Consider the following 273,789-nt stretch of genomic DNA (forward strand, 5'->3'; position numbering starts at 1 on the left):
ATGGGACAGGAGCATCCCCACCCAGGCAAGCAGGAGCAGCGTGGGCCTGGGACAACAGGGCAGTGGAGGCAGAGAGAAGAGCTTGCTAGGAGCAGATTGTAACAGTTGGTTTGGGAACCACTTGTGATTTTAAGAGGGTATTCTGCTGGAGTGGATGTCTCGGGAGAAGGTTCTCTCACACTCTTCTGGTTATTGCCCTATGTTCTCAAGTAAATTTACTGTTGTGTAGATGAAACTTTAGCATTCCATAATGAAAGTCTCTTTTCCAGAGAGGGCTGGTGGTGCAAACTGCCCCTCCTGGAGAAGCACCTGGTACAGTGCCTCATCCTGCCCTGGGGAGGATCATAGAATCACAGAATAACCTGAGTTGGAGGGGACCCACAAGGGTCATGGAGTCCAACTCCTGGCTCTATACAGGACTACCCAAAAATCAAACCAGATTCTGATAGCACTGTCCAAAGGCTTCTTGAACTCTGACAGGCTCGGTGCTGTGACCACTGCCCTGGGGTGCCCAGTGCCCGAGCACCCTCTGGGTGCAGAACCTTTTCCTGATATCCAGCCTGACCCTCCCCTGTCCCAGCTCCGTGCCGTTCCCTCGGGTCCTGTCGCTGTCCCCAGAGAGCAGAGCTCAGCGCCTGCCCCTCCGCTCCCCTCGTGAGGGAGCTGCAGGCCGCCATGAGGCCTCCCCTCAGCCTGCTCTGCTCTGGGCTGAACAAACCAAGGGACCTCAGCTGCTCCTCATATGTCTTTCCCTCCAGGCCCTTCACCTTCTTTGTTGCCCTCTCTCACCCTTTGACCTCTCTGTAGAAACTGAGAACTGAGATTGTGATTTAGACCCATGCTGAGACCTTCAGTGGCTTTGTAAAAGTCACAAGACCACCTCCAAAATGCAAGGAATGGTGTTCAGTGACCAGGCTGGGAAGGTAAACCAAGGGAAAAAATGCAGCTCCGTCGCTTTCCCTGCAGCCAGGTGGTGCTCCAAAAAGGGGTGTTGAGTAACATCCTTAACAGGGTGTAACAACTTCAAAGTAGGTCATATCTGTAGCATAAATATGTGATAATGATTCTTAATAACATGGTCTTGATAACCCAAACTATCTAGAGGCCCTAATCCACATTATGATGATTACGTGATCATTTTTGTGAATACATCAAAAATAATGTGTGAAAAAGCAAGATGCCTTAATGTATAAAAATACTTTTCCAAATTCTGTCCTTTTACACTCTTAATATTTATGTTAAAATTTTGTATTAGGTTTATGTGGCAAGGTTTTGGTAGCAGGGGGGCTGCAAGTGTTGCCCCTGTGAGAAGACTCCAGGGGCTGCCCCATGTTAGGTAAGAGCTGGTTCCAGCCTGGGTAGATATGCTATGTATTTTTTTTATTCTTAATTAACAAAATAAAACAATGTAGATTGTTGCTCCCAGCCTAATGATATTGACCCAAAGGACCCATTTTATGACGTATCACACAGACTCATAAGAAGCATCACATCAGTCAACTTGCCCTGAAGAACTTTCAGTAATTTTTATAGAGTCAGGGTGAAATCTCAGGATTTTAAGCTGATGTGGGGCTGAAATAGTGCGTACACACACATGGTGTAAGACTGCTCTTTTAGTGATGGACATTTGTTGGATATTTGTTTTAAACTCCCTTTGCCAAATGGCTAAAACTTCTGTTACCAGAGGGTTCTGTATCGAACTTGCATATGCAGCATGAAGAAATCAGGGCTGAGGAACCACTGGAACCTGAATGCCTCCTGAATGCCTGTTCCAGGCTACCTGTTAACTCACATTTTGATGTTATCTGACAGTAATGTGAAAAAAGTTAAATGGCCACAGGCCATGTGAAATGAAGTCACGGGCCGTGCATTCCCCAGCTGTGGTGCAAAGGAAATGACTGATAAAAATATTTTTTCTAGCTGACCTCCGGCTTACCTTTGTCTGCCAAAGAATTTCCGGCTAATTCCCCACTAAAGCTTTCTTGCAGCTACAGCCTATTCCTAGAGTCTTGCGTGTCAGAAAATATGGACCCCATCTGAGCCCGTTTATTGAGGCACTTTAGATAAAGAATGAATGAAAGCTTTGTTCTGGATATGCAAATAGTGCTCCATAAGAGAAAGTAAGTAAATTGATCTGTTCCTACGAAGGGATAGAACAGCACATAGCGTTTGGGTCACTTGCTATGAGGGAAACTTTTCACCCTGTACAACAGTGTGGAGGTACTGGGGGTCAGATTTGCGAGGGGACCGTGGAGCACTCCGTCTTGCAGCAGCAAGTATTTGGCTACCAAGCAGGTAAATGTCATTCAGACACATATCTGCTGCTGATGCTCAGTGCACTTGAGGAGTCTGACACCTGAGAGAGAGATTCAGAAAGCTGGAAACCTGAGTGAGGTACAGATGTACTGAGATGGAGAGAAATTATAAAGAGGGGCAGGACCTAAACAGCATTCTCAATCAGATTACGAACCCAATCCCAGGCAAAAGGGCTGAACTGGAATAGGAGTCACGTTCATCTTTCTCAGTGGTTTACAACAAAGAGAAATAGTGGTGCTGCCCCATGCCTGCTGTCCTTGTTCAGAACACAAGACTAAGGTTCAAAACCTGACGAGAGCACCTGTGCCTTTTTATTTACAGCACTAACACTTTCTTGTGCCAGCCTATTGTTTTGACAAAGACCTAAAATCAGTTCCCTCTTTGGCCCGAGACAAAGGGAAGACTGCTCTCACTGGTGGGCTGGTCATCTGTTTTGGTGGGGACTATCTCCTGCCCCAAGAAGCCATCCCACTGTGCAGAAGGGCATTGAGGCAGAAAACAAGAGGAACAAATCTGTGTACTCCAGCAATAAACCACTCAGCTGAAGTGGGCTGGGCAGGGTTCTGGTACTGCTTCCCGACCAGGAAGAGTGTTTCTCTCTCTCTGTGTTTTGCTCTGTTTCTATGCTACGCTCAGTTGCTACCCAGTGTTAGCCACGCTCCTGGCAGGTAGGAGACCACGTATTTTAACTCTTTCAAGATTGACATGAGTGCGTTATACCTGGTTTTCAAAAGAAGTTGGAAGTTGCTTACCTTCAGAACAGGATCCTGGGAGGAGTGGATCCCTGAGCCACTTCCTTCCATCTCCGTGGCTCTGCAGGGGAATGGGATTTCAGGTGTCCCCCTCTCTTCTGTGCTTTCTAACAGATAGGTTACACAAGTTTTGTCTGTTGACTTGCACACTGGCAGTGTGCAATCTAGTCATAAGCAGCATTTTTTTTTTTGGGTAAATTTCAGTGGCTTTTGAATGATTTAGTTAACTGTAGGGTGAAAAATATTGGAATTTTCCTTACAAACCTAGCCCTTAAAAACATTTAAATACAAGCTAATGGGAGCTGCAAATGCATGCAGCTGTGTCTCTCTGACAGCATGAAATTTGCTGTTGTGGAAATAGCCAATATATATTCTACACATCATTCATTTAAAGTCTCAAGAAGAGCTGGGAATGCCACACTAAAATGCAGTCTCCTACTGGGCTGTCCCTAAAATTAAAACTCTGCAAACACGCACAGGGGTCTGTTTCCTTAGTTTATTAGTACAAACAATGCATACACAAGACTGTATATTGTTTGAAGACTGCAATAGATTTCTAATTTAACAACTCTGTAACAAAATTTAACTAAATTTGACATTTATGAAAATATAAATCTCTGATTGGGTAGGTTTTCCCAACATTACAAAGTTTACATAAAAACATTCAGTATGATCTATTAGTTGCAAACAAGTTAGGAAAAATCATTCAAGTCACTTAATATACTATATTGGCTTGTACATAGAACATTCACACACTACATTAAGTTCTAGCTTAGCATTCATTTCTTGGAAATTTGTGGCATGGAGTTCTCATTTTAAAAATAAAATTGGTTTGTTTACATCATTTGAAAAATTTTCCACAGATATGCCATCTTTAAGGTACGTAAGGAGACAAAAAAATTATCCTTTCAGATGTTGTCCAGCATTTCTTTTACTTGGGCAAAATGGATTTTTTTTTTTTAAGCATTTGTCATTATTTCATGTGATTATTTCACAATTTCTGCCTTCAAACTGGTAAAACTGTACAAAAGGCTCAGAACAGTTCTAAAGCAGAAAGTGAAGGTAGTAAGTAAGAAAAACCCATTACAAATTGGAACAATAAAGAACCTTTGGACAGCCTTTGCATTTAGTGGAGAATTTTAGCACATATACAAGCAGTCCCAGAGTGTTTGGTCATCTGATCTGCATTTATCATGGGAAAGAACAGAAATGATAGTAAGGCAAATGTTATCAAGAATAAAACATGGCATGTCTAAAAGCTTTCTATTAAGATTACTTTGGGATATAGGAGATATTTTGGATTTTCTTACAAGAAAACGGATAGCCACCTTTTAACATAAAGAAATTCATACGTTTAACTGTTTATCTGCAATGCCCTTTCTCTTTGAAAAAATTTTCTTTACGACCTGTACTAATAAACACTGTGAAGACAAAAAAAAATCCCCAAACCAAAAAACAAAAACCCAAACCATATATCCCTTTTATGACCTAGTTATTTTTTTAATCATTTTTATCACAATACAGAAACCTGAAATCCCTGCATGCAATTAAAAAAAATAATCTTTCAGTCCTTTCACTGAGGTGAAGTATTTATCACCTCACATGTTGACATGTTTGCAGCTGACTGATGCCTACTCCTTTCAACCCAATGATTAATCCCAATTAAAAAAAAAAAAAGAAAGGGTAGGTATATTTTAAATGATGATGGAATGTATCAAGTGTTCCAGGTTGGCAGGTGACATCTTGTCATTGCACCATCAAGCAAGAAAAACGCATTTTTGCAAGTGGGTATAAAGTTGGCTGTTAGCTATAGACCCAGCCCTGACCACCTCTAGGCGACTTGGTTTATAAAACAGTGGTCTGCCTTTCTCACCGGTCAGGTAGAGCGTTAGCTCTAGTTGCAACAGTTTGTCAATTCCACGTAAGGTCACCTAACTTCTGTAGTAGCATAACAATTTTGATAGTATTGCTAGAAATTTTTGGCCCTGGTGAAAGGACTGAACCTTGTATTCCGAAATTTAAAAAAAACCCTGCAGCCGATTGCTGATATATTTGCTTCACGTTTGCTTTTTTTTTTTTTTTTTTTTTTGTGTTGTGTGTGTACATAAATCTAAGAATATTTGTCAAGGAAAAGACGGCTGGTCTGCCCTCTGCTGTTTCTGTCTGTCTTCCAAGAAATGCACTCATTTTTACTTGAATTCAGAAGACAAATCTATGCATGTATACTATTACTCAGGTAAACTAGTCCAGACGGATACTCAGTTGTCAGCAGCAAAACTGTGTCCTCTGCAGTCTATGGCTGAGCACACTTTTTCGTAGCAATAGTTGTGTTTTTTGGTTGGTGTTGCTTCACTCACCTCCGGCTCTGTAACTGTAATGGGGCTATCCCTTGCAAATACTTCAGTTGATTCCCTCCAAATGCAGTCTGCAGTCACTTTGAAGCTATAATTGTGACATTTTGGCCTAATCACTTGTGTCGTGTTGTTGAAAATCTGACGGCTGTTTGAAGTAGCAATTTTAATTTTCAGTGCAGCGTCGACTCGATCCACTACCGTGTAAGTGCCTATACTTCCGTCATCAAATCCGATAATAATATTTAAATGTCTCTGTGAGAGTGCAAGGAAAGTGGGAGTTTTATAAAGAGAGCAGGCACCGATGTTTTTGCCATCCGCTAGCCTCATTACAATTAAACTGGAGATCGCACCATTGTCATCATCTTCCTCACCGCGAAAACAGATGTACACGAGATAGCGGCCATCACGAGACAGCCTTTGCCTCCAGATGATACCGGGAGCGTGAACCACACGAAGTTTTCCGCTGTGTAGATCAAGCACATTGATGTTCTCATCACCACGGGTTATAATTCCTAGCTTGCCGTTTGGGGACATTTCAAAATCTTCCAAATTTTTTAAGAAATTGTTAGGCAGTTGTACACGCCTGCAGATGACTTCCTCTGTTAGGCTCCAGATGTTCACTGTTTCAGTAGATGTTATAAATACTATAATATCTGGGCAATCCGGTATCAGTTTGATGTCCACAATGCTTGCACCATCATCGCAGCAAAACTTCTTGGTTATACTGCCTGTCCAGAGGCTCACTGCCAACACTTTATTCTTCGCCATTCCGACTACAAAAGTATTTGCAGTTGTTATAAATGCGTTCTGTAAGGCAACTAAAATATTGCAAACCCGATGTCCCGTGGCCAGTCGCCAAACTCTGGATGCATTTTGCTCACAGAGGGAGACTACAAATTGGTCATTATGAGTGATCATTAGCTCTGAGATTTTTTGCCCATTGATGCGAAAGATGTTTTCGCCGCTAACAGTGTGCCATACATACTGGCTGCATTTATCATCCGATGTAACCATTATCTCTCCAGAAGAGGTCAGCACACAGTTTTCAACAATTCCTTCGTGCTTGAACACAGCTTCAATAAATCCAGTGCTGAAGTTCCACTTGTGGACAGAATCTGATCCATCCAATGTGTATATTAATTCCCCTCTGGCCGGCAGCACCAGTCTTTGGATAGGTTTGCCGGATTTGTCAATGTTGGACATAGCAGTTATGATGTCTATATCCCAGATAGAAAGGACACCACTGGTGGATAAGGATAGCAGCATGTTATGATGATTTGATTTAATTAGCCTGACTATAGTTCCTGAGATTTCCTGTAAGCTTGCCATGCACTGTCCTGTATCTCTTCTCCAAACAAAAATGGCTGAGGTATTTTCCATTGAAGCAATTATACAGTTGCCATTTTTGGACAACACGGCAGATATAAAGCGCTCATTGTGTTTAGCTCTAAACTTTTCGGCCACCTTCCACACACGAGTGTCAAGAAGCTCAATGCTGAGAGCCTTACAAATTAAAATTGCACTTTGGTCTTCGGAAAGCTCTATGCTGACAACCTCGCTGTCTTCTCTCCTGCAGTCAAAGTCATCCGTAAGCTGGGGATTCGCGATCTCCTCTGTATTCCAAACGGAGAGGCTACCCTCGTTGTCCACCATCACCATTTCTTGGGCTGTGTCCAGAATGTGAAGGAATTTCACAAATCCACCAGAAAATTCGGAGGTCACGGTGGCCAGCTTCTCTCCGCTGCCTAAGTGAAAAATGGTTGTGGTGTTCAAATATTGCCCGCAGAAGGCATAAACTCCGTCCGGAGAGCACTGCACGCAGGTCACTTCGTACCAGCAGTGGAAGTGATAGAGAGGCCAGCCGTAAAGCAGGTCTATGACGGTGACATCTTTGCTGGCCTCCAGCCACGCGAGTGCATGGTTGACCGATAATGTAAATCCATTTATAAAACTGGAGCCCCCCCCTATTCCACAATGTTTTGATCCCTTAATTTCCATTTCAGACAAAAGACAGGAATTTATGTTATCGTATATCAAAAGGGTGTTTTTTGTTGTAGCCACTACAAGATACTTTTCGTCACTAGTAAGTTTCATCCCTAAGATAACAGATGGAGCGGTTGTAATCTGCCTCAGGAGCTGGCGGGTCTCTACGTCCCAGGTGCTGATGGAGCCGTTTTCCAAAGCAGCGATGATTGTGCTGGGATTAAAAGTGGGCAGGATTTCCGTGACGTGCATGCAGCTGGATGACAGCGGCAGGCGCTCGGGGCTGTAAGTCACGTCCATGGATGAATGCAAAGGGACGATAGAGCAGTACTTGGGCCCGTCCTTGTCGCATTCTAAGAGGAGGTGTCTGAGTTTAGGCAATGAGCTTACTACTGGCAGAAGCCTCTGCTGCAACTCAGCGGAGAGTGACCCTGGGTATTTTACTACTTTGAACTTTATGCTGCGGAGGGTACTGGCCAGAAACTTCAGCTCCTTTTCTTGCGAGCAGGTGTAAGCCAGTTCTATGTCGGAAAGCGCTTTATCAAACTGCCCTATCCTAATCATGGTGTACAGCCAGCTGAAGTTCATAATGACTCCGTACAGAAGATCATCTGTTCTTCCACATCTCGTCAAGTGATGAATAAGCTCCGTCATTTTTCTGTGATTGATAAAAAAGATATCGGGCTCTAAGGGATTACACTGAAAAACCCACGGCTGATCAGGTGCCTGCCTGTCAAAAGCAATCTGATCCATGCAGTGCTTTTCGTCTTCATTCAGGCCTCTGCTGTCATGGTCGGGACAGCCATTCAGATACTGGTCGTTGCTGTAAAAAGGTTTTCTTCGCCCACCTGACCAAACACCAAGGAAATACTCTGCCATGACTGTGTGCATTTCTTGCAAATCTTCTTCATTGTTCAGGTACAGTTTCTGGGCAATTAGTTGCAGGTGCCTATTTGCCCAAAGCAGCAGTGTTACATTTTTCACTTGTCGCTCTATTAAGTATCCCTGTAAACCCTCCTTAAGCCTTGCAATGTATATGTAGGGAATTCTCAATGGGTTACTTTCTCGGACACTCTCACTGAGTTCATACATAACACTGTTGTCAAGGGCTAAAATATCTTCCAGTTCCATTTCACTCAGGCCAGATTTGGACATAGTGATGTAGCCAAGTGCTCTTGACAGTAGTCGCGATCCACACTTGTTTTCCAGCGACCAAAACAACTGTTCTATGCTTTCATGTACAGTGACACAGAGGGAGGACTCGTCCACATCTTTGTGAGATCTCCAGTTCCTGACCTCCCTGAAGGTTAAGTTCACAAACATAGGCAGTGTGCACTTGGAGAATGCTTCATTGACGTAGATCTGTTGCCCTGATGTTACTTTTCGTTTAACTCGCAGCAGCTGATGTTTCAGCACTTGGCTACACATCTTTCTGTCCCTTGCAGTCAGTTCAATGTAGTTGTCTTCTTCATGAATAAGGCACCTCAGTTTTTGCAGGATCCCATGCTTGTTTGGCAGTGTTGACAAAATTATCCGTACTGAGCGGGGGAGGTGAATGGGAAGCCACCAAAGCTTCCTACCATCATCGCTATCTGTTAGCTGTTCTAGGGCATCGAAAATTATCACCAGTGGCCTGTGGAATGAAGACTCATTCAAAAGATTTATGAACAAGTCCCGCAGGTCATGAATCTTTTTTGGGTAACTTTGTACGAGGCAACGGTAGTTGACTGCTAATTGCTCACAAACGCTTTGAAGTATGTTCTTCAGATCGGTACTTGTTTCGGTGGATCCCAAAAATCTTATAACTACCACAGGGTCAGAATCAGGTCCCATCTCTTCCTGCAGCCAGGAATAGGCCTAGAATGTAGAGCACAATTTAGTTAGTATCTGAAGCACAGTAACAGAGTTTATAAATAGTAACTGCCTATATATATATAATTTTTTTTTTAAACGTTACTGGTTGAGTGGAAGTGCTCTCACTAGCAGTTTGAGGTTGCTTTGATTTATGTGCACTGGGTGAAATTTATATCATACGTCATCTTTGTTTAGCCCAGGTTGTATCCCAAAACACTAAGACACAGATCCACAAAGAGGATCTTACATCTATGAGGACCTGAGCAGAATTTAGTCTGTAAATCCCAGGGTACTCTTTGCAAAATCTGTGTCTCACTTCTGAAAGTCAGTAGGCAGATGCTCTTATTAACAACCTTCCTTAGACACTGAGCGATCATCCTTGGCCAGGCAGACCTGCTTGGCACCGAAGCTTGCTTAATATTCATTCACAACAGAGTTATAAATACATGCCCTGATGATTTTGGTGGACAGGGATGGGAATATAGGATTGCCCATTCCTAGCTGGTTATGTTAATTCCTGGACCACTGAAGTATGCTTTCTCTTGGTGCGCTTGTGGCTCTAACACTGCCATAATGGGTAAAATGTATTTCTTGCTGTGTTTTTTTTTTTTTTTTGTTAGCATACTCTAAGCGAGGAATGTGGCTCTAAATCCTCTCAGTCCGTGCAGGCTAACTCACTCAGTTCTCTCACATGCTAAGTCTTTTCCCCTCACTTAAAATATTACAGAATATTTTAAAAGAAAAACATAACCAGAGCCTCAAGGTTAACTTATGTATTGGGATCTGAAATGAGATTTTAAATTGTAAATCCCAATTTCATGTAGGCAACTGATGTGAATCTAGGAAGTCGCATTTGGGATAGGATTTTAAACATTATTGTTCCTTTCTATATTTCCTCCTGGCTGATAATGGCTGTTTCCCAGCCTACTGTGCCAAATTCTCTAAGCACATTGCAGGGAACTCGAAGTTGTGACTTCTAGCTAGAGAACTAGGCTTAGAGACGCCAGCCTGTTTTTTTTTTTTTTCCTTTTTTCCCTGCATCTGGTACTGTGTTGCAGTGTTTTCCTCATGTCCCTGTAGTACTCAGCTCAGTGGCTGAAGCAGCATATGTCAGCTAAACACAGGTATTTTTGCTGGTTATTGCAGATAGATTTCTGGCAAGTGTATTTGTAGCAAGCGTATCAGTCTAATTCTGGAGTAATTTCTGATGAGAACATAAAACAAGATAGCATGACTTGGAAAGACATGCTGTATTTGTGAATAAGACTAAAAACAGCATATGATGTTTAGACGGTTCCAGATTTATAAGACCTCTGTGGAACAAAAGGGAAAAAGATCACTCTGAAGTACAGGTTGATAACTCAAAAATATGTTGATCCCTACTAGTTTTTTGAAAGCTCTATAAGCTTTTGTTTCAGTTGGGCATTATGTATACATGTTGCTAGTCAAAGGAAAAGTCTTTTTCTCAACATGTACACAACAATAAGCAGTATGTCAGTTTTATCATCTTTATTTTATGTATTAAAGACTGATATATTGTCAAGAGGAAGAATGAAAATCTAGCCTTCATGCACAAATGCTCTTGGCATCACCAAACTATGTAAGGTATTTATTTACCTTCTTTGCCACTTCGGCTAATAGAAGAGTTTTCCCTGTGCATGGTCCTCCGTATATGATAAGAGGGTTAATGTGTCCTATTTTGCTAGGTAGAACGTATTTGTGAACTATATGCAATGCCTCACATCTGTATTCATAAAAAGTGGAATATGTTTTACATAGTGATGAATGCTGAAGAACTTCATCATACAACAAGTCTGTCTCTGTGTCAAAATTCTGCTGCACTGTTGCCTGGATAATATCGATCATGTCTTCATAGAATTGTTTACCGAGTCCTTCAATGTAATGATTCTCCACTTCTTGGGAGTAGCCCAGTTTCATGTCACAGTGAGTGACGGATGTGTACACTCTCAGATTGGAGGATGCGACAATGGTGGGAATGAATTCATCCCTGAGCTTGATCAGCTTCTCATGGGCTTCAGGATCTCGTAGAAACTTCCCAGCTGTATGTACCACGTCCATGTATTTTCCCATCTCTGGAATTTTAACAAAACGCTCGATGTTGGCAATTTTCCGAATGTAGCAAACACACTTCTTTAGGAAAGCTGGTGTTTGTTTACCCAAGGCAAAATCAAGTTCATCTTCAATAGCTGAGGATGAAAAGAGAACACAGAGTCTCTGTTACCTTTTCTTTATAAACAGTTCAAGACCCCACCCCCCAACATGCAGACTCTTAAATGATTGCACCTGTTTTCTGTGAAAAGAAGAAAAAGCACAGAAAAGTTGCTTGTCTCAAGCAAGAGCAACAAGCACGTTTTCCTCTTCGGTTAGGTGAGAAATGCCAACAGAAATATATTTTCATGTTTGTGGAAAGGTTGATAGAAAAGATAATAAATGAACACACAGAAATAGTAAGTCTGAACTTTACCAGAGGAAAGATATCTCTTTGCTTGGCTGTGTTTCATTTTTCCTTTCTCATACAGCAATTTCACAGCAGTCTTAAAAATCTTCTTAATCTCTTCTGATATATCTTGCCATTTGTTCTCATTCATAGAGTTTGAAGAAGATTCCATCTTTTAAAAATATCCATAGTTAAACAGTAGCTGTAATACATCTACCACTTCAAAAAGTAAAAGTCTAATATTTAAGGTCATAAATATCACAGTAACAGAGAAACACACACACTAAAAATAAATAAGTTCAACTTTTTTATACTGCAGATAATCATAATATATTCTTTTATCGAATTATAAAGACTATCTACTTCGAATATTTTCTCAATTCCTCCTGTAGGCAGCTGATGCAATATTCCTCATGAATAAGACTGAGAAAACCTTAATAGAAGAAGGGTTTTGAGAACCAGAGAACCAAGCCTGAAATAATGATAATAAAGAAGCAGTCTTATTTCTCCTATTAAAGAGAAGTAATAATAATAATAATTAAAACTTGGATTTCAAAACTGAAAATGAGGTTCCTGGTAGTGGTAAATAAGCACCTTATATTTGAAAAATATAAGTTTTCCTTAAGGCAGCTGGTAGTCACCGCTGCATGACCTACTGCAAGTGACGTGTTTAAGGGGTCTCCAGTTTTCCTGGTGGTGGGAGGGTGCAATAAGAAAAAGGGTGGCCTTGAGGGCTACGTTCCTTAGCAACTCTTTCTCGACGTGTTCAGAGCGGTATGTCTTTTATTATTTCCAGTGAGTTTATAAGATGTAACTGTTAGCTTTAAGTTATGAATATCCTTTTGACTACTCCTGTTGTGTCAGTAGCTTGAGGAAAGGTACAAAGTTTTAACAATAAAAAAAGCCAAGCTTTATTCAAAGGACATTGTGCGCATTAGCAAAACAACACATAAAGTTACAAAACTTGCTTCCTCCCTTGCAGTAAATAAGTCAGAATTAGTCACATTATACTGCATTCAGCTCATTAAACACTTCTGTGTCAACGTTTTTCATGTTTACAACGTTTTTTCATGCAACAAATACTACATTCTGCTACATGATGGGTGAATGCAGTATAACAGTTTAATTTCATTCTCTTCTACACTGCAGTACGTGCTCAAAACGAATGTTTGCTCTGTTAAGGACCTCTCTTCTGTACGCTGAAATCTGTCCTTGGATATATAGGATGTGTAGGAAGGCAGAACTGAGCCCTGGGTGATACATAAGTCTTTATTGTCACCAGTTAACGACAAATGCATGTTTTAAAAATGATAATTAATGGTGTTCAAAAAACTTCTGTTAGAATATGGTTAGGAAGTTAATAGTATGGGATCTGCCCAGGGACAGCATTAGGCACTTCAGGACTCTTGAAAGGCTGTTTTTCAACTGATAGGAAATTTTTTGTAGGTGAATGTGACTTACCGTATTCTGGTAGCTCTTCAGCATTTCAGATTTTGGCCTGAGGTAATACGCTGGTGGCACTGCGTTCTCATCCCTGCAGTACCACTCCTCTAAAATCCTTGTCTCTAGCTTAGCCTCTACGGCAGCGTCCAGGATCATTTCAAATTCGGCTGACTCAACTTCCCCTGGTATTCGGATGTTGCCATACTTCTCTCCCAGTAAGCCCTGTGTATTTGCAGGAAAGTAGGGATTACATTTTTCTTTTTAGAGATGCCAAGACCCTCCTCAGGATCTGAATTTCTTAAAAACCAGTGTGGTAACTAGTTTCATGACTTTGAAATTACTAGAAAGGCAAACAGATATAGTGTAAGATGAATTACTGTTGAGCTACATCCAACTACTATGACTTGGTAGAATTTCAAGTAGGTGCATTAGCTTTCTTAACATTAACCGTTAATAAAAATACAAAGGCATTCAAAAGATGTAATTAAAAACACCCAACATATTTTCTTATCACAGTACTGACTTGTGTATTATTGATTCCCATTAGTTGGCATTAATCACACATGTAAAAGTGAATGTAGGAATCCTTTTCTGCGGACTACAGGTTAAGGATGCACCTGTGAATTCTTTACCTCTTGGTTTTATTCTTGGTTTCCACTGCAACGGAACATAAGATTTTATGTTCTGTTTGGTGAAAATTCACATGAATTTGTGTACAATTCCCATTAGTATTACTAAAAATGTGGCTTCTACCAGAAATACCAAGATCAATGTTGTAGAGCCACAAGCTGCTTTGCTGTCTCATATTCCCTTACTGCAAACAATGTTCAATGTCTTTGCCCCAGTAGCTGTCCAGGGAATGAACAGTGAGGCAAGGGAAAAGAGTTTTGACCAAATACCAAATAGAAATGGATCAAAGCTCATTTTAGTACTTAAGTGCATATATTTGGTATAAACGTAAAGGTCTGTGGATGTTAGACCACTTCTTTTTCTTAAACTGTGGCACATAAGATTTGTTACCTAAGTATCTGAAGTTTAAAATATTGGTTATAATGCTATGAGTACATTTTTTATAACTCAGTTATGTAGTTTGCTGCCTATAAATATTAAATAAAAAAGGGTTGGGAAAAACTTTTTGGAAGATAGAGCTGTAAGACATTTCTGCATTCTTTCTACAAACTTTTTCACATTTGTGACTATCTGATTAATTCTGCATTCAAATCTTGGTCCACAGAAGTGAGAATTCTCACTTCATTTAAAATAGAATTCCATTTTTTCTTTCCACATTTAAATGTATTCAGTAAAGATTCTGAGTTAATGAGAAGGAGTACTTAATGTGGAGAGGAACCAACGGTATCAGCATCATGATTTGAATTGGAAAGATCTCTTAGCAAAGTAATGCTAATGCAAATAAAGTAGTACCCTAAAAATGTAAATGACCTTGTTTGTAAATAATAAAAATCTAAATATTCATTTTTAAACCACTCATCATAATGAGAAGCTGTTTTAAACTTTTTCAGCTGTAACTAAACCCTGAAAATCAATAACTGATGGTGATGAAGCTTGCTGCACAGATTATAAAAGCGTGATGCTGCAGATACCCTTCTCTGAAGCCAGTTGTGTTGGCAGAAGGTACTCATGCGGCTCATCCTGCTAGATGCTGCAGTCTCAGAGCACAGACATCCGTGCAGTTTACATAAACACTTCCTAACCTCTTTCAGGCAAAAGCACCTGGGCTAGCTTAGACCACAGCTCGCATTGTAACCTGGCTGTTTTTTGCCTGGAGCTGACTGGGGAGAGCTCACATAAACTACAGTGCTGGCTCTGATGGTGAGTGGTTGGCCTGAGAGCCCAATAATTTTGGAATTCTGGAGCTGCAGAAGTTAAACAAAATATAATATTATTTTCCTTCTTTTTTTTTTTCAAGTGAGATTAATAACTCTATCATGCTGAACTGCAAGCCCTAGCACATTCAGAGTGATATAGAAATCTCCTAAATTTCTCTCAGTGGAGCTTTGCTATGGAAATTTTGCCATTACCTTGTGTAGTAATTGTTACTTAAAATTCATTAGGCTACACTTTTTCTGAATTTAAGTCCAATGGATTCATTGTTTCCTGAGCAAAGATCAATAGCTGGGCCTTTCACTAACAATATTAAAATGTCAACATTAAAATGTCTTGTTTTAATGTACTGCATTTAATCAACTAAATTTGTTTTGGAATTATTCTGTGTACTTTTTGGCTTCTCTGGTACAGTTCATGCTGTTCCCTCTCCACTGAATAAGAGATAAGTAAAGAAAAGCATTACTTTAAAATTGAGAGACAGGGGTTTTTTTGCTCTATTTTATCTGTCATTGCAACAGACGTTATGTAAATAATCTTGCACTAGGGAACATCTTCCTGACCAGTTGAGCAAAACACATTAAAAGGTTTTTTTAACACAAGCAGAATACTAGAATCACTGTGGATGGTTTTATCATGAGCTTTTAAATAAAACTGAGGCCTACACAAAAATATTATTTGAAAGCCTTTACATTTTTTAATCAAATGGTCTTTCATAACTTTGCCCACTACATGCCAGAAAACCATTGTGGGGATTTTGGTAGAAATGCTTCATGAGCTGCATGAGTTAGCCATGCTCAGAGCACTCCTCTGAAACTTGGCTTTCTTTAATGCAGACATACTGCTTCGTGTGGCTGGTCTGAGCAAGGAAGGGCTCAATTTTTTAACCAAAACACAGGCATTTCTGTAATTAAAACAAAGTTAAGGAGCAGCAGAACAGAGATTTTGAGGACTCTTGGGGCACCTACTTGGTGAATGTGTGCATTTAGAAAGGCAAGTAAATGCATTAATAACTTGGAGGTTCTTATACTGTAAGATTAACAAGTAAATAATGAGGAAGAGATACAGGAACATGATAGGAACAAAAAAAAAAAAAAGAAAAAAAAACAGAACTGGAATGAAAGGAATTGATTATGCAGGCAGAAACAGCAAATCATGAGTAGGTCTACCATTTAGAGCAGGGCAATCCAAGGCACTTCACTGTGTTGTGTTCCTCTTGGAACCCCAACAGAAGTTAGTTCTGGTATTAGTATCCAGTTCTGTGTAATCATTCAAAAATATTCTTGGTAAAAAAACTTCTTTGGTAGAAAATTCTTCATAGAGTCATTCCTTTGCTGCTTGATAACTCCAGGCTAGCCTAAATTTACGGCCCAGTTTCATTGGCCATCAAATTGAGGTACTGAAACACAACTTCTTTTCATTTTCTTGGAGAGGACAAAAGTAACTCACACTTTCTCTGAAGGACTCTGGTATCACATCCCATGACTGCAGTAACAAATTCCCAGCCAACCCCAAACTTGTGTGGGATTTCCTGCTCCAGCTGTATGCATTTAAGCATATGGGACCCCATGGGTTTCATCCCAGGGCACTCAGAGAGCTGGCTGATATCATTGTGAGACTTCTCTCAATTGTTTTTCAATGGTCTTTGGGATCTGGAGAGGTCCCAGTTGCCTGGAAGCTGGCAAACATTGTGCCAATTTTCAGGAAAGGCAAGAAAGAAGACCCTGGTAATTACAGGCCTGTCAGTCTCGTTTCAGTGCCTGGTAAAATTATGGGGAAAATTATTCTGGGAGTTACTGAAAAACACCTGAAGGACAACGCAGTCATTGGTCACAACCAACATAGGTTCATGAGGGGAAAGTCTTGTTTAATGAACTTAATTTCCTTTTACGACAACGTTATGCACCTGGTTGACCATGGGAGGCCAGAAAATGCAAAATTTTTAGATTTCAGCAAAGCTTTTGATACTGTTTCTCACAGTATCCTTCTGGACAAAATGTCTAGCATACAGATAGACAAAAACATAATGCAGTGGGTGAACAATTGGCTGATGGGTCAGGCTCAAAAGGTTATAGTAAATGAGATGCATCAGGCTGTTGGTCAGTCACTAGTGGGGCTCCATTTTAGGGCCCATTGTAGAAGCCATTCTTAGCTCCATTTTAGGGCTCCATTTTAGGGTCTGTTCTCTTTAATGTTTTCATAAATGACTTCGATGGTGGACTTGAAGGTATACTAAATAAGTTTGCAGATTAACACTAAATTGGGAGGAGCTGTTGACGCTCTTGAGGGTAGACAGGCCTTGCACAGAGATTTTGACAAACTAAAGGGCTGGGCAATTACCAACAGTATGAAGCTTAACAAGAGCAAGGCTGAACTCCACCTGGGATGGGGCACCCCTGGCTGTACGTACAGACTAGGGGATGGGAGGCTGGAGAGCAGCCCCATAGAAAGTGATCTTGGAGTTCTGGTTGACATCAAATTGAATGTGAGTCAACAGCGCGCCCTGGCAGCCACAAGGGCCAACTGTGCCCTGGGGTGCATCAGGCATAGCATTGCTAGCTGGTCAACTGAAGGGATTGTCCTGCTCTGCTCTGTGCTGGTGCGGCTTCATCTCAAGTACTGCACAACATAAGAAAGGCATAAAACTATTAGAGAGCATCCAAAGGAGGGCAGCAAAGATGGTGAAGGCTCAAGAGGGCAAGACATACGAGGAGCAGCTGAGTTCCCTTGGTTTGTTCAGCCCAGAGCAGAGCAGGCCGAGGGGAGGCCTCATGGCGGCCTGCAGCTCCCTCACGAGGGGAGCGGAGGGGCAGGCGCTGAGCTCTGCTCTCTGGGGACAGCGACAGGACCCGAGGGAACGGCATGGGGCTGGGACAGGGGAGGGTCAGGTTGGATATCAGGAAAAGGTTCTGCACCCAGAGGGTGGTCAGGCACTGGGACAGGCTCCCCAGGGCAGTGGTCACAGCACTGAGCCTGCTGGAGTTCAAGCAGCATTTGGACAATGCTCTCAGACACATGGTCTGACTTTTGGGTGGTCATGTGTGGAGCCAGGAGGTGGACTCAATGGTCCTTCCGTGTCTCTTCCAACTCCAGATATTCTGATTTTGTGATACTATGATTTGCATGCACGGGCCGTGAAAACTCTATCTTCCTGTGCTTGGACATGGTGATGAGGCATGGACGTATTTCCTTCTAGCTGGTACCAGGGACTTGCCACCTCCCCTCTACTCCTTTTGATTTATATCTAAGTGTATCCTATCAGGATACCACAAAACCACCCAAAACTTCAGATGCCTAAATGAGAAGCTCAGAATCACACATCTTTCTCCAGGGGCTTCCGTGTCCAAGCTGCACCTACACAGGAGGCTTGCAGCAGCCCCTGAAGATGTTTGCCCCTCTCTCTATATTCCCTGTACGTTCAAGTAGGAAAAATAGAACAAACGAGTTTGAAGAAAATATAGTTTCTCACAATCTTCATGTTGCTTCATGCTAAATGCAAATAAGAATATTGTCATTTACACCCTTTATGAAAAATACCACAGTACTGTACAGTAATAAACTAGAACTTCAATTTGTGGTAACAACATTGGAACATTTTGATGATTATTATAGGAAATTATTTTTAAAGGGAACAGTAATGTTTACACCACATTCAGTACCAAAAGACAGTTTTATATGCAGACTTATGAATCCAATGTCCCACCTGATGAGTCATTTTCCTTTAATAGTAAAACAACAAATTAAAGATTCATTAGATTGCAGGTGATTGAGCTGTTTAAAGCGATCAGGCTGGCAAACATGTATAAAACCCTCAGCAATGAATTGTGTCTGACAAAACCTTATAGAATTAACACAGAGCAACCTCAGCAATAGTCTTGTTAGCTTTGCTGCGCCTGAGGCTGATGTTAAAGGAAGATTATTAAAGGCAGATTAAAAAATTACAGGCATAGTCACAATAATGACCAAAAGGAGGAAACTAATGAGGTTTGGATTTGATCCTGAGATATGATGGATTCATAGTGCATGCACATAGTGCAAGTTCAGACATCATTACTGAAACATTCATGAACCCTAATACCATACCTTATATCAATAAAGAATATGTTGAAATTTTGGATATATTTAATTTCAACTAAGATATTTAATTTCTCTAGTATATTTAGTGGTAGATAAAAACAAGCCATCAAATTATCATAGATTCATAGAATCGTAAAGGTTGGAAAAGACCTCCAAGATCATCTGGTCCAACCATCCCCCTACTCCCAATATCACACACTAAATCATGTACCTAAGCACCAGATCAAGTTATTCTAGCAAGCTGGACTCATTACTGATTGGTTTCATTCATCTTTTTTTTTTTTTTTTAATTTTAAGGAAATTATACAGTAACATCTGAAAATGTCACTTTAAAAGTCAGATCTGTAATGTTTTGTGATTTCAGATACTTTCCACCTTAAAAGCAGCATTTTTTTGCCTCTTTGCCAACAGAGAAAGCTACAGATTCATTGAAAACACAGTTTTGTTGCTGATGAATGATCTGATCCAACGATCTTTTGCTGGACTTCATGGGATCAGTCCTACCACTTTTACTGCTTGTAAAGTTGCACTTGTAACACTGAAACATATCAAAGTCCTCTCTGCCTCATCTCAGACAAGTCCTTGATTGCCAACTTTTTGAAGAATAAATATTCAAGAAATTGCCTTTGAAGGAATTAAATTAAACCATAATTAATTTTTTAACCTAAGATACCTCTTTTTGTCCAGATCTAAGCACTTAAGCAATTTGTTTTGGCAACAGCCAAGAGAGATTCAGAAGTATATTGTCCCCATTTCACCTAGCAATTAGGTGCAGGGAGTTAAGTCTGGGCAGGGATTCAGACCTGTGACAGGTCTGCAGTGTTTAGTTGTAATGGGATAGCAGAAGCTATTGTTCCTAATTGTCAGCCCTATCATCTTCACAGGAACTGCTCACTGCTGAAGTAGGAAAGCCTTGCCCACTTGTGAGTTAGATCCCGAGTGACTCATATTTCAGCCTGCTAAATTCATGTAAGCTTAAACTGAGATCAACTAATCAAAGTGGAGCAGCTCCATTAGGAGAAAGTGGTGAGGATGCAGTGAATACTTCATACTCTGGGCTGGAAATTGCCTGCAGGCACCCAACATCAGCATTCAGGTGTCACTGAGACCCACTAAGTGGTTCCTCAGGCAGATGCCAGACTTGTAGGGATTTAAGTGCTGTTAAAGTGCCTTAGGGCATTACATTGTTCATCTGTTGCTAGGGGTTTGGCTGCTCCCACTGATGTCCCAGAGGTGTCCTTCCACTCATCCCTAAGGGAACTGTGGCCGTCAGGCTGATAGAAACCCACACCATGCTTCACCTCACGCATGACTGACAGTAAGGCTGGTAATGAGGCAGCTCACTGTGGACAGAGAGGTTTGTTTCAAAATCTCTCCTGAACTGAAAGAAGGACAAGTTTGTGGTCAGCAGGTACGTACCCAAATCATCAGGCTTCTTGGAAGCTGGCGAGCTGCCTGAGTCTGCTCTTCCAGGCTTCCTTCCACTGGTGGATACATCTTTCTATGAAATAAAACCTTTTTTTCCCCTTTAAAGCCATACATTTCAGTCAAATAGCCATTTTGCTCAGTGAGTGAAATGTCCTTATTGCACTAATGCTTGCTGTGATGTTAATCTATTAGCTGATAAAAAGTATGTTACTGCTATAGATAGAAAAGAAATAACAAAAATATAAGATCAACATTTCTATTTAACTTCAATTTTAAAAGACCTTAAACATTCTAAATGTTCTGTCTAAAAAGCCTACTTTTATAATCAAATGCTAATACCCAACAATTTCTTTCAATTGGTATGTACACATACATGTATGTGTATGTGCAAACTGAAGACAAAATCACCAGCACAACAACAGGAAATGCTCTCTTGTTTTCAAACCTTACTTTTCATATTTATACTGGCTACATTCTATGTCCCATCTTTCATCCTGAATTTCCATGAGATAACACAGCGCATTCCCATGTCCATCCTGCCTAGAAGGCTGGTTCCAAGTCAGGAAAGGACCTCAGAATTTGTAACATACAGGCCTATTTACCCTCCTGGTCTGCAGAAATGTGGGCTGAACTGATATAAGCAAATAGACAGGTAAATAATGACTTGAAAATCTGGAACAAAACGGTCAGGATATCAATTTTAAAGGGCCTTTTATTTAACATCCCATTGAAAGAAATTTAGTACAACTAGAGGTATTTTTGGTTTGTTGCCAGTGTATTGTAACCGTATTGTAGCAGTACCCTATAGAAATTACATATGCAATATAAGGTGATTAAGATATCTCAGGAACAGCCAGAGATATTCTGGGGACAAAGATAAAATAAAATCAAAAAGCACAAATATAACAGGCTTAGATGGACCTTGTTTCTGAGAAATAAATATTATTTGAATTGATACCACTTGCTACAAACAAACAGAAAAGAAATGCCCTTTATTTGTTCTTTTATTCCTTGAGGGAACAATAGCCAATTCCTCTCAAACTCAAAGCAAAAAAATGCTAATGGCTAAACAACAGTGAATCATCTGAACTGAAAAAAGAAAAGTATATTTGCTTAAATTTATTTGCACTGCACTAATGATTTCAACAATAAGAAAAATAAACATATGAATCCATTGAAAATCTCAACAGAGTATACATGTTAACTGCTTGTTAGGCTAAACTGCAAGGAATTAAATTAAACTGATCTGAATCAAAGTGAACAACTGAAAGCAAGATGGAGAAGGCTGTAATAAGGCACTTTATCCAAACCAAGCTTTAGGAAGCTGGAATTCCAGGGTATATGGGGGCTAAAAGATGTCCTGAAAATAGTTGCCTCTACTTCTGTGTCTGCTACCTGTAATGCGGTGCAGTGTCAGTGCCTTCTGATGCTCTCACACGGATGTGCCTGACAGAATATTCTTCAAAATCAAAAATATGAAGGAAAAAACAAAAAGCCAAAAAAGTTGTAACCTGTCACTTCCAAGATGTAACTGCATTCAGAACAACTCTTTTTGTTGTTAAGTACAATAGTTCAGTTGGAAGGGACCTTCTAGTCCAACTGCCTTACTGCCTGCAGTTGTAACGCCATGCAACTTAGGAGTTAGTGCAGACCTTTTAAATTTCAGTCCTTCATTCCTATTTTGCTTCGTTTCAGTGTAGACGCTGGTAAATTCCTAAGGCTTTTGCCACTAACTCGGACTGCCTATCTATAAAATGAGGATAATGACAGCTTGCAAAAAAAAGCCACAAAATCCACAAACGAACAAGAAACATTTTCTGTTTTGACTGCTAGTAGCAAAGGATGTTGTGTATTTATGTATCAGCTGGGACGGGACTGTCACTTTACATTTGTCTTGTTTGTTTTTAAGAGAAAAATGATACATTAAGAACAGTAGCAAACACTTTAATTTGTTTTTTCCCTATACCTGGTGATAATAATAGTGTCCATACTCCGATCCTTTGGTTGAAGCTTGCAAGTAAATATATTTATTTTTAGAACTTCACCTGACTGCACAAAACATAAAAGAAGAAATTTATTTTTTTCTTACTGAAATTATCAAAGTGAATGGAAAACTGAAAGTATAACAAAGATATTTCTGCACTGAGAAACAGATTTTTTTTCTGCCCTGCCTAGATGTGCACTTACACTCCCTGGCTTGAGAAATATTGCTGTGTGCTGGGTCGCAGAGGTATGCCTTAATTTCTCTCTTTTTTTTTCCCTGGAGGCACTGCAGAAGTACATGGAGGTGGTGGTAGTGGTGGCACAGCTACAGGTATTTCAGGAAATTCATAAGGATACTGCTTTCAGCTCCATGAAAAACAAAAAGGGGTTGTTGAACTGCCTTGTAAGAAAACCAACTGTAATTGCAGCTGGAAGTATGGGGTGCAAGCGCTTAAGTCTTTTGCTGTGAGAAATGTACCTGGCATGAGGTGTGAGAATGATGTTACTTGATCCTTAGCCTGTCTTTTAGGAAATTAAAGAGAACAGCTGAAGCTGAGTAAACCAATTCCCTCAGCTCTGAACTTCACCCACAGTGCAATATTTTTAAATCTCAAAGCTTCTGCCTAGTGGTAGGGAGATATACAATAATGGCGAAAGACTTCTCAGGATGTGGTGGGTAGGAGCTAGCAGTCCGTCATGCAGGGAGATGTGCTTCCTCAGAAGAAATTCATTACCTACTTCCCTGACACACTTTGCTTCATCAGAACTCTCCTTTCTTCTGGATGTGAAAATATCAATGGTGCCCTTCCTCCACACTCTTCTGTCCCCTGTGTGGTCACACAACACCAGTTTAGTTCATTTTGTAGCCTTTTCTTTCACTGCCACTGCTGGGTCTTCAAGCTCCCTGAGTGTGGGTACCGGTGAGAAAATCAGTCAAAAAGCATAAAATAAGATAAGGTCTGTGAATAAAGATAGGGGAAAGGACTGAAAATTTTGCCTACCTCTGGCGGTACACTTGAGCTCTCACTCTGATTTGCCTTCAGACAAATGATTCATTTTCGCTTTGCCCTTTTTTGAAAATGGGTGGGAATCTTCTTAATGGGCATGCACATTTTTCCTCTCATATAAAGCGTGGGATCTGGCAGGTGACTTCTACTGCAAGCCCACATTCCTGTAAATTCTCTGACAGGTCCCACAGCAGTTTTTAATAGTGGGGCTGGACAGAAAAACAAACTACGAGGGCGAGATCTAATAGAAGATTTCAGCAACCAGCCCCGGACTGGAGTCAATAACCTTGCCTGTGGAATCCCTGCCCTTCCTGCAGAGGGTGGGAAAAGTACCTTTCCTGGAAGATCTACCCTGTCTTCTAGATGACAGCATGGCTGTGTAACTTCACTTCGTAAAATAATCACAACACTCACCCAAGCAGGGAGGAATCAAGAAAGGGTCTGAAACCCTGTCCTGCATCTCTTAGGTGAAGACTGGGTAATGGAGAAATGATTCTTCTGCCACCGCTGCCTGATGTGCCTCACTGAGCAGCCAGGGATGCAGGCATCATGGAGCCGGAGAGGAAGAAGATACCCTGAGCCTAGGGCTGGGAGGACAGGACATTGGCTTCTGGACACCAGCCCCAAGGAATTAAAATCTAGGACTCCTACTGCCCTCTTTGGTATGTTTCATATGAAAGAAAGGATGCTGCCTCCTGCTGTACCCATGTACCTTCTGAAAGGAAGGGGCCACATTTTTATACTCTGGGAAATACAATTGTGCTAATGTCTATAGGAAGGGTTGCTTATTTTCCAAATTCCCGTCTTGAGATAATATTTAAGATAAGTGATGAGCCAAAGAGCTTAGACTGAGGTAATTTTGCGCATGGCAAGATGAGATGAATTAGGTACCTAAGGGATAACACAGAGGCCTCTAGTCTGTAGTCACCTCCAAAGCTGCAGCAGCTGAGGAGGAGTTTTTAGGACTGCGAAATCTATCCATGCACTCTATTGGAAGTGGACCTCTACCTTTGTATTCAGTAACATAATTAAGCTGTGTTTCTCAGTAACATACATAGCCCCTATGAAAGTATTAGAAAGTGTTTATTAATGAGCATCATCAGAGGCAGAGATCACTGATGGGATAACATTTTTAATAACACCCCCCCAACTTTAGGAAACCTAAAACTAATTTTAATATGATGTGACATTTCACTGCAGATTTCTTTTTGCTGTTTTTTTTTTCCCCTTTCTTATTAGAGCTAAACAGATTGGTATTCATTGAGAGTGCAAATGAAAACCTAATTTTGTAATTAAATGTCAAGAAAATGTTTTCACAAGTTGCACAGAATAATAGAGTCCCCATGAGCCTGATACGACCCACGACCGTGTAGTGTGTTGTAAAGCAGCTAAACACCATTAATAAACATGTTTTGCAGGGATATAAAACAAATGAAGGCCCAAAGGCAAGCTTTTAGTGTAGGGGACATTAGTTCTAGCAGACAATAATGCTACCTCTCCACAGCACCCAGAATTTAGTGTTTACCACTGTATGCAAAACAATGTAATATAGTTAAATGACCTCTCTGATAACTTGAGACGTGATTTTTTTTTTAATGCACAATTTCCTTCTTTTTTTTCAGAGAAGAAAGCTGAAGTTAAAATTAGTATTTTTCAGCTTTCTTGTCAGATGCAAGGAGTGTATTGTGCCCTATGATCTAAGTCAGTCAAGGACTTCTAGTAAGTGGTACTTGTAGTGTCTACTGCATGCATGTTTTGACAGGTAACTTCAAGCACCCAAGTAACACGCGTTGTAAAACTTCTCAACACTGTGAATAGTGACTCAGTAAGGAGCTTTAATAAAAATCTGTTTCTATTTTATGTCTGATGTCTCTTACGTGAGAGACTCTTAACTCTATCTCAGCGTCTCTATCTCCCTCCCAGCCAAAACCAGGACACCCATAAAGGCAAAAGCCATGACAAGGAGTGAGACTGTTTCCAGATAGGACTGTAGGAGGTCAGGAAAGCAAATCTCTTCCTTCTCAAGGGAAACAGAAAACTGGTAAAAATCTAGATGTTCTTTCATGGAGGAATGGGATCACAAAGAGAAGTATCAGCTCTTTTGGGACTTGAGAAGACCAAACCAAAGTTTACACAAGAAATCACATGGATTTGACAAAAGAAGCTAAAATTAAAGCAGCAGGGGTAAATGATTATTTTGATGTACTCCATCCTATGCACTGCATCTTTTATGTGACTTGGCAGACACAGGAAATCGTCCTCTAATTTGAATTTAGAATAGACTAAAGCAAAAAAAAGAGTAATGCTCTTGTCATTTAGTATATTTTTAAGAGGGAGATGATGTAACTTTAGAGAATGGATTTAATGCAGAAGAACACTCGGGAAGACACAGAGCCTGAAACCATTTTTTTTCAAAGGAATATGATCTCAGGACATTATTCCCTGCCTCCAATAAGACCAACTGGAAATCTTATCCCTGATGTTTTGGGAATGTAAGAGGTTGGAGAAGAACAACTGTCAGCCTCTCTTCATTGCAGATGCTACTCATGACATGGTGGTACTTTGTTGTTCACACAAAAAGTGATTCTACCTCTAAGTTAAAAAGGAAAAAAAGAGGAGTTAACAGGATTGTGATGCACTTTTATCTTTTCTGAAATTGATATATTACAGGTGAATGTACCCCCCCCACCCTAATGTAATGTTTCACAGCTGTAGCGTCAGTTAGGTACGATCCCAGTAGATCCTTTTAGCAACAGAAAAACACTCTAAATGTCTTTAGAAAGCCACTGACTTTACAATGTCAAACTTCCTAAAATTTTGCTATGAAAAATTATGACTGACGACAGAGTAAGATTTTTTTGTTATTGATTACATTATTGATATTTGAAGTAAGAATGGCATGATGTTAACAACCTTGCTTAGAACTTATCTTGCCTAAATGATTCAGATGGTTTTGCTGATCTTACAGCAAGCTGTATTCAATAATGGTTTGGGGTTATGATTCCTCCTGTTATGTAGTGTCAGCACAAGAGAAACGTGGGTTCAAAGGGATAGTCTTCTATCCCTTCAGCAAAAGAGAAACAGGACTTCTTTGGGAAGATTGAAGACGAGTCTGTGCAGGGAAACAGACTGGCTATTTCCTATTCCAACTGATAGCAGGGATCCAACAACAGCCGAAGCTGGGCAAACCAGGAACTAATATGGGCAAGCCTTAGCCAAGCCTCTCTAGTTATTGAGGATGGTACAGTATAATGACTATTTGATTAGTCTTTCTGAGCATGAGCCTTGCTATATATACCAGGCCTAAGACACATCCTGGGTAGGAGGCCACTCTTATTTCTATGAATTTTTATGAACTGATGTAACACCAAATCTGCTTTGCAAGTACACGTGGAATGGCCTGGATTATTAATTTTGATTAGTTTCTGGATTTTTATGACTTTTATTTATGATTTTTTGTATCCTTATTTGCCATTTGTAATGAAACATTCTCTCTTCCAAGCCAGCTGGCAGTGGTTTCAGGCCTTGTTTGGACAGTTGGTGGCTGGTACGCTCTGAACAGATACTTCATCAATCGTCTTCAAAGGTGAAAAGAAACGATTAGATAATTCCTTGCACAAGAAGAGATGCATATAGAAAGACTATAATTTGCCTTCCACAACAATGTTAGCAGTATGGTGGCCCAGTAAACACAAGACTGATACAGAAGTATCAGTCAATTCTGCATGGTCTTACATGACTTGCATCTGTGTTCCCTACCTTTCACACGCCTGGAGGGGAAGAACTGTTTTTCTGGTTTATTAAACTGCAGTAAATTTGAAGGAGGCTACACAGGACATTAGCATAGCTGCAGGCTCCATGGAAGGAGCTAATAATTTAAACTGCAGTAACAGTTAAGGAGAAAAAGTAAAAATATGGAAGGGATCTCCAAAGAAACTGACCTGAAGCAAAAAGAGGAGAAAAGGCTCTGTCATTTCATGGCTGGAGGAACAAACTGACTGGACATTGACAGCAAATGTGATGATGAGTGGGAAATTGCTTGAGAACTATAGGAGCTGGCATTTCAAGTAAGTGTATTGGCTCAAGTTCTGATGCCCAAAGTCCTCTACCATTCTCTGTGCAAGCTAATGAAGAGCACTCAAGTCTAGTCTTAGTGCACCAGTCGGGGACCAATAAAAATAAAAGTGCGATACTCTTTGCAAACGCTTGCCCATGTACATGTGCCTCATCTGTGTCTGGACAGAGCTAGCATGTTTCCTCTGGCATGGTATGGTCTTCAGATATTCCTCCTCTGTTCATGCTCACTAATCGTGTTTAGATTGGACCCTGAACAACCCACTGAAAGTGACTGGAAGGCTGGATTTCCAGTCACCTGGGTATTCTGCATCACTGGCCACCTGACAACATTTTTTGTTGTTGTTCTGAAGATTTATTTATTTTTTAATTGGAAGGACAGCAAATCTTTTCTCAATAATGTAAAATCCCCAATGGTCACAGACTAACCATGTAAAATGTTAGTTACTTGGAATGTTACTTATTGCATGAAAACGTGATTGCTTTAAGTTGAAATGTCTTAAAACTTCTGTTGTGACTGCTATCATGATTTGGAAAAATCATGAATCAATGATGTAATTAGGGATTTTGGATGATAGAACAATTTCATCCCATTTGAACAATCTAAAACAGCATCTAAGGAAAATAGAAATACACACATCTTATTTTGTAGCTTAAAAAAAGCCACATCAAATGGACAAGTATCTTAAAATATTCACTCTACTGTTTCCACTCTTATTCTTTATTTAATGATATCTATCAAAAGGAGACAGACTAAAGAAAGCACTGTGAGAACAGAAATTAAAACTTTCCTTGCCTTCATAAACCACATCCTTTAGACACCTGACAAAGGTTGTGACTTATGAAAACAATATTATTTGAAGTATTAAGAGTGCCAGCAATCTTTAGTCAATTCACATTACCAAATATTAAGAGAATACTAACCCTAATAATTTAGTTTATACGAAATATAAACCCATTCTTTCATAAAGTCATCTTCACAACTGCTACATTTCAAAATCTGCTGTTCTTCAATATTACCCAATATTAGTTTTCCATTTACAACATAGTTTAAAAAAATCACCTTTACAAATCCTCTTGGCTTGCACTTGCTATACTTCAAGAGTGAAGTAGGTCAAAATAAAACTTTAGCTGTAGTAGCTTTCTAGTGGGTTATCTTTATGCCTTTTCTAACACTAATTTTAAACTAAAATACATGTTGTACAAGCACTAAATGCTAATACTGACTGCAAGTAACAGGTCAACTCATTAGCCAAATGTTTAAAAGTTCTGCAGCATGGAAATGAATAAAAAATAGCAAAGGACTTTAGGTCATGACACTTCTCTCAGTAAAAATACTATTTTGCCCATGCCATGAAATAGCATGACAGAGAGACAGAGTACACACTCTGCTAAACGATGTGGCCAGGTGATGTGCTGTTGTTCCAGCCATGAGTAGCACAAGTACTCTGTAGTCTTTTTTAAAAAAAATAAGTATTAAAATAGTTTCTATGCTTTGAGAAATAGTTGACAAAGAATATGTAGTTTACTCATAATAATTGTGGTCTCTGTAGCATTCTAAGCAAGTGTTCTTTGCTTTATTTTTTCCAGGTTGAACAGAGTAAAAAACTAGTGTGAAGTTTTCCAGCTATGAAAGAAAGAAGTATATAATATTTAGCTGCTACATGGCATACTAACAGACGTATGCCATGTCATACTTCTGGCATGTCATGCCAACTTCAAAATAAGCACCTTGCACTGAAAGCAAGTATTTTAAGAGAAAAGAAGAAACAGTGTATGGATGCATGTCAGCATCACCATGATGATCACTAATACTTTCTCTTATTTTTTCTTTTGTAAATTATTATCTTTCCTTGAAGGAAAAAGTACCCTTGAAGAAAAAAATATGCACTCTGATTATCTTTAAAAAAAAAAAACGTGCTGCTGATACCAGCATTTTAGAATATTCAGACTGGAAAGTGAACTTGTTACCTGCTGGGTAGGTCTTTGTGGGTATGTTATTGGAGAATCAAAGAATTTCTGAATCTCTGGATTTTAGAAAATGGAAGGTGCTAGGTGCTAGGTACAAGCAAGAGTAATAAGAGTTCTCTTTGAACTTATCAACTACAAAGTTGACAGTAGTATGCCTGCTACATACTGTAAAGTACACCGTTTCTTTACATAGAAGCGAGATTGTAAAGTTTAGGATTTTTTTTCCCCGCTCACTCATGCAGAATAGCTCATGTTGGCTTTCTGATATACAGTTTCATTTACAGAGTAGAACATTACATCTAGTTGATTAGAATACTACCTCGGAAGATGGTTTGGTACAGCTCTTGAGGCTCCAGAGAAAAATAGATCTCATAAATCTCAGGCAGCCTATTTCTTCCTCTACACATTATGAACAGAATGAAGCAAATTTGAGTTTACGCAAATCTCATTCTCACTAATATGGTCATTCATATTAAATATCATACTTAACCTTTCTGGAAGGCAGCACCAAAAATTCCAATTATGTCCCAAAAAAGAAACACAGTGACTTAGTACAAATCATGTACAATCTTCTGCAGGCTTAAAATGCGAGCTATTTAAAGACTACATCAAGAAACAACTGAAAAACATGCAGTTTTGATGTTGCATGCAAAAGCTGCCTGATGAATCTTGTAGCTATTTTCAATGGATTATGGTTGAAAAATGGATAACAATTTTTAGGCCCTAAATTTTAGAGAATCAGAGATGATTCACAGGAAAATACATTCACAGACCTAAAGAAGATCAAGGAACTCACTTACAATAGCTTAATCATATAATATTATCCTGCCCTCGATTCCACTTTGTGTGTATATGTGTTGTTCAGAGACAAACACCAGGAAAAGGGTTATCCACCGTTGGCCTGTTAGTCTGAATGAAGACCAAGGCTTGCCGAGGGGAAAGTCACATACTATGCCTTTAAAATGTAATTACTGGTTCCATTTTGAAGGGTTTTAAAAAATAGACAGAGCTCTCCTCTGACGTTTACGAAAAAGTCTTTCCTGTCAGTTATCCCAAAACAGGATTAGTGTCCTCAGACCTCTACTTAATGCCAACATTAATGCCAGCAAGTCATACGGAGCCATTCCTGATATGATGTATGACTCCAAACCCACTTATATTAGTGGGAATTCTTATTTGGATGGCTTTCAAATCAGATGCTGAATGAGAAGAAAATTCATGGTTTGATATTTCTTCCTTTGAATATATGTTATTGGGAGAAGTGGGCTGTTGTGCTTACATCTGGTTTCAGCTATTTCTCCTCATTCATTTAAAAACTATAATCTAGATCTGCTTCCTTGAGGAAAATTAAATTCTGAAATGCACTAAGCTTTTCTAACTTCTGCTGAATTCCTTGGTGCTTAGCATTCCCCCTGACCTGACTGTTTTAATATAGACACATTTTCCTGACTTCAGTCTTCCTAACTTTAAATATGAGGCTGTTTTCCCCAGAGAGCAAAAGCAAAATGTAAATCAGGTGTTCCAGACCCTGTATGTATTAAGTTTTCGCATCAGGAATAAATCCTAAGGTAATACCAGAACTGATCTGGAAGTGGAATATTTAAGAATTGGGAGTAAAACAATTTGGATTTTTCTCTGAGCTGGAATGCACTTAGAATTAATTATCAAGCATTAGCACCAAGCAAAGAAAACCACATAGCAGTGTGCTTCATAGAATGATTCAAGCATGTATTATACTGCAGGAACAAAAAGATCTGGAAATGTAAAAACTATTTTGCTTCTTGATTTTACCATATTTCATCTTCAATTTCACTTCAGGGTGATTTAAGGACATGCCAAATATTGTAAATTGCTAATATTCATTTAAAATCCTACTGGAAGCCCAATTTTATAATGTTAGGACTTTCTTAACAGCTCATTAATGCTGAAATTAACAACAAGCTGTCAATAATTTCAGAGGGATAATGTAAATTACAATCTCTTGTTTGTACAGAGCAGGTAGAAAATTAAAAAGTAGAAGAAGGTCTGGTCTTCTTTGGACCAGATGATCTGAATGATGGCTGGGGAGAATCTCTTAGATTTGTACCTGTCAAAGCTGAAAGTTCAGTCTGGATTCATTTAAGTATTTATTTGCTTCATTTCTAGACAGTTGCCAAATCTACTCAGTGTTTTCTGTTATTTGATTTAGTTATTGTGCTTAAGCAATAGCAGTCATACATCTGCTTTATAAATCTGCCTCTCATCCTTACTGCTGGTCAACTTCAAATTGCATTGAAGTTGTGATTTTGTTTTCCCAGTATAAATGTGTCCAAATGAAACACATTGTAATGAGAACCTGTCCAGAACCTACTTTATACAAACAACTTATTATATGTCTAAGTTGCATCCCTCCTTATACTATTGTAAGTATGCTGACCTTAAGGGACAGCAAGTAAAGTTGAACATGTATCATTAGTATGCGATAAAAAAAGAAAAAAAAATCTCAGGAGTAAATAAAATATTAATTTTTATTCATTTGGGATCTTGTTTTACCTATACGATTTTGCTAAATAGTAGCTGGCCTTTTATCTGACCATAAAAATGAACTGAATTTCTAAGCAAATTAGTCAATGACCAAGAGGTCTGATGATATTCATATGACACCAAAATCCTGGACACTTCATTTGACTGAATATTTAATTGAAGAAAAAAAACAAACACACAGAAAAGGCATCAGAAAACTGGGGGCCAGGCCAGAACCAAGATAGTATGCTCTGTATTTTTAAGAGGAGTCACACAGAAGGATAAATCATAATTGATGAGGATCCCACAATAACACAGTACATGTTTGCAGAAATTTGCTTCCAGTTATGCTGGTCCTATTTTTTTTTTTTCCCAGAGAACCAGTACTTTTTGGAAAAAATACCTGCGAAAGCTCATCCTCTCATAATTACACATTCAAAATGTACTTGAGAAACTTCAAAGTTCATGCTTAGACTTGCTAAAATTTGGTATTGGTCTTTGTACTGTGTTGACTACAATTCTACTAAGACAGAGTCCAAAGGACGAAGAGTCCTTTGCTGTATGTCCTGTTATGAATACGGAAGTACCTCTGAGTTTTTGCCATGTCTTGGGAGACTATCACTAGTAATGCAAAACACAATTCATAAGCAAAGATTATCAAAAGCTCGTTAAGTATTCCCTTTAGACAATGAATGGGAACACCTGCTGAATTTTCTCATCTGGCTGCTCTTTTTAACAAGCAGATTACAACCTATCCTATAACCAAAAAGCCTGTATTTTGGACTAGGACTTCAGTGAATGCATCAGGTGAAGAGGAATAAGAGGTTAAGTGATCTCCATTTCTACAATGTGCTCAGGTTTTAAAGACAGAATAAGCACCTTTATTAGTACTGTATTAGTATTCTTTCAGTGCAATGATTCAGTGCTGCATTTTCCAATGACTTTTGAAATGCAAGGTTTTTGTGTCTGATATGCTACAATTCAATTTGAAAGTGCTGGTGTAACCAGCGTCTAAGCACAAATTCGAACATGTTGAACTGAGCAAACTGTTACAGGCGACAAACTCACACTTCACTGCTATTTCTCCCTTTCATTTTACAACTGCTCAGGATGTGCTCATGCAAGAAGAGGAGCTCAGGCAGAGACTGCGTGGTGCTGCACAGCTGGACAAGAGCACCCGCATGTTACAGCTTGCAGGGTGTGTTCGAAGAGGAGGGCAGAGGAGCATGCCAATTCTTTCATCTGTACCAAGGGCAAACAACAGCAGGTTAGTACCGCCTACTAGTTAGGGAACCCCAGGAAAAGGGCAGTAAACTCTTTCTGCAAATATTCACTATAGATTAACAACGCTCTAAATATCAAGCACTGCACAGCCTTAATATCAAACACTACACTTCTGTTCCTCAACTAGCAACTAATTACCTTCTCATGTCTCTTTGCTGCCAATGGAGAAATAGGTGCACCTCAAGAAGATGACTCAGATATTACTAGAGGTAACTACACCTTTCTACTGGTTGTTAAAGGTGTATAGTCTGGATTGAGAATAGACACAAAACAGATGAATCCTGTTCATGATCATTACTAGCAATGGGATAACATAACAGTCATTGTCACTCTAATGCCTTGACAGTATTGCCATCTCTTATCAAGTTACTGGGAAACATGACCTGACAAAATGTAAAGGTTCCAGTGATGCACTGGAGACATATTTATTTGATCTTGGTTATCATTATGTACTGCAGAGTTTAGTAGTTCACAATGTAATAAATATACCGCATTTCAAACCCCCTATCTAAAGTACAGAGACAACCAGCATGATTTCTGTACAAAACTTGTATGGGAAATATTTTTCCTACAGAAATAGTACTTTTTTCCCTCATAAATCTTGATAACTTTGTAGTTCAAAAATAGCATAGTATGTATGTACACCTACAGTAAGGGCTATGAGTTTCTAAATGATCATGTATTATAGGTACTGCTTTTACATAGATAAAACAAACAAACAACCAAGAACCCAAATGAAAGCCCCAACAATTTCCCTCTCCCTTAACTGGATCTAATGTTGATAGAACTTGGGTACCAGGTAAGTTGGGGACCATACCTTCCCAAAGAAAATGCCACAGGAAACGAATTACCCACTTTTTCAGAGCTGCTTCCTCCTTTTCATTTACGAATACATTTTCATTTGTTTTTTGCTGTTTTCTATCTGAAGGAAAGCTTAAGACTTCTAACTTCTGCACTTTAATTTCATTTTCTCTTCATCTGATATCACAATACAGGCACACTTACTATAATCATTTCATATCCGTTAGTTAATTCTGAACACTCAGATTTAATCCCAGATCTGAGTTTGAATTAAGGAAGCAGCAACTGAAAAGTAAGAAAACACCCAGCTGAATGGAAATGGCAAGCTTTTCAGAACTTTCTCAAGAAATGGGAAGTTGCCCAAAGTCTGCATTGCCAAAGTCAGTTTTTAATTATGTTACCATAAATTAGAACTAATTATGCTTTCTGGAATGGAATCATCTTCAATTTGTGTTGTAAATGAAATAAAACCCATCCCACAAAGGTATAGCAGAGGAAAAAACAAATGTGCATAAAGAGATTTCTGTAATTTTGCCAGTCTAGACATTGGGAGAGCTATTACGCCTGTCCATAGCTGGAAAAATTGGACTTAATATTGAGGTCTTTGGCTCATTGCAACCTCTTTGCTGACTGTTTTATTCTGTTTAAAATTTCTGGTTTGGCTTGATTTCTCTTCTTTCTTTAGAAACAACGTCATGCAGGCAGTTCTTAATAGTTTCAGAATTCTGAGCTGCTAAATTATTCAGCAATGGTGTATTCAGACATTTCTTTCACTGAGAATTCAGAACATGCATGTTTAAGAGCATACATGGGTAATTGCAGGTGTTGCTAAAAGAAAAATGCCAAGCCTTTCCGCTCTAAGTCAGTAGTACGCTAAACTGAAGCAACATTGTTTTTTACTTTCAGACCAATCCTTGAAAGTTGGTACAAAGGTCTGTAATAACAAAATGCTTGTATTTTAGTAAAACTTCTGCTAATGATCAGTATAATAACTGACAAAATCGGTTGAGCAGGATTAGGCATGCTTACTTGAAAACATCTGGTCTGATTACAATAGTTAAAATAATGTTGGTTGTCTTCTTAAATGCAAATAAAGAGTTTTGATAGAGGGCAATTTAACTGAAAACTTACCCTAACGTCTCCACAGTCCTATAACTATACACAGAAAAAAATGTCATAACTCACCCATGTATTCCTCTCAAAGATAGAGACTCAAGGCAGCTGATAATGAATTAAATAAGTTTGGGAATAATAGAAATATTTATCTTTTATAGAAGTATCCCTGATCATAGCAAATCCTACTCATTGTAGTAATTTTTGTACATTCTCTGAAGTCTCCCTTTCACATAGTACCTCTCATATAAAAAATAAGGCAACATTCTTCCTAAGTCATCTTGTCTTTTGCTTTGATACTTTAATAGATGCTGTTAAGTGTCCAGTTCATACCACTGAACTGCCAAAGTCATTAGAGACTCTCTCTCTAGAACCACCCAGAAAGTTCAAGAAAAACATCCTTACTCTTTGCAGATAATGAGGATATGCAGCTCTCCAAACAGCTGGCAAAATGCATTTATCAAAAGCCAGTATACTTTTTGTCTATGCATTGAAAATTAATACAGTCAGCATACCATGCACTAAATTGCTCTTAAAATATTCTTCAAGTGACCTATGTTCATCTTAAAACATGGCACAAATCTTTCTAAGCACAGCAGAGGTAACAATTCACACTATTCTGAATTGTATAGTTAATACAAAATCAGTGACAGCAAAATCTATTGTATATGATTCACTGGGAGGGAGAAAAGCATACCTACCAGGATTATATACAGTCTACTGTCAGTGCCTTTCAGTTGTTCAGCCCTATGTGGTGTTTGGCATGACTTCATAAATTCAAATTGCTCCAGCTAAGAAGCTGCGAGGAATAGCTGAAAACTGTCTGTTGAGCTTGATATAAAACAACAGGTTCATCTACTGTAAGATACTTCTGACATTAAAAGAGATAGGTAAGGCTTTATAATGGCTTTTATAATGTTTTGGTCTCTCCTTTATGCCTAATAAAAACAGCCACTGAAAATATATCCTTTTTGTCAGTTTTACTGACTCTTTTAAGAATCCTAAAAGCAGTAGTCTGGCGAAGAGAAGGCAGCGAGCAGGAAAAATCAAAGAATCAGATTCTCCTCAGGTTGTCTCTAACCTCCAGTCTTTTCAGACACTAATAAATGGCATCCTAACTTGTCCTGGGCTTACCACACAAAACAGCAAAACACAGATGAGAGCAGATAGCTCCTGCCTGCTGCTGCGCTTCTACAACTAAGTCCTTCTACGCCAGCCAATAATTCATGTCTGAGAAATGCCAAGAATTAATTAGCGGTGGCCTCCTTACACAAGCAGTCCATCTTCTTCTGCTGTGGTGGTAGTAGAATCACATCTTGTGGTTTTTAAACACAACTTGCTATAGGGACTGCTCATGAAAGACCCTTCCCTCCTCTCCACTCATGGGGAATAATCGCAGTTACTGTACAGTGTGGTGTAGGGAAACTGTTGGTTGCAGTACAGGAAATGTACAGTGAGGAATATCAAATATTCAGAAAGAAGAAAAGAATACATTTGTTACTGAAATGGACATGTTAGGATAGCTAATAATCTACTATTGTTGTAAAGGAGAACATTATTTTTATACCCACAACAAAACATGGACCTGCAGAACTTTTCAGGCAATCTTCTAACAGCTTCATGCGAGTCTTCTGCAGCTCAGGACTGTCCCATTCATCTGCTTCAACTCCCCAGTATAAGTCTATGACCTGGAAAATAATAATTTGTAACATTGTTAATGTATCATATGCTCTTTCTACTTATCAGATTAAAAATTAACTTTGACAGCATGTTGTGTACTGCTAGGCATTGTTCTGCAGGGCTGTGAAAGGCAATGAGATCTATATCCAGTCCTCATGTAGGCTGGCAGGGTTTCCTTAAGTAGTAACAATTTGAGCCTCTATTTTCCCTCCCAGATTTTTTTTCTGTTTAGATTGTAAGTACACTCGAGGACTGGGACAGGCTCTCATTTCACATTCATATTTTTGTGAAGAGATTAGCATGACAAGATCTTGATTTGATGTAGTCTCTATTTGCTACTAGATTGCATATAATGGATAGGTAAGAATAATGACAAAAGCATTGATAAAATCCTGGCTTCACGGAAATGAATGGGAGTTTTGCTGTAGATCACATTCAAGACTACGACTTGACACCCCATGTCACTTGTAGCCACAGGATATAAAACCATCCTGTGAGCATGGCTCAGAAGAAAGAATATGTGCAGTTCTGTAATATCGTGCTTCCTTTGTTGGCTGGTCTTTGTCACTTTGGAAGCAAAGATTGTACAGATATGCAACGGCAGACAGCTTGCTGTTCAGCCTTTCATTTATAGCCACAGACTCAGCTTTGTGATGGTAATGGGATGCAAACAAACTCCTGACAGAAACTGGAATAGCGATGTTAAACTTATTTGAAGAAATTAAGCGATGAAGTGTGATTTCACTACACATTTTAACTAAGAGGCTGAATTCTTATTGTGGACAACTGAAATTAAAAGAACAGGGAACATATGTATGCATTTATAAATTTTGGAATAAAACTTATGGTACATGCTACTACACCCTAGTTTAAGCTGCTGTTGAAGTTTACGTTACGTATGTACCTTGAACAAAGAAGTCCAAACTGCCAGTTTTAAAAAATAAAATCAAAATTGTATTGAGACAGGAATACATCACAATATTGCTTATTATAATATTATTTGTACTGTGGGAGCACCCTGGTCTTGCTGTGAGAAACACAAACACAAAACTGATTGTTGTCTAAACAGATCAAAAAATCGGCCTGAAGATTTAATATAAGAGCTAGCAGTGGGTTGATGTAAATTCACTGGTGTGTAGCTGGTTAATCTCCTTGGAAAATTTCTCATAACAATAAATGACAAGGTTTAAGACCTAATCCTAGAAGTATTTATGCCCATGTTTAATTTTACTACCAACAGCATTGTTGGTTATTTCAGGCAGAAAAGTTTGGGACCTGTGTCAGCATTTGCTGGAGTAGGAGCTCTGTTGCCAAACACACTAGGTGATATACTGATCATGAGTGAAACAGCCCTAAGTATAAATGCATTGTAGCTTACACTGCCAAGAAAATACACTTAGCATCTTTATTTTTTACAGACACTCTGTTCCAAAATTTTGTTGGAACAAGAGTCTTCTGCCTTATAAAATCACATCTCAAACAGCCTTCCTATCTCCCTCATTTTTACTCATTTCTTCTCTGCCCTTTGTCTTTTAATCTGATTAGGAAAAAGAAGTGTTCTCTGCTTTCTCTCTCCTGTCTGTTATTTATCTACATGACTTCATTCCTGAACTTCATATTGTATTCAGCTGTCTGATTACTTGAATGATGTATGATAGAGCTTAAGTATTCTAGTCATAAAATTAGAGCATCTTAGCATACAGTCAAAAACATTTGAATTAGTGGTTGAAGAAATTTATTGTGCTGCTCAAGTTCATCTGAAACATAGAGGCAATTTCTATTTTAATTAACTGTTCAGAAATCTGATAACACTGTAAATGTGAAGAGGAAATTCTCTGGGATACTGTATATTGTAGGGGCTCGGCACCTGCCTTCCAAGTGTTATAAGGTTATAGATTATTTTTATTGGGTAACATAATTTTGGTGCATAATATCTTAATGTCTTATAATTTGTCCTGCAAAAAGAAATGTTTTAGCCATCAAACCTCTGAAGGCACCACCAATTTCAAAGGGAGGAGCTTATCAGTTATTCTTTGTGCCAACTAAAATAAATAGGATATACTACATTAAAGAAATGAAACAGGAAGACAGCTGTGTCTGCTGTTGAAGTATATTTTCACTTACACTTGGAAGAACGGCTTGACCCCACTCTTACATTCAGTAAGGCTGTCACAGTGAGATGACAACCAGTGCTCTGTGCAAAAGCCAGTGCAACAAGATGGGCTGACACTGCTCGAGGTTAGTTCCACACAAGTCACCTAATGGAGACTTCTCATTCACGATTCAGTGCTTCCCCTTGTTTATTTTAGCTTTTGTCCTACCAATCTGATAGTTTCATAATTTTTCTAATTAAATGGAATAATTTTCTCTATCACATCTGACTGCTTACAGACACTAAAGTTTTCATTCATGCAAAGACTCTACTTTCCTCACACATGCATCACACAGTGAAAATGATTTGAAACAGTCCCATTGTTCCCAAGAACAAAAGAATATGCTGTTAGTTAACTACTGCTAGTTATCCTCCAAAATTTTTCTATTACAACTACTTTAACTACTCTGTATTCCCCCGTGCCCCCAAAACCCTATATTCCAGGTATAAAATACCATGCATTCTGGAAGCATGTTTCTCTGCTAACTTTATTTCTGTCTTAACCGATACCTGTTTTTCAGCAATATTTGCTGATTCTATAGAAAAGGAAGTGCATTGAACAATAAAATCCATAGAGAGATTTAACACATTCTGTTCTGCTTCTATGCACAGGTGGCTATCTTCCCCAACAGCTCCCACCAACTTTAGGATGCTTGACAGATCTCATGCCTTGCAACACCTGCAGCGCTTATCAGTGGAGCCAGATGACTCAGTGGTAGGTGGAGCAATGAATGTCTTGGAACGCATTTCACTTAGGTCATGATGTATCATGCAGAGGGTGTTTTCAGAGCAGCCTATATAGTAATGCCTTTGTGGTAGACCTTTGAGGTCGCTCACATTTGTTCAGTACAGGATCATGTAACAGGATGCAAGGTTATGTGTTCTGGTCTGCAGAGGGAAATATAAATGTATCTCTGTAACTGAAAAGTACATGATACTTTCTGGACACCACTGCATTAAAATCAGCTGTGTTGATTTTGCATGCTAACACAAGAAACATCACAAGAAACAACACAATCCATCAGTAGTAGGAAAGGCAGAAAAAGTCTACCTCAGGGCCTCCCCCAGAATACTTTACTATTTTCCCTTGGTAATTTTGGGTGCAAGTTTTTCTACTTTGCTTCCTCAGTAATGTGATAACTTTCTAGTTGTTTCCAGAAATGTGTCAGTGGAGCTGTCTCTCAGACCTCATATCACATATGGACTCTCCTGGTGTTGAAACTATAAGATAAAATAATTTGCTTCCATGAATATCAACTAGAGTAAACTTAATTATTCCTCCCCTAGAGACTACATTACAATTCAGCTGAAGACAGACATGCTTTCTCCCACTAAGAATTCAGTGGATTATGATCTGTTTGGAGGAGACATTTCCCTCCTCTCCCTGACATGTCTCCTCAAAGATGACTGAGAAATTAAGATGCTGAGAGAGTTTATATTGGCATTTTCCATGAATATCACGTGGTAGTAACAGGAGAGAAATGTTTTGTTATTTCAGTATCTTTTGATATTCCTTGCATGTATCACTGCACCTGGGGCTCCCCAATCAGCTGATGAGCTAGGACCTTCAGAGGAAGTTCTTATATAGCCATAATCAGAAATCACTCTGGAATTTACCACCATGCAGACTCAGCAGCTCCATTGTGACTCAGGGAATTAAGACCAAATATCCTAATTCAAGAACTTGTTATTTTGATTAAAAGCCAGCTGCACGTACATCAGGAATAACACACTGTGAGGAACAGGATGCTATCTAAAAGGCAATAGTTGTTGTCAAGGAAGCTATACTCAGGAGAGATGAGTTTCTGGGGTCAGTGAGATGGGATGGTAACATTAATATGTGAAGAAGGCTTGAAGATTTAGAACCAGATTTTTTGAAAAACCAAACATTTTTACAACATTGCATGCTGCATTTGTTTCTCTTAACAGAGAGCTAGTTCAAGGCATGCTGACATAAATGGGTCTGATTAACCTTACTGGACTGTGAATGAGGATATACCTGACTTAAAACTATCAGTAATGTAACTGCAATGCCAAACTTGTGCGTTTTAAATCAAATGTAACTGTACTTTTTTACTAATTGGCTCTTACCAAATTTGTGTATGTGTCTTCCACAGTACAAAGGAAAATTTGAATTGAATGAAGCAATGGGAATGTTATGATTGACATTAAAGGAAGCAAATCCCATAGCATAGGAACTATAGGCGTTATACTATAGGCACAATAGGAATTTTGTTGAAATATTCCACATTCAATTCATTTTTTTAAATCAGATTTTCAATACTCACCTGGTTAAATCATTTTCCACATTAGAGTAGAAGACAAACCGGTAAGTAGCTAAAACAATTAGGGGACTATGCAGATGATGAAATATAATGCTGACGATATGAAATTAAAAATATATTGCAGGGATGACATTAACTTTCGTATGGTTTCTAGAATCAGAGCACAGTATTTCAGCTCTGATATTATTTATCCTTAAACAGTTAAAATACAGATGGTTTGATTAAGTTTCTAACGTGAAAGTTGTCACTTGGTTGCTGTATTGCTTGTGCCAACAGTGAGATATCATGCTGTAAAACTGCGCAGTTTTTTCATCTGTTCTGGATTTACCTCAAATCTGCCAGTAAGATAGTTTAAGTACGTCGATGCAGTACAATTCATATATATGAAATATAGTTTTTGTAATTTTCTATTTTACCAATGATAAGACAACAATTACAACATTCAGAAACATTATACATTCTGAACAGAGTTAATTGCAAGAAATAGTATTTATCATAATGCAAGATTCAATAAAACCTACCTGAAATTCCAGGCCATAGTTTTCCCTGCAGAATTCTCTCAGCTTAGGATACACATGCTCTCTTAGGGCATTCCTTTCTGCTATTGTATCTGTGTTGGGAAAAAAGATGTTATTTATATGAACTCTCTGCTTTCAGTCAGAGATACTGATTTATCCACATAAAAAGAGCCCTTAAAATTCACAAACACACCCCTGATGAAAATGTAGTGTTAGGATTTGATCTCCAAACTGTATGTTGTACTTTTTTTGTTTCACATAAATGCGTTTATGTGTGCAACATCAGGTTTAATACCTATCTTCATATGCAGTGTATATTTCAGTAAAGTGCAGCTGAATTCATCTTGCCATTCAGCAATAAGTATTTCTTTAGCAGTTTGACTTCAATGTAATTTTTAGGAAGTTGGATTTTACTAATTAGAAACATAAAACAAAGAGATACACCAAAGATGAAACAGACTATTGCACTTAGAAATAAACTAATAACATTAGTTAATGACATAATGTCAAATGCTATCACTTTCCTCAACAACTTCAACCTGATAGTACCTTAAAAGGCAGAAAGAAATAATAGCATCTTACTTATGGTATTTTTTGGTCCAGGTGATTCCCGATAGCATACTAAATGTGCAGTTCTGACATCATGTTATTCTCACCATGCAAAATGACATATTTTGATAATAAAGTACAATATTGTAATAGCATGCCAAAAATATTGCTACATTCTGTCTGTCCAAGTTAGTCTGAACACATTCATATAAAACATATCACTCAAGAAACAGCCAGTCGGATTTGAAGTAGATTTGTTTTGTAATTAGACCTTGTATAAATAATATATTTTATTGTCCCTCCAAATAAGATTAAGATATGTGATGGATTTGACTAGGCCTAGATTGTGGCCAGTGTTGCCTGCGTTAAGACACAGAGGGCTGACACCGTTGCTAAGTTATTTTCACAAATAAAACACAACTGTTGTAAACCACTAGTTCCAAGTGCTGCATGATACAAAAAAAAAAAAGAAACAAGGCTAACTTATAAGTGATGGAGAACACCTACTGCAGTTAAAGCAATGTTTGTATAACTAAACTGCAACAAACTAATAGGTTAAAACTGATTTAACAAGTCCTATACTGTTGTAAACCAAAGACTTGTGTTCAAGTCTAATAATGTTTTGTTTATCACAGCCACAGTCGATACATTTAAAGTCACAGGTCTGTTCACAGAACCAAGGCCACAGATTTATACTCTTTTTCTATTTTGACAGTTCTAGGAGATTGTGTAATATTTCAGAGGTATACTAAAATACCAAGGAGGAGATCAAGAATTTAGCGTACTGAATTAAATTATGGATTTCACAAATGTGTGGTAAAAATACCATTGTTCTTTATAAACAGAAAATAATCCAGAACGCCTCCAGAGAAATTATTTCTTGTGAAATCTGCATTCATGTAAAAAGGCTATACCACAAAGGCTCAAAAGTGCAACCGCGAGCTTAATCCACTCAATCTGATTTACCACAACCCTTCCTCCACAAGCCTTTGATGTGGAAGAAAGTCAGAGGTGTGGCAGTTTTCATAAAACACCCTAAGTACAACAATGTTACGTATTTATGACTTCTAGCTTTAAAATCCACTAAACATGCTAAGGTCTTCTGAAGACAAAGAATGGTCCAGAAGCATAAGTCATGTTGCTCCACTGTAAAATTTCTATGTGACTGTGGGCACACCATGCAAGGGGAGATCCTAAATCTGCAGTGCAGTTTCTGTGTGTCTGAAGTGAACACTGGAAATGGGGCAGACGCTGTTCTGGGCTACACTGAGGAGCTCAATCTCACTCTCTCGTTTCCCTTTTGGGAAGTTATTACCCTCTCCTTGGCACAGGAGAGGCCACATCAGCAGTGCAGCACCCAGTTCTGGGCACCCCAAACCAGGAGGAAGTGGAGGAAACTGGAGAGGCTACTGAGGTGGTCGGGGCCAAGCGCACGGCCCACAAGGGTAGACTGAGGGATCTGGCCTTGTTCAGGCAAAGGAGGAACCAGCCCCAGCCTACAACTGCTTCTAGGGCAGTTAAAAAGATGTAGAGCCAAGCTTTTTTTGGCAGTGTCAGCACAACAAAGGCAACAATGACGTGCTACAGCTTGGGATGTTCAAGTGGACATTAGGAGAAGCTGCAGCTGGCTGTCCAGGGGCTGTGACTCTCTGTCCTTGGAGCTTTTGAAAACTCAACTGGACACAAAAAGCCCACGGCTGACCGAGTTCATGCTGGCAGCACTCTTCAAGAGGGAAGTTAGCCCGGATGACCTCCTGAGCTCCACTTGCAATCAGCAATCCAGTCTCTCAGAAAAACCCATAGGTTTGGTTTAATAATCTGGACTCCCTGTTTCGGGGGATTTCAACCCCATTTGGGCTCAACCCCCACAAGTACTTGGAGTACATCAGACCCGCACATCTTTTTCATCCAAAAGAAACTCAGTTCATGCATACCAACACTGCTCTGTGATGTGAGTCAAAGCGTATTAGATGGCGATGATCTCAGAAATGTGCTCCAGATCTGGATGAACACGGATGCATCCTGCAAATGTTTAGGGAGTGCAAAAACCAACACTTACAGCCCAGAGCTCCATAAATGAGCACGAAGGACGGATGAGTTGCTCCCTCCTTGGGATCCACAGTCATTAATTCTCTCTCATACCCTAGTGCCTAAGTCAACCTTTTCTTACAGGATGTAGTACACAGCTAACAAGGCTAATTAGCCTGAGGGTTGCAGCGTGCCGACGCAGCAGTGCTATTTCTGCTCTAAAGCAACTTCTCTCAGTACTCGGCTGGAGTCATTGTACTGCACAGTGTTGCTTGTAACTTATCATAAAAGCTACCCGTGTATTTCGCTTCATTTCACATACCTCACATTTTTTCTTCTTCCCCTCACAGCTACTGAGGCCCTTAGATCAACCATCGATACAAGACGATATATTCTATGTTCTTTGCCTTAACACAGGCATGTTTTGTCATGCAAGTCTACCAAAACACAGAGCATCGTATCTTCACAAATGAGGAGAATAAACTTTGTTGAAAACCGGCTTACTAGTCAGTTACTGAGCTAAACCAAAAATGATTCTTGTCCCTTTGTAAACTGAAATTAATCACAACCATAGCTTTATTGTTAAGGAAGCAGCAATTCACTATTACTATATGCACTTAAATGATCAGCATGACAGAAGACAGTGTTAACAGGGAACTAAAATCAGCTAAGCTGCAGGAACAAAAAAAAAAGTTACTGAGAAAAGGCAGAAATTAAGAGGAAATGTGACTGAACGATAGATGGGAAATACACTGTTATAGGTATACAACAGATAAGCCCGCATTCTGCTGCTTTCCATTTACATCCCCAGGACCCACCCTGCAGAACCCCACCGGCTCTAGTCTCAGACGTGGTACTGCTCCCCGCAGCATCACTTGTAGAGGCTTGCTCAGAAAACGAAACAGCATGCTGCAAGAGCAGTGCTACATTTCTAAGATCCTAAAAATCACATAAAAAGAGATAAAACATTCCTTCAACTAGAAATGTGTTCTGGATAAGACACTCAGCATACCTATCCTGTATTCTAATCCTTACCTCCAACTCTAACGGAATGTGCTTATTTAATTGGAGTCTTGAGTCTGGTGACTACATTAATGAAACTGAAGAATTGCTGTATTCATAATAGCTTGTGAAACTTTAAGGAAACAGAATTGCATCTAGTTAAGAGAAGCTACAATAATTAGTATGGATGGCAGATAAGCCGGTTTAATTAAATAAAATCTAACCTGATTTACAGTGACAGCAAATCTGTGAAGCTGGCAGTTCCCAACAACAAGAATGTCACGCAGGCAAATTCCAGCTTCCAGGCTGCTGCTACAGATGAACGGATTAGCTGAATGACATTCTTCTAGCAGACAACATGAGACAGGAGCTGCGAGACGAGCTTTATGCACCTTCTAATGGTAATTCAGATGCTCTGAAATCCAAGTGATAGCCCACAACAAACTGTGGTTATGAAACTGTATCTGCAAAAACGTAAGCCAAGACGTAAAAATAATAACCCTAAGCTCATCTCCAGCGTTCAATCAACCACAAAAATGGCATTGTCTCAAGTAAGACAGTGTCTTGGTGAACCCACACCTTTCCTACAGGTGCTAGCTCTTGCTGACTGCTGCCTCATAAGCCAGTCCACTGCCATGCTCTCCTTCCTACCTGTCCTGCACTTTGCCTCAGCTGCAGTTAACCTTTTGTCAGTGCTCGTGATTAGAAAGCTGATCTGAAATCCTTTTTATTTTTTTCTTAACTACTTCTAGGTAGAAGACAGGCTGTTTCTGACGTGCTGTATAGGCAATGAAAAACGACAGCTGGCTCCAGTGGGTTTAGACCTACTGGAGACCCTTAGAAACCAGATGCTCTGACGAGGCTGAACGCTGAGCTGAGACCACCGTCAGGGCCCTCCTGCTCTCCGTGCATCCCCAGTACAGTTCTGAGGACAGCACCGAATTAGCCACGTACACATTTACAGCCTTTCTGCCAAATAATAGGCAATCACTGTTTAAGCAGGACTGTTCGTGTGAGGTGTGATTTCTGAAGGCTTGCAGCTCAGTCAAATCACTGCCAATTTTCATTACAGTACTCCAGGGTGCTGCTTCTCAGTGTGAACTATTTCCATGCTAAAGTCTGACCTTCAAACACCAGCTGTTTTCCTATTAAAGTCACTTTTATTTTTAATAGGGAAAGTACATATTACATTCTCATGTTAGTAAACAGATGATGTGTATGTACAAACAGTTGCCGAACATTAATCTCTGGGATAAAATATGTCATGGAAAATAGCCCAGCTGAAGATTAATTCCAAAACATATATGGAAGCGAACAGGAGTTAACACTGAAGCCCTGTGAAAGTGCCTGTTTGCAAGCACCAGATATTCTGCCCTCAGTGCAGGCTGCCCAGCCTCTCTTCTCGCTGATGGTTGTACTGGTCAGAGTCGAGCCACAGCGATGGAAAGGCTGCTTCATGTGCACGGGCTGCAGTCCCACCGTGACTTCCATCCAACCAAGGCTTGACACAGCTCCGTAAGGATGTTGCTCACCATCCTGTTACCATGTGTTTGCACGGTATCGTTACACCTCTGGTCACCCAGGGAAGAGCTGCTTGCTCCTTGTATACACCAAAGAAACAATTCCCGTGTCATTTCTCTGTGCTCGGTGTACCAACGCTTTGCAGTGCATCGGTACAGAAGCTTGAGTGGAGATCCTGACCTCACTTCTTTCACAGCCTACTTCTTTGCTAGCTTAGTTGCTGGTGTAAATGCACACAAATAGGTTTATTTTAACACAATGTTGGGATCTGTTGTGCATCCACAGAGGTCTGAAACCCTGGAGGAGCAGAGGACATCTTGTAAGCAGTCCTAAATGCATATCCACTAAGAAACCTATCTATCCTCTTCCTTGAACTATTCTAAATGCTTAGATTTGCTGGGTGGGTAGGATGGATTCTTGCCTTGGGATTTTTTAAATGCATTTCATTATTAAAAATGTGCGTTTTATAACCTTTGTCTACTAACTGCAGTGAGAATTTCTGTATAAGAATTATCTAAGGATATGATGCAAATAAGGTTAAAAATTACTTAGCAGCAATACCAAGCAAGGAAGTGGCTGCCAAACCTCTTAATACTAGTATGCTCTTGTCACATACAACTATTCAACTGAATTATTCCTTTTAAACTGCCTTTTTTTTTTTTTTTTTTACTAATACTGCACAATAGCATTGCGTATTACCCCTGTAACTAAAAGCTTTGAATACCAATAGGTAACAAATGTCCCTAAATATTATGGAAACCTTGTATCTGAAAATAATACCATAATAATAAGTCATTTGCATTTCTATAGTGCCTTTCATCTGAGAATCTCAGAGCACTTTGCAAACAATGAGTTTGAATCATGTAGCTGCTAAGAGAGGGAAAAATGCCTTGAGTTTCCCAGCACCCTGACTTCCTAGAAAATTAACTCTAAACACTGTTGACATTTGGTTCCTTTGGGATTTCTGTGTCTAGAGAACATTGCAATAGGCATCCAAAGCTCCCCAAGACTCTGTTTAGGTAGACTGGGAAGGGAACAGATTGGTCTAGGTTATTTCTTCCAGCGTCCCCTTCCCAAACACCACCACCAAGCTTCAGGTCTCTACCTTCAGGTCTCCAAAAAGGGAAATGAGAAACTGGACAGACTGAAGGCCATTTGTTAACCAAACTAAAAACCACAACGGATTGCAACTCTCCAAATTCTGACTAGCAAAACACTGCAACACTACTGCAGTGTTGCACACAGCTGCTTGTCCTAACATGGCCTGATGGTGGGTGCAGAATGGGTTAGCGCTCTAGCCACCTGGCTATTGTATAATAACATTGGTGGCATCTCCCTTTCCTCAGCCTTCACAGTTCTTAAAAAATAAATAGAAATACAACAGTAGGCTGAGCATTTGAGCCCAAAGGAATGGCTACTTGGCTTCAAGTCAGTAGAAGTAATGGAAAACAACATTAAACTAGCAAGTAATACTGGAATGTGTCTCTCAGTTGTTAAGAAATGACAAGGTTGAGCCTTCAAATTTGTGATCGACATCAGAATGTATTAGCTCTTCTTTTTTAGCCCCACATCAAACAATGGCCCTTTTTACTGAGATGCAGTTTTTAAACATATTTGTTTGAAATTTTCCCTTCTATCAGTTCTGTGAGATGACAAATTTAAAGCATATATAGAACATTTATTTATTAATTTTCAAAATATACACTTTAATAGTTGGCTACACTTCACAGTGACTTCTTATAGAATACCCTGCATCTTGACTGTTAATGTGATTAACCAGTGCCACCTATTGGCTTAGCAATTACACCCAGCTCTCAATATATATATATTTAAAAAAGGAGGCAATTGGTAAAATAAATGGGTCACGACTCATGTTAAAATACAGAATTTAGGGGAAATATCAGTATGGAATTCACATGACAGAAGGGAAAAGCTGTTCCTACATCCAAATACCAGTCGTCTTTCAACACAAATATACTGATTATTCACCAAGATAATTTTCCAATGTAAAACAAATGTTATTTTCTGAGAGTTCTAAGTTTTGTTATGGGTGTAATATGCTTACACGCAACAAATTTGGAGCCTGATCCAAAGGTCAGTGAAGTTAATGGAAAGATCTGTTAGTCTCAGTGAATCCTAAATGAGGTTCTATACTTGTGGCACGAATTGGAATGCCGCACCTTTTGATGTCTTACTGACTCCCGTAGAGTTTGGATTAAACCCTTCGATTCATAAAAAAAAAAAGTAAATAAACATGAAATCTAGTGGGTATGGTATTGGAGAGGACTCTGAAGCTGAATTTTATCCTTACAACCAACCTCACATTAACTCTGGGGGACAGAGCTGCCCTTCCATGTTCTTAAAGTAAAGAGAAAAAAAAAAAAGGCTGCCCAGCAATCCTTTCCAGACTGTGCAAACAGTTCCTGGATTGTAGCTTGGGTGCCTGAGCATCCTTACATCCCTCAGAAATGACGTGTAGCAAACTGTGCAAATGCAAATATTTGCATGCAGATGCCAAAGCACAGTGGGAGCTTTAGCAGCACCATGGGCTGAAGGCAGAATCTCTCCAGGAGGGAGAATGCTGCATTCTGCAAGCTGCACAAGTGGAAGAATTCAACAAAATCTAATTCTTTCATTTAATAATGCAAACTAGGAAAGGCTCTTGAAAACATGACAATTTACAAGCAATTATTGTCATACAATTAAATGATGTGACAGGAGAAACTGAAGACACAGCACATTTAGAGACACCAAAATTAAGTCTGAAAATTACCTCTGCAGAACACCAAAGCTTATTACAACTAAGCAGTGGAAAACAGCAAAGCCTGCAAGGACAGGAATTTGCAACTATAATCAAAATTAATGTCAAAGAAAAACTTCTGAAATCTAAAAGAGGATCTCGGAATGAGCTGCGCAAAGCTGCGTAGCAGAACATATACAAAGGACCAGTGCAGTAACAAAGATATATGCAAAAATCCTACTCATTCATCATAACAAAAAAGTTACGGAATTACCTATAAAACAGGAAAAAAATGCTGTACAATACTGGAAAATGTTTTAAACAATTAAGTTGTGTGTGCAGTGGTAGCTGTACCGTTTCTTTCTGCCATCACTAGACCCAAGAGAAACCGATCAGGGTATGTTACCAAAGCGCTTGAGGGAAGGATATGGTTGCGATCGATATGACCACGGCATCTCACAGACATTGAGTCTCCTCACCACCCTGCAGATTCAAGTGTTGGAGGCAAACAAAATACTATGTTGCAGGGTTTGGGAAGGCATGAAACAGGAGAGCCATAAAAACAACAAAACCAAAACAAAGTGAAAGCAAGACCCACACATACATTTCAAGGTACAGACCAGTACAGGCCCATTAAGCACATCTTGTTTTGAAGAAATTCCAATAAATGCTCCTGCGTGGCTTTACACCTGGCACCATGAAGCTGCGGACAAGCCCTGTGAGGCCGTTGGTGAAGCTGCGCCCCTCTTCTCTGAACTCGTTCCTCAGGTTGGAGAAAACGGCTGTGCCCTGGGTCACTACAACATGGCTGCAGCCTGGTGGGCCAGCTGGGAAAGCCTGGCGGTCAAATCTAGCCAACTGTGGGGCTTCGAGAGTGATGGGCGCTGAGATACCCACAGAAGTGACACTCACTACTGGGGAGCTAGGCCTACATCAATAAAGCAGGAGTTTTCTCTCTGCAGTAGTTCTTTTCTTAATACTACGCAGGGAGGACTATCAAGTAACATCACAGCACATTAAGAGCAGCACGGGGCTGCGGCAGAAGCAGTTACTGAAGAAGAAGAAACTACCCGACGCTGCCGGCAAGGGAGAGCATCTGCAAGAGAACAGGCCTGGGTGGGTGGGGAGGGGGGGGGGGTGCCAAAATTCAACCATGCCTTGTCTAGAGGAGAGCATCTCCATCGATTTCTCCTGCCCTTGCACACAGACAGGTTCTGCCGTGCCACAGGCACCCCCGTGCCAGTGCTGTATGACAGCGCCCAGCTTTGAGGCCGAGGGGAGAACTCCGGGCAGGGCCTGCAGCAGAGGCCACCAAGACCCAGGACCCCGCACAGCTGCCTCCCTCCGACACGGGGTGCAAGCCCCCAAAGGCACCCAGCGACTGACAGACGCAGCAGGATGGACTGACTTCTTCTGCCCCTGTTCCCCCTTCCCGATCCTCATGATTCATCTAAGCGTGATCTTTTGCGAAGGTTATGTAATCTAACCGGAAGGGCTGTTTTTAATTTTTCTAATGCAGCTGTTTTTATGATTCCATTATCTTTGTGACTCGATTTTGTTTCCTCCCTGATTTTATTAATTTTTCTTGCTACCCACAGTTAGTTGATGACTTATTAAGATAACAGCAAATTTGTATGTTAATAATCTTGAGTTAGCAATTGAAAAAGAACAACACACGTACCGATCACTTGCTCCTTTTGCGAAGATGTAATCAAAACAACTAAGTCCAGCTTCTCGCAAACACCTCCCAGAGGTTTTTACCTTTCACAAGTGCGATATAGAATTTCACAATTGAAGAACATCCAGAGGTGGCATACCAAGTTAATTACTCGGTGACCAAACTCCAGGCTGCCTTCCAAACTAGTGCTTTGGAATGACTTTAGCTGTCTTTCCCAGCTTTTTGCTTTTATTTTGAAAATAATGATATGAATATTAACTATTATTCTTACAGAGGGGGACTTGAAAGTACTCAGAGTGTATTTTTCACAATGGTTTGTTTGCAGGAAGTCAAGGGGACGTAAAGAAGGCACACGGACGGTCATGCCTCAGTGCACACAGGTTGGCGCGTTCAGTCCCTCTGCTGCTACAGGGATTTTGTGCCCCCCCCACGACATCGTAACTGCGCTGCAGCAGGAATGTCATGCAGCACGTTCAGTGCACCATGTAACGCAAATTCAAGTTTTCTACTAAGCCCCCTTGTGTCACAATGATGTGAGCATAAATGTTATGTTTCCCATACAGAAAACAATCCCATTAACTAACAATCTGTGCAGAAGCATAAGAAAGACAAGCGAAGGCATTGTAATCCAAAAGTCCTTTGAGACAGGAAAACCATTACAAACAGAAGGAGTTCTGAAAGAAACGCAGCAGTTAGCGCTGAGATGCACACCGACCTATTCACACGGAATATTCTGACCAGGGAATTTTGATGGATGCTACCCCCATGAGCCATAATGACCTTTAAAGGAGGATAAAGATCTTTTATGATGCTATACTCTCAATAGCAGTGTGGAAGATGGTTGAAAGGATGGACTCGACTTCATTTCCATTTCTAGCACTGCCAGACACTAACAGTCTTCAACACAACCTATGAAGGTGTTTGTACCTTGGCCACAGAACAGATAAAAAGACAATGTGCAAGTCATATTTTCCTTCTGCACCCACATACGGTTAACCACAATCGAGCCCACAACTTGGGACCTTGTATCTTTTATTTGAAATGATTCTGAATTTGCATAATGACTATGAGGAACTGACTGTGGTATTAATGCTAGAATAATACACCAGCGACAGAAGTGCTCAATGGAATTACATAGTATTATGCGCAGTTGATTATAGAAAGCATAAAACAGAAAATCCATAATTAAAACAGGTAGTATGTAAGGAGATCATTTTACCCCTGTTTTCTAAAGGAAGGAAGAATATATGATGATCTCTCTTACACACCCATCTTCCATTGTCTTTTGAAAAAATGTTTTTAACTCATTGACTGACATTAAACAGACCTGACAAAATGACATGAATCCCAAATATGAGGATCCTAGATAAGAACAGATAATCAGCTCAATATGAGAAATCCTGTAAATGAGTCTCCTACTCCCATTCGTAAATGAACCCATCAAAGGAAAAGCAGTAACAGGAGCTATTAGACACTTCAAAAATGCCTCAATTGAGGGAAAGCTTCACCTGAAACATGCAGTCTACTGCAGGACATACATCTGTGGTAAAATAACCTTTATGGCAGATTATTGCTTTATATTATTATCTGTATTTTGCTCGGATGCATAGACCAGCTTCCTGACACGGCAAAATAATGAACAGGCAGGAACTGGATTTGAAAAATTTATGAATAATGACATTCACTAGTGAAAGCTAATGAAATTCATTGCAAGCAAGGAAATTTTCAGGGAATTTTTTATCTTTGGTAGTTTTTATTGACTAATGAGCTTATTTTCTGCCTGTATATGTCACTATAAGCACTACCAGTAGTGCTATGGAAGAAACAGTGCAGCTGTACACTGCATAGTCCATTTTCCTGTGTGTTTCCTTAACTGGTGTGGAGACGGTGGAGCTGTCATTAAAAGTTAGACCATCTTCTGTGAAGAATGGCACAGGTATATTTGAGCCTGCCGCAGGCTGGAGGAGAAATCCAAAGGCCAGGAGAGGTCCCTTACAGCCTCCTCTTCTACGATTTGCAAAACAATAAATAGCTGCATAACAAAAGAACTGCCTGGGGTCCTCTGTCCTCTGCCTGGGGTCCTCTGTCCTCATAACAGAGGTCCTTTGACCTCTGATACGGTGCTGTGGTCATATTTCTGGTTAAAATGGCATGTCATTTAACTCAACTGCATTCATTTTGCTCAGCAAAGAATGCTTAATTCTTTATAATCCCATGTTGTAAATAACTTGTATTTCAAAGTAAATCGTCATACAGACTTTGCTACTGCCTTGATATGCCAAATACAGGATTACATAAATAGAAATGCTTCAACAACATTGCATAAATCTTCATCACTTTTAAATGTAATCCAATGAATATATAAGTAAATCAAGACCATTACCAAACAATAATGGGATTTCATCATTCTCCTAACATTTACGAGTAACTAAAAAGGAATCTGAGAACCAAAAAGAAAGCCACTGCTTACTGTTCACTGGTCTCAGTGTCTGAGCTATTGCAAATATGATGGGGTGGAAAATGAAGAAGAAAAACAGCTGTTTTCTTCAGAAAAAATAACTTAGTCTTGCCAGAACAATATAGACTATTCTCTATGATGCTAGCCACCAGGATTATTTATCAAGAAAGAAAATATTTTCCCTCTGATTTCTAGAATTCACGTGGCCTTTATTAAACCACAGCAGGTATGAAAAAATAAAAAGACGAATCCTTCATTTTAAGGAAAGCATTTATAAAGCAGTCACACATGATTTATGTTATGTTTGATGATCACGGTAAGGCAAGATCCTCCAGATGTCTCCTGCTGGCACAGGAAGGTGAGGAAAACTGTTAGTAACAAAATAACCCCTAAATTTGACTCTTAGGACACACAGGACTCCTTTAGATTAGACTCTGTACCTTAGACTCCTGACATTATTGAACACTGTAATTTCCTTATTTATTTCTTAGTATGGCTCCATTTTCATATATGGAAATAAGAACATTCCGATAACGAGGTCTTCACAATTAACCTCGCTCCCCGTGTAAAGATAGACAAAAATGGATCATTTACAATGATGCTTGTGGAAAGAATTACTCTTTTAGGGAGATTTGTTTTTAGGTACGCCTACTCCACAGATATTTCCACTTCTGTATTTTGAGATCTCTTCTTTGGCTGAATATGCACTGCCATGCTCGTACAAAATTCGCACTGAAGTGAGTAGTAAGGCATTTCAGTGAGCAACAGACTGTTTCAAAACTTCCAACATTTCAAAGGTTATTGCTAACACCAAGACTATTGACTAATTAGTGAAGCAATTAGACAAACTCACGGAAGCAAAGGATCTCACGGATTATTAAACACAAAGATCTTTGTCATTTTGTCCCTGTGATCTCATTTTCTTCTGTTGTGCATCTGAAACTGTCAGGAAGAATAGCAGGCTCCATTGGGCTCACTATGTCTGACCTTACTGCATTTGCTTCTTGTTTATCTTAGAATAGCTGATGTGCATAACTACGAACATGGATAAATTCTGTCATCTATGAGTATTAAACCCACGTGGTTATTTGAGATTTCTTTTAAGATGGAGAGCCATCAATCTAATAAAATCCAGTCAGTGAGATCACTTGTGAATACATGTGCAAACTGAGGCAGTGTCAGGGCTTCTGTTACATTCACCCTAAAGTGCCTATGTTGCACGGTCAGGCATCAGCCTTGTAGAACACAAATAAACAATACTAACTAGCAGATAATATATAGTGGGACCACTATCCTAAAGAAGGGGTTTAGAGGGTTTGCACAAAACATTGAGTTTGCCATTGATTTTTAAATTTGTGCTTCTTTATGCTTCCGAATGCCTATTTGGTCCTTTTATAAAGTGCGTGCTGTGGCTTCTAAGAAATGCAACTGCTCTGTAATAAATAACATGAGCACATCGAAGGGTCTAGGCATCAGCACCGCCTGGCCCAGAGGCAACGCTACAGCTGGGGAGTTGCTTGAAATGAAGGCTGTCCAGACAGGGCTCTCAGTCATTAATTCTCATTTCATCTTAATGTTCTGTAAAAATGTTACTCATTATAGACTCTAAATATTCATCTAATAAATAACGTTGCTACGCATCATACATGCACTGCACTGAGGATGTGTCTCAATACCTGCTTCAGGAAGAGTAACAGAGGGCTGGCGGACGGAGCTGGAAATTTACAATGCAGAGATGAGCCTTGTTTGATGAACCTAATTGCTATTAAGAGTGAGATGGACTCTATTAATAAACATTTTTGACTATTTAACCATACTACAGGTGTGTGTTACTATACTGAAGACTGCAGCTATGCCACCCAAGCAAGCAAACACTATGAACAGGTTGTACAATCCCATTTTCCAGTCTTTGACAATTTGAAATCTCATCTCTTCAGCTATGTGATCAGTCCCAATGGCTGATATGCAACAGCATGGCTCTGGATTAAGTCCTGTGTGAAGTCCTACCATTTCCTAGTCTTTCCTCCTTGATAAATCTAGTCTATAAAAAAGACTTTCTTCTCGAGATCCGGATTCTGCACAGGAATGACTGCAGCTGACCAGTAACAACGTCTGTGCAGCGCAGCATCTTGTCTCTGAGAACGGGTCTCAGGGGGTGCTCACAGAGGTAGTTTAAGAGCAGGTGGATGAGGGACAGGTGATCGTGGTGGTGTCGGGGTGTTACAAGAGGGCTGTGCAGCACATCTCATTGCCTGATGCAGTGGCACGCACACCGCAGCCTGCAAGGACTCGGGGCTCCCTCCACAGTACCCTGCTGCACTCCCCACTTTCCGCTGCCACTGATTTAGCCCTACTCCTCTTTTGGCTAAAGATTTTGGAAGTAAGAGCCTCTCTCTGATACAAGACCTAAATTAATAAGATTAGCATCAGGCCAGTGGAGTTATTTTAGAGTTGCACTGGTACAACCGTGATTAAATTGGGTTTTCTAATTCTATCTGTTATTATCCTTCTTTAATTAAAATTCCAGTAAGGGGATAAAGCAGCTGTCTTGAACCCCACTGCCTGTATTAAAAACTGCCAGAATTTTCTGTATTCCTTACATATGACTGTCTACAACTACATTATATCTACCACATTCAGTATATAAAAACCTTAAATTATTGGTGGCTAAATATTGGCAGTGTATTATGACTGCAGCCTGAAAGGATATCCTATCACAAAACACCCAGATGAAAAATTCAAAGAAATTTCTATTGTTTCACATGAAAAAACCTACTGTCATAGCTTGAGTTAGAAGCTCAGTAACTTCTGGATCTGAAGTTTTCCTTCTGTAATAAGTATTTTAAAGGCTAATGTAGGATTTTGTCTTGTGCGTTCACACTTTGTGAACACGCATATGCCCACGCAGACATACATGTAGGTTTACTAACCGGAGTTATTTCAGTGCATAGCTTCAGAGAGAGGACACCAAACGCCGTCCCTGTTGCAATACACTGTTCTTGTCTTGGTGGGACACGAATCCCGTCACAGAAGACATGTGGTCTCCTTAAGAGCAAGCCGTAGGAATCCTAGCTGGCCTGCTGCACAGCAGGCTGCTGCTCAGCTGAAGGGCACCCCGCTGCCCCTGGCCAGGCAGCAGAGAAGCTGCTTGGTGCGGACCAGGAAAGGCAACGTGATGCTGCCTGCGCATTGCCGCCTCTTGTCTCCTGCCACGTCTTGCACCTTGCTGGCGGAGAGGCTCACAGCAACGGCTCCACTCCGTACTGCTGTTGTCCATCACCTAACGTAGTATTTGCGGTATTAGTAACACGTGGAAATTGCGCCTGTGTTTCATATTCCCTCACTCTACTTACATACTACGTGAAGAATACAGGGGCCTCAAGCTCCTCGTCACCTCTCATGGCAAGGGTGACCATTCTGCTCAAGAGCAGGGCAGGCTCCAGTGCCCTACACACGTCTTGACTGTGCTGTATTCTTGTTTAATAAAAGGATGCGAGCATAAAATACATAGGACTAATCATGCAAAGATATCTGAAGAAATAAAACACTATTAGTAAAGTTACAAAGTAAGAAAAGAAACGGTAGGTTCTGCTCTGTTTTAATATGATTTTTTCAATGGCACAAAAAATGGTTATAGAACCTAAGTTGTAAATGCATACAAACCTGAAGGTTTACAAGTGTACTTCTGGATAAAATCTAAACTCCTCTGTAAGGCTCTTACTGCTACAATAGCATTTAACACAACCCAGTCTGTTCTTCAGTATTGCTAGTATTACAACGGTGAGTGTTGCCTTTTGAACATAAATACCCAGTTCTCCTGTGCTAGCAGCAAGTTTGAGAACTGCCCACAGCACTGAGGTTTGTGTTTTTGTACATACATTCATACCATTTTATACACTTTATATGATTCCATAGAAAAAGAAATGTTAAGTGCTTTTTAATGTATTTAAATAACTGTCATGCAGTTAAAAATGTTAAGTCCTGTTTATTTTTGGTTTGTTTGTTTGTTTGTTTTTTACCTAGGTGGGGTAAATACCTAATGTAAACTTTTGGAGCTCACAATATCAGATGTTACTTAGCAGGAAAATGACTGGTTTTCTGGCAGTTTTGCTCAGCAAAAGATTGCCTAGTACTGAGTCCGGTTCGGATGTACCTGCCCTGCCTTGCAAAAGGCGTTACAGCCAACGTGAGATTTGGTCCTACAACCAAAAGGAAAGTCAGACCTTGCTTTCTGCTCAACTATGCTGACACCAAAGGTGGTTCTGTGGCATGAGAGGTAAGAGAGAAAAGTTCGCATAGAAGTAGAAATACTGAAAATGGCCAGCTTTTTTCCAAGCTTACTGAACTGTAGGTGTCTGACCACTGGGTCTCCTTAAGTAAGGCATACTTCAATCAGGGCTTGTACCAAAACCAGATACTTGAATCATGTTGCTCTCCTGAACACTGAGATATCTACTCAAGTTTGCCTTTAAAAGTGTTGATTTTTTTTCCAAGTGTAGCTGGGTTTGTAGCTCTCAAACACTACAGTGATGTGTGTCACGTAAAACCATAAATAGGTACAAAGTTAGGTAACCAGAACTAACACTTAGCGCAAAAAAAGTCCTGGAGTTATTTGTCTCCACATCTCCGCAACACCTCCCTTGCAATTTCATACCCTTGAACATCTGTGTTTTAATTTAGCTAAGGAATAAATTCCACCCAGATTATATAAAATTGTCTTTATAAAAAGATCTTCATGCAACATATCCAAGCAGGGACACCATATGGGATTTTGGGGCTGGACAAAATGGACCATCATTAATGGTATTATTCTGGCTTTGGAGTATTAACATTACCATTGCCTTAGTTATATTTTTCTTAAGAGAAGCACAAGATTTCAGGTAAAAATATGCCTGGAATATGCTAAGAATCAAAAGTTATACCTTTCGCTTATCACATATGGCAATTACATAGCAACTAAAGCAATCACAATTCTTCGTCTGTTATGAGTTATCCACCCTTATGTTCATTAACAGTGAACCACAAATGCACACAACATTTTAGTTTTCCTTTCCTGTTTACATCAACGTGTAAAAATACATGTAATTCCTGCAAAGCGGCCTATAACAACAGGTCCAAACAAAAACATTACTAAGACTCATTTCTGCAGTCATCAGTTATAGGAATGATTCTCGTCTAGTCAACAAAACTAACTGCAGGTGAGAATTTTGCCTTATGTATCACAAGAAAATACATAAATTGGGCACTGAACATTTGTGCTTTATTCCAACTAAGTGTTTTTCATATTAATACAATGTCCTGGATTAAGCACGTCACTGGAAAATAAGCCAAGTTGGACAACTTGTAATAACTCAAGAAACTCAAACTCATTCAATAGTGTAACACAAGGAAATCTCAGACAGTCTAAGGGGAAACTGGTGAAGTTCAAAATGTACAGGTTAGTTTTATACTGTTTGTACAATGGAGCCATTAAAAAACGATCGCAATCTATTATTACCCCTCCAACATTATATTATTAAATAGTTTTAATATTTGAAACTTTAAATGGCCATCGGAGGAACAGAACCCATGAGCATAGACTTTCTTTATTAGAAGGGCTTTTAAAACAAAGTTTGTTCACGATCTCAACACAATTGCTTCTGTTGCTACAGGCGAAATGTTTTGAAAAAGCAGCCTTGTCAAGACCCAGACGTTAATTGTCAAGACGCAGAAAAAAAGAAATTCTGTGCTGGAACTTACGAAGTATTCAGAGGCGCTGCATGGAGAAGAGCGCTGTAATCAGCTGGAAGAATGGATGGAAAAGTCAGCAGCCTTCCCACCTGAAGTGCTGGGTGCAAGTTAAGCCCTACCTACCCTTTCAGGTAAGGGTGGCTGACACCACCTATGTCAGGACATATTCATGCTACGTGAAGGCATTATCAATCTGTCTTCCATGAAACCACCTGTGTGTAGGATTTGGTTTTACACGCACCCCTCTTTAACGCATTCATTTCTCTCTGCTATATTTGTGTCTTCCCAGACATGAAAGGCTCCCTCCCAACTAAAACATAAAGAGCTTGAAGTAAAAAATGACTGATGTCTTAACTAATTGAAGCAATAACTAGACCCTAACTAGAACTAGCAAAGGGCTAACTTCCCTGCTGCCAGAAGAGCCACAAGGAGTTAAAATGATCTGAATTTGACTGTATGTCCCAATTCACAGGACTTCATTTCCAAAAGGGAAATCCCTAACTCTGCTGAAGGCGTCAGTTTCAACCAGGATTTGCATTACCTTCTACCCTCATATAATTTCTCAAAACAGCAAACTTTGTAACTTGATTTTCTGCTTCAAGCAGTGACAAGAGTCACCGGCACGGTCCGAATCCATATAGCACTGCTGTCACCGCTCAGCATGAGGGGGGGTTGTCTGGAAGTTTGCACCTGTCAGATTAAACATGAGCTGTACACCAGTGGAAGGCATTGCATAGGCACTACTGAGCAGTAAATAAACTGACATTAACTGATTGCCGTGACAGTCCACAGATTCCGACAGGAAACAGTAAAAGCACTTATTACAATCAGACGAATGTAACTTCCCCTCTCAGCTTGAAGCAACCAAAATATCTTACGACAAGTGATAGATATTTAAAGTAAAATCTTCAATGTCTATTAGTCCAAAGATGTATTTAAAATATGCCTGATTGCTTATATCTACTGAAACAAGAAAACAAACCTATTTATATTCAAATAATAAAGGAGCCTTAATGTTTCTAAGGATCCAATCATCTTCAGTGATATGGAGAATGATTAATTAATGCCAACAATTTGAGCAAGAAAATACTGCTAATTGCTAGAGAAAAACAGTTTGACTTATCTACAAAATTTGGTCTAGAAGACAAGGGGCTGTAAAATGAAGTAATTCTGTTCCTGTTAGTCATGCTCACTGTTGCTTCTTGTTTTTAAGGATTTCTGATCTATTTTTTAGGGATTTCTGTTCTATTTTACAAATAACCACTTTCCAAGTTGCATTATAAAAATATTTTTAAGTCACACTAAGGTATGCCCTTAAAGAACGGACCAAGCCCTGATTCATCAGAGCTCTCCAATATCCACTTATTAAACGGATGCAATTCAAGAGAAGTGTTATTTTAAGTCTGTGCAAAGTTGGAAGTCTTCCTGCGAGCGGCAGCAGTGTTAGTCCCCGAGCTCCTCCGGCACCGCCGCGCACAGCTGCCGATGGAGGTGGGGGGTTGGCAGCCCCCTCCTTCTGTCCTGCCACCCTCAGCGCCACGAGGAAGGGGCACCAAGGCACTGATGGGCAGAAAATTAACAAGGAAGGCTTCGGAGACATTTGCTGTAGCCTGAGCATGCTAGATGGTTTACTGAGTAGGAAGAATTTAACCTTTTTCTTTCCCCCAACACTCTTGCATTTTGAACTCTTCAGGATTTTTTTGCAAAGAGCACTTCTGCTTCCAAGTAGTTTACTAGATGATACCTAATTCCCACCGTAGACGACTTTTGCTTGTTTATCAATACAGTCTTTTCATAAGGTCACATGCAGTTACTAATACTTCTGCGTCAGTGCTATCATTGATAATAAATAGTCATGGCTGCTCCTCATGCCTTGCAGCCCCTAATTCCTCACCCATGTGTCTCACTTTGGTAATTAAAATCCATACCCACTCTGAAATTTCTATCCCACACTATCATTTCTAAAAGCAGGAGGAATGCTGCAGATAAAATTTTGGAAATGAGGGGTGTTGATCGCTGTGACCATGTGAGCCTACAAAGAAGCCAGTGCAAATAATTCTCAGGTGACTGAGTTATTTCCTGCCTCTTAGGGTTTTTTCAGGTTAAAATTTGGAAATGACACCACCAGGGCAAAATCCTGCAAAGGGATATAGATGGCTTCAAAACGCCACTTTCAGAACGAGTTTAGTGGTTTTTTAGCTTAGCAAGTATGCAGCCAACATACCAAGCTAACCTGACGATAAATGCCATTCACGTCAAATACGGAGGCATCGGCACCGTGGAGGGAATGCTGGCAGAAATCCCATCTCCAATGAGTAACATCCCTTCTAAAAATTCACACCAGTTTTCTTTCGGAGCCAATTAAACATTTTTTCCCCTGATTATCACCAGTTATATCTTTGCTTAGCTTGCAACAATGAGCTGCAAGCATTTTAATGCCCTCCTTAAAGGAAGGGCTCTTAAAGCACGCAGGGATCTCGGATACAAGAGCTGAGAGCAACTCGGGAGAGCTGGAGGTGCGGGATTAACTCAAGCCAGTGCGATGCCCACTTTTTTTGCTCATTTAAGTATTCGTGCCAAGGCAATTTTCACTTCAGAAATCAAACGTTTTTGTCATTGCAGGCATGATTTTCAGATCTGCGGTGTTTGCACAAAGGGTGACAGTACTGTTGAATTAGAAGCGCTGGGGGGGACGGTGGTGGGTGGTGGTGTGAGAGAGAATTGTGAATACAGCCGGCTTATCTTTAGAGGCAAGAAATGTCAGAGGTGCCACTGCCTGATTTATGGTTTCCTCGCGCCGGGTGGCAATACGCTCTGGCAACTTCATCCTTACGAGCGGGACAACACCTCCGGGCCGCATGCAAACAGCCGGTACCACGGCTAACCTCAAAAAGGGCTTTCAGCAGCAGGAGGGCTAAGCAGTTGTAATATGTGACCCTGAATTTATGGCACTAGAACTGCTCTGTCCAAAAGAGCCTCCCCACCACCACCATCACCACAACCAGTAGCACCACCACAACCAGTACCATGACCATCACCACCACCACCACGACCACCACCACCACAACCAGTACCACTACCACCGCTACCACCACCACCCCCCCTGCGGGCCCAGGCCGGGAGCCTTGATCCTCCCGGCTGCTGTGGGGACGGGACGTGAGGAACCCCCCCCGGGGCCGGGGCACGGGGTCCGAGGGGCCTGCGGGCGGCAGGGGGAGCCGCGGCGGGGCCGAGCCGGGCCGTGCCGAGCCGGGCGGCCGGGTTACCTTCGGGGTTGGCGCTGATGAAGACGCGGACGCTCCTGCCGCTCGGCACCAGGTGGGCCGGCAGCGCCGCCAGGTTGCCGGCGAAGGCCGCCCGCCGCAGCGCGGCGTCCCGCGGGCAGGGCAGCCTGCCGCCCGCCCCGGCCGCCCACATGGCGCCGCGCCGCAGGGCTCACGGCAGTCCCCGGCCCGCGCTGCTGCTGCTGCTGCTGCTGCTGCTGGCGGCGGCCGGCGGCCGGGCGGCGGCGGCCATGCGGCCCCTGCGCTGCCTCCTGGGCGGCGGGGAGAAAGTTTGGCGGCCGAGCCCCGCGGCGGCGTGTCTGGTCCCGGCGGGGTGGGCTGCGGGCAGCCCCGCGGCGCCCGCCCTCCTCCGAGCGCTTCAGGGCCCCCGGGCCGGATTTTTATAGGAAAAGTGCCGGCGGCGCATCCTCCGGGCTCGCAAGAGTTCAGCGCCCTCCTTGCGTCTGCAGGAGTCCCGGCTGCGGAGGTACAACGGCAGGATGCTCGTGCTGCTTCCCCCTTCCTTTTGTTCTTTTCCTTTTTAATCAGTTATTTATCGGCACGAAGGCTCTGAAGAACGAAAGGGGCCGGTCGCAGCGAGCGGCGCCGGGCGGCCCCCGTGCAGCAGCAGCAGCAGCGGGCGGCGGGGCGTCCCGTCGGGCGGCGCCCAGGGGCGGGCGGCGGGGGGGCGGCGGGCCCGGGCCGGGCTGCACAGCTCGGGGACCGCCCGGGGAGGGGCCCGGCCGGGCTGGGGTCGGGGTTGGGGTTTGGGTTGGGTTGGGCTCGGGAGGATGCGGGGGGTCCCGGTCCCGGCGGTGCCGCCTCGGCGGGCGGGCGTGGAAGCGCCTGAGCGCGCTGGAAGGGCTGGAGGGAGAAGCGAGCGAGGCGGGCGGCGCTGCCTATATAGCCCGTCGCACGTGGGCAGCGCCGCGCGGGGCTCGTGCGCGGACAGCCACGCGTGGCGCAGGGCGGGCGCGGTGCGTGTCGCGGTACGGGCCGGGCGTGGTACGGCCCTCAGCCACCCCGGGGCTGGGGGAGCAGAGTGCTCGGCTCCCCTTGGGGAGCGGAGTTGGGGGGCCAGGGGGTGCCCGGGGCGCTGGGCACAACCCTCTTGCACCCTGGTTTCTGCAGGGCGTGCGAAGTTGCACGCCATGCGCGTTTGCATGGGCGTGCAAGGGAGTAATTTTGCCGCTGTTCGCTCGCTGTTGCTTTATCAGTTCCACACCCCATAAATTTGGGGCCAATTTCAACCGAGGGGCAAATTTTAAGATATTAACTCTTAGGTAACGTTCACGTGAGCTTGGCTGGGCAGGGGAGAGCGCATTTATGTGCAAAGAGTAAAAGTATACAGCGTACATCTCAGCCATTAGTATTGCAGTGTCACCGGACAGAAAGCTTGTGGTGGTGTCGTGGAACAATTTCAGAGTGCCTAGGAATTGGAAAATCCCCCTTTCAATCAAAAAGTCTATTCCTGTAGGATTCTGGGGTGTCCAATAAGGATCAAATCTCACTTGAAGCCTTTCGTGGTAGGCGTGCGTATTTCCCTCCTCTGTGGGTTGCTTGATGCTCCATGTAAGACAAGCCTGAAGCTTTGGTATAATTCAGTTAAAAAATCTGACAGTCATGAGATGCAATTCCCTAGGAAATGAGGCTTCATATATGTCACTGCTTACACAACTATCGGGCTTATCTGCGCTTCGCTTACCCTTTGTGTAGCCACTGTGCTTAGATGTGCCTTTTTCTGGCTTGTGTCACTAACAGGTAATTTCTTTAATACAGAGCTGAAAAGCAGCTCCTTGAGGCTGCAGACAGTTAATGAATGCACGAAGGAAATGATTTATAGCGTAGGCTGAATTACATCTTACGTACTTTGCTGGGACTGACTGTCGGCTGGGCTATCTGCTTTGCTCCTCTGGCACAATGTACCAGGCGGTCCCTAAATACGAATTTGCTGGGGGAAGCAGCCCCCAGTAAGGACGCAGACTCTCACTTCATATTGCTGCTGCCTTAGAGCTATCACCAACAAATTTCTCAGGCAGTTTCTTTGGAAGATTAAGCTCCTTGGGCTGCCCCTTGCCAGCCATAACAGTGGTTTTTTGAGACTTTTGGGCGGTCATTTTTACTAAGTTGAAAACTTGAGCTTGCATCATTTGAATTCCTTTGGACTTTTGTCTTTGACATCACTGACAGTAGCATTGGCTCTTAACTGAATGCATTGTCCCACAAGCCCAGGTTGGATGAAGAGGGACCAGGCTCATCATTTCCAGCCGGTCGCCAGCTCCCATGGCAGAGACAGCTGCACTGCACATGAAGCAACCAGTCCTTGCAGCTTGCAGGCTCCTGCCCTGCGGCTCCGAACCTGTGCTAATCCCAAAATTGCCATTTTGAGCTGTAAACTGGGTTGCCTTTATGCATGACTCAGCTTCCTGCCGTGGTAGCTGCGAAGGCTGAAGTGGTCAGGTGCCTCAGGGTGGTCATCTCCTCAGCTGCCCAGCCTCAGCCTGCCTGCCGTCGGGGCTCTGCATCCTGCGATTCGGCCCCTTGGAGTATATATAATGCTGGGAAGGAAGCACCGTGAGGCTGAAATGGAGAGGGCAAAGAAATGAGTACAGAGAAACTAATTTACTGCTTCACCTGAGACTTTGTCAGTATGTAGGCACTCCAGGCTAACTCAGTTTGGAGATTAGTTGGTAGCTTCTCTTAAAAAATAAAAACTTCTTTTTTAATTCAACAAAAAGAATATCAAGGCATGTCATTCACATTAAAACACAAATCATAGAGAGGATACTGCTGTGTTTGCCATAAAAGCATACATCAAAAATATCTTATTAAATTTCATATTGAATAACAGATTTTCTAAATTTCATAGTTCAGCAAAATATGCTACTTTACAAGACAGATTTTAGAGCCAGTGTTTGTGTCTGAGTCCCAAAGTAGTTAAGAGGAAGCTGCCCGAGCACAGATTTGCATCCTTTAGGAACATTGCCTGGAGGCTTGGCCCCCAGACTTCCCCACTGACCTTATTGGCATGGAACAGGTCTTTAGAGTCTGACATTAAGGTTGATGGCTCACCATTGTGCCCAACAGGAATAAAACCAGACCTGTGATTCTCCAAGAGCCTGTGTATAAACACCCATGACTACTGGCTTGATCCTGAAAAAACAGATCAGCCAAGTGGCAGAGGATCTCTACTGGTGTGCATTCAGAACGCATCTTCCCCTTTCACCTGAATGTTTCACAGTTATCATTCTGTCCTTATTTCCTCCAAGTTCAGATTTATCTGAATAAAGCTACAGAAAGCCTCCCTTGCTAAAACGCGTGAGAACAATTGGGTTATTTTGTTTCCTGATGGCCTGATCCTGCATTAATTCACACTGAGCAGCACTTTACCTCTTGAGAAGTCCCACAGGCGAGTGTAGCTCAGTAGTACTGATCCACAGAGATCAATACAAAATGCACCGAGTTGTTTGGCTTAAAACCAGCATGAATAAGGGTTCACAGCTTACAGACGGCTGTCTGAGGTAGCATGGCATTCTGAGTTCAGTTTTGTGTAAAACTGAGTGCTATAGGGTCAGCTCTCGTAGTCTGAAGAGCTTGGGCAGTAACCTGGGCGATACGCTATGGGCAGGGTTGCGATAGCTGTGAGAAACCGATTTATTCTGCCTGCAAGCTAAATTTACGTTCTTGTGCATATGTACTTCAGTGCGTGTTGTGGGGTGTTGAAAAGTGCTCAGCAATGGTCTGGTTTCACTCTCACAGGAGTCAGCGGAGACATGCTCAGCAGTTCTGCTGAGGTGAAGGCAGACCTACAGTCACCACTTTTGTATGTAACGGGGTCATAATATCCGAGTTTTTTATGGTATCTTTCAAGTGGAGCGCTTTGCCCTGCACTAAAATACAACCGCTGAGCTAAGACCTAGGTACTTAAAATACCCCCTCAGGTGTTTAGAGCCTGGATCTGCCAGGGGCAGCATGTTCAGCCTTCCTATTGCCTTCTTTCCCAAACTCTAGTTATTTGCAGTGCTTGGCAGGGCAAAGTTTGAGGTCAGGTCAAAGATCCAAGTGTAGGAGTCAGCAAATTGACCACTTTCATGCGGAAGCTGAGGGACTCCTGTGCAGAATTGCATCCTCTTAGTGAATACTAACTTAAAGCTGAGCGGTTTTTGCAGCTCCCTAGCAAGCTGGCCCAGTTTTAGGAGCAGGCAGTTGCCTAGAGCGACAGACGAAAGGAGGCAATAAAATCACATTTTAAGCAAGAAAGAGACCCTGTGACTCTGCGCCTGTTCCTGCCTGTTTAATGAGGGCTCGGTGCATCCCCCAGGTGTCATTCTCCCCAAGCTGCTGAGATGCCAAGGCCGAGCAAGCTCCTCCCAACAGGAACCGTGGCCACGGTCGTGTTGTTTGAACATCCCAGCTATTTGTTCTCGTCTCTGCTTTAGCTTGCTGCTGCTGAAACTGAGGGGAGAAACTTTCTGTGTTCCTTTTCTGCGCCTTCTTCTTGACAGGGCTGCGTTGCTTTTGCAAGGGTGGTTGGATTGGCAGGAGAGCAGGGGCAGATGTGCTGAGACGAGAGCTCATAGAATTCATGCTTCACTAAAAAAAAACCCTGTTATTATTATCCTTGCAAATTAGGAATGACAGGCTGCCTAAGCTTACTGGGTTTATATTTATGTCAAGAAGCTGATTGCAAGAAATAAGATATGTCCTAGCAGATCTTACATGGTACTGGGTTGCTGTAAGGACCTTTTATAGCCATTTCGGGGCTCAGTTAACTCTACTTGATTTATACTTCCCGTTTCTACGTAGTTCTGAGTGCTGAAAATATGCGTATGTTCAATTTTGTTAGATTTTGCAACTTTAGTCAGTCGCTGCGTCACATCATGAGGAGAGCTGTGAGAGGCAAATTGGCCCACATCGGCCCACTGCAATGTTCTTCAGCTTCCTCTGAAACAGCTGGTTGACAACATCCAAAAGAAGATGCTAAACTACATAGGCTTTGGTCTCATAAAATGAGAACGAGTTTGAGTTTGTGTGTTTTTCGCTCACAAATACATTTTTCCTCTAAGTGAGTCTGTAATGAAATCCTGGTAACTTCTCCAGGTTCTCTGCACGGTTTAGTAATAAAAAAAGTTTTTTTCTTCCATTTTGCTCTTTTGTATTTTGAATATACAATACAGAATATGTGTCATAAAATAATTTCTGCTCAAAAGAAAATGGATTTTACAAGTGACGTAGCTCCAATGTTGGTTCCTCAGGGTCTATTTTCCTGCCAATAAATTTGGATTTTGGAAGTAGGTGCATAAGGTTTCATCTGCTTGAAGTTTTAAGGATACAAAACTTCATGATGGCAGTGACTACTCAAATAAGGATATGGAACATGTAATACAAGGATGTAGCATCCGGCATTTGGTTTCTTCTAGAAAGTCTGCATACACGCACGTATCTAGGTACAAAAGTAGCTACCCTGAACTTAAGTAGAAACTGGGCACGAGCTCCTGATTTTGTTGAAGGCAGTGGGAGTTTTGCCACTGACTCAACTGAATGGTTATACAATCCGAAAACCTACAGGATTCAGGGTGAACATTTTCTTCCAATCTTAAAAGCTGGAGTAGAAGGAGCCATTTTTGGAAGTATTGTAATAGATGGTGGATTTGAGTTTCCTGCACGATAGTAAGCATTAAAAGGAATTAAGAGGAGGTCAGAGACTGGCAGCTCTCAGAGTAGGAAGGGCATGGAGTGTGGAGAATCAGATACAGGCTTTTTGATCAAAGTGCAAAATACTCTACTGGCCTCAGCTGAGACTGCATTTCCAGTTGCAGGGAGGAGCTTGGATGTCCCACAATTAAGAGACAAATATCCTTCTTTAATTTTTCCCCAGCAGAGTTTCCTTTATATTTCCTTGTATGCCATTGTTATGACATTGGTTGATCTGCCTGTGTTCTTACCAGTATGATATTTAAGCCTTCAAACCACATCATTTCCATAAGTGCTGAGGAGGGAACTCTAACCTGGAGTAAGAATTTCCAAACAGGGAGGAGTAAGAACAGTCCTGGTTTTCAGGAGCTGCCATGTGGTGTAATTATGCACTTGTACAGTATACAGAGTAATTTATATTTCAAGGAAAAGGGGAAGATAATACCTCCAAGCTGGTTAGTTTTGTGTCTTTGTAAGCACAGGAGTACTTCATTCTCACCTCCAAGTCCCAGTCTGACTTGCCAGCTGGCATCGGCAAAAGGGCTTCTACTTTATCCTAAAAACAGTGCACCACCAGGAGCCTGGCTTAACACCTGTAATGACAATGGTCTGGGTATGAGAGGTTTGCTTTTCTTTCATTTTCTTCTTTTTGAGGTTCTGTAGAAACTCTCTTTGCAACCTAGCAAAGCAAACATAGCCTTTTCTATTAAAACGTTGCAAGTGGCTGCACCACACCACATCTTTATTTTTATCTCTTATGTCACACTTGATTGAAGGGTTCTTCGCAGCTAAAATAACATGATGAAGGCATGGAAATTATTTTTGTCTTACTTTCTCCTGGAAGCTTAAAAGAAACCCGTTTTCTCACACAGAATTCTCATGCATAGATGTACGCTCCCCAGGGGTACATACGTGCACACATGCCCACACACACTCGAAAGACACAAAAGGATGTAAGTATTGCTAAATTCACATAGGGAATACGCAGTGTTAAGATTGCAAAGTTAGTCATTCAACTTTGTTCATATAACTTTAAATTTTACCTTGTTGCACATATACGTTATAGCAGTCCTTAATTAGCTGACCCGGTACTCTGTTTTACCACCCGTTGATATAACTCAGTGCAAAAGAGGGGTTCCTCACTGAATAGTGTTAAGCTCTCAGTCAGTGGCATACTTGTCAGTGACATACGTGCTCCGTGACACACTTGCTGCTCACTGTTCAGACCCCGTCTGCAGATAGATACAGCCTTTTTCTCCTCAGCACTTCCGTGTCTTTTCCCGAGTTAGTAAAGATACTAAGTACATAAGCCCTTCCAAAACCTGAATTCATTTTCATAACACCCAATGCAGAGGAAGATTCATTACTGTAACATACTCATTAATACCAAAAGTTTCTGTTAATTTTGGATGCCCTTTCTGAGATACCAAGGACTGCTTTTTTTTTTCAAAGTAACTGGTATTAGATACCAAGTGCAAGTAGCAATTTTTATCCCCATCAGCTGTAGCTGAGAGTGTTCGGGTTATTTGTGTTCTAAGCTTCAGGCTTTCAAGTCAGGTGCTCAGAAAAGGAAGAGCCTACAATTAGTGATCACCCATGAAAAATTTAAAAGATGTAATTAGCATCCTAGGAAGTCCATGGTGGAAGCCAGGATGGAAGGTAACTCCCTCCTCTCTCTGGAGCAACGTTCACTTTTTTAGCCATGAAATGATTTTTTCCTTTCGTGTAATTCCTTGCCTCATTGCTGCACCTCCTAACCTCAGCTAAAAATAAATCATGGTCCTTTGACAGCAATCTGCTTAGTTTTACAGCCCTGCCTCATCCTTAAAGGTTATCCATAGTTACAACAGAACAGGCAAAATATCCTCCCATGCATTTTTAACTTCTTACTCAATAATTTCCCTCCTCAGCCCACCATCACAGATCTTCCCACATTTCCCCCAGAAGGAGGGAACCTTCTGTGTTCCAGTTTGTGTCCACTGCCTCTTGCCCTGCCTCTTGTCCTCATCTTTTTTGGCCAGCCGCTCACTCTTGGCTTTTTTGTCCCCGTGCTTTCTATTGGTCACCACTTTGCTCGGCGTTTTTGAGCTCCCCTTCTCGCCAGGTCCCCGTCAGCCTTTCCCTTCCCCTCTGCCTGCTCTGCTCCCCGGCAGGGGGTGGTGGAATGGCCCCTACCCATGCTGCTCCCTGGTAGATGCTTCTAGCATCTAAAAGATGAGCTTTGGTCTTCCAAAAATATGTACTGGTGGTGGTGGCAGGCATGCTGAAGTTCCACATGGTGAGAACTTTCGAGATATACCTAATGGCTTCTGGGTCTAGAAAATGCTTATGGCAGAAAAGAACACGCACATTACACTCCCTCTGAGGAAGTGAAATCCAAAGAAAAGCCAGAACGTAAAGGAGGAGGAGGGACAGAAGGCTGGGATGTTTCTCTGAGAGTCGGTCCAAGTTTCTGTGCCACTGCTTTGCAGAGATTGTTGTGGCAAGTAATCTTGGACTCGTGTTCAAAGCAGCAATTAGGGGGAGGCTAAATCGAGTGAGCATGTACATGTCTGCAGCAGAGTTAAGAGAGGGCCATCTGCTGTGCAGCATTTTGTGAGTGTTTTCTAAGTGAACTACACCTGCTGCACATGTGGTAATTAAATTTGAAATAGAAGAGTCAAAATATTCCTGCTGCAAGGTTGTTGATGAATAAGGCTTACCAATCTGATTATAGACATTTATATATTTATTTGTGCACATTACATGACAAATAAAATCACCACTCTGATTTGTTTGTGCTAATAGAAAATAGACCCATTTACACTCCATTGTTAATGTGATTTTATGGGATTTATTGACATGGCAAGTTTATTTTAGACATATGAAGACATATGAAGACCCAGGAGAGTGGGATTGCAGTAGTAACATTAATTTGTCATCTCAGTGCTAAGAAGGAAGGGAAAAAAAAAAAAAAAAAGCTTGCAGAGCTTTATTTTACCTGCAGGGGTTCTGAAGGAGCAGCTGTCACTTTTTTTAGTCTTATTTAAAATATGCCATTATTTTTCATTGTGCTCCCGAATTGATACTGCAGCTATGCTGGGGGAAAAGGAAGCTCTCCACCTGCTCCAAGTCCAGAACAAAGTGCTTAATCTTGGAGACAAGCACTGAGAGCAAAAGGGGGTTTCTCTCTATGAATCTAGTTGCTCTGCCGCAGAAATAATGGCAGTGGATTTCTGTCTCTAGTCTACTGTAGCTAATACTGATTTCTGTAAGCTGATGTAGCGTGCAGTACCCTATTACCAAATGCCATCACAGACATGTTTTGCAACCACTGCCATGCCACAGTTGCACAGTGCTGTGCTCTGAAGTGTTATGAAGGCCCTCGGGCAGCCTGAATGTAAAAACATTTGGTGAAGAATTGTGAAGACAACTATCATCATCGGGGGGGGGGGGGGGGGGGGTTAATTTGAAATAGGCTTTATCCCCAAATAAAACCTGTCATTTGGGTCACTGTTGCCGTAGAATGGTTATTTTTTTTCCTACAGAAGCAGGAATAGTTGAGACTTATTGTTAGCACTTAATCATTTTTGGTAAACCATTTAAATAACTCAGTAAGCCTGTCTCTTGAGTTCTGTATGCCTCGTTACAAGGAATGGCTCCAGAATCTGCCCTTTCACCAACGTGCAAAACTGCACATCCAAAAAGGCTTCAGAGCTCCCAGCTGCATGCTCCCGGTTGTATCGAAGGTTGCTGTCAGTGTGGGGTCTCCTCTTGTGCTTTTCTCATGAAGAAAATCTTCGTGTTTGGGGCTAGATGGGAGCAGCAGCGGGCACTAGATGGGGACAAGTGCTCCGACGCTCACCGCCTGCTTCCCCCAGGCACAATCATCCAGATCCTGCTTTGTTAAGTGTCTTCCGAGCAGGTAAGTGTGCTGAGCGTACGATTTGATAGTATCTTATTCTCTTGGCTGGGCTGCCTGGTGGGTGCAGTCACTCCTTTCTGAGGTTTCCTGCATGAGACGGTTGGCAGCTGGTTTTCCAGGAGGTGCTGCTTTCTTCTGTTTGTCTGGGTGCCAGCTTAAACCGTTTGGACAGCTTTAAATCTTTCATAAAGTGCTTCTTCAAGTAAAAGCTTTGTTTTAAGGTGTCCGACTACCCACAAAAAAACTAAAAATAATACATTCTGTTCTGTGCCTGCGCCACAACTTGCTTTACTGGCTTTTCTGTGGCCCTTTTCTGTTGGCAGGAGGGGGGCCTGGGGATGCTGAACGATCATTCGGGGATGTTTGGGGCACATCTGGGAAGCTGAGCCCCACATTCATGAATCTTAATGGAAGTGAATGAAACTCAAGTTCAGTTCTTACCCTTTTTCTGTTCAAAAAAAAAAAGAAAAAAGAAAATGAAAGGAGCTCACAGCCTTTTATCACACCGCCTAAATTCCTTTATTCGTGAAAGCACATAAAAATCATGCAGGCTTAGGAAAAGTGCCTTCCTCAGAGGCCATGAGCAGCCCCGTTGATTTCTTTAGGAGACGGAGCACAGCTAGAGCTGGGATGAAGCCCTCAGCCTCCTGCTAGGTTGTATCTTGCTTGTGCACATTCAGTTAAACAAATTGCTAAATCTGAGTCAGTTTTTATGGCTTTGTAGTTTTGTACAAAGTATTCAGGTTGCAGATTGTTACTGGAGTTGAAAAAAATATGTTATTGTGTGTAATAATAAAGTAGACAGTAAAATGGATTTCCTTTTAGGTTTCCTTTGCTCCAAATACGTACTATGTATTTTCTTCAGCTCACTGACAGAATAGTCTACTGAATGAGGCATGGTCAGGGTGTCAGGAGCCTTGGATTTAATTTCCAGGCCTGTCAAAGTTTTCCTGTGCAATGACTAAGCAAGTCCATTAGGACTAGATCTGCAGAGAAATTTAAGGCTATAACTCCAGGTGACCATGATCCTTCTTCAGCTGCTGCTTAATCCTTTATTCCGTAATTGCTAATTTAGGTCACTCAGCTGTATGATTTCTGAGAGTAAAATTCCTAAGAAAATAATTCTTCCCATGAATTTTCAGGAGCCAGGGAGTCAAAGGTGGGACTGAGGACTGAGTAGCTTTAGAAGTAAGTTTATATACATAGTTTCCTTATTCATGAGCTGTGAGGGTACTAACCTACAACCTGTAGTACCTCCTCACCCCCCAGGGGTGCTGGAAGCATTAGAGATCATGAGTCCCTTTCTGGGCAGAAATGTGTTACCTCTGGGTACTTCTGTATGTCCTTACAGAGTTCAATGACTGTGATCTATAAAAAAGAAGAATTTAACTAAAATTGAAATAATCCAAGTTATCAAGTCAGAGTTTAGCCAAGACAGTGGATTAAATCTACTACTTTCAAGATGATTGCTTTTGATGCTCTTGTGATACAAGTGCATAAGATGTTATTTAGGTTTTCACCTGGAAAATAGCATTTCAATCCATACACTGTGCTAAATTCATCCTGTGGTATTGAATCAGTGAGAGCAGATAGGCACTACAAGTTACCATGGCACCTCCTGGGCGATTTACCTCACGGTTCCCTTGAGGAGCGGTGTCTCTCATGTGAGTACACACACCGCTTCCTGGGACAGCGTGTTTGTATTAATGGTGTTCCTTTTTTGTTTGTTTACGTTTTTTTTCAGATATAACACCAAAACCGAGCTTTTCAGATCAGCCCTTTTTCTCTGAAGACACAAGCTTCCTGTGTGAAACATGTGGGCCTGACCCAGGTGCTGAGGCTGTCGGCATTGCTGCTTCTGTCAGCCTCCGTGGAGCTGCTTGGCAAGTAACGTGGGCACAGTCTGATGGTATTTCGGGAAGCCAGTAGCTCCCCAAAGGGCTTTCCTGTATTTAGGAATGAGTTAAAGTTTCACTCTTCATATTAAGGATATCACAGAGGTCACTTGCTGATCTCCAGAGGAGACGGGCAGTTGAACTGTGCAGGAGATAAAAGCACACTGCCAAATAATCCACTGAGCAAATAATTGGCTGTGCCTTCAGACTGCCGTGATACCATGACTGTTAGGAGAAAACATCGCTGGAAACGTCTGAGAGTGGTAAAATCTCACAAAATTAAATCTCACAAGTTACAGACTCAGGTATGACAGTCAAATGCATGAAGCTGCTTAATTCTGTACTCTTTACTTGAGAGCTTTTGTAGCATTTTGCACCAGTACAGAAATAGGTGGCACCTCAGAGCTACTACATTTCAGAGTCTTGCCGAGCGTTTCCAGGAAGCACTCAAATGATCAATGGAGACATTTTTTTCTCTTCGTCATAGACATTTAATTTTATGTGTATTCCATATAAACAGGATTAGGTTTAATCAACTGTAGTTTTCTTAAGTGTGAGTTATTTTGCTGTCGTACCTGCGCTATAATTTAATTAATGTCTCAATGGATGCTTAAATCAATATCTCTTGGTCCCACCTGCCCTGCTTTCTCTTGCAAATAAACAGCCATGCTACAGTTAACAAATCAGTGGATGTTTAGGAACAGAGATGCCTTTTCTTCTGTGGTGTGGATTAACTTTGCAACCTGGAAGTGGCAGCAGCAGAAGTGTAGGCACCCCTGTGTTATGGTGGGCTCACACATGTTCTTGCTTCAGTCTGAACTCAACTGCAGTTTTGAGGTATCTCTCCCAGTTGTCCCCGCTTCCTGGGTTTGGGCTGGCATCGTCAGTAGTCTTGGGGTGCAGGAACTGGAATCCGTTCAGGTCATACTAAACTGAACAGCAATTGTGGCATTCAGCCCATGGGGCCAGACTGGAGATAGTTTGAAGTAAAGTACCAAAATCTAAAATGTGTGTGCTGTTGGTATCAAATTCTCTGCATCAACAGTTTTACTCTACAGACGTACTGCTTTTGATCCACACTAGTTGCTAATGTAGCAAAAAGTACAGGCTTTTTTTATTGATGATTTCCAGATAGCAGGGAACAGAAAGTATCCCTCATCTATAGAGTGACACAGAGACTTAGAGATTCATATTTTTTCAGTAGTCAGAACAGAAATAGCATTCTTATGCATTATTGCTGATTTATTTAAGTTGCACTATTTGAATTATTGTACAATTGAAAGATCAGAAGTAAGAATGCCAGGAAATAGTTTAATCTGCTGCTCCAGTTTCTCTCTACTGCTAGATAATCAGTTTTTGATTGAAAATGTGACCATTGTGTTGTCAGCGCCTTTGACTTGTTTAATTTTAGTTTCCTCTATTTCACTGTTCATGACAAATGAAATCACCTATAATGAAACTTATGTAACAATGCTTCTGTGCAGCCCAGCTATGTGCATTGTCTGCTTACAGCTGTGATAAACATAGGTGATAAACTAGGTGATGAGGACTACATAATACACAACTGCATGCACACGCTTGTATATACATATTTATGATACACACATAGGGCTAATCCACACTGATTGATGACATCAGTCCAATATATTGCAGAGAATAAAGTCAATGTTAGGCCTTATAAATAGCAAATGGAAATTTTTTCATGAAACTTTCACCTCTTACACCCTGTAACAGGGTGTCCATAGAATAAAATGCAGAGAAAGCATAGTCTGTATGTTTAATTCCTCATGAAGCAAGAGAAATCATGTTCCCTAGGTCCAAATCAACCACTGTTTCATTGACTTCAAACCATTTTGGCCCTGTAGGGTCGGCTCCTTTGAGTCCTAGCATCTGCCTTACTGGGACTGGTTTCTGTGTCTGGCAGGATGTATTGCATCTCAAGGAGTATTTTCATTATGATTACTCAAAAGGCCATTTCTTTATAGGATGTGTTATTTTCTCTGAAACCCTCTTTTCTTGGACACCACAGGAAAGCGTGAGAGTGAGATATATCATGAATTATTTTTTGGAGTGACTGGGTCAGGCACATGGCAATAGTTTATTCTAAGTGCAAAACGGTGTGCAATGAATAGAAGCAGTTTGATATGATTTTCTGCTTGTAGTGGCTTTTCAGTCTCTAAAAAGCAAAACTGAGAGTATATATTGAAGTAGAAGCTCAAGTGTTTTCCTGTTTTCTGAGTTGATATGAGCTTTATGTGTCTTTAAAGCACAAGGCTTAGGAAATACTCTTGTTATGAGGTGTCTGTCTCCAGTACAGCCAGGCATTCAGCTGTGCCTGCAGTTTTCAGAAGATGAGCGCATGACTGAGGAAGACCTGTCAGGAAAACAAGCTGGGGGAAATCCAAGTTTTCAGGAAAAGAGACTCTGGACCTCGGACCTCCTTATGGACTCCTCAGAGAGAAGGCCACCTGGGAGGACTTGCAGAGGAAGATCCGGACTGTGGTCTAAAAGAGGTCTGTTTTGGCAAGGACAAGAGAGACGGCTTAAGAATACATACAGCTGGAAGGGTTCCTGGGAAACAGTAAAGCAGGTCAGATTTACTGCTGGTAGAAGTAACTTCCTATTGATATAGGAGGCTAAGTCTCCAGTACTACATTGTGAGCATAGTCCTCATCCCCTGATACTCATATGGCGGTGGTGGCAGAGAAGGACTCCAAAGCTCTAACAGAGGCTACCAAACCTTGATATGACAGGAGAAAGGCTGCCCTGAAATTTGGGCTTACTGGGAACAGCCAGTTTGCTCTGTGTGTCTAGAATGCTAAGTTTTCCTTGGAAAACAGGAAAGCATATTTGAAGACGCTGTAAAGCCAGGTAGCATATAGCTGTCATTTATTTGTCAGGGAAAAAAAAAGGAAAAATCTATTTTTGTTCTTGAGCAATCTTTTCACTTTCCTTCTTTTAAAACACAATGACAGTTAATGATTAATAGACACAGTCCACAGTGCTGCCAGCAGGAAGCCAGCCTGAGTGTGGGGGAAGTCTAAATAATTGAAGGGAAAAGGTGACAGAGGCAGCCATTAGTTCTTCTGGATAAGAAAGGCTTCATTGCCTGGCTATTTGCCCAAATAAAAGGGAAAATTTACCATTTGAGTAGTGTGATCTGTAGATTTCATGATGGACTTTTCTCGGGGGCAAAGAAAACAACAGGGCTCAATGTTTCTAAATCTGTAGAAATTCATGCAAAACCTCCTCATTTTTAGTTGCATTACAGCACTTACAACATAACCAGCTTGTCAGAAATAACTGGGCAGGATTCCAGAAACAAAACTGAGCACCCTATAGCAGCATACTGAACGCCCTATAGCAGCATGAATCAAGGCTAGCTGCCTTCACAGAGTGACTCTTCTCCATGGGCATCCTAGTGGTTGTGGGAGACCCTGCAAACTTGCAAAATCAGGTCTGTAATTTTAAAGGGCTGAGCAAATCGGAGTGGCAAATGTCAAGCAGAAAACTAACTCCAGTCTTCTCAAGCTGGGCAATGAAAAACAGGTACTCAAAATAAATAACCACTTTTCAAAGAGTAGGTTTTAGTTTGTTTGCCGAACTGCATATTCTGCAGCTCTGTGTCATGGAGATAAGTGGAGGGAGGATATTGTTTCAGATTCTCTTCAGGAGAGTAAGAGAGGAACCTTTCCTTCAGTTTTGTGGACTACTGTCTCATCTGACACTTCGCATAATGTAGTATCCTTTCATTTCTAGGCAGAACTTGCGAAGTGCCAGGAAACAAGCTGTCCTGTCTTCTACAGGAGAAGTTTCCTAGAGCCTAATTAGTCTTTCTGCACAGGCAATAACAATAAGGCAATTGTTAAATGATGGCATTTAACTGGTGATGTAAAATGAGATGGTGGTGAAATGAGAAGCCATCTGTTGGCTCCATGTGGTTGTTAGAACTTACAGCAGTGACCATGAAAGGATGCAGGGGCCGTGCACTGGAGCACATGAACTGCATGAACTATTTCTGGGACATTTGGACATCGAGCTCAGTCTTTCCTAACTTCAGGGCTCTCCACATGGCCCATGACTGTACTAGATACAGTTCAGCTGTGCAAGGCCAGAAGAGCATCATATTGGAATATAAAATTCTTAGTTGGAGCATGACAGGAATTTGTGCTGAGTTGATCATGAAGAAAGAAGAACACAGCTTCGATTTCTTGAAGAATTTGTGTCTGCTAATATCCCTCCTGATAAGGTCTTGTAGCTGTATCTTGTTGCTCCTTACACTAACTGATTGGCCCTCTTCCATGTAACTTTTATGAGAAGGGGCAGATGTTGCCCAGAGTCTTGTTTTGGCTTACGTTTGAAGGAATGTGTGGAATCTGTTTAACGAGACCCCGTTGTGCTAGGCAGTTAGGTGACTGCCTAACACCCTGGTCACGGAGGTGACTGTGAAATGCTGGAAAGATTTCAGAACAAGTTTTTTGTGCACATATACTTTACCATAACTCAAAGGAGCTTCCTAAAAAAATAATTTTCCTCTAACATTTTTCATTGTGTCTGTCACTTGCAGGTGGCAATGAGCTAGCACCTTTTCATGTTGAGATTCTCACTCTTGAGCCATTTAATTAGGACAGTGATGTTGTGTGGAGAATAAGAATTTGAATTAATTTTTATGACTTTCACATCCAGTAACTCCTGAATGTTTTGGAAAGAAAAATCTATAAAAATGCAAGGAGGTCTGCCAAACGACAGCTTGTACTTAATATCCTGCTGAAGAGGATATTGTTATTGCAACACTTATTTCTACACCAGCATTCAACTATTTACAGACATTCACTATTCTTTCATCAACCTGTAACATAAAGTGGCTCTCCACAGACAATGTCAGGTGTGTGCTGAAGTGTTCCCGAAAGGTATTGAAACAATATAAAGGAGTGTAATAGAGGCTAATGACCTTTTCAAGTTTTGTTTTGTTTTGTTTTTAAACATGAAGGGGAATCACAAATGTATTTTGGATTTGTTTCCTAAAGGCGTCACACTCAGTCCAAGTGATGACAGTAGTAGGAACGAAGGCTGAAGAGAGAAATTGGAGTTAAGGGGCTTCGTGTGAGAGTAGAAAATACTAATGATTCCTTGGATGTCAATGAGAAGGAAAGATGTCAAAAGAGAGAAAAAGAATTAATTTAACAAGCAAAGTCAAGCAAGAGAAGGTCATGGAGAAGAGAAGAGGCCATGGCTGTGGCAGGACAAAGATAGCTGAATGCACAGGAGTATGAGGAGCTTCATGATTGAGACTCAGAAGCATTTAGCTAAGTTACAAACAACAGCTATGTATGAATGGAAGTCAAGGATCTATTCTGTCTACTATATCCATAATAGTAGTGCCCTGAGGCATTCTGCCTGCAGAGACTCCGGAGGTAGCAGCTACCTTCCCACAGTGTAAAAACTGCAGGGAGGTCGTGTCCTGATCCCACAACTACTTCCCATCTGGTAACGCTGAGATGATTTTCCCTTCCCTGCTTAACAACCTTGCATTGAAAGGTGGCTGCTGTCAGATACCAGAGCGGTGCCTAAAGGAAGGCTCCCAGGGGGCTTTACAAGGTGATGCGAGGGAGGAGCAGGGCTCCTGCCAAAAAGCAGCTTGAGGATGAAGGAGGCACCAGAGACAAAGGCTCAATCTGAGGCCATCGGGGTATTAAAGAGGGAGGGGGCACACCTAGCCCTAATGGAGGGTGAGCTGGAGACTGGTTGCTTTTGGTTGTCTGGAGCAAAACTCATGTGTCTACTGAGATTTTTTAGAGGAAGAGGCATAGAATTATTTCGTTTGAGCAACAGTTTTTATTCAGAGATTTTGTATATTTAAGCTCTTGACAGCAGTTCTCATGTTCTTGCTAATAGAGTTAAATTACAGAATAGAGGCTTCATTTTTATTATATAACATACTGTAAGTCTGCAGTGGTTCTGAGTGAGACTGGGGGAAAAAAATGTTTTGTTAAGTGTCTGACCTGTTTTGATTGCTACATCTGTCACGTTTCTCTTCCAATCCTGATTTTTCTTCCCACTATCTTAATATCTTTGAGTTTGATAGATTATTTCTAAACACAGGAACGATGAAAACTACAAGAATTCTCTCTAAGACTGCTTAGTTACTGCACTGTGTGAGGATAGTTTTCATTGATACACCACCTATTTACAAAATACTCAGAAGCTGGTTTATTACATCTCATAAGCACTCTGCATTTCTCCATGGATATTTTCCTTAGCTCCTGTGACTTCTGGAAGTCTGCTGTCATTTTGGACTGTGAGAAACTGATGTACCAACCAGCTTGCTTCAGCTAATGAAAAAGTCTGTGTTAGAGGTAGGTACTACCAGATCTCCAGTTCCAGACTAATCTTTTAGATCTACATTAAGAACTGGACTGGAGCCATTATGGTTTTTGAAAATTTCCATGGAATTTCTTAAAAACATTAATGTATTTTCAGATTTAAATATGCTTGTTATACTTTGGAGCTATTATGTGAAACCAAAACTCTTGCCAAATTTGTGGTGGCCAATAAAAAGAATGCTGAATTCAATGAGCTGCTGTCTAAAATCCCAGGGTTTGTGTTTTTGGCTAGAGGTAGGGATTTGAGATTCCAGAGCTGGAGTCCTGGGTTTATTCATCCAAAGATCCACCCTGAAGGTGTGGACATCAAAAAAAAAAAAGCTCCTGACTTTGGGGAGGTCCCAGTGATGGCACATCTGGGCCATCGAGGACTCTTGGTTGCACTGAGTTTCATGCCTTAGAGCACTTGTTCAGTGTTTGGCAAAAGCTCATCAATCCATAGGTATTTTTGCTAAAACAGTTTGTGTTCCACATTTTCTGACAAGCATTCATCCGGACGTATCTAGCGAGTTTAATTGCTGAGTAACAGGAGCCATAATATTTCACCAAGCATTCCTACAACAATAGGATATATTTGGGTCAAACTACAGCATGCATCTTCAGTGCTAAATTAATATCCTCTCTGCTATTGTTAGTTCAGGCAGCTTATAGCTAGCTGAAGTACAAGAGAAGCTAATATTAAAAATTACTGAGCAGTGGCTAAAATGGCCAGTGAATTGGTAATGTCATGTAATTATCCTGAATATTTGTGGAGGCACTTTTACTATCTATTCAAGTTACATGTTTTACATATATATAGAAAACCACTGCACTATGACTTTGGACTGATTTACGTGGCTTTGTCTTGTTGGAAATGAATGCAAGTTTTATGAGAAAAGTGACCTTGAAATGTCCAACAAAAATTATTCAGAATGTTCCAGTATTCAGAACACAGCTTATGAACAAGGATAATTCTTTGTTGAATTAATTATAAATGATGTAGACAGTAATTCAAACGTATATTTCTTTGAGGCACCTAAAATCAGATTTTTTAATACTTTTATAGTAGATAGCTGTAGGTTTTCTAGGGAATTAAGCTTAAGTTCCATATTGTGTTATCACTGCTGTATGGATTATCTTTGCCTCACCCACCTAGACACCACAAATTGTTGGTGACAACATCCCTAGCTCCCGCTCTGATTCCGTGCTAGATTATTTTAAAATAGAGATAGCGATGTTTCAGAATTGCCTCTTGTAGATGTGATTCTGCTGTGGGAGCACAGCCTGACATAATAGCATAGCTACTTTACTATATTGCTCGGAGGATAAGATTTTAAACACCTGTTCAGATATGAATGATACATTTACTTCTCATATCTCTACACTGAAAACTCATTTTGCTGTGAAGATAGAAGTAATTCCTCCTGCCAAATCCCTGAACACCCTCATTTCCATCCAGGAACCTGCTGACCTCTCAGAAGCAATCTGTTCCTCCCAAACTCAAATCAGCTGGTTCCAGATGGAATGGGTCTATGCGTTGGAGCAAGTTTTTGAAGAGGGTCATTGAACTAAAACTACATGCATGCCCTGGTTGTTACTCTTTAAAATTGCCCCTAATATATCAATCTGTTTAGAACAGATACCTACTGAGTAGTTAGAGCCTGCCTGTGTGGCAAAAAATTATTTAGGCCTTTAACGGGAAGTATGTTAGCCTTGTCAAGAAGTTATGAAACAGGATGGAAAAGATTTATTACATACCTGGAGGGCAAGTCACAAATACGCTGGAGGCCAAATGCTGGATGAAGAACAAGCTGCTTTGATCTCAACAAAGTTTTCATACTGCATCATATTTTTGACTGTGTGCTCAGGTGACCCCAAGTCCAGCGTGGACCCCAAGTCCAGTACCATAAACTCTGGTAAGTACATATGATTTCAGAGTTGTGATATAATTAATGGTGAGAAGCTAGTTGTGAGGAAGAGCATACAATACAAGTGAAAGTGTGTTTTTGAACTTACATTGGGTTAAGCTCTGCATGTACTAGGCCAGCCCTATACACATAGGTGTAAATCTATAAATAATACGAAAATGACATCTAAGGGGTATACTCTATATAGTCTATGTCTGTGGAAGTAATTCACACTCTGTAGTACAGAAAACAGAATTTAAGAAGCTACAAGAATGTTTCATTCCCCTAGGAATATCTTTGCTGTTATGAAACCAAAGTCTCCATGCTGACACTCAAGTTTCTTTTCTGTACACTAAGTGTAATTTAGAGTGCAAACTTTCTTTAGAAGTCAGAAAGCTTTTCAGAAGAAAAAAAATGTTGGCGAGTTGGATATTGTTAAGCTAAATCATACTGTGCAGACCTTCTGTGAAATATTAGCTCCAGAACTTAGCATACTGCTTAAATGAGGCCTGTAGTTAAAAGCAAAAATATTTGCACTATGAGCAGATTAATTCTATTCTGCGGGACATGTCTATAGTGGGAATAATTCTTCAATGTCAGTTTAGCAACAATTTTTTTGTATCTGTCTGTACACCTCTTCTGAGATAGAGCTGGTAATCCATCCCATTAAAGACTTAAATACTTCTTTTATACTAAAACGTTTTTCTTTATTCCATAAATATCTGGTGGTGCTTATTCTGAACTGAAGTGGGATATACTGCTTCATGTGACATTGTCAGCTCTGAACTCAGAGCCGATGAGTGATGTCAAAGTGTGCCTTTTTCAAAGCAATTATTTTGATAAAATTTTCTTTAATACATTGTGTAGGCCTATTAAAAGACCTGTCAACACTGCAGAGGCCCAGCATAAATTTTTCATTTCCACAGATGGATTTATCAGAGATAATGGATAATTTTAAAAATTTCGTTTCAGAGACTTCTAGCGGAGCTAATCCCAGCAGAACAGTGAACATAGTGCTGTGTGGTTCTAGCACTTACCTGAGCATTTAGCCACCATTTCCGTCTCGACCCAAATCCCCAACTGCACTGACCTCAGCAAGGACTGGGCCTTTAGGATTACCTGAAAGGGTATTAAAGATAAAGTAGGAACTGAGTTTCCACTTCAGCCAACATGTAGGACTCAGCTGACCTTCTTTTGAGAGATTATCATTAATTTCAGGGGATGTTGAAGTACAGCATTTCTTTCTCCTCCCCAAACTAGAATAAACCTTCTTCCTCACCCCTGTTCCAATATCCCAAAATCAGGGGAAGAAGTGCAGATGGGGAAACTGTCCTCTTTCAGATTTCTTGGAATGGGATTTGTCCAGTCACCAGGTGGAATTTATGTCTCCGGCTTCTTAAGATAAAATACAGAGTGTCAGCAGAAGCAGTATCATTGTGGTAATTGTATTTATATGCTAATAAATGCATAGTGCTTTTGCTTTACAGTAAAATAGAAGCTGCATTTTAATTTGATCTTAGTAATGGTCAGATGAATAAATAATTTCTTCGTCAAGCAGAAATATTACAGAAATGAAGTTAAATGGCATTTGGATGCACTGACTTTGTATTTATGTGATTTTACCTGAAGAAAAAGTACATGGATTATGTTGCTGTCGGATTGCTGTCCATGGTAAGGTGTGAAGACAAACTGGATTAAGGTAATGTAAGTAAAATACAAGACAAATGTTATTTCAAATACATGCTGATATTTACTGAGATGTTGCAGAGTCATCATTAGATTTAATTCAATATAAAGGACATTACAGAAACAGCAGCAGCAACTCTTGCAGTGCTGCTGTTGCTGACTTGGGGATTTTATGAACGTTACAGAACTTTTAGGAAAGCTCCAGAACTTTTGCCAAGGAAAATAAAAGGCTGGAGCAGTCAACTCTGGGTGTTGAAATAGATGAAAATAAACCAAAATAACCAGGAATTGTCAACTTTTTACAAATCAATCTTATACTTCAATTAGGGAAAGAAAAAAATGCTAACATGCTTGAGTATGTGCTAAGCATGCTATATAAAGTCATTTATTGTCACCTATTAAAGGTTATTTTTACAGAGAGAAATTGAAGGGGAGTTTACCAATGACTTCACGTTAGACATTAGATCAGATAAAGGGAGTATTTCAGACTTAAGCATTTGATATGCTATGTATACAAATTTATGTAGACTGTTTTAATGATGTTCACTGTATATCATCTGTTTAGAACACAAGACATCACCACAACAAGTACTACCATTTGACAGTTCTAGATATGCTTCAGGATGGAAATTCATGAAGCTCACATCTTTTGGAAATTCTGTAATCTTGGCTTTCATTGAAGTTTCTAGATAATTTTAGATAATTTTTAATGACAATAAAACCTACAGTGGTGTGACATAAAGAATCTGTTACTGATTGCATACTTTCAGATGAATAAGTGTCAATTCAATACATACAGTGTGTCATTTTCCAGCAGATAAACCAATTTTTGTGCTATTTAATTCACCAAGAGGTGGCAGCCTTCACTTGATTCCCTCAACACTTGTCCTCTGATTCAGGTTGACCAGATGTGTGTCATTTGTACTTATTGAGGCATTGATATGCTTATACAATGGTTGGTGGATGTCTAGAGATGTATTTTCAGGCTGTGCCAATACCGTTGGTATTCTGTATTATTGATTTGATAATAAAATAGCTGGAGGAAGACAAAATGCATAAGAAATTAAGTTGTGACCTTTGTTATGAATTGAAAGAATTGCCCAAAGGAGGCCTTGTTTTGAAGATCGAGCCCTACTTCACTTCAGACCCTTTGCTGCCAATCCCAGTCCCTGCTGAAATCAGGATCAGATTTGTTCTGTTCTCCCTAAGGAGAATAGGAATGTTCCTCTGCCCCTGGCTGGAAGTTCTGGACAATGGTAGGTACTGGATGCATTCATAACAATACACATATAAAACATTAAAAACTGATTTACTTGTTCTTTTGTTGTTAAATATTCATTATTTGTAATTGCAATTAAAGCTATCAAAAAACACATCATGCAATGATTTCCTATCAGTTTTTTTTTTTTTTTTTTTTTCTGGAGGAATGGTGGTTGCTCTGTGCAGTTGTAATGGATGTGTCAGCATGGTGTCTGAATGCCAGCCAGCTAACAGAGCTGTCCAAATACGTACCTCTATGATGACACACTGACAAAGTATTGGTGATAACATTTATTTACTAATTATTTCTTCCCTCTGTGAAGTTTTATGGAAAATCTAAGATGAAGAGTTTAGGTAGTTTTTTTGTAGGCTTAGTTTTCTCAGAGTGAGATATCTAACTTCAATGAATTATTTGGGCTGTTGTTTATGAAGAAAGAAAATATCTCCACAGACTGTATGTCCCAACCTGAGAGAGTTTAGGGTAGGTGAACTGAATAGCTGGTTTAACATACCCATGTCTCCCCACAGACTATCAGAGGAAAATTAGATCAGAATTTGAAGAATTAAAGTGAGACAACATGAATCTTTGTCTTTAAAATCTAATTGAAGGAAGGCATTAGTTTTCACAATTCTTCTAAGATCTTATGGGAAATGTGTGTGAACGAAGTACACAGAAACAAAATATTCTTGCTGATCTTTGTTGCCTCTTTGTTGCCTCTTCCATCAGGAAGAGGTGGTGGAAAAAAAGACACATCTGATTTTTGGGGGGTGTTTTGAACCTCTGAGATGACAAATTTTAGTTATTTCATGAAGAGTCTTTAAACTTTATAGCTAACAGATGTTTCTAGAACATGATTAAGGCCAAAGAGATCTGAGGCGGAACTATATCTTGTGAGATTTTGATTCCTTATCTTTTGCCTTCACATTTGTGAAGAATGTCACAATTTGATTTTAAATTTCCCAGCCTATGAGGAGGAATACTGATAGGAACCAGAGTGAGATAACGGTGCTGTGTTTGTGTTTTAATCTCCCATATGCCTTTTGAAGTCAGATCAGTAATTTTCACGATCATTTGCATTAGCAGAAATCTGGAAAAACATGTTAATAATGATTTCTTTGCTGGTAATAACAGTCCTCGACATCTGAAGAATTCCTTTGGTAACTGAAGGAAAAAATCATGAAGGAAATAATAGAAGGACAGAGAAGTTGGCATTGATAGACAAGATGCGGTGACTGCAGGAATAATGCAGCTGTATGTATGTGCTGCAAGTGTCTCGTTCGATCACAACACTCATCCCCTCTTTCTGTGACTGCCAGTGGCACTGCTTACAGCACATAACTAGTTTTTATGTTATCGCAGTGACATGGAGGTTCTTAGAAAGGTGATTTAAAACACAGCATGCGTTTTTTAGTTTTTAAAATATTTAATCATTCCTTGGTTTGAACAGTTGCAGTGTTAAGGAAAGAAGATGTATTTTATTTGTGATGGGGACATATTATTTCTAAGATGTATGTAGTATCTGCAGTATGCATTTGTACTAAGATACTCTGAAGTATGCGCACGATGTTCTTGGTCTTATTTGTGTACTTCAGAGGCTTCCTATTCTGACTGGAGCCAACATACACGTCTTAGGCTATTCAAATAAATGAATGTCTGGGCTGAAATAATCTGCACATGGATGAAAAAGAGAGGAAGGTTAAAAGCTAAATGAGACTGTTTGGAAGATTTACAATCAGCTGTGAAAGATGTTTCCCTGCACTAAAGCTAATCAAGACAATGAATTTTCATGTTTGTCTTGTACTACCGAGGAAATTGAATCAGACATCTCTGGGGGATTCCTTTATTATTTGGTATTTGCACACTGGCACCCACACTTTTTTAGCTTCTGGCAATAAGATAACGTCAATGCACATATGGTAACTAGGCTTCTCGCAAGGAAGTGAAGAAGCAACATTTCCCAACAACCCCAAACGTATGTTATCTAACGGAAAGAGATCCGGCACTTCCACATTGAATGTGTTCTTTTCCTATCTGTAGGGTGGTCCAATTTTGTCAGCTGCGAGGGACAGATTGGGTTTTAGGATGCCTTGTGGGCTGTGTTTGGTTCTCACTGCTGGGAGTGGGAGAACTAACGCAAGGAGCTGGTTTGCCTTGCCGGCTTGTAGAGGGAGCTGGACTGGTGCCTAGGGGCACAAGGCGAGGGTTTACCGCTCACAGCAGCTGCCTCTCTGCTCCCCGTGGCGAACTGTGGCTGGTGGAGAACCAGGAGGAGGCACAGCTCAGGCTGAGTTCACTGGACAAGATGCTTTCCTTCTCCCTGGGGAGGAGGAAGCAAGCTGGGGCTGCCAGTTGGACCACGGTGTATAAAAATTGTGCATTTTTAAGTAAAGGAGAACTAAAACACATTCACAACTACAATATGCTTTTATTTTTATTTTGAGAGGTACACGAAATGACCCTTGTAAGTGCCTTGGTTTGGCTGAAGGAAGAAACCACAAAGCCATAGTTCAGCTGAAAGTACAACACAGAGGTTCAATTACAGTAAGAACTGGCACAGACCATCTGTTTAGAAGGTTAGTCTTGTTTTCGATTAACTTGCCCTGGTGCTAGCACATCATGTTTTCATAGCTGAGTCTTACTCCTTCAATTCCCTTCTGGTATCTCAAGCTTCATGAGCTATATACAAATCTATATACAAATCTTCAAATTTTCGGGATCTACAAAAGGTTTAAATCAATAAAAGACTATTCAGCTCTTCCTGACACATGGAAACACCACAGATTAACTCTTTGGTCCAGAATAGATAATTAGGACTTTTTTTTTTTTTCCGCAAAAGGAACGATATACTATCTTACTAAACAAAAATTGCTCCAGTTTACACAGAACCAGTTTTCATAGACCATATTAAAATAATAATAAAAAAGGAAATAAATTGAAAAAGAGAAAGAAAAAAACCCAAGCTATAACTTCACCACAGATAGCTATTCAATACAAGCATTTTTTTTAAAAAAAGAATGCCATTAACTTCCTCCCTTGTAAGTGAAATACCTATGGAAACTGGGCAGGATTTTATTAAAATGATATTACTGACATTCCAGGTCTTCCTAAGACACGCACACATACACACAGAGAAATGAAACTGCTGTGAACTTATTTCCTGAATAGAAAAATATAGGCAGCCCTCCCAGGTGTTCCCCGTCTGGCCCTGACGAGGTGGGTGGGTGAGGTGGCACCTGAACCTGGAAACTAGAAGAAAGGCCTCGTGCTGGTTCTGTGGTTTCCTGAGGGTTGTCATGTGCTTTTTGGCTCTCCTGCAGTCACAAAGGTAAGTTTTGCTGGCTTTGTTTTTTTTAAGGGGTGGAAATTTCTGTCTGCTTGTTATATGTCCCTTGAAGAAGAAAAGGATGAGCAGGAGCTCACTTACTGATCTCTCCAGCACGTGGGCAAGGTAAAGAAGCAGACAGGAGTTGCTAGGTAGGGGCTGTGGCTTTCTTACCTAGAAAAGCTCTAGGAGAGAGGCTTAGAAAAACATAATTAAAATGATAGGGGATCCTGAAGGTATAGGCATGTTTATGTTGCTGTTGTATGTTATTGGAGTATTCTGATATATGCTTCTGAAGGAGGGAGAGGCGCCTCATGGATGTCCCTGCTGCTTTAGAGGCTTAGAGGAACGTGGGGAATGAGCCAGCAGTATGCCTATGGTAAAATAATGTGTGACTCTCGTCTTCAGATAAATTAAGAGGTAGTGCCTGACTCCATTAAGAGAAGTCAAGGAGCTATGTAATTAAGTATGCAGCTATATGGGAAAAGAAGCTGTAGCTCGTTTGTGATAAAGTAGGTTTCAGCTACTGGGCTCTAATGAGGGGCTTTCAGTGGAAGTAGAGGAAGTAGGCCAGAGTGAAGGCTTATAAAGGTGTACTTGGGCAAAGTTTTCTTTATTTCCAGTTTGAGGTAAGATCACTTGATAGTAATGGCCTTTTATAGGAATAAATTACAAGGCTGTTCTAAAAATGGAATATCTGGTTTGTGGGCTTTGTAAAATAGTTACTCTTTAATAAAAAGGGTTATACAGCTGTATCTGACATCTTTAAGTAGCACTGCTAGAAGTATTGTTGGGATTTAGACAGATGAGTCTATGCAAGTAGGCAATTCAGTCCAAAAAATCTGCCTTTTTTATTATTTAAACAACAACTAGAGGTATAATACCTTAGTGGTATGTGAGCAGCCTCTGGTGGTGGTGTTTTTTGCTAACATGCCTACTACTGTCCCTTAGTGACTGGGAATCTCAGTAAACTGTGGGGTGTTGAACAACATCTTCATCTTGTGCCTGTGTTCTGGTTTGTTGGAAACATGGTGAGATGACCTTGGAATTCCCTAATCCTGCCAGCAAGAATAGTTTAAGTGAATTTGGCTCTGTGGTATGCTCGCAGCTTCTCTGTGTGCTGTAGGAGAGAAAACTTCTCCTCCAGCAGGAGGAGACAGGGAGGGAGAGGGGAGAGGAGACTTGCTTGGTTTTAAACCAGTGTTTAATGAATACTGAGTTGTGCTGACTAGCCAGTTATCCTCACATGACTTTGAACTGAAATCTTTGTGTACTTTTCTCTGGTAGCTGTCTTAATTCAGCATGTTTTACTTCATATTGAAGTCCAGATTTCCTCCATCCAGGGCTACTAAGATGGTGAAGGGCCTAGAGGGGAAGACATGCGAGGAGCAACTAAGGTCACTTGGCCTGTTCAGCCTGGAAAAGAGGAGGCTGAGGGGAGACCTCATTGCAGCCTACAACTTCATCACAAGGGGGGAGTGGAGGGGCAGGCACCAAACTATTTTCTCTAGTCACCAGTGATAGGACCTGAGGGAATGGAGTCAAGCTGTGACAGAGGAGGTTCAGGCTGGATATCAGGAAGAGGCTCTTCACTGAGACGGAGGTCGTGCACTGGAACAGGCTCCTCAGGGAAGTAGCCACGGCACCAAACCTGTTGGAGTTTAAGAAGCATTTGGACTGTGCTCTTAGGCATATGGTCTGAATTTTTGGGTAGACCTGTATGGAGTCAGGAGTTGGATTCAATGATTCTTACGGGTCCCTTCCAGCTCGGGATATTTTGATTCCTAAGCAGACATGGTAAACCCTCCTCTAGTGTAAGTGCTTTGCTTGTCCTGTTTGCTCTGTGTGCCTGCCATATTCCTGACTTACTGAATCTAGAGGTTGGATTGTGGAAGAAATCCACACAGCTAAACACCACACAGCTGTTTGCTCACCCTCCCCCCTCCCTCTCTGGGATGGGGGAGAGGAATGGGAAAGTGAAGCCTGTGAGTTGAGGTAAAGACAGTTTATTATTATTGTTATTATTATTTTCCTGTCTTAATAATGATAATAGTATTAATAATGTGTACGAAACAAGTGATGCACAATGCAATTGCTCACCACCCGTTGACTGATGCCCAGCCTATCCCCGAGCAGCCGGCCCCCCACCCCGGCCAGCCACCCCTATATATTGTTTAGCATGACGTCAGATGGTATGGAATACCCCTTTGGCCAGTTTGGGTCAGCTGTCCTGGGTCTGTCCCCCCCAACTCCTGCTGCACCCCCAGCCTGCTCGCTGGCAGGACAGAGCGAGAAGCTGAAAAGTCCTTGGCCTGGTGTAAGCACTGCTCTGCAACAATTAAAACATCAGCATGTTATCAGCGCTCTTCTCATCCTAATCCAAAACATAGCACCCTACCAGCTACTAAGAGGAAAGTTAGCTCTGTCCTAACTGAAACCAGGACAGTTATATAGAATGAAGTTGCAGCAACTTGCTGAGGACTGCCCCGTTTTTGTAGAAGGTACTTTGTAAGGTTGCAAGCAGAACTTCCAGCTCCAGCAAACAAACCCTTGGTTGTGTATGTTGTATATGAATGTCCATCCTTTTCCCACATCTCTTCTATATCTGCAAAATAGCTTTGTGTGGTCCACAGGTGTCTGAACTGAGGAATAATTAGTTTTCTTGCTGTAATAGCTTTCCTGTGTCTACCATATGTTGTTGATGTAACAGGATGGTGTGGGGATCTGTTTTGCAACAAGTGTGTTAAAATTAGCCAGGTAGTGATGCAAAGAGGTGCTGTCCCCAAATGAACTGAAGGTATTTGATTGGAAGACAGAAAAAGCAATTGCCCAGTGAGAGGTGAAGACATGTTACTGTTTAGATGTATAGTCTAACTCTTACAGACAGAGTGATTAAACCTGTCTTGTACTAAATTGTACTCTGCAATTCTACCAATAATGCAAATATTTATCTCAACCTTTGTGCAGCTTTTTCTATGAAGTTGCAAAGCATTCAAATGCCACTTTTGGAAGCTTGTTATGGTATAAATAGTATGATTATTCCTTTTAGGATGGGGGTAAACTATATTCAATACATCAGGGAGTACAGTGAGTACTTTAGTGTCTTACTATCTAGATGAAATGTGTATTCGTGCTAAAGAACTTCATCCCTTAATTTTCAGAGGAGCTGTATACTTTTTGAAGGTAATTAATACAAAAAAAGGTAGTTTATCATATTGTCGTCTTTTTTCAATAAAAATCTTATTTGTGTGATTTTTAAACCTTAGAACAAAGCACAGAATGTTAGGCCTATGTGGAGACACCTGCCATAAACTTTTATTTTTGTCAGGGCGAACAAATGCATTACTGATATTTATTAAGGTAGGTGAAGTGGAAGCTCTCTAACTTGTATCACTCTGCAGCAATTCCAGTAGCTTTATCACACTTCCAGGATGCCGAACTGGGTAGGAATGCGAACTGTTTGAGATCTATTCCTAAATAGGTTTATAGAAGGGGGAAAATCGTTAGACTCAATTTTTGTTTGATTGGTTTCTAGGGAAGGGCTTAGTCCTTTCATGCATGCCTGCTGTATCTTTCTACCTCTTTCTGTTATTTCAAGGCAATCAATGATTTTAGAGTGCTTTTAATGCAATATGGAATAATTGAAATAAAAGTGGTTTGAAGACTTCAACTTTAATGAGAGGCTCCTGAGATCTAAAATGAACTCTGCAGTTACTTACAACATGAAAGAGAAATTAGCTTCATACTGAAACAGATTTTTCATAACTTCCTCATAAATATTTGATATACTCGTTCCATGCTTCAGTGGAGGAAACAGACTTTGAGCTGGACCTGTCTGGAGAAGTGGCTGTTCTGCTGCATCCACCATGTGAGCTGTTGATAGTCAAGGTCTTCACACAGGTTATTGTCTTCAGACAAACAGGCTTAGTAAGCTCAATAGTTCAGACAGGTTTTCCCTATTCATTTCTTCCTCCCCTCCAATGGGCTCATTGACTGTTGTGATCCAAGTGTGCTTCTTCCTTCCACAACGTAAAGTGTGACTACTCAAGGTAGTCAGGCTGAAGAAACAGGTTCTTCTGATGTGTCTCCAGCTAGACTTGACTGAATCAGGTAGGACTGCAAAATTTGAGACCACCTGTTTGAAAGCATGAATGTTATTTTTCTTACTAAAACAACTTAAATAAAAAGTGAGAAGTCTAATTAAAAATTTAAAAAAAGCTCTTCAGACTCTGAGATACTATATCTATGTATCTTGCCCTAAATGTCTGTATGTAAAGGATGCTGGACTTTTAAACCTGAAATGTAAGTATCTTCCACTTCCACTAATTTCCAAGGCAAAGGTACAGACATGTCATCTGAGCAGGCACCATCAGGCTAAGGACAGTGTAGATAGTTAATGAACTATGTAGGATCTGAGTTTTAGCCCATTCAATACTTCCTTCTGACTTTACTTTCATGTCACTTAAGTGACTGCCATACTTGTACCTTTCCTGACCTCCTGCAGAATCCTTATGGGGTGCTATCAACTTTGTCAGTAGACCTTGCTAAGTCCTGGGGGATACATATATTGACCATAGTGTAGCTCCTGGTGTTACTGTTGAAAGGTGACATTTGCAAAGGACTGGTCCTAGCCATACTTCCTAATTCCTGAAAGACTGGACTGCTTGTGGTAATGTGGGTATGTTGCTGCGTTTTCTCCCCTGCACTTGTGAGATACCTACAAACTCAGTTTGTCAAGAGCAGCATTGCTATTTTACTACCACCTGAGATTCAAATGGTATTGCCCAGACCTGTGCCATGTAAGAACATTTCAGGAAAACCTGCTTTATTATGAAATTGTATTGCAATTTTTGGTACGATTGCAATTTCTGGTATGATTCAGCTTATGAAATCCCATCATATGGTCTTGGATGTTGACTTTGACAGAAAAATCTTTTCCTGGTGGCTGGCTGAAATGGACACCTGTGAAGTCTTCATGCTGGCCATACTTTGGTGTCAGTGTATTTGAAGTAGGCATCTAAGAGCGAAGAAATGACTGATCAGTAAGTACTATCTTGCCAAGCTGTTGTTACAAGCTACCCGTTAACTTCTGTTCTTTTTCTATTATCCAGACTTCTGACTAATCTGATATTGCATCAGTGTAGTTCTTCCTAAGCTGACGCATCAGTATTGAAGGCTTTTTTTACTCAAATTTGTATCTTGTTATTCTTTGGAAATGACTCATTGCTACCTTTAGTTGATAGCTATAGATCTCACCTGTGATGCCAGTTGTCATACTAGACTTGAACAGGCAAGGTGCCATCTTAGCAGGATGTTTGAAGAAGCCTCTTAGGAAAAAAGAAAAGCAGTCAAAAATAGAAGTAGCATCTTGATTTCTCTTGTGAGTGCTGTAATGACCATTGACTGGTGTATTCTGGGAGTATAAGAATCATTGGCTTATTTCATAACTAAAAAATACCAGAGTATTTGGAATGCTGATTGTAAAAGTCTTGCATCATACTTGGAGTGTTCATTAAACTGAGCATATTTATAGTGTGTTTTTTGGAACATTGAGACACTTTCTAAGTTTTCACACAAAGATGGATGATATAGAAAAGACTCTGATCTCAGGAGCTGACATGCTATGGAGGCTGTGTTGTGTTGGTGACGCAATGATAACTTATCTCTTCTAAGGATTTCCTCAAATGCTTAGAGCAATAATATTTCAAAGTGTTCCTGAGGCCTGTTAATGAAGAAAATTGAAATAGTTCACAGTGACAGTGACCTTTGTAGAAAACTCAAACCTGATTTGAAGAGGAACCTTAAGGCTTTTTCTAGCCTGTCAGGCTTGACCTTTTCATCATAGTCTGTCTTGTTTTGAGCACGGCTTTTTCACATATCTACATATTCATGTCAAATGCTCCCAATGTCAGTTACCAAGTCAGGTATTCAGAATGGAATAACAACCACTCTCTGGTAGCTGGAGAATGTTTTTTCACGAGATGCCATCACCTAACAGAGAGTAAAATCTCATTTTAGCGTAATGCCTGTTGGGTATCGTATAAATGATGAGTAATGTGCATGTTGGGATAAGTAGTTTTAAAAATAGCTTGAAGAGTAGAATAAGCAGTTTTAACTTTAATTCTTCCTATGGGCCTAAGCCATGAAATGTAGCTTTACTTGCATATCTTTGTATTTCTGTGAGGCTGCTTTAACAGGGCCAGATGGGTAGCCTATGAAATACAGTATGGCTATGAAGAAAATAAGCTCTCACCACAAGCAGCTAGTCATAAAAAAAAAAAAAAATGAAGGGCCACATTAGTCTTGATATAAATGTGTACATAAATTTAGAGTAACCAGCCACAGTGCTGATAGGTGCGTGCTTGGCTAGCTCCAAAATATTAACTTTTACTCTACAGTGAATTAGCTAGGGGTGAAGCTAGTTCTTGTGTTTAAAAATGCTTTTTTTTTTTTTGCTAGCTGGAGTAATAAAGCAGGTGTGCTTGCTTTCTAGCAACTAAAGGCATGACTCTGCAGCTGGTGTTGTGGCAAGATCAGTGGAGAAAATTCACTGACTTTTGAATACTCTTGCACCTGAAGAACTCTAGCTGGTAAGACAGCACTCCTGGGTGGATAAAAGGATGCTTACTGCATATGTAAGCACTTGTAGGCTATAAATAAAAAATGAAGTTAACGTATTACAGTTGGGTCATACAGCAATAATCTGTTGTTTATATTCATGTTATACCTAGATTTTTTATGCTAAACTGTTCAGAGTTTTGCAAGAAGACAGCGCGTGTTTCAGCTGGTCGTCTATGTTCTTTTGTTTCCATGCAAGGTCTGTGCTCTTCTGATTTCACTATTTCAAACACTATTGCCCTTGCAGTGACTTACTGTGCAGTCTTGTGCTATAAATCTGGTGTTTGTATTGAGTTTTTTCCTTCAGTGGTGAGGGAAAAATGGAATTGTGGATTCTTTATACATGTTTATAGGGATATGCTCTTTCCTGATGTTTCTTGCTGAATTACTTTCTGACGTAAGTAAAGGTTCCTTCTATGCTCTTGTAAAGAGTCTATGAAAGTCCTGTGAGAAGTGCAACTACCAAAAACTAACCTCAAGTTCTCTGCTGCCCTTCTCTATGGTGGATGAAGAGACCCTCACTGAGGTTTCCCAAGTGCTCTGCACTTTGTTCTTGCATCCAGTTCCTTCTGCTGCAACTAAAAGATCCTTTAACCCTACAGTGCAATCTGCAATCCCATGAAGACTATGCTTTCCATGTTCTCGTTTTTGTGTGTTTCTAGTAGTCCCCATAACTTGTGTTCACCCCAACGTCTTCTGCATCCCATTTGGTCTGCCTTCTACCCAAAGGGTAACACGCCCAACAACCGTTTTAAGTCTAGGGCTTGTTGATTCTGTCAGAAGCCCTAAAAAAGGACTCTTCTGGGGGCAGAAGACTCAGCAGAGAATTAGACTAACCTATCTGTTGACTTTCCTGAATCCTGAAGGGACTTAAGGTTGCTGAGACAGCTCTCCTTTGCCAATTGAAATTGGTTAGGGCTCTAAAGTGTACTTTTTTTTTCCCCTTTTAAGCACTGGCAACAGATGTTGAGAGTAACATCTTGTTAAGCACTCTGTTTAATTTTTCTATCTCTTGGAAAAAGTGCTGATTTTAGTCAAGGATGCATTATGAATGAAATAGCCAGCTTCGTGCTGTGTGATAGTCCCTTAACTCTAGGGGAGCAGATCCTGAATTTTAAAGCCATACACTGAAAGCTGCTTGTATCTGCCAGGCTGCTGCCTGACAGGTATACAAGCAGGTTATTTTCTTTAATGTCCTGAAGCCACCAGAAGATTAATAGAGGATATTCCTGTCTGTAGGGAAACCTATGAGCTTGTATGAGGCAGCTTTTGAACTGAAGGATTACTGCATTTGATTCACTTTTACGATTAGGACTGAAGACATGCAAGTACCAAAGCTTGTATGGTTTGGCAGTTGCAAACACTTCTATGAGAGAAACTGTAGACAAGAACAGATTTGAGACAACGGGTCTAACATGCGCAGTACTACCAGCCCCCCAAATAAATTAAAGGAGATCTCTGTAGGTAGAACTTTATATGACTATAAGACCTCTGAAAGCTTTTTCATTTTAATCTAAACTGGAGCTGAAGTAGAATTTCAGAGTCCTCTCAGATGTTGCATGGATTAATTTGTAAGTCTCTGAACTCATGGTCCTGGCTAGCTGGAACGGCTAAAGTTAATAACTAAATTTGCAATATTATGCTTATGACCAGATGAAGAATCAGTTGGCAGAGTAGTCCTTGTTAGTACATGTCCAAAGCTACAGTAAAGCTTCTGTATTAATCTTCCATTTTGCAGTAAAAAAAAAAATAACCTTGTAGGCATTAAACAGGATGTGTGGGGAAAAATGCAAGATTTCTTCCACTGGTGCTTTATTAGAGATTAGAGTAGCATTTGAATAATAAGCAAATTTAATCTTCAGGTTGGATGAGGCAGCACTTGAATTCTGTATTTAAAATGGCTTTCAGCTGACTTAATTTTCAGATGTAATCTGCAGTTGTGGAAAGGATATAGGGAAAAACCTGAAGTAGTGATGCCACTTTTCCAGGGATTGAAGCTGTTTCAGGACAAACTCTACTGGCTACTAAATCATTTCCCAGGAAGGGCGTTTGCAGAGCATGGGGGATTTTTTTTACCCTTTTTTTTTCTGTATAATAAATTCTCACATTGAAATCTAAGTGATCATGTGAAAGATTTATGCAGCCTACTGAAAAGTATGCAGGGGATGACAGTTTATATTCCTTCACTGCAAGCAATGTACCCCCTTCCCATATTTCCAAAAGTACAGTTTTGTTAAAATGCATGGTCTTTTCTGACTAAATAACTTAATGTTTACTTCAAATTCTACTCATACATCATATACGCTCAAAGCACTGGGAAGTACCTGCTCTGAAGTGTTTCTGATAAAACTAAAGAAAATTTTCCTAGGACTGCAGAATGATATCTATGCTGTGTGCATATTCATGCTAATGTTATCTGCTAAGGAGTTAATTCCTCACAGGAGCTGTTGACAACTCTCAGTTAAGAGGCTATTTTTCACAGATCATATTATCTGCTGAAGTGACCATCTTCACCAACTGAATGGTGAAGAGAGCTGGCTTGAAGATGTCTCCCTACTTTTTTTTATCATGCGGAAAAAAGGAAGGATTACAGTTCCGTAGTACTACTGAATAAAGAAGGTACCACTGGAGATGATGAGCCTAGTTCTTCATTTGATGGCACCTGACTCATCTAAGTAGAAGTTACAGTTGGCATTTGCCCCTATTGCTCTGATAAGTGTACAGCACATTCCATCTGCACAGGTAGAAGTGGTTCATGAGTTCATGTAAAGTGACTCGAACTTCACGTGAGTAAATCTAATTGCGCAGAGCAAAACCGAGTGGCAGCTTGCTGCCGCAATTACTACCAGATTCTTCTTAATAGTTAGTTTCCCTTCATTGTGGGTTTCGTGGGGTGAACTTAATTTTGTTTAAGTGCCTAACAGATGTGTCCTGAACCATGTCTAGGACTAAAAATTAAGTGGCAATGACTAGCTATTTTAGGGAGGCATTAGTTGTCTTTGATCATACTTGTACCCATGGCATTATGCAAAATTTTTCTAAGAACTTTTGAACTTGTCACAGCTGAGTCAGAAATTACCAAATGCTAGATATGGCTAGCTCCTGTCACTTCCTATCATTAGTATAACTCCTGCTGCTATTGTTGTTTGAATAACTGGCTAGTTTTTGAAGAAGCCTATTAGCCTCCTGGGAGGTCAGGGCTTTCACAAAAACTAGAAAACCATGCAAGTATGTATAAGGAAAAACAACAAAAATACTCATAGATATTTCAAGATGGTCTATTTTCTTGTTGCTGTGAATAAATTAAGTAGAAAAAAATCCAGTTGATTCAATGACAGTGGACTTGGAGGTGTTTTTAATTAAAAAAAAGTTTAACTATTCAGTAGGTCAGTGGGACTGTGCTGCAAAAGCCCTGGAGCAAGTAACAGCAGAAGGATCAATAGTACAAAGTACAGTCGGGGAATGATCAAATGTTTGTCCTTGGTACCATCTTTTTGTTGTATTCCTTAGGTCTCAAGATTATCATTATTATTTCATCTATGTAGTTGGTGCCTACAACTAAGTTGAGCTTGTAGAGAATTTGAAGAGCAAAATTCCCACTTCAGTGAAGGCTTTCATGTATCTGTGTTTAACAAAAATGTGATGGAAACTCCCCGCTGGTATCAGGACAAAAAAAAATCAGAAATATGTGAACAAAATCCAAGCATCAAGGTTTTTAAACATAATGATATCATGGCTGGGTTGTCGCAGAAGTAGTTGTAAATGCTGCTTGATGTGGAGGGGGAAGAAGGTAGAAACCTTAGCTGTGTGAAAGTCAAGTCAGAGGCAAATGGACAAGCAAACTTCTAGAGGCAATAAAAATTCAATTACCCAGAAGGCGTAGGGTTGCCAGTTCCTATTAGTTTTTAACTGTAGGAAATGCAGCACTGCTGTGCTTGAGTCAGGAGTGTGAACTGCTTATAGGATTCACTTCTAGTCTAGTGAAGGGGTATTATTGTAGGATCCAGTCCAAGCAGGAGGAGCTGCGCCTGTTTTCAGTCATCTCTGATATACTACAGTAAGTCTTGTTCATAAATGCCTGTGTAAAGAAGGGGTGTGAGGCAATCCACTCTTTTGCCTGACTTGTTGACTCCTGTATCTGCATAAATTTTAGGGTTGGGCACTTTTCTAATATTTGTTTACATAACAAAAAAGCAACCAAACAAAACCTGAAAGAACATGTGTTTAAAAAAATAAAAAATAAAAAACCACAGAAGCTTTTCTATCCAAAATGTTCTTACCTTCTGCTGTGGGTGATTTCCACCCTGGAGTGGAACTGTGGATGGAAGTGGAAGGGGTATGTCATGGCAAAGAAGTTGGAGGGGGGGATGCAGGGGGAATGTGGGACACAAACTTTAGGTCTCCAGAATTGCCTTTTTTTAATGGTGTAAATATCCCTGAAATTTTCTGAAAATTAGCCCTGCGTGCTAACAGAAAAGCAGGATAGGTGCCAGAGGTCAGGGATGCGATGCAGCAGCTACAGGTGAGCTGTGTCTCCTCATTGGTGTGCAGGTGCTCAGCAGTGTGCATGCAGGATTCAGGAAGTGTAGTCCCTGCTGCCTTGTTTGTTTGTGAATTTCTTAAGCTATGAGGAAACATACAATAAAGGGCAGAGGTATATTTCAACTGAATACTAGATTAGCCAAACTTCCATTTGTTTCAACACTGTATTAAGGAGGAGTTTAGCATGAAAATAGATCAGCTATATAGATATAATCTAGCTCAAGTAGCCCAGCAGAACTTTATTTATAGGAACATATTTACATATTAAATCAAACTTTATTATCTATAATCAGAACTTATTTGCAGCCACATCAGTTGTCCATTTTTATTCCCATGTTGCTAGCAATACCGTTTCCAGAACACCAAGTAATTTTGATATTTCGAAGCTACTAAGCTCGCTCACAACTTGATATGGATTGTTTTGATTGAAAAATATTTTAAATGCACATGCAACATCTAGGGGCAGGGAAGAGGTGCCCTTAGTAAATCTATTTGCTCATGGAATTGATCCATTTAGTGCAAGTAGAAACAAGGATTTATAATTGTCTCGTCAGGTATGAATGGAAAAATTTATCACTTATGTAAAACATAACCAGAAGTGAGGGTTTGCTCATCAGCAGAAAACACATCCCTGGCACTTGCACTGCCTTTCTCAAAAGCACAAGAGGGCCTTGGTTCACAGCAGGAAAAACAAACCAGAATATTTTCCACTTTTTTAAAGAAAGTGGCACCAAAGGTGCTCTAAAAGTTGATCTTCTAAGTTAAAGCTGGATTTAATTCTTTTGTTAGATCAGATTTTCAATGAAAGATTTGTGGAAACTGCTAGCAAAGTGTTAGCTTCATGGCTGATAAGGAGAAGCAATGTATTTTAAATATTATCCAGGTTTAGGGCATATCTGCTGAACAAGGAGCCAACACTCCTCTGAATACTACCTTCTGCTTTTCAACAGGGCTATTTATCCCCAGTGCTATGCTCCTGTGACACGTCTGTAATTGTGCGATAATCTAAGCACCCTCTCACAGATTTACAGAGGCACTGCATCATATTGTGTGGATATGCTCTCAGGTACAGCCTAAATGTTGGTGTCTGGGAAAAGATAACACATCACAGGTGTTACTAAAAAGGCAGAACAGCAGCTTCACCCACTGTGTTTCTTCTTTTAAATCAGTGAAGACTCTTGTGTTGGGTTTAGGCTGGAACCTACTTCTTTTTAGGGAAGTTCTAAGTGCTAAGCATGTCTGTGTTCTCTGTTCTTAGCAATAGCCACAATAATTAGCAATTTCTATCATTATGCATGATATAGCAAATACGAAGCTGTCCCTATCCTGACAACTCCACTGGGGAACACTACATACATGGCTGTATCCAAGTAATTGTTGATGGAGTTGAAGTTAGACTTGGAAGCCTTTTATTTGTTAGGTGTGTATTGAAGTGCAGTCTTCAGCATAATAGCAGTGGAAGTGGGGTGGGGGGGGGGGATGGAATTAATTCATTGCTTTGGGATCACCTGATATAAAACTCATTAGTGAGGCTGCTGTGTTGATTTAGTGCATTTGATGCTGGTTCCTGTCTGTAAGTTAAATATCTGTAAAATAAACCAATCCATATCTGTATATAGATGTCCTTGCTTAGATGATTTAAAAAAAAAAAAAAAATGCTGAAAAAGACTGCCAGTTAATGCAGGTTGCTTTAGAACTTTATTTTTCAGAAATGGTGGAGGGTGATGGGGGAAAAAAGTTTTTTCAAAAAATCTGGACCTAAATATAGAGTGAAATTAATGGTTGCTTTAATGGTCTAAAGATTTGAATGCACTCAGATTTGGAGATGCTCAAAATAACCCCCGTAAGATTAGGATCAGCATCATTAGGATTATAGTTCTACTTTCATAATTATCTCATAAGCAAAAAAGTTCACTTCCAAATGAGAAATGAGTTAAGATATTACCTAAGCTTCCTGAAGTGCAGGCATGAGTCACTTACAGTAAATTCATTTTATGTTTGAGCATTTAGTCCTTCCAAAGGTTTTCTGTTAACATTCCCAAAGTTAGTAAATTTGGTCCCCCATATGGAAGCGGGGATTTTAATCGTGATCCTAAAGGGAAAAACGGAATAGTATTTTTGGCTTGGTGCTGGTTTGCAATCAGTGATTTATTCATTTCTTGCCTTTCTTGTGTTATTTTTGCTGATGATGATTTTGGTTACATATGACAGTTGTCTGCCTTTTTTTGTGTTGTAACTAAATGCATATCACAACACGTCAGTCACAGGGAATAAAGAATGTTTCCCGAGAGCCCTTCTACCTGCTCGTGGCCTGAACAATGGTCAACAATTGCCAAGAATACTGTGGACTTGAAGATACAAAGTATAAGTGTCTAAACACAGAGTCCAGATAGCTCTAGGGAAGGACTCTGAGGAAGTGGCAACCAGTGTGCAACAGGAGGATGGGGAGGTTTTCTGTCTTAAGTTACTCTCTGAAGGTTGTTACAGGAGCTGACAGGAGCCCATGGAGCTGTCATGATCCCCCTCTACCACTCACTATTCAAGGGGTACGCTCTCTCCTCACTGGGTTGCTTTGGGGAGGTTGCAGGGAGGACAGATTCCTGCTCATCATTTCTGTCCTCATGATATGGATTTACCTTCGTCTTTTGAGTTTGCTGACATATAGTAACCCTATAAGGTGGGATCTAGCTCTTCGGATATCAGGTTTTGAAGAACTAGGAGTTAGGCCACCCCTTCTAAAGTCAGAGGTTGAGTAGTTTATCCTATTTCATCACCCCTTTAAAAAAAAAAACACAATGATTCACTTCATTGTTTTGGGGGGTACAGAGGGAGTGTAAGGGGAACACTAAAGCTTACACCGGAGGCATCTCTTTGTCTGAAAGTTAGCTGAAGTGAATCTCAATCAACAAAGGCATTATTGTACATTGGTTTATAATATTTTTTCTATATTGACTTAGAAAGTTTGCCACTGGAATGGTACCAGTACAGCATTTAAATAACAATAATACCCCACCCTCCACCCCAAATTCTCCACCTAACAGAAGGAACAGGATTGTGGTGTGTATTCAGCCTGTGTTTGTTCTGGCCCCTGTCTTTCAGGCAGACTGAAACAGTTTCAAAAGCAAAAATATCTCTTCAGAAGAAAGAGGAACCTGTAATGGTCCAGGAGGAAAGACTGATGAAAAGAGGGTCTGAAGTCAGTCTCAAGAAGTTGCTCTTTGAGCATAAGACTTAAGGAGAAATAGCTATGTACATAAACGTTTATTTAGAAAATTCTAATCGGTATTTTTTTTGTCTTAAGGAGACCTTGCTTTAGGACTTTTGTTTAGCTACTGGATATCACTTTGTCTTGGGAAATTTTAGTGGCTGGTTGTCATGGTCAGTCCTTCCAGAGGGATGGAAGAGATGTGAATCTGGAAGAGAAGTGTGGTCTGTTGGGCTGTGTCTCTGCTCAAGCTGACCAGGACCATTGTGCTTGGAAAAAATGAGCTGGAGTGTAAGGGGAACAGATTCAAATACTTCATTTGCCTTACTACATTAGCTTCAAATTGCGGTTAACCCAAGTTACGTTGAATTTGTATTACCTGCACATTGGCCTTCAGCTTTAACTTTGAGCCAACTGGCTGCCTTAGCAGTATTGCTCAGCGAAAGCAAGTGGGGGGACTGGCGTGCTCTCAAACTCAATTCCTATGGTGGTGTGAAAGAAAAAGGCTCAGCTAGTTGGCTAGGCACACCTATCATTGAAGCTTAGACTAAAAGATTAGAAGGGGCTTGAAGTGTGTGTATGGAGTAACTCAGTAATAGTGTTTTGTTTCTCTTAGTCTCTTAAATTCAATCAACTTCCAGAGAAGAACTTCAGAAGAGAAAGTTACAGAAACATTTTCCTCAATATTTCAACTCTTGAGGGATTTCTCATCCGAGGTTGGAAAGAAGTGAAATTTCTTAAAAGAAAAGAATCTGTTAAGTATTGCTAAGCAGCTGTTCTGTGTAAATAGACTGAGGAGACAAAAATTTTAAAGTTCTAACTGGAGCAACCACAGAACTTCTTGGAGTCACCAGTTGCTAATACAAGTCATGCTTGTGCATTCTGCTCTGTCACTTGAATTTTATTATTACCTTCTACTCATGCTGAGAATGAAAACTTTTTCCTACTTTCAAATATTGGAAAATGTGGATTAAATCTCTTCATGCTTTGGAATTTATGACATAATAATTGTTCCAATTCTAGTAAAATACACAATATTGGCTTTGAGGAAAAAGTAATGAAGATTGAGAAAACACCGTATGGCTTTCCTGTAGCTGATTTCTAGAGTGCAGGTGCTCACCCTCTGGTCCCAGTTGTGTGCTTGAGGATTTGTTTCCAGTCCTACCTTTTCTGGGCATTGTACTTGCACATTTTTGCTCAACTTTGCACAAAATTCTGGTACAACTGGCTTTTTCTGGCTGCCAAAATGCTTTGTGGTATAAACAACCTCAGAATTTGCATAACAATAGTATTAGGAATTATGTAGGTGTTATGTACTTAGGACCTTATATCTTTATAGGGATCATCACTGCAAACTGCTGAGGAATTACCAGTGTCTATCTTATGAAAAGCAAACATGAATTAAAATAACCAACAGTATCTGCAAGACACTTGGAACTTATGCTTTTAAAAAGCTGTAGAATACTTAAATGTATCACTATCAATAAGAACATCATAAAAGCTTAATTGAAAGGTAATTCTTAAAGGAAACAAGCCTTGTGGCCTTATTTCAGACTGACAATGTCTTGCATGTGCTACTCCTTGAAAGATTATGGAAAAGATGCAGCATGTTTTCAGGAGTGTCCAACATAAAAGAATTGCTCATTGCTTAGATTGTAGCTGTTTGATGTCTTTATGGGCTAAAATGGTCCTTTGACTCAGCTGTCAGTTCTTGAATCAGATTAATTCAGCTTGAAACAGCTGTGGAGTGACTTTGGGTGTCATTCAAGCAGGAGGTTGGAGATGCTCAAAACTCTCCCCTGAACAATCTGGTGTTTGCACAGGTGAATTCTGACTATTTCCAGGAATAGTTTCCACAGCCACTGTGGGCAACCAATTCCAGTATTTGACCACTGTCATGGTCAAGTTTTTATACATAAGCAGAATTTCCCTCGTTGCAATTTGCCTGTTTCTGTACAGGTAGAAACAGACACAAGAGTCTGGATCAGTCTTCTCTATACCTTCCCCTTACTTAACTGTTATATAATTGCATCTTAAAAACAAGAATCCAACTTACAGGAAGCAGGATAAAAGAAACATGCAAAGTAAAACGTGCACGCAATATAAAGCTAAAGAAACAACATTTTAGGTTTTGGGTAGCCGTGCTTGGTCATGACCATACTGGTTTTGCAACCAAAGGTACGTATTGGTTCTGCTGCTAAGTATATCTGTAAATAGATATCAGATAGTTAGCGTTTTCCCTGCTAACTATCTAAATGCAACTAAATTCATATCTATGTTCACATGAGATAGAACAGTCTCCAAGTCTTCTGCATGGAAGAATGTACAAGTATTTCTTCATGTTTGGTGAGGGCCTGGGCAAACTTAATGACTTACTGTTAGTTTTAAAAAGTATGTAAACCTCACTACTCATCAAAAATCACTATCTGCTACATCTTGTAGTACTACGGCTTTGCATTGGTAGTGAAGCTGGTAGTAGGGTTTCTGTCTATTATCAGCTCTAATCCCTTGAAAAATTGACTGGAATTTGCAATACTGGTGAGTATAGGCTTTCTTTGAAAAATACAAGGCTTCATTGCTTTTCAAAATAAAAATATAAAGAATGTTTCAACTACTATGAAACTATAGGTGTAATGAATGCGTACTGTGTTTCAATACTGTGAACTGTAATCTACTACTCTTCCAGTCTGCACTTTGAACAACCTCAACTCAAAGAACAGATACTTTATGTCAGGCCAAATTTTTATCATGCCCTAGAGCCCTCAGGACTTCAGGGACTTCAGCTCTTATAATCTTCTTTCTGTTCTTTTTTTAACTTGAATTCTTGATTCATGTTATGGTCATTGCTATACTTACTACAGGTTGAATAGTTTAATCAGGTTATGTTCTTAATAGACAGTATTCCCCTTACACAATTTTCTTAAGCCAAAGTGACTAAGATTTGTTTACAGTTTTTCTAGTTTTTAGTCTTATTAAAATGTATCACTTGTATTATAACAACTGTAAAAAAATTTCAGTCTATTATGTTGTATGAACAGACTTTGTCTGAAAAGGCACAAAATACATGCCTTGCAGATAGGGCATAGAAATAAGGTAAGGAATGGGAGGGGAAGGACTGCAGTTGGAAAAGGAAAAACAAATCTTCTGAACCTAAAATTTTAAGGTGAAGCTTCCACAGATTGGAGAAAAAAAGAAGAGCAGCTCACAGGAGCAAATTGGTAAAACATAAAAACTCTTGGAATGTTTATAGCTGTGATCACAAAGGGTGATTAATAAGGGTGGTTTGAAGCATCTGACAGAAAGGTCAGGCCGACATATGCTATAATCAGTATATATGTCATTATATTGCTTTTCCCAGTGTCTATAGCAAAATGACTTGATTCTGATTATATAGATTTTTAAGATCTTTGGAATGCAATAATATTGCTAAGCTGGAAAATCCTACGGGAATGAGTAAGGTTAAGTGCTGAATACAGGGGAGATGGAGAAAGATGTGGATGCATTCAAGTTGCAAATTTCATACAGACACTTGTTAAAAAAAAAAAAATTAAATAATGTTGGTTTGGGAGATTGTTGGTAGCTAGGCCGAACAATACAAGCAGGCAAGAGAATTTAGTGTTCCTCATGAAGTCAGTGCCTGTTCTACCCTGTGTATGCTTTGCAGCTCTTAATTCAGGCCTGCATGGGTTCTGAACCTTCTGTGGGTTTACAGCAGCTGGGGAGAGCAAGTCCTGTCTGTTCTCTTACTGAACTTATGCAATATGAGGTGAGTTTTGAGGATGGGAATAGATATGAAATTGAAGCTGAAAATAGAAGTTCCTGGGTGGGAAAAATTATATTGCTGGTGCTCTGCAGACCTTTTCAAAGTGATGTACAAGGCGATAGAGAAGCAGCATTGGTTGATGCCAGGTGCTCTTGCTGCAACAGCTAAAAAGCCAACAAAAAGGTTTTTGAAGTCCTGGTTTATAACTCATATTTACACATAATGAAGCTGAAGAAAAGCTACTTTCCCAGTAGCTTTTGAGTTGAGCCCAATACATTTGCTGTACGAGATGAAAGCCATTTGGATTTACACTGTAGGGATAATCTTCCTCTTATAAGGGATCCACTGACATCAGGCAGCATTTGTTTGTGTGATGTGAGCTGTGGCAGTAGCTGTCTGACAACTTCTTATTTTCTGTTTTTTCTTATATTCCAGCGGTTACAGGATGTGACTCCAGGCATGTGGTACAGATTTTGCTGTCTGTTGCCATGAGTGATGTTACACAATGTCTTTATACAAGGGTGCAATCTGCAACATCAGTAGAGTTACTGTGGCATGTCACTGTTGTTGAGTGTTGTCCTCCAACAGGTGCCTCAGGCATTGCAGAGAGAATAAAATATAGTTTACATTATTAATAAATTCAAATATTTCAACTAACAATTACTGTGGAAGGTTGGTCCATCTCTAACTGACCTCACATCAAGATCGAATTATGCTGTCTAGAGAAATGTTCAGCAGTTGTTCATTGACGTGCTGTTAGCTCCTCACACTGCAGCTGAAGGCAATTAAAACCATGTAACGTGGCTCAGGCCACATGCAGTAATTTTTTTAGGCCACAGTAAATGGGCACAAATCCTAGCCTGGAAATAAAAACCATGATGATAAAAAAAGAAACACACTGATTTGTGCTCTTGCTTGTTAGTGTTACCTTCTCTGGTTGAACCTGCAACCTTGCATGCAACTTCCAAGAATGATGGTGGAAAAAGGCTGTGGCTCTGTCTTCACTGCCGTCTTCCCCAACATCACTGAAGTCAGAGCACCTGAGGAGCTGCAGAACCTCTCTTGAACTGAAGTTGCCTCGCTTGGATTGCAGTACCAGATTTGTTGTTCTAATGTTGTAGGTTGGACACTGCAGTGTTTGGCTCTTTTTTTTTCCATTTCATGTGCTTGCATGCTGGTGGTGGTGGGGAGTTCAGCTCACTTTGACCTTACTGCCTGCTGCTTTTATCCCCTGTTAAGAGCCACTCACTTCACAAAAGCTTTCACACAGTCTTCAAAATAAATAAAAATCAGCTTCTTGTACTTAGTTAACTAAGAAAACAGGGTTTAATTGATCTTTCTGTAAATGGATTTGAGGAAGAAGGTATGATTTTTTTTTTAGTGAACTGTTGAAGTTTCTGCTTTTATTTATAATGGTGTGTTGATCCCAATCATGGAGCTGTACGCTCTCCCTCTGTGGATAATGATTTATTCTACTAGAAAATTTCCTCAGGATTATGGCCTTTCCACTTGACTTTCCTGACCAGGTCTGAGGCACCTCAGAAGAGGGTCAATGGATAAAGAATCACTCTGGCTTGGCTGGCATCTTGTGCCTCATGATGCTACCAAGGGGTTTAGGAGGTAGGCAGCTTACACATAGAAGACTCTTTCATTTTAATGTTGGAAGGGTAGCCTGGAAAACATGTTTTGCATATGGCCATGAGAAATAGTATCACCTCCTCAACTAAATGCTTGGATGTACCTAAATAGGCTGTAATAGCTATGAAATGAAGTCATACCCCAACTTGCATTAGTTTTGGTTTAGAATAGGTTTGTTAATTCTGAGTATCTATGAAAATGAAATTAGATTTGTGTATTGAATCTGTGTTCTTCATGGAGACCTCTTAAAAGTGGTCCAAGAGCTGCAGAAAACTGCAGGGTGTTCCTTTTGTATTCAGGTAGTGTCAAACTGGTAGCTGCTATGAGACACCAATGATTTCTCTGGAACAACAAATTCTATGCTTTGTGAGACCCTGTGCAAATAGTAGTTTTAAGAGTGAAGGAAAGTAAGCAGAAACTACTGCTCTGAGGACAGGTGATGTACGATATAGATGGTTATAGATTTTTTTTTTAGTCCCTGCATTATACTTTTCACTGAAAAGTTTTTGTGATACATAAGAACAGATCCTGCTGAGACTAAATAAGGACTCAGCAGCTCTTCTGAGCTAAAAATCCAGGAGTACTGAGTTAATAGCATTTATTTATACACAGGATCAAAAAAACTCTTCTGAAGTCATCATGTAATTAAATGTTTATGAAATCCTTTCTTTGGAACACCCTGCTTGGTCTGTATTTTTCATTCAGTACCAATGGGCTGTCCATCCAGGAAGTAGTAGTAATATGCTTGTGAGGCAGCACCTTTTCTACCTCTCTAGAGGACTGGTGGGAGGACATCTTGCTGGTGTTAAACAGGCAAGGAGTTTGTGTTTAGTTTGAGTTAAGAAATTCATAAAGAATTGATAGATCTTCCAGAAACAATGAACTATTGGACTTTAGTGTAGTAAGAATTCCTGTATTAAAATGGATTCCAAGTTGTCATTTGAGTAATACTTCAAACTTGTTTCTCTGAAGTGCTGCAGTGACAGCAGGCACTGAATTTGCTGTGGCAAGGAAATCTGTTCTGGATTGCTATATAAGGTTTGCTCTTGGTGTTCGTTGTGGGAGTAGGCTATGTGCATTTACAATGCAAATGAGAAGGGACTTCTTTCACATGTCTCTGAGTAGACATGTAGCCTTCACTTTGGAAGGCTAAGAAAACAAAACTTACTGTCTGCACATGTAGTACAATAGAAGATCTTACAGTTCTCATTGATCATTTTCCCACATACTGAAATATTTTATCCTGGTTTAAAATTAAATGCATAGTTACTAAACCCACTGTCTACCCTTTACTGAAGCAACATTTACTTGTTTCTGTTAATTTTTTTGAACGCTCATGGGTCTGATTTTTAAAAGGCATCTACCTCTGCAGCCAGGGAATTTAATTTCTCTTGGTTTATTTGTGTAATAAATGTTTAGCGGTTATTAAACTTTTTTGAATGTGAAGTGTAAAAATGAAAAGTAGGCCTGAATGACTTGGAATGAACACTTCCTCTATCTGATCTCAACAGATGTAGGGAATTGTCTCTGCTTTGAGAACTTTCAGTACCGATGCTGCGAATGAGCTCTATAATGATTTGTAACCAAATCACAAATCACTTTTGAGATGGAATAAGCAGCTTGACAGAAGTATGTTTTTTTGAGACAGATTTATGCATTGGCAGAGTAGTGACTACACAGAAGCAAGAAATATCATTCACAGAGGGCAGGAAGAAGAAGCAGTGATTTTTGGGAAGCTGACTACAGGGAGGAACTCTGTTAGAGGAGAAATAGGAACATAACTGTGGCTAGATTTTTCACGTTAATCTTCAGCATTTGCTCAGCTAAATATTGGGCTTGAAGCAATGTGACTTATTTAAGGTTGACCAAAAATAGCTCTCAGGAGGAATTTGAATGAGAATGTGTGTGGGAGGGGAATGGCATACTGGAGTGGAAGGCTTTCTCTTTGCGGAGTGGGCAGTGCGGAGGAAGTGTGAAAGTAGCAGGAGAAGGAGGCAAAGAGGAATTTCTGAGTAAGCTGTCGTGACAGAAGGCGAGGTCCAAGAAATAATTTAGGATGGTAAGCCTTTAAGACCAAACCTAACCTGATATCGTAATGCAGAGAAAAGTACTGTAGAGGGTAAAAAAAATAAAAAATAAAAGAATGGGTGTGGTTTGAATGAAGACTGGTTGAACAGCTGCTTATTAGAGCTTATCAGGAAGCAATGATAGGAGTATGGAGGTTAAGTTATGATGTTTAGAATATGAATGCTTATGTCCATGGGACAAAGAAAAGGTTAGATAGCCTTTATGTTGGTGAGAGTTTACTAAATGTGATATAAAACACAAGGCTCTGTTTTGCTGCAGGAGTGAATAATGAAGAAAAAGGGTTTGCCAAAAAGCAACATGGGGAAAAAATGTAGAAGGTGCTGCTGGGAGAGGAATAGGTCTATTCTGTTTGTGCTTAAATTTAGCTGGCTATCACTCATTCAAGATACATGCCAGTTGACAAAGGAGAGAAGGCTGAACTGATAGGTGTGAGAGCATCAAGAATCAGAGGTGTAAAGCAGATAGGAGAATCTCCCATGAGAACGCAATAAGTGAGAAACATCAAACTTGTGAGTTCTTAGGACAGAGCTGTAACAAAAGCTGACTTACATTTTGCTGCCCAGCAGACATTGTCACCTACTTCACCCTTTTAATATCTTAGTTGCCTCTTCTTTCCTTGATTTTTTTCCTTCTTTTTGTCATCTTCATTCTCGCATCCAGGACAGATCAATATCTTGTGTTAAAACAAATACAGTGTTTTTGATGCAGTTTAATTATAATTGAAAGCTAAACTCATAGCTTTTGAAATATTGAAGACCTGAAAACTATACTCTGGTTTATTACCAAGTCTGTAGGCAACTTCAGGGCTGTAGTTCTCGTAGGCTCAGATTTCTGTAAGGTGATGGAAAAAATCTGCTCTGACTTCTTTTTTGCAGGATTAGAGCAGTGAGTCCATATGGACACCTTTGGTCCACTAGAATTGCATGGAGATCCTATTTAGGTATCTAGGTCCTCCTAAGGCACCTGCACCAGAACTGTGCTGTCCTGGATCCTTGTTGGTGCTTGTGACCAGGCATGTGGGATATGCACAGGCTGTCAGTGGCCCTACATCAGACTCCCTGGTATTTAACTGTGGATTCTTCTTTCTAAGGCCAACAGTTCAAGTTAAGGACAAGAAAATGTGTTCTTGCTATTTGGGCCTTCCCTTTCTGCACTTGAAGGATGCTATCTATTAAAGCTTTGTACCAGAAATATCAGCTGGGTGATTTACCTCAGTCTCAAACTGTCAAGCAGCTCAAAGTACATCTAAAGACCTGCATGTAGTGATACAGAAGTGCTATTTATCAAAGCTCTGTGTGACGTTAGTGGTTATGTGGTACTTGCTTAAAGCAAATCTGGCTCTGACTTGCCCAGAAATAAAAAACAGAAGGTTTCCTGGAAGAAAAGTTACATACTTTAAGATGGAAGACCATGAACACATGGCAGCTGAGGCAATACTTAGCTCAGATATTTGTTACTGTTTCTTTTTTTTTGTGCCTAATTATCTGTGTTTTTACAACTCAGGTCTTACATACTTTTCCCTTTGTTTTCTTTTTAAAGATCTTCAAAGTTAAGAACAGCCTACCATTCTAACTACTTCCTTGAGTTAGATACTTCTGCTATTTAATTTGAATACACATAGCTGTGTGTTTATCTAATTCCATTTCTTGACACAAATAAACCTGATGCAATTTAAAATATGGTTTAAATGTAAAAGTGACTGAAGACAGCCAAATAAACTTGGAAAATGCATCTATCTCCTTTTCTGGGAAAACAACCAAAGGCTTTTAGCAAACCTTAAGAGGTGCCTTTTATTTGATTACATACTGTAATATTCCATTAAGGAAACATTTTAAAATAGTGTTAGGAAACCATTGAATCTTACTAGGTGATTTCATCGGGACTTTGTGTATGTGAGTTTTTAAAGTGAACTTGGAAGCATACAAAAGGGTTGCAGGGTATTACCTTGAGTCCTGTACCCCAGGGACACTTGAAGCCAGATGAGGGCCAGGAAAGGCCTGACACTGTGCACCCCCTTGAACATAAGAATGACGGCTGGAACAACCCCCTTGCCTGAATTCTTGGGCACCACACAGGTAACAGTGATGAATTGATGTTTTTTGCTTTATATTCCTCTGAAACCAAAGAAAATTGGACACCCACTGTACCAGCTTTGCATGCATATTTCAGTTGTATATACCCTTTCTTATTTGTAAGAGTTAGTGAAGGAAAAGAGGAACTTGAAATATCTATTGTGCCTGTGTCTGGCAACAAGATGCTTTGTCAAATGGCATCTGAGCGTGCTGTGATACAGACACATCGGCTTTGAATTCAATAGAGATCACTGACATGCTTCAGGAAAGCCACTCAACAGATGGTAAATTAAAACAACTTCTGTCCCCTAACAAGCTGGGATGGTTTTGAATTGCTGGCCTGAGGTTAAAAAAAAAAAAGCTGTCAATTATTCAGACTGAATTTACATTTCTTATTACCACATACTACATTCCTGGGCAGAACCTGTTAGCTCTGAGGTGACCAACACACAGAGCAGCTTCTAAAGCTTGCCTGGGCTTTGGTCATGAAAAACTAATCAGTTGCAGTGTTTCTTATTCATCTTAAGTTTTTTTATACTTTCTTGTTTGTGTTACTATGTTTTCAATTTAGAGAACAGTGAAAACTTTTTTGCAGACTATAGAAACGGATAATTTTGGATGTTCAAAATACCCGTTATAAATATCTAGCATTGGACAGAAGGGAGCCTCTTCCTCTGCTTGATGGAAATCATTCTTCTTATGCCTGATTTGAATTTTTGTGCATGTTTACAGCTTACTGTAATCAATGGATTATCTGTATAGCATTTGCTGTGGGTTATAGAGGGTTAATGTTCTTCATTGGTGTGTAAGTGTTTGCCTGTGAACCAAAAGGTTGGGAAGGTAGGTGTGTGTGTCCCACTCTTTAATCATCCACTGTCATTGTGCTGTGAAAAGGCAATGAGAAATCAAATCTGGGAGGAGTGTTAAATCACTTGTGGGAGACAGCATCTGGATGCTGTAGGACAGGAACAGGAGACATGCCTATCACAGCTCCTATGTGTTTCTCTTTTGAGACTTGACCCTCCACAGACCTGGTACTGAAATGCATCGTTTAAAAAACAGAAGTTGCCAATCATTTCTAATTAATACTACTAGATAGCTACTGATTGAGGCTGAGACTGTGAATACATACACACACTTGGAATATCACTGAAGAAGGCACCTTCTTCACAAAGAAAAATAATAATAAAAAAATAAAAATAAAATAAATATAAATATAAAATAAAAAAATAACCTTTGTTTACAGTCTGAATGCCACTTGCAGGATGATACCTCTGTTATTAGTCTAACTTGAGTTTTTCACCCAGCATTTTGCACATAACATTTATTTTGTACTCCCTTAGAGTAAGGGTTTTCAACTTTTTCCTTCTGCTGATCAAGATTCCACATAGTACCTAAATTTCCTTAGACCTGCATTTTTCCTGAAATGTTGAATTGTGAAAATTCAGGTTTAAAAAAAAAAAAGTAAAATCCAAGCACATGGCAGATGCTTAATTTGTCTACCTTTCTTAAAAATTATATCCTTAAATGAAGGGAAAAGCTTGGAAAAGCAAAAGTTTCAATCTGGAACACCAGACCTCTCAGGCACTGCTGAACAGCTGTTGTGAGACACCAAGGGGACTATGGTACCATGCAGTGACCTATGAGAAGGGAAAAGATGTGAATAAAAATGAATATAAACATCAATGCTGATGAGTAGAATTAAAGCTTGTTTGCAGACCATGTGGAAATATAATTTTAAGTTAAAAATAACTTGCATATATATGTAAATAGGAGCATATTCAGAATATGCAGAAGGGAATGTGAAGAGTTGTGTGAAGAAGTGTTAAGAATTGTACAAAACTGATGACTGAGCAAATAAAAAGATGCCATAAATAAGTAGTTATTAGGCACACTATGAAATGTTTAGATTATTGAGCTAAATGAAGAAACTGTTAGTAACCAGGAATTCATTAGTTGGAAACAATAACATGATGTAGTGGTCTCTTAGTGTAGATATGTTAATATGATGTGAGCAAACACAAAAGGCTACTAAATGTTTACAGATCATCTTTGATATAAATAATGCTAAAAGAGGGAAGTATATAAATTGATATTTCAACTGAAAGCTATGCATCCACAGAGATTTATAGTCTCTAGAGAAAGCTATCTTGAAGATTCCCTATCTTGTAAGCACAGACTCTGAAAGAGTAATTTTAAATCCCAAATACCTCAATCATATTTTTAACTGCTGAAAACTGACATGGCTCTGCTATCAGTGAAGTGCTGTTCCCTTAAAACAGCCAAGAATTTTAGACTTCAGTTTGCAATAACCTTTAGCACATCTGTTTCATTGTGCTTTAGGGAATAAAGGCCTTTATTTACACTTACGGGGTATAACCAGGAGAATGAATGGAATAACAGTGCTTTATTTATACTTGTTTATTTTTCCTAGTCTTTTTCCATGAAGTAGATCATCTATGGTCATCTATGGAGATGCAGAAAGCAGTGCAAAGTACTGATTTTTTTTCTACAAGCAAAACACAATGTTTTGGCAACAGTTTAAATCAGTTTTCAGAGATGGTGAGGAATGATTATGTTGTTCAGTGTACTACAAATTATTGTAAGTTTCAGTGAATGATAAACAATACAGTACACTTGGTGGAAAAAGAAATCACTGTATTTCTTGGTTAAAATGCCTTTTTCTTTTTGAATAGAAAAATTTGGTTGTGCAAACCAGTAGGAGTAGCTTGAAGTTTATCACCCAGTCTCTCTGGGATTATACCTTTAAACCTATATATCTTCTAAGCTCTGATAATGTCATGTGTTTTCGTTTGAATTATTGGAGGAGATAAACTTTACAGAATATAAACCATTCTAAACATTTTTCTGAAGTGATATCCCATTTCATGTCTTTGAACTGTATTTTAGGAACGTGTATTGTTAAAAGACAGCTACATGTGCGCTTAAAACATGGTCATATTTCTTCTAAACTCCCCAACATTTTCTACCTACAACTGCAATAAGGAATTACTGAAAATAAAAATGACCTTCAATAGTAAATATCCATTATTTTGAACGCATCCTGTTATATCTGATCTAAATCCTGATCTGTGTAGGAGAGGCAGAAAAAGTAAAATTGCTGGGTGGTGTGGGGAAGAGGCCGTGCAAAAACGGGAGAGGTTATTCTAAAAAGTAAACAGGTATTTGAATTGTTATACCATGGGTTCTAGGATGACCCACTAATACTCATCTGAAAAAATGGAGTTTTAGAGAAATATCCGTTTCACAACCTGATGTGATTCTTTTTTCATGTCACCATTCTTTTACCTAATCTATATTTTGCCAATTGAGAAAACGAAACCCAGGGGAAGATCCAGATCCCTCTGGTTCCTTTTCTTGGTTTTGTGTATAATTGCAATAATCAACTCTGATTACTGGAAAAAATACTTTTCATATCTGTGTTTATTGTTCTGCAGGGAGAACTGTTAAAGATCCCCTGAATATTTCGACATCGTCATTATTAGGAACAGACGTTATTTATTGTCATTAATGCTAACTGTAGGCAGAAGTACTGCATGAAGTCTGCAATTTTACAAAACTCTGTTTAGAAGGTTTGCAGAAATACTGAAAATCAATACTTTTTTACTGTAACTTAAAAATCTGTTTAACTCCCCCTTCGGGGTATTTCATATTTGTTTTGCAGCTTAGAAAATTTTTGTGTAGAGGCAACGTCTAATAAAAGTGAGAACTTTAACCTACCTCATTCACCATACCTTTATTGGATGTGTAGTATCAACTTGTGTGTGTGCTTCAAAGTATAAACTCCTCCAGTATAAAGAAATTCTTAAATAGTTACAAGCAAAAATTTAGACTTCGGATATGTACTCCCAACACAGGGAGAAAGAAAGAAACATTGGCAGTGCTAGGTTAAAGGTTGGACTAGACTATCATAAAGGTCTTTTCCAAACTAAGTGATTTTATAGTTCTATGTCAGATAACAGAAATGGCGCAGCTGTTGGGAAAATATCTATTTAGGAATAAATTTGAACATCTGGGGTCTTTAACTCATCTGTATGAGGTTCTGTGTTCAAATCTTAGATATTTTGCCTATTCATTTCACTTTCATAGTGTTGGGCTGAAGATATTAGAATTTATTCACTTCACTATCTTGCTCACGTCTGGCTTTTTCAGATGGCTGATCACATTATTCATCTACTCATCTATGCCCTTAGGGGAGGAGCTGAATGGGAAGGACTGAGGATTCCATGCTTTTGACTTTTGGATGGTAGTTCTGGTTTACATTTAATCACTTTAATCAAGCTATTTGCAGGTGCCTGGGCAGAAATTACTTGATGGCTACATTTCCTAGTAAGCATAAGTGTGAAGTCTAAAAAACCAAGTTTTATATAAGTGTACTTTCCCTATGAAAAAGACAGAAAATATTCAAGACTGCACTTCCATATCTATTGCTGTATGACTAAACTTGAAGATATACTTGGATCCGTATCTAACTATAACAGCTAGGCTTTTTTTTGGCACTGCATCTTGATTCTACTTATAATCACAAGATGGCTGGGGTTGAAAGGGACAGCTGAATGTCATCTGGTCTAACCCCCTGAGTGACTTAGAGTAGGTTTCCCAGGACTGCATCCAGATGGCTTTTGAAGATTTCCAGGAGGTAGACTTCACGACATCTTAGGGCAACTTGTGCTGGTGCTCAGTCAGCCACACAGTACAGAAGTGCTTCCTGATGATCAGAGGGAACCTCTAGTGTTTCAGTATGTGCCCACTGCATCTTGTCCTGTCATCATTAATGAAGAATTTAAAACAGATTGGACCAGACTGATCCATTGGTATGCTGCTGTTGTTGGCCTCCAACTATACTTTGTATATCTTTGTTCACCATACTCTGGGACTGGCCATTCAGCTAGTTTTGTCTACCCCACTGTCTTCATACCCAGCCCATATTTCAACAGCTCTTCCATGATTATCTTATGGGAGACAGTAAAAAGCCTTACAGAAGTCCGGGGAGACTATATGTGCTACTCTGCCCTCATCTACCAAGTGAACTATTTCATTGTAGAAGGCTATCAAGTTGATCAAACATGACTTCCCCTTGGTGAATTTAACTACTCTCAATTGCTTCCTTGCCCTTTGCATGCCTGGAGATGGTTTTCAGGAAGAGTTGCTCTATCACCTTCCCACACACTGAGGTGAGGCTGACTGACATGTAGTTTCCTGTGTCCTCCTTCTTGAAGGTAGGAGTGATATTTGCTTTCCTCTAATCCCAAGATACCTCAGTTGCCACAGTCAAAGACTGAGACTGGTATCAAAATATCTGCCAGCTTCCTCAGCAGTAATGAGTATATCCTATCAGGGCCCATAGACTTAAGTATGTCCAACTTGCCTAAGTATCCTTAACCTGATCCTCTTCAACCATGGTAGTTTTTTCCCTCCTCCAGACTCTCCCCACAATCTTTGGGCCTGGATTTCCTTGAAGGCTGGTAATGTCTTCTCAGAATAAGGTGAAGAGGGCATTCAATACCTCCTATGCAGTTCTGTGGCACTGGTGTACTTATGTATGTATAGGAGCCTTTCTTGTTGTTTTTGATATTCCATATCAGAGTCAACTTGAAGTGGGCTTTCATTTCATTCAGTGAATGAACTTCTGACCCTCTTAAATGAAGGACCTGTATTGCTTGTATTGCTTGCAAGAAAACATATTTAATGAAATATGTAGATCACTTTCTTGTACCTCTGTTAAAGCTAACCCTTGCTTTATTGCTCCCTGTAGACACACGAGCTGTGATTAAGAAGAAAAAGTGTATAAAGAGCTTTTAGTCAAATGAATGCCTTTGACAGATATTGATTTAACATAATGCACTTACGAATCCCATATGCTATTAAGAGGATGTCTTCAAAGAGGTGAAAAAAGATAAACCTAGAGAAATGTCACTTATGAAACTGAAAAGAATCATAATGACTTGCTGGTCAGGAGCATTAAACAATGTAAGTCACTGAATAAAAAATTGTTGACAGCTATTTGTGATACTGTTCTTATAATCAGATTCCAGAAATTCTGAAATGAATGTCCTCTTCAGTGGCGTAAAAATGGTATGTATGGTTACTTCCTCCAAAAGGAGATCTATTTATCACAGCAGCTCTAAAACTTATCAGAAACTGTTGTCTACAGTAATGAAAGTTTCAGTGTTCACTCTAGTCATACTCTGGAAAAGACCGTTCTGTCTCTACAGAAGAAAAATGTGAAGGTATCTTTAGGTAGAAGGTCAGAAGACTTGCCCATCTGCTTCTCATAGTGGCTCAAGAAAGGATTTGGAAAAATGCTATAACAGAACATAACTCTACACAGAACTGATCATCTTTTAATGCACACATAAAATGAGAAAAACTGAGTATATTTGCTACAAAATTCCTCTTACAATGCAGCCCTTCCTCTTCTTCTCAGGTGGAAAAGCATACAGTCATGTTTGAGAAATCATTATCCCTAGAACAAACGTAAGATCTCTGCTTCATGAGATTCAACTTTTGGTCTTTTTGGAGTGTTGCTGGTCAGTGGTAAAGGAGGGAAGCAAGTTATCTCCTTTGTTTGCTGTCTGTGTCACTTGTTGCAGCTTTTACTTTTGTTATTGAAAAGTGGCTATTAGGATAAAGTTCAGAATATGGCATTTAGATTGTTAGTGAGTCTTTGTTATGGTTTAATCCAGTATACAGCTAAATACCATGCAGCTGTTTGCTTATGTCCCTCCACCCTGACAGCCTAGCCCTCGCCTTCCCCCCATAGGATGGGGAAGAAAAGTGAAAAGTACAAGAAAACATGGGTTGGGATAATGACAACATAATAAGGAAGAAGAAGAGAAGAAACAAACAAAATAAACAGAAGTGATGCACAGTGCCATTACTTACCACCAGCTGACTGATGCTCAGCAAGTCTGTGAGCAATGCCTTCTCCCCCTGGTCTTGAATGACTCCTGCAGTTTTTGTTGTTCAGCATGACCCCGTATGGTAAGAAATATCCCGTTGGCCAGTCTGGATCAGCTCTTCTGGCTCTGTCCCTTCCCAGCTCTTTGTGTACCCCCAGCCTCCTCGCTGGTAAGGCAGCACAAGAAGCTGGGAAGTCCTTGATTCAATGTAAGTACTGCTGTTCATCAGCTGTTCATCAACAACTAAAACATCAGTGTGTTATCAACACTATTTTCCTCCTAAATGAAAAACACAGCACCATACCAACTACTAGGAAGAGAACTAACTATCTTACCTGGTAAACTAGGATGCTTGGATTTTATCCTATCCACAAAAGAAAGGATGGGATGTATGGAAAATGATGGTATTCTAGAATAACTGCAGCATAAGGTTCAAGAGACTTATTGAATAAATCCATAATTAAATGAAACATTTATAGGTACAGAACTGTTTCTGTCTACCGCACTCATTTATAAACTACATAGTGTCTGATACTTGAAACTTTTATGATTTAATTTCTTTAATAGTGCTGTATACAAGAACAGTACGTTTACTGTTCTTCAATACAGAAGAATTGTTAGCACAAACTAGCATCAATGTTGTCTGTGAAAAATCATATTTCTTATTGTTTTGTTAGCTGAGGATCTAGGATTGATTTGTGCTCAGCAATGTATCATCCCTGAGACAGCGTGCAAAGTGGGTACATGTTCATTTAGAGCTCTGATACATGAGCTTGATGAGAAAAGACAGGTATAAATTAGGAAAAGGTCAAATCCAAGAGGGACCAAAATGCTATAACAGTGTGTGTACACGCTGAATACACGGGAAACCTTGTATCATCTATATATACACATATATTTACACCTATAAAATTGAAGCACTCCAGGAGCTGCAGATGCTTGCTGCATCATAAGCTTTAATATAAGGCAGAGTCATTCTGGGTGACTGAGTGCCTCGCTGAAGAGGGACAAATGTGAAAAAGGTGAGGAAAAACTTGGGAAATAACTACCGTAAACTTCCATCATGCCCAGATAGAGGGGGTTTTGGTAGTATTTGTGAGCTAGATTTCTGTGTCTTGTAGCACCTAAGTATTTGTTTATATGCATGGAAGTAATTGAGGAAAATGTGTATATCAAGATATACGATCTCTAAAAAGATAGTATTTTCTGTCAAATTAGCTTGTAATTTCACAGTACTTCAATTTTTTTTTGTTTTATAATTGGAAGATTAAACTGAATTTCAATAGAACAAGACAAGATACACGTTGCTGCACAACTGCTGCCTTTAAAGTTACTAAAACTTCAAAAATCAGTGATAGGACTAGTATTTCTGATCTAAAAATGACTGCTAAGGATTCTCTAGAATTCAGGACCTTCACTGCAGTATAATGAAATCTTCAGTTACTTCATTGATACTAATAGTGTATCTTTTGTTTTCAAGTCCTTCTTCCTATTCAAATCCTAGAAATAACACTATTTAGAGGACTTGGTCTATGGAAAGCAAAGGTGAATTTTTTCTGGATTAAAATAACAACAAAACATGAAAATAAATTTACTGTGCTGAGAATCTATTACAAGACAAAATTTTTGCAGGCAGCCTGACAGAGGAGCATACTGAAAATGCAATGCCTGCATTAAGATCCTGGACATGTATCTAACAGGTAACATAAACATTGCTCCCTGTGCTGCACTCCTCATTGCTGCTATATGACCTGGTTACTACACAAAGGAAGCAGATACATGTGAGGGGATCATAGGCCCCTAAAACACATCCCAGTTTACCTGGAGGCTTTGAAAGTTTCACTCCATGAAATGAATCTACAATATATATAAACAGAGTCCTAAAGCCCAAGTGATGCTCAGAGATGGTTGAACTTTTATGCTGCACCTGCATTCACTGCAGGTTTCTGACAACGTGTTTTGAGCTTGGTGTCTGCGTGCTAGGAAAATTTGGCATGAAAGCAATTTTTTATGTGCATACACTTGGTCTGTTTTTTGTGTGCAAGCATAACGTGTTAATTGTTAAGTATGTGTTTGTATGCACACTCTCAACAGGAAGCACTTCAAACTGTGTGTTTGAATTCTAAGTGTTTATGGAAAACAATGTTGATACGGGGCAGGCTACTGTGAGTAGCCATATTAGAGTAATGTGAAAGGGGGAAGCTTCTAATCCTTAAGTTAAAGGACTGCCTACAGTCAAAAACAGTAACAACAGCTCTACTTAATATTGACAATGTCAGGCTTTACTGGCTGTGAGATCAGCAGGTTTCAGCTTACAACTATTAACTACAGAATCATAAATCATAGAATGGTTTGAGTTGGAAGGGACCTTAAAGATGTAGTTCCAACCCCCCTACCATGGGCGGGGACAGCTTCCACTAGACCATGTTGCCTGAAGCTCCATCTAATCTGGCCTTGAACGCTTCCAGGGATGGGGCATCCACAGAATTTCTTCCTAATATCTGATCTAAACTAATACCTGATCTAAATCTACATTTTTAAAGTTTAAAACAATTGTCCCTTGTCCTATCACTACACTTCCTGACAGTGTGTCTTTACCCTTGTTTCTTGTAGGACCCCCTTGAGTACTGGAAGGCCACAATGCAGTCTCCTTGGAGTCTTCTCTCTAGGATAAAGAACCATAGTTCTCTCAGGCCCTCTTCACAGGAGAGGTGCTCCAGCCCCCTGATCATCTTTGTGGCCATCCTCTAGACCTTCTCTAACAGATCAGTGTCCTTGTTCTGAGAGCATCAGAGCTGGATCTCTTACTCTACATGGGGCCACATGAGAGTAGAGTAGACGGGAAGACTAACCTCCCTTGACCTGCTAGCTACACTTCATGTGCTGCAGCCCAGGACAGGAATGGCAAATCACAGGTAGGATTTATTCTAATATATTTTAAAAATGACACAGATGTGAACTGTCTTAACTACTTCCTCTTACTGTTGCAACATTTTGGTGATATTACTGGTTACTTTCATGGTAGAATAAAGTGATGTTTTGTGCTTTGACAGTTCTTCACAACAAGGCAGGGTGCTTGGGTTGAATTGAGTTGGTCTAGGGTCTGTAATGCGTTGTTTTGCTTTTCAGAGATTCAAGTCTGACTACTTTGTTTAAAAATGTGCTTCAAACTCTGTTTAGTGAAGGTTACTGCTGGTAGTATGGAATCAAGTTATTTTGAGGCTAGGAAAGTCTCAGCTGAAGTATTTCTCACTGATTTCTACGGTAGAAATCTAATGGATATCAATGAGTTCAAACGAATTCAAAGTGGTGTTCCAGTGTCCTTGAAAAAAACATCCACTAGCCCTTTCATTGTAATGTATCTCTTTGAGGCAACATACATAGAAGGTTTATTTAGTTCAGCCAAGTTGCATATTGGGTATAATTATTCCTTTAAGTCCACAAGCCCATTAGAATACAGTGAAAGAACAAATTCATTAACTAATATCTATATAGAGAGATTTTATGCTTTTATGCATGATTTGAGGCCATTCAAAAATATGTTGCGGATATCAAGCAAGCTAATTGTGAGCTGAAGAAATTGGTGTCACTAATCTTGGAGTAAGTCACTACTGATTATGAAAGCATCTAGATTAAAAATGGGGCAATCATTGAGAGGTACTTACATCCCAAAATACTTTCATAAGTACTCACAATATATAAGAAGTATTTGCAGTACTTCACATAGATATTTTTGGATCTGTTTTGGAAATGGGTGAATAAAAAATAAAATAGAGTAGTAATTATAATTCTAGTAGAAGTAGAAAAAGAATTGGGTTCTGAATTCCTTTTTGTCTAGTTTTAAACCTTATGGCAGTGTCCTAAATTACTCCTTGGATTGATATCAAGAGTATTCTGCCACTGAATACTGGAAGATGTCTACTTGGTCAATGGATGATTTCCAAACTTTTTGGGTAATGATTCATGTAGTTTTATAACTGATACTTACTGAACCAACACTAACACTTCCAAAAGTGCTTATTTTGTCCTCACCCTGAACTGTCTAGAAACAAATCTTTATCAGCATGGAAGCCAAAGGGAAATCTGCATAACAGTGTTCCACAGTTAAAAAGCACTCTTTTTTTAATTTTTTTTTAATGATGGACACCTTTACGGCGCAGACACAACTCCCCTATGAGAAATTCATCTAGTTAGGTGGAATTGGGAAACATGGACACATAAAAGCTTGCACAGGTACACACTTTCCTGTTGTTGTATCAGGATTGCCCTCCTGTGGTGAATGTACAAACACTACCAGCTTGTTATAATTACATTCTGCTACAAATTCTATTTATTTATTTTTATGTGTAGGTTGAGAATTGGCTTGCAAATGATGTTTGTTGGGTCATTGTGCAAGTCAAATGTTATAAAGTAGATGCATCTACTCATAGCTTGAAAACATTCAATGAACTAGAAGAATGGAACCATTCTCTTGGGACTAAAGAATTGTGGATGCTTTTCTGTTGTTTACACTTAAAATGTCTGCATGTGCAAATTGTGCAATACTTGCATATATAATCTGAAAACAGATTTTATTTCTAGAATGATTCAAAGAAACAAAATGCAGTTCTGTTTGATAAGGTGGAATTTCTAATTACCTTATAACATGGGATCATTTATGCAAGAGACTATTGTATGTCAAAGTTATGTATCAATTGGATGGTGTTCTGGGAACTTTAAGAAGCTTATTTCATAGTTATTAAAAAGCTAGGAAGAAGTGCTGAGCTCTCTAGCTTAATTTTTTATGTTGCTGTATTAGAATTTGCAGTTCTGCATGTGATTTATGATACAATGGTTTCTTCTTTTGTAATCTCTCTACTGCTCTCATTAGCTCCACCTGTTTCTCCCAACATAAACATATGTTAATATTAAGGATTGTAATCTGTTTTGCTGTATTGAAAGGATTTCAAATTAAAAAAATATGTGAATGAGTTAGAGCTAAAGGAAAAAAAAAGAGCATACCAAACCTCAAAATAATAGTAATTACCACTGCCATCTACATTACCATCAAAATAATGATCATAGACTGTTATTTGGCACTGAGAAATTGACTAGCCACTAGTTAGAGTTGAGCAAAGTGAATAGGTAGATATTTTTTTGATCTTTTCTAGAAACAATAAAAAAAAGTCCAAATGTTTTATACTGAAAGGGTTGTTAGGCATTGGAATAGGCTGCCCAGGGAAGTGGTTGAGTCACCATCCCTGGAGGTCTTTAAAAGACGTTTAGATGTAGAGCTTAGCGATATGGTTTAGTGGAGGACTTGTTAGTGTTAGGTGAGAGGTTGGACTAGGTGATCTTGGAGGTCTCTTCCAACCTGGATGATTCTGTGATTCTGGGATACTGAAGTTTGACCAAAAAGGCAGACCCTTGCCTGTGATTCTTGTTGTATTGCTACATGTTACTGGCCAACTATCGTAATTGTGTGTGTGCGTTTATACTTGTGTGCCCCATAACCACTCCCTCAATTTTGAAAGAAGAGACAATGAGATGGGTAGATAAATAACAGATGGTAAGACTTTCAAGATGTGAAAGTAATTGTTTGTCAATTGCTTGTACATGTAATGTCTGTTATCTTGTTTTAGTGGATCACTAGACCAAATGATTCTTTTCTGTCAATGTCCTCAACATGTCAATAACTTTTACAATATGGCTCTTACAGTCTAGTTCAGCTGCAAGCAAGTCCAGTGCAGTAAATGATTGACTGGGGAGCTCAGCATTTGACTTTTTTTGTTGTTGTTGAATTGATAATATTAGGAAATGTAGATGGTAAATGCCAAGTGTTCTGTGGGATCAATGTGGGTACAGAAAGCTGACAGTTGATCTGTAGAAAGCAGACATTGGAACAGTTGGGATCTTGATCTTGTTCTGGGTTGATTGAATGATCTGAGTTCTTAAAATTCCAGATAGTCTTGAATTCTTCTTTTATATTAGAAAAGTATTTTGTCATTAAGTTCTGGCATTAATCTTTTAAATAGACAGATTTAACCTGAAATTGTCAGTATTTCTATTTTATTTTTCTGTCTTACAATTTGGCTTCCTACAGTTGTGTTAAAAGCTATCATTCATTTAATTTTTCAAAACTGCATGAGAAACAAAATCTGACTTTTCTTGAGCCATGAATGATTAGCTACTGATAAATACTGTCTTTACAATCGTGTTTGACTGCAAGTCATTTTGAGCTTTGAAGAGGGGTAAACATTCATACTCAATCATCCTGACAGATTTTTCACAGACAGTCTTTTCTGTAACATCATAACCTCATCTAAGTCACAGTAAAGACATAATAGGTAAGACAGAGGAAGGCCACGGATCTTTCTATATTCATTGTTGTTTCTTCTCAGAGATTTCTTTGTCTTTGGTGATTTTTACTCACCGGTGCTGAGTAGTGGGGATGTGGCAGAGATTCAAACAAATAAATTACATCAGGGTTGCATGTCTTTTTTGAGCTTGGCAAACTGGAAACCTTTTCTGAGGATTGTCTAGCTACCACTTCTATATGTGTTGGACAGAATGTCCAAGGTGAGGGAATATATATTTTAATTTAAGAATACAAGGTAGAACCACCACACTGGATTTTATGAGGTACTAGAAAATTTCACTAACAAATTTCAAGCAAAGAACTACTAAAGAAATACACTTCCCTTGAAATTAACAGAACTCGGGGACTTCTGTTTGTGAGTTCTCAGTTAATACTGAACTAGAACTTTACTCTTGTTTTTGATCTTCACTTGTTTGTAGAAAGGTGTGTTAGAAGGATCTTATAGCAAAACAAAAATTCTACAGGAAAATCTACCTCTAGAGTTGCAAAAACAAGCTAATAATAGATATTCTTTGAAGAACTATTTCCAGATTTTCTTGCTAAAGTGTTGTAGCACACTAATGATAGAACGCTTTTGAAGATGTTTATTTCAAAGTTCCTTAAAATCTGTCCTGAGGGAATAGGGATGGAAAATGAATGAGTTCTGTATCTTCAGCATAGGGCAAAAGGTTTAGAATATTAAATATATATTTTTCTCCTGGAGTTTTCTGAGATGTGAGCAGCTGGGACTTAGATTTTAAGCATCAGCCCAAAGATAAAAGGTTGGAAATCACATCATTAAAAAATTATAAGCAGTAGGTTATAAATTTTTATCACTCACTATTGTTAATTAACCTTTAAAAGCTGATCATGTAGAGAGAGCCTGGGGTTTGGTTTCTGTGGGAACACTTTTTAGTAGTAATGAGCACCTGAGGATTCTTTTCTCTCCCAGAGTGAACATGACATTTCAATTCTCAAAGATGTGTGTGTGATGCCAGCTCCTTTCAGCTTTCAGCATGGCAAAAAAGCATGGTATTTTCCATATAGATGCAGAAAGGGCAGTGTTTTTCTTCTACAGTCCTTACTTCCTGCTTAGGCTGGATGTGATCCCAAACTTTCCATTTTCACATTCAAGAATTAGTCCCATGAATAGCACTCATTTTCAGAAGTGTTGCTGGGAACCTTTTGATGACATTTTGCCATCAGTAAGAGCAACAATGAAGGCTTGTAACAATTACTTCACCTTTACTCGCATCTATTTAACTCTATATGCTTGCATTATTTAAACTGGTTTAATATTCTATTTTATTCTTTCAGGTAACTTTAATTGCACTAGAATAAACACTAGCAATAATGGCAAAAGAATACTCTTTTTAGGATTTTGATTCAAGTTGCTTCAGGTGGTGCAGGAAGATCATTGGATTATTGCGGTTGTATATGTAGTATCATCTGGATCCTGCAAATGCTTTACGTGAGCTTGACCTATACTGAAAAAAAAGTCTTTGGACTGAAAGAGGCTAGAGGGACAAGATCAGTAACTTTTTCTTTAATGTACATAGACATGATTGTACATGTGAGAAGACCCTTTGCTAATCTCCCATGCCACACACATTCCCAGATTTGAGTGGGACCATGAGTGAGAGGAATAGTTTGAATCTGAGACTTGGGGTTCTTTTTCAAGCACTTCTTCATGATTCTCTTCATTGTGTGAGGCTCTCTTTCAAAATGCTGAAGTGTAGTTGAAGTTTAAAGAATTTAATTATAGTAGCAGCTACTGAGTACCAGCCAAAATTTTCCCTGTAGTCAAAGGAGGTTTTTGATGCATCTTTTCTTCTTCACTGTTTAAGAACACCTACTCTTTCTCAGCTTTTAAATTAACAGTAGCACATGCTGAAACAAAGTTTGAGAGGTTGGAGAGGCTTCGTCTTGCTTATAGCTGCATTTCTTTTCTGATAACTTCCTGTAGGAGATACTGTCGAAAAAGGTTAAGCTTGTGGTAAATCACTGAGGAATGTCCCTTAAAGAAGACCAAGATCAGATTTATTCTGAAGTGTAAACAAAACAAAAAGTTAATGGTGGAGAGCATAAACTTCTTCTCACTTTATTTCTGTAAATGCTCTGAAAGAATAGGAGAGGGTTACTACTACATAATATATAGGTAGCAGTAGTAGGGACAGGTGCCCTAGCAGTAGGGCATTTTAACAGACTTGCCACACTTTGCAGATGTCGTTGCCAGTGCCATAAGAGCTGAGCTAATGACAGCGCTATGAATGCTGACAGCAGCCCATTGAAGATACCTGCAGAAGTCCTTTTGGTCACATAGGCAGCTTTCTGTGCAACATCTCTGTCAGTGTTATATGCCTCTGTGCAGCAGCTTATTTAGCATGTTGGCAGGAATGACTTTTTGCATTTGGGGAATTGATTCACGTGATATAGATTACTTTTTCTGAAGTTTACATGAAATAAAATGTGTGTCTTCTCAGGTCTGGGCTTGCACTCTTGGCACACTGAAACACTTACTATTCAGATTTCCAAGGGCATTTCTATGCCTAAGTACAAAGATATTTTCTCAGATTGATAAATGCAGAAGATAATAAACTTATCTGACAAACTTTTTGGATGGTTCTTGAGTGGAAAATGCTAGAAAATAAACACACCTGACAAGGATCAAAGATTTTCCTTCAGAAGCCCTTGGAGACCTTCACAGCACCAGGGGATATCATCAATTGTAACTTTTCTGATATTGATTTTATCTGTCACTGGTTGGAAGCCAATAAAAACACTCATCAGTTTCTCATCTGCATATCTGTGCATCCATCTGTGACTTGCAGTGTACATGTTTTCTTCACTTAATGCATTTCCATGCCAGACACTATCGTGTATTTCAGATCCTACTTAAGTAGAATCTTAAGCTGTTGTCTGAAGTTGCCTTGTATGTGCTATTGGAAAAGTGATAGTGGTTGTGTGATGTGCTTTTTTCCTTGGCTCTTTTATGCTAATATAACCTGTAATCATTTAGCTGCTTATGGTATCAAGGGATTCTTGCAAAGCTACTGAATTAGTGAGAATTTTGTGGTCCCCCTCTGCAGCTGCAGACCTCACAACTGCTGAAAATGGTTTCTTAATGTCTCACTTCTGAAGACAATAATCTTTCCCCAGCTCTAACTTATATGCAGACTTGGGTTCTACATTTACTATTACTGAACTGCTGCTTTCAGCTGGGGATGGGAACTAGCTGGAAAACCAGAAATAAGGCAAATCCCCTTATTGCTTCATTTTTGTCAGAGTGAATTTCCTGCTAGCTGCCTCAAAAGTGATCAGCTAAGATTTTTTAAAACTTAATCCATTCTAGGTTTTTTCGCAGGCTCATATATAGGATCTCCAGGGAATCTTTATGTATGGAACAAGAAGGAAAGACTGTCCTCTAAAATAGAACAAGATCAGATATATTTGATCATGTATGGTCTGTTCTTCCAAAGACAACATATACACGACTATAAGACAATTAGTTTCTTTATCCTATTCCTGATTTGGCATGCACTTATGGAAGCAGCAGAGGTGATTGATCTCAAATTTTGTTCCAGTGCCTGTTTGGGGGTGTACGTAAACTGTGTAAGCAAAGATGGAAGACGGTGATCTCCGGCCACCACTATCTTTTCTCTTCTGCTTCATGCAGAAAGTGAAATACAGGTGGAGGTATTCTTTTTGTGACTTGTTAATATTGGTTTCCCTAACTGTAAATGTATCAAGGATCTGTTTCATTTTTTTCCCCTTGCTTTATCTATAAACAAAACAATAAATGAACGGACTCAGTTAATTCCTCTTTGAATGAGGGAAGGTAAAGGCAAGTCTTGCTTATTTCTCCCCTAACAGTAAGAATTTTTCTTCCAAGTGCATGTCACCTGTCTGCCAGCTAGTGTTGTGACATGACGGTACATGGGTTATTGGTTTTCAGCTTTTCCTGGATGTCCATATGTGATTTTAATTATGGTGCTTTCTTTATTTTAAGGTCTTAGCTCTTTTCATGTAATGTTCATAAAGACTATTTCTGTGAAAGACACAATTTTCTTTTCCAAAACTTTTTTCTTACATAGCGCAAGACCTCTGTAATAACTACAGTAGAAGCTTTAAAATAGTTGCATGAAAGCAACCATCTGTGCTTCTTAAAGCTTCATCTCCCAGTACATGTGTGAAGGTGCACTTGTTTCATGCTAACCTTTGCTTTTATTCGACTAGAAAACAGAAATGTATTTAAAAGCAGTATTTGCTAAATACCATTTTCCTCTTAATTAGAGGTCACAGACATCTGAATTTGGCTTTTTTTTTTTTTTTACTGCTGGCTGTAGGAACATAAACAGCCTTATACTCCAAGGTGTTAGTCCTACTATAGTCCACAGCGGAGAAGGAAGGAAAAAAACAAAACAACAAAACCTACCTGAGCCATGAGCTCTTGAGGTTGGTCTCAAGTTGGGTATGTACAACATGACAAATATTACAATGTATACCAAAAGTTAGTAAAACTAGGCTTTGCTGTTTCGTGAACGAATTCAGTGGGAAAATGTAGTATTTGTATTCTACTCCAAAACAGACAATGCATGTATGTACAAGTGTAAAAAAGCTCTAGGGAGATCTCCTCTGAGGTTTCGCATTATGTAACACAATAGTGGAAATCAGTTCTAGAGAAACTTAGTTATAATTTTAAAATGAGAAATTAGGGCTGTTCATGTTCTCTCAGCAATACAGCCTTTTATTGAATTGTTGACAAAAACCAGCTGTACTACAATACTCAATAATGTCTTCCTTAAGAGATCTGAGAGCTGATGAAAGAACTGGCTTTCAGTTCTGTAAGATTTCAAGCCCATTTTTAGAACAAATTTCCACAGAGCTTGGAATTCCTCTCAATTACATTAAAGTAGTTCAGCTCAAGTCAACAGAACTGCTGCTGCAACTGTGGTGCAAAATGAATGAGAGAACCAAGTTCTGTGTTCATAAATCCACATTCTGGATTTTTAAGGTTATGCTTGAATAGTGAAGAGCTAGCCGTTTCTATTGAAAACACAACCCATTTGGAAAAAGATGAAACCGAGTTAATCAACTTAATAGCAGTGATATTTTGACATTCAATCCGAAAGAAATTGAAAATGATCACTCTCTTACTAGACTGATTATCATAATGGTTATAAAATGGGCTTAACATTGAATAGTCTTGATTGGCTTGCAATAGTTTCAAACAGTGACATTAATCTGACATAACTACCAGTTTTCATCCTGTACAGCCAGTTAGCCCCATCAGATTATTGTAGTAAGGACAAGATAGAAAAGAACCTTTTTTTTTTTTTTTTGGCTTGCATATTTACACGATTTTGAAGGCTAGTATCAGGAAATTTACAATATCTGAAAGAGATGGGAGTCACCCTTGAAAATATCCTAGGACGTACTACCCCCAGTTAGTTTTTGTTCCCTAATTTTCCATAAAATAAGGGATGAAAAAGACTATACTGAACATCGGATATCAAAAGCAATAGAAATAAAGTGACCCCAAAATCAAGAAAACAAAGATATCACTTTGTTTGGTCTTAAGCATTGTAGCTTGGCTAGGTTTTCTCTCTGAAGATTCACCTTGCATTTCTGTCTGTTTTATATGAGCAGCTCATAAGGTCTTTAACTAGTGACATCTTTCGTCCTTATTTTAGTGGAAATGGAAAAGATGGGGTCTGTGTTACATTAGGAAAGGAAGAGAATAATCACAACTGACTAGAGGAAAGCTTAAGGGATTCTGAAGATCCAATTAACCTTCAAGTGATGATCTGGCCTTAGGGGTAGGCCCCCTTTGTCAAGGAGAGTATCAGTCCATCTGACCCCAATAATGGAATGTGAAGCAAGTGCTGAAAGAGCCAGCTGAAACTATATTTGATCAAGGTGGGAAAAAAAAATTAGGATAGTGAAATTTTAGTTGTTTATCTAGGGCCATTGAAGACAAAAAAAACAATAATAATTGGTTTTGCCTTACAAAATCGAAACCTGTCAAATGAGCTCTGAATAAGAGGTTATTGCACTTTTAATTACTTGATTTTACAGTGGCCATTCGATAATTGAAACACAGATGTACTCAACTGTTCTATAGCAACAGAATTTCAAATTATTTCTGCTCAAGACAATCACTGCTGGAGTCTAATATCTTAAGTTTTAAAGATCTCTAAAAGACTTCTATTTTGAAGTTTTGTTACTTAGAATTATTGTGTAGTCAACCCTGGAAGTAATACAGGGGGTACTACTATTGGGGGATCTTATATGGGAAGCTAGGACCTGAGGATTTTTACCCTTCTAAGCATACTGAAGGTTGAAATACACTGAGAATTACTTGTTTTATGTGTATTCACACGACCTGTTTCAGTATTACAGCCTCTTTATTAGCCAAGTCCATTAAATGCCCTTTTCCCAATGGCAATAAGCAGACTTTCCAATAAACCTGTGTAACCTAGTTTATTTCATAGCTCAGAGTGTGATGCTGAGATCTCATGAGGAGAGATGTGCCACTTTCTTGCTATTTTGGGAAGCACTATCTGGAGCATTTTACCAGTTTGTAACACAAACATGCTAACATTTATGCTGTTACCTAAAATTATTCACTTATCCACATTAACAATGTGGGTGGCCTATTTAGATGGGCTTTTACCTTTTTTTGTCTTAATATTTTTTTCCATTCTACGTTTTTTCTTCATCTGTTATACTTGGTTTTCTTTCACTTTCTCTTAAGATGTGCTTCAGATTACATCCTGTTGTATGTCTCTGATCATGTAGGAAATGCAATGAACAGCAGAGAAAGACTATGTGGGCGAAAAGACTGTATTCATAGGTCCCAAGGGATTATTAGGATTTGACTACTTCTATTAGCACTAGAATAAGTATTAAATACTGAACAGTCAAGTAAACGAGAATTCCATGACTTATCTAGGATGACTCATTGTTTGACTGTAGCCTAAACCTCATTTTTCTGAAGATAAGTAAATGTTTTGTCTTCATAAACGGTCTTTGCACATGCATAAACAGTTTTCAGATGTATAGCACTGAGTATATGACAAAGCATTGAATTCTGAGTGTTTTTCTCAATGTGCTCGTACGCCGTACTTCAGAGTACAAAAACATAAATAGAACACCACAGGAGGCTTACTTGTCCAACTTGCTAAAGCTTCAAAACTATTCAATTCATTTATATAGAGATGACGCAAGTATAAGTGTTAAAGATCTAAATGAACTGATAAGACCGTTCAACTGAGTACAACAGGGACTACTGAGAAAGTGTATAAGGATGTTATTGGTCCTTTGTTCGCCTGATGTCATGTGACTTTTCAGTGACTTTTTTCTAAGCATTCAGAGTGGGGCATGTCATGATGTTGACCTACTCAGAATACTGTTGCTATATTTTGTTATAACAAAACTGTTTGCCGTTTAAACATAATGAGTGGGTCAGAGCTGAGAACAGCGAGTCAGAGCATAAGCAGTTGACTAGTCATTAGAACTATTAAAAGATAATTCCCTAGCTCAATCATTTTTCATAAATATTCTGAATATTGCTTTTACCACCATAACAGTTGTGTAAATTAACACTTTGGGAGAGCTAGGTTCTGTATATGGGGCCAGTTTCTCTGTCCCCACTTTCTTCTTTTTTCTTTAAGCTTTCTTTGTGATTCATCCCAGCCAATTTTAGCTGCCTAAAAGTTGGGAGTCTCGTGTAGCTGGCTTCAAGACAAGTATTTCTCCTTGGGGTTGAGGGGATGAATAACTGGGAATTAATAGTTTTCTCATGACTGTTTAGGCTGTGTGCTAGATTGTAGGCACGTAAATTTTAGATGATTAAGCTTAGCTAAACTTATGTCAGGAGGGTTCTACTGTTATTATTTTCATGTATTTCTTAAGAACAATGCTTTAGTAACACTGGTGAAACGATTTCCAGAAACTGAATTGCTGGTGATGAGTTTATTCTATTAGTTAAGAAATTGTTGCTTATTTTGCACCCTTTGTCCTGTTAGTTTTTCCTGCTGTAAGATGGAGCTTGCCTATTATCTTTGCAGAAATGCTGAAAGGGAGGGAGGATAGACAAGATACTAGAGGTAAAATATGATGGAAGGATAATATGTTTTGTCCAATCTAGAGTCTTATGTGCATTTTAGGCATTCATGTAGGATTGATGGTGTTACTCTGCTGGTATTGTTTTGCTTTCACTTCAAACCTTGAAAGTCTGTTTTACCTGTCTTGTAGCTAGCAGGGGGGTTTACTTCTTTTCTTCTGTCTCTGCAACAGCTCTTTTGGGGTGGGGGGTGGGGAGAACTGGCTAGGATGAATTTTTTGAGGCATGGGGAAAGAAATTCCTGTTAAACTGTGGCTATTGAATGGTCATAGGAAACTTTGAGAGAAGCTTTCCTGTTCAACTCAAAAGCTTCAGTCTTTATAGCTGTGAGAAATCATGGGATTTGTTTTTTAGCACTGTAAGGCACATAAATTAATAGGTCACCAAACTACAGCATAAGTGTAACTTTTAGACTATGTAGCATAAAGACAATGAGCTTCTGTAGTTTTGTTTTTGTAGTTCATGGTATGGCTTCTCTTCTCCTCCAGAACTTTTATATCATATAGCAGTCAGTTTATAATCTCTTTCCTGATGGTCTTGCCGAAAAGATTCTTATTGTATTACTGAGCTAACAGCCTTCTTGAGATTTTGTTGTTGTTTCTTTCAAGAAATATTGTATATTCCTGAAATAGGCTGATATCTTCATAAATCTGGGGGACATTTGAAAAAATCTTCAATAAAAAATGGTTACAGATGTTGGTCTTCCAAGCAGAAGAATCTTCATTGGAATGTGTGTCAAATGGGTATAAGAAAGGTTTAAAAAAAAAAAAAAGTCAAAGGGGGGAATTGATAGGTAAGTGGAATACTTTTTGATTGCGCACTGGAAAAAAAAAATAGGAAAAGAAATAAAGATGATCTAGTTATGCTCAATTGCAGCAGCACTGAGACAGAAATGCAACATGTTACTCCCTGTAGCCAGACTTTTAAATAGCTTGGATGCCCTCCAATAATTTAAATGAATCTTTAGCATGACTCAAGGCCAGGCTGAGTTTTGCCAGTTTCACTGCAGGGAATTCCTTCCTATGTGAAGGTGACACTTTGTGGCCTGTATACTTTTTGATGTTGTGTGTCGTCTTGCCAACCAGTCATTTCAATAGGAAGATGGTAGTACTTTAATATTACTTCCTATGCTTTATGTAAGGTTATTGCATGACTGAGCTTGCAAAATGACTGTGGGATAAAATGGAAAAATATTGAGTTATTAAACTTGTCCTGTTGTTACTACTAAATCACAGTGCTGTATACTTGGAAGTGTGCAGGGGAGTAAGTTGTGAAATTTGAGCTTCTACCCAGAAGAAGAATTCCCTAATTACTGTTATTGCACATTGGTGTTACTTTTGTGCATTTTTGCCATAATTAGTTAAGAATTTTGAGATGAGAGTTTTCTCCATATTTATTCTATTTCAAAGTAAATCTTCATCTAGAATTCTGTTTTGTAACTTCATTAAACAAATTAGATGGGTAGTTTTGGACCAACTCTGACAAAAACTTTGAATCACTTGGTCCAGTTTGAAACATTTATCTTTCACAAACTGCTTCAAATAAGTAAAAATTGTCTATAAAAAAAAAAAATCCTAAACATGCTTCTGCCTTTTTAAATACGTTGAACATACTTCAGTTATCAGGGTGAATTAGGTTTTGTCTGGGATGAATGCATAGCCAGAAATTAATTTCTCTATCTCATATATTGCCTAGTTTGCAAAGTGAGGGCACTTTGAATACAATTACATCAGCTCCTGGCCCAGAAGAGCGTGCGTCCACCACTAACGGGGCCAGAATGGGGACTGGAGCTGGGAGCACCGTGCTACTGCTGTGATCTCTCCATGGTGCTGGAAGTCTCAAGACTACAAGGCCCACAGGGAAAAATGTTTCCAATTTCCATTTCCTGCCTGTTTGAATTAGGTTAAAGAAAACATCAAGAAAACAGTGCTTCAAATTATTTTTAATAAGTGTAAATTGGTGTAGTTTCCTTACTTTCAGGTATTGCTACCAGTAGTGTATTACTGGTCGATATTCATGCCAGAAAACCAACCACAAGCTTTTTGCATGGTCTAAGCCAGTGGGATAGATCTGCTGCAATCTGCCAGCTATACTACTTAATAAAGTCTTTTTCGTACCTTAGCTAATAAGGCTCTCCAAAAGCTTTACTTTGATGGGGACTACAATAGTTTCTATCAGTTTGAAAAACAGAAAAGAATCATCTCCCAAATAGCACAAAGGTATAAGCAGAGTGAGTTAATCTGTTTATGAAGCTACATCTTTACCCTTCTTCTTCAGACAGAATTAAATTTACAGCTCAGGCAGGTAATCACAAATCTTCCCTCACTTTTGATATGGAATATTGTAGCTATTTTATGATAATGTTTGGCTGAGTTGATCAACACTTCTGACAGTGAGTTTTGTTCCCTCAAAATATCACATTCATGTGGTTACACTACTTCTATCCTGGAAGTGGTTGCCAATGACAACAACATTTGTAGCCAGGATGTGTTGATCTATCTGTAAAGCACTGTAAAGGAAACTTAGGACTTGGAAATGGAGGCTTTTCTTGGTCTGATGTTAGATCATTTGATGCTGAACCATTTACTCTATGTAAATATGACTGGCTGCCAGGTTACCATTCTGTATGTTTAAGTAGGTCTGAATTATTTGAAGTTACGTCATCACAATATATTCTCCATAGAAATAAACTTGGTGACCACTCAAACTGATGCTGTCAACGAGTTTTGTGAGCTTTCTAACTTTAATTGTAGAAAATTCAACCATTATTTTAAAGTTTTGTGGTTCTCTATGGCTGAATGTTAATTTTCAGCTGAACTTTAGCCTGAGTAGAAACAAGCAGGGTATTCTGGTTACTTGGAAGACTACTTTTGCATCAGCGCTTGTGATTACCTGAGCTAAATTTTGATGTATATGTGTGCTGTTTTTTTTTTTTTTTTAAGCATCACCTTTGCATAAAGGTAAATTGGTTAGAACTTCTCATGCTTGGTAACAGATCTTCGGTTCAGGAATTTGCTTGAATTTGTATATGTAGAGAACATTTACATCTATGAATTCAAGTATTTGTCAAATGAAAGAGACTCAGGTAGACAAGTTAAATGGTGTACTTGCAGAAAATGCAGCCTTTCTATCAAGATACTTGGATTTAACCGTAAGTTTAGGCTTAATGTGATCTCTTTAAAGGGTCTTTCTAAATATTCTCTGGGAGCTAATTTAGTGATATATGCGGAAGCCTGTTATGGTTACTCAGTAGGTTAACCTAATACGTATGTAATTGCTGAAAATACAGCAAATGTATCATGCATCGTACTTGGTCTTTAATACTTTTTATTGGGCTGTTTTTTTCTTCCCATTGGATAAAATCTTTTAGTGATTGCCCAGGCATTTATCAAGTCATCTAAGAGGGTGACTTTCCCTTTAGAAAGTCCTCTCTCTTGATAATGGAGGTAGGCCAAACTATTTTCTTGATTAACTGTTCCCTTCAGCTGTTGAAAGGGGACAGTTGATTCTTTCTCTCAATCTGGCAGATGTTGTCCTATATTAAGGCATTTTGATATGTCACAGTAGTATTCAACAGATGGAAAGGGTAAATCATAGAGAAATACAGTACAGACTAAATTTCTGATGAATGTGTCCCTAATTAAACTCCCACAGTCTTCATTTGGGGCTATACTTTTTAATATACTATTAAAATGTATTCTGGTTACTCACAAAAATATTTGGTATATTTATGAATATTTTGAATCGGGCTTTACACAGAACGTCTGTTTCTGAAATAAGCTGTTCAGAAATAGGGGAGTTATTTAATATTGTTAGAGAAAGCAAAATGCCTTGTTAGAGAATTACACTGAAAGCAATTTAAAAACAGTCTTATAGACTATTACATAAAAAGCAAGTCTTCTAAATATCTCATTTTTTACATCACGAGATGCCTGTTTATTATATTGATGGACACAGTACATGTAAAATTCATGACAGTCTATCTGGAAGTGTCATTCACCTAAAACATCAACATTTTACAGGCTCCTAAATAGTAGGATAATATTCATTGTACAGTGGACATTTATGTGCTCGCAGTGAAGGTCAGTGCAAACCAAGGGGGCAGCTTAAAAGACTGGGGGAAACAAACTGATTGAAATCCATACGTAGGAATGGATGTGTACAGTCATCTTTTGGAAAAAAAATATCTTATAAAATGACATCTGGCAGCTTTAAAAGTAAAGTGCTGTATTTAGCTGTCTAGATGTGGATTTGTGTGCCCAAGTTTTAGGGTCCGCAGTGTGTAACTATTGGTCTATATGCTCTGTGGGAAGTGCAGCTCCTGACTGCTTGAGGGAAGCTGTTCTCAGCATTCTGTTCAAGACGTCTGTATTTTTCTTCTCAGTTTGCTATAATATTTTTCTTCATTTTTCAAACTGTTCTGTATAAATGTCTACTATAAAACAGATGGCTGCACTTCAGTGGTAGATGAAGTGCTGCCTTATATATCTAATTTGTAACCCCAAATGAACAGAAGCTATTTATTTGAATTACTGATTTTCCTAAAAGCAGCTCAAATCAGTTCAGTAACAGACTTTATATAATGGTACATAGCCTGAAGTAAAATGGAAAATCCTTTTTTTTTTGTTGTTTTGATTTTTTTTTTTTGGTGGGGAGGGAAGGTGACACCCACTAAAATACAAATACTGTACCCTTTGCATAACCTTCTGTTGGAGTCGAGGGATGAGTTTTTGTATTACCATTCTAATTAGTTGTCCTGGATTTTAGTGTCTATACTTCCACTTTCTTCAGAATAGAATCCCATACTTTGTCCCATTGTTGACATGAAAAAATCACATTACATGCATGGCTTACCAGCATAATGCCTTCAGTGAAGTATCTCCTACTTCTTAAAAGTTATGCAAATTAGTCATGGCTCATGTAGTAGTGAAAAATCATGGCTGAGAAAAAGATTAGTACACTTGTAGGTTAAACATTTTTTTTATGGCTCAAGTAGCTCAGTTTAGCTCAACTTCTTGGCTGAGTGAGGTAGACTGTAACGCTGTGAGACTGCAGGTTAATTATATAACCCCTGCAGCTTTAGGATTCCTTACACAGAACATAATATTATAAAGAACACCAATGGATTAGCTTCATACTAGCAGCAATAAACCACTACCCAACAAAAAGACTCTGATATGAGCATAAATGTTGTAAAAATTTTCAATAGTAAAATCCCTATAGCATAGCCTTAGTGGTTAAGAATGCAATATATGTTTGTCTGGCACAGGTCAAATTCACATTGTAACAGTGCATAAAGCTGGTGTCAAACACTGCAAAATTGCAGCTTGAACCCTTCTATATCTGTCCATTCTGCTTAAGTAATGAAAATGACTATTCACTAACTTTTTCCTATTTAAGAGCTTTTAGCTGTGTACTGGAGCTGCTACTCACTCACTTGCAGATCAGAATACAGATGGGGTAAGAACTTGGTAAACAATTAACTTTTCTATTCTGGTAAGAACACTGACTATTGAGATTAAGAAGGGTTGTACATTCTCATTTCATGGAAAACCTACCCCTTCCTTAGCAAGCTGAGACTTTCTTAAAATTTCCCTGTGTTCACAATCAAACAGTTTGTAGCTTATACATTATAGCTTATACATCTATGCAGCGATATGTATGTATGCATGTATATGTATGTTGCTCCTGTATTCTTTCCTGCCTTTTAGGAGAAAGGTTATTTTTTAATATACACGTTACTTTTGGAAGAAAAAGAAATCCATAAGGAGAACTAGAAAATTCCAGTAAAGTTAGCTAAGAAGATGAGTTGAATAAGGAAAAATAAATGACCTCAGAATGGCAGATCCTGTGTAATGTCATTATGTCAATAACAAATCAAATTTAAAATACCCTACTATAGAAGTAAATGGGAAGAATGGAGCACAGGAAGAACAGAAATTCCTCAGATATTTTTAATGAATTTAAACATAGATGCATGTATCTAGAGTTCGGTGGAAATGCAGAAATGACATTTTAAAACATCATTCAGTTCCTTTTGTTCTTGCTTGCCTTTTGAGTTTAGATGGGATAGGAAAAAGCAATGCATTTGCCTTCATTTGAGGAAGAGAAAGAGGTTTGCATGTTTGACCTTAAAGACGTCAATATTTTGAATAAGGGTTTAGTCAAAGTGGATCTTAAAGTTTTTGAAGTGTGTGCTAAAATTTCAGTGATTTTTAGATTCTGCAAAGACTACTGCCAGGTGAGGAAAAGCAGGTTCTTGCAGTGCCCTGTTAAGTCACAGTTTTTATATCATTAAAAAAATAAATGTATCAGTGTAGTTCATAGCTTCTTTTATCCCTGAGGGAAGGATATTTCCAGTATTGTGGTTGTGGACAGCAGTTACAAAAACCATGGTTACCACAGAATGCTTGTCAGTTTAATAACTTCCTAACTCTTTGTATGTTGAAGAAACCCATGTTACTTTATAAATAATTGCTTGGATCAGGTTTAGGATTCTTCTAACTGTGTGTCTCAAAATTACATGAGACTTTAGAAACCTATGTAGAGTGGTGTATACAGTAGGATTAGGCTGAAGTCTTGGGAATTCAATTTTAGACTTAAACATTTTGTATTGTATCATCCCGATAGATTTTCATCTGCGCTCTTCTTAAAGCCTGGAGTAAAAATTGAAAGATCATTTCTTGATTTCTTGTTTTGATGTGGATTATTAGATATGTTCCTTAACTTCTCATTCCTTCTGCGTTCCCCAACCAGTAGTGCATTCCTACCAAGAATGAAAAGAGGATTTCAAAGATTTACCAAAATGCAAATTAACTTTTTCTCTCAAGCTGATGCAAGAAGCAAAGGCAAGTAGGTAGGAACAGGAATATAGATGCAGTCAGAAACAGAGGTGGGGAGAGAATTGTACTCTCCTTGGTTGTTTTGGAGCCTCACAATAGAGGAGATGGAATTTATTTACCACCATCCTCCCCTTTTTTTTCCACTTGAAGTAATTATTGATGTAGTATTGTTGTTCTTAAGGTCTTGGAAAGTTTGTGTGTGTGTACGATTGTGTGGAGAAGGAAAGAGACTGTATTGACTTTTTATTTTAGTTATCATACATTTATCATTCCTTTCTAATGGACCATCCGTTCAAAATGAGTAATGCTTGCTACATAGCAGCACTAAAGTCAAGTCTCACCAATTTATTTCATCTTTATTGCTCTGATTTTTATGTAACCTTAAGAGTCTAAAAGGATGTAAAATTGCACCAGACAGAAGAATGGGTCTTGTATTGATTATCATGATTTGATAATCAAGAAACTGGCTGAATGAAGTTGAGTGGCACCTGACATGTCATAGTGCAATTTCAATTATTCATGCTATTGTGGGAGGCATATTACCATGTCTACTGCTGCTGCTTGTACAGCGTCAAATCTCTGCTCCTGACATGGTTATACATTGTTTCTTGGAGGTAACATTACTTCAAAGATGAAAGCAAGTCATAACATACAAAACTTAAACAGCATGTAACTAGGGAGTATGTTCATGATAAGAAAAATACAGCCATCTTTGAGGTACCAGTTGAGGACTTCGGAATGACAGCTTATCACACCGGGGTGTCTCACAATCCCATGCACAGTGTGACAGTGAACATGATCACTCTAGATCATGTTGTTGCCCAGTACTTAGAGCATGGTGATGAATGAAAAAGAGTCTCTGAAATCTTGGACCTAAAGACTCCCATTTCTGTAAGCTGTGCATATCATCTGCGTATTTGATCTGTCTTTGTAATAACTCAGTGCTCAATCCCCAACAACTAAGCTGCTGATCCTGGAGACGAGACCATTGAAATCCATAAGGGTATGTCCCTGTTTGAATCTAGCACAGTGGAAACCTAGCAGTTGGATCCATTTCAGGACATGGTGTTGGTGGCTACCTACCTTAGAGAAGACTTATCCTGCCCTTCACTGTTTTTGTTCAAATGGGGTGTGGGGAAAAAGGGAGCCACAAGTTTCCCAGTCCAATTGAGTAAAGGACAATGACTAAAAATCGTTGTATATTGGAAGACTTCTATTCCTTCAGCTTTTAGAAATCTATCTGTTCTCATTTAATGAAGTTACAACAGATTTAATGAATTTAAATGTTTCTCCAAGTTGAAGAAGTTGTCCTTGTCTTGTGCGTTCTTCCTTCTCTCTTACATTTAGTCTGATTTCTTGCTCTTATCCTTCAGCTCGATCTCTTATATTTCTAGTGAATACTCCTCTGGTTCTTTTGCTTCTTCCCTTTTTGTTTGCTTTACTTCTGCTAAGATGTGTTTTATTCCTGGCTTTTGTGAAAGTCTCAGTGGTCTGTGCCAAGAGTTTGAAATACAGAATTTGGTTAAAGTCAAAATATGCATGTTAAGCTGTTTGGAATACAGACTGTCTTTTGTGCAAAGCCAACAGATAATAATAGTAAATATTACATAGGAGATAACATTCAATTTTTACTGTGTTTTCCTGGCTTGGTTTTAAAATAGTATGTAGGTATTTTAGTTACCAACATCTGGAAAATTTTAGAGGAAGCAGTGTACAAGAGCAATTCTCTTCAGTGAAAATGGAATGTGTCTTAGTTTTTCAGGTAAATCCTACTGCCAGATATTAGCTCAGTTTCCTCCAAGATCCAGATATCAGGAATTAAACACTTAGAGAGAAAAGATCAAGACTTCTAGAAGTCTGCTAGTTGAAATGTAAATATATAAACCAAACTGGAAAGAAAAGACTAGTGATTTCCCCATGAGATTAGGGATAGCCTTGGTGACATGTAGGAATATGATTTGGCTCTAGTATTTCTAAGTATAAGATAATTATTTTTAATAGTTCAGGTCAACAGAAAAAAGAATAATTTCAAAAAATTCAAGTAAGGCAAATTCACTCAGCAATAACCATTGAAACCTGTACTCTTAGCTACGTTTTCTGCTTTGCTCAAGAACAGCTTCTTTCTCTTCCCAGTTTATGGTTTGCTATTTTAAGAACTTTTAAGGGTTAGTGTTTCAGAGAATATTATTGGGGAAAAAAGACAGGGATATCTATACTGAAGCATTCATATATTTTTCTCGTATTTATTAACACTATCATATTTTCCTGTTTTGATCCGTTTCCTCTTTATGATATGATGAAACAATTGTTTTTAGAAGTGTTTGATTTCAGAGCAGTTGAAATCAATAATGGGCATATAGTGATGCAATTGTGAGACTTCTGGGAAAGAAGTGAAGCTTTGCTGGATATTAACAAAGGAAGAACATTAGCACTTCTCAGTAGTTGGTAATTACCTTTTAAAGAGTGTTGATTTTCTGTTTGAATTAGAGATTTTCTTTGGCGTAAGGCCTCTTGGCTGTCACAGTTGTTCCACCCTAGCATAAAAATGATTGACTGAAATTTGGAGAAGCTGGGAGAAGTTAAGCTGGAATCATTTTCTACAAGTTAGACAAATGTGGAAAGATTTTATAAGAGCTGGTTTGCGAACTTGGTCATGTTTCTCAATGTGTATGTTATGGCATGTTGGCAGTCATAGGCTATTGAACATGGTCAGTGAAATGACAGCACCTGGCATGCTGCTGCTTGCAAGGAGTTCCTGGACATAATAAAATTAGTCCAGAGGAGGGTCAAGAAGATGGTCAAGGGGCTGGAGCACATCTCCAATGAAGACAAGATGAGAAGTGGAGTGTTCAAGGCCAAGTTGGATGAAGCTTTGAGTAACCTGGTCTAGTGGTAGGTGTCCCTGCTCATGCGGGGGGCAGGGGGGAATGGGGGTGGGACTAGGTGATATTTAAGGTCCCTTCCAATCAAAACAATTCTATGAAATTACCTGTGATCTTGGGAAAATTTTAGTCATCAATCCCATCTATTCAAGAATAGATAAAAATGGCAAAAATGTGTCAAAAAGCTAATTATACCAAAAGTAATTGGCAGCTTATCAGTTCACATGGGTATGAAAAAATATGCAACATGAACTGATACATTAACGTGTAAGCTGCCACCACGTTAGGGGCAGTAAGTAAATCAGCTCTTTCCAAATTAGTTCATGAAGTTAATAGAGTATTCACAGAAAAGTGATATTATTGCTCTCTATCTAGAGAGGAAAGCTCCACATGGTTGACAAAAGGTATTTTTCTTCATAGAAGGCGACAAAATTGTTCTCTTACAATTTGATATGGAAAATGTTTCACAGTCAGTTGTTAATGAGAAGCTGTGTAGAAACAGCCATATTTTACAGAAACACAAGGATAATTTTATCTTAAATGGGTAAATGGATAATGGATAGTGTTTTTGAGATCACATCTAAAACAGGCACATATAAAATTTAAGTGAATTTCATCTATCTACGTCTATCTACTTTGGGAAAATGAGAGGCTGATTTGAATTTTTTTTAGGAACTAAATTCTCTAGAAACTCATTGCTTTCAAGATCTTGCATAGTAAATGTTAAACTACTGTCTATTTCTTTGTTTCATTTTCATTACTTATCATATTCAAGTACCGAATAGAATTTATTCTGACAAATTTGTTTCCTCATTTTAGAAATGCCTAAACCTTCATCCAAAAAAACAGTTAAATTATAGTTATGCAGTAAAACAATGCCATAGAGAGTGTTCTAACCGAAATAACATTGTAAGTTATGACAGGTTTTTAAACTAGGTATGCTTCTGATGAAATCTGTATTAGTATTTGGAATGTGGGATCATCTACTTCATTGAGTTGTGTGGTTATAGAATATAAAAGAAATAACAAGTAATAAGGGAAGTGATAAACAGATAAAGAAATCTAAAAACCAGGTGATAAAAAAACACAAACAAAACACACACACACACACAAAAACACACACAAGCTACCAACTGATGCAAAATTCAGCTTTAGAAAACACTGGTATGTGAATGGTTTCAGGATGAATCCTGCCTTTGTCAAAGATCAGTACTGGAACCCTAAAACCCCAACATACTCCAGCAAGTCAGAAGGCAAATCTGAAAGGTGTAAATGAGGATCAAGAGAAACGGAGAGGCAAAACTGAATCATGCACAGGTCAGTGACAGCATCAAACGCTTGTCTGCTGTTGCCTCTCCAAGGTTCATATCCTTTCAGTGGTGGTAATGTGGTTAACCTGGATGAACTGGGACTTTTGGTAAGTAAATAATATATTTTACAAGGGCACTACAAGGTGTGGCAAGGAAGTGGTGTTAGTCTGTAGTTGTGCTGGTCAGTTGTTTACAGTGAGGGTGACTGAGAAATGGTCCAGGTTGCCCAGAGTAGTTGGGTACCCATCCATGGAGGTGCCCAAGAGCTGCCCAGACATGGTCCTGAGCAATCTGCTCTAGGTGGCCCTTCTAGGCCAAGGGGATTGGATCAGAAGACATCCAGAGGTCCCTTTCAACCTCAGCCATTCTAAAATGATTCTGTGATCTGGGTGTTAAATACATTCATTCTGAAACTGTAACTGCCAGTAACTTTGGCAAACGGCATCCTCCTCAAGATTAAAAGTGTGCAGAGTCTGAAGCATTACTGTGTGATTATTGACAGCAAATGTGTTCAGTCTTAATCAAAATTTGTACTGCCTTCATCACTAGTTATCCAGGCAGCTTTCAGAAATGTCTTGCTTACTATTCTTTCTGAGGGGAAAAATAAGGTTGCTATTTAAATTTGTTTTATGTTTTTTAGGTTTGTACTTGCTGTGGCAAGTAAAAACATAAAGGAATATGCCTTTCATTTTGGCATGGAAAGTAGTGAGGTTTTTAAATGGGACAATTTGCATAAAAGACAACAGCTGTGGTTTCTTATCCTTTTGGTTCCTCCACAAGTGAGGTTTACTCTGACAAGTATTTGAGGGGTTACTTTTGAATCCTAACATGTTGCTTTAAGCTTTAATTTGCCTCTAGTCTTGAATTTGGTCTAATTAAAAAGAGAAATTAATATGCAGCAAAAATATAATTTCAGTATCAATATATTAAATATTAATTTTCTATTTTTGTTGTTTAAATATTTGATCATTTTGTATCCTCCTTGTTAACAATGTTATATGACATTTCTAAATACTAGAAGCAATATTTTGTTAGCATTAAGAATGTAAAAATAAGAGAAATGCTTTTAAAGAAAATTTTTACATGAAGTAGTTTTTCCCAGATGTGTCAAATTAAACTTCACTGTTTTTAAACTTATCTTTCTTACTGTTCCAATGCTCAACTAGCTAATAAGCAAATATTTCTCTTCTGAGCATGTGATTCATATTCCTTTTGCACATGATGGTTTTTGAACATCAATACATGCAAATAAAATTGAGCTTTTCCAAAGTTAATTTTATAGAGGTCAGCTAGCTTCTATTCACATACAACATGTATTTAGAAAACACAAATTTTAGGGAATTAAATGAAATTGTGAAATTAAACGATTTTTGCTCTATGAATACATTGCTTATGCAAGTTTTCTAATTAATAGTACCTTGGCAAGGTTATGAACGTTTGTTCTCTTTGCTTTAAAAGGGTATCTAGTAGCTTTGTCAAGGAAACTTGTCCAAGATTGGTTCTTTGTACCAGGTGAATGTTCAGTGTTACTAAGGCTTGTTCACAGAGCTGCTGACAATGAAATCAGATGACACCATAAACAGCAAATGTTGTTCATAGGCTGTGGATCTAGGCCAGTTATTGATTGGAATGAACTATTCAAGAACAAGATATATCTTAGTGTGTGTCAATGTGAGAGCAGCAGTAATGTGTCCTCTCTTGTAGAAAAAAAGACAAACCAGGCAGTTGGAGGCTGTATTAACACGAGGGAAAGCCTGAGGTAAAAAATAATGTACCTTGTTAGGAAGTAGGGCATGCTACCTTCACCTTGGTGCTGTGTTGGCATGGTTACGTAGCTCCTAGGTTAGAGCTGACTTGTATTTGATGGGCTCAAGGACTCGACAGAAAGGGTATAAGTCCTTCTACATCTCTCCCTGTGGACTTGTCCTGCATCATTAGACTGTCACTGAGGTTTAAGGATGGTAGACCTTGACAATATTCAACAGACAACTGAACAGTCACTATGGCTTCTCAGGACATAATTTGTTTTTCTTAATCTCAGACCTAGATGGTCCCAGTTTATATTCTGGGACATAGAATAGTTTATATACTGGGACATAAGCAACATAAGAGACTTGGGAGGAAACATGATAAATCTAAGTGTCATGGCTTATCATTTGCTGTAATTATAATTTACATTATATGCAAGGGTTTAAGAAATAAAAACCACTCTCTCCTTTGCCATTCACTTACCTGTATCTTTCAGTTAACAATGCTGTCCTTGTTCCTACCACTAGCATTGTAGGGAAAACTGGAATTATTTCCTGTTTGGAGGGCAGTGGTGTGCTGGCTTCCTTTTCCTAAACATGCGTCAAAGAGAGTGCATCCTACTTTCTGTAGTAACCTAAGTGTAGATCAGTTTAGAAATATGTAAGTTCTCAGAAACTCGCTCATAAACTCTGAGTTCAAAGTTTATATAGTAGTAGCCCATTCAGAAGGAAGCTCTTACTTTTACAGTGAGATTTTGCCTCCCATCTGTACCTTTTAAGGTAACTTAGTGTGGTACGTTTATTGGATTACCTGGTACAACAGTCTGCAACAGAGCACTGAATGTGAGTGGTGTGAGTAGGCAAAAAATCTAGCTGGTCTGGAATGGCATTGGATCTGTTGGATTTCTGTCCCTTATGCAAAGAGTATGTAGGTGGTGGATCAGCACAGATCCATTGATGCATTGGCATCATAGCACATGAATAGCAGATTTTGCTCGTGTTCAGTAATTCAATGAACTTTGATTGCATCAGGTTTCCAGAGTATGGGAAACTAAATCATGTCTTCAGAATGGGGTTAGTTTGCTCTGCTCTCAGCTTTTGTTGGAGGGGTTATTGGGCTGATAATGAAAATAACCTCTTGCACCTCATCCTTACTGAACAGAGATGATCAATTTTATTATTATTATTTTTTTTTCCCACTGCTGCAAAGATGCTACTGGTCAGAACAGCTGAAATAGCTTTAACTCTCAAAGTAAAATGTCAACAGCTCTACTGTGCTCATTATGGAAAACACTTTAACTCCATGTCAAGACACCTTCATTGTCCTGTGAAGGTATTGATTTGCACATATAGTAATTCCTCTGAGTTACACCGTATGTTAGGAGTGATGTACGTTGCTATGGTCTCTCTTATTTTCTTTAATTAAAACACGGTGCTGGTCCAGCAAATCTTTTAAAATACATTTTGTTCTCCTGTGTTTCTTCCTCTTAACGAATTGACCATGGAATTCTTTTTCTTATAGCTGCTGGCTTCTGTAAAAGTCATTGAAATACACGACAATAAGCCAGGCAGTGGTTCCTTTTGTGTTACTTGTCTAGCTCCTTTGTTAACAGTTTCTAAAGCAAATGCTATGTTTGAAGTAGGTTGAGCCTTACTTGTTTCCATTGACTAATATTCAGCTATTGTAAGAATAGCAACATGACACTGAGTTTCCTTTGTATTTTCAGTGATTTGCAATTGCTCTTTGCTGAAAGATTCCTTCTATAGGAGAGCACGTTACCTTCGTTACCTTCCTGACACACAAAACCTTGCTCCATCTATTTCTTTCTGTAAATATAAATAATCATTTTTTTTTTTTTTGGATGGAGAAGTTAGAAATCCATATTCTTTTCCAATTTAAACATTTGTAAGTCCAATTGCTAAGTGATGAATTTAGCAGGTTTCAACCTCATGGGAATAACCCAGGTAACTGAGATAAGAATATTGTACAGTGGATACTGAGAAAGTTCATCACTTTTTTCAGAAGGCATACTAACTGGAATCCAGTACTCAATTGCGTAAGTTAGATGACTTCATTAATGATGTGCTAGATTGATTTTTTTTGTGTGTGTTTGTAAATCATGGTGGAATTTGAATGAAATCCTTGCATTAATTTAGTTACTACTTTTTTTTTAAGTAGCTACTTGTGATATTATCTTTTCATTTAAATCATGCATATGGAACATAAACACCTTCAGATCAGAACATATAGAAGTAAAATGATGACATAGTCTTTGCCACAGCATGTTTTTCTCATTGTTTTGACTTTTAGTTTATAATTGTTGTATTTAAACTTTTTAAAATGACTTTTTGTTACTGACAGACCTCCTACTATTTCCTAACCTAGTTTAGGCCTTAGAATCCTTTCTGAGTCCCTTAGTAGCTATAGGATGAAGCTCTTCAGTCTTGATCCTGCAAAATTTTGCATGTACATAAGCTCTTGAACCGCTCACATCAAAATACTTTAATGAGTAAAGTTAATTTCATAAGCATACCTCCTCGTGTAAGCTGCAATTGCATTTAGTTATGCATATATGTATAGAACAGTACAATATTAGTATTGTAATTATAATCTATAATTATTATGAAATTACATGTAGCTGTTAAGTCTACCTCAGCTGCTACCCTATAACCTGAGCTTTTAATATGAGAGTAGAAGGCCTCCTCTACTGATAGTCATTAATATTTCTACAAAAGCAGTTCATGGGGCAAGAGAGAAATTAATCCTACTGATTACCAATTTGATTAGAAGGTATAATCATCCTTCAAGTGCATCAATGAACAACAAAATGAAATAATTAATGTCAGAGGTGGCCTGCTTCGCTGAGCAAAATTCACAAAATGTTGACCTTTAAAGTTCTTTAGAAGTTTTATTGTAAGAGTTTAGTTACTGTTTACAGGAGTCACTTCTGTCTCTCAGACAAAAATAAGAGAAACAGATACCTTGCAGATGAGTTCAGGGTAATTTAAGTTCCTCAGTCTTCGTATATTATCTTAGGGTCTTTGTGGTATGTAGCACTGACTAGCCATGATCATCATACTTTTCACAGAGCAAAAAGCTTCTCATAGAGTGAATGATTTTTTTTTTCCTAAATGCAAGCTTTTGATGAGCAACCCAGGCTGGCAATTGCTGTCTTTTCAAACTCTCACATCAATCAGGTCCCAAGCAGTTAATTTAATCAAAAGTAGAATGTGTTGTCCAAATGAGCCAAAGCTATTTCTAGAAGAAAATGTAGCAACACTAAGCACTGAGTGTACAATAAATTACCTTATATTACTTGATGGATTATGATTATAGTCTTGATGCAGCAGCTTAACAGTAGCTGCTAGCAGTGCAGTCTTATCCATATTTCCCACATTTCATCTATAATAAATGTGGCAATATGGGAAATGTAAGAATTAAGATTAGAGATGTATCCCCACACTATCAACCACTGCTTTACATCTTTTTGTTTGTTTTATTTTTTGTTGTTGTTTTCTTTCTTTACTATTAATTATCTAAATTTCTGTTTCTTCTCTAAGGGTCATCTGTATCTTGAGGCACCAGGCTGAGATAGATACCAACTTACTGGCCTTTTTAATGTGATGTGTGAGCTCTTATAGGTAATAGTGATGGGATACAGCCCTGCACAAATCAGAGTAATGTTTTTTGGCAGGTTCCTTGAACTGTTTGTTTTAATTTTTATTCTTGTCACTATTGCCTAAGGCACTGTGAGCAGAGTGACAAAACAGGCAGTGCAGCTCCATTAATGAGCTACCTTGGCTGTTCATACAGGAGAGCAGTCAGCCTTCTCTTATTCCCCCAGGACATTAAATTAAGGTTGACAATGCATGCATAACTGCTGCTGAGACTTGATGACTAGGCTTAGCCTACAGCCCCCCTAATTGCATCTATAGCTGTAAGCTTGTAAAATAGCCTGCTTGCACCTGCTAAAGATGAAGCCAGACCAGTTTGGAGCCACGCAGGTATAAAAGGAATGTGTAGTGTAACTTGTCTATTTTGCAGAATACAAATACACAACCTCTTCCTCCACATTCAAAGAAAGTGTATTTTCCTGCTCTGTTACTCTGACAGAGCATGGAGAGAGACCCTTTACCAGGGGGTGCAGTTACAGTACTACAAGGGGTAGTGGTTTTAAACTAAAAAAGGGGAAATTTAGATTAGATATTAGGAAGAAATTTCTTTACTCAGATGGTGGTGAGACACTGGAACAGGCTGCCCAGAGTTGTTGTTGGATGCCTGATCCCTGGAAGGGTTTAAGGCCAGGTTGGATAGGGCTTTGAGCAGCCTGGTCCAGTTGGTGGCATCCCTGTCTATGGCAGGGGGTTGGAACAGGATGGTCTTTAAGATTCCCTTCCAAGCTATTCTATTCAAAAACTATAGCTTGTTTTACTTAGGAACTTGTTCGAAGAGGCAGATTTAAGTATTCAGACCCATTCAGACAAACTATTGAAGAGGGAGGCATTGCTAAGCTTAGGTACAGTGCTTAGGGTAATCATAGTATTTTGTCTGCATTAAATTAAAGTTTAGGAGAACCTTATTGGATCAGGCTCTCTGCTTTCATGCAACAAGAACTCCTTTGCTCTTTGGAGCGCAGGGAGGTAGCACACCCTGACAAGCACAGCAATAGCTGAGGGTGTTATCTTGGAGCCTGTTTGAGCTGGTGCAAAGCTGCTGCAGGTAATCGGATACAAACCAGTCTGGCTCCACGTGCAGTCCACCTGCATTCCCTGATCCTGCACCTGAATTAACAAGCCATGATTAGTTAGGACTCATTAGCTGCGAGTTAGAAAGCTGAATTAACATGATTAGACTGTATTCAGAACTGAGCTTCAAATCTGCCACCATGGGTTCTGTGAACTGTTATCTTGTGCATTTCTGTTGTTCTCAGCTGGGCACAGCACTACCCTTAGCAAATGACTTACTGAGGCCTCCATGTGAAGCTATTAATTTCTAAAAGCTACATTCCTCTGGAGAGTTCTCCACTGGTGGTGCATTTTCGTCTTTGAGAAACTTTTTAGTCCATGTGCTGTGTCCCTCCACTCCTTACAAGGTGTTAACATATTTTAGATGGTATTACATCCTGATGGTAGTGATATTGTAGGATCAACTGAAGAGGTGCATGTTTCTTTAGGGATTAGAAATGTTGGAAATATCACTTCTCAACAAAATATGCACTCTCACCACGTGTAGTTATGTACATAAAAGTACATACATTCTCATCTAACATTTGCAAGGACAAAACCATCTCTCTTAAATTGATCTCCTGGTTAAATTGTTTCAAAATTCCATGTGTAAAACTTTCTTTACTGCTTCAGCTTTTCAGTTGTGTGTGGTGTTAATTTCTTTAGTCGTGTAATTTTTAGTTTTTTATTATAATTTTTAAATCAGAAAGGCTCAAATCAGAATGAGACGCATCTGTGCACATCTATCACATTTAGAATGGTTATGTAAAATATCTTTTATATGAGAAACAGCTTTGCTAGAAGGAACCAAATTATGCACTGCAAAAACTGGTGTCACTGAGTTAACACAAGGGCTTTTGCAAGCTTTTCTGTTCTCTCTTCCTCCTTCCCCCCGTCCATGTTTCGTAAGCTATTAAATTCCAATATCACAGCCTATGTTTTTTTAATGGCTAAATCTAGATATAGAAATTGTACTTTCCACCCCCACTGTGGAATGTTTCTTTCCTTTGTAAGGAAACACAGAAAGAAAATTAACTCAATCTCTGGCTGTGTGAGTCATAGGGTAGCTGGCTTCCCCCTTAACTATTTGCTTGGTGTAGTGCAGTGAAGGACGAACAAGAGTTATAAAACCAGCAGCAGTGCGTTACATTTGAAGGTCTCACACCTCATCTTAGGTCAACTTAGAAAGGAAGAAATGAATGCACAATTTAAAAGTAGACTCCATTTCTTCCATTCACTACTTTCTTGCTAACCGTGAAGCATGGTGTTGCCTGTAGTGGGTGGGGAGGACGGGGCAGGACCTCTGCTGCTCTCAGTCCTGATGGAAACTGGTCACTTCGTGTTGTCAGCAGCATCTTGGGAGCTTCTAGATCGGCACAAGGTGGGAAGGAAGAAAGGGGACTCATCACACTGCTTTGTGAAGGAATATTGCCACCTGAGTAGTTTAGGTGTTGGCTCCTACACATATTTTGATGTCTTTTGATATTGAAACAAAAGAATTGGAAATAGTATTGTTGGTTATTAAAGTACTAGGAAGAATAAGAGGAAAGGTTTTGGGGGAAGTTCGAAGACTTGCGGTGGTGAGGTTATGCAGTTTTCTATTTTCCTTTGTGTCTTTCTCCCTCCAGGCAAGAAGCAGGCGGGGCTGTCTCAGTGACTGATTTACATTAGATGTTGAGGGTCCAGTTCCGCAAATCTTACAGAAGGGGGATGTGAGGGACATCAAGGGATATTACAGTCACTAGTGGGATGTTTAAATGAGCTTTCTCTAGAAAATACAAATTTACCTGTGGAAGAGGTTTATTTGAGGGGGAGTAAGCAATTGAGTAAGCAGTCGAACTTGTGTAAGAACCTATATCTTGGGTACTGCCCAGTGGTGGTTATAATGGCAGGTGGATATAATAGTAAGCAGGGTCTGTCTTCATGAAGGAGCAAGGGGCAGACCTAGCAGTTCCCATTGTTACTTGTTAAGAGGCAGTCATCTGCCATGAGCACACCTGGCTTTGTAAAGGTGACAATGTAATAGCTGTTACAAATGTGATGGATTGTCAGATCTTGGCATTTTCTGTTTATTTCTTTCAGGGAACTTTGAAGAGTTAAGGAATAGCACTACCCTAACTACACTTGTAGTGCTTGTGTTTTTAAAGAGAAAACCTTAAGAGATTCACAGATACTTGTGCCAGCTTCATCCTTCTTTAGTGTCCTGCATGTACTGCTGCACATTTTCATGCATTTGAGGCAGACAAATATGTTATGAAATGCAGATCATCTGCTAAGTTCACTCTGCAGAGAGCAATTACTTTGTTTTATCTGTATTGATGCTCTGGCATAAGGCAGTGGTGAATTAAACAACAAAAAGGATACCCTAAACAGTATATGTAAATAGAGTAGTAACCTCAACTGTCTGTATTTGGAAGAGTGGGAGGGAAATGCAGATACTCTTTATATTAACCAGGTATAATTTTATACTGTTATATGTTTGCTTATTTTTAGCTTAGCTACACTGATTGTATATGAGCAGAATGATTTACTAAATCTTGCATAAAATTATATTGTACCTAGGATTTACAATCTGAATGTAGTCAGATACTTACAGAGAAAGTAAGTGTCTTGAGCACACAGTCTATTCTCAGCAGTTCTGGGAGAAGTTTTTTTGTTATTAATCAGCCTTTTCTTTGTCTCTTCTTTCAGTTAGGAATATTTTTAGCTGTACACACCCACAGAATGACTCTTTGCAGCTATGGTTCTAGAAAGTACAATTCAAAGTTCATAGGACTCTTGCTTACAGAATTGTACAGTGCATTAGTTTTATTTTGCACATGTAATCTATATGCTGATAGAAGACTTGCAAGTTCTCTCTTGAAAAATCGGGCCTGTAGATCCATCTTCGTTGCTGATTATGGTTAAAACTAGAGGGTTCCCTAGTATAGGAATATTTAATGAATACTTGTAATTCCTTCCTCACTGTTTTCATATGCATTCAAAAATTGGATATTATTTTCTTCTGTGGAAGTTAATGCAAGAACAGTATTCAAAGTAGTTGAGTTCTATTTTAAATATCATTTAAACCTGTTAGGTCATGCTTCCTTAAGAATATTCTACCTTCGTTTAAAAAACAACAACAACAACAAAGCCCCTCACTTATTTCTGTATATTTTTTCCTAATAATATCTTTGAGTAATTACTTAATAGTACTTCCTCAAAAATTACAAGAGCTCAGGAGAAAATTGCTTCTGTAAATCATAGTGAACTCGGTTATCATATTAATCATAAATCTCAATTTTCTCCCTCTTCACAACTTTATTTGAGAAATAAGGCATATCTGCATTCACCCAGTTTGATGTGATTACTGAAGTTAAACACCTTTCATCTCATTATTAATTTGTATTATCAGGATTTGGGGCATTGGCCCACAGTTTATTTTTTCTTGAGCACTTGTGTGTTCTCATTAAATAAACATGGAACATCAATTGTGGAAGAAATAATAATAAAAAAAAAAGCTCAGAATTATCCATAGTCCTGGATACTTGTGTGGATGCTCCCTCCACCACCACCCCCTTCAGCTTTCCAGTATCCTAATTTTGAAGGTGACCTTCATAGATGTAATCAGGGACTTAGTGGAACAAAAAAACCTCCAACATACTTCCAAGAAAACTAGAAAGCCAACTAACTGAAAAGTGCATCATGGCCCATCATCTGTAAGAAATATCCCGCTCTGCTTGTCGGGATTGTGCTCTAAGCACATCTGCAAGAGTCTGATGAAACTTGACAAGTGTAATTCTGGAAGGAAACCAGAATTTTAGCCTTTATTTTTAGACCGCACAATATTTTGGAAGTTATTTTTGCAGAACTTTATTTTGAATTTCACCTATTTACTTCCTGCGTAGTTGAAATCCTGCATCTGAGAAGTGATTTTTTTCTGATAAAAAATAGAGCAGGCAAAATATTTGAGCTGACTCTTGTATTCAACAGCAAGAATGACAGAGCTGCAGCTTAGATTTGACCTTTGATCCTAAAGGTCCTAGAGATGCACTCATGTTTCATTTCAACTTTTTTAAGCAAATGTTTCCTTTTCTCATTTTGTAATTACACTTTATCTTGACGTTTATCTATGTTTTGATAAAACCAATAAATAAGAGACCAAGTCCCACACATTTCACTTTAGAAGAAACAAATACCGCTTCATATTTACCCCAAACATTTTTCTATTTAGCTGAGAGGAAAAATGTTTCAGAAAACCTGCAATCAGAGTCTCTGCTCTGGGAAGTCCGACCAGACTGTGGGACTCATTGCAGACTACCAACTCAATAGTGTAGATAATCTGTGGTCAGCTCCTATCATCTACTGAAGGTTGATTGACTTGCTTGGGATACTTCTTTGTCATCTTTGAAGGATTGTGTTATAGGTAGTGTTTGAAGTTGAGAGGTCTGTAGGAAAAGAAGGTAAGATTTGGCCATTTTTTTTAAAATGGATTCATTTGCTTCTCCCAGCTACCTTTAGTTACTTCTATTAGAAGAGGTATAGTAGAAACTATTGGGATGGTCAATAAAGGGTCTTTTCAGGAAACAGGTAGAACATTGCAATTAGTTTATAGGAATTAGACAAGGCTTTACTGAGTGTTTAAAGATCGTTCATGTCTTCTCTGTATGGTAATGTTCATTGGTGCTGCTGTGATTCCTGCCCCATGTCATACTGTGCTCTTCTGTTGCACATCCTATTTAATTGTGTCTAGTAGTAGTTGATAACGTCCGTGTAAGAAAAGTGTTAAAAAAAAAATAAGTTCTTTTAACACATCTTCCAATACTTAACTAGTGTATTAGAAATATGTTTATTAATACTTACAGACCTTGAGCTATGACAACGGAATTCCTTGATAATGGAAGTTCTATTTCTGGTACTTTCTCACTTTCTCACCATGGAGTTGCTGACACCTTATTCTACGGGCATTTGTATGGTGTATATGTTCGATTATCAGTCAAGCTTAAGGGTAAGATGGGGCAACAGTTTTGACCCTGTACGCTAGCCCCAAGATACTAGTGTATTTGATTATTAGTAATATTAATTTATATCTGGCCATGATAAAACTTTCTAAATTTGCCTAAGAATTGATAAAAGTGACACAGTTCAGCTTGGGTCATGGATTTGAGGGACCCATGTCACCTGTTCTTCCAGTATGTCAGTAAGAGCAGGATCAGCTTCATAAAATTGCTTCCTAAAATGTTCTAATTTTTCTCATATTCCTCTTTCTGAAAACTTTCAGAAACCCTGCTTGCAAGGAATGGCTAGAGCTTTTGTACAGGTGTATTTTGGATAGGTAGCTACTGGCAACCGGGTCATAACTTTTTTTTCTCCCTTAAAGAATAATGTAGCAAACTAAAAATAGCAACAAATAGAATAAATGACTTTTTTTTTTTTACTTGTACACAAAACTCTCAGCATCAGCTTTGATGTATTTATGTATTTGTGTAAGGAAGGTCAGAAAAGAATGTTTGAATCATTCATCATGAAGCATGCTCAAGTTAAAAGGTCAAAGGATTTTCACATCTGTCAGAAAACAGTCTCCAAAGCCAGAAAATGACTGCAGGAAACATGCTCAGCCAGACTTGGTTTTAACCATTTGGAAGTGCTGAAAATGAAGAAAGTAAAACAAGGCAGCCTTAAAAATTAAAAAGTGAAAAGTTACTTTCAGGTGAATATTTCTTAAGAAAGAATCATTAAATGTTGACCCCCCCCCCCCATATATATATAGCCCTGAAAAAGTATGAATCCTAATAAGGCTGATAAGAAGCTTTAAATGCAGATAGGAGTAACGTATTTCTGTAGCGTGCAGGTTGCCTCTTCTGTGTGCTTCATGAGATGAAAAAGGGTTATTAATAAAAGAATGAGTCAAAGGGCTCTTGGGTGAGTCATGGTGACAATTCAATGTGTCTTTCTGTATTACTACTTAAAATATGAGAGAAAGATGGTGATGGCAGGTTTTACATAATAAGAAGGATAATCTAAGCTTGCCAGAGTATCTGGGGAAATTATAGTATTTGGGAACAGAAGATCTTTGTGATATTTTACTTCATTGCAAGCTGTTCTAGAGAATTTTTGTTCCCTGCAAACATTTCTGCTATTGATTCTTCCCCCCTGCTTCCTGCAGATTTCCTACCTACGTTTTGCTTGACAGCTGATATTGGTTCCATGGCACATACACCTTGCCTTTTCAGCATAAGAACACTTCTCATTTCTTTGTGGGAAAATACTCCTTTGCTTTCATTTCTATGCTATTTTATTTGAACAAGAAAATTGTTAGGAACATAGCTTTTAGATGTCTTTTCTAAAACTATATTAAAAGCATCTCACTGAGAATGGGGAGGTTGCTGGTAGAGAAGAAGGCATGATTATCAAATGAAATTATGGAGTGTATTGTAGATTTGCCTTTGCCAGCTGCATTTCTGTGATCTGTAGATGGAACCTTGTTCCAGTGAGGGGCTGGGTAAGTGCACTGGTACCAACTAGTCCTGTGGCAAAAGAAAGCAGGAGCCACAATGGACAGTGAGAACGGCAGAGCAGTGACAGCTTGCTGGCCCCACTTCCTTGACCACCTCAGCATCTTCTCACGATAATGCAGTTTGTACTCCTTGTGCTCAGTGGTCTGCTATGAACCTTATCAATGAGTTATTGAGATACTTAGAACCTATGTATCTCATTGAAGTTGTGTGTTAGAAGTACATCCTAAATATCTTATCAAGAAAACCCAATAATAGTTTGTTTTAGGTGGGAAACATACTTTGATTTTATGGGTCCTGAAGTTAGGCCCTGAAATTTACTAGATGTGTTTTAAACTTCAGGTTCTTAGAATCTGTGAAATCAATAAACTTACCAAATCTTTGTATTTTAAGCCACTCACACACAGATATGCATGCAAAATGAATCTACTTCTTATCAAACCAACAGTGGTGCATTATATTCACCTATTTATCTCTGCTGAGACTTTTAGCTCTACAGTAGGGGATTAATCATGTAGGTGAAATATAAAGCCAAATGATTTTTAATACAAATCTGAAGAGAATAGTGAAAATAATAGGAGGCATGAAAAGACTTTCCCATGAAAAGAAGACAGGGAGAAAAAATAGAACTTTTTTTTTGAGGATGGGTCGGATATAGGTGAAATAGGGTAGGATTCTCCATATTTCATGTGATGTGAGCTCTACAAAGAGTGAGGAATTGCCTCACAGATGTGATAAGTCTGTGGGACTTCCTGTGGTGTACTCAAGAGCTGAAAACCTAGTCATGCACATCTTAACCTTTATCTGAATTTGGAAGTTTATAGCACAGACCTCCACAGCTGTCAAGTCACCTCTTTAGAGGTATTTTTACTTTTAGGACATGATTCTTCTAATCTACTTCAACTGTTGACTTTAGGAAGGTACTATGTTACTACAAGTATGTTTTTCTCTGATCAGTAGGAAGTGTAAACTGTATCAGAGATGTATATCTACTTCTGGCTAGAAAAAAACCATCCATTACAGCAGATATTCTTGCTTATCATACCAGTGAAGGGAGATATCTTGAATGGCAGTAGTGCTCTTTCTTCCACATTTTAAGAACATTCAGCACCTTGCAACCAGTAGAAATTTCCTGGTTGTGATCATTGTGATAGAGCTTTCTGCAACTAGGATGCATTGCTCAGAAACCTTGAAAGACAGGTGTTTCCAAACAGTGTTCAGTCTCAGGTGTGTTTTGTCAGGCTCCCTTTGGCACTGGTATGTTTTTCTTTCTTCTGTAAACTCTTAAGGTTTTTCTCATTAAATTGATTGAACTCCTCATCTCAAGCAGGACAATATGAAAGCCCTTAAGTCTTAAAATCCCTGCAAAAAAAAAAAGATATTGCTGGTATTATTAGCTGCAAGTATTTGCTTCTTAGAGCATAAGACATTGCTCATGAACTGCTGAATCCAGAACCATGCTTGTAAATTATAGGCTTGTTAAATTTATATATTCATGCAAGCAAAACCTTGTTGCAGAAAACATTGGCAATCTCAAATCAAAGTGTTTTTTTATTTGTCTTCTGTCAAGAAAATCAATTTTGATCAGACTGCTTATATTTCTACGTTTTCTCTAAAGTATGTAGTAAAATTGTCTTCTCTGAAGTCCTGATCAAATGTCCAAAGTAACACCTAGCTCTGAACATGTCATTTTTACAATCATATTTACAAATTCTTCTATGTTTATGTATTTCCATTTCAAATTGATCATATGTATGGTCATAGTTAAGAATATTTCTTCTTCTTTTTCCATATAGTTAATAGTACATTTGCTATATTTGGGTTTCATATTTCTTTTTCTGTTTTAGACATTGTCTATTTTTAGGCTGATGTACAATATTTTGTTATAGATTTGTTCTCATTTGTTCTCTTTTTCCTTATTTCATTCTCAACATCTAGTACTTTTGCTTTTCATTTTCCTAATGGGCCAGTACTAACATGGGAAAGTCAGTTCTGATCTCTTACATCAGCTTATAAAGCCTCTAGGGATTTACCATGCTGTCTCCATCTTTGACATCTACTTACAGATCTTTCATGAGTGGTCTGAGGATTCTGTGCAAAATTCCTTTCACTTCCAGCATTTTTTTCCTGATTATTTTGTGTAAAATATATAGTGAAGTATTACTTTAGTCTGCTTCTTCATTGCTTAGGCTTTCTGATTTCATACTTAGTTTTATTTTTTTCATTCCATTGCTCCCCCCTCACGTTGTGAACTTCTGTCTTTTTCACTTTGAGCTTCTTTCCCACACTTATCTACATATATGCATTATTTTCTTGTGTTCCTAGAAAACACGTAGAAATTGCCCTCACTGATTTTTTTTTTTTTGTTGCTACTACATGTTTTGGTAATGACAGACTGTCATTAGCTATGTCAGCCTCTGCACTGTTCCTTTAAAACTCCTAATTTTGGGATACAGAGTGATGACCTTTATTTCTGGCTGCAAACATTCTATGCAAATAAGTAGCGTTTTACCACACCTGTGACCTACAGTTCTATACCTAAACCCTGTACCATTCTGCACTTGAACTTTTGGAAACCCCTGACATGCTCTTGTGATGGCATTTTTAGGAGCCTGGAAATAATTAAATATCCAAAGGAAGCCTCCCTATGGTTCCAGGACCAGCAGCTAATACAAAACAGTGTATTCAAAACACAGGTTTATTCACTCTAAGGAGCTGCAGTGCAGGGTCCTGGTCTGGTCCCCCTGAGTTGCTTTAACTGTCTCAAAGGTTGGGTCTACCTTGCTCCCACAGATGTAACCCTCAGGGCCTTAGATGGCTCTTTGCAAAAGGTACTTTGAGGATTGAATCATCACCATCATCTCAGAAAATGTTTAACTCTTCAGAGTCTACTCAGTTCAGCAGAGCTCTAAGACTTAGGAAATCATCCACATATTTTTTTGACCAGTAATTACATGTTCAGGTATCTTCATATTTATTTGTTTATTTTCCTTAAGATTTCTGGTATTTGGCTAGTGCTGCATTCCCTCATTTCCCTTTTCCATAGCCTCACGCAGAGCGAGATGCACAAAAGTCCTAAAAATGTAGATCTCTCAAATTCTTCACTGTAGGAAGTAGCTTTATGTGCCTAGTTCTTGGCAACAGTAGCTCTGAGAAAAAGTGAAGAGATGGCTTGTGTACATTTTTTTCATGGCAAAAGCAAAGCCTGAGTGCTCTAAATAGAAACCAAGTTACAGAATAATTAGGAAATGGCTATTATAACTCAAATTGTGTGTGTATCTGGTGAGGAAGAATTACAGGGAGTGGGGAGTGCTGTAATTTCTTTGTGCATAAATGCAAAGTGTTTTCAGAAATGCCAATCACTACTGAATTCCTGCTAGTAAGTGATGAATACTAGTGTATTTTTCCTACTGCTAATGCTTTCTTGTACCAGCTGGAACTTAACGTTATGCAATGAATAAAACTTCAGCATGTTCTTAACTTTTTTTTTTCCCCCTTTGGTTTAGGCTTAACCCATACTGTAAGCTTCCTTTTAGGGGGTAAGAATATTGTGTTCCCCATGTCACATGTTTAGGCTGGTGTAGAAATTCTGGAGAAAAAAAATCTAAAAATTCTACACAATTTTCAATGTGTGTGTTTCTGAGATAAAACAAGAAGCAATTTCTGTTAGTGGCTAGAATTCTGTAAATGTTAAACTATTGTGTCCACAATAAAAGCAACGTTTCTACTGTCCGATTTAATCTGTACGACTATGATCCCTGCACGTGGATCCTTATACATAGATCTGTTTCTCTTTTTTTCAAGGACTGGGCCTAATACTGTATTCTGGTAATGCATATCAATATCAATTTAAATTTTATTTTCTTAAGTTAAAAACAAAACAAACATAAAAATGTCCTAGTCAGAAAAATAGTTTGCTGTAACTGTTGCATATTTACCTTTATTTCTCTTCTGAATTTTGCAGAATCAAAGCACGTGTTTGTGCTTTGGATCCTTAACAGGTAGTGTTACCATTTTGAATGCCCCATCCAGGCTAGATTCACGAGGTTAAATAAGTAATGTACTGGAAAGTCACACCTGGTGGCTGACAGATTTTCTGACTATTTTTGTAGCAAAACTGTTTTCTGTGAAGTATTGTTTTATAAATGCCAGCAAACACTTCAATATTTTGAGGAAGATCTGGCATACAGAACATTTAAAGATTGTCAGGGTTAAAGTATGGTGCCTTTCCCATCTATTAGAAGTGTAATGATTTACAAAGGAATGCTAGTGCATTTTGTGACAAGAATGACAATTTCTAGTAACAAGGATTTAATAAAAGTGAAGAGACTATCAAAACCTACCCATTTACTACTCTAAAACCACAACTTTCACAGAAAGATAGTCAAAAATTACATATAGCAAAAATATTTATCCATTTGACAGCACCAAATTACTCATTACCTGACTTCTAGAATGCTCAAATTCCCCAAATTGTCTCATGCTGATTCTTTAAAATGCCTGATACCATTGCATACTAACTGGCACAGTTTGTCTCCATACAAACTAATTAAAAGAACAATTTTTTTCTTGCAGATGGGACAAAATAGAAAAAAAATGTTCGTTTTGTTCTCATTTTCTGAATAGCTTAAGTCTGCCTCGAGTAACTTCTCTCATGCAAAAAGGTGGGGAGACCATGTTATTTAATTCTTTAAATATTCCTTTAAAATTATGTGATAATTGTGTTTTTGGCTTAGTGAACGCATTTTGCTGCAGATGACCTCATTTAATCTGATTTTAATACAGATGACCTATTGCCATAACAACCAAGAGTAACCAAATGGTACAAAGACCACAGAAATAGATTTATCCTGAGAGTGTCTCAAGCTGTAGGAAAGCAGTATAATAACAGAAATCTACTGATGGTTTAAAATCCAGAAGCATGAAAAACATCACCATGTTTTTCTTGCTCATGACAGTCTGATATATTACTTTGCCTACTCTTAAACTCAGTTAGCCTTTACACTGTTCCATTTTGTCTTTTATTAAAATCTATTTCATTAACACGAAATTAAGAATTTTTAATTTTTATACTGAATACTTCAGGGCTATGTCCCATGCAGAAGAAGCCACTCCCACTCTGTGCTCTTGGAAATGATAAAGCTATTTTATTACTGTTTCCATGATGACACTGTGTTATGGAGACAGCCCCTGAGCTGGTGCTAGGAGGCAGGGCTCCCCGTGTTTCCTCTCCTCTCCAACTCCTCTCCATTTTGGGTCATGCTGTGTGCAGGCACGGAGTGGCTGCCCTGACTGAGGGAAGCATCGGCCTCCCACAGGCCTGCAGGCAGTTGTTTGGGCACTCCGTGGTGGGCAGGTAGAGAAAGGAGACCAAACCCTCTCAGTTTGTGAATGATAGGGAAAGACCAAGTCCCAGAGCAATTAATTTTTGACTGAATGAAGGGAATTTGCTGTTGAAATCTACCCTTCACAAGGAAATGGTCACCAGCAATGCTGATGGGGAGCTCGGAGGCAGTGGGAAGGGCAGGTATGCTGATGTCAGCAGTATGGATGTGTAGGGGAGCAATAAGCATGAGGTCACATCTGAACAGGGGAGACCTGTCCTGCTCTATAACTGCAACTCTCTGTGCCTTTTGGTCATCAGAGCACACGATAATTTCCTTATGGCTGGGCAGTAACTGGCTGGGGGTGGAACTGGGAGAGTGCTCAGGATCGCACCTCTCTCTGTGCTCTGTCCCTTTGGCCTGCCCACTTGCAGGGTGGTGCTTGTGCTTTGTTCTGGTGCCTTACCAGAGGCAGTGCTGGGCCTAGGCTAAAAGAGCTTTTCTTTGGGTGGCTGTTGTTTCCTCAGAGTAAAATCCAGTTGAGGGCTTAATTCCTTTTCACGGTGAAGTAATATAAGTGTCATCTCTGTGAGAGTTATTTACATATTCCAGTGTATCCTGTTCTGCTTACAGACAGAATACTGCTGCTTGCTTTCACCAATACATTTGCTGAAATGGGCACTCTGGAAGTGTGAAACAGTGCTTACTGTCAAGTTGAACTCCTGACATTAAATCTCAATTCCAAAACCTTTGCTTTTCTACTTCTAGTGACTGCTGCATTTCTGTTTGTCATATAATGTTTTCCTGAGACTGTAAAAAATAAGTTGTATGTGGTAGATACACTGAGGCAATAGGCAAAAAAAAAAATATTCTTACTCCACCATACTATTACAGCGGCTTTCTAGGAGGCCTGGAAATGTGACCCTCTTGCACCTGATTTAAAGCTTCCCCCAATGAGTCTGAGAGGTCCCAGGGGACAGTCAGAAAGTCTGTGATAGACTGATAAAGATTTTAACATCAAACCAACCAAAGAATCTTTTACCTTCTATTTCAATAGCAGCAAATTATGTTATTTGTATCACATCCTTTGAATTCATGTCTCAGGTTACTCCATCTCATACTGGAGTACATATTGAACTGATTATGTTCATACTAGTCTATGTCAAAAAAAAAAAAAAGCAAAGCCAAAAAAATGGATCTTACTGCTGTTGTCAGCTACCTAATAGGATGCTATAGAGAAGATGGAGCTGCTGGACTCTTACTGTAGGTGCACAGGTACAGAAAGAATTGGACACAAGTTGTAACAACAGAAAATCCAGATAGGTATTAAATATTTCTTTTGATGTGAAAGTGGTCAAATTTTGGGACAGGTTGCGCAGACATGCTATGGAATCTCACTCCTTGGAGATACTTAAAACTCAAATGGAAAAGTCCCTGAAGAAACTGGTTGAAGAGGAACTGATGTGAATTAGGGATAGGAGTAGATGATCTCCAGAGGTCCCTTCTAGCCTATAATATTCTGTGATTCTAAGAATCACATTCTGTGATTCTAAAAATCACAGAATGCAACAGGATAACATTTACGGACATATCTGAATAATTCTAAAAAGATGTTACCTAAAATGAGTAAGGAAAATTCATCACAAATGCTTAACCCCTGGGTCTCTCCTAAAACGTACAGATGCAGTTTTCAGAAATGTTCTGGTGTTCTTTCTTGTAGCTACTAAAGCATGTATATGGTCATATGGATTCACTGAGACCATTCTAAAGATGAAAATGGAGGCCCTGGCTTGGGAGTCAGGCTAGTTTATTCAGTGCAGATTTTTCTGCTAGAGGAATCAGAACTACCTTAGTAGTTAGGGTTGCAAATGATTGCACTGATTATTGATTAAATGGGGAACAGCGTAATTACTTCACAGAACATGATTAATTTGATATTAGTGGTTGAAAACCACTACAGATCTGCAGGAGGATGAAAAAGGATGCATTCAATATATGTGGCATATGATTTCTTGGCTGATTAACATTAAGAATTTTTGTGGTACTGAAGCTATACACACACACACAATTGTAAATAAAGTCATTTGTTTTCATTCCACTGTACACATATATACATATATTTATAAGGAAGATGTTAAAAACATGTGAAAGAAATATAAAGAGGTAGAAGCAAGGGCAGGAGATCTGGAAGGATGGAGGCACTTTCCAAGTATGCATGGGGATAGGGTTAGGAAGGCCAAAGCCCGCTTGGAGTTGAATCTAGCAAGGGCTATAGAAGGGCAACAGGAAAGGTATTCTACAGGTTTATCAGCAGCAGAGGAAATATTAGGGAAATGTGGACCCACTGCTGATTGGATCAGGGGACCCGGTGACAGTATATATGAAAAGGGCTGAGGTACTCAATGTCTTCTCTGCCTTGGTCCTGCCTTCTGGAGTTTCAGGTCTTGAGACCAGTGGGAAAATACAGAGTAATGAAGATATGCCATCAATGGAGGAAGATCAAGTTATAGAATATCCAAACAGATTGGGCATACATAAATTAATGGGATACACTTACCAGTGTTGACTGAAGTGGTTGATCTCACTGAGAAGCCATTCTAGACTGGTTTTGAAAGATTATGGTGAGAGGTTTCAGAGGGCTGGAAGGGAAATCAAATGTCATCACTCTGTGTGATAAGTGATGGATAACCTGATAAAAAGCAGTTGGATAAACTGAGATTCAAATGCTAAATATTTTTAGAGGTAAATTAAGAGATATGATATCAGTTTCTTTAAGTCATGCATTGACTTCTTACTCTTGGCCTCTTACACTTAAATGTGCATTATCTTTCCAAAAGGTCTCCTTTTTTGTTAGGTTTGCTCAAATTACGATTCTAATTATGATACCTGCTAATCTAAGGTAATTCATTTCAGTTGACACTGTATGAGTGTTGATGTACCTTTACTGCCTCATATTTGGTATCTGTGACAAGGTATATATGGTGTGCATGTATGTGTGTGTATATGTACATATATATATGGCACATACCAAACTTTGCCTTTTAAAATTATGTATTTGATTATGTTTTATATTTTTGTTGTATGATCAAAAAAGGGAATGAACAGACACATAAAACACACTGTCTAGCAATCCTTTCCTGCATTAGCTAGGATTATAAGAAATTTATTGTAAGTCAACAAGTCAATTTGCACTTTGCCTCATGATATGAAAGATAAGGGTAACTATGTATATATGTTATGTTTTTCTAGTAACTTAGCTGCTACAGAATTAAGTGGAAGAAAGATTACTGTATTTGTTACCAACTATATGTTGTGTGGCTACTGTAAAGTATATAAATATTTAGACAACTGTTCTCCTGCTTTGCACCTGGCTGGCTTTCCAATGTGGCTGAAATCTGTCTTAATCATGTGTTTTGATTGTCATAAGACTCTATTATTTCTTATCTTCTGCTTGTGGTCTGTCACCTTCAAGAATGCTCTAAGTCTCTCCATTGTATTTCAGTATGCAAGGAAATAATTCAAGTGTAAGCATCATGAGTGGCATATATTTGATCTGATTTTGTATAGATATGTTCAGAACATTGTATTTGCACACAGTATTTGCAAGCTTCAGCAACAGTTATACCAGATAGTCCAGCGAGTACTTTGGGAATCAGTGGAGTCTTAAGCTGAAAATCTCCCAACATCACAGGATTCTCAGTGAAGGGTTCTTATAAGAACAACTGAAAACTTCGCTTTTAACTCTGCGCTTCTTGTATCTTTGGATAGCGGTACTGGGAATCACCATATGCAGTTGCATCTCAGATGACCTTAGAGAGTACGTTATGACAGATTTTATTCCTTCTGCCTTTAAGCATATTTTAGTGTATATTCTAAAATAGCGTTCAGCTCTAGATATCTTTAACAATCTCTTTCAGTACATAAAACTACAAATAGCTTCAACATCTATTCCACGCACTATATAACTACAGTAGAAGAAATCCTAGTTACTTAAAACAACGTAACATTAACATTGAATTTTATTTAGGTGAATTAAGAGAAACTATGAGACTAGGTGATAAAAGAAAAAAAGCATAGGCTTTAATGCATACTGTAGTGTCCCCAGGTAGGGAGACTTTCAGGAGCTGACAATTAGGTGTGCAAAAGTGGAAGTAACATTACTTTGGAATGTCAGATTCAGGTGTTCTTGGACAGCATCAGTCTAAACTGATTAAGCTGTGTTTATGATCATAACTTTCTAGAGCTTTTTCAGTGCAATTCTTTTCTTTGCAGATGTCACTGTTGTGCAGATACTTGTTTTAGAAACATAAATTATGCAAATAATAACTCTAGAGATTATCTTTAATCCATGATGAGTGTGACTTTCCAAAATTAATTTCAAGATTCCTGATTATTTATTGGTGAACTGTGAGAACCTGACTCTACTATAACCAAAACATTAAACTGATTTGACTTCAAAACTTAAAGATAAAGCATTATTTAAAGTATGACACAATTTCCCTTTTAGCAGCTGGGGCTTTGCTGTCGTAGAGTGAAGTAAGGAAAAATGATTAAAAATCATGCAATTTAGAGTCAAATAGAGTTTTCTGTCCTCAAAGAAAGTGAATGTTGGATCACAAAATTCTCAAGAAATACTGAGTTGAAGTGTGTGGCTTTTCATATGTTGCAAATGCTGGAATCTTTCCCAAGTAGCTCAGGGTGTTTAGGGTGCCGCTGTGCCAGGTTGGAAGAGAGACTTTGAATGTCTCCAGGCTGAGCTTGAGTTTCTGAAGATCACTGTGGCTGCTGTGTTTCATGCTGTGCCTTAGTCCTGAGCTGGGAACCAAGTTGTTTGCCTTTCCTATGTGGCTGCAGGTTTGGACTTGCCCTAAAGCACAATTCAGATGGCAAAGAAGTATTTAGCAACAGGCCTGGCAGCAGTTTAAGGGCTACACTTTTCAGTTTAAGGTCTGGAATCTTTCCTGGGGCTCAATGTAGATGTTTTAGCATTTGTGAGCGTCTGAATTTCAAATGTTACAGTCAGATATGCTATAGGAAATCACATCCCAAGGGCAGATAGAATAACTGCAGTATGAGGCAGTCAGAAGCTAGTATCAGTGTCGGTGATTTTATTTTTATTTTTTTAAATGCTGCTTTGCTACTGTATGTACTGGCACGCGTATGGAAGAAATTTGCTCTGTTATCTACCAGAAGCTCTGAAGTTAGGATAAAGTTCTCTGTCTTTGTCTTCAGTGACTTGAGAATTGTACAGTAACTCTTTAAAACATTAAATATCCATTGTGGTGGTGGGTTGAACCTGGCTGGCAGCTAAACCCCCACACAGCCACTTGCTCGCTCCCAACAGTGGGATGGGGGAGAGAACTCGAGGGGCAAAAGTGAGAAATGCTTGTGGGTTTAGATAAAGACAGTTTATATGGTTTAAAAAAAGAAAGAAAATACCAACCAACTACCTGATGTAAAGGTACTCACTGACCGCTTCCCACCAGCAAACTGATTTAACATCTGTTATATGAGGGAAATTTTTACCAGGAAAAAAATAAGTCTAGGTGATAATGCTCACTGTATTCATGGGTCCTGGCAGAACCGAGCCAATGGCTGGGTACGGAGCTGCTTGGTGCCTGCAGGATGGAGTGATTCTGGACTTGCCCTCTAAACACTGGCAAAAATTTCTTGCTGAAATTGTAAATGCCTATGGGACATTTGGGTTATGGGATGCCTTTGGGTTTAGGAAACAACTGAGGCTGCAATTTTGTTTTTGAGAATGCTTCTCTTTCTTGCTGTGTCCCTGAGTCCCTAACCCCATTATATGCTATGTCTATCTGTGAAAAATACAACTATTTAATGAGTAGCTGTTATGCTGTAAGAAGGGAATTGAAAATACTAAATTATTCACTGAAGAATCTAAGAGCCTTACTAATTCTTAGGTTAAAATCCTTTTCTGATCAGGCATGTTATTAAGCATCTATTGTGGGGTACTGATAAGGTACAAAAAATTACCTTTTAAATTACTACATTTTAACCTGTGAATACAGTTAACACCTGGGGACTTCTTCACTTTCTGTGAGGATGACAAAGCCTGCCAGCTGAATGATCGCTGTTGTGAGCTAACTGTGCAGAATTAATGCTTTCAATTTAATTAGGATTTGTTCATTTGAAAAAAAAATAAAAGTGTTCAAGTTCTTACATAGTGGCTCAAACCCAAACACCGCTCTTGTGCTCTGGAAGCTCTCCTGTTCCTCCTTGCTCAGTGAAAAGGCTGATGACCAGGGTTTTAGTCTGTTTGACCCAAGCTGTGATCTTGCAGGAGGATGCTCCCTGCTCCTGATGAAGCCAGCAGAGTAGAAGTTAGTCACACTTACGCAACAGAGTATTTAAGGCTGTAAGTTGTCACCTGTTTCCTAAGGAGAACCAGTTTCTTCCAAGCAGATCCCGTCTCAGAATTTGATTTCACAGAAATGTGTAGGAACTTCAAAGCTTTTCATTTGTATGGTAATTAAGCTTGAGACTTACGTGAGACTGTTGTAAGCAGGTGTAAGTAAAGGTGGTATTGTACTGTATAAGCAAAGGTTGGTCTGAATTTGGAATTTTACCACTTTAATTATAAAGATGAACATATAAAAGTATTTTTCTGGATTATGGAGTTTTTTTCTAATGAAAACTTGATTTAAATCCAAATTGGTTCATGGGTAATTTCTACTTACCCACTCACATGAACTGAAAAAAGTCTGACAGTCTCATCAGGGGAACGTGAGCATTTACTGTTTCAAAACCAAAATGCCCCCACAATCCCACAGCTGCCTCTCTACATTTCTACTTTGTGCTATTAGCACAAATGAAAACGGAAAAGCAGTCAGTTTTACTGATCAGCTGCCTGTGAGTCTCCGGTCTGGAAATTGTAATGGCTGGGGTGTGGTTGAGATATGACTGGACCCAATGGAGATGGGTTTCAGAAATCTGCTGAGACCCTTCCTTGGCAAGTACAACAGAAAATTCATTTGTAGGGGATAGAGGGAAGTACATTTGGTTCAGTGAAACAGCATTTTAAAGTGAAACTTGAGTTTCAAGTGCAGTTCAACTACACCTGTTTTTTTTTTTTTTAAACCTAAATGTATCATGTCTATACCTAAAAGAATTGTACAGGAATTCTTAAAACAAAAACAAAAAAACCAAACCAAACAAACAAAAAGATAAAAGATGAAAACCATGGCGAATGGTAAAGGTTGTTTGTTTCCTAAATGACTACACATTAATGAATGCATTTTACTAACCATTAGTACAGTATGTAGGGACATGGTGTGTGTTCACTTGTGTTGTGGGCTGCTCAGCACCCACAGGTGCCTGCCTACCCCACACCCTGAGCAGGATGGTGGAGAAAATAGGAAGGGGAAAAGTGGGAAAACTTATGGGACGAGATAAAGACTGTTTATTAAAGTGAAAGAAAGAGGAATAAAAACAACCAAACAAGAAAACCCAAAGTTAGGCAAAAGCAGTTCCTTACCACTTCCCGTAAACAGACCGATGGCCAGCCCTTGGAAACCCAGCTGTCCCCTACAACCTTCTCCCACTACCCCAATCTTTATTGCTGAGCATGACATTACATGCTACAGTACAATCCCTTCACCAGTTTGGGTCTGCTGTCCTGTCTGTGTCCTCTTCCAACTTCTCGCCCACCCCAGCCTACTTGCTGGGGCAGGGGCGTGTAGTGGAGTGGGGAAAAAGAGAGAGCCTTGAGGCTGTGTAAGCGCTGCTCAGCAACAGACCGAAGAGCAGCGTGTTATCAGCTCTGTCTTAAATCTGTCATAAATCCACAGCACCCTGTGGTCTGCTATGAAGGAAGCCAATTATGTCCCGGACAGACCCATTATAACCTATTGCTACACAAATGCATTTTTGTGTGTGTGTGCATGAATTAAATAAAACTTAAATTAATTGTGTGGGACTACTGGACATTTTGGAATATCTTTTAAAAAAAACTTAATGAAAAATTTCACATGTATGAAGCTGTTCCTTTGGAGCTGTAATTACATTTATTTTACTTCCTGTCTGAGGCTAAATGCAATTTTAATTAAAGTATGCTGCATTTGGGGCTCTCAAATATGGAAACCAGAAATGTAGCAGTATATGTATTCATTGAAATGCTCTCACAGGATGGATTGATCTCTGCTTGCACTGGGGTGTCTCTGCAATTTAATTCTGTCTTTGCTAGTTGTATCTTTGCATCTTTTTTCTAACTGTTCTCAGAAAGAAACATTTTGACCTTTTATATCTGTCGACATTTTAGTTTATAGATTTTGCATGATGGGCTCTGAAGAATGTTGTTTTTCTAAAAATCTTTCTCCAAACGATTCCTGAGATATCAACAAAAACATCCAATATGTTGCCTATTTTTTTAATTATTCTGGTGACTGTTTAAGAAAAGTTGTACTTATTCTTAATTTTTGTTGTTGTTGATCTTTTTAGTCTACTTATGTACACTGTTACATTATGTATACTTATTATAAACCTCTAACGATGATTCTTTTAGATCGACGTGCAGATGCTATCTCCATTCATTGTATAAAAGCTCAGGTGGCAGAGCACCCCACTGGATCTCAGCGCTCCGAACCATTGACAGAGCAAGCCAGGATACTGTCGTGAATGCTGATCCTTATTACTACCAGAGTGAAAAGAAGCTGTAGAGGTAGGTGTGTAAGAAGCATAAGAAGTATTTTACCTGGTAAAAGGGTTCTCAGTTTACTGCCTGATGATCTATCGGTACTCTCCTAAAACCTCATCTTCAAACATCCTTCTCTTGGCAGCCTGTAGAGATGCTATTGTGAGATAGATGAGCTAAAATGCATGCTACTGCTGTTTGTACTGCAGTCCTCCAGATCCCATGCCAATAGCAAAGTAGTACAATATCACAAATTTGTGTTGTCACTTTTTCCTCAGGTGGATTTTACTGGCTTGGGGCTGGCTGGGGGTGTGGGTCTGTAAAGGTTCTAAGTACAAAAGGGAACAAAAATGAAGGTCAGCTACTCAATGCATAATAGCTGTGGTAGAAACAACTGCTGTCAGGTCACTGGAGCTGTACTCACTATTGTCTACAGCTATCTTGAAAATTCAGTTTGAGAGAGATATTCCTACAATGTCCCCTCCCAAAATGTTGCTAGTTTTTAGAAACCAGCTGCCAAGCTATTCATCTCTATTTCATTTGGCAATTTATGTCTAGAACTTAATAGAAGTTTTAGCTAGTGCTTATTCTGCATCTTTTCATTGCAGTTTTGAATAATTAACTGCCACAATGGGATTTTCAATTGTGGATGCTGTTTATATATTTGTGTGCTTTAATGACCAGAAGAAGGTCTCGTTTTCTGAGGTGACTTGGCTGTACTCCAGTAGTGGCTTCTGTGTACAGCACATGTTGAAAATGGCATCAGGAGGTGAGATCTTTCGAGCATTATAATATTTTGTGGGTTCTACTATGCTGTATTGTAGAAATCTAGTTTAATTTTTAGGCGAGGCTGCCAAATACACTTGGTTCTGAACAAGGTATTGTCCTTTATTAGGGAACTGCAGAATTAAATCCTGAATTTTTATTAGCTATTCTGTTTATGTATTTATGGGCTGAAGTTAAGAAACACTTTGGTGGTTTTAGGTGTGACGGAGAGCTGTGACTGGAAAAGGCATAGCTAAATGCAGATTACATTGAAGGTGAATCTAGAATCACTAAGTGAATCTAGTGAAGAGAATCTGCTTTTTTACTTTGTTGCAGGGTGGTACTAGGCCTGAGGGTTTATAGTTATGTTGATTGTGTGACATGCAGAGCTACAAAACTACATGTTTGCTCTTCAGTTAAAAAAAAAAAAAAAAAAGAAAAAAAAAGAGAGAGAAAATATATACATAACCAAGGAAGTTAAGCAGTGATCTGGCAAAATAAACTTCTCCTAAAAACCATTGTTCAAACTCTTTTCACTAGAAAAACTAGTGATCCTGCATGAAGATATTTAATATTTATAATTTATAGTTTTGGTGAGACCTTGGATAATGTACTAACTTGGAAAAGCAAAACTGGGAATTGTTGACAATTAAAGCTGATGAATTAAAGCTGAAGAACTGTGATAAATGGCTATCCCATTTTTATTTTTAGTTTAGTTTTGCAGTATTCTCATATTTGAACTATGCTGGCCAGTCATGTCTTAACCTGTCTTTTATGTCTTCTGCTATGTTACTTTCCACTCTTTTTATTAGACAGTGTATTAAGGTATATTTAGAACATGTAATTTCAGTGGTTCCTGGTGACATTGTAGATTGGCACGTTGTTACTAGTTATGGCATGTTATTACCAGTTATTTAGACAATTTAGTGACATAAAATTCACCTACAAATAGCTTTGGGAGATGCTCTGCAGATAAGCTGGTAGGTCGATAAATACATGTTGTTGTTGTTAAACAGTTGTTTAAAGCATGTTGAAAGAATGTTATAGCAGTAGTGGAATAAAATAAATACTACTATATATGTATAAATATAAAACTAGCAAAGAGATCACCAGCCTGAACAGATACAGATTTAAAATTATGAACTCTACCAGCTCTACCTTGTAGCTGAAATTTTCATGCACAAATATTTGTATACCTGTTACACATCTTTTCTGTCTGACTAGATGCTAGGGGAGTGACTGCTACATGTGCCCGATATCACTGTCTAAAAACTGTAAGATTGTGACTGAGAGACTGAGCTAATAAAAAACAAAAACAAACAAACAAAAACAAAGCAGCCCAACGCCATTAATCTGTCAAGTTCAGCTGACCTATCCCTTTCAATTTCTTCCTGATTAGCCTCAGTACTGTGCTTGACTTAGTTAATTACCTGTTTTGATCATCTACTTGGATTCTTCCCTGTCTTTGATGAACTTTGAGCGTCATCTATATGACATTTGATCATGTGTGTAATTGTCTACCATAGTTCTCTAAGGATTTGGTGTGTTTTATCACAGAGGAAAAATGCTGAGGTATAGACCAGTGGAAGGGCAAGGACATGGCTACTAGCTTTACTATCCATTCTCTCTTTCACTTGGAAATGTGTAGTTTTCATTCCTCATTCAGAAACAAATGTCTCCCTGGGCTGGATCTCATTTTGCTGCAGCGGAGTGGAGGCTGCTTAGTGTCTGCCTTGTCATGGACCAGCTGTCATGAAGAACCCTTGCTTTCTTTCTGATAAGCAAAGATTTTTTTCTGTTGAAATTGGTATCCCAGCTTCACTATTCCAGCAATATAAATTAATGGGTAATTTTTGCTGCTTCCTTCCTTCTATACCAAATAATTTATGTAAGCATTGACCAACTTTTAAGACCTGTGCTGCTAGTAAGGAAGAAATGGGATATGAAGTAGAGTAGGGATATTAAATAGTAGAGTAGGGATATATATCCATTGAACTGTAAAAGTATACAATGTTGGAAATCAAGCACTGCTCCGCTTCCTCTATGCCCTCAGAGGGAAGAAAAAAAAAGAAAACCCAGCATTTATGATATTACACTTTTTGTGCAATAATCTGTAAGGGTTAAACTGAGGTGGGGATTTAATCTGCTGTGTAGCCTAAGTATTGTAATGACTTCATTCTACAGCACTCTACAGCTTCCACTGTAAGGTTTCATTAGTTGGGTTTTTTATTATTATTATTTTTTATTTTTAAAGAAATGGAGAGACAAGGCCATATTAGATTTTGGAAATTGAATTTGGATGAACCCAGATTTCAAAAAGCTATGTATTTAATGCAATTTACAGACTGCCTGTTTGACTGTGAGCCAAAGACACTGTGCTTTGTGGACACTAAACAGAAAGTTGAAAAGGAATCCATGGCCAAATCACTCAGTTCACCTTCAGAGTCTAAGAAAAGATATATGCAGTTCATCAAGATCAAACACTTAACCAACCAAACTTTGAATAATGACAGGAGAAAATGTGTTTATGTTAACTTTTTGGTCTAGTTGCTAAAATGGGCCAAATCAGATTTATTACAGTGTCTTTGCAAAAGCTAAAAAATGATGCAGTACTTTTCCTGCCAGATACAGGTTTTAGGATTTCATCTCTAGGCTGCTTTAAAAATAGCACGTAAGTTGGTAGAAAAGGGTAGGGAGAGTTGAAAGAAAAAAATGTCCATGGCTTTATATAATTCATAATGAATTCAGATATTTAGATCCATGGCATATAGATGTTACTTTCTTTTAGTGAAGAAGAAAAAGGAGCAGTTCTAGAGGAGATGTAATCTTTTTCAGCTGTTTGCAATCAGCTGACAACCAGTCTTGCTCAGGAATTTTGAACGTAAACTCTAGATGTTGGGGCTGAGCACATAGCTAGAAATCGTTTTCGCATCGTGCACTTGTCTCATCTTCCTTCCTTCACTCTTTTGTAGTTGCCTCATTTTCTCTCTTTTGTTTCTCTTCAAGTTCACTAGTTGCTGGCTGTGTAGGTGTAGTTCTTTATCCCCTTTAAGACTTTTTCCCCGTACAGACATTGTCTGCAATTTTTAATCCCTTGCACCTTTTCGGCAGACTCCTCTTGGCTGCAGCCCTGAGCATTGTGAATGGAACTATGAGGTGAATATTTTTTCTGATCTCTAGAACTAGAATTCATGCTTGGCATCAGCCAAGAGAGAGATTAATGGTGATAAAGGTCTCTTGGGTCTCCGCAGAGCCAAGTCAGACTGTTGACAAGGACATCTGTGGTGTGCACAAGCCTGGGAGCTTGCACTCTCTGAGACAGTGCACACACTGTAGCAATATGGAGAGGAGCTGGAGCATACTCCATAGGAATAAAATCAGAAATCTCTTAAAATTAAGAAGTGCTTGTTGTGCATGTGTGGATTATGTCTAATAACAATTTACCTTAAAGTTGCTTTGAAGCTGCTGATGTCTTATAAGGAGGGATGAAGGCACAAATGTGTCTCCATTCCCTACTTGAAAATGCCTAGGTTTTCATCCACGCGTTAGAAGGCCAAAATCTTCACAGCAATGAAGTTAAAATTAGGCTCAAAATAAGATAATTCTGAGCCTAATTTTAACCTAGTTTCTGAACATAAGAAGGCTTATACTACTACATATTCTTCCTGCTATTTTTCTCATAGGCAACAGGACAGGAGAGGGAGACTCAGTGAAGGTATGGACACAGCCTCACAAAGAAGAGTTCCAAGTCAAGTATTTTTGTTTGAAGAGTAAAAGGTGCTGAAGGTGTAAGAGAGTCTCAGAGTGGAAGTAGCGCTCTACACGTCCAATAGCATAAAAATGCTCAGTTTATGTTTTTGGGGGCCAATTCAAAATACGTATACTACCCTATTCTTCTGTCTTGCCTCCTTCTTTATCTGACATGTTTTCTTCTGACTTTCTCTGAAGATTTGTTTTAATGCTTGTTCTCCTTTATTTAACTTTTTGTCTTTCTCCTCTCTGCATTTTTTTTTTGGGCTCTCAAGCTCTTTCAGGATTTATCAAGCCTGGCCCTGTTCCAGTTGGCCCACTCAAGGAGAATGGCTGTTTCTGAAAGCTCATTTGCTACGAGGGGTGGAGTTTGCCAAAGTGCCTATTCAGCTTTAGGGACAAATAGATGGCTTGCTGCCAGTCCTAAATGCGTACTGAAGCAATTGTCCTGGGCAAAGCTAGGGTATTGAGAATCTTCATGATGAGGAAAAAGCCGTACCTTTCGTCATCTTATTGTGCCCTCAATATCCTAATGATCTCAAGTTATAGTTTAGTTAGCAACATAACTTAAAGTCTAAATGAGATGGTTAAGAGGATAGTATTTGATGTAAGAGACTTGTTGCAACCCTGGGGGGGGTGGTGGTGGGGGGGAAGTAAATTATTCCTTCTCCTTGAATATGCTCTTTGCCTCTGCATATGAGTGAATTAGTGACAAATAAATAATCATGGATTTTTCCTTGAATGGAATTCTCTGAATGTCTCTAGGCATGAATTGCGCTATCACAGCCTTAAGTTACTGGCTCTGCGAATAATAGAAACAGGCAAATAAAATGCTATCACTGTGTGTAACATGGAAAAAAACCCTCACTGATGATGATTACAAGTGACAGTTTCTTTCATGCAGCCCATGAGCTGAGGTTTGAACTTGTAGTAGTGCCACATCTCATTATGCAAAGTGATTGTGGTGAGGGAGAGGAAAGCAAACAAAAAATAACATTCACATAACATTGAAGAGCACTCAGTTAAATAGAAATGTTTAACTTTAGCTCAGGAATCTGTTTTGACAAAGACCACGGGTCTTTGGTGTCTGATATAAATCGGATCTGTGTGAAAAGCTCACCTGATGTGCATACAAAGAGCAGACATTTTTAGACTCCACAGCTTAAGAAATGGCAGCAGAAATATTAGATTGAGAAAGCCTGAACTTTATAGCCTCCCAAAATAACCAAACGGGAGAAATCAGTTCCTTGGAAAAATGAATAAAGGTAATAGAAAGTCAGTTCTGCAGCTTAGTAAGATTCTGAAACTGAGCATCTAACACATGCATAGGCAAAATTCAAGTGTCTTTCAACAATAGTGTTCAGACATAACCTTTTTGCTTTTTAAATTCAAATAATGTCTCCTGTTACTTGACTGAGCGTTCTCAAAGCTAGTTATGGTGCTCAAGTTCTGCCTACTGTGTGCTCTATGCAGAACAGCTTTATTCTTGCTTACTCTCCATTTGACCTCAAGACTCTATCTGGCAGCACCCTGGTTTGATTACAAGTCAAGTATCTTGTTTGTCAGTCTTACCTGGTATGTGGCAGTTATGACTTCAGTCGCCTTCTGGCAGACTTCAGCCTGGGCCTCATGTTTTCTTTACTGGAGGGAAGGTTTCCTCTCTTAGATGAGCAATCTTTTCCACATGGTGAAAATACACACTTCCTTATCTTTTCAGAAGAAGGAGGAAAAAAAAAAAAAGAAAAGATGGATAATTAAGGTGCTGTTAGGACCAAAAGAGCGGGAGGGAAGAGCATCTCTTGCTTGGGGCTCCAAGGTCCTTGGAAAACCTGCTGAGTGCCAGAGGTTGTAGAAGGAACCTGAAGTTGCAAGGCATTACATGATGCTCTTTGTCAGGAGGCAAAAATTGTTGCATCCATTCATCCATACTAAATATATTTTGATTGCTGAAGTAAAAGTTTATGTTAGCAGAATGCATCATGCTATTTTCATGTATATCACATTTCATACGTCAGTTAAAAATAGCTTTTGTTTGTGGCAGACGGTCTGAACAAATTTTGAAATGTCTATGCAATGAAATCGCTTGTCATGCTATGGATTTGTCCAAAGTGTTTATTGGAAGAGTAAGCAGGCAGGCTTTGAGGTCAACCTTACTTTTTGGAATGTTTGTGGTAGATTCTCAGGTGGTTATCAATAAGAATTGGAGTTTACTGTTGAATTAATTTGCTTATCTGGCTAGGCTGTTGACAAAAAGTAAGGAATAAATACCAGTCTCTCCAATTGCAAATATTGCAGTTATTTTTGTCTCTGTATTATGGCATTGTTTGTTTGAGGTTTTCTATTTATCTGTCAGCACTGTAAGGAAGAAATGCACTAGAACTATCCTCATGATTCTTAGAGTCTTTCACTTTGTAAATATGTGTGTATACAAGTTTGAAGCGAATATGTGCAGAGGAAAATTGTTACTTCTTTGCGAGAAGTCCATCAGTGATCCTGGACAGACATTTGTCAAAAGTGCCAGAGAATATATGGAGACCATGATACTAACAGCAAACTGATGTACTTTGCAAACTTCCTACTTTATAGTAAATGAACTTCATAATTCTCTGTATACATAAGTTACATTCCTGTCTTGGTATTTATTTTCTCTGCATTGTTCACCACCCACAGGTCAAAGTGTTTGCTAGAAATATTTTTGGAGTGTTTTTTGGCTGTTTTTGAAAATATGCATGGACCTGTATGAAGATACGTGATATCTTTAAAAAACCTTAATATATTGCTCTGCTGCGGTGGAAACGAAATACTTTAGTGAGCTCTTCCCCTAAGTAAATTTTAATACATTTTAAAGCAGTGAGGATACCATATCACAAAGAGTCGATTTTCATTGAAACACAAGGCGCGTTAGGACCATCAGATTGTTAGAGGAGGCCATCGAGAAAACAAGACCACACTCCATCCCCGAGCCCCAGGTCTGAGGCTGTCAGGCTTAGGATCTCACAAGCATGATTTAAACAGTCCCACATGGATGACTGTCAGCATCTTGCAGGTTAAGATGCAATTTACAATTAATAGCTAGAATCAACAAATTTGGCATGCTGCTCTTGGAATCTTTGCAAATAGTCATTAAATGTTTAATTATCAGGTACATGATTAATTTTTCTTCCCGTAATTCTTTGTTGTTTTGACATAGTTAATACTTCAAAGTGTACTTAGTTAAAGAAATAAATAGGTCCTAGGTTTTATAATGTACCCTTCTTTAAAAGTACAATTTTTCTTTTTGTCTGAGGTGTAAAGGAGAAAGCCGCCTTGTCATACACTTTTGCAGGTTATGGCAAAAGAGCACAGACTTAGCGCTGACTCCTGGGGAGGAGTCTCTATCTTCAAGAAAGTAGCGGAGAACAGGGGGATGGAAGTAGTAACCCCATGGTGTTCCTTCTGGCACTCTCCCAGACTCCAACCTCAACCTGTTGCTTTTTTGTCTGTTTTATTTAAAGCTCATGTGATTTTGTCACATGGGAATACCATAAAACTATTGTTAGCTATTTCTAATCCTAAGATTTCTTTAAAATCATCCTCTAATGGAAAAATGTATGAACTTATTTGCAAGTAAAATTTGCCTACATTAGCTTATACGGATATATTAGGACTTCTAAGTGAATTAGATTTTTAGAACTGCTGACTGAGAACAGGTCCATGATTTCAGCTGGGTTTCAGGTAGAAATGATAAGAAAATACTGGAGTGTAAAAGTTAAGAATATACTGAATAATATTTTATGTGAATGCTGCATAACTAGAAAGGCTATAGGTCTTTCCTGACTATAGCAGACACAAGGGTGTAGCAGCATATAATGATTGGAAAGATGTTGACTGAAAAATAAAAAGAAATCATTGTTTAGAATTAGTCTGTAATATTTGGGAAGAAGAGTTTGTTGGTAAGTGTCAAAAAGTGTCAAAGTTTCTGCAAGTACCAGTTAGTTACTGGAAAAAGCCTTCTTGCAGTCAGATATATATACCTATCTCAATCAAAATCTGAAAGACACACCGATGCAAACACTGCTTATTGGGACAACCATTGTTGGAGGACACAGCTAGCAAACTAATAGCATTTGGATGCAGGAAAGCTCCTGATCTGCAAATCTGAAAAACCCCAAAGAAACAGAAGAAATGTTAGTAATATGCTGAAATACAAGGTGATCCAAATGAGAGGTCTTACAGTATGCTTTAATTTAAACAGAACTTTTGTCCTTGTGCTTGATGGGAGAAGGATTCCTTGGGTAAGGGGCAAAATTGACAGCTCTACTACGTGAAGTGAATGACTAAAGAAACCTTCTTCAATAGATCAGTCTTGGAATAATACTTTCACACAAGTGAATAACCACCTAAATTTCTGCTAAATTTGGGGAGTGCAACTCCATCTTCACCTCTTAGCGATAATAGTCATTCGTTTTATGTCTGTTTTGTCACAGAGAAGGTTAAAGAAATTATGAAATGCCAGGTTAGATTTATGTGGTCTTTCTCAACAGCATGCAAGGTATACCTTTCATATCAATTCTGCAGCTAGTTTCAGTGCTGACAGATGTATTCTCTAATGCAGAGAGCGTCATGAACTTCTTGGTACATGAGAAAATTAACAGTTATCAGAAAAGCATTGCAAACTGAAATTCTGTATCACAGGTAGTGAAAGTTTGTGCTAATAATAACGTAGATAAATATGTAAAGCACATAGATGCATGCATTAGCCTTGCAGCACCTATTGCTGAAAATAAAACTACCTGTTCAGATTCCAGGTCTGAGTTAGGAAGCTTAATTTGTAGTGATTTTTAATGTATTTATTTTTAAAAGGAAAAAAAATAGATCCTTTTTGCAAACATGATCTGTTGTGAGAATATTACTGTATTAAAGTAGGACCTACTAATAGCTTACATAATGAATTTTTTCTCTTGAATTACAGATTAATGTTTGTAAATTATAAAGTGTACGTGAATGGCATATGAAGGCTGCATTTTAGAATATTTCAGATGTTTATACACATTGATAAAGCATCCCCCTCTCTGCCCCAAGCCTTCTCTTCTCCAGGCTGAACAGTTGCAGCTCTCTCAGCCTTTCCTCTGATGAGGGATACTCCACTCCCTTCATCATCTTCGCAGCCCTTTGCTGTGCTTACTTCAGGTGCTCTATACCTTGTACTGTTATGTTTTTTCCCTGCACACGTACGGGTATCCTCCTTAATTGTGGAACTGGACAATGATACTTGTTGAAAACTGCTACGAGGAAAATACATAAAATACATAAATAGAAAATACATAAAATACATAAATACATAAATACATAAAAAGGTTATCTGTTGACTAAGTTCATTGCTAGTGACCACCTAAGAACATGAAGCATATTAAATCTCTGCATATACGTATGTTGCAGAATATCATACAGAGACATGTGAGTTAGCTACTGTATTGAATGGAAACCATAGTGGTATTGAGCTCAGCTTGTGTCTTTAACTCACATTTTAGGTTTTGCACTTTCTTCTTCCTGCCACAGTCTGCATTGGTCCTATGACAGTGTTACCTCATCCTGCTAATGCTTTTCAGTATTACTATAACACCTGTGTTTAAGTGTCAGGCAGCACATTCAAAGGTTTTCCAACTCCAAGGTGGCTGCCTGGTCTTCCAGATTTTCTGTGCTTATCTGAACTAATCTTTTGTTCCTTTGAAGTGTGCCCATTTCTAATATTAGGGCAAATTATGAATAATTTAAGTGTTAAGAATTACCAGTAAGAATGTATTAAATAATATCTTACTAAGCTTCTTAACTGGAGGATGACTGAAGAATCTTTCTGCACTAACTTTTCATACCTCTACATAATAACTTGGTCATGAAAGCACAGAAAGAAATTAGTCCCTCTTCATCTTCTGTGAAATCTCTGGAGAGTACTGGGTGACTGCAGGCTGTTGATTCTAAAGACAGCTTCAAATGCAGTTTTATGTAGGAAAACAAACCAACAAATCCCTAAACCCACACCAAAATCATTTCATCCAGTAAGGGTTTCCAGTTATTACTTGCACACAGATAAAAAAAAAAAAAAAAAGTGTAGTTTCATGTGTTACTCAATTTCAAAGTCTCTTACACAAAAATGAATATTAATAAACTCAGGATTTGAAGAGGAGGCTTTATGATGAAATGAAAATGTTAGAGCACAGGTCGAATGGCCTTAAAATGATGCTCTTCCTATTTCACAGTAGGCTGTTAAATTTTGATTTACCTTCTAAAAAAGGTGAATAACTGATAACTGTAATCTCTTAGTAACACAGATTATATTGATATTCAGTCCTCTGTTTCATGAGTATTTAAAATACGTGGAAAAATAAGACTTGCTGTATTTGTTTAAGTCAATGTTAATTTATACAAGCTATAGTAAAGTGAATGCAGTGTGCAGACCAATTTCTTCAGCAAAACAGTGAGGCATAATAGAAAATGAAATAATCGTCTTATCCAGTACTCTGTATAATGTATAAAACATGCAAAACCTAAGTTATGATGGGGGACACTTCAACTTGAGTTACATATACTAAAGTTCAGATATTTAATAGACATCTACTCTGTGTATTCAAAGGACTAGCTTGGCAATTAGAAAGCAATTATAAGCCCATTCAGGTGGAAGACAATTTAAACTGAAATAGCATGATGCTAATTGGGAGCGGTTTAAGAACATTTAATTAGATGTCCCCAAATCCCCAGTGCCATAATAAGAGGAGAAAGCCGTGCTGTTTAAAAAAGAAGCTAGCTTATAGAGGAGATGAACCTTATTTATAAAAACAAATTCCCGAGAAGAGGAAGAAGAGGTATGAGAAAGGGTAACTTGATAGGAATCAATATTATCATAAGCTAGTAATTTAATTTAGAAGCTAGGAATTGGAGGAAAATAATGGAAATGAATGAAAAAAAATATCTTAGTTACCAGTGAAGTAAAGGCCAATATCTCACTTTCTGAAGTATAATAGCAATTGTATCTATCTATTTGACTCTACTGGTAGTTGGAAGTTGTGGAAATCTCCATAGTAGCAAACAAAATAAAGAACTTTTCAATATCATTACTGTTCTGTATTTGCAGGTTGGGGCCAGATACTCCCTTAAGTCCTGATGTAGAGGAAACAGCTTCTTCTCAGCTGAAACTATTGTGAATGTAAAATGACAGCTAGATACATTTTAATTAGGAGGATAAGTGTTGCAGGTCAGAAGAATGTCAAGCTTTCTATATGACTTGATCTTTTTGGCTCCCTAAATTAGGGTAAATGCTAGTGATGACACTTTAATATGAGTTTCTTGGTGTGAACCTTTCAAAACTGCAGAATATGCCCGTCTGCAAAAAAAAATAAAAATGTTTTTTCGTGTTTTCTTGAGAACAGAAAAGCAGTTGTCTTTGAGAACTTTTATTATAGTTTTTACTTGCTTGTTTTTATCATAAACCTTGAGAAACAGAAAGGGCAGAGAGTTGCTGAATGCTTTAGAAAAGGTAAACAGGATAGAAGAATTGTTAAGTTAGTAAAGGTCATGTTTGAACAGACTGAATTGGAGATGATGAGACTGGTTCTAAAATGTGAGGAAGAAGGAAGAACACCAAGGCAAAGGAATACCTTCAGGATCATTCTTACAAGTCTAAATCTGAACTGCAGAAGAACTGATGATAAAAGGAAGCCATCTTAATACTCATATTGCAGCTCATGGAACAGAAGGAGGAATTGTTCTGCAGCTTAAAAATCAGATACACCTTTGTGGCTCTAATGATCCTTTTATTTGAGAGGAAGAGTTAGAGGAGGCTTCTATTATAAAGGCTCCCCTGCGTTTTCTTCTAGCAAAATCCAAGGCCCTTTTCTTATCACTGTGCAGAGGTTTAATGAACCACTGCACTTGCACATGTCTTTGGAGTAGCTTTGAAATTCAAAGCCATTCTGATTCAGATTCTTCTCCAAATTGTCCTTTTTTCCTGTGCATTCTCTGAGAAGGTAGTGGGACATATCATATTATCCTGGTTACAATAAATTAATTCTCAAGCTTTCTATAGAGGGCTTTATATGCCAATAATTTTTCTGCAAAGATTTTTTTTCTGGAGGATAATCCTATCATAGTATTAAATTTAGGGATGTTCACTGTATGCTCCTTCTCTTATTGTTGGAAATAAAAGTGATGATTTATGAGGAGTTACTTTCAAAGCTTTTATCAGCATATGTCTGATGAAAGCAATCACCAAAAGAAGTGTTTGCTTTATATATGTTTCGCCTGATTACCCTGTATTACTTGCCTCAAACTTCTGAGCTGGCCTAATGAGACTGTCTAAAGCAAAGATGATGAAAGGATTAAGAAACAGGTATGTAAAGAACACTCAGCTCTGACTAGCCAAAAATCTGCTTTGGGAAAGTTTTAGTTGCTAGTTTGAATTCACATAAGTTTCAGTAAAAGATGGTTAGCTTCAGCTGAAAGGACTGGCATTACCTATGTTTGTTCTTGAATCAAGAGCATTTCCCCCCCTTTTTTAGTTTTTACTCTTTACTACTATATCAAATGCTAGCTGCTAGCTCTGTGATTTTCTAGGCTTGCTCCATATCAAATAAGATACAGGGATCTCTGCATTAACTTGTACATCGTGTCTATTCAATCGTGACAGTTGATTGTGTTGTCAGCTTTGCAAATATGGAACATAGAGTTGTTGGCATAAAATTTAAAATGTCATTTTCTAATTAAGAAAAAAAATGTCTTCTATGTTTTGTTTTTCTGGTAGTGAAGGTAACAAGTATGAGATCGAGTAGGTGTTGAGCTTCATACAGGAATTTACAAAGTCTAAATTAAGTATGTAGCTTTAGCTCTTTGGTGAGGTAGGCCACTGAGTCTGAGAGATGATACTGGAATTGACCGACTAGTGTCTGTTTTTTTAGGCTGTCTGAGTCAGTATCTGAGAGCCTTTGTTGCCTATCACATAGTGTGTGTGTAGGTAGCAAGGTTTAAGAACTCCTACCGTGGACAAATAGGTAGGATTGTCGGTGCTGCCAATATCAGATCTTTAATTCTTTCAATCTTCTTGCTTGACAGAAGCAAGCATTGCTTTACAGACTCTTCTAAATTCCTCCCTGACTTTCTAGACTGCTCCTATTCTCAAGTTGTTCTTTCTCTCTCTACTCATTCAGCAGCCATGTGTTAGGAGGAGGTGTAAGAATGGTGCAAGGAATGGAAGAAGACTGATGACATGTGGGAACAGGGAAGCAGAGAGGCCAGAGCTGCAGAATGGTGATAGAGGTGGAACTGCCAAAACAGAAAGGTACAAAGATGGGTAGGAGGGTCCCAGTGTAGGCTGGTTGGACCCTGGCCTTCTTGATATTTTTGTTGTTAAACACAATTGTGTATCTATTCTTGATTTACTTTATTGTTCTTCTTATTCTATAGTTTTAGTCGTTGATTACATTTATTTGCTGTTTGTGTGACATCCCAAATGCTTTTCTCTGGGGAATAGTCCTTATAACACCTTAAATAAGTCAATTTTAAAAGCTATATTGTCTTCAGGCTACATCTGGATAACTTCCCCTTGGCTTATTTGCCTTGATAAACAAGCTTTTTGAGTCCTGTAGGATATTTCCCAGCAGAGCAGACAAGAGCTGAGGTTGTTCCCTGAAGATTGCTTTGTTTAATGTCAACTTCCTTTCAGTTATCCATCTTCATTTATGAATTAATCAGGGAGCACATATTTTTTAGATTGTTACCTACCCCAAATGATGTCTTGGTAATACCAACATTGGGACTTCGGATATTGTTTCCAGCTGATGCATGTGATAGCTCTTATACTAACGAGTATATGCAGACATACTTTTCACAGGATAAGTGAAAATAAGACAAAATATTGCCTGAAATGTAGCCCACTTTAGGATTGCAGTAATTGATAACAAGCTCCGTAATAATAATTAGTCCAGTATCCTTACAGCAAGAAAATGTAGATGGAGCTGGTGACTGTCCTTACACAAGTGAGGCTCACCCATGACGTTCTCTGTGAAGGGGCCAGATGCTTTGTTTAGGTTGCTCAGAGAGAAAAGAAAACAATAGTGTATCACCTCTGTGCTGTTCTTCATTATTCTTCCCTCTTTGCCAGGCTGATGTTCAGCTTGCAGGGTTTTCAAATGCAGTTCCATCTTATTCAGTAGGACAGAGGTGGCAAAAAAGAGTAAGAAAATGCTCTTGCTCTGAAGCCCTTGTGTCTGCTTGCATAAGACAGGAGCCCTCTGCAGATTGTGACACATCTTACGCCACAGTGAGCAGTGGAAGAAAACCTTGCAGGCTTCATGCACACAGACAGATGGCTCTCAACGTTAGAATGGTTTCATGTTTGATTCTGGTTGGTGTTCCAGGCAAGGCCTATTAAGAGAGAAGGGTTGTGCCATGCAGGCCCGGAGAAGGGAGGAGGTTGGTTGACTAAGGCCAAAAGGAAGGATTCCAAAAGAAGGAAGCTTTGCAAATCTGTGTTCAGGAAGCCTAATCTCTCTTTCTCTAATAGATGAGCTTTTAAACTAAATGTTAATTTAAATAGATCATTGTAACTTGATGCAGGTTAGACAATGTAATTGTCAGTTGCATAATATGGTCTTTCATTTGTCTTCACCAACTGTACTTAAAAAGCTACGAGAGCTAAAATGTTGAGCTTTAAATATAATACAACAGCATAGATATTTTGGCATGTATTCTTCTGATCTTTTCTGTGGAAAAAAAATCTGAAAAGTGATTTGCCTAATTGTTCTGTGCAAAGCAGAAAACTATTTTAGTTAAGCAAATGCTTATTGTTTCATCTGTGCAAGCCTTTCTCAGGGTCACTTTTCTACTTATGCGTTTTGAATGGGAGATGTGAGACTGGTGAGGAAGAGCTGGGAGGCAATGCCACGGAGACTGCAGGCATCCCATCCCTTTCTGCCATTCTTGGCTGAAGGGAGAGGGAAGCTGAGCCTCTCTTAGAGGCCTCTCTGTGCCTCTCTTAGATTTTACACTTTTTCTGAGCCACTTACTTTACCCGTAGTCTGGAAAAACTTTGCCTTATTTAGGATGTTATAAGCAGAGGCACTGCACCACAATATGAAGTTTTGCAGCCCCAGGATACTTATGTAAGCTCAATAATTTTTGTCTGTAAGATTGCCAGAGTAAATGTTAAATATCAGTCTCTCCACTGTTGACCCACTTGAGGACAGGCTCATATGTTGTTTGTATGGTAGCTGTATATTAGCCAGGGTAATCTGGGCAATCCTTCTGCAATATATTTAGGTTTTCTGCTGTAGCAGGATACCAACACAGCCCACCCTTGTGCAAGGCCCACTGAAGGAAGAGTACTAGTTATTTCTTGTGCTTCAGGATGTGCAAATAACAGGTTTGTGTAGCCTCAATCACAGTGTCATATATCACCACAGCAGCCCTCGCTCTTCCAGAAAGAGCATGCTTATGCCTACCTTATAGGCTCTGCTGTACACATTTGTGCCAATGTTTTGTAAGCATACAGATGAGTCAATAATTAAGCTGTTCTCTGAACCAATCCTTTCTGTTTCACATATGGCTTTGACTAAGTGTACTTTGGAACTGCTTTTATTTGAGTGAGGTAACTTGTATGAAGTTGAAGCCAATCAGAGCAGCTTTGAAAAAGACAAAATTGAATTTAGGATGCTTGAGAATAACTCTCTTTGGTAGCCCTTTTCTGTTCTTCAAGCTACTGAGTGCTTTTCATTAGAGGTGAGCTCAGTTTTGGCTGGGTTTGGTATGTCTAGCTGGGTCCCAGCCATGCTGAATTGGCCTTGTGCTGATCATTGTGTTCCCTGGAGTCTGAGGTAGCACAGGGACTCTGGAGCCAGCTTTGCTTTAGCCAGTTTGAGTTCAGACAGGATTATATATGCCATGCAAAAAAAACTACCTTGTTTCCAGATGCAGGATGGCTTCCCAGGGAGCCAAGTCTTGGCACAGTTAATTCCCACCTGGACAGCGCACCCAGAGCTGATGGAGAGGGATTGCATAGTACGTGCTGAGTTGAGGCTACCCGTCACAGAGCTCCGCCTTCTACCAGAACTTGTTATTTAATTGTAATTCAATCATCAGACTACTGTAATGCCACCATATAAGATCTAAAATTAAGAAAATTGCATTCATGGTAACACTAAAATAAGAAAAAAATATCCCTCTATTATAGATAACGAACTGCATCAAAATGCAGTTTCTCAACCTTTTACCAACAGTGCCAAATAAATGAATTTCAAAGGGTTATAATATCAGCTAACATATTCAAAACTGTAACTTATTTGATAAAGAAAGAAAAAAGCAGATGGACTGTCAGGAAACAAAGGTGTTCTCCATCTGTTGCCTGTGTAAAAGCTGTTTTTGCAACATGTTCTTTAACATATGTTGGGCGCGTAAGTGGATACTGCTGCCCTTGGTTTGGCATAATGGACATTATGGAATTAGATGCTGCTGTTGAAGCATGAGAATGGCCTCTGTGTTGTCTTCATTCATAATCACTCAAAAGCAACAGTGAAAACAAAAACAGTTCTGTGTTTAATTTGTAAGTCTGGAATAACTTATCCATTTAATGAGAGCAACCTGTTGATCATAAGGGTCCTTGCTCAACAGATTCTGATTTTCAAAACAATTCCTGTGTGATAAAATTGCCTCATTAAAAATAAATAGATTAGTCATAAAAAATATTTTGATATTGTATTGTTTTCTCTTTGCAGTTTTTCCCAAGAGCTGAATTATGAGCTTAAATCTTGGATAAATGCAACTCCTTATGTATTTTACTAGCTTGAAGGAGTTTCCTTATGCTCCAGTAGGAAAATTGCTATTGCTGTTGATTTGATACATGAACACTCAGGCTCTTACATAACGGCTAGACTAAAATCTCTCTCAGAACAGAGAGAGAGATAGGCAGGTTTGAAGTGGTCCTTTATTTTTATTATATATTTTTAATTTTCTCAAAATATTAGTTCTTCCTGGAAATGGAAACAAACAGTGCTTAAAGGGAATATTTGAAAATTCCAGACCATTCCAGAATGGCCTGAAAGGGTTGCTTCATAATACAAAATGTAAATGTATTTTGTGCATAACACACTATACACGTTAGTGCCAGCAGGACATAAGTACAATCGAAAGGAAGTGAAATAACTGCTTTTAAGCATCAGGCTTTGGAGGTCTTTGCCTCAAGATCAACGTGTGCAGGCTAGTCAGGGAATAATTAAGGAAAATGATACTCTCCAGTACGTTCTCTGGGATGCCTGTTTTCTGTAACTATCTACTAATGAACCCCAAGAGAATTCCAACAGAGCAGAGAAACAAAATGTGATCCAATTTATTCTCAACAATTCTCTCTTCTTTCATAGTTGTATGACATATAATTAGCAAACTCGCTATTCTGGAGTTTCCTAAAATTTTGACTGGAAAACTCCAAACTGGTTTTAGAGGTCTTTGAAGAGATTTTAATGTGAAATACTGATTTTTTGTTTGTTTCTGTAAAATGTAGGAGAGAGCTACTTTTAGAGGTGGATTACTGCACTAGTTTTATGGCAACTGATAAAATTTGACAGTCTGTGAAAATAACACTCCTGTGAATTCTCTTAGTCTCTTTGACATAGTCTTGCACACGGCCTTAATAAACAAATACCTAGAGGCATTACCCTATGCATGAGCCCAGGGCATGCAGTCCCAAATGTCCAAAACTACACTGAAAGATCCAACCTAGAAATAAGAGATCTTTTAAGTGATTAACCTTCTGTAATCCACTGAAACATTCCAGGAAAAAAAAAAAAAGATATAGGGAGTAAAGAATAAAATCATTTGTATTTTAAGCAATTAAATTTCTTTAAAAACAAAATATTTCACTGAAAGATGTTCATTTTCTAAGCTGCAAATAGCTTGATAGGACTCCCTTTTATATCTTTGTATTATGTAAACATCACTGGCTTTAAATTTTGAACTTGCAAAGCCACTGTATTTTTGATGTTAAACAATAATTAAGTGAAAAGGGAAAACCAAACCCAAGATCATGTGATAAAAATTATATTCCCTTGATGTGACTTTGAAATTTAAGCCCGTATAATAAGGTATGGTGATGAAAAATAACCTTTTTGGAGCCTTAAGTATTTTATTGTTCATAACATTTTAAGTTGAAAACTAGCTTCTAATTATCACAGCTGTGGTAAAGTGGTAAATTAAAGCATAAAGGTAAACCTGACATGGATATCAGATTAACAAGATAAGTGACACTCAGGTAAATATTGCTTGGACTTCATTGGGAATGCTTTCTCTGTATGAATTGATAACTACTGATGTTAGTAACATCTCTCATACGTATTAGCTCTTCTTAGAACTTTGCTTCTATTTTTCTTATCTTTAGTTAAAGGCATGATTACTGTGGTGTTTGCAAGCTGCCCAATAGCTTCATGTAACTGCCATTCACAAGAACAACGTTAATTAGTTATTTTTGCTTTGTAATTTACACTGTTTTAGGATTAACAATGTCACATTAGAGAAACACAGTTGACGTGATTTCATTTAAAAATTGGCTATCTTATAAAACTACTTATCTGATAGAATACCCTTTAATTAACATATTCTAAAGAGCATTAAGTGCTGCCTATGATTCTATAGCAGAGCTGAGTTTCACCCTCCAAACAAAAATCCACCAGAATTGTTACATGTGAAGGATATAGTCTAAATCTTTCCAGTACTTCTACTAGATTGCCTTGTGGAATAAGGAAGCTCTGGTTTCAGCTCCCCCTATTTGTATCAAAACCCTTGGAACTTCCAAAATACAATCCATAAATAAGAAGCAAACATTACTCAAGGAGAGGGTCTTAAGCAGGGGAAGGTATGTAGCTCCTTTGGCAGTCAGGCATACCAGGATTAGGTGCTTAAGCCCTACTGCTTTCTCAGAGTTTGTCTTTGATATTTCGTATCTATTTTGTGTGAGGAGTTCAGCTGGCGAGTATTTTTTTTTAAGCTATCGCTGTACTCGTGATCTCTGTGGGGAGCTGAGTGGCTGGCAAGAGGCTTCTGGATTTCATTTGATGATAAACTCCCAGGGAGTTATTGGTTGCAAAGCTGAGCAGTGAATAAAAACATATTTATTTCTCATGCATAGGTTATACCAAGGAAGTAGGCTCATAATTTTACTAATATACTTGAGGACTGTTGCTTCACACTATCACAGTTTTTATCCAGGCATCTGGGATTAACTGTAGAATAGGCCAAAGATGGTAAATTGTCTGTACCTGTCTAAACAAAAGTAATCAGTCTGCATAAGTTTCAGAGTTTTAGAGATCACATAAAAATAATTTTCTGTGTATACATCTTGTAGATATGAAGGGATTTTCTGGCACAGTTTTCCAGTAGGTGCTCTGCTACTAGTGAAATTAAATGTCTGCTGACTGTGTTCCCCAAAACAACATCCTCTGGGCAGGATTTAGGAAAAAAAAAAAAAACAAAAAACAAAACAAAAAAAACCACAACATGTTGTGACAGTAGAACTTTGGAAGGAAGTCAGTTGAAAGGAGCAGGGAGTTCATTGATGGTAACAGTGAAATATAGCTACAGATACAGGAAACCAAAATAGCTTAATTTTTCATTTTTATGGTTCTGAAGAGGCATTCTTCGATATCTATTGTAGATACTGAAGCTTGGGGTTTAGTATGTCTCATCTCACGCTGTCAATGAAGAGAGAGAGGCTCCCTCTGGGCAGCAGCCTGGCTTACAAGCCCTGTAGATGTCTATGGGGAACTGCACCGTTTTCACTGACAATAAATGAAGAGCTATGGAGGCTGAGTATGTAAATTAATAGGCCACATTGAACAGTAGGATGATAGATATCTTTCCTCTTGTCTCAGTTATGTAGTGTACTATTTACTGGAGAGTTTTTGTGCCATAACAGGTAATTCATCCAGCCATTGTTGTTTCTAAGTAGACAGGTTGCATGCAATTTTATGATCAGGAGCTGATCAGACTTGTGTGTCAGGAGCTGGGTAATGGGTGTGGTAATTCAGCAAGATCTCTCTCTGGTCTTTTTAATCTTAAATGACTTGGTCTGAAGAGGGGCTGGAGATTAAATGTACTACTTTCAAAGTTTAGCGTGTGAATTTCAAGAGAAAGTGTAAAATAACTCTTCACTTTCCACTAGTTTGTTTTTCCTGAGCTAAAGGCTTTATGTTTTCGCTATACAGATATTTGTTTTAATTATAATTCTTTTGAACTAATCATACTTAAGGGGTTCTTCTTACAGTTTTTCCTACCAAAAAGAAAATTCAAGCAATATGTGCAAAACTGCCTGGCCTCGTTGTTAGGTGTGGTAGGAGCAGTCACTGAAATATGGCACTAGAATATAACAAAATCATTTTCTAGTTCTACTAACATAAAAAGACTAAATCTTGCTCTATATCTTAGTCTGAACTATTTATAGCAAAAGACCTGAAATTGCTATGATTTGTTGCAAGAATTATACAGTATGACCTGAGAAGTGTTACTGGAAGCTTTTGGAGGATGAAAGAGAGAATAAGGTTCCCAGTTCTCTCTGACTTCCACACTATCTGCAGTGAAATCACTGAAAAATCATGTGGCAGCACAAAATACTGTTTGTTGCCTCAGGTTTGTTGCCAATTTCTAAAATGCTGTTTCCCTGCTGCCTCTAGCCCCTGAAGAATGGAACAGAGTAGGTCTTAGCTGATGTCCTCTGCAAATGGGGCAGGATGCAAGGGGCTGTGCAAACCATGGGACCTCAGCTATATCCCGTACATCAGCGTTTTTAGTCTCTTCGTGAAAGTCCATTCCTGCAATTCAAACACTTCTGAAGGAGGTGGTCTTAACAGCATGTTTTAATTTGTGCACGTTTCTTTTATGATTTTCTTCCAGATTTAACAAACAATGATGAAAATAAACTTTTTTTTTTTTAAATGCATTGATTGCATGATGGCAGAATTCCCCTGCTTTTACTTTTGCAACTTTAGGACCTCAAGCCTGCCTCAGTTTCTCTGATTGTTTTTGATGTACAGTGGAAACAAACATCAATGTATTAAGAACCTTTGTAGTTACCAGTGCTCAAGCTAGCATGTGACTAGGGAATGATCATACTGACAGATGGGCCCATTAATCTTTCAAAAAGGCTTCAGATATTATTATCATCCGTACTTTGCTTGACATAGTACAAGGGACAAAGTGTTGAAAAACAGGATAAAAGAAGCTGTGCTAAGTTCTGTTCTGTTCTAGCTACAATAAAAGCGGGAAAATATATAATGAAAATGACCTGAATTCATGTCTGTATTAAAAGGTATAAAGATTTGCTGAAGTAAATTTGCAGGCAATTAAATGGAAGTGAATTGCAGGGCTATGAGGAAATACACACCAATAAAAGAAATAAGAAGAGTGGTGCTCTATCTACCAAAACTATTTACAGTCTTTTCAAGTATCCTGTTAAAATATATATTTTATATATATATATATATATTTATATGTTTTGCTGTGAGGTTATACTTTACACTCTTTAATGTAATACAGTTTACCCTTCAGGCTGCGAGAATAAAGTTCGGATTTCAACCACACATCATATAAAGACCTAGTTTCACAGTGTTGAATAGTAAACAATATTCTGTCTTGGAAACACTATATGTAATAATTTATTTTTTTTTTAGCAGAACTGAAACCATTGTCACAGGATGTAAGAGGTATTGTGATTCTCTTGGTAGGGTTAGTTCTTATGAATAACTTGGTCTGAGAATATGAGTCCGCAAAGAATGCAGAATATGTATTGGAAGTAGCTTTTCAGATACTAACCTTGATCAAATCAGAAGCAGTTATGTTCACAGAGAATGCTCTGCATTGTGTTACTACAATCCCCAGAGCAACTCGATGTTCCTGGGTTTGCTATCAAGCAGTTGGTTTACAGGTTCTCGTACTTGTTTTCTAATACAGTCTAAAATAACCATTTCCAATACTCTTTACTGATTCCCCTTGTACTGCTGCAGTATATGGAAAAACGCTTAGCACATAGGATGAGTTTACTTTATTCTGAATAAAATCAGGTGTTTAAGAGGTCAATATTAGAATAGGTTTAAAACTATTGGCAGAACTGTACTTGTTAGCAAACTAGTGGGTTTTTTTAGCCTAACGTAAGTGATGTTTGTGATAATTAAACATTTTCTTCTATGTTCACGCAGGAAATTACTGCCACCTGATATCAAACAGAAAATGAAAGCTGTTGATTTGCACAAAAGATCTATTAAAGGTAGCAGAGATTAAAAAACTGCGAAAGCCCACATATGGGCTCTGGGGATGTGGTAGTTCAACTTGCATGCTTTCTAATGCTCTCCTTGATGTGGGGAGGTGTTCCTCTTCTCTTTAGAAGCAGGTGCGTGCTGCCAATTAGTCTTGTCTGTATTTCCCCATGGGATGCTTCCTGTCTTATTAAGACTAATTGGTGGGTTACTGAAAGCAACTGCAGGGCTTCTTAATCTTGAGCCGAAGATAGTTAACCTTCAGTTTTCTGGACATTTTACTGAGCTCATCCATCCCCATGACTTAACCTGTGAGCTCCATGTTCTGTACAAAATATAGTTTTGTACAGAAAACTCTTAACGTGGCTCTCCTGACATTCTGACTTTCTAAAGGAATGGAAGGAAATTCAACAGAATGAAAATCCTTTCTGGTGTCAGTGTTCTCCTTTAAAAAAGTCCCTGGAAGATACTAAAGGTGTCTGCTTTTGAATGTATTTTTTCGCTTAATAAGAATATGTGAGAATAAATTGTAAATTGGATTAGTAATTCATGCTGTGCTATAAATATAATGCCTGTATTTTCAATATTTTGGAAGTGGTCAACTTCAGAAAGAATAGGCTTTTAAAAAACATTTCTGCTCTTAAAGGTGCTCACATAAATGTTTCATTAAAGCTATAATGCTTTATTTTTAAGGGTTTTGTTTGACTTTGTCCTCATGACATGTATGTGCAGACAATTTTTTAACATAAAAAATCTTTTTCATGTTCTCTCTGCTACTAAGGGAATTTCAATAGCAAAAATCTGATAGAGCTTCTGTTGGTGTGTTATCCTGCTATGTAACATGTATCTATCTGACTCATTGAGTTAGATATTAAGTTTTTCATGTTTGACATGCAATACACTTTTTCATAGATACCTCCATGTTAAAGTATCATTGATAAATCAGCAACTGCATTGTGACAGTGTGTTGTAGTGGCAGAGAGAATAAAGAAATTTAAGGGAAATTTTTTTCTTTTTCCTGGTAAGCAATGCAATAGGAATTACTATAAGGAATTGCACCATATGGTCCTTGAATGCAGCTGAAATGAAGGCAAGCTGAAATATCTACTCAGGATCGTTCTCTTTCCTTTTCTTTGTTATTGAGGTAGTCTAGGCAATTATCACAGTACACTTAGTTTCCTTTAGGTGGTTTCACTTAAAAGAAATTATTCTTCCTTTAAGAACTGCCATTTTTATTTTCTCTAGATATTTAGGACTATCTTAAGTTCATTATGGATTATGTTTAATGATTTTATTAGTCAGATATTGCAAACGGTTGGCCAGCGTGGCTGTGAAATCCCTGCCCTTGGAGATACTCAGAACTCAATAGGTCATGGACAGCCATGGACAGCCTGATTGAGTTAATACTGTTTGAGCAGGAGGTTGGAAAGGATGATCTCCAAAGGTCTCTTCAGACCTAAATTAGTCTGTGATTCTATTACCCAAGGCAATAGAATGTATTAATCAAGGCACTCATAATATATGTAAACAACATTTTCATCAAGTATTTCCTCATATAGAAGTAGGTATAACTTTTGATGACTATATGACTTCAAAAAGAGACTGAAAGACATGAAAAGAGTGGAGATGGCTCTCAGTAGCATCCAGTGTTGAAAAACTATATATTTTTTTAATATCATTATTTTTTATTTTCTTGGTGGTGTTTCATTAAAATAGAAACAAACAAACAAACAAAAAAAGAGTATTACCCTTTTTTCTAGTGTCATTGAAAAGAAGTGGGTGTGCCACTTCTGCACTCAGGCTCATCATACTGGACTCCAATATGATAACAGATGTGCATCCACCCAGGAAATTACCATTTTCAATAAGAAGCAGAGCAGCAAATGGATTTTCATGCATGGAAAAATAATGTAATAAACTGAGCAAGGCCAGGGCTTGATAAATTATATGGTCTTAGAAGGGAAAAAATACAATTTGTTTAAATTTCTGAGCCTTCAATAGAGCTATAAAACAGGAACACTTTCTACTCCCAGTAATAAAATAACGAGTAGGGGCTCGCCAGGTAAATACATTTACAAGTGTGAAGCTCCACATAGTTTTTATGAAATTTCCTGTAGACAATTTTATCTTTTAGTGTCAAATATTGAAAATAATCAGGAAATATTACTTGTGCTTGTTTATTCATTTATTTTTATAGTACAGTGCTCTTTCTCAAGAGACTAAGAATAGTGGGAAGAAAGAAAATCACTTTCAATCCTTTCTAAATCTATATATTTGCTAATTATTTACTGAAGTAAATAAAAAATTATTCGCTGAAGTCCAAGGATATCCTACAGACTTTCAGGACTGGAAAGAAACAAGAGCACCATAAGTGAAAAGTAGTGTGTCTGAAGAAAGAAAGGGTCAGAAATTTAAGACTTTTAATTTACTGAAATTATTTTAAATACTTCAAGTTTAATTCAAAGGATAAATTATTATTCAGAGAAGGATATCAGGTAGAATTTTTTTGAATAAAGTAGAATAGAATATTCTGTAGAGAACTATTAGAATCAGAATATTATAATTAATGAGTATGGCACAACTAATAATTAAAATAATTCTTATTTTACAGTATACAATGTTCATGATTTTCTTCTAGAAAATGTTTTAGCCTACTTGTGTGGCTTATGCTATCACTTCTGATATGGCAGTTCCCTGTTCTTTCTTTGGTCCCTTGTCAAATTCTGTTGGATAATGCTAATGGTTCTACTATAGCTCCATCTTATATTTTTGAGACTTCACTGGCTCCTAAATAAGTAATATTTTATTCTTGCTTTAAGACTCTACAAAGCACCCCTCACCTGTTTCTCACATCTGCCATTATCTTTGCTCCCCAAACTTTCCTTATGTGCGTCTAAGGGGATCTCTTCCCCTATATCCATCCCAAAACTCACATGCATTTTTGTCCTTAGACATAGCTTTTCTTTTTTGGCTCTCCTCCCCCATATACCCTCTTGAAAGAGAGCAAAAGGTTTACAAAGAAAGAATATTTAATGAAAAGCTTTAAAAAAAATCTATTCTAAAGACTTCTTGCTGAATTCTGACAGTGACTTTTGCACCCCACTTGCTGAAATTTTCTCTCGTTTAAGTTTGGTCATTACATTGATGCTGTATGGAGTGCCGTCCTTTCCTGCACCACACTGCTGTGCAAGTGCATGTTTCTGCATTAGTGGCTGTTAACAATCGCATTAGCCATTTGCAAGCGTTTTCACTTCTGGAATTAAAAGTGCTGTGACAAGACTTAAGCCACAATTTCAGGGCTGCTCTCCTTACCTAATAAAAATGCTTCCTTGTTTTGGGCAAGGGAGATGAGTAAAGGAAATCATGGGTAGTTACTTTAATATGAAAATACATAGTGAAATATTTCAAACTGCTGTGGTAACAATTCAACAATTGCACTGTCCAAAACTACTACTGGCAACTTTTTGACACAATGAAGATCCTTTCCTATTTCTGTCATAGAGCTCCTTTTGCTTGACTATCAAGGAGATTTTAAAAATTCAGTTTTGGTTTAAATAGATTCAAGCCATATATAAGTAAGGTTTCCTGAAGATTTAACTTAAAGTAGATTTATAACTTACATAATTTTTAACTCTTGACTGATTATCTTCAATAATATTCAGTACTGTAGTTTGTGTTTTCAGTTGCATTAACTAATCTAGCTCCGACTTTGTCTCAATTTTCTTGGTCTTATTTAATGTTACATCCATTGCATTATGTTAGTATCTAATGTTGAATGCCATCACTGACCAGCCAGAATGCCACAAGCTTTAGCTTAGGACTCGCCACTAAAATAGTGATATTAAATAACACCTGTAAAGGATCTGGCAAGATTGTCATTACTCATTTTCATACTCATTTTCAACTTGGAGCTGACTATTTATGATATTCTGTGATTCTGATGCCCCCCCCAAATACCAGCTGATTAGGCTATTATGTTATTTCAGATTTTTATTCCCTTTTTAAGGACCAAATCTTGGTCATCTTTCTTTTCCTTGAGGAATCACAAAGTAAGCAGCAGAGGTTTCCAAAGTGCAATGGCTGTAAGTAAGGGAAGATGCCTGTGGAGGCGCCTGGCTTGGACCTTGACCATAACACTGGCCTTGCACATATTAGTACACGTCGGCATGTAACAACTTTCTTTTCCAAATCTTCCTCTCTTCTGGAACCAAGCATTAAGTACTCCTATGTCTCATTTATCCTTCCATTTTCTAACTGTGAATGAAAAGAGGATGGTCATAATCCTCAGGATACAACTGGCCAAGAGTTCCAGATCAGTGCTTTAAGCTTGCTGTGTTTGCATAACATAGACAACAAACAAGTCTCCAACTTGGGCATGCTCAGCAGTTTCTAAGCATGCTGCCGTGTAGCTCAGTGTCAAGGATGAGGACAGTATAGAAAAGGAGCCAGTCAAATTTCAACTGTTTGGTAGAGACACTGGACAACATAAAATGGCTTGACTTTTTTTTTGTCGGGGTGACCTTGGTTAATATCTTTTTGGGAAAGACTTGCCAATAAGGTATGTTGGGAGTATAGTAACAGAAATCTTTTGGACAGCGCTAAGTGAAATGTCTGAAGCATTTCTCATCAGATGGAAAATGGGTTTCTTGTACTATACTTCTGCTCTGACCACGCAGTTTGAGGGTCAGCCAGTTCCTAATTTTCCCAAATCTATTCCCAGCAGATTGCATGACCTGTAGTAACTACGACCACGTGCTATGTCACAACTCTTATTTATTATTGATATAGTGACAGAAATATGCTAGCTGCTTCACAGCCTGTAAAACAAGGCTTCTGCTTCGAGGATTTTATTGCATGTTTTATAGTCAGCCTTCTGCAGGGGAGCGCAGGAAAGGCATCAAAGAATTTTTCTCACCTTGTGTTTTGAAGTAGTTGAAGTACAATATCACTGTTGCTGGGTCTGTAAGAACTGATGCTACTCCTCACAGATGACTGCAGAGTGATTGCTTGGGGAGCACTATGATCCCGATCAGGTCAGAAAGGCAGAATAAGACCCTGCCTTCAGTTGACTGAGCTGGATGTCATTGTCATTCTCAGCCAAGGAGGGCACAGGACAGTACAAAGAATTTGGTAAACTTCAGAAGGGAAATGCAATAAGGAATACTTCATAAAAACCTTTGCATTGCTGTTTTAATAACTTATAAATACAAGGAGTCCTGAGTTAGCTGAGTCATGCAGACCATCAATTATGCTGAGTGTATTTGTTAGAAGCTGCCACACCTCAGGTGATCACTCTGATGCCTTTGCAACAACTTGAAACCAAGCATTTAAAGCAAAATGCATTAAAACCATCTGTCTTACTGCTTAATCAATCACATATTGGATCTGTCTGTGGGATACCAATTCATGCATTTGGGGCACTACTAAAAATTAATGTAAGACAGAGCACATATTATTTGAATGCAGCCTTTAATGGGTTTGCCAAACTAATAACTGTAATGGAAGTCGGAAGCTTGGACATTGCTTAAAAAAAATTTACATTAACTTAATTTGAATTAAATGTTTGTTCTAATGGTATCACATACTCTGTAAGTAAAAAGAAATGAAACATAATTAATCTACCAGAAAACACTCGGCAATTTACAAAATTAAGAATTATTCTACGATTAGGAATTATTCTATGGCTAGAGGGAGAAAAGCAATAAACTTTAGGGTTTTATCAGTTAAAAAATGAAAAGTAAATAAAGTAGTAAAATGCTAAAACTAATGAAACGGCTGGCTAACTTAAACTCAATAAAAAGAATACATAGCATGATCATAACTTTTCAAAAATTGGCACCAAAAGACAAAACAACAACAACAACAAAACAACAACCAACTTTAAATCAGATATCATAAAAAAATAAGTGAGTTGTATTAGTGAAGAAAAAGTCTTAACCATCCTAAACAAAGTATTAATTAAAGTTAACCACAGAAAAAAAGAGGAGGAAAAAAGTGCTAGCATGAAATGTGTGGTGCAAAACAGTAGGTGCAAATTAATTAATCACTTGAAAGAGAGCAATCTATAAAGATGCTGAAAAATTAAGAGAAGTCACACCAACATTTAACTTGAAACAAATAAGAAAGCCATTACACTAGATAATTTAAATTGAGCAGTTCTGTGCTGAAATCCCTATATGATAATGTCTGTGCTATATCCTGCCTCAGAAAAGAAAGATTTAAAAGAATGAAGGAGAGAATCTGAAGCTGTTTCCCTAAAATGACACCTTTTTTAATACTATTTCCTTTCTGCTAATGTGAGTTTCTGAAGAGGAATTTTGAACTCAGATCAAAATTAAGTTAACATGTCAGACTTTCTGACATTTGTCCATCTTTTCTAATTTTGTACCATTCTCTTCTTTATTGTCTTTTGTGGTTCTGTACGAGCTGCTTCTCTCTGTTCTCACAGTTATTTTTTCTTTCCATCTGCCCCTTTCTGAAGTTCTTTCTCTAGTCCAGTCACTGATTTTTTATTTTGTTTGTAGGGCAAGGGGTAATTGTTGTAAACTGAAAGAGGGTAGATTTAGATTAGATATCCAGAGCAAATTCTTTACTCAGAGGGTGGTGAGGCACTGGCACAGGTTGCCCAGAGAAGCTGTGGATGCCCCAGCCCTGGAGGTGTTCAAGGCCAGGTTGGATGGGGCCTTGGGCAACCTGATCTTGTGGGAGGTGTCCCTGACCATGGCAGGGGGTTGGAACTGGGTGGTCTTTAAGGTCCCTTTCAGCCCATTCTATGAAATATTCAATTGTTTTAGAACAGCTGACCTAGGATCAACCCAGAAGTGTCGTCTTCAAACGCGACTGTAAGAGTCAATAAAAAACAAACAACCTCCCAACAATGAAAATGGTTCCAAAAGGTGTTAAAATGTAGTTTAAAAACCTGGTCATTCACTGATCATTTTAATTCCCTTCATTGGTCTTTAATAAGGTAAAGCTAAATAATTTTTATTCATTTCTACTTGTTATATTGTTTTTAATGCAAATACGTACACATAAGTGTAGAAGGTAACGCAGAATGTAGTTTGTTACTTACGTGAGCTTACAGTCTGTTCTTGGTCATCCTCAAACACGATGCTTTTCTCATGAAGTGAGCATTTGGTATTTCTGTAACACCTTGAGCAGGGATAGCTGTGCAAGTAAAAATTATTACTTAAACTCTTTTTTTCTCATATGAAAATGCATGTTTTAAACAGGCCTTAGACTCATATTGCAAAGATGCAAGTGTGTACTTCCCTCCAAGTCACTGCTGTGGGCACTTAAAATAGACTCTCAATCCCTATTTTAGAGTGTGTGACAGCAGCTGTGCTGCCATGATGATTGAACATCGCTTTTGCTTAAAAGGCAATCATTTTAAGTGCCCTAAAATTCATTGGGTTATTGGAAGTGCTCTAAAACATGCAGAAAAGAGCTAGAGGGGTGAAAGATGCAGATATGATGCACAGGCTTCTCTCCATCTTGTTTATTCCAGGGAACAAGTGGCATTGGAGGAAGGTTGAGCTACAAACACAAAAAGAAACGTTTCAAACTGTGATGTTTCTCCTGCCATCTGCAAGGTTCAGCAAGCACGCCTACAGCACTGCCCTTGGAAAGTCAGTCCCCTGACTTTCACCTACAGTCCCACATGTGCTGCTTTGGAGCGATGTGGTTTGTTGGCATCGGTCCTGAGCAGGAGGAGCCTGGGCAGTTGGTGTTAAGCTTACTTCTCAAGTGCCCTCAGCAGTTTCTGTATTTCTTTGCTATGGAAAGGTTCTAACTTTAAATTTTCATGTCTGGTGACTCAGTCTTTTTGTTGATACTAGGGACTGATTCAAACCCCGATGTTTCTCTAGCCTGTGCTGTGCAGAGATTGCTAGGTGACACCTGGCAGCACCTCTCATTATAACATCTAGCTGATGTTTCACATAGTATACTTTTGCTTTTGAAGCACAGGGCTACTTTTTTCCATACTTCATTTCAAATTGCTGAGGATTAATAATGAGGTGTTTGAAAGAATGGCAACAGACCCTGCCAATAAACGATGTCACCTGAGTGGGTGCGACTGCTGTCCCCAAATCTGTTAGTTTGATCCCTTCCTGTATTAGATCTGAGAATGGGTGCTTGCTTTACATGTTTGACTTTAGATTTAATCAGTTTCTATTACTCTTAATTTGTTTGGAGGAGTACTGAAATTTCATCTTGATTTTCTCATAAGAAAGAGCTTTACAGAAACTCTCAGCAACAAATGACGAGTATAGGTAGGTCCATCTTATCTGAACTTTACCCTCCCTGCCTTGTTTTTTTCCTGGTGTTAAAAGTGTGAGAGAGAACATTTTGCACCGAAGCACCTATTGCTATTCCTAAGGTAGTGTAGCAGAGAGCATGGTTAGGGAAACCACTTTAAGCTAATGAACTGTAGGTGAGCTGTTGGGGTTGCTTAATTGTTTGCTGAATTTCATAAAACAAATTGGTGATTAATACTGGCTCAGCTTTGTGCTTACGAGGATGAATTTGGTACTTTTTTCTTAGCCTTCCTAGCTTCTCTATTTCTCCTTGTGTTGTTGATGTTATTGTAGAGTAGAATCTTTTTTTCCCCTACGTCTGAACCTCTCTGTGTGTTCTCACATGCCTTTCAGCAACCTTTTATCCAATCGATACTTTGGATAAAGATTGATAGAAATGCACATGGGAGAGCAGTTTCATTTCTGTACTCTGACGAAAAACACATTTGAACTGGGTCATGTCAATTTTGTTCCACCTGAGCCCAGGCACAGTGCAACAAACATAGCCAGAGGCTGAAATATTTAAGTTAGAAAGACCCATGAAATAAAGGGTATCTCATCTTAAATGTGGAAATAATGATTTTGGTAGTGTGGAAATCGGTCCCTGAAAATAAGTGTATTGTTTCTTTTCACAGCTTGCAAAAGGTCTTTCCTGTAGATGTGAGTACTGCTGGGATGTCTGTTGGACTTCAACAAATACAGTAAAGACTTAAAAAAAATTACCACTTGTCTGGGATGAGAAGAATTTATTGGGTGGGATCTAACTGAATGATTGTTTTCTTGAGATAGCCTGAATGCGAATGAAAATTATTTTTATTGAGGTTCTTGGGATGTGTTTTAGCCAAAAGTACTTATCATTTTATTTCACTATAACTGAGTCAATCTGGCAGCATCACACAGATTTCAGTGATTTTTTTTATTATTCAGTGACTTTAATTTTTTTTAATATGTGAGATTGTGAGATTATTTATTCTTATATTTAATATGTGAGATTATTTCATTAATATTATTTCACATTATAATCTGAATAATAATGAAATAATTTCACATTATTTCATTAATGTGAGACTTTATATGTATTAAGTAAAATAGAAAAAGTAAAGTTCATATTCCAGAAGCTCTACTCACCAGTTATCTCACTTTGCATCTTGTTCAAGTGAAAATGAGCTGTTGGTATTCTTCTTGAACTGCAAAACTTGTGAAGTGATAAGCCAAAAAAAAAAAGGTGTAAACAGATCACATAAGTTCAGGAAAAAATGTTTATGGTGGAATCCAAGTTAAATGAATGGTAAAATCCATATATATTTTTATCTTTGCAATTACAACTAGAGTTTCACAAATTCCTTTGCCACCTACTATAGGAATGGTGAAGAAGTTCTTTATTTATAACCGAACAAAAAGAAATATTTTAAATTGAAAGGAAATATATTTTATTTACGTATTTTATTTAAGTGAATTTATTTAAGGGAAGTGTAAAGCCCTACTCCTGTGGAAGAAGAACCCAGAGCACCAGCACATGTGGGCCAAGTGGCTGGACAGCACAGGTGGGGCCAAACCTGCAGTATTGTGTGCAGTTGTGGGCCCCCCTGTATGAGAGAGACATGAACATGCTGGAGAGACCGTCCAGAGAAGGGCCATGGAGATGAAGAAGGGACTGGAGCATCTGTCCTGGTAGCCTAGAGAAAAGAAAGATTGGGGGATCTTGTTTACATGTATATAAATACCTGAAGTGAGAAAGTAAAGAAGTCAAAGCCAGGCTCCTTTCAGTGCTTCAGTGCTGCACAGTGACAGGCCCAGAGGCAATGGAACTCAGGAAGTTCCCTCTGAACACCAGCAAACACTTGTGTACTGTGGGGGTGACAGAGCCCTGGCACGGGCTGCCCAGAGAGGCTGTGAGGTCTCCTCCTTGGAGGTCTTCAAAAACAGCCTGGACGTGGTACTGGGCACCCTGCTGGGGGTGTCCTTGCTGGAGCAGGGGTGTCTCCAGAGGGCCCTTCAAGCCTCAACCAGTCTGTGAATCTTTGAATCTGTGGAAAAAAAAATTAAAAAATTAATGTAATCATAAAATAAACGAGACAGAATATCCATTAACAGCAACTTACTTAGACTGGCCCAAGTTCTTGGTATTTTTTTCTAATTTTTGTTAGTAAGCACAATATACTATATTTTAGTTTCTGTTTAGTTTTTGGAGACTTTGAATGCTTTATATTTCTAGAAGGCAAAATAAAGTTACATTTAAAGAAACTTGTTGGTATGTTCTCAACATATGGCCACAAGAAATATAGCCATTTAAAGCTGCTTCCGAAGATGTTCATTAAGTTATTTTGCTCAGTATAAAATAGAAAACAGTGCCTTTTAAATGATTAGGATTGCAAAATTTGGTAATGTTTCCTGTACTTAAAATGTATCACCACAGCTGCAACAAGCACTCTAGGACTTGTATGGTCTTTTTGGAAGAGCTGACTGTGCTGCTCCTCTAAGTTTTGAAGAAAGAACTGTGCATTTCTGGAATCAAATTTGAGGACTGATTTTGATGCAAAATACACATAGAGTGGATTTTATGTCACTAACCATTGAGCAGTTGGTAATCTTGATTACTGTAGCGTAGCTTAATACATTTCTTAAGGGCAAAAATGACCTCTCTTCTGCTTTCTTGAGCAAGCTGCCATTTAAATTACCTCTTTCAGCCCTCCAACTTATTTCTTGTTTAATCTGTGCCCATGATTTTAATCAACCATCTGTCACCAGTGGTGCTTTACCCTGTATTGTAGCTATGAGCCTCATTGCAACTGAAGAGAAGACAAGACCAAAAAGAAAGTATCTGAAGTAAGGAAATAACAGTGAAATATATGCGTAGATACGGTTCTGTAGAATACCTGAGTAGATTAATTCTGCAGAAATTATGGTTGTTTATTGAGAATTGAATTTATCTGTGGAAATTCTTCATAATCAGCATTCATTTCTGCTTTTATAAAACACTGGGAAGGCATAACAGAAGCAAAAAATGCCATTTTAAGTGGCTGGGGATTTGTACAATCAGGTTTCCTTTAGAATCCAATACCTGAGAATATTTTAGCAGAAGATCCAGAACCGGAGTGTGGTAGTATTTATTAGTGCATTTAGAGCAACAAAAGTAAGTATTTTCTAAGGCTCGCTAAGAGTGGCACATAACATGTCTCACTTTTTACTTCATACAGGGGAAGCTGTAACATCTAGTGTACTATTGTGTGCTATAATATCTGGTAAATAGTGATATGAGGCTATAAGAGATATTGCTGCATCCATTCATATTTTAATTACAACTCAAGATTTAATGCTATCAGGCACTCCTTTTTTCTAATAGCAAAGATATCTTCTATCATGTGAACAAGAGAATGATACTGTGAATGACGAGCACTGGAACAGGCTACCCAAGAAAGTGGTGGAGTCCCCATAGCTGAAAGTATGTGAGATGTGGGATGAAACTGTGATTCTGTGAATCCATATTCCACAGAATAGAGTCTGATGAGATTACTGTTGCTCTATATGTGATGGTAGAAGTTCACATTTTAAGATTTTTTTTTTCTATCAGTGGGGAGGTCTAAAGAGTAAAACAAAATGGTTTTATCTTTATTGTTCTACCTATTATTCGTATATGTAGTTTGAACCTTCTTAAAATGTATAAAGACAGTATAGCATAAATACTGTCAGTTTGTTTCTCACTCCACAATTCAAAGATTTAACTGCCGTGATGACGAATAATCTCACTTGTTGATTGAGTAAATGTTTGCCACATATTAAAAAGCAACTGGAAAAATCTAGACATAATTACAGGTAGCTGTATAGATCAGACATAAATCCAGTTTTTCCTTAGGAGGACTACTACCAAACAGTACAAAATGCTTCTGTTGAACTAAAGAAAGAAACGATTGTTTCATTTTTTACAAAATAAAACTGCATTTTTTTTTTGTCTATGTGAAGTAAAAGAATAGTGATAAGATGCTTGATCTGAAGGTGAATTGATTGGTAATAATAGCACAGGATTAAATTACTTTGATATATGCAATAATGAGGTTTATGTAATTGATATTTTTACATGAATTACAAGATACTTTTCTGATTTAGAGTTAAAGACAGATTCATCAGCTTAAATTCTCCAGGTCTGAGGTTACTGATCAATATAATTAATCTATGTGATGACTGCCTAAAAGGAGAGACACTGAAAATGTTGCTGGATCCACCAAGTAAAGATAATGATGAGTGTCTGGGAAATAGCCAGCTGCAGAATCAGTAAATTCTGCAGAAGCTGAGAAACCACAGAATAGCTTAGAGCAGAGCATTGAACATCTGCCAAGTGATGGACTGATACAAGAGCAGACTTAACTAATTAGGAAAGCTTACATCCTTCCCATCTGGAGATTTAACTCTAGTGTGTGTGCACAGGCTGATTATTAATCAGGAATTGAACTAGGACGCCTTTGACTCCTAGGCAGCATTTCTATGAGGTGAGCCAAAACGGTTTCCTTTTGGCTAGACAAAGAGTAACAACTCTGTACTTGAGTCAACTGACTCAGGGTTGTTTTTGTCTACTCTACATATGCTGAATTAAGAAACAAATGAGAAAATGCAGATTTGTAAGTCATAGTTTTCATATATATATGGTGTATGTGGGTGGGTATATGTAAATATATATTTTCATTGCAATATATACACTTTTCAGCTGTTTGTAAAAACAGAATATGATACTAGCGTGGTGTAAGTGGTTCTGAGTGATGATTCTAGTGTCTCTATACAGAAATTGTGACCTTCAGGATCATGATTACCAGCCAGTTGCTAGCTAGTCTGCATATTTCAACATGTAGAGGTCCTATGTAACAGAGGTGTTTTTTTTTTTTTTTTTCTTTTTTTCTGGATGTATAAGGAAACATCTCCATTTTGACAGGATTAAATAACTGCTTCACACCTATCTTACCTTGGGATCCAAATACAACATTTTCTGCATAGGACCCAGTAGATCAGGCTCCCACAAAACTTATCTAGAGGAGGGAGGGCACCTTATTTCTTATTGAGCAGTTCAGAGAGAGCTTGAGAAGATAAATCCATTTCCTTCAGACCCGTATATTTCATCTTCAGGATGACATTTATCATCAAATACTAAAGCATTCATCATGCCAAGGAGAGAGAGTAAAGCAGAGTGCTGAGAATATCCACAGGATAAAATAGAAGCTTAAGCTTCAGGCCTTGCAAAACTATTTCCACAATTTATGTAATTTTTGCTGTTAATACTAGCTGTCTGTTAATTAAAATACAAACAATTCTTAGAACAGGGACTGGCAATCAAGACTCATCCATTTCAATTCTTTTCCATTTTTAAATAAAATGCTTTGACATTCCCCCTTAGATTAGCCTCAGGTTCATTGATTAGAGCACTCCCCATCAAGATGAGGCATGTCTGAATCCAGAAAGGAGGAAGAGAATTATTATTATTTCCACAAAGTTTATGCATATCACAAAACATAAATTCACATGTGGTCTGTATAACAGCTTCTAATGGTGCAATATATTTCACAGTCTTGCAGAAGTCTTCTTAAGTTAAACTTTTCATTGATATAAATGGAGATAACAGGACAGAGAACATTATGAGAGGAACAAATAAGAATTGTAAGTGTTACACAATCATTTAAGCGAGAAAATACAAGACACTTTAAATCTTCCACATCAATAAAATTGTGTTATACTTTGAAAACTTAGGTTTTTTTCCCCCATTTTTCTCATTTTTGGCTGTTGAACTTTCAAAATTAGAAGGGCTGTTGTTGCCAAAGGATAAAACTGAGAGATAAGAGCGATGTTTTAGAGGTCTGTCTTCCACAGGAAGAATAAATACAAATTCAACATTTCACTAATGGGCTTCCTTGTAAGTGCTTGGTCAGAACAGTGAAAACTGCATTTTGATGCACTGGTAATAAAAATGACAAAAATAAAATCGAAGCACAGAAAATAACATTTCTAGATCAAAGCTAAAAAAAAAAAATATAAAAGCAGGGTCTGAAAGCTCAACATCATACAAGCCAATGAAAGATGTAATTAAGCACAGAGTGAAAGAGATTATATTGTAAAGTTGCAGAATATTGCTTCTCGCTCTGACATTGTGCTTTCTGAACATAGTACTTTCTATGTGAAGAGAAACTTTTGAATTTGATGAGGGCAATCTTTTATACTGAAGTCTGGTCTTTAAAAGTAGTTTGTGATTGCCTCGTCTCTTTTGGTATCCTGTGGAGGAACACATTTTCACTCTTGGGTCACTTATTTAGTTCTGCTCGTGGTTCATCAGGTAATACTGTTATCTCACACTTTATAAACCTATATAAAATGATTTATAAAATCTTACCTTTATAAAATGTATTTCTCTGTTTTCTTCTAAAACCCTTTCACATACCGTATTGCAGAATAGGCAGCATAAGAGGCTTTTCTCTTTCTCGAGTCCATCGTTCATATTCCAGATGTCAGTCTTCACTTTTGTGCTGTCCAGATCATGTCTGAATTTGTTTAACTTGCTTCTGCTAACCACTTGGTTCTTGCCATCATGATTATTGTCTGTGCTTATTTCTCCTTGAATTCATTTCTTTCTCTGACTTCACTTTATTCTCCTTCAGATCCCAAAGGCAAAACTTTCTGATTCCAGGTGAATTCCACTAACATAACAAATAAAATTGCAGTTTTTTCCCCACATTTATTCATCCTAAAATAACCTTTATCCTGAGAAGTGAGGCATTGTCCTGGGGATGAAAGTTGGGCTGAATCTTTCATGAAAAGTACTGTTTTTGCAAATTGTGTTCACCCGGGTAGGCATTTACTCAGAAATATTCATGGATCATCTCCCCTGACCACCCAATTCAAACCATTTTTTTCCCCTGTGCCTTCTCTTCCCCTTATGCTGCAGAAAATGCCATCGTTTTTTAGTCTTTCTTGTCAACATTCTTGCACAACCTTTCACCTCTGATTTGATACCTGTGTCTTTTTTTCATACTGCTATTTTACATGACTTGCAAAAGATGTCTTTCTCATCAATTCGTTCTTTGGTCCTGAAAGAGTCGTCTCCAAGCATTCTTCTGTCTTCCTGATTCAAAAGTGTTTTTTGAGTTGGTTCACAAGGCCACTCCTTATTCAGGAGTTTTATAACACATCTGAGAAAGTCAGAAATATGTATTTGATCAATTTGTACTCTTCTCTCCAGCTGTCTTTTTGAGGATACTTGCTGTTTAGAGAAAGAAGCTGGTATTCCTTTTACATTTGGAAAGCATCTTGTACAATTGTAGAATGCAACATGGTTTATCTGCATACTCTTAAATAGCCATTACATTCTGTCCCACGGAAAACAGCATTTTACTCATGATATATGTAATTCCTTGTATGTAAGAAATTCATGGAAATAGTTGTCCAAAAAATATAGTTTCATGTAAAGAAAATGAATGAAGGAAACAAACAGAACAAGCCAAATACACGAAGCTCAGATTTCCAGAGATCCCAGCTCAGGGTGTAAAAGAATGAATAATCTGAGATTCAGCCAGGACACAGGGCTCATTACTGCACCTCTGCAGTAATGGCTGAATGGTGGGTTCTGTCAGGCAAACGTCTCCTTGAGTTCTCTTTGTCATGTCATCTTTAATCTGTCTTGTTCATTCCTTCGTAATGTCTTTGGGACAGTGTCTGTCTTGTAGTATGTACTTGTGCAGGGCTTTGCCAACAATGTTTCTGTGTCAGCTTAGATTTTGTCATAGCAGATACCATGAGCTGTAAGAACTAAATGCACTGATGCAATTCACTCATGTTCACTTGATCTTGAAATCTCTTGACCTGTGCAAACTTGACAAAGCTCTATTTTGGCATGGTTTGACAGGTATTCCTAGGCCTGCTTCTTCTTCCTCTGTTCTGTTTGAAAGATGTGGCAAATCATTTTTAATAAGTAACTTTACAAGTCTTCTGATGTATGTTCAAATCATGAGACTTTGAGTGAAATCCAAGAATGGTGTATGCTGACAGTCCTCAATTTGACTGTGGTTAGTAGTAAGGTAAGAAGCAAGCAGGGCATGTTATAAAGCTGAAGAAAACAAGAAAACAAAATTCTAATGTGTTTTATCCATTTTATGTAAGAAATTATAAGTCTTGGGATGGATTCTAGGATACTAGCTTATTATTGTTTTATTTACCATTTGCTACAAATCTGTCTTCCACATTACTGACAAGTAAGAGATCTGGTACATGACTCATTTATTTCTGGAAATGTTTCTTCAGTGTACACAGATGGTGTTTATAGAGCCAGCGTAAGGGGTGACCTGTTCAAGAACACGAGATCTGCAATGTCAAAGACTTGTCGTAGACATTGTTCTCTTTTGTGAACAGAAGAAATATCCTTTCTGGGCTGGTTCTGAGGTGTTTGTATTCACAAAGCTTGGAAGACAGAGGCCATTTACTACTGTTTTGTCTGTTCTAACACACAGCTCATCCTTTATGTGGAGTGCAAATTCTCTTTTGTCGATACCTCTTGCCTCAGCTGTTGTCATGGCAACAAGTTGCATCTTTGTTGAAATTCAACTAAAATATAATTTGGACACGGAATAAGCAACACTGCTGAAATTTTAACTGGCCTTTCCATCTTTTTAGTCAGCTTTTGTCTTAAAAACAAATGTGTTCTCTTCTTGCATCTAAGCAGCCTATGGAAACTACTAAGGTGCACCTTGCTTGTAAGATCAACAAAGGCCTTTGCAGGTGTTAGTAAAAGAAACCAATTGAATACAGTTAAATATGAACATTTAGCTATAGTGTTTTTCTATAGCCAAATATTCATATTTTACTCTATTCAGTGGATGTGATTCAGCACATAAAAATTTCCAAGTCTTTTCTCTGTTGCACATTATTCTGCTTTTTAGTCATGGCTCTATCACTCTGTTCTTTTCTCTCTCATATATATAACGATGATATACTTAATGACCAGCTTACAGGAAAGTGAAATAGAGTTTTAAATCTGAGAAAGAGTGCAATATAACATGCTTCCCTCTGACTTTAGAAATTAAAATGTGTTGTTTAATTCATGATTCTGTGCTGCTTGTGCACTTTTTACTGAGCAGGCTTTCTGACAGACCATTGTTTACAAGCAGAAATAAATTGCAGATAAATGCAACCTTCTGAAAATCAGTCCCAGGAGATATCAGAGAACAGTGATAGTGTCACTGGCGAATTTGGATTTTCTTCTGTTATTTGAAGGATCAAAAGATTCTGCTGGTTTAGGGTTCACTCCATTTGATATACATTTGTGAAAATGCAGATATACTATGCAATATACACTGCCTTGATCACTGCAAATATAAATTTTGCAAATATATTTTTTTGGAAAAATTTAAAGGGAAATGGAAGGAAAAATATTGCATCTTCATGAAGTTTTTGTGGCTTTTGCGAGTATTCTGTTTATAATATAGGGGACCTGCAAATTGATCAGATTGTGAATTTATGCCATTTTACAGTCTTCTCTACTACATTCATAAATTGAATGGTATGAAAGCTAGGACAGATTTATATGGAATTTTAGGAAAAAGAGCAGTCCCACTGTGACTCATTCAATATGGTCCAAGTGAAAAAAAAACTTTTGCTGTTTTGTAGGAAGTTGAACAACAAAACTTCTGAAGACATTGGCTGAGCCAACAGCTCAAGAGAGATTCCAGTCTTCCTTCCCCACTGCCTACTCCTCCCCTCCAGCTCCCATGTGCAGGTTCTCCAGCCTCCCTTATACTGAATTCTCTGATTGCATGATAAACCAGCTAAGCTGTTCACTTAGTATTTAACTGTCGGAGTAGTTTGTCAATTTTCTACCATTTTCCTGAAACAAATCTAGAAGTAAGGGCATGTGAGGAGTGTGAAAGGAGAGGAGCAGAACCTTCTCTTTCAGTGAGAGCAGGCTGTTACCCCTGCTAAACTGAAATGTCTGGTATCAATTCCAGTGAGCTCAGCTACCACTTAGCACATAGGAAATGGAAAAAAATATATATATGTGTCTTTAAAAGACACCTCAGTGTATTTCATTGTTGCTGAGAATAATTTATTGATTTAGAGATTCTTCCTGGAGTTTAAAATAATAATAATAATAACTAATTCTCAAAGAGGGGATTATTCAGAGAGCTGCTGTCTTTCTAGACCAAATTCTGCAGAGCTTCCTGCTATTGACTACACAGCCTGTACCTAATAGAGCTAAAACCATTTGTGACATTTTATTTTTGAACAGCAGCCAAAGAGGGAGATGTCCAGGATATTATTAAGATGCAGAGAGAGTTGGAAGTGACCCTGAGCAAGTTTATTAAAAAATTTGTACAGGAATCAATAATAAAGCATGTGTGGAGAAATGGATTAAACTGGGAGAAAAAGTTCAAATGAGAGGAGGAAGGGAATAAGGGAATGGTTAAACCCTGCTTTGACAACTTATTTTTTTTTTTTGGTGAAATTATGGCCAAAGCCCTACAGATTTCAGAGTAACACTTGTACAAGTGGGATCATATCAGACAAAAAGTTCCCTTAAGAATGTGGAGGACGTTTTGGTCTAGTGGACAACATGATAGAAGTAGTTGACTTGCTGGAAAGACTGATCAGATATCCTCAAGCTATAGAATGTAGATGTGAGAGTAAACTTTCATCTTTTGTGGTTTTTCTTAAATAAAGATAATCTTACACTTGACCATAAATGGTCTTTGCAACATCACTTTTTGTTGTTAATGTTGTGGAGTTGCTGGTTAGAACATCTGTGGTTATCACCGGAACTGCAGTTATTTCCCAGTTATGGATGGGGATGTTTCACAGTCCCATGTGAGCAGTTTTAAGTATTTCATGGGAAGGTAGTAGCAACAATAGTTTTCTGTAACACTACTGTAATCAAGCATGCCCATTTTCCAACTACAGAGGCAATGTTAGAAATGATCAGCTCTGCCCAGAAGAAAATACTTATCTTTCTTTTAATTTCTTTTCTATGTCTTCTGTCCTGAAGTTTTCTACTGCAATTAAGCAACTTGACTTCTCATGTTAAGAAAATTTCTTTTATGCTAACTGCAATTATGTTCTTAATGTTCTTTACAGTAAGCAGCTGAATTTCTCCTTGGAGATGGTTTGTGACTGGAAAATATCAAATCATACCAAAATAAGCTCAGTGCAAGGCTCATATGTTTAAATTTCTGTTATTAAAAGTCCTAACAGGTGACATGAAAGGAAAATCACATATACATCACACCTCTGAAAATGGGGTGGCTTGAAAGAACACGCACTTTGTTAAAATTGGAAAAAATAAAAATAATAAACAAATTGTCTTTTATCCTGGTAAAATAGCTATATTTTAGAATTTTGCATTTTCTAAACTGCTGATGTAGTTTATAGATCCAAAGACTCGGTTCTCTTTACACTTGCTGTAAGAAGTGGACATTAGAAGATGTTATCTGTTTGCCTTCTCTTTCCCCATCTTTCTCTCTGACATCTTTCAATACTCTTTTACTTTCACTAAATGTTACATCAGCCCAGCGCTATGGCCAGGCTGAGAAAATCTACCAAACAGCCTGATCCAGCGACAAGAGAAATCTCCCAGAAATCCGTTAGCCACATAGCCATCTCCCCATCAGCCCTCCTCAGCTCAGGCATTGTGGGTGATGTGCTGATGGCATAACGTTCAATGCCTGTGCCTCACCAAGACAGAGATGGCAGTCAGGGGATGTGTCTTCTGTCTTCATGTCTACTCACAGCTTTATTTCCAGTGGAACAAACAAGGAGTAGTTTGTTACAGATGCATGTCTTGCAGTCAGATTCCTAGCAGTCCCTTGCAGGCAGTCAAAGCTCTCCTTGTGCTTGGGACGCTCAGAATGCCTCCCTCTGCACAGGCTTTATGCAATGTAGCTGAAAGTGATTTCATGCTGTGCTTATCCCTGCAGATTTGCTCTCTTCCACTGCAAAATTCTGATACCTGTTCAGCCTGTTACTGTTTTTCCAGTTTGATTAAGATTTCTAAAAAATTTGAAAGATTATGAGGGGACCAACAGACAAACAAGTGAATATTGCCACTTCCCTGTATTATATGGATGAAATATAAACCTTGCTTGCTTAAGAAGACAGGCTGAAAAAAAAAAAAAAGCTGTTTAGTTACTCATGAAACAGCAACCATGGTAACTCTTTAGTTACTGCTGTCAACAAAGTATTTTTTGGCCTGATTAAAGTTATTAGATTTGTTGTGTCAATTAACCTAGAAGCGATGCAGAATGCAAGGTTATTACTGCTGCTAAGCAATGGGATTTTGGCCAAGATACATTTACAGTGACTGATTATTAAGCCTGACTCTGCAATAAATCCCTCCATTTCTTTAATTAAGTGGAAAGGTAACATCCACTAATGGAATATGGGATAGTGCTGCCTACCACTAGATAGTCTAATTATGCCTGAGCTTACATGCAGTGGTAAGAGGTGGAGAAAGAACACACTGCCTTTGAGTCCGGCATTGCCGAAATCATTCAGTGATTTATTTGGGATTTATTTTTCAGTCTTGGCAATGCGACACAGCACAACGCTGGCCTACTGCAAGCTTTACTGAGTATAGTAATGTCTGAGGAGCTCAGGGTGCAGCCAAAGCTCTCTCCTGTCTCTTCACATCCACCCATGTAGGCAGACCCTCAGGCTTCTCAGAATGGGACCTACCAGACTTAGACTAGGAGTGTTAACTATGAGTAGTTGTGGGTAGCCAATGGGACAGGCTGAATATCCTCTTGACTCCCAGATCTTGTTTTAGTTCTCAGACACACCACTTAGGGTTGCACATTGAGTCTTCTATTCTTTCTTTCAAATAACTGATTAGAGCTCCCTTTTTGCTTTTAGCCTGATAATTGCCATAAGGTCTGGATGATGAATATTCAGTGCCTTCTCTGACTGAAGTAAACCTCATATTCTCTCTTCTGGGAGAGTAACCTAACAAGGAAAATGTGATCTGTACTGGTTGGACTGAGCTTTTTGCAACAAATAATTTGATGTTTCAGAGGTGGGAAACATGACACTGATGCCAAGCAATCAGCACAGTTCTGGAGAGAAAGAGACTTAGGTTCTTACCCTTTCTCCAAGTGTCATGAGGAAACAACTTCTGATCTCTGCTATGACTGCATGCTAAGCATTCATGACATTCATGAGTAGGGATTTCAGACAGCATGTGCTTAAGAGCCAGGCTTCTGCTGAAACTGTGCTTCCAGCAGCTACCCTTTTTAGATACTTAGACATGATGGATGTAGCCCTTGCGCAAAGGTCAGCTTTTGTGTAGGTTCAGGACTGCCCACAGCAGATACTGCAAAAAAAAAAAAAAAAAAAAGGAGCTGGACTGAGAAGCCGACTGAGCTCCCACCATTTCCTTTGATCTGTGTGGCATCAGGCCTTTCTAGAAAGACTTAACTAGTCAGAATGGTGTTGTGAATTTGTCCTTGCTGTAAATCACAATGAGGTGCATAGTGGAAAACGTAATTATACTGCTTATGCCTAGTCACTGGGACTTTCATATCATGAAAGTTAAATAAATAATAAGCTTAGATATCTGCAAAATCATTCTGAGCATGGCAGACAAATTAACAGTATTAACAGAATATTCACCTTTTTTGGTTATGATGAGTTTATGAAGTTGACTGGCTGTAGAGAGCTCTAACAGTTAGCAAAGACTCTTACCACTGGTGTGTCCATCTTGAAACAGGAATACTGACTTCCTATTGCAGCCTGCCAAAACCAGCTTTTTTTTTTTCTTCGTTTCTAAATATAGAGCCAAAACTATGAAAATGTAAAAGGATATTTTTCCTCCTCTACTCACTTGCTGAACTGAATTTTTGCTAAGAATGGTTATTATTACATTTCATACTAAATATTTTACTTAATCTTACTTTATTAAGAACAAAAAGCTCTGACAATCCTGCTGTCTTCTACACATTTTGTAGTTAGCTGATGATTTTATAATTTCTACTGATGAAGTAAACAATGTAATAGGAAGCCACAATCTCTTTTTGAACTGATGCACATTCTCAATGCAGTGGCTTAGCAACAGGACAAGAGAGAATGGCCTCAAGTTGTGCCCGGGGTGTACAGGTTGAAAATTAGGAGACATTTCTTCTCAGCAAGAGTAGTTAGGCATTGGGATGAGTTGCTCAGGGAGGTGGTGGAATCACCGTACCTGGGTGTGTTTAAGGAAAGGTTGTACGTGGTGCTTAGGGACATGATTTAGTGGGTGATGGTGGTGGTTGGGAATGGTTGGACCAGATGATCTTGGAGATCTTTACCAACCTTAATGATTCCATGATTCTATGATTCTGTTCTGCAGTTTTTCAAAAACAAAACAGTCAATGTCATAAAGCAAACTTTAAGGAATTTGAGAAACAGTGGATTGTTCTTAATTTTTAATTGTTTTCTGTTTTTTCTCAAAGTTCTTTTATAAGTTATGTTAGTAAAGACTAGATCTTTTCCACTGTAATTGGCAGTGTAATTTCTAATTAATGCATTGTATTCCTTAGCAACCAAAACATAGCTAGACACGAATGAGACCAACAATAATGTCACCATCCAAAAGAATGGTGATTCAGAGTACTCATTGGAGATGATTAATGTAACAGTTTTCATTTACAACTGCAAAAAATGAAAGGAATTTTTCGATAAGAATATCAGAAAAGTAGTTTTTTCAAGAAGATGGAAAGAGTAGTCAAATATATCCAATCTTTCTTACTCTCTTGCCCCACAGAAGGTTTTAGCTTGTCCAACTTTTCCATGGAATTTTGTGTTGCCTTATAAGTAGTATGCTAAGAAAGGCTTCATAATTCAATACAGTATTCCCTGGGGTTTCATTTGACAGTTCTACACGCATTTCTTCTGTGCTGTTTGAAGGCTCACTATTTGCTATTTCACATTTTTTACTTTGCAGTGTCTGATATTCCCCACTGGCTCCAGTAATGGCATATCAGCCTTTTCTCAGTGAGAAGTGATAGTGTAAAATTGTATGGTCTAGAACAGTTTGAAACGTCTTGATTTTAACAGACCTCTCAGCTACCCTGATACTGTAATTTGATAATTTTTATTCTCTTTTTTTTCAACCTCTGATATGATTTAAATTTAAGGCAGTTTTCTTCTAAGGAGCACTGGACTAGAACATTTATTTACAGGCCAAACAAATAAAAGCATCGTGAGGAAAACAAACTTGGACTTGGTGAAAACAGTGTCTTGATCTAGTTTGCTTAGTACACATAACATTTGTGAAATGGCTAAAGGTATCTTGGATCTTCGGGGAAAGCTCACAAAATAATTTTTATATAGAAAAATGGAACAATTTAATATAGTCAATTAAGACACAGTATTGTCAAAGCAATAGCTAACAGTATTAAAAGTAACTCTGATGGACCTAGCTAAGTTTGGAGTTGTAAAACTCAATGCACTGTGTAAATGTATCTAATGGCTCAGTCTAAATAGAAAGACAATAAAAGCAGAGACATATGGACATACTACCACTGTTATGGGATTTTCACCATGGAAAGCTGAGACATGTCCGCAAAAAAACTAAGGTTTAGAGAAGTGCAGGTTTTGGAGAGCTTTTCTTATGGAGCATGGTTTTGGATACTGAACTTGTAATTCTTATACTCTGCACTAGCAAATAGTGCCAAGCCATTTCTGTGGTCTACTGTAGAGTTATCCACACAGTTAATTTGTTAGAATTCCTTAGCATGGTCCTGGCATCTGACCACCAGCACCTGCATGAGCTTGAGTGCCACTGAGAACTTTGACCTTGGGAGTGTTGTAGGGTTGGGTGGATGGGAGAATGGCTAGAAGGAGGTACTGTGTTTTGTGGATCCTGACAACATTTCCTCTGATGTGTTTCATTTACAGGACCAAGAACAATGATATACAGCTGTAGATGGCCTTTGCTGTGGTTAGTAAGTACGTCTTCTTCCTTTTTCTCATGGTGAAAACAGGTTGTTTATTTTTTAAAGCAAAATCCATTAATAATTTATATGCGTATCCTCATCTAAGTAGTGAGGGAGTAGCTGGCTTGTGTAACAAGATTTGTAGTCAGAACTCTAAGTGGTCAGTGAGTGTTGAAGACACAGTGATGTGGAAATGGTTGCAGAGTAATCAAGAGCCTCACTGGTGTAGGTGGCTTGATCATGGGACAGCTGTGGCAGTCCTTCATGACCTAGTCCTCCAGCTATACCATGTAAGTTATGTTTCCATATCTGTTTCCACTGATGAAGTGCCCTGGTGTCAGTTATCCTTTGTCCCCACCTATGCATCTCTTTTCCCATCTGTGAAACAAGGGCAATGAGGATAATACTTAGTCTTCTTAGTGAAGCTTCTTGAGACTGATGGATACTCTGGAAGAATGATATTAATAACAAGAGGGAATTGCTGCCACAGATGTAAATCTGGATGAAAAGTAACACACTGAACAATTTTGACAAAACTGTATTTTTCTAAAGAAAACTGAACTATCCTGTGGGACTGCATTAATTCTAACACTATTTTTGACAGGAGTGTGTCAAAATGAATTTTTACCTTTTTGTTTAATTTCAGCAGTGCCAAAATATTTCATGTCAAATCATTCATTTTTCACACTTTTTACTTTGCCTGCTATGACTAGTTATGGGTAAATTGTACCTTCAAGCTCTCTCCTGGACTCTGTCCCGTGGGTTCTCTTACTGGGGCTAGCCATACAGGTGGATGACATGATAATAACACTTCTTGTCCTCACTGTCTGTTTAGAGGTGGAAAGGGCTTTGTAGTCTTTCTTTGTGGTTTGTTAGGAGGAGTAACATTCTGTTGATAACAGTCATTACTGTATTAAAATCTTCCTGTGTGGATCCTCACAAATCTTTCAGTCTTTATACTGACCTCTTTCGTGTGTTTGAAATGCTCTCCCTGCAAGAGAGTGCAATGAAGTTAAAGTTAGAAGACGTTTCTTCAGGAGCCTGAGGCAAGTAACTAATTACAGAGAGATGGCATAACATCTTTTAAATTGATGTATTGTTTCTTCATCCAAAAGTACATAGGATGCATACAACCTGGAGCTCACCTATTGCAAAACATAGCTGAGATCTGAAGTCTTGGAAAATGACCCTAGCTTAGTACCACAGCATTGCAACAGCTTCCATCTAACTTGGCATGGAGAGACAGACTTGTGTCCTGAATACTGTTAGTCTTTCAGCTGCACGTTCACCTCTATTTTCCTCCAGGCCAAGGCCCTTAACAGTTCAGTGGTCCTTCTAAGCTTGAGAAATGGGCTGGTGAAAGATATTTATTACTGACTGGTTCACCAATTATTTCCTTCAGGGATTCCTAGTATTCTGACTAAAGAGTTATTAATGATGACATTACTTTTTTTCCTGTTTGTTATGGCTAGAAGCCCTCTTTAATTTCACACAACAAACCAAAGTAATGTCAAATGAGTAAAATGAGATATATATGTCAGCCCTCAGTTGGGAAATAAGGATCAAACCCCACTTCCAAAAAATCCAACTGTATTTTGTATTGATGAGGGTTATAAGAACATATTTTCAACCTCAAATTTATTTATGAAATCACATTTCAGTCAGACTATATAAAATGAGAATTTGATGTGCAAAGAAACATTTTGAGTTAGATTTTTTGGTCTTTCTTTTATACTATCTTTGCTTAGATTTTTTTGTCTCCCCTGTTCATTTGTTTCCAATGAAATTCTTCAAGGCTAGGTCAGAAAAAATGAATCGTATAATGGATAAAGTTGGAAGTACAGAGGACAGTCTGCTCCGTCAGGAGTTGAGAACTACAGTGTAATTCTAGTCACTTCACAGTGTCCCCACTATACTGTTGCTGTAAGCCATTAACTGGGAATTCAGGAAAATGAAGGAAACACAAGGATGAGTTTTAAAACAATCACATCTTTCTGTAGTTCATTGGTCTGATGTGTTGGAAGGGGCTATTCCCAAGCACTTATTTGGTAGGTTGAAAGGCCAGCTTGCCAGGTGGTATTACCAACTTTGAAAGAAAAATACTTAAAGAAGTGGGGAAGTGGAAAATGGGATATCATAAAATATCTAACTTAACTTTCTTTGATAAGTGATCTAGGCAGAGCTTTTGTGGTAGGTAGTACTATGTCGAAGTAGTAAAATATACACTGTAATGACACATGGGAAAATTACTATGAAGCTAGAGAAAGTGGGAACTAGCTGAAATATTATTAACTGAGTAAAGAGCTTAATAAAGAATGTATGGTAATAGGCAGATAAAGAAAGTGGTGAGATCGGGAAAGTGGAGTTACAGTTGTCCTCATGGCATAGTTTTGAACAGATAATTTTTAATATTTTCATTCATGTTGTTGGTATGAAAATAAGGGAAAGAAACTTTAAAGCCCTCATATGTGTTGTATCCAAAGCATCCTTCTTTATTAACCTCTGCTCCAGCTCCATACATTTCCTATTTCATACAAAATTCCTGTAATCCCACTGTGTGATACTGTAGGAAATAAAAACCCCGATATTCACAGTTCTGTAAGCCTCTTGGAGTTTTCTTGCACAAAATGTTTTTTGTGATGCCTTGAACACTCTGTCTTCTCATAAATCGATCAAATCACCTATCTCTGTTATCAATCAACTCCACGTTTGTTTAGCTAAGCTCTATCATTTCTGTTCCTGTCATCCACTGGAGGCCAAATGATGGATCTAAACTGCTAAGGAGTAGTCTTGGTAAAAGTCATGTAATGTTTTTTAAGGTTAAAAATGCATTCAGTGATTTATTTGCTTTAGCAAAATGTGTTTCATTGCTTGGATTTCTTTGACCTTCATGTCTCTTTCCCCTGTGGCAAAGCCTGTGGCAAAGAAATACATAAAAACACTTAGTTTGTAGCTACAAAAAGATACAAATATTTCCTGCTTCACTTCAGATTGTAAGATGAATACAACTGTATGATAGTTTTCTGAAAGACAAGCATACCCTGGCTCTTAGATGTAATCATATTGATTTTCCAAGAAGAAAGGGAAATTCTTTCCAGTGTTTTATGACAAAATTTAGTAATTAAAGAAGAATCTGCTGCTGAGATGAGTTATCTACCTACAATGTAATTTTTCCCTTACAACTTTCAAAAATTAATGTAACTTCGGTGTTTGTATAACCAAAAAACAATTCAATGACTAATTTCTCTGGTAACCAACGCCTCCCATCTGTTTTTCTTTCAAAGGCAATTAGTGAAATGCAAAAATAGGATATTTACCAGGCTAATACATATTTTGTATGCCATAATTCAAGAATGAAATATTTTCACATTTTAATATTTTTTTAATTAGAGTACAAAAGTAAACAAATATGTGATTTCATTTTTAGTATTAGTTGCAGTGATGCATCACAAATTTATCTGAAAAGTCATGAATATTTTATTAAATTGCAATAAATGCAGAAGAAATGATGTGATATATTTTCAAAATAATATGGTAGATACTGATTCTTATATTCTGTGGTGATTGTCTGTCAAGAGTTGTTAGGTAGCAATAATTTTCTAGTTACTACAACTGTTACTGACTTGCCATCTCTATTTTATTGTGTGATTTCCATTTAGATGGCTTAAGGCTAGGGAATGTGTTTTTTTCCTTTATTCTATTACATTTTATTACCATTATCTATTAACTTCTCAGTCATTTATTTACCAGGAATAAATTTTGATACTTCTTTAAACAGTCTGACATAGAAGTCAGAAAAAGATATGTTTATAGTTATTTGTGCAAAAAGATGTTAGTCATCAGTATCCCATTCATATATCTGTGTCTTGTTATGACAGGTGATACTGAATACATAAGTACCAGTACATGAAGTAGGACTGAAGGTTGTCTTATTCTTGGTAGGTAATTTGTAGGTCTTAATATGCTGATGGTATATACAAGCCTTTACATCGGTGGAAAAGGCATCTTACATCTGAAGGAATTCAAGTACTCACTATGTAGGTTAGTTCTGGAAGATAAGGAAAGTATCCCAGATCACACTTTGGACAAGTTCTGACAGAAAGTAAGACAATGAGGAAGGCAAAATGACCACAGATTATTTATGAAAGATATCTTTCATGGAAAGATAGGTAGAGAAGATGAAAAGAAAATAAGATCTCACCACCGTAAATGCTATAAGGGCCATTCAAAGTAGTCTTCTGCAGTAAAGAACATTTAAAAAGGCTGAAGATCTAAGAATAACCTCCATGTTTCATAATTTATATGTCTCTTAGAATTCAACTCATTTAAATTTAGATATCTCTGAGGGACTACTCTTAAGCTTTGGGAACTCTGAACCCAGGGGGAAATCAGAGAAATCTAGCACGATGACTCATTTTTTTTCAGATACATATGTATTTGTATTTGAAGTCAGATGGTAGCCTAAAGCTAAAAATTTAACATTTTTTTTTTTTGCAAGACAATTGAAAAACAAAAGGAGCTAAAAACTAGGAGAGATGAAGATTATTTTAAAAAGCCAAGTTTTCAGGGTTAAAAAAAAAAAAAGTCAGGTGGGAATAACACTGCATAATTTTCTAAATTGCTTCACGTTGTCTATTAATAGGTGTCTCATTGTACAGTACAAACAATTGTTGTTTAATATTATAGCAGCGTCTGGTGGATTTGAACATGTCTGTGTTTCATTAGGTGCCCTGTAAACACAGAAAGAAGGAAAAATGTCCTTAGACACCACTCTAAGCCCATATTGTGTCAGACTAAGCTTTCTAGTAGTAAAATTTTTGAGAATACTGTTTAAAAAATGAGTTGAAAGATATTGGTTTGGAAATCCTCTAGTGTCACAGATTGTCCCATTTCTCCTTGATGGAAGTGAAACTTCTTGATTTCACTTTAATTCTTTGTTGCTTCTTTTATATTTGTTTAGCCACACAGGTACATGATACTCATACTGCAAAGAGATAGAAGCTGCACTGTAGAAACAGAACATTGTGTTTTTCATTCTTCCATATTATTGTTTTGTTCCTTGCAGGTATCTATTTGTGTGTAGAAAAAAATGAAAAAAACTAGTAAAGGGTAAGGATGAAATATAAACACTTTTTGCCTTCAACTGCACGTATAAAAATTTATATATATATACTTTTTTTTTTCTGGAGCTACAAAGATTGTCAGAGCATTATTGCTTCTTTTATTGGGTTGTGATACTGAGAAGGCAGTGCTTAGAACAGCATGTCAAAGTGTTCTTCGTGACAGCAGTGGTGTAGTACACCTGCAAGCTGAGGAGAAACAATTGAAAATAAGCACTGTAATGTGAACATAAGGAAGTGGTGAACAGAAAATAGGAGTGTAACTAAATTGTTTTTCTTGAGTCCCACACTGGTTGTTTCATGTATTTTGTATCTATGTGTAACATATATAACCTCTTTTATCAAGCTGATATATATATTTTTTAATTTCATTTGAGCCATTCATAAAAAAAAGGTGAAAGCTTGAGGTCTTTGCATTGCTTATTTTCTATTTTCAGCATATATTTTAGATGACCCATTGGTTCTTCTTACTTTATTATAACATATTTAGCAGTACAGGAAACACGTTAGTAAATCTTGCATGGGGACTCATGTTTTTGGGACTCCTGAGAAGTTTATGCTTCGAGACAGACAAAATAGCCAAAAGCTAGAAGTACAAGAACACTGGATTTACCCTTTCTGAATGCAGAAAATTAATATTAGCTCAATTTATCACAATTTTCTTTAAAGTAAATTAGAACAGCCACTCTGTCAAGTGTCACTTTGCAACCGTGTTACAGAATATGGTTAAAAATGAGAGATATTTGATGAAATGCCAAAGATTATACTGCATATAAGGGCATGCTCACAAGGAATTTCTGAAGTGCTTTGCCAAAACATGTTCTGAGTGAGCACATGCAAAATGGTAGATATGTAAACAAAAGCCCTTTTTATTAAGCATAATTGATTAGCATAATTATGAACCATCAAAAGAGCAAATAGCTGGTTGAGTCTTGTGCAGAACACCTGGAACTTCATTAGAAATTCTGATTGTGAAAGGTTCAGTATTTCCGTACACCAGTCTGTAAGATCGTTACAGTTGGCATAAGGAAATTGGGGTGAATATTTAAACTATAGCAGGAGTTTGAATCATCTCCAGGCCTAGTTATTTAAATTTGTCTTTAAACCACATTCTCACTCACTCTTAGGATTCTGGTGAGGACACAGATCAGTCAGAGGACCTTTCTGTTATCACCTTTAACATTTAACATGCTCAGTCAACAGGATCAATTATAAATTTAGGGAAAAAACAAACAAACATGATTTCTAATAAAGATCTAAATGTTTCAGATAGGAAAGACTGATTAATATGAAATGCATTAAGCATTTAGGCTGGAGAAAATTAATGCAAACACAAGCTCCAATGGGATTTGTAAAGTTAACTCCCCTAGTTTCTTCAAAAATCTGAGCCTGTGCCTTCAAAGCTACATTATCCAGAGAAGTAGTTGTTTTCCAGTAACAACATTTAAAGCCATTTCATTCAAAATGTAGTGAATAATTTTATGGGAGCTAATTTTAAAACACATAAACTTCCTTTTATTATTCCCCCAAAGAACTTACCATTCAATGCTAAAGTTGTAGTTATATGAGATATTCCTTGTGTATTTGATATCAATAAAATAGATCATTCTGATTTCATAATTTATTATTATTTTTAATAACCACAAGTTAATATTCCCTCCATGAAGAAAACAAGGAGATGGTTTTCTACTTATGTATGCTCATGTTTTTTTTGTGAACTGAACTTAGGCTAGATCTCATTCCTTGGTTTAGAAAGCAAATTAGGACCTATCATGTTGGCTGAACTGCGCATTGTATAGTTTCAAACAGTGGACTGCTTTTCTACTCTGTTCAATGAGGTCTTGGGATAGAAATGGTCTGATAACTCTGTAAGACGGCTCTCTTCAGGCTCCTACAATAGGGTACTAATTTTTAAAATTTATTTAAAAAAAAAACAACACAAAGGCATATGAAGTTGGGAATGGGGGGCGGGGAATCTTGTCTAGTTACAAGCAGGTATTAAAAATCAACTTTAATAACATAATGACTTTTCCAGGGTGGTATTTGTGTGTCAGGGCAGTATTTTTGTATCATACTATGTATCATGTTACTTATAGCAAATTAAAAAAGACTGGTACTTCAGGGACTGCTCTTAAAGGGACAGTCATCAGCATCTAAAGATGCTTAGACCTAGAAGGAAGATTAGAACTGTTGCAAGCTACTTAGATTTAAGCCTTCAAATTTACACTTGATGTGTGGCAGACAATCTGACAGGGAGCTGTGTTCCTCTGTCTACCTGATTTTCACATGAACAGAACGTAATCAGCAGTCACTCCAGTTTTAGAGGGACATCCTGGTTCTTGTATGAAGTCACACAGCACTGTTTCTGGTATTAAGCTAAAGCTCTGGAATCAAATTCTTAGAGAACCAGAAGCATTTACGTGTGGATCCAAGCCATGGTACTGACCCCTTGGAATTTCAAGACCCAGTCATGATGTCTGTGTAGCTATAAGCAATTTCAAAGAAATAAGAATAAATGAGAAAAGGAAAAGAAATATGCCTGAAGCCTATAATATCTTGAGAGAGCTTATAACTGTTCAGTCTAGGTATAGGATCCACTGTAATATTTTGTGCAAGACTGAGAAAGGTGAAAGCAATCGGGAGTGAGATGCAATCCCCACTCTGCTTGGGTTCTTTCTGAGATGTCTGACAACTGCAATGCTACTGCAATTTAATCATGATTTATTAGTCAGTTGAAGCCTGGCCACAGATCAGTGTTTGTATTACTTATGTATGTTTAAAGAATAACATCCTATAAGAAGCAGCAGAAGGCAGCTCCAGTGGAATTCTTTTTCAGCTAAATTCATGTAAATACTTTCACAAGTGGCTTATAAATAATGCAAATTGTACTCACTGGAAATTATGAATGGCACTAGGATTAGTGTGGGATTTCTGTCGTCTTTTTTTTTTTTTTTCCTGAGATCAGCAAGTGTATGATGGACAGATCTAAGAAACAAAAATCAAGGCTATATCTAAGATTAAACCTAGATGTAATTTAGATGACTAAGCCCAAAGCTATGCTTCAGAACATCTGAGCTTTCACATCCTAAATGCTTGTCCCAGGAGTGGGTTCTGAGCCCAGACTGACTTCTGGTCGTTTAGTTTACAGCTCTCGTCAGGCACATACACAAGGGTGCAACTTGAGAGTATCCATGTGCATTTCCTGCTGGCCAGATCTATGAGGGTCCCAGTCCCTATGGCCTGTTCCCCTTTGTGCACCTTAGAGGGAGGCTCTGTTCAGGCTTGAAACCCACTCCAAGGACCAGCCATAAAGCAGTTAGGATTTGCATCCCTGAGCTTGATTCCTTTCTGGAAAACAGTCTTAACTACTGGAGGGTATTGTGAAGTTAATACAGATGTCATGTTTGTGACACAGAGCATTCATCTTCTCATCTGTTCTCGCGTGTAAAATGGGGAGACAAAATTAAATGTCCCCCTTCATTAGAGAGGGCTGTGGTGCATTTTCATCTTGAAAATAGCATGGACCTTTAGCTGATGGGAGAAATATTGTATGTATAGGTTAGCACATACGTGTGTGTGTGTTTATTGTGTTGTGTTAGAAGGTTGCAAAGTACTTAAGTAACACCCCATACATTTAATTATTAAAGGGCAATTAAAATGCTTCAATAATAGCTATTATTTTTGTACACGGTGATTACCTATGATGACTATAGTTTTCACATGCGTAAAGTGTATTTAATTAACAATTTTGTGCATTAATTGTGATAGCTAGTATTCGACATGCTGTTGCCCTATTGTCTCTGTAATAACATGTTGTGGTTTAACCTGGCGGGCAGCTAAGCACCACACAGCCGTTCGCTCACACTTCGCTGCCTGCAGTGGGATGGGGGAGAGAACTGGGGGAAAAAGAAAGGTAAAAGCTCATGGATTCACATAAAGATGGTTTAATAGGACTGAAAAAGAAAGGAAGAGAATAGTAATGAAAATAATAGTAATAATAAAAGAATATACAAAGCAAGTGATGCACAATGCAATTGCTCACCACCCGCTGACCAATGCCCATCCCATCCCTGAGCAGCGTTACCCCCAACCTCGGCCAGCTACCCCATATTAATTGCCCAGCATGATGCCATATGTTAAGGAATACCCCTTTGGCCAGGCTGGGTCGACTGTCCCCGGTCTGCCCCCTCCCAGTTCCTTGTGCACCCCCAGCCTGCTCACTGGCAGGGCACCACCACCAGAAGCAGAAAAGTCCTTGGCTCTATGCAAACACTGCTCTGCAACAACTAAAACGTCGGTGTGTTATCAGCATTATTCTCATCCTAAATCCAAAACACAGCACCATACCAGCTGCGTGGAAGAAAATTAACTCTATCCCAGCCAAAACCAGTAGCAGTTAAATTATTATGACCAAGAAAGCAATTCATAAATATTGCAGTAGCAGATGTGACTGAGGAAACAGTTTGCAGTTTCAAGGTTATCACATTCGTCGATTGCAGTGACAGTAGAGTTGCTGGAGGTTACATTTTTTTAAATTAGAATGAAATTTTAAAATGGAATTCTAACTCCCTGGTTTGCGTCAGATTCTGTTATTTATCTCTGCTACAGAAGTTACCATGATCTGGAAAAGTAGACATTAATTCATGCGAAACATAAATTCTTGATTTTTAAGAGCAATCTATCTAGAAGTAGTTCACATTAATTAAGTTTATTGAACTTATAATGGTCTAGATAATACATCCTGAGGAACAGGGTGAAACATTTATAGAACTGTGACGTAAAAAAGTGTGTGTAATGGTTTCTACTTATGCATTTTGAGCTGTTCTGCTCCTCCCAGTGTACTTGTAGCCCATGCTAAGGTGTCATCCTGCATCAAGAACTGATTTCCAAAGACTTCCTTTTCCTATGGCAGAACCTTCTTGCTCTAGTGCTAGGGTAGGGAAGAGAGAAAGATTTACCTCATCAATACTCATACCGTTATCATGGGTAATTTCCAAGAGCTCGCCAACCTCTGCTCATTAGAATCACTATAAGCCTTGCACTGCTGTAATCACTTTTGTATTCCTTGGGTTCCTTGGACTTTCCTGGAAATACCAAAAGAGAGATGATGTGCAGTATCATTTTTGTTAGTATTGAATTATGCCAGTCTCTTTTTGTATTCCCCCCCCCCACCCCCACCCCCCCCTTCAGTCTTCACAAAAATATTTTTCCAGGTACATGTTTATCTATATGTGTGGAGTTTGTTTCAAGGTTATATCCAGCTTGATCTAGCTTTATCATCTGACTTTTGTAATCTGACTTTTGTAACAGGCATCCCATGTTTCTTTTGTGTTTGTCTTCAATTTCTAATGGGTAAGGCAACTTAGCAGTAAAATAGAGGAGGCGTGAAAGTGGTATACAAAACTTCAAATCCTGTATAGTGAACATAAAGAAAATACACTTCAGTTTCACAGAAAAAACTGCATGATTGGAAAAATACAGCCCTATTTTGGAAGAGATTCTAAAACATATTAGAATGGTACCTCTGTAAGCCATTGTTAGCAAGATCCTAATGCTTCCATTCTTTTCTCTTACCCACTAGAGTGCTTCTCAAAGCTAACTGTGTCTTCCGTAATTGTAATAGCAACAATACACTGCAACAGATGTTATGTGGATGCCAGTCTCTTAGAAATGTGTTGTAGCTCCGGTTGACCTGCAGCCAGTAGTAGGTATTTTTAAATAATAGTGGTGATTCCTGAAACTCGTTTCTATAGTGAATATCAGGAACGTATTTTCCTAATGACTGACATAAATGGTAAGAAAACTGCAGATCAAAATAAAATTCAAAAATAAAATTCTTATTGAAACTGTTTCTTCTTCGTTATGTCTTTCTAAATTCATACTCATCTTGTTTCCTCTATATCATGAATGAGCATGGACTTTATGGAGATGACACAAAACTGAGAGGAGCGGCTGATACACCAGAGGTGTGGGCTGCCATCCAGAGGGACCCTGATAGATGGGAGAAATGGTCTGACAGGAACCTCATGAAGTTCAGTGATGGGAAGTACAATGTTCTGCACCTGGAGAGGAATAACCCCAGGGACCTGTACATGCTGGGGGATGGCCAGCTGGAAAACAGCTTTGCAGAAAATGACTTGGTGGTCTTGGTGGATGCTAAGTTGAATATGAGCAATGTGTGAAGGGTGATGGAGATGGTTAAGGACCTGGAGATCCTCTGCTGTGAGGAAAAGCTGAGAGAACTGGAACTGTTTCAGCCTGGAGAAGAGAAGGCTCAAGGGGGATTTTGTCAGTATCTATAAATATCTGAAGGAAAGGTGCAAAGAGGACAGAGCCAGGCTCTTCTCAGTGGTGCCCAGTGACAGGACAAGAGGCAATGGATACAAACTGGAACACAAGAGGGGTCCATCTAAACATCAGGAAACACTTCTTTACTGTGCAGGTGACAGAGCGCTTGCACAGGTTGCTCAGGGAGACTTTGGAGTCTTCCTCTTTGGAGACATTCAAAAGTCACCTGGACATGGTCCTGAGCAGCTGGCTTTAGATGGCCCTGCTTCAGCAGGGGACTTGGACCAGATGACCTCCAGAGTTCCTTTCAATCTCACCGTTCTGTGATTCTATGACCTCAGATTTGTTGCGTAACGTGGTGTGTTAATTTTATACCACCTTACATGCTTTGATATGCAAGAAGTAAAGACAGTATGTACAGTAATCTCAAATGTTCTGATTCATTTTTTTCAATCTTTAGCAGTTTATAGCTATAAAAAACCCTGCTATAATAGAGCCAAAGTCTCAGAGTTCAGTGCATGCTCTGACTTTATTGGTGGAAGTTTTCTTTGTCTTGCACTGTGAACATGGCAAGTATTTTCACACTGCTTTCTTTCAACAAGATGTTCCTAGTAGGCACTTATTGATTTAATCAAATCTTACAGCTGTAGCTGAGAAGTGTTCTGAATAACAATGAGGCTTTTATAGTGAATATGACTTAATTTAGAAAACGCTGCTGATTCATGGTAGCAGATTCATTAAACTGCATAATTGGTCAATGTGTTTGTACTTCAGAAAACACTATTTTTCAAAGTTAGATCAGTTGGTTATCTGGTAATCTATAAACTTTGTTTTGTGTTATGAGAGTGTTTAAAGAAAATATTTTGGGAACTAAGATTCTAAGCCAATGATCTGGAATTAGCTATGGTATACAGGTGAGATTTCTCAGTTCAGTGCCTTCCTGTGTGGCAAAGGTCGTCAAGCTTTTGCATGAAAATACAAGATTGTTTCCTTAGGTAATTTTTCCTTCTTTGTAAATTGAAAATCATTATGCATGCTAACTGAAAACATTTGCTGTATAACATGGGGAAATGACATGATGTCAGTGAACAGTTTGCTAGGATCAAAATGCTAGAAATAGGTAGCAGCAATTTGCAGATCACTGCAGTCCATGCATCCCTGCTTATTTAGAAAACAGTGGGATAGAACTTGCCTTAAGTAAACAGTGCACAAGAACATTGTGGCTTAGCTTGGTGGCATCTGAAGGTTATTCTATATAGCTCTGCACAATGAAACTTCAGCTTGGATCATTTGTGTTTCAGTTAGGAAAAACGTCCTAGCTGCTATGATTAGTTAACAGAATGCCTGGTTGCTTGCATAGATCATACCAAGTCCTGCTTCTGGGGAAAAATACAATGGGAGAATCTAGTAACTACATAAGCTGTCATTTCTGATGAATAAAAGCAGTTACTGGAGAAGTGAGCAATATCCTTTCTGCTGGGAAGGAGGCAGAAGAAAATAGTCACTGGGTGTTGTACCTGCTCCAGCATTAACAGCTGGTACAAGACATAAGATGACAGGACTTCCAGTCTGTGTTGGAGCACACGTAAATGGAACTCCCCCTCACAGAACACAGAGTTAAAAGTTGAATTGGATGAAATGCTTTGATTTGCATTAATAAGTCATATCAGGTTGGGTTTAATCTTTCCAAAATGATTGGGTTTGCTTTTTTTCTTCTGAAATTGATTTTTGGGGAGATAAATGAAAATTTCATAATACTGACCAATGCCTTTCCTTTGGGAAAAATTCTTATTAATAATTTAGTCACAGACAACCATGACTCAGGTGGGGAACTTCTCAGAATTTCATTGTTCTTCATCATATACCACTTCACAGTTCTGGGAACCTGTCAATATCTGTGTTTAAAAGAAAGAGAAGAAATATTTAGATATTCTTTAAGGTGTTTTTTTGTTTGTTTTTGTTTTTTCACCATAACTTAGGACCAGGAATCTTTAAACAGATTGTTTTTAATATTGCATTATCTAACTAAAAAGACATTATTTGAGACTCAGTTTAGAGTTTTTTGCAATAATGTTCTGATGTCTCAGTTGTCATGCTGCTTTTTCCAAGTGTATTGTTTTACCATATCTCACCTGCATTTGCTTCAGCAAGATTGCTTTCCATGTTCTAATATTGATACCAAATTTTGGAAGTTCAATCCAAGTTCAATCACTTCTATTTTTATTATAAAGAGGCCTCCAGCATTACTGAATTAAAAAATACCAAGGTGTCATACAGTTATATCACAGGGTAAGGAAATTTCAGGCATTTGATGTTTGTTGAAGAAATGAATTTATGCTGCCACGGAACCAACAAATCGAAGCCTATCATTGACTGATATTACTCCACAGTTCATCCATATACAGTCTTTACAGTAGTTAATCAGTTGCCACTCACCCCAAGAAAGCCAAAACATAATTAATCTGTAATCATTGTGACAAACAAGGTCTAAGTTTAAGTTCAGTATGCACGACTTGCTTAAATTCCATTTAGTGTACCACAGAAGACAAACCAATCTAAAGAAACTGATGCAAGTCATCTGTTTAGATGAAAATCTCCCTTGCTATTGTTTCAGCACTTTGTGGCAATAGGCCGCTGTCAAAGTGCTGACATACAGTATTTCTGAAATTGTTCCATATTCCGTTCTTTTATAAAGAATGTAAGAGAAAGGCATCTTCTTGTTACTACAGAAATCATCTTCATTATTCAGTATTTGCAAAGCTTTAAAAGGATTGAGAATCATCTATTTTAGTCAATATTTTTGTTGTCTTTCTCCTCTGTCACTTAATCTGTGTAAAATGGCAGATGCTCTCTCTACCCAGACACGGGTTTTGAATAGTTACTCTTTTCTGTTATGTAAAGGTCAGGTACATGGATTGTTTTGTCTCAATATCCCTTCTCAAAACTGTGGTAGCCTAATTTTTCTCTTAATCTGAAGTATGGTTAATTTTATAAACAATAAATTATACATGTAATATAAGAGCATTTAAAAAGCATATGGCAGCTAACATAGGGGAGTATTTCTTTCTGCTCTTTGGATTCTAAAATTTGTACTACTTTTTTATGTCTGTTTGGCCAATTGCACATTGTATTAAATAGTTGTCTTGTTGGAAATATGTATGTGCTCACTATCCTTACATGGCAGGCATGAAACCTGAATAAACTTAGTGGTGGTATTTCTTTCATAGTATTAATAGGATTTTGTACATAATTTCAGGAAAGCTAGAAAAGAAAAAATTTTAAGTCAGAAGCTAACGTTAAGCGAGATTTTTATTTATTTACTGGAACATGCATAATTTTTGTAAATATAATCCACCCACCCCTCAAAGGCAGATGCTGCTTGTAATTTCATAGATTTCCCTCAAATCCTAGCACACATCTATGTACTATTTTTGTCTAGTCAATATTCTGCAGTACAAAATGATACATTAATCCTGTTACATGGTAAATTAGGCAATGAGCTACAAACGTTTCCATTCCTTAATAAAACAGCAAATATATCTTAATTTTGCTCCCCTTAAATTGGAAACTTTCAGAGTAGAGATGTAGGAAGCAATGAGAGTGAGGTTCCAGAGACTGAGACACTTTATTTAGGTGAACTATGTTTGGATTTATTTTCAATTTCCTGTATTTCGGTTAGAGGCTTACAGCTGTCCATCTTGTCGGCATTAAAAACAAAGTCCTGTTTCAAAGGTGGATAGCTGCTTTTGACAGTTGGATGCCTGTTACCAAACTCGCACCTTCTGCTTCAGAACAATGATTAGCTGTCTCCTACTTACGTGAGTAGATTGCTTAAATAGATTGATTAGGCTAGAAAAGATGTAAATACTTTTCTCATCAATTTCATATGAAAACATTAATATATACTCTCTTCCTTAAAATGACTTACTGTTTTGTAGATAGCAGAATTCAAAATATTTGACCAGAAGTGCTCTGGTGATTTAACCGTCTGTGCAAATATTTAGAAAGAAAAGCGACCATTAGTTCATTGTTCTTTAAAAAGAAGCCATTAAAATCTAATACAACTTCTCACATTTGATGAAATCTGTTCTTCAGCATACTTCAACGACCTGTGAACAACAGAAAATGTAGATGGAATCCCCTCATTACCTACCACCTGTAGAGAGTTGTTCTCTTTGAACATGTCCAATGTAACCTGGATTATATAACTAAATTTAGGGAAAAGACTTACTGAGAAAAAACAAAACGAAAACAGAATTCATATTTTTCTACTTGTGTAGTATCAGAAAAAAGCTTTTCCTCTTTGAGATCATTAAGGTTAAGCTTTAAAGATAATACTGTGCTAGGTAAAACAGAGATTATCATATTCTCAGAGGCATTAATTTTTAAAAATAGGTTCCTATACATAAACACTCCATTATAAGTCATGATTAAAATGGACCAGTATCTGAACTTCTGCTACACTGGTACATCTCCTAACATTAAATACATATCCCGGCACTTGTGAAAACGAATCTGTGGAGTGAATTTATACACAGCCTTCCATATATGATAGAATACCTGAGTAGACAAACTACACCCCCACTGAGAGCGATGCTTGTCTTTTGATATATAAAATGAGAAAGGTTTCTTTGAAAGAGATATGCTGTTCTAAGTTAATTTCTTGCACCATTTATGACATGACTGGCATAAGCTCACACTGTAAAAGATTTCCTGTATATCTGGCCTGATGTCAAGTGAGCAATGCAATGAGAGGAGTGAGAGAAATAGATTATGGAGACTGCTGGAGGATTTCTGAAGCCAATTTACACATTGTACATTAGGCATTGAGGAACTTACGGACCGTGACCTCAATATGATTTTGTATGAAGTGATCTGAGATTGCCTTCTTGTTTTTGTTGCTGTGTTGCATCAGAATGGCCCAGATTTGTTTCTGTTAATTTTAGCCATTTAACTGTAGTCTGGTCAACTAAATTACCCTAAGTAAGAGCTTTGAAAATCCTCCGAAGGTCTGTACCACTCTCTCATATGTATAGTTTTCTACTAATTGAAAAGGAAGGACCTGGGAAGATCATATTGTATTACAATAAATACTAGAAAAGTGATATTTTTTAACCCAGGAATAACCTTTCTGGAAAAAAAAAAATAAAAAACCCTCTGGAGTTCATATTTTCTTGCCTTTCTCAGAACTGTGAAAAGTAGACACTGCTGGAGTCAGAAGCATTGTGTTTCCCCACACTGTGAGCTTTTCTCTGGTGCTCAGCTAATTTGTCCTCATATATTTAGAATTAAAACATTTGGTAATTTTTTTAGATAATCTGCCTAGAAGTGTATTGTGCTTGCATATAGATTTTCACACACAAAGCAAAGTACACTTGACTTACTGTAGACCCATTAGGTTAGTCATGCACTGCCATAAGCTCTTTCAAAGGGATTTAAATACGCACTTCAAAAAGTCAAAGGATACCCAATACCTTCTCCTTAAGATTTGATAAAAGAAATGGGCATTTTCAACTTTTTGTAACTTTGTGGGAAATCGTGTTATTCAGTACAGGTAACATTTTAAACTTAGTACTAAATAATACAGATACTAGGAAAACAGATGGTTTTCAAATAACCAAAATCTAGTTTGTTCACTGAAACCTGCTCTTTTGCTAAGCTATACAATTCTTTATTCAAAAAAATAACTGTTCTGAGTTCAGCAACTAATGCAAATACCTGCCACAATATACATATTGACCTTCTGCTACAGGATCGGGTTTCAAACTTAAAGTGTTCAATCAATTAATGCAATAACATTTTAAGATGATAAAAAATCTAGAAATGTTGCCAAATGCTTTCATTTACAAAGTTTTCATTAGCAAAACAACAGCAGAAATGATTTATTCCCATATACATTTTAATTCCAAACTTAAAAAAAAAACAACACACTAGAAGAAACAAGTGTGAATTCAGTTACATATATAAAAAAAAGTGACATTACAAAAAGGACGCTACTATAATATGATGATAAATTGGATACATGCTGAAAGTGAAATTATCTGTCTGCATTTCTCTAATTAGGTTGCAGCTACACTGGTATTTAATTATCACAGTAGTAGTTGTGCTGTAGGAACTAACGCACTTCAGCATGGAAAGAGACGACTGAGAGGAGATGTAATAAAGAATTCTGAAATTAAAAATGTAGCGGAGCAGTGCTTACAGAGGACATTTATTTATTAATTCTTAAAATGGAAGAGCTAGTTGTGACTAGTTATAGGATAATGCCAGGCAGAAGATATTAAACAACAGATTTTTATTTTTTTGATTTATTTTTTTAACAAAATGTATACTTGTATTGTAGAACCACCTGTAAAGCTGTGGTAGCCAAAAGATTACATAGGAATAGGAGAGAGATTAAGCAAATCAATTAGCTATGGCAGCCGTAGTCATCTTATTTTTGGAAAATGGAAGAGCACAGGGGTGAAAAGATCTTTATTTTTCTTATTTTATATACCTTCCCTGCAAGCATTTGCTACTGGCTTATTTCAGAAACGAGACTTGGGAGTGTTTGGCTGTATTATTATCATTGTTGAACTACCTGTGAAATGAGAGACTGGTGTTTGTTCAAACTTGAGCAGTTTACAGGCAGAGATTATAGGGCTAGGCTGCTTTGGTTTGGAAGGGAAGTGAAGGGAGGGAAAGCCATGCACATGTGTAATGCCATCCATGATATAGGAAAGATAAGTTTTTCACCTGCTATTATAAAAGATGGTATAATAGGTAAATAATTCAAACCTTAGTTTTGATCCTGTATGACTGCTAATCCTAAAAGAAATGGAAATGTTAAATCAGACTTTCAGAAATATATCAAGGCATTTGTGAAAATCCTGCTAGGCATTTTTCTTCTCTGTATAAGGAGAAAAATTGTTATTTTTCTTGTGCAAACCCACAGCGGGCAGTATGAGAATAGATAGGAATAAAATAGTAATTTTTTATTGAGAACTTTTCATTAATAAAATGATGTAGCAGCAAGTAAATCATTAAAGCAATATTCTGGAAAAAAATAATCTCGTTCACATCAAAAAAGCCAGTATGAAAGAAACACAAAAATCAAAGCAATTGAAGGTTTTTCAAAGAAACAAAGCTTATTCTGAAAAAAAAAAAAAGAAAAGAAAAAAAAAGCCAATTATCTGCAAGAAAAAGCTGCCAAGCTGTATATGAATTATATGATTTATTTAGTATGGTCTCTAGTTGCACTAATGATTTAGGTTTAGCATAATGAACATTTTCTTATGGTGAGAACAGCCAAGCACTGAAATAGTACCACATAGAAATGTTGTGGAATTTCAACCACAGATGCAATTTAAAACCACACGTGAAAAATATTTGGAATAGCCCATTTGGACCTGATACTGGTTTAAGATGGTGAGATGGACTGTATAATCTTTCCGATTTCCGTTCACCTCTATTATTAGAATTTTCTATTATTCTGCGATTTACTGAGAGTCTCTGACATTTACTCAGCTTCAGTACCACACAGAGACAGATCGCCAAGAAGGACTTTGCTAAAGGTTAGATAACAGAACCGAGATTTCTCAATTCCAAATGGAGAGCCTGAAAATCCTTTTCAATTGCTGCCAGCTGCTGCAGACATGTAAACACCATAGTGCTCTTGAGGATCCCACAGGAGAGTTCCTATAGAACTGCAAGATCTGCATGTGCTATAAAGTAATGCAACTGTGCAGACACCCAGAGCATACAGGCATACAAGTTACTGCAGCATGGCAGAGAGAGATGTGAAGAAGCTGCCAGTTTAAGTTGGCCTAAATTAGCATTGGCAAAGTGGTTGCAGGAGTTCTAGTGCAGAGAGTTTACCTGGCTTCTCAGACAGTACATCAGGAACACAAACATAGTGACAGCACTGTCAGACCTGACTCAGGTTTGTTTGAATATCATTTTGCCTCCTCATAAGAAAAAATTGAATGTAAAACCTTAGTAGTTCTTGATCTTTCTCTCCTGAAAGACTCAAGCAGACATGCTCCAAAAGTATCTATTCTACGAGTCTCTGGCCTATGCTCAGGATACAGGCATCTGACTTCAAGTTGAGGTGGATGAAGTGCCTCTTGTCTATTCATACAGTAGCACCGTGCCCTTCAGATGTCCACAAAGGCTAACCAAGAAAAGCAAGCAAACTCAGAAAGCTTGCACAGGTGTTTTCCTTTCTCTTAAAGATATGAAGATTGCAAAGTTATTACGGTTACAGTTCAAATGGTTTATAACAGACCTGGGTTGAATACTGCTCGTCCCTGAACAGTTTCAAACCCACATCTCCACCTCCACAGATCATGCACTACTCTTACGCAGTAGTTACTTTCAAGTCTCCTTTTTGAAGTACCTCCACTCTTCAGCAGAGTGGGGAGGTGAAAAGATTTTTGATGTTATCTCGAGTGCTTTGGGGACTTTAGTGTTGCTGGGTGTGCTTCGAGGAGAGGGTACATTGACCAGTGAAGAACTGAGGACAGAATTACATTTTAAATAGCATTTGTCTGCAGAATGCCTGAACCACTACTACAAGTGCTGCCCAATACAACAGAATGATGCTTATTTCTTTTCTGAAACACCAAGTCCAGAAATTTTACAATAAGGCAGACTTAAGATGCAATGCTTCTGCTCAGATTGTTCTCCTCTATGAGCTCTCCTGCTTTGTGTCTGAATTTTGGCACATCTTCACTGAAAATGCTTGTTATATTTCCCTCTCTGAAACTTCTAGCTATATAAACTAAGCAGGGAGACAATGCACTTGGCCCAGAGATCTGGATTCTGCTGCAGAGGCCAGGCATCTAGGAGCTTAGGCGATACATGCTCAACACCATCAGTGTCAGAGATTTTTATGGACACAGCTCTCAGCCCACAGCTTGTAGCTTATTTTAAATGCTTTACTTTCTATGTAAGTTACTGCTTCTATATGTAGACATTTCAGTGGGGCTATTCACTCCTCTACAGGTGAGCACTTAAGACCATCCACTGACTCTGGAAATAATTGGTCCTTGAAATGGCCTTCATCCTACTTTCCCAGTATGTTCCCGAGAGCTAGCTAGTGAGATTGTTCACCTCTGGAGAAAAATATAAAGGAGCTAAACTTCAAACAAAGCTATATTTCTTTCACATGCATGTTTTTAAAGCTCCGCAAACTTTCCTTTCTAATTTTCATCAAAACACCTGTGTGTTCTTGAGAAGTAAGTTAGTGTTTCACTGCTTGCTATTCCACCTAATTATTTCAATGATGTAACTTATGACATGGGAAGAAAGTATCTGAAACTTGAAAGTAGAAAGTATCTGAACTTGGCATCAGGAAAAATGTCCCTACAGTCAGACCAAGCAGTTTAGAACAGTCTTTTAATGGAAGTGAAAAGGTCTGTTTCTTCATTCACTTAAAATAATACAAGACAAAACATCACATTGCTGCACTGACAGTTTGTGTGACAATTTGGCTTAATTTGACTGTTCTCCCTGTTGACCCAATGTTTTTTCAGAAGTTTTTTTCATATAAACTTTTCTGAAATAGATTTCAGTACATGACTTCTTCAGATTAAAAATAATCTTGGGTATCTCATTTATGTTTCTAATAATAGAAGTATATATTCAGTATGTAAAATTTAGTCTTCTGCAAGAATGTCTAGTGAAATTAATTGGAGGAAATCTGTCTAACAGATTCTTGCTTTCCTTTTTTGTTCCAATGACTTTATGAGAAAGGTTTCATCTGTGACACAAAATATTTGCACAAAGGGTTGTTGTATACCAGTATAATACAGTTTGTAAGGGTTAGGGTGTTTTTGTTGTTGTTGTCTCAACATTATTATGTTGACAAGATCGAATCTGTGCACTTCTAGTGGTAGGGAATGTAACTTGCTTTCCCAGGTGGTATGAGATCCACACAGATAGGGGCAAGTGGTAGGAGATGGTAGGCATCAGCCCCAGGCTGGTGAGCAGAGTTGTGTGCTCTTTGCATCCATTAAAAAGTATCCACATATCAAATTTAGTGTCTTTTTATTTTTTTCCCGCTACAATTTGTTGCGCTATATTCATATTATGAATATAATGAAAAGAGAAATGAAAAGACAAACTTGCCCTCAGAGGTCAGAGAACCATAAAATATGTTAGGCTGGAAGATACAGTGGCGATCCTCCAGCCTTTGCTGCGAGGCAGGACCCAACTGCAAAGTTAGAGCAGGTTGCTTAGGGCCCAACGTTGCACTGCTTCTAATGGGACAAAAAAAGAGAAAATATTCACTAAGGCTGATTTTCCCAATGATTGCTATGAGCAGTAAAATTCACGTTTCCCTTGGAAATACTGACTGAAGCCCCAAGTTTACCATCACCCTCATGTGCCCTCCTTAGTTATTCTCTTACTGAAGCTGTTCCCAGTAAGCATGCATGGTTTATTACCAGAGGAAAAACTTCTGGAGATTCTCACCTGACCCAGGGCAAAACAAGCAAGACAAAGGCCAGGGGTGCCTTTCGTGCTGCTCACCTACCCCATTTCAAACACAGCATTCAGCTTATGACGCATTGAAAACAAGCAAAAGTACTGCAGCCACCAGAACGTCCTTAAAGAATATTTTCCAAGGTACTTAGGGATATTGGATTTCTAGGGATCCAAGCCACAGAGTAATTGCGTCCAAATAGATAGGTTAGCTAGTTTTGGAAAGAGAAGGCAAAAGTGCAGCTTTGCTCTAAAATGTCTGTAGGATTGCTGAGTCCCAACCGCTGCTGGCCCCCAAGTAGTTTTGGCAGCTGCTTCTGATAACAAATCACATTTGGTTTCTCACATGTAAATTGCCTGTTAGTTACTTTCTATAATTGAATCCAGTTAATCTAATTTAGGTAAATGTTCTGGAGCAGATTAATTACTTAGAACCTTAGCTATAAAATAATCACATTGTCCATGAACATGATGTGAATTACTAAGTTTCAACAGGCCCAAATGAGAATTTTTTATGTTTTATTAAGCATTTTGTACCCTTTTCATAAATGAATCCATAAGAAATACAACAGTGTCTCTCTTTTGTGATCCAGCCTATTTAACCAAAGTTATTGTTGGCAGTAGGCCAAATGCTTGCAGTCTTTCATGTATAAAATTCCTAACAATTTCCGTTTAATAAGACCTCTACATGAGGAAGGCCAGGCAGGTGGATTAAAAAAATAATAATTCTATCTCAACCAGACTGCATTTAAAATATTTTAAACATTTCTTGACTTCTTTACATTTTCCTTTTCTAAATATCTAGATTTCTAAATATATATATGTATATATATATCATTTCATAGTTTGAGGTGAATATAAAAAGAATGCCTGACATTAGGCATTCTGCAACCCAAAAGTTAACTCTCTCAGGCAAGAAAACTATCCATTTTAATTTTCAGTAAATTGACATTGTTAAATATTTTCTCCTATTAACCTAAACTTTTGTGGGATATTGCATTACTCTGATCTGAAGATGTACTCTTTAAATCTAAACAAGGCAGCAATAAGATGGAGAGCAATAGAATTTGCCTTTTTTTTCTTTCTCAAGCAAAGATCACAGCTAAGTTTCTCCCCCTGTTTAATTGCTGACAGTTTCAAATAGTGAATTTCTTAATGTTCGCCTATAACCATGAATTCCCAGGGAGTTAGATTTTTTTTTCTGGCATTGCTGAACACTCTGCCATGAACCAACTAATAACCCCTGTGATGAATTTTGACAGATGTTCCAGTCTGATATTTTCTTTACAAATAATTATTTTGTTATATTTTCAAGCTAGTTGTGATTTACATATTGTATAGGTAAGCTTTGCTTTGAGGGTTATTTTTTCCTACCTGATTCTATTTTCACTCTTTAACAATTGCCCTCTAATGTTGGGTGAAACTAACCACAACATTATTTTTGATATGTGTGTCATCAGATAAGTTTCTTAGTGTGATTATGTTATTTGATATTGTGTTTCTTTTAATAGAAAAACTGATTCCACGTTTAATTTTTCAAGGTGCATGGAAAATTATCTCCTCAAATAATTATACTTAAATTTAAATTCTGTAGTTGATTGATGTTATGATATTGTTTTTGAATGCTTCACAATTCATTAGTAGTGATTAATAACGGTTTGGCATTTGCATATGTGAATATGCATTCACTTGTTCAGAAGGTGATGGAAGGACCAGGTGATTGGAGGATATTCTGGTGGAATGTCAGGGCGGCCAAGCTACGGTGCTGGCTGATCTCCCACCCAGGCCGTGTGCTCCAGGTTTGCCCAGGTTCAGATCCTCCATCAGGCAGGTGCAACCATTATATCCAGAGTGTATTTGTTTCTTTACACTATATGATGTACCTTTTCACCTCAGAAAATCAGGCCCTATTTTTTTTTATTTTTTATTTTTTACAAAGGGGAGAAGAGTACCTTCTGCACTTTCCACCTTCTGTGAAAGGGGCATACTCCATTCTGAGTATACACAGCATTCGTGCTGACTGTTCTTGCTACTGTTAGTGATTCAGATGAACTCTGTGACCATATACTTTTTCATTAACAAGGCTCAGCAGTAAAGGTTTCTGCTCTCTCCTCATCCCAATAATAAAGTGGGTTATATTTAAGGGTGACACACCTCCTTCAGTCAACCACATCTCCAAGGCAAGAAAGTAGATGTTGTCCTATGAAACCTAGCTATGCCACGTGGTTCATGTCAGTGGAAAGTGAGCATGAGAAGAGGAGTCATTTGTCATGAGGATAACAAGAAGAAATTCATAGAATGGCTCAGTTTGGAAGGGACCTTAAAGATCACCTATGTCCAACCCCCCCCGCCATAGGGAGGGATGCCACCAAAGCAAGACATGAGATGAAACAGTGATACTCAATTCTTCATCTGTTCCCAACATCAGGGTTCCAGGAATCAGTGGAGTTCCCAGTCACATAACTCTTCTACTGTTTTCATTTTTATTATGCTGAGACTCCTGATTACTAAACAAGTGCTCTTAAACCACCTGTCCCGTTTGCTTTCCACACAGTTTTTCCCTTTTCACTCCTTAGTACAGAGGAGTTAAGTAAAGGAAAATCTTATTAAGTTTTGCCTTGAAATTCTCAGTTTTCACAGGAACAGCTTTCAGATGTGATCCAGTTGCATTTGTGTAGTTCCACTGTGAGGGAATGATCTGTCTACAAGTTTGTGTAATTCCTTTCTAAAATGTTGCATGTTCCCTCTATACTCTGATTTTATACACATTCCCAGAGTCCTAAAGAGTACTACGGGTAACTCAAGCAGAGCTCTATGGGGTACGCTTTTTTCCTTTGGATGGCAAGGGACAATGAGTGGCAATGAAAGATTATGCTCTTTTCCAGAGGATTAATCAATCATGATACAGGGTGAACTTTTTTTTTTTTTTTCAATTAGATTCTAAATCATTTATAATTGAGCAATTTTGTTCTTGATGTTGGAGAGCTCCTAGAAGAGTGGAAAGTCTTTGAAAATTAAATTCTCTCTAGGGTGGTCTAACACACCATGAACCTTACAAGCTTCCAGGCTTAATGGGCTTTCCTTCCAGCTTGCCAGCTCTAATTAAAAGCAAACTCTGTTTCAGTATGTTATTCTATTAGCTTGCATAAAATCACTCACATTTGCATGAGCCTGTCCAATCTTATATTCAAACCTGCCTGGTCTCTTAAATGAAGCAAGATATTTCCTTTCTTTTTCTTCTAGCCAACATGGACTTCTGAATTAATTGTTCAGACTCTTTACTTCTGCAACTGTGAGCCTGACAGGTAGAGCATTTCTCATTAACAAGTTATTTTGCTTGTGCTTGTGTCACGCTGCTACATTTCTGCATGTTCCGTAATAGCACCGTTTCCTAGTCAGAGAAAAAGTAAGTCAAAAGGTCTGGGAGACTAGCTATATTAAAATGGCCAACACTACTTTACAAAATATTCAGTACTGTATATTCTCACACTCACAGAAAAAACACACTGAATTTACATGAAAGTCTTCATTTGAAGCCTGATCTGCATTATTATCTCTAGTTGTGGATATAACATGTAATCCATAAACATGATATTGATTGATGAGCAGCCAACAAAACCCCTTTTACAAACTCCTTGTAAAGTTATTGGCCTTTTACTCTACTTTGAAAAAATGGGTAATAACAATATAAAATGATTTATTATCCTTTTCTTCTTCTCTATATATATTTATCTGCTCTAAAAAGAGCAGACTCCATATGACTCTAGTTCTCTACACCTAGAAAAATTGCAAACTGCTTTACAGATCATACACTTTATCTACCTTGATGTGTAACTTCTTTGTACTGAAATAGGATGCCTATCCATGTAGAACAACTCTGTAAATATGTTTGAGGCAGATACTGTATGGTATCATATGTACTGTATGGTAGCATATGGTATCAAATGGAAATTTGAATGTGATTTTTCAGGTGCATAAAATGTAATTATCCTCTTTGAATTTTAGCTAGGGCCATACAGCATTAAGCTTAATTTGTTCCTGCTGCTTTATAATATGTGTGCTTTCACTGGACATTTAACTTCACAACACCATTGAGATATGGTAGTATGATTAACTTCATTACACAAAAGCAGAATCAAGACACTGAGAAACAGGATCTGAATTAAAATCCATTGAGGAAAGAAAATATTTGTTTAGCTTCAGTTGGTCTTGACTTGTGCACAAGCTTATACATGAGACTTGGAAAGACTGCCTATCGCAAATGGTCTCTTAAGCAAAATAAATAAATAAATAAATAATAATAATAATAAAAATAAATCTATTATGAAGGGGTACTGGGATCTTTAATCAGTGCAAGTGATACAAGCTGTGTTTTGAAATGCCAGGAATATTTTTCTAAACATTGACCAAGAAAAGAAAGAAAAAATATCCTCAGTTGTTCTTTTCTGAAAGAAAAACAATTACACTGGGACACCTTTCCTTACTTTTTTCTAATTGAATAGTAAAGTATTTGAGCTATGATTACAATACATTTACTATACCTGAAGCCTTCAGCTGTGTATTTATTAGAGCACTTTATTGCTGCAGTCATTTTCATATAATAATATCAGTAAAGAACTCCTCCAATGAATGCATCTATATGTCTATTAGTACGGTTTGTTTCACTCAGGAAAATTGTCTGCTCACCCCAAGGACTTGTGTAACATCACGGATAGAAGGCTGCAGGACTGATCTAGAATTAGTGCACAAAGTAGTGCACAGTGATATCTGCAAATGTAAATATTAAATTAATAATGTGCCATAAAAATTCTGCTAGATCTTAGTTCATTTTAGAGATTTAGCTCTTAAAGAGTTCACTATATAATTCTCTATTGAGATTGCCACTGAGAAAATTCTAACATTTTAGTCATTTTTAAGAATCTTTGTTATGCTTACTTTATCCTCTTTGATATTTATCACTGTAGTGAGTTTTGGTATACCCAGCTCCAGCTTCTGTCAGGATCAAAAAACTCCCCAAAGCTCATTACAATTATATGTATCAGTGAAGACTAAGGCAATATCTGTGATAGAAAGCAAGTTGTAAATTCCCTAATGAGAGAGGTCAAATGAACTGAAACCTTCTGCTCAGTCTCATTATATACTGTTACTCAAATAAACTCATCTGTTGGGTTGTTCAGTAAGGAAAAATATTTTAGTAATTTTTTAGTCCTGGGGTGGAGGGGGAAGGCAGAGAAACCTTGATGTTCAAGCATATGGGACTTCATACTTCTTATGGATGCATTTGGACCCCTGTGTTAACCCCAAGATATTGTCAAAAAGCACAGCATTTGGCATGTCAGTTTTTCTAGAATAGCTCTTCCCAACCTGTTCTTATGTTACAGTCCATCTGATATTTGGAATGAGAGCTGACTTGCACCCACGGTGCTTCTAAAGCAGTTGAATCTAAGAAGCAGCTGGTCACTGCCTGCCTCTGGCCATCACAACATGCTTTAAGGTGTTGTCATTCCTGTTTGGCCATCTTCTTTACATGTAGGATTCTTTAGCTCTACTAACTAAAATATTATGTAGACAAAGCTCCAGACCAGACTAAATTTTCTATCCTCTGCTGAATGTCATTTGACACATCTTTTGAATCATATTTAAAGAAAAGACCAAATAGTAGTTTCCCTTTTACTTGATTATTTTGTGTTTGTCAGGCAATCAATATTACTCAAGAAATCAGATAAATCAAAAAGACACAAACCCTTCCTTAGTGTAATGGGTATAAGACATCTGAAGAAAGAGAAGTTGATGGAGCAAAAGCAGATCATTTGTGTTCTAATATAAAGAAAATCACCATGGACTTTAATCCTAAAAGTCAGAAATTGATATCAGATTGTTCAGCAGATGATTGGTCAAAATTTTATAAACTGACCCTTCTAGGAAGAAGACTCTCCAGTTCTGTCTGTTCCAAATCAAACTCTTAGACAAGTTTTGGGTTATGAACCCAAATGTTGTCATCTATGAGCAGAACTAAATTATTCTGATACCTCTTATCATAGTTTTTCAATGCACGTATTCATTTCTAATCTTTTTGGCAAAATCATATTGTATTTTCTTTCCTTTTCCCCCCATGGAATTAACATTGCATATGCTGCCATCATATCTGAAAACTTGTGTGGCCTTCCCTTGCCTGTGCGTATTTAACTACTTAGATTAATTTTCCCTGAAGCAATACTAATTTTCAGAGGAGGAAAGGAGGGATGACTGTAACTTCCCTCTGCCTTTGGCTAACTTAAATTTGTCTATGCTTAGAGCATCTCTAAATGGATTACCAGTAGACATTACTGACTGAGAAATGAAATGTGGGATCCAGCTCTAGGGCATTGCCGTCTATGTGTTTATGTCATGGTTCATGGGTCAAGCTCCTCTACACAGCTTTCAGGTGGCCTTGTGTTACATTACTCCAACAGCTTTTTCTGTTCTAAACATTAATCTCTCCTTACCCATAACTCCAAATGTCCTCTAACGTTTATAATGACAGATGTGCCACAACTTCAGCAGCTTCCATATGTCCTTCCTCTCTCCTGGCAGCGCTCCCTTATGCCCCCCCTCTCCCTTGGCACAGTTCTACTTTTAAGAGTTAGTATTCCTTTCTGTTTCTGTTCCTTTTTTCTGTTTGGCATTTGCAGTTCTCTCATCATTAATATGTGTCTGTTGTTCAAGTTCTGTGGTGCCCTATTAATCATTCATCTAAAATTACTAGGTACTTTTTTTGTTATGATTGTTAGATCAATTTTTCCCCACTTGCTCTTGCACTGACACTTTGTTTGAAAAATTGTTGCTATCTGTTGATTATTTAACAAATGATTTCTTCCATACTTTCATTAAATTTGAAGATGTGAAAATACTAACAAAATAAGTAACAAAATTCTAACAACCTTCACTTTCATGAATCTGATATTGAACCTAAGGAAAATTCATATGGAAATCCCATAATTCAGATTTAAAAGCTTTAGAATTATTCTGCCTGATGTAGTCAAAATGTAAAGAATATGAACAACTTAATTTATTTCTCTGTTCTTGGTCTCCAGTCTGAAAGGAGCTTTTTCATTGCATTACTGGCAGATCTAATCCCTTTAGAAAATATCACTTGTATCACTAGAATAAAACCAATCAATTATGAAGAGACAAATAATCTAATTTACCTAAGAATCCTTGGTCTAAGTGAGTATTTTTCTAGTATATAGCTTGATCCTGAAATGGAATTTCCTGTATGTGCATGAAACTTCTTTGACTTCAGGGGCAAAAGTTCAAAATCTGCCCGTTTTCATTCAAATAATTGAAAGTATGTCATCACAAGTGTAATAGATACACACAAAAAATCATGTATTTATTTTATGTAATCTCAATTGTCTTCATCTGTTGCTGACTTCCAGAGTTGAAGATACACAACTGCTTTTAGTAGCGAGCAAAAACAAGTTAAATATGCATATAATAAAACATTATATTTCTATCCGAAAATTATTAAAGTCAAATTTGGAAGATAATGATAACTGCTTCTTTAATTGTAGAAAAAAGTTAAGCTGTAACAATTTTGAGAATGCAAAGGATTATAGTTTTCCTCTGTCCATTTAATAATACTACTACTCAGCTAGTATTTCTGGTAAGAAACACAGAAAGATTTAAAACTTTTTTTCATAAATTTCTGCTCTTCAGCTGAACTGGAAGTCAATATACAAAAGGAATGAATTCTGTAGCCTTTTGAATTTCGTACAGAAAGAGTAACAAAGAGTAATCCTCCCAGTTCATTTATTTACTCATTTACTGTTCAAAGAATGTTTTTATGATCTAAATTATATTCAGATCACTTTTTGCTCTGAATAAGGCTACAGTACTGTGCTTTCCCCAGGAATATAATCTGCTTATATGTGCCTGAATGTCCTTTCCATATGCAAGAGTGCTCACAACTTGTGGCACCAACAAATTAATAGTCTGCACTGCCTTTTCAAAGAGGAAGTCGAGAAGCATGAGTCACTTTAATATTGATTCAGGGATTGGGACTGCCAAGTTGTTACCAATAAAGTAATTTTCTAAATCCTAGCATTCATGGTCTAAAATTTATCACTGTCTGTGTATAGCAAAACATCACCTTTAAAAGACAGAAGAAAATTAATTAGGAATCTAGTGATCTTCCGAGGCTATAGCAAAGCCTTTGAAATAATGCAATTTGTAGGAAGAAGATAGATTGATACTAGGGAAAAATCTTTAAATTTTATCTAAAACTACTAGGAAGGATTTAAAATCGTGGTTCGTCTGTAGTATTAGAAATCATATTCTGATTCAATAAAAAAATAAAATTGGGTTTATCCTAGACGCAGCATACTATTTAATTCTCTTCCTTCACAAATGAAGGCAAGATGTCAGATTACCTACAGAGTTTCTCTCTTCTTAGAAATTGTTTTAGTTTAATCAGGTGACAGTCAGGTCCATTGTGTTATTTTCACCACTCCCACTCTACCAGGGAAGAAGTCCATGTGATTTCCTATTCCTTTAAATTTTTCCCCACCTATATTACTGTTAGTGATAGCAGAATAATCCTCTAGGATGCTGTCATGATATAACTATAAAATGTCCCTTCCTTTCAGGCCAGTACATCAGCAAGATGTTCTTCAGTTACTGACACTATTTTGTTGTTTTGTATTCACGCTTCCTAGTCTTACTGTATTTCTATAGAAACAGAATTTGACCTCCCAGAAACATCTGCAGCACTTGGCAGTCCAACACCTCAACGAGGAAGGGAACATCAATTCTATATATGATTTTATTCTGTTAATGTTAACTTTGTTTTCAATCAAAATAGCATTCTCCTAAGGTTATTAAATGCAAAATCTGCCTCCTCAGTTTAATCTCTGATCTCAGTAGAACACACGTGCTATTATAGAAGTTTTCAGTTCTTTGGAGTAGTTCACCTGCCCACTGGTACAACATCAATGTTTCTGTGATATGCTATCTTGTCTAGAGATGATATAGTCATAAATGTCACCAAAATAAATAAATAAATATGAGAAACAACCATTATTTTACATTGAAATGCACTCTGCCATATCCCTGCAAATGTAGCTCTAGGCTTATTCTTTCCCTCAACCCAAAAGCTATGCTAAGCATTGGGTTAGGCACTTTTGACCTTCCTAAGACTAAAAATTCCTCAGGGACGTTTCTTTATGCAGCTTTCTATCTCCTTTGGCAGCCCCTTTCTAGGGTGCCTTCAGCTGTAGCTCTGTGCTCTCTCTTGGTCTTAACATCACTAACCATACATAAGTTATCATACCCCAGGAAATTGTTCTCCCTAAAGGAACCCAGTGTTCTCAGTGGGAGAGTTCCAGCGTCAGTCCTTGGTAGTTTGTAGGTAATTCTTTCCAGTCCCCAGCTATATATGTATCTCCAAGCCTTCCTTGTCATTGATCTCCATCTCTGGGCTGAGAAATGGGGCCCTTTGATTCATCCAGAGACCAAATGCTAGTTATTGTCAACCCCCCAATTTCCTTTGGGAGCTCTTCTGTATTGTTATTTCACTCTGGGCTTTCACTTTCTCTAAACCTAAGCTGAGATTTAGGCAAGATACCCTTTGTCTTCTTCACAGAGAAGAGTAATTTTTACATACTTTCTTCCCCTCTCAAAACCCTTGTCTGGCTGTATTATAGCTATAATTGGCAACTTTTTCTTTCTGTCAACATGGAGCTGTAGGCTGAGTGTCCCTGCTCCATCCGGGGTCTAAGTCAGAAGCAGCTTTAATGCTGTTTACTTTCTGGGGATCTCCATGGAGTATTTTGCAATAAGCTTGTGTGTCTGTGTATAATGCACCAGAGATTTAAGATAACAATATCATAGAAAACACGAGCAGTTTAGGGCATTTGTTATCAAAACAGTACTAAGAAAGCAAAATTATCTTGCTATACTTTGGAAAAAAATGAAAGTCCTTTTAAGCTTTTCCTACATGACCCCCTTCTCCTGCATGTTATCTTGGTGATGCATTAGCAAAAGCTGTATTAGCATGAGCCTTAGTGGAAAGAGCCATATGGAAACCTGTCGCATGTAACAAGTTGCTACATGTTGTAATTTATTGCACATAGCTTTCACTCTCCTACTGCTACATCCTTCCTTCATATTACAAGTTACCTTTGCTGTGTTATTCATGACACAAGTAAGAAAAAATCACAAAAATGATAGTGAGATTTGAAGTGTACTGTTGGGTGCAGTGTTGACTCCTAGATATGAACTACCCCTTCGTCTTGGACAGGAAGTCTGGATTTTACTCATTTTGTCAATTGTCGTTTGTTGTTTTGTCAATTGTGTTTAAAGTAAACCTGTCCTGTGTCCGTTCCCTCCCCTGCCTCCTTCACCTTCAAAATCAACAGTTTGTCATCAAGATTGAACCCGCATGCTTAGGAAACTGTATGGGAAGGCTGGAAATATGTTTCATCATCTGAAACAAATTCTCTTAAGCAGTTGAAGTTGAATATTCTTGGTCTTAGCCACACTGACATGGATATTAGTGAGAGACTGTCTTCTGAAAAAACTGGTCATTGCTTTGTATCTCGCTGAGAAAAAAAGGGGTCTTTAAAAGCTAAGAAGAGAGAAACATAACCCAGATATGCCCAGAAAATGGCAAGATTTAATACATATGTCCTCAGCACTGATATTGACTGCCCCTGCCAAAATATTCTGTATTTTATGGCATATGTATATATATATGACACCTGGGGTTATGGATTATGCTCAAGAAGCCAAAGGCCAAACTATCCCCACCTAATGTTAGGCACTAAATTGGGATGTCAGAGTTAAGAGCACAAACGCTTTAGGTACTATAAATTCTGAATCACCTTCATGTGGTGATGTAGAAATGCATCTCTCTTCCCATTAAGATACTGCCAAACTTTAATGATAATGCTTTTAACTCAGACATCTTTTTGGTGTTTGCGTCTAGAAGCATGTCCTTTTGTAGAAAATCCTTGTATAAAGCACAAATTAATTCCTTGGCTCTCTGATTATTTGTTTATTTATCGGATGCAAAATTTAACACTGATAAGAAATTGCTTAAGGACATAGTTGCTTTAGATCTTTCTCATAAGACAGAAATTAATAGTTAAGCTGCTATGAACAATTTTAAATAAGATTTCTCTGCAAAGAATGAGTTTTGAGGATGAAACATAAATTTTAGAGACATTTCCAAGAACTCCTGCAATGAGGTATTATGTAGTGCTGAAATATTGTGTATTTTCAAGACTTCTTCCAGGGAATGTAGAATTTTTCTGGGGGATGAAATGCCTGTACTGACAAAAGCCTGAAACTTAAATGTACAATTGTTTCTCTAGACATGTGGATTTAAAACCAAGTTTATAAAAGCAGGTTAAAATCTTTTGACTGAGCTCAGTCGAGCTATGAAAACAGGTCTGTTATTTAGACATCAAAAAAAAAAATGGTCAGATTTTTGAATGCCTTTTCTGTCAAGTACAGAATAGTGCCAGACCATTACCATTGTACTTTTTTGACACGTGAAAGGTGTGGGTTGGTATACCTCTAGGCAGGAAAGAATTTGTATTTGGCTTATTAAAAACTTGATAAGTGGCTATCACATAAAGGGAGCAGCACTACCACCATTTAATTAAAAGAAAACACTTGATGCTATTTTTGTAGGGGTTAGCAGAACATGTTGGATTGGCCTAAGAGAGTCTTGTGTATCTAAATGTCTGTGATAACTGAGTTAGACCTGGGGAGGTACAGAAACATAGATTTGGATTCCTGAGGAACTTTAATGTAAAAATACGAAATAAAAAATGAAACAGAGTTCTGTTGCTTAGATATTGCTGCCCAGATCACAGAATACAGAATAGCTGGATTTCAGTCCTGAAGGGCACCATGTACTTCTCATGGTATTTTCTCTCAAAATTCTTTTGTGAAATGACAAAGCTTTGAATACCAAAATAACCTGAATTATCTTCAGTTCTGCTGACAGGTAATTAGTCTGCTTGGAAGTCTTAAGTGAGCCATATAGAAATTACAGAACAGCCAATATAGCTGATCAATGTAGTTATTTTCATCCTTCTTTTGGTTATGGGTGGAGATATATGTATATGTGTAAAGCACACACAAAAGAAGAGGTTTCCTTAAATTTGAAAATCATGGTCACTTGTTTCCAGATTTAACTGATATAATATAACTGAAAAAAGCAAATAGAAGAGGCTAAGTAGGGTATTATAGGATATTGCTCTGTGCATGCAATAAATTCCATATGAATGAATCCCAGCAGAATCCTCACAGACAGATAGCTCAAACCATCATCCCATGGATTGGGAATGAGCATCCTGTCTTCAGTACATAGAGGAACTGGGAACTTTTTAACTATTAAATCCAGAGAATTTCCATTAGAATCTTTCTCCACCAGCTGTCAGGTGCATGCGCATGTTTACATTCTTCTCATATATAGGCATTAAAATCTCAAATTGACTTGATAGATGCCACAATAATTTCAGGGAATGTGATGAATTAAAGAATATCACTGGTGATTTTTAAGAATCTGTATATATTTATTTCTCTTTATGGCACATTTAATGATTGCCTGAAGTCCTTTCTAGCCCTTATAATTTCTATGATTCTGCAGTTAAATGCTATTCAAAATGTGTTCTAAGAAATAGAGATTTGTATGTGCTTGTATATACAGTACCTGACAAGTAGAATAATCTGTGGATAATAGTACTATAGTACTAAATTATGTCTACATTGCCATGGTTCAAAATGTAATGAGTATAACTATACATGAATAAGTATACACAGTAACAATGCATAAGTATACACAAATTAATGTTTTCAGGCAGCTAGAAATTTATACTTTTTTTTTAATACTTTTTTATACTTAATTTTTTTATACTTTTATACTCAAACATGGCTGAGTTTGTATAGCAATACTGTAAATGGGATTAAATGAAAAGGTTGAGTTTGTTTAACATGCATATATTTTTAATAGAGTATTTTCATGTTAGGTATGATGTGCAAATGAAGAGTGTAGACCACTTGTTTTAGAACAGTAGCTTATATAAGTGGAATAGACTTATTTCATAATTTTTATTTTAAACACTTAATGACCTAAGTTATAACTTCAAAGGAAAATTTAAAAGATCAAGAGAAATAAGGAGGACCAGACCTTTGTACAAACCAGGCATACTTCAGAGAGGCTACATTTGATACATCTGTTTGACACTATCTGAAAAGGAAGTTCTAAACCCAATTGGTAAATGAATTAAGTTTAAAAACTCTGAAGTGAGGGTCCTGTGTTGTATTAACTTAGTATCTCCAACATCTATGCTATACTGTACCTAATGCTGTTGTTGAGATTTTTCTCCCCTTTTCACCAATATGAAAAATACTACTTTCTTTTCTAATATCAACCTGTAATTCTGACATTCTGTATTCGTTCTGACTTCAGCATGGTAAACTAGAAAATATATGTCCAGTTAACTTCATTATAATGATGAAAATCATATTAACATGTTCACACAAATTAAAGTCTCTTTTCTCTACTTCAAAACTTCATTTTGTGCTGTTAAAGGTCTTGTGACTCTTGGGAAACGGTAGGAAATTTTATTCAGTCAGGTTCTCTTCTAATAATTTCTGAGAGAAACAGGAAGAAATGACTCATACTAAATGTTTATGCCCTAGCATTTCAGTGTTAATAGTAGCAGATCTTGTAAAACAGCCTGTTCAAAGGGATCTGTAAATTAGTGAATAGACATTTATATAAACAACCTTTTAGCACAGAAGAAAAATGTTATACACAGAGATTTTGTGAAAATACTGTCATGGCTTCTGAATGCTAGTGGAGATAGTGAGTCAGTAATTACCTCATTGCCTTGGGTAATTTTTATCTCATCTCTGACACTGATTGTAAGTGAAACTAGCTTGTTGTTTACATGTGAAGCCATAATGTCTGTTTATCTGTTTTATATCAAGAGACAGTAAATTCCCAGTGGGTAATTGCTATTTGAAATCCTTTGCCATCATTTGGACAAGTAAAGTAGAACTGAAAATGTTAACAGGTCTGATTCCTGAAAATCCCGATGGAAAGGCCTAGTTATAATTCATGTGTTACAAGGTATATCTTCTGCATGCTTCCTTATGCCCTTATGTCCAATGATAACTGTTAAATGTTAATTAAAAGCAGTATATCTTGGAAGCCCATCTGTATGCTAAAATACAGTTCAATAGTATTTGGCTGTTGGAGTTATAACTAGCAATAAATGTTGTAGCAAACAAGGTGTATCTAACACTATTGGAAAATGCTAGAAATGAAAGATGGTCTGCAAGATGAGAGCTAGCAGCAGAAACTAGGTTACTAAGCGAAGCAAGTAAGTGCTGAATTGGCTAAACACCGTGGAAAGAATCAGGGCTTATATTTGTGTATTAAATGTGGAACTGAACATTGTTCAAGCTTTAAGCTGTTGCTTTTCACATTACTTAACTGAAGCTTAGCCTTGAGCTTCTCTCAGTATGAGCCCTGAAAACCACCATTCCAACCAAATTCAGATGGGTTCTGAAGATAGATCCTACAGCAACATGAATGTCCGTGATCAAGCTAGTTCAAGGATCATTTAGTCTAGATGCTTTTGTTCTCAGAGAGTTGCTAGCTATTTCTGCAGTGAATTCACTCCTATTTCCTACCAAACCCATTTACAGAGCAATAAAGAGTACAGAGCAACATTCCACTTGTTCATCTCTTCACATATTTTCAAATGTCTATTAAAGCACTAAAAAAAGCAATCTCCTTAAACTTTAAATGACCTTTATATAAAATTGACAGTAAAGTGCTGCCTATACGGAAAAAAAAAGACAAAGTATTATCTTTCATTTTAACAAACATAGGCTGGTTGAAAAACTTGCAAGTCACTTTTCTCTTTGCATAGATGCCACAGTCATAAGTGGTTGCACTGACCCCTTGTACTCATTAAGCTGTCTGGTAACCTAGCATTAAATTGAAGAGCAGAGAGGAGGAGAATTGGTAGTACAGAGAAGGTATTCATCAGCTATTTGTGGATATTGCTACTTCTCCTGGGTCTAGATACTTGCCTGTATCTCTTTGAATGCTGACAAATTAAGCCAAAACTGCAGCTTAGGAAGCAAATTTTTAGGTTTTACCACCTGCTCTAGTGGGCTAAAGCTCTAACATTATCAGGGGAAGACAAGGAGGGAGGGGAAAGCTGTTTTAAACTTAGTTTGAAAAGAAAACCAAAATATTAAATCAGACCTCTGAGCTGGAGCTAATACTTATTGTGCACACCTAGACTGGCTCAGAAATAAAGGACTCCTTGAAATCCTCTTAAACCAGTTCACTCTACAGTGATTTTTCAGTAGGTATGGAGAAACAGCCATTCCTTTGTCCTCCAGAAATGATTGCAAGATACCATGAATGCAATATTTTCTGGACATAAATTATCTTATCATTAGATGAATATTACACATTCTCTCTGTGTAAGAATACTTTGACAGTCTCTTTGAAGGCTTATGAATTTTGACATTTCCACATCAGGCAGACATCTATAGCAAATTATAAAAAAACAGTGAACTGAAACAAAGGCCAAAGTTCCAAGAACTTTTTGCTATTTCATAGGCAGTCACATTTCTGTGGAGATAGAGAATGTACTTGCCAACTCTACTGTATTTGATGGCTGAATCCAAAATGGTTGTTTCTTACTACCCTCTTTTTCTGCATCTCTGAAAACAGGTTTGTTTTCACCTGGTATAGTTGATGAATTGGCAAACAGTATCCTGCCTCTGATAGTCTGCCTCTGATACTAAGATTACCATGCCTCACAGTCCATCAGAGTTCAAATGCAAGTAAACAACTCCTGCAGCTGCCTGGAGAGAACCTCATCTCTGGTAACAAACTTGTATTCAATATTAAACATGGACAGGTACTAAAGCAAAGATTTCGTCCTCTTTGAAGACTCATCACTCTGTCTGCTGTATTTGACTTTAAAAAAGGGTAATTTATCTGTTGGTAAGCTATTTCCCATCCTTTATGCTTGCACATTTGGACACCTGAAGTACATTTTTCCTAGCTGCCACCTTGAATTCTACATCTTCTTTCTCTCCAGACAGAAAACTAAGCAGAAGCGCATGGCAAGTGCCTCACGATTAGTATCTCTGTATTATGATCATGCCTTTGCTTGGGGAACTTGAGCCTAAAAGAAATCAATTTTACAGGTTAGACTCAAAGCTGAACATTAGGGTATTTGTTTATGTATATATAAAAGCAATGTTATTAGAAAGTAATTTCAAATGCAGTCTCAGAAATTCAATTTTGTCTTCTTTATAACATTAACACAGATAAAGAAGTAGCTGAAGATGGAAATGGACTGAACACCTACTGTCTCTTTGAATGGGAGATCTGAAGAAGAAAATTCAGGAACTTCTGTGATGCATTGAAATAGCTATAAACTATTTAAATGCTAGAGGAGGAATACCTAAAATCAAGTTGCACAGACTCAAATGTAGAATGCTCTGTTTTTAAAAAGAATGTCAGTGTGATTTCAGAGTCATATCATAAGGATGATATGAGCTTCATTTAATCCTTTGTGATTAAATATCAGTTGTGTTGCAATGCAATAAATTACAAGGGAATGTGTGACTCTTGTTTTTAGCCAATAAGCTGGTGTGGAAGAATAACTTTTATGAATGTGTATGGGCAGGATCCAAGTAGTTCCTTTAGGTGTGGTGAGCCTCAGTTACATTTATCTGAGATACCAGGCTTTCTCCCAGGATCTCTGATGGTGAGAAAATGATGTTCTTTCTGAGATTCTGGATGCTTTTCCTCTCCTTTCCTGTAGGGCATGTTTAACTTACAGACCTTGCTTCCTCTAAATGGCTTCTCCCTCCTAAGCGCTCTCTATGAGCATTTGTCTCTGTAGTGGGGTTTGAGCTCCCATCATACAGATATTTTCTTACAAGATACCATACCTTTTCTTTGATAGAACCCCTTGTACAATGTAGAGGGCAGATGGTGCTTTGTCACTGAGATGCTTTTTAGCCTTCTGTTTTTCTACATTGTTAGAGTGAGTTCTCACCTCATGGCTCCTTCTCAAAGTGGCTTTGAAAGCAGAAAGAAATGGTCATGGGGAGAGATAACGAAGGAGGTTCTTTCTATTGCTTTACTAACTGCAAGTTCTGAAAGATGTCTAGAAAATATGGAAAAGGACAGAATGGAGAAGGTTAGAAGGTACCCACAGAACTGGGGTCTCTCTTCATCTCTGCTGCAAAATTCTTTTCAGATTTAGCTACTAAATTTATGTGGTTTTGCCACTCTAAACTTTTCAGACAACCAGCTGAACCTAAAGGGAACTCTCTGAAGAATGTCTAAGAACCTAGTACAGGAATTTCCTATATAGCAGTTCCTGAAGTATCACTTGTTTTTCTCCTTGTATATCATCTTTCTTCACTCCCAGATCTTATGTGGGTAGATATTCTTGGTTAGGCTTTGAGGAATTCATGTGCTTGCATTTTCTCTCTAGTCCTATTTGTGTAGACTTTGAGGAATTTGTGTGTTTGGTATTTTTCAGATCATGACAGACCTTTCTTGTCCAATGTGTTGGACCTATTACAAGTATGCTACAGACAGAGTACAGGGATGATGTGGACAGCATGTCTGACATCGTTTGGGGTGTTAACCAAGAAAACAAGGGAAACAAATTAACTCCTTAACAAAGGATATTTATTTTTTTTCTATAGCTGTGTGCAGTACCAGTAGATCTAATTCAGGATATAGTTGTTCTCCCAACATTCGTGAGAGATCTTTCATATCTTTATGTTAGAAACAGAAATGTTGTAGCTCATCTTCCTCTGAGTACTGCTGACTGTTCATGCTGCACTTCTATTTAGTCAGTACTTTATGGAACAATTTATGAAATAAGTACAATATGCATTTTTAAGTAGGGGAAATGACCTATTCTTTAATAACTTTTAGCATAAATCATTATAGCATGGGTCATTATTTCTAGGTAAACTTCTTTATTAACCTCTGTTCTGAATAGGACTTTTAAGCATGAGTTGAAATATTAAGATATGTATTCATGGACCAAAGGATACATTCAGGTATGTATGATCACTGCACTCTTTCTCAGAGGAAATCTTTCTTCATTTGATAACCTCCTAGCTAAAGTCATATTGACATCAACTTTATTGTTACAGAAGTATCAAAGATCCTTTTTTTTTAATATTTTTTTTTTAATTGCAGCATAGCAGGTTCTGCTTTCTTTTATCAGTACTTTCAAGAACTGGAAGCTGCTACCAATTGCCATTTATTGTGTAGGATACAGTACATTTAAATATTTATTCTGTAAAGAGATGTTTTTCTAACAGTCAAAAATTTCCTCAGAGGAAGTATTTTGACTGGGCTTTGTGGATCTTTTCAGGCTATAAAGCTTATCTCATTCTTTCCCCTTCCCACTGCTCAGGACAAGCTAATATTTTGATTCAGTCTGGATTAATATAGATCCAGACTCCTTAATAGAAGACAAATGTCTTTGTGGCTCCTAAAGTAAAAGCATTACTTGTGTCTTGCTCCATTCTTGGAGTATTAAAATATGACTATGTCATGATACCTAGCAGTATTTTCTCTAACTTTTGTAGGTCTATGCATTTATTTGAGGTAGAACATCTATTACATATTTCTGCATTCCCTATGTGCAGTAGAAATGTGTTTGCCTTAACTAATCCATGACAGTATGTTTTGCACAGCAGATATTCATTCTCTAATGTTGTGGTAAAACCACCTACAACTTTTCCTTGTCTATAAAAGTGGGAGTTAGAAGAAGTAGGTTAATTCTCAGCTCAGCCACAGAAATGCCTCACATTGTCGGTGATCTTATTAATATTTTGAGCCTGAGTTTCCATATCTGTAAAATAGAATTGTATTGACTGGACATCTCAGATTCAATAACAATTTTTAAATGCTGTTAGATTTTGGAATTGCCTTTTTTTCCAAAAAGTACATGTGACTAACAAGGCTTTTTGGAGAAATTGTTGCTGAGCTGAGCTGACTTTCCTCACTTTTGTTATGTGTACGCTAGCAATAGTTCTACCTGCAGGAGATTTACAGAGTGAAATAGTTGGTGCTGACAATCTTCTATTCACACTAAAACAGTTTATTCTGGACTAGAGTCAGTCTGATTCCAGTGACTGAATGGTCGGAATACAGTAGGCAAGCTCCCGTGTTATATCTTCTAGTCCAGTTTCATCTGAAAGAAATGTAGTTTATTTGCTCCAAGACCGCTACACGATGTAAACTAAAACCATGGTGAGTGGGGGTAGTTAGTGCATACAAAAGTATGCTGCTGATGCAAACTAAAACACTAATATGGTTACACCCTCAGCCCATTCTCTCAGTAGGAGAATCAAATCTGAAATACAACGGGCTTTGTTTTTTAGTGTTTGTTCTCAAAGAAATCAGATAGTATCAATTCTATCCGCTCAGAAAAGACTTTATTCAGGGTATTTGGTTTTCTAGAACTTCTCCAGCCAGTCACCTGCAATACCTCTCCATAGTCCCTCTCCCTTAAATTCCGAACCTAGTTCTGTCAACAGATTCCTTCTAGAAATCTTCTGAATGCCAATTTTGAAAGGATTTTTTCTAAGGATTTCTATTTTTCCAGACACTTTGCTTTTCTCTCTCTTCACTCCCTTGCTTAGGTCATTACTTAAATCTTGACACAAGGAAAATGATAGATCTATAGGCGCCAAGCTGGTGAAAAACATAAAAGAGCATAACTCCATAATTCTCACAATCATTATAAGGGCTAGAATTGAAACAGTGAAGAAGACCTGTCATAAAATCCAAAATGTAGTATGCAGACAATGATTCCCTCTCCACTGTGAGACCATTTTGTGTACACTTTTGCAAGGATAATGAGGCAGGTATATGGTATTTCATAGGAAGTTTCCTAGAAAGAGTTCTTAGAGTTCTAGTTCTTCTTAGTTCTTTCCATAGAAAGAGTTCTTGACATACACACATACCCAAAGAGAAAGGAATTGAAAACTATATTCATGTGTTTCAGTCTTTCTGTCTTGGAATACTGACAATAGTAGAACAATAACTGAGCGTTCATCAATTTGCACTTAGGTGTTCAAAGTCATGCATGTCCTGTGTTTGGAACAGTCAAAATAGTAATGTGAAACTATGCAGAATACTACAGTAGTAAATTTATATATAAACTGTAAATAAAAAATTCTGATTTAGAAATCTTTAAAATCCAATCATTTATACTTCAGCCTGGGCAGAGTGCCACATCGGCTTTCAGACGGGATCTGTTCTAGTACCATAACGCAGAACAAACTAAATCTGTTAGTTTTTAAGTAAAAAGATACCAGATTGTTCATGCAGGCTGATATTCTACTAAATAAGCAAATAGGAGTATTATTAATATATGTTCAAGACTAAATTAAAAAAAAAAAAGTTTAAGTGCAGCTGTTCTTATGCATATATATATATCAATAACCCTGACCCATGTTTTGCAAAACCCAGTTAAAAACAGTTATTCTTTGTCTAATTCCCCTGTTCCAGAAACAATCCTCATCATGCCATGCTTACTTCTCAGAAAATCCTGTAAAGCTAGATGCATAGCCAAGCCAATGAACTCTTCATATATATTCCTGTAAGAGCAAGCATATGTCAATTTTTTAGCAGAATGGCATGGATTGTTTAGAAGTGAAGTGAAAACAGAGTTAATTCTGTCTCCTTGTATGCATGTGCAAAGGCAGGATTATTCTAAGGGTTTTCTATCTGTACTTTTTCGTATCTGCATTCTAATTAACTTGAAACAGTGTTTGAGGGAGCAAAACGCTGTTTGAAAATAAAACAAGTTGCTAACAAAAGTTGCCATCAAGTCATGCAATGGAAGTTGCAGTTGATCTTTATGGATCAGTTGATATGAGTAATATCAGTTATTGCACTAAGATTTATTCTGTGGTGAACTTAATCTAAAAAAAAAAAAAAAAAAGGAGAAAGACAAAAATTCCAAGCTGCAACAGTTACAACCAGATTTCATCCACATTTAAATATTTTTGTTTTCCATTAAGGGAGAATATACAAGTTTTTCTGCTGGTTTGATTTGGTTTTTAAATTAATTTTCACTTAATAGGCTAATAGAGCTAATAGGACTAGCAGGTTCAAACTTTATACAATTTGTACAATTAGATATCTTTCTCCTACCTCTTTTCATGATAAAATCATCCTCCCAATTTGTCAGGAATCTTCTAATACAAAAATAATTTTCCAGGTTATTTCACTTTTTTTAATATCGCAAATTGGATGGTACGTGCATAGTTGGCACATCTGTGGGTGGCTTTCTAAGCAGTTCCACAAGCCACAGACTAGCTTATTAGAAACTGAGCAGTTGATGGTGTGTACATGATTATCATTAATTCAGTAAAAATCCAGAAATGCAAACTTGATATTTGAGCACTCTAGTTGGATAAGCTTATTATTGCTTTGCAAAAAGTTATATATGTAAATTTGCACAAAAAACATGACTTTGCAAAAAATATAAGTTATTCTTGATACCTCTGTGTTGTTTGAGACAAGACCAGAAATGGATGTTTAGGTTCAAACATCAACATTTACACAGGTTTACAAACAGGCTGGATTCTACACCATGTTTTTGTTCCAAACTGGACAATTTTCAGCTACACTTGCATATAAAGGATGACATGAAAATCATAATTTCAGTTAGGACTGGGGAAACTATAGCAATGAGAAAAAACTAATTAAAATCTTAAACTAGAATATCTTTGATGTCTAAATGTCACTGGAAGAAATAGTATGCTTGCATTTGTTCCTCATCTCCTTGCTGATAAGAAGTACAGAGTAATTTAATCCCTGACATCACTGGGCTAACATACGAAGTGCAAGGTATGGGTTGGATTTTTTTTGTAAACCTCACTGTTGCTGGTTGTACATTCATACTCATTATGTAAACCAGTGGGTTAAGTTAGTGTTTCTTTATGTATTCCATACAAATACGCATTGTTTTGGGAAACAACTCTGTTATTGTAAGAGGGAGAGATGAAAGGTTATAGCTTGAAGCTGTAAACCAAAATTTATGTTAAGGAGAAAGGAAAACACGGTGAAAGAAGTTGAATATCCCTCTGCTCAGTCAAAGTGAGATAATCGCTTGTATGGGTAATTAAAATTGCAAGAGTCTAAGATCATGTGTTATCAGTAACCTTTACAGGTCAGGTTCATGTGTTGCAATAATTTATAAATTACTTTGCTCTTATCCTTTTGTATGCTAAAACTTGATTTTGCTTTTCCAGCAGATATATCGATTCTGCAGCTCCTGGGGGAAGGAATTACCATTAGATGGTATTTCAGACGATTTCCCATTATTATCTGACCCTCTGCTATCTTATTACTGCCTTCTATTACTGTTACAGATTCTTTCATTTCATGACTTTGGACTTCAGAGTGTTATCTGGAGATCAAACATCTTGCTAGGGAGCTGTACCAGTGGAGAGCAATGATCAAATATACACAGACAACAAAATAAATCGCTCAGTGTCTATGTCGTTAAGCTGACTAAGTGCTGTTATTACGACTCCTTTTTTTTTTTTTTTTCATTGCTGATGTGGATGCATCAGTGCAAAAATTTCAATTTCCCATCATAAATATACAGAGGAGAAATTGAATTTGTACAGGGGACTGATCTCTGATCTCTTTTGTGTAAAATTCAAACAGCTCAAAAAAACATTCCCCGTGTAATTTATCGTACTACTTTCATGCCCAGCATCTGCCTCTATTCACCTTCGTCTAAACCTGTCCCTTTGACAGGTTTTCATGGTTCTTGTAAAGAACTTTTCATTTTCTTTTCTTTTAGAAAATGGTGTGATATATGAACAGCATTCATATAATTGTCCATTGTGTTAATACATCTGTGCGTATTTGTCTATCTTCAATGTGTAGTAGGAAAATAAGCATATGGCCTCTTGTACATAGCAAACATCTCTCAAAGTAAGCAGATGACATCATGTACATAGTTCACAGTAGTTCACAAAAAAGCCATAATCAAGAATATATTCTAATTAAATTGCTATGAAAAAATATTTCATACTAAGCAATCTTAAGACAAATCAAAGGTGTAGAAAGTTTTTATGAGCAGCTGGATGTAATGGGAACACATAGGAGATGAAGGTCTTCTAATAACCTGTAAAGGAGGTGTTAAATCAAGCATGCAAAAGAGAATTTGTTTTATTCAAGCTTGTAAGTTTTTTTCTATCAAACTCAAATAGCTTCTGCCTTTGACAGCAGTGTTGTTTTAGTCCCAAGAGGCATGCACCTTTTACTGGTATCCATTATGAATGAGCATTTAAGATATGAGAATACAAAACCATTATAATTTTTCTCCAGAGTGTAATGTAAAAATATTTTTAGGGATATGAGAATTTAAGTTTATGAATAAAAAGAAACAGCTGGACTGGTTGGACAAGAAAAGTGTGCAAGCTGATATGGTCAAAGCAGACCTTATAATCAATATGACAGGACTTAAGGGAGCCCTCAAATGTGGAAGCACTGAGAGGCATTGCCCCCCTCTTAGTTTCTTCTCTGTTACTATGTCATTCACTTACCACTGAATGCCACATTATACAATGTAAACGTAAACTTTACATTATGAGCACATCATCAGTGAACTTAGTCTCATAATACTAGGATAACGTGTATTCTGCATTCAAACATACAAAAGAATTTTGTGATGATACAAGATAGTCTTGCCTAAATTGATTTTAAAAGATGAGGTGGGAGGCTGGAGAAATCTCTTCTTTTTAGGATTATAGATTTTAATAGATATAATTTATCTATACGTTGACCTATTTTATGTTTTTCAAGCTAGATTTTCTGCCTTTATATTCATAAACTGTATTCTTAGAATAGCTTTTTATTGTGTTTCAAAAGAGCGTTTTCTTATTTTGTGACCTTAAAGGGTTGTTTTTGTTTTTCCAATATAAATACCTGGATGCCTCAAAAATGCTCTAAGGGATTTACTAACTGTGAAAGCTTTATCTTTCCTACTAGAGATCATGTTTATTTTTTTGTGCTGCCTTCATATGATTAAATGCACATAGGTCTGCCTTTGTAGAATTTAAAGGAATAAAATCAACATTTACATTTTATCACTTCATTTTTAGTATGGACTAAAGTTATTCCTGCATTTGATGGAATCAATAAGTTTGTTATATAAAAGTGTCCTGCTTGCTCAAGTTCAGATGTCCCAGTTTGCTCATAACCAGGAATCTGTCTCTGCATTGTGAGAATCAGCAAGCCTGAAAGGAAAGCACCTGCTACCATCTTAATTTCAAGAAAAGCATTCAACCGAGTAGAACCTATTCTAAAATAAGAATTACTTAGAAAATAAAATACTTGTGAAAAACTCAAGTATTTCTAATTTATATATTTTTCAGTCAGCTGATCCTTATTTGCAGTGTTTACATGACAGTGCAATAACATTTAGAATCATGTTATTATTTCAGCAGTGCCAATAAAGCCACAAAGTAGTATGAAAAACCCTGTGTAAATCATTTGTTGGATGAGCAAGGAAAAATCTTGAGGCTGAATTTATCATTAGGTTGGAAGTGTTCATATCCTACAGATGAGTAATCTTTATGTTTTAGAGGATAATATTTTATATTCATTGCACTCTTGTGAAACCTATTGAATGCTTGCTTCAAGAAACAAATTTTGGGAGAGGATGAGGATCTACGTTTACCTTTGGAAGGAAAATGTTAACTTGAAGTTGTAGTGGATAAGTCATCTTGATATAGATCTAAACATAGTGTCTCCTTCTATCTGCGTAGGGTCTGAGTATACACCCTGTGTGCCTGAGCAAAGTAAAAGAGAATGTTACTCTTCTGGCATTAGTGTATTAGGTTGTTATTTAGTCAAAGTAGTAGAGGAGCAGGTATGAACCATCAGCACATACTTGGCTTCTAGCTAATTATATTGTTGGACAGGAGTACAGATACAGAGAGCTTTAGGTATTCATTACATGAGTACATTGACTTGAGAAGATAAAAATCTTTTGTGGACTACTTTTAACCTCTGCTGTCAATAGTGTGAATAGAACTTACCCTAAGAAAGGAAAAAGGACAGATGTAACAAATCTTAAAAGTGCTAAAGAGGGCTGGCAAGGGCAAAAGATTGCTTCCCATGTCACTAGCAAATATTGGTTGAAGAATATTTCAGATAATGGATACGCTGTTCACTGAGAAATCATTAGCAAGTATTAGCTGCCAGTCTTCCAGCTGCCAATGTGGCAGCATACTTGGGCCTAAAAACTCATTTACGGGATAATTCAGTGAGAGAATGCTTTTACATATCTAGTAAGACAAAACTTAGTACTGAACCTGGTGATAACAATTAATTATTGAATTACTGGTGAACCTAAGTAATAATAAACTTTCTTGAGGTCCTGAGTTTTGAAGTCTCTCCTAACTCCTCATTTGTAATTGTTAAACACAGACACACATACTTACTGTTTGTTATTAAATACCCAAACAAAGTCCTCCAGCCTTTTAATCTTTTTCCTCTTTTCCTGAATTCTCTCCTCATTTTCAAGTTAGTGAAATGACTCTCCCTACACGTATACGCTTAATGTAAAGTTTTGGAAAACTTCAGTGTTCAAACAGGTTGTTCAAACTTCAGTGTTCAAACACAGGTTATTCTTTTCTCACACTGGGAAAAATTGAAGTTAGTATGTATTTTGTGATCCAGTATCCTTCCAGGATGTTCTAATATTATTTCAGTTGCTATCAAAATTAAGTATAAATGACAATCATCTGAATAATATAATCCTATCCATGTTTGCACTTAGTAAACCGTACATAAACAAATAAACACAAAATCTGTCAAGAAATTTTGTTTTATACAATAGCAATTAGTGGATTAAAGAATATTAATATTGCCTATTTTTAGGTTATTTATAACTTTGATTTTATATGTGAACAAGAGGGAAGTCTAGAATTTCCAACTGAGCCTCAAAGGACTTGTTCAACAAACTTTATCTTGGAAAGCAGCTTGAAGAAACGGTAGTACAAAAGTAAAGAAGTAATAAAAGAATTCTGTCTTAAAATACTTGAGTACAATTTGTCAGAAAAAAAAAAAGAATGAATAGAACAATATAAATGGAAACTTTTAATTTTAAACTTCAGTTGACACTGAGAATACACTGCATAAAAATCTGCCTGATTTTTCTTCTCTGTGATCTATTTTCAAAGATCAGGTAATAAAGGGAAAAACAAAAAGCTTTTATCATATCAATTTAATTTCATCTGTCTTTTAAATAGGTATGTTATGTATCTAGATGAAGCTCCTTCTGTAGTCAGTGGGCAGAACTAGATGGTCCCAAAGAAAAATTAACCACCTTCCAAAGGCATACATAATTGTCATAAATCTCCTTCTGAATGAGCCTGACTCTTTCCATTGATTTTAGAGTACTCAAATAATGAATTTAGACTAGATGCTTAACTTTCAAGAGAGTTTGATTATTCAAGATGAATCCCATCCTCAGTCTAATAAATGGAACCTCCTAACCATCTAACTCAGTTCTTCTCTATCTTATCCCATCCATCTTCTCTATCTTGTCCCATCCATCTCTCTTCTCATGGAGAAGAAAATGTAGTCCCATTGACTATAGTGGAATTTGAGAATGTATTTATAGATACACATTTGCTGAATGCAGATGTACATGACAAAGAATTGGAAAAGATGATTCCTGATTAAATATCTCAGTCACAGAGTCATTCCTCTGACTGCTCTGTTAGTTAGCTCTGCAATATAAACTTAAGGTAAACAAACAAACAATCAAAAACAAAAAAGAAACATACAAAAACCTCCACTAACAAGTACTCTAGATGCTGGCAGTGTTATCTGACTAACAATATGAGTTCATCAGTCACTTCTGCCGTGACTTTTAGTATGAATTTATATTAATCATCCACAATGTAATGAGAAAAAAAAAGTATACTTTTTTAGGCAAAGTATGGTATGAAAAATTAACATTTTCTTTTAATTCAAATAAATTTTTCTTTAGCTAACCCATAAAAGATCTTAATCTCTGTTTTGCAGATGAGTCCCTTATTCAGTTATGAGTAGAAGAAAATGATAATTGAGCTTTTAGGCTGTAAGGAGAAATCACTGTGATGTACTAACCTAAAATTATTAATTTTTGGAAATGAAATCACTGTATGACAGCCTCCCGTTTTCACCCATGAGGCCTTATATGAGTCATGGGGGATGAACAGATGTGGACAATAATGTGATAACATTACCTGTGTGAGATGGAGAAAAGGACAGGGCATCATGTTCAGCAGTGGCCTGCTGTCACAAAAACGAAGTCTGTGGCTTTTGAAACTTCCACAAGTGTGGTGGAGATATTTGGTCCGAGAACAAGACTGCATCTATCCCGAATTAACCCTGGCAAATATATAATACAGACGTGAGAAACTTCAGCATGCACTGCCTTAATCTATTGATTTGTTCCTTTTGCCTTGATTGTTAATGTAAAACATGGTATATATATTAAAGCCTACAGGAACACCGTGCATACATATTAGAGGAAAATTAAAAGGTTGTGTCCTTTTACCAACAGGACTTTCACATGGTGCACTCTGAGACTTACTAGCAGTGTATAGGTTTGCTCACCTCTGTAAAAATCACTGTGCTGTAAAATAAAAATAAAAATAAAAATCTACCCGTGAGCAGATTTTTTTACATCTTCTATTAAAGAGAAGAGAAATAACAGCATCAGAATAAGACCAGTTATTTTTCATCCTCTAGAAGGCATAGCTTTAACAATTAGAAATGGTTAGTTTGCCAGCCAGATTTTGGAACAGGGTGCTAATCTCTGAATTAGCTGCCTGTCATCTGAGGCTACGTATCACTATGCAAATATGCATCACTGAATGACCTTTGTGGTTAAATTTAGATGAGCACTTAAGGAAAAAACTGTCAGTTTCGTTTAATTTTCCCAAAGTCTTTGTCAGTGTATCCAAGGATCTCAGTCACCCTGGGGTGTTACCCAAGGTACATAAATAATCAAGGCGAACTCATCATTGACTGTTTTGAAGTATTTAAAAAAATAAATGCTAAAATGTATTGATAACATGATTAACAAAACAAACTTGACTAGTTTCTACTTTCATGCTCCCTGTTGCCTCTTTGAGAGTTGTTCCTTGATTTGTTTTACTTAAGAATATGCAGCCAACCAGTATTGTTATAACAGTTAAAATGGTTTAACTACTGCATTTGTGTTACTCTGGATACTGTTTAGACTTGTATGCAAAATTGGATGCATTGCTTATAGTGGAGAGTGGCTGACAGAGTCATTAGCCAAGTTTACCTTCTCTCTCTCAGGCTCAGGTTGAGGCTGGTCTAGGTGCAAGGTCAAATGGCAGTGTTCTACACAACCACATCTGCTTAATTCTCTTATGGCAAGGAATAATGCATATTTTTTCTGTCACTTTTAACCCATTTCTGAACCCATAGATGTGAGAAATGTGGTCCAAACTGGAAACAAGAACTAGATGTAAACATTTTAAAGCTGTTTCAAGTAGAATTTATGTTGTGTGTGGAAGAAATGGATATGAAGATATTATGCTATTATTTTATGATGGGTACTGTTTATTCTGCATTTTGCTTCAGACACGTCAGCAAAAATTTGTGGGCAAGTTTTTATGAAGTGATACCTCCCAAGATGAGTAATGGTGTGATTTTTCTAAACCTAAGCATTTTGTTGTACTGAGCTGGTTTTACTTCTGTTCAGAAGAGGAAGGACAATGCTTTCTGTAGAAGTCACAGTAAATGTTTTTGTAAGTAATTGAACTTCATTTACCAGGTAGAAATGCACTGTAGCAGTGATATTTACCACATCAGTGATTACAAGGCAATTATAAAATCACACCAGCTTATTAAAATTGATGAGCAATGTTATACCTATACATGATTTGTTAAAAAGTATCAGTGTAGCTGATAATTCTACAAAGTATGCAGTGAGAAAATTAACAAGTTATGCTTGTATCTTCATTTAAAGTGAAAACGGTAACCTTTAAATTCTTTAAAACATTTCTTGTTTGCATTTTTGAGTGAGAAATCACAGGAAAGAACGTGCAATGAAACTGTTTTTTGACACAAGCTGTAGTAACAGAACCAGTTAAGATCAAGGCCTTCCCTGAAAATAGTTCTGCGTATTTCACATTTTCTATAACAGTTTTCTAACATCAGCTGTAGCTGGTTATTTATACTTGTCTTCCTGGTTTAGAGTGAAATTCCAACCTTTAAAGCATGTATGTATTTAGATAGGTCTTCTTAAGAAATTAGTTAGGCTCTTCCGTGATCTTAAATAAAGTAAAAAGTATTTATTACTGCAAGTATGGTTTATTTTAAATCTATTGAAGCTCATAGGAATGTTTCTATTGACCTTCAGTAGGTCATAGCTGAAGTTATCAAAGTTTTTTTTAGTACGGTGATTGTTTGGGGTTGCTGAATCCACGAGCCTTACAGAGGTCCAGCCCCAGTGAGCCTGAGCACGCATTCCCAGATGCAGTACTCTATACACATATACCCACAGCCGGCCACACCGATCTTCTCAGTCAGAAAACAGAGCACTTGTACAAAGACAGCTCCAGCTACCTCACCCTGGTCTCCTCTCTTGCTGAGCGGGATGAAAATCTTCTTAATGGAAAGCGTTATGTACAAAGACATGTCTACGCACACACAACATAGGCTCCTTCAGCAGCTGGGACAGCCTGCATGGTAGCTGGCCCAGGACCTGCAGACTCCTATGATCCCTCCCTTTCCTATCTTCAGTCCTTCTGCTAAACATCCCATAGGAAATCTGGTGCAATCCTCCTCTGCATCCCATCATGAGTCCTGTAACCCTGCCTAGGTATTGGTGGTCTGTGAGGAGATCTGAGAGCTGACCCCTTGGTGCACCTGACAGCTGCCACCCCAAGCCCATGGGACACGCCAGGAGGGGCTGGGCTGGGTCTTGTGGCTCTGGTGGGTGGCTGGGGCTCCCCTACCTGCCCATGTCCCCCTACACTCCTTTGTGCTCGTGGAAATGAGTTTTTAATCACGTACTCTAACCATAATGAACAGGCACGCTTGAAGAAGAGAATAGCAGCACATTTGGAAAAGCAATTAAAACTGCTATTTATAACTGCATGTTATTCCTATCAAAATGATAAGAGAAAACTCTACTTTCTTCATAAGGATTCAGCTGTTGTTTTCTTTTTTAAATTGAATCTTTCAATCCTTGTCCCTGTCCCTTTTGTAAATTTTGTCTGTGAATTTGTATAGTTCATTAAAAAAAAGAAAAGTTTATAAAAGAATGTTTAAAGCTGTGTAAAAATATTGAGTTATGATTTTTATAATTGCACAAGTGCTTAACCAAAGAGCAGAAATATTAAAAATATTGCCTAGCCAATATCCAGTGTGCAATATTTAAATTTTGCATTGTTGCAATTATTCACAATTTTTATAATTGCTATTTTACAAATTTAAAGAACTAGCAAACTGAAAGAAATTGTAGTTTGCTCCTAAAATTTCAAAAGCAAAAACAACAGCTAATTTAAATAATTATTCTTAATGAGATGCTGCTCAGCTCTAACATGCAGCTAATTCAATTTTCATGTGAAAATAAATAAATTAACTAGAGAGATTAACATAGAAAGTTCAGGAATAAGGGGGGAATGATGCTATCTAATAGTTTCCCTTGAAATTTAGTGGTGAATTTGTTGTTCATCCAAGAGTTGTAAAGGTGACACCGTGTGGTAGTAAAGAATATTGCTCCAGTATTCATTAGGCACCAAAAGGTTGTTTCGAACTGCCATTTCTACATATATAAACAGAGTAACATTACAACTGAATCATGGATGTGGCCAGTAGTCTTTCCCTGAAAGGTCACCTATGTACATCATACTGCTCTAAGGAACCGGCTTTGGCAGGGGGTTGCACCTGATGATCTTTCAACGTCCCTTCCAACCCCTTCAATTCTGTGATTCTGTGATATTACTAGCATTTTAGATTCAAAGTGTCTCAATTAAAAAAAAAAAGAAAAAAGAAAAAAAGCAATCCTTGAATTTTTTTTGGACCTCAGTCTGGTCCTTTTGTTTTTGTTTTGCATCTTTAGAGAACTAAGTGTATTTAAACAGTGCTCCTTAAATTCAGCTGCTATGCTTTGTCCTGATGTAGACGAACAGAGAGTGCACAGAAAATCTGAGAATTACATTAATTGCATCTTCTCTATATAGATAGCATGTGCACAAATATGCCCCTTAAAAAAAAAAAAAAAAAAAAAAACAACTAAAAACAGGGCATAGAGCACAAATCATGTAACTATATCTGCAACGTATCCAAAGGTTATACAGTGATATATGTGGGGCTACCACCTTATTTTTGCCTATGCACAGTCACTGCAGTGGCTAAAAGGATAGTTCAGTGGAAATAAATGATGTTGGGAAAAAGAGATAGTCAAACGGTTGCACGTTTAAAGCTGCTGTACTAGCAAGTTATCACAGCTTGATCGTTACAGCTGTGCGGTGCTGAGCTTGAGCAGAAGAGCACTCTAAGTCCTGATATGAGTTAGCTCCTTTTCCTCCAAAACGTAGTTGTAACCAATCAGTAGGATTGTCCTGATGGCCTTACGTGATGAGATGGCTGGGATGGGAGGCTGCACTGGATGTCTTAGGTATTGTGCAGGTGGCAGGTCTTTGGAGTTTGTTTCAAAATAGGAAAGCCCAACTTTTGGCCTACATGAAACTAACCTCATAGAATCATAGAATCATAGAATATCCCGAGTTGGAAGGGACCCATAAGGATCATCAAGCCCAACTCCTGGCACCACACAGGTCTGCCCAAAAGTTTAGACCATGTGACTAAGTGCACAGTCCAATCTCTTAAATTCAGACAAGGTTGGTGCAGTGACTACTTCACTGGGGAACCTGTTCCAGTGTACGACCACCCTCTTGGTGAAGAACCTCTTCCTGATGTCCAGCCTAAACTTCCCCTGCCTCAGCTTCACACCGTTCCCATGGGTCCTGTCACTGGTGATAACGGAGAATAGGTCACCTGCCTCTCCACTCAACTCGGAAGTTGTAGGCTGCGATGAGGTCCCCCCTCAGCCTCCTCTTCTCCAGGCTGAACAGGCCCAGTGACCTCAGCCGCTCCTCATACGTCTTACCCTCTAGGCCCTTCACCATCTTCGTCACCCTCCTCTGGACACTCTCCAACAGTTTCACATCCTTTTTGTACTGTGGTGCCCAGAACTGCACACAGTACTCGAGGTGAGGCCGCACCAGCACAGAGTAGAGCGGGACAATCACTTCCCTCGACCGACTAGCAATGCCATGCTTGGTGCATCCCAGGATACGGTTGGCCCTCCTGGCTGCCAGGGCACACTGCTGGCTCATATTCAACTTGCTGTCAACCACAACCCCCAGATCTCTCTCTGCGGGGCTGCTCTCCAGCGTCTCGTCGCCCAGTCTGTACGTATAGCCAGGGATGCCCCGTCCCATGTGCAGGACCCGGCACTTGCTTTTGTTAAACTTCATGTGGTTGGTGATCGCCCAGCTCTCCAATCTGTCCAGATCTCTCTGCAAGGCCTTTCCACCCTCATCTGAGTCCACAACTCCTCCAAGTTTAGTGTTGGCAAATTTGCTTAGAACACCTTCTAGTCCTACAT

General features: G+C 38.2%; 2 protein-coding genes and 1 long non-coding RNA gene across 4 annotated transcripts; 2 read left to right on the plus strand and 1 right to left on the minus strand.

Annotated features, from left to right (window-relative positions):
* Positions 1 to 3,550: 3,550 nt before the first annotated feature.
* NWD2 (NACHT and WD repeat domain containing 2) lies at positions 3,551 to 63,017 on the minus strand. Of its 2 annotated transcripts, XM_083835683.1 has the most exons (7): positions 62,850 to 63,017; positions 41,881 to 41,969; positions 36,814 to 36,930; positions 13,179 to 13,382; positions 11,745 to 11,889; positions 10,877 to 11,466; positions 3,551 to 9,262 (listed from the first exon to the last, which is right to left on the minus strand). In XM_083835683.1, the coding sequence occupies exons 1-7, from the start codon at positions 62,998 to 63,000 to the stop codon at positions 5,327 to 5,329; spliced, it is 5,232 nt and encodes a 1,743-aa protein (XP_083691809.1). In that variant the 5' UTR covers positions 63,001 to 63,017; the 3' UTR covers positions 3,551 to 5,326. The 2 variants fall into 2 exon arrangements, with proteins under 2 accessions (XP_083691809.1, XP_083691810.1); XM_083835684.1 differs by lacking the exons at positions 41,881 to 41,969; positions 62,850 to 63,017 and having other exon boundaries at positions 36,828 to 36,936.
* Positions 63,018 to 86,326: 23,309 nt separating this feature from the next.
* LOC310899387 (uncharacterized protein) lies at positions 86,327 to 234,241 on the plus strand. The gene is made up of 13 exons (XM_083835708.1): positions 86,327 to 88,880; positions 93,804 to 93,919; positions 95,337 to 95,467; positions 100,988 to 101,103; positions 121,359 to 121,426; positions 122,340 to 122,641; positions 172,041 to 172,196; positions 172,778 to 172,938; positions 185,861 to 185,991; positions 194,360 to 194,392; positions 194,885 to 194,952; positions 219,127 to 219,173; positions 230,191 to 234,241. Exons 9-13 carry the CDS (start codon positions 185,915 to 185,917, stop codon positions 230,464 to 230,466), a joined length of 501 nt encoding a protein of 166 aa, XP_083691834.1. The 5' UTR covers positions 86,327 to 88,880; positions 93,804 to 93,919; positions 95,337 to 95,467; positions 100,988 to 101,103; positions 121,359 to 121,426; positions 122,340 to 122,641; positions 172,041 to 172,196; positions 172,778 to 172,938; positions 185,861 to 185,914; the 3' UTR covers positions 230,467 to 234,241.
* Positions 112,693 to 116,739, plus strand: LOC310899390. The gene is made up of 3 exons (XR_014584256.1): positions 112,693 to 112,806; positions 115,238 to 115,365; positions 116,262 to 116,739. It is a non-coding gene; the product is annotated as an uncharacterized lncRNA (long non-coding RNA).
* Positions 234,242 to 273,789: the final 39,548 nt, after the last annotated feature.

The sequence above is a fragment of the Anser anser genome, assembly GCF_964211835.1.
Source record: "Anser anser genome assembly, chromosome: 4".
NCBI lineage: Eukaryota > Metazoa > Chordata > Aves > Anseriformes > Anatidae > Anser > Anser anser.

Bases quoted from the DNA above. Each gene is read 5' to 3' on its own strand.
- NWD2 (XM_083835683.1), bottom strand. From the start codon at position 63,000: ATGTGGGCGGCCGGGGCGGGCGGCAGGCTGCCCTGCCCGCGGGACGCC. The intron at 13,383-36,813 runs GTGGGTATAAAA...GCAAATACACAG, and splicing joins CTGCAGGTCCATGTTTTGTT to GGCTTACTGGGAGAGAAGTA. The intron at 9,263-10,876 runs GTAAATAAATAC...TCTACATTCTAG, and splicing joins TAGCCGAAGTGGCAAAGAAG to GCCTATTCCTGGCTGCAGGA.
- LOC310899387 (XM_083835708.1), top strand. From the start codon at position 185,915: ATGACATGTGGGAACAGGGAAGCAGAGAGGCCAGAGCTGCAGAATGGT. The intron at 194,953-219,126 runs GTAGCAGAGATT...TTTCATTTACAG, and splicing joins GCACAAAAGATCTATTAAAG to GACCAAGAACAATGATATAC. The intron at 219,174-230,190 runs GTAAGTACGTCT...CTCTATATCATG, and splicing joins GATGGCCTTTGCTGTGGTTA to AATGAGCATGGACTTTATGG.